General features: G+C 39.9%; 5 protein-coding genes across 16 annotated transcripts; 4 read left to right on the top strand and 1 right to left on the bottom strand.

Annotated features, from left to right (window-relative positions):
- Nucleotides 1-61150: 61150 nt before the first annotated feature.
- idh3g (isocitrate dehydrogenase (NAD(+)) 3 non-catalytic subunit gamma) lies at nt 61151-71681 on the bottom strand. The gene is made up of 13 exons (XM_061986688.2): nt 71397-71681; nt 71174-71221; nt 70894-70905; nt 67835-67932; nt 67629-67744; nt 65949-66009; nt 65739-65871; nt 64233-64366; nt 64056-64158; nt 62084-62230; nt 61905-61999; nt 61772-61832; nt 61151-61687 (listed from the first exon to the last, which is right to left on the bottom strand). The coding sequence occupies exons 1-13, from the start codon at nt 71475-71477 to the stop codon at nt 61586-61588; spliced, it is 1191 nt and encodes a 396-aa protein (XP_061842672.1). The 5' UTR covers nt 71478-71681; the 3' UTR covers nt 61151-61585.
- Nucleotides 71682-71736: 55 nt separating this feature from the next.
- fam3a (FAM3 metabolism regulating signaling molecule A) lies at nt 71737-87906 on the top strand. The gene is made up of 10 exons (XM_061986680.2): nt 71737-71936; nt 73637-73668; nt 73764-73859; nt 77924-77947; nt 78032-78158; nt 80269-80327; nt 80408-80458; nt 81257-81341; nt 81673-81799; nt 86436-87906. The coding sequence occupies exons 2-10, from the start codon at nt 73656-73658 to the stop codon at nt 86532-86534; spliced, it is 681 nt and encodes a 226-aa protein (XP_061842664.1). The 5' UTR covers nt 71737-71936; nt 73637-73655; the 3' UTR covers nt 86535-87906.
- Nucleotides 87907-89417: 1511 nt separating this feature from the next.
- Nucleotides 89418-189005, top strand: wnk3 (WNK lysine deficient protein kinase 3). The gene is made up of 25 exons (XM_061986672.2): nt 89418-89833; nt 132154-133302; nt 152952-153124; nt 153714-153934; nt 154306-154463; nt 154555-154643; nt 154731-154950; nt 156524-156830; nt 156904-157013; nt 157101-157301; nt 160510-163416; nt 163704-163747; nt 165736-165871; nt 165964-166080; nt 166151-166246; nt 166343-166391; nt 166658-166810; nt 170068-171737; nt 176082-176331; nt 178821-178903; nt 178978-179321; nt 180031-180266; nt 180341-180436; nt 180576-180739; nt 182785-189005. Exons 2-25 carry the CDS (start codon nt 132595-132597, stop codon nt 183280-183282), a joined length of 9030 nt encoding a protein of 3009 aa, XP_061842656.2. The 5' UTR covers nt 89418-89833; nt 132154-132594; the 3' UTR covers nt 183283-189005.
- A 4634-nt stretch (nt 189006-193639) lies between these two features.
- On the top strand, nt 193640-214122 carry phf8 (PHD finger protein 8). Its single transcript, XM_061986671.2, has 22 exons — nt 193640-193900; nt 194357-194593; nt 195431-195516; nt 195601-195730; nt 199553-199713; nt 199791-199932; nt 200041-200227; nt 200316-200478; nt 204501-204588; nt 204731-204837; nt 204909-205000; nt 206088-206177; nt 207729-208010; nt 208087-208169; nt 208251-208417; nt 210466-210551; nt 210817-210938; nt 211057-211391; nt 211459-211554; nt 211634-211743; nt 211852-212212; nt 212294-214122. Exons 2-22 carry the CDS (start codon nt 194496-194498, stop codon nt 212380-212382), a joined length of 3075 nt encoding a protein of 1024 aa, XP_061842655.1. The 5' UTR covers nt 193640-193900; nt 194357-194495; the 3' UTR covers nt 212383-214122.
- A 329-nt stretch (nt 214123-214451) lies between these two features.
- Nucleotides 214452-282193, top strand: huwe1 (HECT, UBA and WWE domain containing E3 ubiquitin protein ligase 1). 12 transcript variants are annotated; one of them, XM_061986665.2, is made up of 82 exons: nt 214452-214500; nt 218907-218975; nt 229738-229787; nt 229893-229962; nt 230445-230543; nt 230743-230949; nt 231074-231226; nt 231315-231377; nt 232914-232991; nt 233082-233129; nt 233216-233384; nt 233464-233564; nt 235201-235351; nt 235426-235553; nt 235625-235765; nt 235861-235966; nt 236084-236188; nt 236280-236381; nt 236508-236588; nt 236727-236833; nt 242722-242899; nt 242985-243076; nt 243152-243354; nt 243499-243556; nt 243645-243821; nt 243907-244152; nt 244283-244416; nt 244494-244606; nt 244694-244876; nt 244963-245179; nt 245278-245400; nt 245493-245730; nt 245882-246229; nt 247411-247533; nt 247628-247723; nt 247851-248120; nt 253497-253649; nt 253729-253856; nt 255144-255225; nt 255338-255514; nt 255604-256155; nt 256292-256487; nt 256564-256731; nt 256823-256971; nt 257054-257120; nt 257261-257484; nt 257583-257794; nt 257875-258057; nt 258243-258415; nt 258623-258762; nt 258902-258977; nt 259047-259145; nt 259712-259839; nt 259913-260072; nt 260261-260489; nt 260913-261091; nt 261190-261279; nt 263080-263240; nt 263355-263397; nt 264185-264541; nt 264693-264903; nt 265010-265134; nt 265254-265474; nt 265624-266015; nt 266109-266751; nt 269981-270692; nt 270775-270863; nt 271432-271588; nt 271661-271794; nt 271957-272167; nt 272253-272476; nt 273103-273205; nt 273487-273636; nt 275110-275355; nt 275966-276083; nt 276159-276299; nt 276376-276663; nt 278296-278401; nt 280957-281074; nt 281212-281393; nt 281478-281668; nt 281750-282193. In XM_061986665.2, exons 4-82 carry the CDS (start codon nt 229918-229920, stop codon nt 281850-281852), a joined length of 13674 nt encoding a protein of 4557 aa, XP_061842649.2. In that variant the 5' UTR covers nt 214452-214500; nt 218907-218975; nt 229738-229787; nt 229893-229917; the 3' UTR covers nt 281853-282193. The 12 variants fall into 12 exon arrangements, with proteins under 12 accessions (XP_061842649.2, XP_061842628.2, XP_061842651.1 ...); XM_061986644.2 differs by having other exon boundaries at nt 243152-243372; nt 244697-244876; XM_061986667.2 differs by having other exon boundaries at nt 243152-243372; nt 247628-247690.
- Nucleotides 282194-288358: the final 6165 nt, after the last annotated feature.

Here is a 288358-nt window from a genome sequence, read left to right as displayed (position 1 = left end):
GAGGGGGGTACTGTCACGGCCCAGGCGCATCCCAATGCGCATTCATCTGTGCGCTGCGTTGAGCGCACCTCCAAGCGCGCCACTCCGGCTGCAGCAGGCGGCTGCAAACAATCTACAATCATTCAGCAGTCAACACACCTGTCGCTGATGAGCTCCCTGGGCTTCTTAAGCCAGAACAAACCTGCGTTCAGGGCCAGAACATACCTACATGTTCCATACAGTAAGCTTTTTTACATCTCTAGCTTTCTGTGCCTATGTGCCTCCTCGCTCTCTGTGTTCTTCCCCCGTCGTGCTCATTGTGTCCTGTGTTGTGTCGTCATCCAGCTACCCGTCTTCCTTCCCCGTGTCGAGCTGTGTTTCTCGTCTTCCCGGATCCCCTCGGGACTCTCTGCTGCCTCTCTGGATCTCGACCTCACACCTGCCCTCTGACCGTGACGCCTCGCTCCAGCCCTTGACCTTCCGCCTGTCTCTGGACATCCGAGCCTGCTTTGCCCTATCTGGACTTTAACCACTCACTCAAAACGCACCTTCAAAAACTCCCAGTAATACTCAGACACTACACATAGTCGCACACCATATGCTTTGGGATTAATTACACACTTCACGTACATCTGTTTATTTTAATAAACACGCTGCACGCTAACAACGTCACTGTCTCCATGCTGTTTCCTTCTTCCCCTTGTACTGTAACACTCCTTATGAAAACATTTCTTGCAATATGCATTTTCTTGCATCTGGAATTCACAGCAGCGCCTCCCAGAGCGCACCTTCAACGACGGCATGCTAAAAGTAGGTTCTGTTGACTAGATCACGCGTCAATATAGCCTAGAAAAGGGGGTACATATATTTGTGTACTGCATATTAACTACATGACGAAACAACACAGGTTGGACCATATGATGCCATAAATGTAGAGGAAAATTAGTGTTTCCATGGTGACAGCCGGTTTAAATGCAAAAACCTCATTTAAATAGAGCGGTCTGCACCACTTTTCCACTTGTTATCAATTGTCTTAGTGTATCACATGCAACATGCCCACCAATAGTACATGCAATTCTATAGTTAGCACATGCTATTTAAGACCTGTTGTTTGGATCTTTGTAGATCAGGCCCTGCGTGCGTAAAATCAGTGTTGTTCAAACTTTTTTGAGCCTAGGCACATTTTTTGCGTTGTAAAGCAAAGCAGAAATCATTAAAAAACGAAACTCAGTTGACAGTTAAAAGTCGTCGTTGCAATTGTTGGATGTGACTTTAAACCATAACCAAGCATGCATCAATATAGCTCTTGTCTCAAAGTAGGTGTACTGTCACGACCTGTCACATCACGCCATGATTTATTTTGAGTTTTTTGGTAATTTCCTGTAGCAGTTTCATGTCTTCCTTTGAGCGATATTTCCCGCATCTACTTTGTTTTAGCAATCAAGGATTTTTCAGTTGTTTTTATCCTTCTTTGTGGGGACATTGTTGATTGTCATGTCATGTTCGGATGTACATTGTGGACGCCGTCTTTGCTCCACAGTAAGTCTTTGCTCCACAGTAAGTCTTTGCTGTCGTCCAGCATTCTGTTTTTCTTTACTTTGTAGCCAGTTCAGTTTTAGTTTCGTTCTGCATGGCTTTCCCTAAGCTTCAATGCCTTTTCTTAGGGGCACTCACCTTTTGTTTATGTTTGGTTTAAGCATTAGACACCTTTTTACCTGCACGCTGCCTCTCGCTGTTTCCGACATCTACAACGCAATTAGCTACCGGCTTCCCCCTACTGATATGGAAGAGTATTACACGGTTACTCTGCCGAGCTCTAGACAGCACCGACACTCAACAACAACACATAATTTGCAGACTATAATTACTAGTTTGAATTTTTTTTTTTTTAACCCAAATAGGTGAAATTAGATAATCTCCCACGGCACACCGGACTGTATCTGCGGCACAGCGATTGAAAAACACTGTGTTAAATGATGCTCACTTATGCGTAATACCTAAACAAACCTGACCCGGCTTGCTAATCTAATCAATTCCTGCCTTAGTATAAACATGTGTTGTAAGCACCTCATTTATACGATCGTTAAAGTTGTGTGATTTGTAGCAGTGTAGTGCCGTTTTTAAAGACCCTGTAATGTACTGTAGTTCCCAGGGTGAGGAGGTAGCCGTATGACCATTCAGTCCAGAAAAAGATCTTGGTACTGGTTTCCTGCCCTTACCCTCCAGGGACAATGATGGTGTCACTCTAATTTAAGACTTTGGGACATTGGGGCAATATGTTGTGTGTTCATAGAAGTGGCTCAGCAGCATAAAATAAATGCATGACATTTTGCATTTTTTAAAGTGTACCTTGCTCTCTTCTCGGTGTGCAACAGTGAGTTGGATACAACGTTAGTGATGGATTAGCTGCTTTTTACCACAGTGACGATCTTTTACAGTATATGCTATAACTCGAAGATTTCCAGATTAGAGGTGGAACTAAGCGGCTAACAACAAAATAAACTATCCCTTGGTGGCCCCATTTGTGTTACACTTCATTAGTTACCATTGTAGTGTTTAGAGTTACATAAACGCGCCCAGGAGGGGCACACATGTGGTCATATGTTAGCCATCCTACAGGCAATTAGCCTTTCATGGATGCAGTGCACATATATCTTATGTCATTCTAATTGCAGTTAAAACATCTGAAGAACATTAAAACCACAGTTTTACAGTATTACATCATCTGAATAGATTCCAAAGATTTCTCTGTTCGGGGTTTTTTTTTTCCAGGTTTTTTTTTTTTTCGTTTTGAATGTATTTGCTTTAGTTTTTATGATTTACTGTGTCATGGACAAGAAGGACGTTCCTATTACATTGTAAAATGTATACAAATAATCAAAATCTTCAAAACTAAGATCTGTCAGTGTTTTATCCAAAAGGAATCAAGCAGTCGAATCAAATATCACAAGTACAATAGTATGTACATAATCATTTAAATAGGATAGAATAAAAAAGAATACTGTATTTTTCGGACTGTAAGGCGCACTTAAAATCATTTCATTTTCTCAAAAGTCGACAGTGCGCCTTGTAACCCGGTGGGGCTAATGTTCAGAATAATTCTGGTTGTGCTTACTGACCTGAAAGCTATTTTATTTGGTACATGGTTTAATGATAAGTCCGACCAGTAGATGGCAGTCACACATAAGAGATATGTGTAGACTGCAAGATGATGCCAGTTCCATTGAGAATATAGAACATTACACACGGCGCTCAAAATTCTGTCAAAATATTTTAGTACGACTTTGGTAAGCTGAGAAGCCGCATCGCTTGATGGATTGTCGGAGCATTACGACTACCGTAGTCAGACGTACTGTGCTTCAACATACGAGTATTGTTATGGTGTGTGTAAAAGGACCACAAAATGGCACCTATTAGCAGACTTTATCTAGCGTTTTGCTTTGCAATATTATGCAAAACCAACTTTTCTTGCTTTCTGGTACCTGCTGATGTGTATTTGGTATCTGCATAAGTCCTGAAAATTTGCTCGCGTCCGCCATTGTAGTCCGTGCCAACAACGTAATCGATAAGCTTCTTCTTTTTCTCTATCTTTTTGTTATGGGGCATTCATATTGGTAATTATGACATCACATCGATAATTCCGATAATGAAAAATCATCTTTGGTGTGGATTCTGCTGCTGCCTGGCTCCTCAACTCTTCTCCTCCACTCCGATATGGTCACACATATTTGTAATGTCATGATACTACGTGCTCAGCCTTTGTACAGGAAAAAGCATCATGGCACAGCAGACACCGGTGTGGGCTTTCTTTAGCACGTCACAAGAAGACATTTCACCTGAAATTTGCACTATATGTTCTACAGAAATGAAATGGGTAGGGTTAAAGACAAATTTCAACACAATAAAATCTGATAAGTCACCTTTAAATGAACTAACGTAAATATTTATGGAAGCAGTACAAAGCTGCCTGTGCAGCTCAGCCGAGACCTAGCGTTAATAGCAGCAAACGTAAAGCCACAGGACCGACGAGAAAGCGTATGATAAGAGGCAGTTTGAAAGAAAATACCTTTGAGCGAAATAACTTGATGACAAAGGGAGTAATTGTTCATGTTTAACTTAATGGTTAATCTGGAGAAACAGGTTTTAGTTAATTAACTTTTATAATGTATTATTGGAAAAAAATGCACTTCATCATTTGAACCCGGATTTTTTTAAGTTCTACAGTTGAGTGTTGCCTTTCGAATGGGCAGGCACCTATTGCACTATGTTATTACTTTATTACTGTCATGGAAAAATATAATTGTATTAATTTTATTTTTCTCAATCACAAGAGATGTGACTCCACTTGTTTCAGTGTTGTTGCTAACGGCAATGCAGAATCTTTTTGGCTTGGACCTCATTTATATATGCTGTGTTGGACAATTTTTTTTTTTGGTTTTCTTTCATTTGACAAAATCATATTTACAGTATAATGTTTGAGTTGTTCTTGTCTATCAATGAAATAACTGAAAAGTTGAAATATCAATAAATTCCCAAAAAAGTTAGCTCTACACAGTGATTCTAACTATTTGTATTGGTCAAAATTCTAGTAGGAAGAGTATTTTAACTCAAATTATTTGTATGTTTGTATGTATTTTTTTTGGGGGGGGGGGGGGGGGGGGGGGGTATTGTTGCACACATTTTGGGCAAAAGTGTGAACTGTAAATTAATTTATTCTCGTAAAATCTTGTGTAATTATATATACATCAATATTTGTATGGAAATTATCAGTATCGTTTCAAATTTCCATTATTGTGCATCCCTAAAAAAAGACAGAAGAGAAGGCTATGGTGCAAAACAAGAGAAAGTAGCACCTTGAGGTGAAAAAATAGACAAATAAGAAATAAACTAGCAGGAAATGCAGCGTGATGCATAAACTCACAAACACTACGGAGAACGACAAACAATGAACTGAAGCAACCACCAGTGAGACATTAGCTCTAGGAAGCCTGTCTTTAAAGGAACATGTTTAACAAATGAATGTCTATATTTGTCACAATTAGAAGTTAAATTATTTTTGATTGTAGTTTGATCTGAATAAAATGTTTAGTGTACACTAAAGAGATCTTTTGGAAATAAGGGATTCAAATACTGATATTATGATGGTTACAACCATATTTTTTGGGTTATAGAGCACACCGGTATTTAAGCCGCACCCACCAAATTTTGGATTTAAAAAAATATATTTTTACATATATTAGCCGCACCGGACTATAATCTGCAGGTTTATACCGGTAAGAAAGGTTTTGCAAATGTTTATTTAGATACCATAATTGTTTCTAAACCAGCCTGTAACATGGCAGTAAAAGGGCTGATCAAACAAAACAGAAGTCATCGTCATGGACCCACAAGCTGTGGAAGATAGCTCTCCAATCAGCTAAACAAACTCTATAACTAATTAAGTTTACAAAACTGGAACAATACAAAAATAATCCCATTGTAAATTAATAATACCAACATAGATGCATATTTGCTAATGCTCACGACTCTAGCTTGATTACATTACGATAGCACATACAGATATGCATGAAAACTTTCCTAAAGACATCACACATGGGACGGTTTAGTAAGTATGAATAGTTTGTTGTATTGTAAAACTTACAAGTTACAAACGTTGCTTGGAGTGAGGATTTGAAGAATCCTTTCAAGCGGAAACACTATGAACGGTTGTACTTCCGTTTCAAGGCACAAAAGAGAAAGTACATGTTCAACTCGCAGCACCAGTGAGCTAACACGTCCAAAAGATGGCACCATAGTACAAACAATAACACAACTTTTCAGTGTGTCTTTCGGGGCTGAGAAAAAAAAATCAGTCTAAGCCTGAGCCCCTGGAGAGGGGGTCCAGACTGAGGCTGAGGTGAAAAAATACTCATATCCATAGCACACATAAGCATGTGTGTAAGAGGGAGATATATCAAACATCAAAGAACACAAAGGTCATTAAAAACATTAAAATGGCAGATCTGATGCAACCAGCCATTTTTACATACAGCTACAAATAAATAAATACATTTAAAAAAAAATAAAAAATAAAAAATACATATACACTGTGGTGGCCTCTGCGGTGTTCCACGCCATCGTCTGCTGGGGTAGGGGGAGCATGGCCTGAGACAGGAGCAGACCCAACAAAGCAACCAAGGGAGCCGACTCCACCCTCGGCCGTCCACTAACTCTCGGCCAGTGTCCAGTCCGCATGGATGAGCGAGGATGCATCTAAGGAAACCGAAGTGTCCGATACCTGCTCATTCAGCCAAGACACCGTGAAGCTTGTCCGTCCCGGCGCTCAGCACCAGCTCCACAGCCCTGTCTCTTCATCCGCATCTCCTCCAGTCCCTCCAAACGGACTCGGGTGTGGCGGAGACCACCAGCAGCTGGTCTTCATGGCCAAAAGGCCAAAAGTGGCACCCCTTGTCGCACAGTCCCAAAGAGTCCCGAACCAAAAGGCAAAAAAAAACACAAAAGGATGATACAAAAACACAGAGCTCCTGCCAACAGCAGCGCCATCTTGGAAAAAAATTAAAATAAGAAATTAATTAGCCGGACCGTTTTAGAAACTGCAGGGTTACAAGCGTCGGAAAAAATGTTGCGGCTTATTGTCCGGAAAATACGGTCTTTTCCTCTTTAATCAGTAACTGAATTCTAAACACTGTTTTTGTAAAATACTTTTATCTTTTTGCCTTGTGTGTATTAGAGGGGCATAGCAGAGGTAGATAAAGTAGCCCCAAAAAATTACTCAAGTACCCTTACTTTAAAGTAATATAACTCAAGTGAAAGTAAAATGCAGTCTTCCAAATGATTAATCGAGTTAGAGTAATTATTCAGTGAAAATACTACTGAGTAACTGGTGTGTGTGAGAGACATAGAGACACTACTACAGCATGTACCAAAGAAGATACACACTATACAGTCACTTAGAATGTTATAACAGGGCTAATCTTAGCATAAGTGCAGCTAAAACATAAAAATAACATCTAAAACGTACATGTTTTCTCTAATTGGAGTTGTAATTCATGTAGGCTGCAAATGTGAACATTTCTACTGACACAGATGACATTACATGAATAAAATGTTATTTTTCCCAGTTTGTAAGTAAAGCCTCATCTGACGTCATGTCACTTTTTTCTTTTCAATAATGATTATTTCTTTCTTTGATAGGGAAATCATAATACAAGTCCTGGGAAAATAGACACTTTTTTTTGTCCACCCCCTCCCAAAAAAAAAAAATAATACAAAAATAAATAAATAAATAAAAAACAATTACAGAAAAATAAGTAAGAAATAAGTAAAATAATAACAGTCCCTCCCACCCCCCGTCCTACATTTCAGTCACAGTGGGTAGCAATGTACTGCCTTCCTCTTCACCACAAGTAGATAGAGAATCACAATAACTGATTAAAAGGAAGAAAAAAAAAGGTAACAACAAAAATAAAAATCACAAACCTACAGAGAAGTGTCACTGAATAAAAACAACAACATCAAAGAAAAAAGAGTTGAGGTAAGTGAAAGGGAAGAGCCAAATGAATCAGTCTTTGTAATGAATAGATTATTAATAAATATAATGATGATATGAAAAATGTTACTCAATTAACAGAGCAAAAATAAAATTTCTTCTTTACAAAAATACTCAAATGTAAAAAGTATGTTGTAGAAATACTCTAACATGTACGATTTATCCAAAACGTTACTAAAGTAAATGTAGCGGTGTTACTACCCACCTCGGGCGTAGCATACATGGTTGGACCAGGAAGAGGGCGGGGCTTCAGCTCCTTCGAACCTTTCCATAACAAACTGCAGCTTTGAAGGGCTAACACATGGGTTGGCAACCCAAAATGTTGAAAGAGCCATATTGGACCAAAAATAAAAAATCTGTCTGGAGCCGCAAAAAATTAAAAGCCTTATATAAGTCTTATAATGAAGGCAACACATGATGTAAGTGTCTATATTAGCCTACTATCAAAATTACTATGTGTCGCAGGCTGACGCAAATCTTTGTTGAAAGAAATTTTGAAATGTAATATTTATTCTACACATTTTTACAACATTCGAAGTCATTAGTAAAATGGAGGCTTCTCAGAGGGTGAGATAAGTCCTGGACATGACTGTCTTAGAATGACCAAAGGTATAGATGTGTGTGTCCAAGTTTAAGGAAACAACAGGCTGTCTTCTTCTAATGGATGTATTTCAATCTTTGCAAGCTAGGTAACATTTGCTGTGGTCTGGAACAACATGGTACACAAACAATTATCTGAAATACAGCCAATATAACATACAGATAATGTGCCATGAGACATGCAAATATAAATTGAATTAAGAGGACTTAAAATAAATTAAATGAGCTCAAACATACCTACACACGAGGCATAATGATGCAATATGTACATACGGCTAGCCTAAATAGCATGTTAGCATTGATTAGCTTGCAGTCATGCACTGACCAAATATGCCTGATTAGCACTCCACACAAGTCAATAACATCAACAAAGCTCACCTTTGTGCAGCATAAAAAGTTTGGTGGACAAAATGAGACAAAAAAGGGGTGGCATAAAACACGTCTTAGAAGGTCGGAGAAAGTTGCACATGTAAACAAACTACGGTGAGTTCAATGACAAATTAGTAAGACAAAACGACGCTGGCCAATTAGTCGCTAACCATTGACGCGTGTTTGATATAAACAGTGTGATTTCTAACAATTAGGGAGGTTTGTGTCATGTTTGTCCTCCTACAGAAACCATATAAAACAAAAAATATATTTTTTCCCTCATCTTTTTCCATTTTTCATACATTTTTGAAAAAGCTCCAGAGAGCCACTAGGCCGGCGCTAAAGAGCCGAATGCAGCTCTAGAGCCGCGGGTTGCCAACCCCCGGGCTAACATGTCGCTCTGTAAAAAAATCATACGACCAGGTTTGAATTTGTCATGGCCGTTATGAGAATAATAATAATAATTGATAATGGAAATAATAAAAATATTACATATTTATATTATAATTATAATTGATTTTAAAACACTTTTCAAAACAGAGATACAAAGTTCTGTACAGGACATCAGCACAATTCAAATGATCAAATTCATTGAACAGCAATAATACAATGTACTTCAAATGAAAGCAAGCATTGATAAAAAGGTTTATGTAAATGTGGAATTTAAATCAACCCAATAAAAACACAAGATGCATAGAGTAAAGTGATTCAAAGGAAGACACCAAATCTGCTTGCCTAGTGTTGTTCCAGAGAGTCAGGGCTCTGATACCAAAAGCCCTTTGGTCCTCAGCCTGGACTGAAGAACATCCAGCAGGGTCTCGGCTGAGGATCTCAGGTTACGGCCGAGCACATGTGGTGTAAAGAGGACTAGACAGGGGGGTGCTAGTCCCGAGAGGGCCTTAAAGTGAAACAAAGTTAAAATTAATTCTAATATTCACTGGCAGACAATGCTGCATGTTAAAGTGAGGGTATGTTCTGATCAGGAGTGGTGCATTTTGGAGCAGCTGGAGTTTATTAATACATGTTGGCAAAGGCAAGTACACAAAGCATTGCATCAGTCAAGTCTTGAATACATACAAGCACGTATTGGAGCTCTATACTCTTGCTGAATAAATATTGTTCTGATCTTTATAAGTTGTCTGAGATAAAAGAAAGAATAATGTGAAATAATGTTTACATGTAAATCAAAACAATGCTTGTGTCACGCTTGGGTCGCATTTTACTGCGTTGATCGTTCTCCAAAAATGCAGACGGAAAACTCCGGAGGCAAGGTACAGGTAAGAAAATGATTTAATGTCCATAAATCAGTCAGGAACAAACAATCAAAGCAAGCGTGCCTATAGCACGGGGAGCCAACGGAATAGCTAAAAAGAAAAGCATAAGGAAACACTTGGCTCAGGGATCAAAAGTATAAACGACGTAACTTGTTGCATGTTACGTTTGTGTATACCTCGCTTCTGGTGCCTATTCCTGTTTATCTTTTGATTCATGTGCTAAGTTTCGCCTTAGCTCCCTGTGCTAACGGCACGCTTGTTTGTATTTAAAACATTTTTTATGATTTATGAGAATAAATCATTGTCTTACCTTTACTTTGGCTCCCGAGTTCCTGCTGCATCTTGGGAGATCGATCTGCGCATAAACATGCGACCCAAGCGTAACAGCTTGTTACCAATATTTACTTCATAGTGGGGATGAAACAGGCTCAAGTGTTTCCATTGATTGTGTCAATAATTATTTTAAAGGTGAAAGATATTTATGTTTATTATTATTTGTGCCATTCAAACATGGTTTAAGTTTGCTGGTAAGGTGAAATGCGGCACCAGCACAACTCTAAATCCAACCCAGACGCGCCAATTCTAACGCCAAAATATCTGTCCTGCAAATATTTCTATATTCATCACTATTGATGTACAATAATTTAGTTTGCGTATCCATAGCATAGCTTTAGTATATCGATACATTACTCGCTATCCATTACATTTAGCTTGTATTTCTATAAATTATCTGATTATTCTGTACATATATATATACTAATTGTATACAAATATTACACTTCTGGTTTGGATGTTCGATCACAATTTGTTTTGTTTCTATTTTCATGCATTGTCACGGCGGGGTTTACGCAGCTTACTGCGAGGTTTGTTCTCCCAGGATGTAAACGGACTATTCCGGACAGGACTTGAAGGTAGGAACATATTTATTAATTAATTAATCCTACACATCACAAAAGACAGGAACTAAAACAAACGGAAAGTGTGCCGTTCGCACGAGAGGCTAAAGAACAAAAAAAAATTAACGCAGGAAACATAGACGCTAACACTTAGCATGAACTATGGACATAGAACAAACAAGACTTACTGTGGCATGAAACAACTAACATAACTATGACATAGCACAACATGAAACTGTGGCATGAAACCAACAATGACGCCAGGACGACTGACTGGCAAATGTGGGCTTAAATCATGTCTCTTGATTTGAAACAGGTGTGTCCCGAACACCAGAGGCAGGTGAAACAAGCGAGTCGCCATGGTAACTAAAACAAACAAGGGTGCACAAAAACAGGAACTATGGAGTCTAAAACTAACAGAACATAACAAAAACATGATCCGGACCACGGGTCATGACATGCATGTGTAATGACAATAAATAAAATCGTAAATCCTAAATACAGTAGTACCGGTAATACATTTACTTTAAAACTGACCCAGGTTGCCAGATTCAGTGGATTAAATGAAGATGTCTTGTATTTATTTTGTATTTTTTTCATACTATTCAATTATTTTATTTCTTTTAAAATCTGAAAAAAACATAATTAATCTTATAACATGTAAACAGTCAAGTATACAATCATAATTACTTGTATACTTCTTTCTAGCTACAAAGGTTTTATTGAGTCACATTTCTGTTACAAATGAGTTCGGATATTTTAAAATAGTTTAGTTATTTAGTTTAATTTTAAAGAAGGAAGTTTATGTCATATTTAAAATTACTTTTGGTAATTTATTCTGTATCCATTTGTCTAAAATGTGGTATATTTGTGTCACTTCCAGAATGACTTATATTGTCTTTTTTTGTTTTTAATATCTAAAAAGAGGTAGTGTTTATATTTTATTATGTAAACGCTAAAGTATACATCCATAATTACTTTTGTTCTGTTTAGTTTTTCCTTTCTACAAAGGTTATGCTATGTATCTGGAAAGTATTTGCAGCGCTTGACTTTTTCTACATTTTGTTATGTTACAGCCTTATTCCAAAATAGAATAAGTTTATTTTGTTCTCAACATTTTACAGACAATACCCCATGATTTTTTTTTCTTGAATTAGCAAATGTATTAAAACTGAACAACTAAAAACTATTTACAGCAGAGGTGTCCAAACATTTTCCAGCAAGGGCCACATAGAGAAAAATTGAAGGACGCCAGGGCCACTTTTATACATTTTGTATATGAAAAATACTCAAACCAAAACAATGTAGGTGAACATATGCTAACATATGAAAAAAACTTCTACATCTTAGCTTTGTGTTACGGATAACAAAGCAATAAAATAATTCATGATTATTTTAATAATGATTTTATTTGTATTTATGTTAACTGTGCTCGAAAGTAAGCTTGTATTTACTAATATTGCTATTATACCGTCAACTGAAATGCTTTTTCATGTCTCACAAAAACTTTGTACACTTTTTCATCATGACGGGACATACGGAAATCCTCAAACACCTTATACAGTAAGACGCTGAGGTTACAGTAAGACCCATTTTGGTTTTCAAGTCCCATTTTGGGGGTATTTTGTCCCGTTTAATTTTTCATAGTTTTTTGTTCTAATTTGGGACCTGTTTAGTTTGTCTATAGAATTTGTCGCGGGCCAATAAAAACCAAGCTCCGGGCCGCAAATGGCCCCCGGGCTGTACTTTAGACACCCCTGGTTTACAGCCTTTGCTCAATACTTTGTTGATGCACCTTTGGCATAAATTACAGCCTCAAGTCTTTTTAAATAAGATGCCAAGTTGGCACAGCTATCTTTGGGCAGTTTCACCCATTCCTCTTTGCAGCACCTCTCAAGCTCCATCACGTTGGATGGGAAATGTTGATTTTCATCCAGGATGTCTCTGGACATTGCTGCATTCATCTTAGTCTAGTCATAGGGCTGTAATACAACAAAATGTTGAAATGGTGAAGAGCTGTGAATGCACTGTATATTATCACATTTCTATCATGAATTAGTTTGATTATTTCATTTAGTTCAGATATTTAGTTGAATTTTATAAGTTAACATTTTTTTTTATTATAGTCTGTCTTAATTTGTATAAAATTAGGTGCATTTTTGTCACTTCCTGAATTACTTAATTTGTTTATTTTATTTGTAATATTGGGTGGCACGGGGTGACAGGGGTTAATGCGTGTGCCTCACAATAAGAAGGTCCTGGGTTCAATCTCCAGGCTTGGTGTCTTTCTGTGTGGAGTTTGCATGTTCTCCCCATGAATGCGTGGGTTCCCTCCGGGTACTCCGGCTTCCTCCCACCTCCAAAAACATGCACCTGGGGATAGGTTGATTGGCAACATTGAATTGACCCGAGTGTGTGAATGTTGTCTGTCTATCTGTGCTGGCCCTGTGATGAGGTGGCGACTTGTCCAGGGTGTACTCCGCCTTCCGCCAGAATGCAGCTGACATAGGCTCCAGCACCCCCCGCGACCCCGTAAGGGACAAGCAGTAGAAAATGGATGGATGGATGGAATTTGTATTGTCTTGTAATGTATAAGTGGTAAGGTGAGGTTTCATCAAATCTAGAATCACTTATTTATTTGTCTTATTCATATCAAAAAGGTTTTCCCTTAAATATATAAAGACAATATAACATACATCCATAAACGTGGATGCATAAGCAAAAGTGCAATATATTTATCTGTACAGTAATCTATGTATTTATATCTGCACCTTATTTCTCTTTTATCCTGCACTACAACAAGCAAATGCAACGAAATTTCGTTCTTATCTGTACTGGATGAAGTGCTGGCTGTCCAGAGTCGGGACCCGGGGTGGACCGCTCGCCTGTGCATCGGTTGGGAACATCTCTGCGCTGCTGACCCGTCTCCGCTCGGGATGGTTTCCTGCTGGCCCCACTATGGACTGGACTCTTACTATTATGTTGGATCCACTATGGACTGGACTCTCACAATATTATGTCAGACCCACTCGACATCCATTGCATTCGGTCTCCTAGGGGGGGGTTACCCACATATGCGGTCCTCTCCAAGGTTTCTCATAGTCATTCACATTGACGTCCCACTGGGGTGAGTTTTTCCTTGCCCTTATGTGGGCTCTGTACCGAGGATGTCGTTGTGGCTTGTGCAGCCCTTTGAGACACTTGTGATTTAGGGCTATATAAATTAACATTGGTTGATACTGTAAAGTTCAAATTTGAACAACAATAAAAGACGGTTTAAATCTAATATATATATATATATATATATATATATATATATATATATACATATATATATATATATATATATATATATATATATATATATATATATATATATATATATATATATATATTAATATATATGTGTATATATATATATATATTCCAAGTAGTCAAATGACAACTATTACTTGTTTCTTGTATTTTGTTTTATTTCCTCTGCAGTGCTCTTATTTTTGTTTCCATCTCCTTTTTACGTACTTTTTGAAACTGCTTCTTCTATCTGAGCGCTGGCTCCCTCACCTGATCCTGATTGGCAATCAGGGCACACCTGTCCGCCGGTTGCCAATCAGGATATGCCAGGATCATTGTTGTGCTTATGGTGCTCTGCATCATTTCTTTGTGCTTTGTACCTAAACGTGCATGATTACCCCCTTATTCTTGTTAACGAATACATTTTACCTGTACTTCACCTACTGTCTCTGCATCCTGGAGTCCAACCGTGACTCGAACCGTAAAACCAAGTGTTTGTCACATTGAAATAGCTCATTTGTAAAAGTAAAGCAAATTCAGTACTCCAGTCAAAGGTTTTGACTAATGTCTGTTCTCTCTGGATGCTGAACAGAAGTGAAAAGAAGTAGATGTACAGTAGATATTTTTTGTTGCATGGAGCAGACTTGGGATTGACATTTATTGTTGTATTCATGGAAAGGCAACATTAGATCAAGAGTATTCCTGAAGCACTGCCATTCTGCATCATCATTACACTGCAGTCTGGTGGTTTTAAGTCATTCACCTGCCTCATGGATGAGCCTTAAAGCTTTGATTCTCTTCTTCTTTGTCAAGACACGTTTGACACTTGCATTTTTAAGCAAGAGAACATAATTGCTTTGTTGGAAAAAGTGAAGTAAGCCACCATCGTAAGAGGAGAAGAATGAAGCCATATGTTGACCACACGGCCTCTCCTTAGCTGCGCTTCTTGTTATGGTTTATTTGTTTCAGACATGCTTAACAACTTGCATTAAGGAACGTCATGTGGTTACATTTGCACAATTTAACAAGTCCGATAAGGAGTAGGAAGACGCAGAGCTTATTAAACCCTTATACAAACCCCAAAACCAGTGAAGTTGGCACGTTGTGTAAATCGTAAATAAAAACAGAATACGATGATTTGCAAATCCTTTTGAACTTCTATTCAATTGAAAAGACTGCAAAGACAAGATACTTAACATTCAAACTGGAAATATTAGCTCATTTGGAATTTGATGCCTGCAACATGTTTCAAAAAAGCGTGGCAAAAAAGACTGAGAAAGTTAATGCTCATCAAAGACTTATTTGGAACAGGCTAATTGGGAACAGGTGGGTGCCACGATTGGGTATAAAAGCAGCTTCCATGAAATGCTCAGTCATTCACAAACAAGGATGGGGCGAGGGTCACCACTTTGTCAACAAATGCGTGAGCAAGTTGTCCAACAGTTTACAACATTTCTCAATGAGCTATTGCAAGGAATTTAGGGATTTCACCATCTACGGTCTGTAATATCATCAAAAGGTTCAGAGAATCTGGAGAAATCACTGCACGTAAGCAGCCGAGCCCAAGACCTCGGATCTCTCAGGCGGTAATGCATCAAAAACTGACATCAGTGTGTAAAGGATATCACTACATGGGCTCAGGAACACTTCAGAACACCACTGTCAGTAACTACAGTCCGTCCCTACATCTGTAAAAAAAAGTGCAAGTTAAAACTCGACTATGCAAAGCGAAAGCCATTTATCAACAACACCCAGAAACGCTGCCGGCTTCGCTGGGCCCAAGCTCATCTAAAATGGACTGATGCAAAGTGGAAAAGTGTTCTGTGGGCTGACGAGTCCACATTTCAAATTGTTTTTGTAAACTGTGGACGTCGTGTCCTCCGGGACAAAGAGGAAAAGAAGCATCCGGAATCTTCTAGGCGCAAAGTTCAAAAGCCAGCCTCTGTGATGGTATGGGGGTGTATTAGTGCCCAAGGCATGGATAACTTACACATCTGTGAAGGCACCATTAATGCTGAAAGGTACATACAGGTTTTGGGGCAACATATGTTGCCATCCAAGCAACGTCTTTTTCATGGACGCCCCTGCTTATTTCAGCAAGACAATGCCAAACCACGTGTTACAACAGCGTGGCTTCATAGTAAAAGAGTGCAGGTACTAGACTGGCCTGCTTGGAGTCCAGACCTGTCTCCCATTGAAAATGTGTGGCGCATTATGAAGCCTAAAATACCACAACGGAGACTGTTGAACAACTTAAGCTGTACATCAAGCAAGAATGGGAAAGAATTCCACCTGAAAAGCTTCAAAAATTGGTCTCCTCAGTTCCCAAACGTTTACTGAGTGTTGTTAAAAGGAAAGGCCATGTAACACAGTGGTAAAAATGCCCCTGTGACAACTATGTTGCAATGTGTTGCTACCATTAAATTCTAAGTTAATGATTATTTTCAAAAATATATATATATATGTTTCTCATTTTGAACATTAAATATCTTTTCTTTGCAGTCTATTCAATTGAATCAGAATCAGTATCAGAATCAGAATTACACAACGTGCCAACTTCACTGGTTTTGGGTTTTGTACATGTATGTTAGCGATAATTCATTCTCACCATATCTATGTGACTCATCTTATAAAGGAATTGTATCTTTACTTTTGTTTGGTATATCTAAAGTTTATCATTAACACATTTTGAGAAGTGTTAATTTTTGTACAATTAATTTTCACATTGTTTCTAACTGTTTTGTATAATTGTATGAAAGTATGTCTGTATGTATGTAGAATCAACGTTTGCTGTTGCTAATGGGGATCCAAATAAATAGACAAACAAATAAACCATGTACAAAAGTATTTTACATGGTGACAACATTCAATATTCCATTTACTGACATTTTGTCATCGAATGTCACCATTTTCTAATCAAATTCAAAGGTTAAAGAATGTGTAGCAATGGATAGATGCTCATGCACGGTTGAAGGAAAGAAAAGAAGGAAACGGGAAAAAGCTATTATGAGTAAAAAAAAAACAAAAAAAACAAACAACAATTGACAACTTGGTACATTTTAAAATAATCAAATGTTGGTATAGAAATAAACAAAGGAAATAAAATAAGAATACAAAAACAATTAATTGTGTTAGAATAAGCAACGCTATTTGGAATAAACAAATAAATAAATAGATACTCCAGGCTAAATTGGGGCCCTATGCAGAATTTTATTTGGAAGCCCCCCATTACAGACACACATTTTTATTTTATTTTTTATGCAAAACGTTTTTCATACATTTTAAATAAAACGTGAATTCAATTTACTGCATGTTTTGTAAAAAAAACTATTTCATGGAAAATAAATACAAAATTATTTTGCAGAAAATACATTTTAACATCATTGAAACAGAAATGGGGCAGCACGGTGGAAGAGGGGATAGTGCATCTGCCTCACAATACGAAGGTCCTGAGTAGTCTTGGGTTCAATCCCGGGCTCGGGATCTTTCTGTGTGGAGTTTGCATGTTCTCCCCATGTCTGCGTGGGTTCCCTCCGGGTACTCCGGCTTCCTCCCACCTCCAAAGACATGCACCTGGGGATAGATTGATTGGCAACACTAAATTGGCCCTAGTGTGTGAATGTGAGTGTGAATGTTGTCTGTCTATCTGTGTTGGCCCTGCGATGAGGTGGCGACTTGTCCAGGGTGTACCCGCCTTCCGCCCGATTGTAGCTGAGATAGGCTCCAGCGCCCCCCGCAACCCCAAAAAAGGGAATAAGCGGTAGAAAATGGATGGATGGATGAAACAGAAATGTATAAATGTATCCTAACTCATTTCCGACCAGTGAATCCGACCAGATTCAAACCCAGTGCTACTGCCTTCAAGCCAAGCACAAATACTGAAGTACACCACAGGAGCCAACTGAAATATGAGGAGACATTTGTCATTATATTTTTATCAGTGGTGGAGCAAGAAGTGGCTAGGAATACATGTGTGAAATTTCATATGAAGTGGCTTGTCATTCATTAATTGACATTTTACATGCGCTTCTTCACGCAAAAGGGGGGCCCACACAGATTGCGGGGCCCTACATGTAGCGGTTGATCAGCAAACAGGGAGGTGCGGTCCTAGATACTGGGATACATTTTTTTTACAAAAACAGACTATTCACAAGTAAATACTGGATATAGGACAAGCAGTCATGACAGAAAGGATAACAAAAAATCGATACGAGTTTAACGATATAATCTTATGCGGTGGTATTTAAAATCTTTAAGCCCAAAACCAGTGAAGTTGGCATGTTGTGTAATTCGTAAATAAAAACAGAATACAGTGATTTACAAATTATTTTTTAACTTATATTCAATTGAATAGACTGCAAAGACAAGATTTGATATTCATACTAAGAAACAAAAATGTTTTTTGCAAATAATCATTAACTCAGAATTTAATGGTGAAACCCTCGCCCCATCCTTGTTTGTGAATGACTGAACGTTTTATACCCAGTCATGGCACCCACCTGTTCCAAATTAACCTGTTCATCTGTGGAATTTTCCAAAAAAGTGTTTGATGAGCATTCCTCAACTTTCTCAGTCTTTTTTGCCACTTGTGCCAGCTTTTTTGAAACATGTTGCAGGCATCAAATTCCAAATGAGCTAATATTTGCAAAAAACAACAAAGTTTTCCAGTTCGCACGTTAAGTGTCTTGTCTTTGCAGTCTATTCAATTGAATATAAGTTGAAAAGGATTTGCAAATCATTGCATTCTGTTTTTATTTACGATTTACACAACGTGCCAACTTCACTGGTTTTGGGTTTTGTAAATAAGGAGAGTGGTAATAGAGTCCTTGATAATAACAAATCCATTGAAATATGTACAAATGTTAAAATAAAGACAAGTACTGTAAGTCAAAACATCAGGAATTAAGACATATTAATACTGCAGTAATAATATTGTAGTAGCTTCTGGATCAAGGTCAGTCCATTACATGAACATTAAATGTGGTAGTTTAGGGCCACAACCTCGAGAGGGGCCGCATGATCATTCTTCATTTGAATCCGTATGTTATAAAATATGATGTCGTAAAAGTTAAGATAAAATCAGGAATGTAGAACACTATCTACACTCCTTGCGAAAATGCAAAATGGTTCATTCCTCCTGGTAGCGACAAACACAGCGTGGAACACTTCACGGTTCTCTAGACACAGACGTCATAACGTTATCAAAACTCACATTTATACACACACACACACACACGCACACACACTCATGCACACACACACACACACACAGACATTCTTGTATTTCTTACCTTCTTGAAAAAAATGGCTACCTCTTTAGGACCACACTTTCTAGATATACAAGAGATTTGTATTTACAACATTAATAATATATACATACTGTGCAAATATAAAAAAGCTTGTTGTGAAAAATCAGTGATGGAATTTCACCAGAAAAAGGTCACAATTTCACAAGAAAAACTCAGAATTTTGGCAGTATTATAATAAAAGTCAAAATTTTACTCAACGCAAGTCAAAATTTTACAAGAAAATCTAAACATTTGTGCAATATTAAAATAAAAGTTGGAATTTAACTCAATAACAGTCGCAATTTTACAAGAAATAGCCTATAATTTTGGCAATTTTATGAAAAGAGTCTTAATTTTACTCAACAAAAGTCACAATTTTATAAGAAAACTTTAAAATGTTGGCAATATTATAATAATAATAATCGGAATTTTACTTGGTAAAATTATGACAAAAGTCATAATTTTACTCCAAAAATGTCACTATTTTACAAGAACAACTAAAACATTGGCAATATTGTGATGAAAGTCCGAATTTTATATGACAAATGTTGCCATTTTGCATTAAAAAGTAATGATTTTACATTAAAAAAAAAGCAATAATTTTACGAGAAAATATTGCAATAATACAGAAACAGGAAGAATGTGAGAAATTGTTCCCAATTTTATTCGAAAAAATTTGACACATTGTGAGAAAAAGACTGCTTTTAGTTCATTTATTTATTTATTAATTGTTTTGTTTGTAATGGGTTTTTAATCTTCATGATTTACTTTAAGTTATTACTAGAGATGTCTGATAATATCGGGCTGCCGATATTATCGGCCGATAAATGCTTTAAAATATAATATTGGAAATTATTGATATCGGTTTCAAAGTTTTCGGTATCAGTTTCAAAAAGTAAAATGTACGACTTTTTAAAACGCCGCTGTGTACACGGACGTAGAGAGAAGTACAGAGCGCCAATAAACCTTAAAAGCGCTGCTTTTGCATGCCAGCCCAATCACATATTATCTACGGCTTTTCACACACACAAGCGAATACAAGGCATACTTGATCAAGAGCCATACAGGTCACACTGAGGGTGACCGTATAAACAACTTTAACACTGTTACAAATATGCGCCACTCTGTGAACCCACACCAAACAAGAATGACAAACACATTTTGGGAGAACATCCGCACCCTAACACAAAGAAAACACAGCAGAACAAATACCCAGAACCCCTTGCAGCACTAACTCTTCCGGGACGCTACAATATTCACCCCCGCTACCACATACCCCCCACCCCCCCACCTCAACACCGCCCCCCCCTAATTTAGATATATTTCACCACCAGGGGTGCAAATGAGACATTCTCTATTAGATGCGATGGTTTTCCGTATTGGGACCATGATTTATGTCCTATCTTGTTCACCGGTCCTCATATGGAAGGTACTTTTCCTTGTTGATGTCTCAAGAAGGGTAGAAATAAAAGAACACACACACACACACACACACACACACACACACACACACACACACACACACACGAACGCACGCACGCACGCACGCACACACACGCACACACACACACACACACACACACACACACACACACACACACACACACACACACACACACACACACACACACACACACACACACACACACACACAGTGCTCATATTTGAGAACCAGGATAAAGAAATAGAAGAAAGGAAAATAAATCTATTTGTGGCAGCATCGAACAAAGTTATGTTTAAGTTTAATTTTTGCTTCTCATAGTACATAACCGTGGTGCGTTCAAGGATGCTTGATTAAAGTTTGAGGCATAACTATTTCTAAGGACAAGAGAGGCTTCACCCCCAGGAGATGCACTACAACAGGGGTGTCCAAACTGTTTCCACCAAGCACTGAAAAGCGCAAGCGGGGGGTATTTTTTTTTTTTTTTTTTTTGTAAAAAATAAAACATGCTACAGACATTATTTGTATTTAAAGAGACATTTGGGTCTGTTTTGTGTTATATGTGTGTATGATTTTTAATTAGTAGTGTCAAATGTTCGGCTTTTTCTCATTAGATTTTTTATGTTTGCTCTTTTTTTTTCTTTTTGCATTTTTACTGTTTTTTAATTTTTATTTAGATTTGACAGCAAACAAAACTTGAGTTGCGAGCCACACTTTGGACACCCCTGCTCTACAACATCATATGTGTTATTGTGTTCATTAATGTACATTGACCCTTTTAATAAAAATAAATAAACGGTTATAACTATAATAATGGCATATTATTATTATAGTTGTTATCCACTAATGATAATTCACATTCATCAAATAATCAGAATCACGGAAAACATATTCAAGTTTTTTCCATGCAAAAACCTGACAGACATTACAAGCTGAATACAGCTTGCAAAATCCTCATTATGTCATTTTTATTTATTTAAAAAAAAAATTGTTTACATGTGCTTTAAAAAGCTAGTTTGAACCAAATGAAGTCAATGATTAGTTTTTGGTGCATGTAAACATAATGATTGTGTGTATGTGGGGCGGGGACATTAGGTTTTGGATGGACTGAGGACCCTTCAGGAGTCTAATAGTAATAGTAATAAATACCGTAAGTAATATTAAATGGCGCCACAGACACAATCTTGTTTAGGGCCACACAAACCGTCGGGCCACTTGTTATAAATATAATGTAGATCAGGGATTCACAAACTGTGGTACATGTACCATTAGTAGTACTCGGGCTTCATCTAGCGCGGGCGTCGGCAACCCGTGGCTCTTTAGCATCGCCCTAGTGGCTCCTTGGAGCTTTTTAGAAAATATGTGAAAATGGAAAAAGGTGGAGGAAAATATATTTTTTTGTTTTAATATGGTTTCTGTAGGAGAACAAACATGACACAAACCTTCCTAATTGCTAGAAATCCCACCATTTATATTAAACATGCTTCACTGATGAGCGTATTTGGCGAGCGCTGTTTTTAATTTTGGCGTTATTTGAACTCACCGTAGTTTGTTAACATGTAGAACTTTCGCCGACGCTGCCACAGAAATACGTGTTTTATGCCACTCCTTTGTTTCATTTTGTCCATCAAACTTTTTATACTGTGCGTGAATGGACAAAGGTGCGCTTTGTTGATGTTATTGACATGTTGGAGTGTTAATCAGGCATATTTGGTCAGTGCATGACTGCAAGCTAATCAATGCTAACATGCTATTTAAGCTAGCTGTATGTACATATTGCATCATTGTCAATCAATCAATCAATGTTTATTTATGTAGCCCTAAATCACAAGTGTCTCAAAGGGCTGCACAAGCCACAACGACATCCTCGGTACAGAGCCCACATAAGGGCAAGGAAAAACTCACCCCAGTGGGACGTCGATGTGAATGACTATGAGAAACCTTGGAGAGGACCGCATATGTGGGTAACCCCCCCCTCTAGGGGAGACTGAATGCAATGGATGTCAAGTGGGTCTAACATAATATTGTGAGAGTACAGTCCATAGTGGATCCAACATAACAGTAAGAGTCCAGTCCACAGTGGGGTCAGCAGGAAACCATCCCGAGCGGAGACGGGTCAGCAGCGCAGAGATGTTCCCAGCCGATGCACAGGCGAGCGGTCCACCCCGGGTCCCGACCCCGGACAGCCAGCACCCCATCCATGGCCACCGGACCTGTGTGTCTCCCCCTCCACAAGGGATAGGGGGAGCAGAGGAGAAAAGAAAAGAAACGGCAGATCAACTGGTCTAAAAAAGGGGGGCTATTCAAAGGCTAGAGTATACAAATGAGTTTTAAGATGGGACTTAAATGCTTCTACTGAGGTAGCATCTCCAACTGTTACCGGGAGGGCATTCCATAGTACTGGAGCCCGAATAGAAAACGCTCTATAGCCCGCAGACTTTTTTTGGGCTCTGGGAATCACTAATAAGCCAGAGTTAAAGGGAACGCAGATTTCTTGCCGGGACATATGGCACAATACAATCGGCAAGATAGGATGGAGCTAGACCGTGTAGTATTTTATACGTAAGTAGTAAAACCTTAAAGTCACATCTTAAGTGCACAGGAAGCCAGTGCAGGTGAGCCAGTATAGGCGTAATATGATCAAACTTTCTTGTTCTTGTCAAAAGTCTAGCAGCCGCATTTTGTACCAATTGTAATCTTTTAATGATAGACATAGGGAGACCCGAAAATAATACGTTACAGTAATCGAGACGAGACGTAACGAACGCATGAATAATGATCTCAGCGTCGCTAGTGGAAAAAATGGAACGAATTAAGCTAATTTAATTTCCTTTACTTTATTTCCTTTAATTTATATTTGCATGCCTCATGACACATTATCTGTATGTAATATTGGCTGCATTTCTTATAGTTGTTTGTGTGCCATGTTGTTCCAGACCACAGCAAACGTTACCCAGCTTGCAAAGATTGTAATAAATCCATTAGAAGAAGACAGTCTGCAGTTTCCTTTAACTTGGACACAAACATCTACACTTTCGGCCGACTAGGCCAATAACTTCCAGGAGTTATCTCACACTTTGAGAAGCTTCTGTTTTTCTAATGTTTTTCCAATGTTGTAAATATGCGTAAAATAAATATAAAATGTAAACGCTTTCGTCAATGAAGATTTTTTTTTATGTTTATTTATATAGCCCTAAATCACAAGTGTCTCAAAGGGCTGCACAAGCCACAACGACATCCTCGGTACAGAGCCCACATAAGGGCAAGGAAAACTCACCCCAGTGGAACGCCGATGTGAATGACTATGAGAAACCTTGGAGAGGACCGCAAATGTGGTTAACCCCCCCCCCCCCCCCCCCCCTCCCCCCGCCCCAGGGGAGACCGAAAGCAATGGATGTCGAGTGGGTCTGACATAATATTGTGAAAGTCCAGTCCATAGTGGATCTAAGATATTAGTGAGAGTCCAGTCCATAGTGGATCTAACACAATAGTGAGAGTCCAGTCCATAGTGGGGCCAGCAGGAAACCATCCTGAGCGGAGACGGGTCAGCAGCGCAGAGATGTCCCCAACCGATGCTCAGGCGAGCGGTCCACCCCGGGTCCCGACTCTGGACAGCCAGCACTTCATCCATGGCCACGTCATGTAAAATGCACAGCAAACTAATTACAATATAGCTATTTTAAATAACTTCACAGTGAGGTGAAGTCATCTACTTGAGAGCTTGGAGCAGATGGACGCTCAGGAGGATCTATTTTTTTCCGCGCATGCGTACTAGGTCGTGTTGCGCCGACGGACGGAGGGGGGAGGGGGTCTTAAAGGCCTACTGAAATGCGATTTTCTTATTTAAACGGGGATAGCACGTCCATTCTATGTGTCATACTTGATAATTTTGCGATATTGCCATATTTTTGCTGAAGGGATTTAGTAGAGAACATCGACGATAAAGTTCGCAACTTTTGGTCGCTGATAAAAAAGCCTTGCCTGTACCGGAAGTAGCAGACGATATGCGCGTGACGTCACAGGTTGTGGAGCTCCTCACATCCGCACATTGTTTACAATCATGACCACCAGCAGCGAGAGCGATTCGGACCGAGAAAGCGACGATTTCCCCATTAATTTGAGCGAGGATGAAAGATTCGTGGATGAGGAAAGTGAGAGTGAAGGACTGGAGGGCAGTGGGAGCGATTCAGATAGGGAAGATGCTGTGAGAGGCGGGTGGGACCTGATATTCAGCTGGGAATGACTAAAACAGTAAATAAACACAAGACATATATATACTCTATTAGCCACAACACAACCAGGCTTAAATTTAATATGCCACAAATTAATCCCACATAACAAACACCTCCCCCCTCCCGTCCATATAACCCGCCAATACAACTTAAACACCTGCACAACACACTCAATCCCACAGCCCTAAGTACCGTTCACCTCCCCAAAGTTCATACAGCACATATATTTCCCCATAGCCCCCAAAGTTACGTACGTGACATGCACATAGCGGCACGCACGTACGGGCAAGCGATTAAATGTTTGGAAGCCGCAGCTGCATGCGTACTCACGGTACCGTGTCTGCGTATCCAACTCAAAGTCCTCCTGGTAAGTGTCTCTGTTGTCCTAGTTCTCCACAGGCCAATGGTAAAGCTTGACTGTCATCTTCCGGGAATGTAAACAATGAAACACCGGCTGTGTTTGTGTTGCTGCAGTCGGCCCCAATACACCGCTTCCCACCTACAGCTTTCTTCTTTGCTGTCTCCATTGTTCATTGAACAAATTGCAAAAGATTCCCCAACACAGATGTCCAGAATACTGTGGAATTTTGCGATGAAAACAGACGACTTAATAGCTGGCCACCATGCTGTCCCAAAATGTCCTCTACAATCCGTGGCGTCACGCGCTGACGTCATCATACCGAGACGTTTTCAGCAGGATATTTCGCGCGAAATTTAAAATTGCACTTTAGTTAGCTAACCCGGCCGTATTGGCATGTGTTGCAATGTTAAGATTTCATCATTGATATATAAACTATCAGACTGCGTGGTCGGTAGTAGTGGGTTTCAGTAGGCCTTTAAACGGTGGCATTGTTGTGTGTGGACACGGATAAGGTTAGGTGGGATTTACCCTGGATAACCTTATCCGGCTTAGTGTAAACGGGGCCTCAGCAACAACTTATTGGTAATGGTAAATGAATGAAATATATGGTTCAAGATTCATTTGCATAATTTACCTCGTAGTTGTTTAGTGAATTGTTGATGACTTCCAGCTGCTTTGTGTTGTTTTGCCAGCATTAGGCAACAGGATGATAGGAAGTCATGCATAAGGCCTTGTAGTGGGAAAGGCAAAGGGGCCCACTCAGGTATGTGCGCTTGAGGACCTGCTGAAAGATGCATCAGAGCAGCAGACGAGAAAGAATGTGAAAAAAGTGACAAGACACTCATCGTCTGTGTTGTTCTTCCAGGATAAATATTACAAGCATTACAGGACACTGGAAGGCCGTATTTGAAGAGACAAAGCCTACTGGCAGAAGAGCTCTGCAGAAAAGAGTCAAGTCATCTTAGTGCGGGATTTACTGCTTCACCCCCTCCCGGTTGCAGCTTTGCATAGATGAAAGCCACTCGGTCATTGGTAGTGCATGTCGACCCCCTTCGGTTATGTCACCCTACGGTTATGGCACCAGTCATACCTTCCCGGGGCCACTGCACAAAACTCCTGCAGCCATCATCCCATCTGCTCATCTGACGCTCACATTGTCCCCTGCAGCCATCGGCCGTGATTAAAGAGATGCGCATGAAATCATGAGCTCGGGAACCTCAGGAAAGTACGTCACACTCTGTTAGAGGGCCCAGTGTTCATTCAGACCACATCCATGAGGAGCGGCATGAGAATAAAGGGATGGACGAGAGAAATGTAATCATTATCCCTGGATTTGCCGAGATGTTTTCTCATCAAATCTCTTTCGAGGAGAGTACGTCAGACAGCCGTGACAAGGGAGGGGTCGTGTTGGACACACATCAGGAAAAGGCAACACAAACAAAGCACAATGCACTGGTTTGACTGTCATGTAAAATGTTTGGTGAATGAAATAAAGGCTTTTAAGATTAAGATAAATGGAAATTATTCTTTTTGTGAGTTGTAAAAGGTTTGCACATCTTTCGGAGGCCCCAGATAGCCTGTGGCTTTTGTAAAGTTTGATAAAAAAAAAAAAAAAAGACGTCATAATCGTTAATATATAGTTCATATAGATGTAAATGTTTCATAATAAGGTTGCTTAGATAAAATTAAGAATGTCTAAGACTACACCCCTTATCGAAAATGCAAAATGGCTTATTCCACCTGGATAGCGGCAAACCTAACTTAGCACATGTCAGGCTTCTCACTGACAGTTTGGTTATGTTTTTTTTTTTTCTCTGTGTTTGTTTTATTTCCTGTCAGCGCTCTTATTTTGGTTCCTTTTCCTGCATGTCTCCCTGAGCGCTTGTTTCCCTCACCTGTACCTGATTGGCAGTCTGGCACACCTGGTGGCAATTGCCAATCAGGCTCCTATTTATACCTGCCTCTCCCTCCAGTCAGGGCTGGAGTATTACTGGCTGTATGCTGTGGACTGTGAGCTGTTCCTGTATGCTGAACACTTTAGACCAGGGGTCTCAGACACGCGGCCCGCGGGCCAATTGCGGCCCACGAGACGTTATTTTGCGGCCCGCACCTTAATATGAAAATGTAATGTTGGTGTGGCCCGCAAGTTTTATATGAATGGCGCTTGACAGCATCATACTTGCCAACCCTCCCGATTTTTCCGGGAGACTCCCGAATTTCAGGGCAACCATTCTCTTGAATTTCAGGGCAACCATTCTCTCGAATGTCTGCCGATTTTCACCCAAACAACAATATTAAAGGCGTGCAATGATGTCACTGCCTTTAGCGCCCTCTACAACCTGTACAAACAGTGTGCCAGCCCAGTCACATGTTGTATTTGGCTTCTGTACACACACGTGAGTGACTGCCAGACATACTTGATGAACAGCTGCACAGGTCATACTGAGGGTGGCCGTATAAACAAGTTTAACACTGTTACAAATATGCGCCACACTGTGAAACCACACCAAACAAGAATGACAAACACATTTCGGGAGAACATTCGCACTGTACCACAACATAAACACAACAGAACAAATACCCAGAATCCCATGCAACCCTAACTCTTCCGAGCTACAATATACACCCCAGTTACCACCAAACACCCCCCCCCCATATCAATACCCCCCCTACCCCCCACCCCCCACTCCCCTTCCCGTGCGTCGGTTGAGGTGGGCGGGGTTGGGGGGGGGCAAGGTTTGGTGGTAGCGGGGGTGTATATTGTAGCCCTCATATTGTTGTCCGGGTGAAAATCGGGACAAATTCAGGAGAATGGTTGCCCCGGGATATTGTCGGGAGGGGCACTGAAATTCATGAGTCTACCGGAAAAATCGGGAGGGTTGGCATGTATGTTGCTAGCCATTCAAAGAAGGTGAATTCATTAAAAAGTGCATGTTAGATTATTTTAAGAAATCTTTTACAGTTAGAAGCAGAGGCGTATCTTAGGTTTTAAATAAAGGCGGAGACTTAACTCACTGGAGATGTACTGAAAATAATATAATAATAATGTATTATTATTTCTTTAGTCCACTGATGATAATTCCCAAATTTTAATTTTACACTCTGAAGAAAAGGGGAATTTTACATATTTATAATCATATTTAAATGCATAACGACAGGTTATATGATTATTTATATGTATACTCTGGCCACTTTATATTGCATTTATTGGCAATTGTTTGTTTAAAAAAACGCTGTTTTTTTTTTACATATACAAAAATGATTTAGGGAGTCTATCTAGATATGTTTTGTAAGTTTATCCCATCTATAAAAAGTCAAAAACCTCATTTAAAGTTGTCATGTTTTAAAAAGCTTGTTTGAACCAAATCTATGCAATACCTTTTTTAGTCCATATAAACATACCAAGTGTACCGGTATGCATGGTGCGGTGACGTTGGGTTTAGTCTTGCGTATGGGGCCCCGGAATTTGGTGCCAGGACCCTGTTCATAATACAACCCTCTTACTTGACTGACTTCCTGATTCAACATCTTTCTTAGTATTTCTATTCTCCTGAGAACAAGTGTCCTCTGGCATGTGTGTTTTGCAAAACAAGGCTATTTTTTACCCAATATTTATAACTCTGACAAAATAAATAGACCCAAAACAAATGTCCTCTTGTGTAGTTCTCAGGAGGTTACGTATGCGAGTTGATGGCTATCATTAATTAGTTACTCTTGTAGTTGAAAATACTGAATACATACTTTTAGTTTAAATCTTTTTTAGACTTGTGCTTTTACTTGTATTTAAGTTAAAAAAAAGATCAGCAATTTGGTTATGGTATAAGTTTATTTGAAGCATGCATGCCATTACAACATGGTACATCACATATTTCCAGTTTCTCATTACATGTCCGAAAAGGAGTAGAAAGAAGCAGAGCCTTTTTTAATCCTACCCTTTTTCGTCTCATTGAGTTTCTAACACATGTTTTCACTTCTTGTGCTTAATTTGCTACACGAACACTTTTATTAATAATCATTAACCGTAACACAAAATGTTTTAATAATTCAAGTTCTCATGAATAAATGATTGTTTATAAGTTGTGATTCACATAGTGATATGAATAAGATGATCTCATTTTTAATAAGGTTCAAGATGTTTATCATGATTCTTCTTTGTTGTACTTTGTAAGCACTTTGAGTTTGAACAGCTCCTAAACTGAATCATATTAGTACTTTGTTTGACTTATTTGCTTAATCCATTCCATTGAGTTCCACATACTGATATGCTAAATGGTTCAAGTGTGCATACAAATGTTTTAAGTAAAAGTTTTGTCTAACTGTGAATTTAGGTTTTAATACTCTTTTTACCTCTAGTACTTACAAACTGAACATACACATTATATACATGTACTCCAATTTGTTCAGTTTTCAGTGTTTACAAAGAAATATAATAAAAAGTAGAATGACACCTCGGTGTTTGCATGCCCTACTTTGCACATGATCCAGTACTCGACAAACATTTTTGATTTTCCATTGTTTTTGTATACTGTCTTAGTTAGGGCAAAACATTGCACGTAACAAATTATTACGTTTGCTCGCGTATCATTCCGCGGAATCGAGCACCTAAACAAAGCAACCGTGTTGGCGATTCAGTCGCTGCACCTTTTTTTTTTTCATTGAGTACGACTGCAAAATAAGCCACCACATGTAAAAGAAGGAGAAACATGGGCATGTCTGGATGACTCGCCTCCATTTTTCCAGTGGTTAGCTCCAAGTTACGAAACCGCTTTATTAAGAAGCTGGCTGCGGTGCATTCTTTCTGACGTCACTTCCTGTGTGGGCGCAGTCTTTCTGGCGTCACTTCCTCTCTCAACTCAGTTTGTAAACGATCGATGAGTCCATACAAAGCTAAGAGCCGGAGATTCAAGAAATACACGGCTGACTTACCCGTGTAAAAATTGATCCGAAGAGAGGGACCTTAATCGCTGGTTTAGTGTGGCTGAAACGGGGCTTAAGCTAAATAATTATTCGTTTAAAGGGGAACATTATCACCAGACCTATGTAAGCGTCAATATATACCTTGATGTTGCAGAAAAAAGACCATATATTTTTTTAACCGATTTCCGAACTCTAAATGGGTGAATTTTGGCGAATTAAACGCCTTTCTATTATTCGCTCTCGGAGCGACATTGGGAAGCAATCCGCCATTTTCTCATTACAAACACCGAGTCAAATCAGCTCTGTTATTTTCCGTTTTTTCGACTGTTTTCCGTACCTTGGAGACATCATGCCTTGTCGGTGTGTTGTCGGAGGGTGTAACAACACGAACAGGGACGGATTCAAGTTGCACAAGTGACCCAAAGATGCGAAAGTGGCAAGAAATTGGACGTTTGTTCCGCGCACTTTAACGACGAAAGCTATGCTACGACAGAGATGGCAAGAATGTGTGGATATCCTGCGACACAAGCTTTCAGGAAAATAGAGTGGATGAGGGTATGTCTACAGAATATATTAATTGATGAAAACTGGGCTGTCTGCACTCTCAAATTGCATGTTGTTGCCAAATGTATTTCATATGCTGTAAACCTAGTTCATAGTTGTTAGTTTCCTTTAATGCCAAACAAACACATACCAATCATTGGTTAGAAGGCGATCGCCAAATTTGTCCTCGCTTTCTCCCGTGTCGCTGGCTGTCGTGTCGTTTTCGTCGGTTTCGCTTGCATACGGTTCAAACCGATATGGCTCAATAGCTTCAGTTTCTTCTTCAATTTCGTTTTCGCTACCTGCCTCCACACTACAACCATCCGTTTCAATAAATGCGTAATCTGTTGAATCGCTTAAGCCGCTGAAATCCGAGTCTGAATCAAGCTAATGTCGCTATATCTTGCTGTTCTATCCGCCATGTTTGTTTGTGTTGGCATCACTGTGTGACGTCACAGGAAAATGGACGGGTGTATATAACGATGGTTAAAATCAGGCACTTTAAAGCTTTTTTTAGGGATATTGCGTGATGGGTAAAATTTTGAAAAAAACTTCGAAAAATAAAATAAGCCACTGGGAACTGATTTTTAATGGTTTTAACCCTTCTGAAATTGTGATAATGTTCCCCTTTAAGGCAGTGGTCCCCAAACTTTTTGTAAGTGTGGACCGGTCAACGCTTGAAAATTTGGGGGGGGTTTTTGTCATACAAAAATACAATCATGCGTGCTTACGGACTGTATCCCTGCAGACTGTATTGATCTATATTGATATATAATTTAGGAACCAGAAATATTAATAACAGAAAGAAACAACCCTTTTGTGCGAATGAGTGTGAATGAGTGAGGGGGAGGGAAGTTTTTTGGGTTGGTGCACTAATTGTAAGTGTATCTTGTGTTTTTATGTTGATGTAATTTAAAAAAAAAAAAAAAAAAAAACTTTTATTTTTTAATTTTTTAATTTTATTTCTTGTGCGGCCCGGTACCAATCGATCCACGGACCGGTACCGGTCCGTGACCCGGTACCGGGAACATTATCACAATTTCAGAAGGGTTAAAACCATTAAAAATCAGTTCCCAGTGGCTTATTTTATTTTTCGAAGTTTTTTTGTACCCATCACGCAATATCCCTAAAAAAAGCTTCAAAGTGCCTGATTTTAACCATCGTTATAAACACCCGTCCATTTTCCTGTGACGTCACATAGTGAAGCCAACACAAACAAACATGGCGCATAGAACAGCAAGATATAGCGACATTAGCTCGGATTCAGACTCGGATTTCAGCGGCTTAAGCGATTCAACAGATTACGAATGTATTGAAACGGATGGTTGTAGTGTGGAGGCAGGTAGCGAAAACGAAATTGAAGAAGAAACTGAAGCTATTGAGCCATATCGGTTTGAACCGTATGCAAGCGAAACCGACGAAAACGACACGACAGCCAGCGACACGGGAGAAAGCGAGGACGAATTCGGCGATCGCCTTCTAACCAACGATTGGTATGTGTTTGTTTGGCATTAAAGGAAACTAACAACTATGAACTAGGTTTACAGCATATGAAATACATTTGGCAACAACATGCACTTTGAGAGTGCAGACAGCCCAATTTTCATCAATTAATATATTCTGTAGACATACCCTCATCCGCGCTCTTTTCCTGAAAGCTGATCTGTCCAGTTTTGGAGTTGATGTCAGCAGGCCAGGGAAGCTAGGGTCGATATTCTTCTCTTGATCATCTTCGGTGGCATAAGGGACGGTGTGAGCCAAGACATCCAGGGGGTTTAGCATGGTCGTCTGCGGGAACAAACTGCCGCCATTGCTTGCTGTGCTACCGAGGTCTTTTGTCCCTGAATTGCTCACACACTCCGGCAGATTCAATGGGGGTCTGGCGGCAGATTTCTTTGACTTTATCGTTGGAAATGCATCTGCTTTGAGTGTCGCAGGATATCCACACATTCTTGCCATCTCTGTCATAGCATAGCTTTTGTCGGTAAAGTGTGCGGAACAAACGTCCAATTTCTTGCCACTTTTGCATCTTTGGGCCACTGGTGCAACTTGAATCCGTCCCTGTTCGTGTTGTTACACCCTCCGACAACACACCGACGAGGCATGATGTCTCCAAGGTACGGAAAACAGTCGAAAAAACGGAAAATAACAGAGCTACTTTGACTCGGTGTTTGAGAAAATGGCGGATTGTGACGTCATCGCTCCGAGAGCGAATATTAGAAAGGCGTTTAATTCGCCAAAATTCACCCATTTAGAGTTCGGAAATCGGTTAAAAAAAATATATACCGGTAGTCTTTTTTCTGCAACATCAAGGTATACATTGACGCTTACATAGGTCTGGTGATGATGTTCCCCTTTAAGCAAAAAATGAATAAATAAAAAAAAGTAGAAAATGCTTTAGAAAAAAAGTGGCGAAGGATGACTGTACAAAAAATCGAAGCACAGCTGTAAATACAAATAATTTTGTTCTGGCTTTCGAAGGAATTGTACGTCTTGATATCCTCTCCCAGTAGCTGCAGGTGAGGAGACAACCCCAAACACAGTTAATCCACAGGACACAGTCGGGACATATTTATTAGAATAAACATCAAATGTGCAAGTCACGCTTTGCTTTGGCAACGACGGGGAGCAAACAGAGGAAGCGGTGAAGTGCAGGGCTGCAAAGTTGGGGGATGCTGAGCAGTCAAAGTGCCAAACCGCTCCAGTTTCAGGGGAGCAGAGTTGTAATGACCTCAGCTTGGTGTATTGTTGTGCAGCATGCTTGCCTCGCTGCAATGTCACTTTGCCACCGCCCTTTCAACTCGCAAACAGTAAAACGCTTTAATATCCAAAAACCAAGCAGACGGAATTGAGAAGAGAAGAAAAAAATGGAGAAAAAAAAAAATCAAGAGAACATTGGCAAGCGTGGAAGAAGAATTGTTTCAAAGGGAACAAATCGACCATCAATAACCAAACAAGCACTAGTTCTACCTCTGGTTGAACAGATACATCATCTCCATGGCTTACAAACACTGCTAATTTATCATAAATATAAAACCATAGCAGAAATATCTCCAGGCTCTCCTCGCTCTCAGTTTGGCAAGCCGCCTTGGAGAGTGTGTGCGTGATAGGGGGGGCAGCTTGGGGAAAGTGAGCAAGACAGACAGGTTCCAATTTAGGCACAATGCAATAAAGCCTCTGACATGCCTGCTGACCCCATGCAACATTTAGGCAGCACACCAGTCCCCCGAGCAGGCAGATTAGCCTGTGCAAAGCTGCTGCTTGTGTAGCACAGGTGCAATCTGTCTGGGATTAGGAACATGGCTACAGGAGCAACGCTATAAATCAATGCTGTGCGTCACCTCTTTCGTATACAGGATAGTACTGATGGAAAGTTCTCCATTCAAACTCAAGAGGCCATAAAATAAAACATTAATTTACAATCTAACAAAAACGAGTTAGCATTATAACGTGATGTCAATAAGCATCAAAAACCCATGATTTTTAGGTTTGAATGTACACAATTAGCTAAAATGCATACTAACAAGATGGCGCCAAGTATCAAAGTCCATGATTTTTAGGTTTGAACGTACACAATTAGCTATGATGCTGGCATAAAACATTAGCATGCTAACATGGGAACTGTTGGCATACTTACAAGATGGCATGAAGTATCAAAGTCCATGATTTTTATGTTTAAACGTACACAATTAGCTATGAAGCAAGCATAAAATGTTAGCATGCTAACATGGGAACAGTTAGCATACTTGCAAGATGGCGACAGGCATCAAATCCATGATTTTTAAGTTTAAACGTACAAAATTTTTGCATAAATTATTAGCATGTTAATGTTAAAATGCTAACATGGAAACAGCTTGCATACTTGCAAGATGGTGCCAGGTATCAAAATCCATGATTTTTAAGGTAAGTTAAGATAAGGACAATTAGCACTCTTGCAAGATGGCGCCAAGTATCAAGACCCATAATTTTTAGGTTTTAAACAGACACAATTGGCTAAAATGCAAGCTTACAACATTAACATGCTAACATGTAACATGTTAACATACAAGATGGCGGCAAATATCAAAGTCCATGATTTTTAGGTTTAAACACACACAATTAGCTCTAATGCTAGCATAAAATGTTAGCATGCTAACATTGGGAGCAGTTAGCATACTTGCAAGATGGCGCCAGATATCAAAATCCATGATTGTTAAGTTTAAATGTACAAAATTGGCTAAAAAGTTAGCATGCTAATGACAGCACGCTAACATTGGGATGATTAGCATCCCTGCAAGATGGGGCCAAGTATCAAAATCCATGATTTGTAGGTTTAAACATGCAAAATTAGCTAAAATGCTGGCATAAAATATAAGCATGCTAACATGGGAACCGTTAACAGTCCAGTATCAATAACCATGATTTTGAAGTTTAAATGATTAAAATGTGTAAAAATGCTAGCATTAAACATTAGCATGCTATTGTTTTCATGCTTGCATGTGACCAAATTGGAGGAAATACCAAAAGTGCCAAAGCAGTTCTATGATATATATACGCCATATATACCCCCATTATTTACTTTTTACCTTTTAAATTCGATCTCAACTCTGTACACTGCTACTGGAATTTTAATTTTAATTTTCCTGAGGGAACTCTCCTGAAGGAATCAATAAAGTACTATCCATATATATATATATATATATATATATATATATATATATATATATATATATATATATATATATATATATATATATATATATATATATATAGTCGTGCTCATAAGCTCATATATATATATATATATATATATATATATATATATATATATATATATATATATATATATATATATATATATATATATATATATATATATATATATATCAGAATCAGAATCAGAATCAGAATCAGCTTTATTGTCATTACGCAAGGTAACGAGATTGAGGCCATTCCATACAGTGCGATGTGTGCATGCTAGAAAAAACAAAAAACAATGTGCAAATATATAAAAATATAAAAAATGTAGAAGTGTAATGAATATGGTGTGAAATGAATATATACATGAAAAAACAAAACAAAAACAGGGTGGTTGGTGGAATGGGTTATTGCACCGAAGAGAAGGCAGTTATGAGGGACAATGGGGCAGTCCGTTCAGGATGGTTATGGCCCTGGGGAAGAAGCTGTATATATATATATATATATATATATATATATATACATATATATATATGTATATATATATATATATATATATATATATATATATATATATATATATATATATATATATATATATATATATATATATATATACATATATATATATATATATATATATTTATATATATATATATATATATATATACATATAGTATTTATTATATTTATTATTCATATATGAGTAGAATAGCAAATACGCTAATAGTTATTCCCTGTTATTCCATTCACTGCAGTGAATAGGTGTTTTGCTTCGCAGCAGGCCAATAATAACTGTATAAAAATTTGCCTCATGATATTGTTGCACAGTTGCCTATTTGATTAATAGATAATTTTTATTTACACTGTAAAAAATAAGAATCTGAAGATTTACAGTAAAAAACTGCCAGCTAAGTTGCCAGAATTTTACAGCATTTTTTTTTACAGCATATTACCGGTACTGTAAATGGGAAAAAAAAAGTTATTTAAATATAAAATCTTGGCTGCCAGTTTTTTGTTTGTTTTTTACTGTAAAATCTACAGTTTTTACGGTGTATAATTTGATAGATAACTTGCTTTGAAATCATAAATCAAACAGATATTTAAGTATTTATTTTTATGTTAACAACTAATATGGAATGTATGATAATATATTTTGCTGCCTTATGAGATATTGGAGTTTAACATACTGTAAAAGCAACTGCATGCAATACATGCAGGCCCGGCCCTAACCAATCTGGCGCCCTAGGCAAGAAACCGATTAGCTTTATCTTTGACCTTTTTTTTTTTTTACTTACAACTATACCTAATATATAAAGGGGTGGACAAGTGATTATTACCTGCAGGGCAAACATTAGCTAACCAGAAGGCAATAACATTGTAAACAAAAAACACCTGCTTAAAAGATCTAATACCTGAGGAATGTAAGGTGGGAGTACAGTAATTACCTAACGTTACATTATTATTTTCCATAGCAATTTAGCCCCCTCCACAATATTAACCCGACGTTAAAACAGAACTAGCTATTTATTGATTAGCAATTGCCGAATCATGTAACATTAGCTTAATGCTAACAAGCCAGGTTACTATCACATTCTGTAACAGACAAATAATTTCATGTAGGCTAACGTTACCTACCTGCTACCTCTGTCTTTTCTCGTTTCTACTCCTCTTCTTTTCTCTTTTTTCTTCCTTGGGCACCTGACAGTTTTGGCCGTTTTGACATCTTGTGTTGATTTTTTGATGTGGTGACGTCCAAAAAGAGTCATGTTACGGTAAGGGAGAGGGGGGGGGGGTGGGGGGGCGTAATGTTGTAACAAATAATATTTCTATTAAATAGGCTTTACTTTGCATTTTAATTAACGTGGGATTATTTTTTGTATTTAGAAATAATAGTACCAACTTTCTTTCTTTTTTTTTTTTTTCTCCAACATTTGTGGCACTGGCGTGGCGCCCCCTGATGGACGGCGCCCTTAGCATTTGCCTATACGGCCTATGCCACGGGCCGGCCCTGAATACATGTATTGTATTCTTAAAAAATTGATAGAATGAATACATTTAGTAAGAAAAGTATTTTTTTGTTCTAAAAAAAGGTAAACTGTACGTGCATTACATTGCTTCCCCTACCTGGGAATGCATGAGACAGCAACATGAGGTTTTATTTTACAAGTCCACAAGATAAATGTTGCATGCTGCGTGAGAGGAACATGAAGCATGCATGTATGTTTCTTTAGCTACCCTATCTATGGAGGACTTACAGTATAGAGCACAAACATGGAATTCTTGGGGGGGTGGCTATTATCACCTACAGACCCTCCAAAACACTGTTATTTGTAAGCCAGGCCAGTAACACATTCTACCACTACTTGTCCACCCAGATGTTACCTTGAATACCTTTCATCAGCGGGTACTGGCTTTTCTCTAACAGCGGCCAAAAGTCAATGAGACTACCACACATTTATTTGAAAGGAGGCCTTTTATTGGTCTAAATCAGGGGTGTCAAACGTACAGGCCCATAAGCCGTATCAGGCCTGCAAACAGGTTTAATCCGGCCCACGGCCCGCAAAATAAATTTAAGTATAACATAAGATGCACTTTTTTATTGAAAGAAACTGCTGTTCAAAAGGTGTCCACTGGATGTCGCAATAGCAATTCAAGTGTAACCCACGTCACACATGACACTGTTTAAAGATGACGAGTCAGCTGACTTTAAGCGCCTTCTGGATTGGCTGCCGCTACTCCAATCAGCGTCGATTGTGGCTGGCAACAGACTAATACTGTAGCAACACACAATACCTTTTTTTTATTGTGAATTATCCACTCAACAGATAAAAATGACGAAACAGTAAAATGCAAATTCAACATGACCATCATCTTTGTAATTAGATTTCCGTGCAGCGCTCGCAGTTTGTTGACGGCACGATGTGCACCCTGAACTCCATTGTAAAAATTTGTTTTTCTACATTTGTTGTTTGTTCTATTTTATTTTATGCTTAAATCTACCATGTTCACATTGGTTACGTTTGTAGTTATGTTACCTTTAATTCAGCTATCATGGTGTCATCTTGATCATTGTTTTGATTATATTATAATTGTAATATTTAAATGGTGGTAAATGAATGGCAGTTGTGGATGTCACCAATGTGGTGGTTTGGGTAAACACTCGGTTGCTTTTCCAAACACGTCTTTAATGAACTGCCAACATGAGAATGCTGGACAAGAAGTGCTTGTAAACACACTGAGACATAGTCTAAGTCTAATCCTCGCTATAGTTTTTGTAACTTTTCCAGCGGTTTACTCACGCGCGTGTCACTGACGAGTCAGGACGCAGCAAAAACCCTTTGTTGTTTTCACTCAAGTAGCTAGAAGCAGCTTTTTTTGCACAGGCAGTCACTGAAGCCAGAAGACCCACACAGCATGAGTACAATTAGGGCCCCATCGTTATTAACTTTGGAAGACTCAGATAATGTGCCTTATTGGACAAGCAAGAGCAGTGGTACACCATTGTTGTTAATGTTGTGTGTGTAAATGTTTTCTTCCAGTAGTTTTACCTGCACCTTGTGAGTTCATTAATTGTAACTACAACCTTAAATCCGGCCTTGACGCTGTTGCTCCACTAAAATCCAGAAAGATGACTTCAAAAAACCTAAAAATATATTGCAGATGTGCAGAGAAAAAATGGAGGACGAATGCATTATTGATTAACTACCAAATATTACAACAGGCAAGAAACACTTTTTTTCCAACGTCATTGCAAACAATAAGCGTAACCCCAAAGTGCTTTTTGACACAATTAATCATTTGATTAATTCTGATTTTAGTAATATGTGTCGCACTCCTTCAGACTCCCTCTGTGAGTAGTATGCAGACCACTTCAGAGGAAAAATAAACACGAACAGATGTGACATTTTATCTTCTCACTCTGTTTTTATTCCGTCCGAAAGTCTGTTTTTACCTGAGGAAACGCCGGAGAGTTTTGTCCTGGTTAATGCTGAGACGCTTGACAGGGTTTTCTCTCCACTACACTATACTGATTGTTTAGGATATTTTGTGGTTCTTTGAGAGAGGAGATTTGAAACATCTTGAATTGCTCGCATTAGACGAGGGTCTTTCCTGCTGCTTTAAAAACAGCTGTGATGGCCCCTGTGAAAGAAGAGCAATTTTGATGCTGACCATTTTAATAATTATAGTTGACTTATAAACCAGTTTCAAACTTACCATTTCTATGTAACACTTTGGAAAAACATGTTTTTTAACAACTACCGTATTTTTCGGAGTATAAGTCGCTCCGGAGTATAAGTCGCACCGGCCGAAAATGCATAATAAAGAAGGAAAAAAACATATATAAGTCGCATTTTTTGGGGAAATCTATTTGATAAAATCCAACACCAAGAATAGACATTTGGAAGCCAATTTAAAATAAATAAAGAATAGTGAACAACAGGCTGAATAAGTGTACGTTATATGAGGCATAAATAACCAACTGAGAACGTGCCTGGTATGTTAACGTAACATATTATGGTAAGAGTCATTCAAATAACTATAACATATAGAACATGCTATACGTTTACCAAACAATCTGTCACTCCTAATCGCTAAATCCCATGAAATCTTATACGTCTAGTCTCTTATGTGAATGAGCTAAATAATATTATTTGATATTTTACGGTAATGTGTTAATAATTTCACACATAAGTCGCTCCCGAGTATAAGTCGCACCCCCGGCCAAACTATGAAAAAAACTGCGACTTATAGTCCGAAAAATACGGTATATGATTTTTTTAAATAAATGTAAAATTTTAGGGACGTTTCAGCCTGGATTTAGGGTTAAAGATTCTGAATGATCTCAGGTTGAGTGCTGACTCTCAAAAACAGTCTTGGGTCTACTGGATCTTCGTGCTGCATTCAATACAGTGGATCACCTCATTCTTTTAAATAGACTGAAACACCCGGTGGGCCTCTACGGTACTGTTCACAAGTGGTTCACTTCCTATCTCTCAGACAGAAAATTGCTGGTAAGTATGGATAGAAACTCCTCACATATCAATGAAATCACATGTGGTGTGCCTCAAGGATCAATTGTAGGTCCTATTTGTTTTAATATTTACATGATTCCACTTGGCTAAGTCATCAGGAGACGTGGAATTCATTTTCACAGTTATGCTGATGACACACAGTTGTATATTTCCATGTCTCCTGATGACACAAGACCAAATTGATATGCTTATTAATTGCATTTTAGATAATAAATTCTGGATGGCAGATAACTCTTTACAGCTTCACCAGGACAAGACAGAAGTTTTAGTCCTTGGTCCTGAGGCCCTGAGAGAGAAACACATATCAAAACTACAAGCATCGTCCTTGACCCCATCACTCCAAGTAAAAAAAATCTGCTTGTGCTGTTCATCACTGAACTTAGTTTTATACCACAAATCGAAAGTATAGCAAAAATAGTTTTTTATCATCTTCAAAATATAGCCAGAGTTTGCTGCTCTATTCTCTCTCAGGGCAACATGGAGACGCTAGTGCATTGCTTTTATTATGAGTCGTATAGATTATTATAGATTATTGTATCCCCCTGCCCTTCTAGAAAGGCTATTGCACCTTTACAACTACTCCAAAATTCAGCAGCACATGTCCTGACAAAGACCAGAAGGCAGGCCCACATCACACCAGTTTTAAAATCAATGCATTGGACCCTGATATCCTCCTGCACTCGTCTCCTAATTATTCCAAAAGTCAGGACACAAAGTCACGGGATGGCAGCTTTCCACCATTATGGCCCTCGTCCATGGAACATCTTGCTGGAGGACCTCAGGGCTGCAGAGAACATTCATGGTTTTAAAAGCAAGCTAAAGACCCAACTTTTGGATTTGGCTTTTACCTAAAATGTATTAATTCCATTGACGTCATTCGTACTTTCCTTTTTATTTCTTTTTAGTTATGCTCGATTTTATTTAGTTATATGTATTTATTGTATATTTACTGTATATATGTATTTGTTATCTTCATAAAATGTTTTACTCATATTTTATATTTTATTCTTACTCATAGTTCTTACTATTTTAAAGGTTTTATTATATTTACTTTCTAGCGTTCCTCAGAGGGAGCCCTCTACATCAGGGATTATATCGGCCGTGGCTGCGGGCAGGCTTTTTGTCAGCGTCCTGCAGGCCGTGGCCTGGCGATCTCCTGGTGCAGACGACTCCTGGGATAGTGTTTCTTCACCTGGTTCCTCTGTACTCAGCCATGCATTCATCTGTATGTAGGTGTGTGTGCGCGTGTGTGTGTGTGTGTTTTTCTATTCTATTTTTTATTTTTTTGTATTGTATTGCACAGCACTTTGTGTTTGTCTCTTTGTATGTTTTTCTTTTATACACACTACTGAAACACTCTTATAAACACTACTGAAATGCTCTTACATACACTACTGAAATGCTCTTATAAATACTACTGAAACACTCTTATAAACACTACTGAAACACTCTTACATACACTACTGAAACACTCTTATAAACACTACTGAAATGCTCTTACATACACTACTGAAACACTCTTATAAACACTACTGAAATGCTCTTACATACACTACTGAAACACTCTTATAAACACTACTGAAATGCTCTTACATATACTACTGAAACACTCTTATAAACACTACTGAAATGCTCTTACATATACTACTGAAACACTTTTATAAACACTACTGAAACACTCTTATAAACACTACTGAAACATTCTTACATACACTACTGAAACACTCTTATAAACACTACTGAAACATTCTTACATACACTACTGAAACACTCTTATAAACACTACTGAAACATTCTTACATACACTACTGAAACACTCTTATAAACACTACTGAAACATTCTTACATACACTACTGAAACACTCTTATAAACACTACTGAAACATTCTTACATACACTACTGAAACACTCTTATAAACACTACTGAAATGTTTTTGTCTCACGCACACACACACACACGCACACACACCTGGAATTATTTTTCACTAGTATGTATAAACGGATTTCACCTGTGTGTGTGTGTGCTTTTTACACGTCCGTGTGAGAGACAACAATTTCAGTAGTATGTGTGCAAAGATTTCAGTTATGTGTATGAGCGCATCTTACCAGTGTGTATGCAAGCATTTTACCAGTGTGTGTAAGAGCATTTTACCAGTGTGTGTAAGAGCATCTTACTAGTGTGTGTGAGCGATGTTGCATTCCGGTTCCGGTCACCAATAATCCCCGCCCCTTTTCAGACAAGTTTTTTTTTTTTTTTTTTTTTTTTTTTAAAGCCAAGTTGTTGACAAAATGTCTGCCGACAAGTAGCTTAACCGAGGCGGGAGCTCCACTTCATAATTTGAGGGCTTCAGCGGAGAATATAAGAACACTTTCAATGCAACAAGGGTCGGGCTGCCGCCGTAGGTCGCCCCTGCTATACGCGGCACCTGAGCGGCCACACAGGTGCCTTTCTCCTCCCGACAGCCAAGCAGCCTGGAGCAAATGTTACCTTGCGAGTTTGCACCGCAGCATCATCAAGTGCAACGTTTCAGTTCATGGACATCGAAGCAAGAGGAGGAAAAGGTAATTAGACATTATTTATTTCTAAATGATTGTTGAATCCCTCGAAATGTAAGGCGACATGGCATTGTAGTGAGCTACAATGGTAACATGTCGAAATGTGAGTCACGTCGTGGTACGTTAGTAGCTAATCAAATACTAATGATAATGAATTACAATTATTTAGCGTTTTTCTATCGACTTGATAAGGGGTCCCCAAACTACGGCCCGCGGGCCGGTTACGGTCCACCAAAGTCCAACATCTGGTCCGGTAGAAAAAAAAAAGTTGTATTATTATTTTCAATCTGTCTTTTCTAATCCATTTTTTGGTGTTCCCTAGCCGCTCAGGCAAATCATATTGTCTAAAAATGCATTTCCCTGTATGACTTATATTGTCTTGGCTGTTTTCATGTGATCTGATTGTTACATTCTTATTCCAGAGTCACCACACAGCTGCGTGACCATTTCAACAAGGACAGAATAAACAACCTCTGGATTCATGGAACTTCTCTGCACACAAATATATTAATTGGAATATTCAATCAATTTCACATAAACATATTAAATATCCTTTTTTTTTTGCTCAAAAAAGGTTCCTTATGCCTCATTGGCGTTGTTAGGCCTGTTTTAGGGGGGGCTCAAGCCCCCCTAAAATATTCTTAAGCCCCCCTAAATAATTTGGGGACAATTTTTTTTTTTTTTTTTTACAAATACATGCCGACATATTCATTATAAAGTGGCCCGAATATGAGTTTAAATAAATAATTATATAACCTGTCATTATTCACTCAGTTTCCCCTCACTTCATAGCGTAAGGTAGAGAGCCCCTTTAGTGCGTCGGTATCCAATCCATTCCACTTGTTCATATAGAAAATGCCAACATCACTCAAAATCCAGTCCGCATTTTCTTTGCGACCTTGCATATATATAAGAAAAACCCAGACACCATCTTTGTAGTCATTTTTCTCCTGCGTGGACTTCCGTCTTCCTTTACAATGAGTGAAGCTGCACGAAACCTTGTGTCTGCAATTGTAAATAATTTAGTTTTTAAGTTTTGTGTTTCTGGTAGAGTCTATATAAAGTAATATACATTATCCTATAGTTAAAATAATGAAAAAAACATAATTAAATATATTTGTTTTATTGTATTGTATTTTCAGAGGGAGGAAATACCAAGACATTTAATATCAAATGTAAAATTAATAAATACATAAAAAGAAAAAGAAAAACAATGGTTAAAAGCCATTGTCCCGGGGAGCATTTCATTTCGTCACGTGCATTTTTTTTACCGTCCCCGGGACTACGTTAATCTCAAATCCTGGAAGTTACATTTTATTGTTTGCATTATTTGTTTCAGCATTGCACTTTGAAGATGATCCCTCAACTCTTTGACAGCTTTGGCTCTTTTTCAGATCAGCAGACGGACTCTATCCATCCATCCCATCCATTTTCTACCGCTTATTCCCTTTGGGGTCGCGGGGGCGCTGGAGCCTATCTCAGCTACAATTCTTTCTTATTTACAGTATATATAAACCTTTCTCATTTCTATTCAGACTTCCATATATATTTAATTTCCTTAACGGCTTGCCATAATATATATATATATATATGTATATATATATATATATATATATATATATATATATATATATATATATATATATATATATATATATATATATAATATTTAAGCCAAATTATCCCGATCCAGATATTATTTTAATTCAAGTAACTAAGTAATATTTCCAGGGCTTTAATTTACAACCATTTTAGTCACATATGTGCCCAAAATGTAATCTGTGCAACTTCAAAATATTTGGGAACAAACAATTATTGTATTGTGAGCTAAAGTGGTGGCATTAGCCTCTATGTTGTGAATTAATAACATAAAGGCTAATGCCACCACTTTCATTGTGTTTCAGTGTATCTTGAAGGATCATGCAAGTAATTGTTTCTTGTTGATGCTGTAAACAAAATATCACTGTGCAAAGCCATGTTTGTTGTTGTACTGAACACAGATTGAAAATAAACCGACTGAAATAATAATTATAACAATGAATTATTTATAAGTCTTTGTTAGCCGTTTGTGAAGTGTTTTGCTCGTGCGCTACGTTCGCTCGCATCCTGTGCATCTCCTGGGGGCTAAGCCCCCCCTGTCCTTAAAAGCTAGTGACGCCCCTGTTATGCCTTATTATTTATATACTTTTCAATGCTTCTTGTAGTCAGACAATATATATTGTTTGTCCAAAATTATAGTTTAAGTTAATGTGTTAATATTTACACCTAGCCTAAATACAATAATCATAAGACAAAAAAATTGTGTAGCACAAACATTTGGGACAAGTTTGGGGAGATTTTGACAAAGTGTGTGTGATGGTGGGGGCTGGATGACATTACTCGTCAGAACATAAAATAAATTAAAAACCTCAACGGTAGAAACATAAATGTTTACAGCACAAACATATTGCAGTGTTATTTTGATATTTGCAATAATAAAGTGGGCAACTTCATATATGTCTGTATAACAGGTTCCTTTATTTATTTTTTACAAAATGTTAATTTGCAGAATACACTGCACAAGAGAAGAAAACATTTTAACAAACCTTATATATCACATATTGTTCACTGAATAAAGTGCAGAATTGAAGTGAAAATGTCTATTCCATAGTTGCCATCATTTTGAAGTGGGTTTACTTGTTGAAAAATGTTCATTGTTGTCTCATTAATGTTTACATCTATGTCTGGAATTACACACCGACAAGTATTGAAAGCATATGAATAATAAGACATAAAGAACCTTTCTGAGCCAAAAAAGGTTGTTTTCAACACACTGTTGAAAATAATAATCACAATGTTTCTATGTGAAATTGATTGAATATTCCAATTAATATATTTGTGTGCAGAGAAGTTCCATGAATCCAGAGGTTGTTTATTCTGTCCTTGTTGAAATGGTCACGCAGCTGTGTGGTGACTCTGGAATAAGAATGTAACAATCAGATCACATGAAAACAGCCAAGACAATATAAGTCATACAGGGAAATGCATTTTTAGACAATATGATTTGCCTGAGCGGCTAGGGAACACCAAAAAATGGATTAGAAAAGACAGATTGAAAATAATAATACAACTTTTTTTTTTCCAGCGGACCAGATGTTGGACTTTGGTGGACCGTAACCGGCCCGCGGGCCGTAGTTTGGGGACCCCTTATCAAGTCGATAGAAAAACGCTAAATAATTGTAATCCATTATCATTAGTATTTGATTAGCTACTAACGTACCACGACGTGACTCACATTTCGACATGTTACCATTGTAGCTCACTACAATGCCATGTCACCTTACATTTCGAGGGATTCAACAGTCATTTAGAAATAAATAATGTCTAATTACCTTTTCCTCCTCTTGCTTCGATGTCCATGAACTGAAACGTTGCACTTGATGATGCTGTGGTGCAAACTCGCAAGGTAACATTTGCTCCAGGCTGCTTGGCTGTCGGGAGGAGAAAGGCACCTGTGTGGCCGCTCAGGTGCCGCGTCCTGCAGGGGCGACCCTTGTTGCATTGAAAGTGTTCTTATATTCTCCGCTGAAGCCCTCAAATTATGAAGTGGAGCTCCCGCCTCGGTTAAGCTACTTGTCGGCAGACATTTTGTCAACAACTTGGCTTTAAAAAAAATAAAATAAAAAAAAACTTGTCTGAAAAGGGGCGGGGATTATTGGTGACCGGAACCGGAATGCAACATCGCTCACACACACTGGTAAAATGCTTGCATACACACTGGTAAGATGCGCTCATACACATAACTGAAATCTTTGCACACATACTCCTGAAATTGTTGTCTCTCACACGGACGTGTAAAAAGCACACACACACACACACAGGTGAAATCCGTTTATACTAGAGATGCGCGGTTTGCGGGCACAACCGCGGAGTCCGCGGATTATCCGCGGATCGGGCGGATGAAATTAAAAAAAATTTGATTTTATCCGCGGGTCGGGTCGGGTCGGGTCGGGCGGTTGAAATAAAACAAAATTAGATTTTAAATAGATTCAGGCGGGTGGCAGTTAAACCAATTCGGAAATATATATACATAGTTAAATGTTGTTACCCACATACGAAAAACGAGCAGGCACCTGCTGCATATGCCACAACAGAAGAAAAAAAAAGAAAACAGATGGACACTTTTACGGAGCGGAGAAGGGACGCCTCGCCGGGGTCCGGGACCGAGGCCCCTTCCCCCGAGAGGGCCCCACCGGGAGCCGTAGCTGAGGCGATCCGCGAGAAGGGCCCGACGCACGTCCAGGGTCACCACCGCGCCCACCGCACCGACACCCCGCCTCGTCCGCCTTCGCCGCGGCCGGCGTCACGCGCAGCAGGTAAGCAGCTTACCTGCCCGCCACCCCCGTGGCCGGGGGCTCGTAACAGGGGTCACGCCGCGCGCTCCGCCCGCGCAGCTTACCTGCCCGCCACCCCTGTTGCCAGGGGCGCGTAACAGGGGTCACTCCGCGCGCAGTGCGCTCACGAAAGGGGAAGTCGGAACCCGCTAAGGAGTGTGTAACAACCCACCTGCCGAATCAACTAGCCCTGAAAATGGATGGCGCTGGAGCGTCGGGCCCATACCCGGCCGTCGCCGGCAGCGAGACGCGCTTGGAGGTGCGCTCAGCGCGGCTCCCATATGATTGCGCACTGGTGTGCGTCTGGGTCGTGACAGCGTGGCACGCGAATGTCTGTGCTGCATTGGATCAGTCTCCTTTCTTTAACAGGCAAAAGCTTTATAACCTCACCATACCTGCCAACTTTTGAAATCAGAAAAACCTAGTAGCCAGGGTCCAAGGGCCGCAGGCCCCGGTAGGTCCAGGACAAAGTCCTGGTGGAGGGTTCAGGGCTTCGCCCCCCGACGCAAAATGATTATTAGCATTCAGACAGGTTAAAATGTTGCTAAAACCATCACTTTTCTATCAGTCACAGTGACTTTTCAAAACAAAAATATTACAGCAAAAATCATATGGGTTGATTGACATGTTTATTCTGTAAGCTAACTTCAATAGTTTGAAATTATTTTGACAGTTAATGCCAGTTATCCTGTCAACCTTTCACAAGACTTCAATTTGTTAATTGAAAGTATAAACAGTATAAACACTTTTTACAGTAAACAAATGGTAAAACAGTACTAAACAATTCCATTAAAAAAAAAATTGGTGTCATTATTAACTTTAACTGCCTTGTTCAATTGTAAAAAATATTCTGTGCCTAAAATTCACATTTCTATCACAATTATCATACTGTAAACATGGTAAGCTAACTTCATTAAAATTAATAGTCCTGTCAATAGCATGGAATTACAATTCAAATGTAGTTTTTTTGTAAGCCTTTCAAAAGAATTCAAAATATGAAAAATTAATGAAAATTAATTTAAGCCATCAGACACTTGACAAGTGGCACATCACATCTCTAATGTAATCATTTTAACTTTTCAACAGAAATAGCACTGCAAAAATATTAAGGACATACTTCTGTATTTTGGTAGTTATGCTGTCAACATTTAACAAGATTTCTTCAACTTGGACTTGAAAGCATAAATAGTATAAACACTTTTAACAGTATAACAGTACTAAACAATTCCAATAGATAACATTGGTGTCATTACCTTTTTGTGGCTAAAATCCAAATTTATTCTATCAGATTGATCATACTGCAAAAATGATATGGTAACTTTATGATAAGTTTACTTGAAGTGGCATAAAACACTGAAAGTGATTGTTCCTATAACCCCTTTGTTTCAAATGTTTGTTCCACTTGTGGCAGTCGGGCACCAGCATACCGTCTTTGACAACTTGAAGTGGCATAAAACACTGAAAGTGATTGTTCCTATAACCCCTTTGTTTTAAATGTTTTATGCCACTTCAAGTTGTCAAAGACGTGCTGTGAAATACAGCCGACAGGATTGCGCACCAAACACGAAGCAAGGCCAAAGCGCATGCATGGTGCAGGAGAACAAAGGACTTCTTTCATTTAAGGTTTGTGATAAACCATCAAACTCATTCGTTAAAAGGACTCTACAGTAATATAAAGCGAGTTTTTCTGGACATTATCATGCAAGAAAAGTTTATTTTTGGGACCGCGATCACCGCGTAATGATTTTTAAAGGTTGCATTACAAACATTTAACTGTCCCATGTGATCAGCCAGTGCGATTGGAAGTCCATGCTCAATTATTGCCTCCGTAAATAAAACTTTGGCATTTATCACATCCAAAGAATCTGTTTGGGCGACGAAAAACGTTGAAAGTTTTCCACTTGTATCGCTAGCAACGGCATTAGACTTGTGTTTTTTTGTCCCAACATGGTCTTTTACATCGCTAATTCCTCCGTGTCCGATCGAAAAATCTTGTCTGCACAAGGTGCAATTCGCGTAGTTTTCACCCTTTTTTTTTTTAATTAATGAAAAACCGTATTTTTTATCACTGCAACCGTAACCCGGAATAGGTTGATGAAAACCGTACGAATTACGGGAAAACCGGAGTAGTTGGCAGGTATGCCTCACTAATGCCTTGCATCGTCTATATTAGATATATAACAACGGGTGGGTGCGGGCGGATGGCGGGCGGGTGCGGTTCTGATCAAATGTTACATCGGGTGGATGGCGGATGGCGGATGGTTGACGACTTTCTGATGCGGTTGCGGATGAAATAATTGCCTATCCGTGCATCTCTAGTTTATACATACTAGTGAAAAATAATTCCAGGTGTGTGTGCGTGTGTGTGTGTGCGTGAGACAAAAACATTTCAGTAGTGTTTATAAGAGTGTTTCAGTAGTGTATGTAAGAATGTTTCAGTAGTGTTTATAAGAGTGTTTCAGTAGAGTATGTAAGAATGTTTCAGTAGTGTTTATAAGAGTGTTTCAGTAGTGTATGTAAGAATGTTTCAGTAGTGTTTATAAGAGTGTTTCAGTAGTGTATGTAAGAATGTTTCAGTAGTGTTTATAAGAGTGTTTCAGTAGTGTTTATAAGAGTGTTTCAGTAGTATATGTAAGAGCATTTCAGTAGTGTTTATAAGAGTGTTTCAGTAGTGTATGTAAGAGCATTTCAGTAGTGTTTATAAGAGTGTTTCAGTAGTGTATGTAAGAGCATTTCAATAGTGTTTATAAGAGTGTTTCAGTAGTGTTTATAAGAGTGTTTCAGTAGTATTTATAAGAGCATTTCAGTAGTGTATGTAAGAGCATTTCAGTAGTGTTTATAAGAGTGTTTAAGTAGTGTGTATAAAAGAAAAACATTTCAGTTGTTTATGTGAGAGCATTTCAGTAGTGTATGTAAGAGCATTTCAGTAGTGTTTATAAGAGTGTTTCAGTAGTGTGTATAAAAGAAAAAGATTTCAGTTGTTTGTGTGAGAGCATTTCAGTAGTGTATGTAAGAGGTAATTCTGAATAATGGCCCTAACGGCCCCTCATATTTTTGTATCTGTCCCTATTTCAAATAGACCTCTATATATATATATATATATATATATATATATATATATATATATATATATTCTTAGTGTTTGCAATTTAATGGTGGCACCTTTTTTGAAATGTTTGTTCAAGAAAACAGTTGTTGTGTAATGAACCGACAAAGCAAGTTTCTTTGTATCTGTTTTCATGTGAAGAGTGGAAAGAGCCCCTGGGCGCAACAACAGGGTGACTGCAGCCTCACTTCATGTTGGTGTACACATGTTTTTTTAATGGTTTAAAAGGGAATTTTGCCTATTGTTCGCAATCATTATGAAAGACGTGACGACGAATGTATTTTAAATGCATTCTAAATAGTAAATAAATGCGATCAAAGTCTTCTTACATTGGAGCCTATGGGAGTCGCTCTATTCTCCTATAAAGCCCTTAAAAAACATCCAAACACCTTCATTAAGGTTTTATATACATGATGGAAGTATATATGAAATGTGGTAATGGGCACATTTATAATAGCATTTAATATTTATGTATTTTGCTCATTTTAAGCATAGGCATTCATTTAAAAAAACGCATCACAACATTCACTTTATTTTCAACATCACTGGTTATTACTTACTGCAGACTTCCTGAGAGCCAACAAACATAATAAAACATCACATACTGTACAATGTCTGCTGTCATTAGGATGCCGACTGCTAGGATATTCATATATTCCTGTTTAGATGAAGAATGGCTCATAATCATCGCGAAGAAAGGGGTGGATGGAACCAAGCCTCTTTTCGTGTTGCTCTTGCCATTTCCGGGTATAAATTGGCTGTCAAAGTGTACCAACTTGTTAGAATATGTCCTCATCCTTCTACTATCCAGGTGAGAGGCATGATTTATGGTCGTAATAAAGTTTGACGAGCAAGGAAGCAGCTCATCAGTCGATCATGTCAACATTGGAACACAAGCTAGTGATCACTGCGCCGCTATAAATTGTTTGTCTGCGTTAGCGCTTATAATAACGATATCACAAATATTTGGTTGATACTTAGTGGCCTAGTGGTTAGAGTGTCCGCCCTGAGATCGGTAGGTTGTGAGTTCAAACCCCGGCCGAGTCATACCAAAGACTATAAAAATGGGACCCATTACCTCCCTGCTTGGCACTCAGCATCAAGGGTTGGAATTGGGGGTTAAATCACCAAAATGATTCCCAGGCGCGGCACCGTTGCTGCCCACTGCTCCCCTCACCTCCCAGGGGGTGATCAAGGGGATGGGTCAAATGCAGAGGACAAATTTCACCACACCTAGTGTGTGTGTGATAATCATTGGTATTTTAACTTTATATATAAGTGACAAAAGTGAGTATTGTTGGCGCTTTTGGATGTTTTTTTATTGGGTTTCATGGGCAGAATAGATGACCTCCCACTGGTTCCACTGTAAGCGGACTTTTATTTAAGAGTTAGAATGCATTAAAAGAAATGCATCCGTTGTCATGTCTTTCATAATGATTTTGAACGATTGGCAACATTTTTCAAAAAGTGCAGTTCCCCTTCAACACAAACTATCAAACTGGTATGATTGATTGATTGATATATTGATTGAGAAGAATATTTACATCTTAAAGAATTCAATCCATGTAATGCTTTAAAAAGGCAAATGGATAGCACAAAAAGCCAAAAGGCTTGTTTCCATTGTGGGCCATTAAATATTCATCACATTTGATACATTCAATAATAAAAGATATATAACCTGTAACATGTAAATAAAAAATTACGTTAACAGTTTACATGTCAGGTGATTTGAAAAACAATATATACAAAAAATGGGGGGTGCCGGGGGGGTATATACACTATGTACATGACACTATGTACATGGCTATGCACATGTTGACTCCAAGAGTGTGCGAAACAGAATGAAAAATTATACCACATATAAACCTCTTTGATGCTTCGGAAAGTTGCTGGGTATCAATTTTGGTTCAGATCAGGTAGAGGTTGAGCTGACCCATGATTTTATTGCAGTTTTAAAATTTAGTAGTAAGACATGTGGTGCATGCAAATAGGTCGTCTAATCGGTCCCTAACTTACAATAGGTTTTAGTTAGCAAAAGTCAAATGCTTTATAATAGGGCCTTTCAATTTGATCAATAAGCTGATGATGAAGCCACTCAACAGTGACAGCAAATGTTCAGTGAACTCTCAAATGTTAAATGTTGTCTCTTTCTTCATGTCCCAAAGCCACGCTCATTCACACTTACTCTGTTTCAATCGTTACACTTTATCCCTTTTCCACATCAGTTTTTCCAGAGCAAACATCGCCACCCGCATCTCCTCACTTAGTGGCCAGAAGACTAAAGATGGCGCCATTAGTCATCTTAGATTAGGCCTGTCACAGCACAGGAAGTCCCAATGCGGAGAAGCCAGGAAGAGCCCCTAAACAACAGCCAGCGGAGCCAACCTGTTGGCGAATAGCTGAACGCTGACGTAGGTGAGACGCAGATATGTGTGTGTGTGTGTGTGTGTGTGTGTGTGTGTGTGTGTGTGTGGGCGGGGGGGGGGACCCCATTAGGGTGAATGGACATAGCTGACTGCTTGCAGCTGCTCAGCAGAGGCAGCTTGATTGACTACAATCATCTGGTTAGCTTATCATTACATTGTTCATGTGAACTTCTTGGACAATACTGGGCTTCACATGGAAATAGATGCAGTCACTGGCCACAACATTAGGCACACCTGTGTCAACTGAGATTCATTCAAAGAATTTCAAATTAACAGTAAAAAAAAAAAAAAAAAAAAAAAGTTGCTGTGGTTTACATTACACGGCCATTTAAACATTCATTTAACAATGCCGTGTGTTCATTATGTAATTTGTAGAACTGCACTGCGTCATGCAGTTCATGTATTCACACGTCAGTGCCATTGCTATTTATTGGACTGACAGTAGCATCGGTCAAAAATGTACCAAAAATTACTTAACCAAGTTCCACAAATCTTTGTTGCATTTTATTGCAGATCAGGATAAAGGTGCAGATCCACTCTATTTGTTCTCACTTGTTCATTTCCTCAATCTCTAATTGAATTACAGCGGTACTTCAACTGTATCTGAAATGAACGTCTCCCATTGAAATTAATCAAAATCTAATTATTGGTTCTTGCCCCCCCCCCCCCCAAAAAAAAACAACAACATACTTTTAACATGTAATACACCTTTTAAAAGAAAAGCAAACTTCAGGGTAAACATTGTATGTTGTATTGTTACATATACTGTAATATTCCATCCATCCATTCATTTTCTACCGCTTATTCCCTTTGGGGTCGCGGGGGGCGCTGGAGCCTATCTCAGCTACAATCGGGCGGAAGGCGGTATACACCCTGGACAAGTCGCCACCTCATCGCAGGGCCAACACAGATAGACAGACAACATTCACACTCACATTCACACACTAGGGCCAATTTAGTGTTGCCAATCAACCTATCCCCAGGTGCATGTCTTTGGAGGTGGGAGGAAGCCGGAGTACCCGGATGGAACCCACACAGTCACGGGTAGAACATGCAAACTCCACACAGAAAGATCCCGAGCCCGGGATTGAACCCAAGACTACTCAGGACCTTCGTATTGTGAGGCAGATGCACTAACCCCTCTTCCACCGTGCTGCCCTATATCCTGTATATAAAATATGTAAATATTACATATATGTTATAATTTATATTGCTACTATGGTACATTTTTAGTCTACTTTATACCTGCATTATCCTTTCCATCCTTACACGTTCCATCCTTTGTAACTGAGCTACTGTGTGGAACAATTTCCCTTGTGGATCAATAAAGTTTGTCAAAGTCTACGTCTAAAAACAATACAATAGAATGTGCTACTAACAACTACAGTAGTTTTATGAAATAATGTAATAATAATGTACAGCCTTTACGTTGGAGAGCAAAACCTCTGCAGTATCTCCTTCCAGTTGTTTCACTGTCAAACACACCATCAGCAGCTTCTCCATACATAATTGCTAAATGTATGCCATTTAGATATTATTTTTAACATCCTGGCATTCAACGCTCTAATTGCTTTGCTAAGTTGGTTACACGCTCAGTCATGTTTTTGATGATTTCTTTACTTAATTCAGTATATATCATCCACTTCTTCTCAGCACTATCCTTTACACTCACTTTCTTCCTTCCCACAGTTGCTAAATAATGTTATGTTGCTATAAGCTAATGCTAGCGAGTAACACTGAGAATGTCAACGGAAAAATGCCATTATATTCTTATCAATGACAGAGCAGGAAGGGGCTAGGAACACATTTGAAGTAATATCTCATATAGCGCCCTGTCATTCATTAGTTGACAATTTACTTAGTCATGCAGGACAGCCCCCCCTCCGATCCCAGAGCCTTACGCACAGCGCGTGATCTGCATATAGGGAGGGGCGCCATGTTTAAAGATAACTATGCCAAGAATGTGACTTTGATTCCGCTGCAAGTTGACATTTCAGCATACTGCGGTACCGCAACTTGAGAGTGTTTTGAAATAAGAGCTGTCCCACTGCTAATTGTTATGCTTTAAGTTACAAGCAAAATTTGAGTTACAAGCATCCTCGCCATAGTAGACGTCACAGTAAACCCTGTAAGATCCGACCAAAACATCTGGTCTATTGCTGGGTTTATAAACAGTTGGCGTGTGATCAAATCCTGGCCAAATATTTTCAGTTCAGTTCAGATCAGTTTCAGTTTATTTCGAACATGCATACAATACCATGTAATGCATCACATATTTCCAGTTGTTTCATTACAGCACGTCCGAAAAGGAGTAGGAAGAGCTGATCTTATTTAATCCTACACCTTTTCCTACCATGGCAATTTTATCCTATTTCCTTGTTCTCTGTAACATAACAGTGAACAAATAAATATTAAACAAATATACCATAGTAAGCAAACACATATTAAATACAAAAATAATCTTTGTCTCAATAAAAAAAATACATAAATAAATAAAATTTAAAAAGTGTTCAAGACGTTTATCATAATTCTTGTTCTGTGTACTTTGTGAACACTTGTAGTTTGAACAGTCTCTTAAACTGAATCACATTGGTGCTTTGTTTGATATGTGTCAAGAAGTTATGCAAATGTATGTTATTTTGTTGTAAAAAATTGTTTGTTTTTTTAAATTATTTTAGTAAAAATAAACATGCATCAAATTGAAATTACATTTGATTTCTGTTGGGAACTCGCATGGCTGCCGTTTGTGTGACCCCAAGATGCAAGAACCAGGAGGAGGATGAGCAGGTAAGATGACTTTAATTAACATCAACAGAGAAATGAAAGCAGTCTTGCATGAACGTTCCAACATAAAGAGTTTATCATCCAGCACTGAGGAGTGCTCGAGACAAAGTATAAATAAGATACATGTTGATTGGCAGCAGGTGTGGACCGGCTGCCAATCAACGGCAGGTGAGGAAAAAACAGTGCTCAGCGGAACAAACAGGGAATACAACAAAATAAGAGCACTGACAGGAAGTAAATAGGACACACAAACAGAAATGAAGTGACAGATCGTCACAGATTTCACTTACATGAAAAAAAAAGTCCCAAATTTAGCCTGACTTTAATACTGCTCTTTTCATTTGATTGTGCAGGTGTACCTAATGAAGTGTCAGGTACATCTACAGCAGTGGTTCTCAAAATGTGTTCACCAAGAACCACCTCAGACAACTCTTGGCTCTCCCAGTACCACCATAATGACCAACATTAAAATACAGCAGTCTAGTAGGCCTAAATATTCATTAAAAACAAGGAAGAGGTTTCATTTAACAAGTATATATTTTTTGCCAATGGAACATTATACACAGAGTTTGAATATAGGAAAAAAAAATCACTGTACTTTAATCAAGTGATTTTTAATGCACCACTAGATGGGGCCCACATACCACTAATGGTACACGTATCACAGTTTGAGAAACACTGATCTACAGTATCTAATTTTGAAATTCTGAATTTACATCTCAGTGCACAGAACCAAGGCGATGCAAGCAAAGGGAGAGAAAAAACGTGTGAACTCGCCAACAGTTATGGTCAATCAAATGTGATCGATGTATTTTGAAGTCAGGAATCCAGACAGTGTAAGCATTGCTCCCTCCAAGTTAAACACTCTTACGGCACCACTTTCTAGGAGCCACCTGCTCAAGCTTCCATTGTGTCATCACACTTTGGTCAGTCTGTCAAGTCAACGATCAGGTTACGCAGACAAAACAGCCCTTTTGCATGTTTAACACTCAGAATGCTGGCCAATTGAGGTTATTGGCTGGTGGTCTGTTGCAACATCTCTCCTCTGGCCTGTGAAATCTACAGGCCATCTGCCTCCGGCTTTGGCTCCAGAGGGGTGAAGAGCGATGGAGGCGATGAGAGGAAGAGGGAGGGGTTGTGCACGTTATGATGGGATGTGGTAAATATAGGAAGAAGATGATGAGAATACACTGACCCTATGTGCACAAATAAAACGAATGAATAATAAGAGTGAGACTTGTGAGCCAAAGAGGTGTCTCTGTGGAGTGAATTAGTGAGATCAGTGAAAAGGGGAGTCAAGCAGCTAACAGCCAGCTGATAGAGGCCAAGTACCACACCAGTTCTATTTCTTTACAAAGCTCTTCTTGGATTCCCTTGAATGGACAAATGTGGTCTTAAATGTGCGTCAACAACTGAAATAAGAGAACACACACTTTGTCATTGCATGCTTTGTACGATAGCAATTATTTGTTAAAAATGAGTGGGGGGTCAAACTGTGGGCTACGGGAATATGCATTATCATTGTTTACTATACGACCATAGTAAATTGCTGGCTTTCATTGGAAATGAAGATACATGAGGGACATGGCTCAGAGCCAAAATATGTTCATTTAGGAACATTTGCTCTTCATCCAGGGCCATTATTCTTAGGAAGCCCATTGAGAACCAGAAATATCACATTTTTGTTGAAACAAAAGGTCTGCCAGAAGTTCCAGAACACTCCCACGCCCCACACTGCAAATTATTTGCCTCTTGTCAAGATTGAAAATGTTATTTCTATAGAACCGTCCCTAGTTCTAGGAGCTATTTGTATATATTTAGTCATTGACTTTACACCATGATCTTATAATCGTAATTTTTTTTTGTCTATTGTAGTTCAAAAATGTTAAAATTGAGAAAATAACTATTTAAATAAGATATTTTGGTTTTCCCCACGGCAGAAGAGGGGTTAGTGCGTCTGCCTCACAATACAAAGGTCCTGAGGAGTCGTGAGCTCGGGATCTTTCTGTGTGGAGTTTGCATGTTCTCCCCGTGACTGTGTGGGTTCCCTCCGGGTACTCCGGCTTCCTCCCACCTCCAAAGACATGCACCTGGGGATAAGTTGATTGGCAACACTAAATTGGCCCTAGTGTGTGAATGTGAGTGTGAATGTTGTCTGTCCATCTGTGTTGGCCCTGTGATGAGGTGGCGACTTGTCCAGGGTGTACCCCGCGTTCCGCCCGATTGTAGCTGTGATAGGCTCCACCACCCCCCGTGACCCCGAAGGGAATAAGTGGTAGAAAATGGATGGATGGATGGGTTTTCCCCACAGGATGCTTAATTTAAGGGGCAACTGCACTTTTTTGGATTTTTGCCTATCGTTCAAAATCATTATGAAAGACATGACTACGGTTCTATTTTTTTTAATGCATTCTAACACATAAATAAACATAAATAAAAGTTTGCCTACAATGGAGCCAATGGGATGTCCTCTATTTCGCCCATAAAACCCAATAAATAACCATCCAAAAAGTGCCAACATTACTCCACTTACATTTCCCAACTCAAATATTAACCAAGTATTAGTGATATTGTTATTATAAGCGCTAACACAGACAAACTATTTTTTAGCGCCGTCGTGATCACGAGCTTGTGTGCCAATGTTGACATGATCGACTAGTGAGCTGTTTTCTCGCTTTAGAGCTCATGGAAGTATATTCTAGATAATAAATAACATCTCTCACCTTGATTGTAGAAGGATGAGGATGTAATTTGACAAATTGTTACACTTTGACAGCCAATTTAGACTCAGAAATGGCGAGAAAGACACCAAAAGACGCTTGATACCACACCGCTTTTCTTTGCGAGGATTATGAGAATCAGAATCAGAAATACTTTAATAATCCCAGAGGGGAAATTAAAATTTTCAGCACAATCCCATTCAAGATCAGACAAATTGATTATGAGTCAATCTTCAGATAAACGGGAATATAACAAGATTATATCAGTCGGCATCCTAATGACTTAAGGACTAAGATCTTGTACAGTAAGTGATGTTTTATTATGTTTGTTGGCTCTCATGAAGTCTGCAGTGAGTAATAATCAGTGATGTTGTCGAAGAAAAAAGCGAAAGTTGTGATGCATTTTTTAAATGAATGCTCTGCATATGCTTAAAATGACCAAAATACGTAAATACTACATCTTATTATAAATGTGCCCGTTACTACATTACATATATACTTATAAAAAGTATAAAAAAGAAAACAAAACATGTGTTCTTGTCTTACATAAGGATTGTGAATGATAGGCTAAATTCCAGTTCCCCTTTGAAGATTGCAAGTTTCAGAATAAAAGACTATATTAATAATAATATTAAAATAATAGTAATTATAATATTAAAAGTCCTGCTAATGTCTAGATACACAAATGTCTTATCAAGTAGAAATAAGTAGCTGTATGGACAGATGATTTCACTACTTTGTAGTATTTTTTCCTAAAATCTAGTCTTTTATCTTATATTTTGACAGCTCTTATTCGCATTGCATACACACAGATCCAGTCATTGTTACAGCTGCTACTATGTGTGTGCACGATGACACTGTTCTCTTCACATTTTGCAAAGAGTTGCTGCCATCTAGCGACAAACACAAATACTATCATGACTAAAGCAAGAAAGACTCATAGATGTCTCTTAGGCCCAGAAATATTTGGACAGTCACACAATCTTCATGATATGGGCTCTGCATGCCACCACTTTGGATTTTATATGGAACAACTACAACAGAATTAAAGTGTAGACTTTAAAGTTTCATTTAAGGGGTTGAACAAAAATATATGATTAAACATGTAGGAATTGTAGCTATTTTTTATACAAATGCTTCTTATTTCAGGGTCTCAAAGGTAATAGGACAAATAAACATAAGCCTAAATGTTACCTTTCAATATTTTGTAGAGAATCCTTTGCAGGCAATGTCTGCCTGAAATATGGAAACCACGGACATCACCAACGCTGGGTTTCCTCCTTTGTGACGCGTTGCCAAGCTTTTACTGCAGCTGCCTTCATTTGTCAATTGTTTCGCATTGGGCAGCAGCCTAAGCAGAGAGGCCCAGACTTTCCTCTCTCCAGCCACGTGTCCAGCTCTTCCAAGGCCAGCTGGAAGACATAGTCTCTCCACCGTGTCTTGGGTCTTCCCCGTGCCCTAAACACCTTCCCAGGGTGGCTTTCGGGGGGCATTCTGACCAGATGCCCAAACCACCTCATATGGCTCCTCTTGATGTGGAGGAGCATCGGCTTTACTCCGAGCTCCTCCCGGATGACAGAGCTTCTCACCCTATATCTAAGAGAGAGCCCCGCCACCCGATGGAGGAAACTCTTTTCGGCCGCTTGTACCTGTGATCTTTTCCTTTTGGTCATAACCCAAAGCTCATGACCATAGGTGAGGATGGGAACGTAGATCTTCAGGTAAATTTTAGAGCTTTGCCTTCCGGCTTAGCTTCTCTTGACCACAACAGAGCGATACAGGGTCCGCATCACTGCACCGATCCGCTTGTTGATCTCACAATCCACTCTTTTCTCACTTTCAGAATGTACCAAACTGTTGATTTGGCCACTCCAAACATTTCTGCTACCTCTCTGATGGAATTCTTCTTTTTTCAGCCTCATAATGGTGTATTGAGAGCTCATTTGACCGCATGTGTGTTCACAGCAATCGCTTCCAAATCCAAACGCCACCCCTGGAATCAACTCCAGACCTTTTAACTACTTAATTGATGACAGGTTAACAAGTTATTTTTTGCAGCCTTCTGAGTGGATTTTCTAAATACTTTTGGTCCATTGAAAAAGAGGCGGCTACGTATTAAACAGCTGTAATTATTGAACTCCATCCATCCATCCATCCATCCATTTACTACGGCTTATTCCCTTCGGGGTTGCGGGGGGCGCTGGAGCCTATCTCAGCTACAATCAGGCGGAAGGCGGGGTACACCCTGGACAAGTCGCCACCTCATCGCAGGGCCAACACAGATAGACAGACAACATTCACACTCACATTCACACACTAGGGCCAATCTAGTGTTGCCAATCAACTTATCCCCAGGTGCATGTCTTTGGAGGTGGGAGGAAGCCGGAGTACCCGGAGGGAACCCACGCAGTCACGGGGAGAACATGCAAACTCCACACAGAAAGATCCCGAGGCCGGGATTGAACTCACGACTACTCAGGACCTTCGTATTGTGAGGCAGACGCACTAACCCCTCTTCCACCGTGCTGCCCGTAATTATTGAACTCTTGCTCTAATTTGGATGTGAACATTCTTAAATTACTGATAGTCAGCACTTTAAGACCATTTTGATTATATAATTGTAGCCTGAATATGTTGTAAACAGCTAAAATAACAAATCTTGTGCCACTGTCCAAATATTTCTGGAACTAACTGTACATTATATCATACCAATCACTTAAAAAACACAATTCCAGGTATAATAATTTAATAAGATGCATGTTACAAAGTATTATGGTACCATACGCTAAATACTAAGTCTTTATTCAGTAGACGGGAAATGCTTTAAGTGCGGTCATGTGAGCCAAAGAAAAGCCTCGTGTTTGCACAGTATAAATGACATAGGAATAATCCATCAACGTACACGATAGTACAGTCTGTTACATACATACAGTTAACACCTTTGTTTCAACGTTACAGCAAATGAGATGAGGAAGGCATTAATTGCACGGTGTGGTAGTCTGAAAAGGCTGTAGCAGTAAGTTGTGTGATAAATAACAGAACTGACATGATAAGATATCAAATGGGTGCATTATCATTGGATAATAGAGAGCAGTGTGGATAAGGGAAAACAAATAACCATTTTGATGTCAATAATACAGTAACATTGTGTGTGTTTAAAATCTTTACATGTCGGCTGTGTGTTGCCCTTTACTGTGGATGATCCTCATGATAGACTGGACCACCTCTGATGTGGTGCCCTGTCCCCCAATATCCGCAGTATGCAACTGAAGGGGTGAAACAAAGAGAATACATTTGACTTACAAAGGTGATGTAACTTAGCTCAAACCTGTACGTGACGGACGACTCACCCTGGTTTCATTCATAGTGGTGAGGACTGCATTCCGGATCAAAGTCGCATCATCATACAGCCTGGAGGCATGCAAATAAGGAAGAGTCAACAGTTGCGCAGCAGATGGACCGATAAAATGTAATGTTACTCACTTAAGATGGTCAAGCATCATGCAGCTGGCCAGCAGCAGGGCAGTGGGGTTAGCAATGTTCCTGTTTGCAATACTCTTTCCTGTGTTCCTTGTGGCCTGGAAAATAGATGGTTTTAATCAGCTTATCTTGCAAACATAAATGATGCATGTTCCATCCCCGTAAAAGGAAAGTGTCCTCACCGTTTCGAAGACGGCGTAGTCACGGCCATAATTGGCTCCAGGCACCAGGCCGGGACCGCCCACCAGACCAGCACACACGTTGCTCACCACGTTACCATAAAGGTTAGGCATCACCATCACGTCAAACTGCTGAGGCTTCGACACCAACTAGACAAGCAAATACAAATGTCCACACTGCAGTAGGGTTTTCAAAAGTATCAATATCTGCTTTTTTCCGATTACGTCACTACTGAATACTGTACAACATTTTCCCATGGCGATACACATCAATTTTCAGTGAACACATGCTGTCTTAAAAAAATAAGCCAGTGTTTCCTAGTTACTTACTTGTTAGTGGAAGCCTATCACAAATGGGGCTTTGGCCTTACGATTCGCCCTCGTATAATGTATAATGGAAGTGTGGCGATGTAGCATAACTGTACTGTAGGCGGGCGTAACTCCACTTACCAACACACCTCATATGCTTCTGGTTCGCCAAAGAATCGGACTTAGTACAAATGATCTGTGATGCACTTACCGCTATGCGACTTCGATGCTATATTTAGTGAGTAGAGGTACAGGTGTATTTATGGAAAGACAGGTGTATCTTTGATGATGTATTTATTTGGAAATCAAATACAAGCAGACAAGAAAGTATTCGCCGTGCGAATGAGAGAGGAGATCCGCCACCACAAGCCCAGTGAGTGCATCGTTGACTATTGTTATTTTTTTATGAGCATATTTTGAAGCACAGTACTGTTTTTTAATCAAAACTGTTAATACAATTGGAGGCTACAGGCCACTGCTGTTCTTTTTTTGTGTAAAGTTGTTAGCGCCTTGCATGGCAGCTTCCATCATTAGAGTGTGAATGTGTGTGTGAATCATATGTACTATATTGTAAAGCACTTGGGTAACATTCCAGGTGTGGTAAAGTGCTATATAAATACAGACCATTTAACTATTAGCAGCTGCTACTGCCTTTTAAATCAGTGGACCCCAACCACCGGGCCGCAGCCCGGTACCGGTCCGTGGATCGATTGGTACCGGGACGCACAAGAAAAAAATAATAATAATTTTAAAAAATTTGTTTTTTTGTTGTTGTTTTTTTTAAATTAAATCAACATAAAAAAACACAAGATACACTTACAATTAGTGCACCAACCCAAAAAACCTCCCTCCTACATTTACACTCATTCACATTCATTCGCACAAAAGGGTTGTTTCTTTCTGTTATTAATATTTCTGGTTCCTACATTATATATCAATATATATCAATACAGTCTGCAGGGATACAGCCCGTAAGCACACATGATTGTATTTTTGTATCAAGCGTTAACTGGTCCGTAGTTACAAAAAGGTTGGGGACCACTGTTTTAAATGACGTATGTTGAAGCACAGTGATCTTAAATACTTGACGCTTTCAAACCGTTTTCAATAAAGTATTGAATTCGAAAGTACATAGGTTCAGGTTTTTTATTTTATCATGGTATTGAATAAATATCGAGAATCGTGGAAATTCTTAGGTATCGACTACTGAAATTCTGGTATTGTGACAACCCTTCACTGTGGTACATTTTAAAGGGGGACCTTTTTTTTTACTCATTAATGTCACAAAGTTGGCTACTCGTGTTAAACATTTTTATGCTGCTATGTATCGATTTGACATTGGGCAGGTATACCGAATGTTGTGAACGGTAAATCTATATATTGTCTATGAAGTTTATTTTCAACCGTGTCTTAAATGAGATAAGCAATAGTGGTGAAGTACGTCTTTAAAGTATACACTTATCAGTGTACATTTTTAAAAGATAAAAACATTTATTTTTTTAAATTGTTATCAAACTGGAACATCTCCACTCATGAACCATTTGCAGACATACGGAGAAAGTACGTTATAAATGTGCCAGTGGAACAAAATTTACCAAAGCATGTAAAATACATAATCTAGACCACAAGGAAATGTGTTAAATGTAGATTAGAAACATCTTGTTACCTGCATGGTGGTGTTGTCTACAATCATGCTGTCAAATGTGATGTCAGGGTACCCCGAAGCCACCTCTTTGCAACACTGCAGGAACAAGCCATCGCCTAGCTTCCTGTTAGCGACACAATATGACATTACATCAGGGAGGATCATCCAACTCACACTCAACCTCACAGAGTCACTCACATGATGTTGGCCTTGTGGACAGCAGTGACCCTGCGCCGCCCTTTCTCTCTGGCTAGTCGAAAAGCGTACTCTGCGATTCGGAGGGAATTGTTCCTGGTGATTATTTTGAGGGACTCCACAACTCCGGATACACTCTAGAAGAAGACATTATGCACAACAAATGATAGTTGGAACAGGCGTTAAGAATTATTCCTAATGGGTGTTGATGACTGAAGCAATTGATGCTAAATTGAGTAACTTGTTTGTGGACTAAAGAAGAAGCTATTGGAACAATAAGCTACTGCCATGCTATACACTGTATAGGGCTTGAAAGTGTGACGTAAACGCAATGCATTGTGCGTCGTGCTGGCCTCCAAATAGCTTATTTACACGGCTGAATGCAAGACTCTGTGCTAAAGTTTTGTTTTTTACTTTTAACAAGTTCAAAACATGACGCAAACGTGCGGCATCATTAACTGCTACATTGCAAAAAATGATTTGGTGAGATTTTTCTCTTTTCCAGTGTGAATGCAAAGCAAAGGAATTCGGGTTAGTGAGCTAATAAAGCGGCGGCGAATAACCTGCACAGCAGGCGTGAAACGATCAAACATCACTTTTAACGCCATCGCTTGGTACATGTTAGTATGTTCTCGGCATTTTCAGACTTAAGTTTGATCAAAGCATGTTTTATTTAGTTTCACATGTAGCATTTCGTAGGCTGTTAGCGTTAGCAAAGCTCGCTGTGGGCTACAAACAAAGTACAGTATTTTGGAAAAAAGTTTGGTGTCGGTTTACTTTTAGTCATGGGTAAGTGCAAAAATTATGAAGTGTGCATTGTCTTGAACACTAGTACACACTCACAAGGAGCCCAGGATACTTCATGGAAAAACCTGGCTTTATCCCCTTGCTAAAACTATATACTCGTCTCAATGTTTGCATGCTGTATTTTACTGCAATACTTATTTTACCTATTTTAATGTAATACTACATTTTTATTGAAATCATTATTTTATTCAAGACAGAAGGTTTAGGTTTGCACTTTATTACCGTAATCTCAAAGAGGTAGATTATTTATTTGCATGCAATGTAGAATGCTACATTTTTGTTTACAATTTTGTTAGCAGAAGTATCGCCTCCCAGAGGAAGCTCTTAATGTACTTCTTTGAAAATGATTGCATAAAAAGTAAAATGTATATGTGGTCTAAAAAGAACAAAATTATACAAATTTTATTTTGGCTAAGAGTAGGATGCAGTGTAAGCAGTGTAATTTCAAACTAGTAGTTTTTGATCAAATAAAAGCAAAACTTGTTTTGAAATATACATCATTTGTATTCAGTTTTCTTTAAAAAGTAGGCAAAAAAATCGGGGAAAAATCAGAATACAAATGTTTAGGCCATATAGCCCAGGCCCATATACTGTATGTACAACTACTATACAATGGTGTGACAGTTTACCCCCTTTAATAGTGAACAACATTTGGCTCATCACCCATCGAGGCTTCACTAGGCTCGTAAATCATTGTCTCACCTCATGCTCCAAACTGCTGTACTCTCCCTCTGTGTTCTCTCGTATGATCATGATGTCAATGTTCTTATGGCGAGTCTGCACACCAGGGAGGGACTGGCAGTGCATCACATTGGCATAAAGGTCCAAACGTGTGCTGTTGATGCATTCAACAACTGATTAAACAGCCACAGTGAAGTACATAACTAACGCCAGGGACAAGTTCAAATTTACCGGAGGAGATTATTTCCGGACTTGACAGATGGGGGCATGGTGTGTTTGGTTTCTATGTTACCTGGAAGCACAATTAGACATAGTGATCGTTAATCCCATATATGATTTATCATAAATGATGCTAGTTCCCGCTACTAAGAAGGCAATGCTGTTTTTAATCGCAGAATTTCTTTTTATATCTAAACGTCTAATAAACGTTGAACCCAAATGTTAAATTTAGCATGTTTTAGAGCAGGGGTGTCAAACTCAAATACAGAGTGGGCCAAAATTTAAAACCGAACAAAGCTGCGGGCCAAGGTTGAACAAATTAACCTTTTTAATAGGGACCCAAACAAGTTTTGCATTGAATATTGAACAAGCAACTTCATAGTGACATGCAAAATCGAGTTTCAAATAATAATAATAATAATAAAAAAATATCAATGGCATATCAAATACAATTTAAAAAAAAATGGAATGCCTCTTTTCTCTTTGCTTTTCCTCAGGCTAATTAATTTGAAAATAAACTAATGAATAAACCAACAATTCAAACTGCTCAGTTTGCAACACACTGATCTAATCTGATGTGCCCAAGCCAGATACCTGCCATCTTTTCTTGGATGCTAGTTCATTAATGTCGGTGCTCAGGCTTTGAACTGAGGCATCCTTCATTATCGAACGAAGGTGTTCATCAGTCATTATATCTCGTATTCCACAGTCTTGGGGGCGTGCCTTACAGGCACTGCATTTAACGTCCTCTACGAGCTGACGTCACGTCCGCTTTTCATCCCTTCTAACAACGCGCCCGCCCAGTCACAAGATATGAGCGGCTCCTGTACGCACACACACGTAAATGCAAAGCATACTTCATCAACAGCGATACAGTTTACACTGAGAGTGGCCGTATAAGCAACTTTAACATTGTTAGAAATATACGCCACACTGTGAATCCACACCAAACAAGAATGACAAATACATTTTGGTAGAACATCCGCACAGTAACACAACATAAACACAACAGAACAAATACCCAGAACCCTTTGCAGCACTAACTCTTCCGGGACGCTACAATATGCACCCCCGCTACCTCCCAACCACCCCCCCCCCCCACACACACACACACACACACACACACACACACACCCTTGTAGCGTCCCGGAAGAGTTAGTGCTGCAAAGGGTTCTGGGTATTTGTTCTGTTGTGTTTATGTTGTATTACTGTGCGGGTGTTCTCCCGAAATGTGTTTGACATTCTTGTTTGGTGTGGATTCACAGTGTGGCATATATTTCTAACAATGTTAAAGATTTTTATACTGCCACCCTCAGTGTAACTTGTATCACTGAAGATCAAGTATGCGTTGCATTCACTTCTGTATGCGTGCCAAAGCCGCACATATTATGTAACTGAGCCAGCACTCGTTGGACTGGACGAAAAGGGGATGTTACAATTCTCGGGAGGGGCACTGAAATTTGGGAGTCTCCCGGGAGGTTTGGCAAGTATGAGAATTAGCGGTGTATCGCGGCACCGCCGCTGTAGATAATCAGCGGGCCAGCTCTAGTGTTAATTTGATATCACCTCATGGGCCAAGTGAAATTACACGGCCAAATTTGGCCCGCGGGCCAGAGTTTGACACCCATGTTTTAGAGGCTTATATCTTTGTGAATGTCAGCTAAAATGTTCTTGTTAGTCAATAAACCTCACCTTTAAGGGCAACGCCATTACGCCGAATGGCAGTAATTGCATTGTTGATATCATCCTCAGTCTCCAGGGCGGAATTGACGTGTACCACTTCAAAATCCACGGGCACACAACTGAACCTATGATGATGACAAAACACAAAAGCGATGTAACGGGAATTTCCTAAAATCATCACATTTAAACATTTGATAGTTTACAGTCTGACCAACCTGAAAACTTCTCTGACGTGATTAAAGAGCTCTGGACCGATTCCATCTCCAGGTATGAGGGTCACAGTGTGTCTGCCTCCATACTTAGCTGGGGGAGGCTGCAACATTCATATGTATATACAATATATGAAACTGCTAAAAAAAAAAAACATTACAAAAAATAGCTTAACACTGTTTGACGCTATGTTATGTTACCATTTAATGATAAGTCTGACTTTCAAGTATACTGAACAAAAATATAAACTGAACCCTATTGTTTTTGCTCCCGTTTTTCATAAGTTGAACTCAAAGATCTAAAACTTTTACTATATACTGTACACAAAAGAGCTGTTCCTCTCAAATACAGGTAAAAGCCAGTAAATTAGAATATTTTGAAAAACTTGATTTATTTCAGTAATTGCATTCAAAAGGTGTAACTTGTACATTATATTTATTCATTGCACACAGACTGATGCATTCAAATGTTTATTTCATTTAATTTTGATGATTTGAAGTGGCAACAAATGAAAATCCAAAATTCCGTGTGTCACAAAATTAGAATATTACTTAAGGCTAATACAAAAAAGGGATTTTTAGAAATGTTGGCCAACTGAAAAGTATGAAAATTAAAAATATGAGCATGTAACAATACTCAATACTTGGTTGGAGCTCCTTTTGCCTCAATTACTGCGTTAATGCGGCGTGGCATGGAGTCGATGAGTTTCTGGCACTGCTCAGGTGTTATGAGAGCCCAGGTTGCTCTGATAGTGGCCTTCAACTCTTCTGCGTTTTTGGGTCTGGCATTCTGCATCTTCCTTTTCACAATACCCCACAGATTTTCTATGGGGCTAAGGTCAGGGGAGTTGGCGGGCCAATTTAGAACAGAAATACCATGGTCCGTAAACCAGGCACGGGTAGATTTTGCGCTGTGTGCAGGCGCCAAGTCCTGTTGGAACTTGAAATCTCCATCTCCATAGAGCAGGTCAGCAGCAGGAAGCATGAAGTGCTCTAAAACTTGCTGGTAGACGGCTGCGTTGACCCTGGATCTCAGGAAACAGAGTGGACCGACACCAGCAGATGACATGGCACCCCAAACCATCACCCAACCATGCAAATTTTGCATTTCCTTTGGAAATCGAGGTCCCAGAGTCTGGAGGAAGACAGGAGAGGCACAGGATCCACGTTGCCTGAAGTCTAGTGTAAAGTTTCCACCATCAGTGATGGTTTGGGGTGCCATGTCATCTGCTGGTGTCGGTCCACTCTGTTTCCTGAGATCCAGGGTCAACGCAGCCGTCTACCAGCAAGTTTTAGAGCACTTCATGCTTCCTGCTGCTGACCTGCTCTATGGAGATGGAGATTTCAAGTTCCAACAGGACTTGGCGCCTGCACACAGCGCAAAATCTACCCGTGCCTGGTTTACGGACCATGGTATTTCTGTTCTAAATTGGCCCGCCAACTCCCCTGACCCTAGCCCCATAGAAAATCTGTGGGGTATTGTGAAAAGGAAGATGCAGAATGCCAGACCCAAAAACGCAGAAGAGTTGAAGGCCACTATCAGAGCAACCTGGGCTCTCATAACACCTGAGCAGTGCCAGAAACTCATCGACTCCATGCCACGCCGCATTAACGCAGTAATTGAGGCAAAAGGAGCTCCAACCAAGTATTGAGTATTGTACATGCTCATATTTTTCATTTTCATACTTTTCAGTTGGCCAACATTTCTAAAAATCCCTTTTTTGTATTAGCCTTAAGTAATATTCTAATTTTGTGACACACGGAATTTTGGATTTTCATTTGTTGCCACTTCAAATCATCAAAATTAAATGAAATAAACATTTGAATGCATCAGTCTGTGTGCAATGAATAAATATAATGTACAAGTTACACCTTTTGAATGCAATTACTGAAATAAATCAAGTTTTTAAAAATATTCTAATTTACTGGCTTTTACCTGTATTGTTCACAAGTCTGTCTAAATCTGTGTTAGTGAGCATTTCTTCTTTGCTGGGATAATCCATCCCACCTCACAGGTGTGGCATATCAAGAGGTTGATTAAACAGCATGGAAACTGTTCACACACAGTGTTTACTAAATGCCAAGAAGAACCATGATAAACATTCTGAACGTATTGAACATCACACTAAAAGAAATAAAATTTACCGGTACTTCACTATTTTTTTAAATGTTAATATTTATGGAGTATATTGTGAATAAATGGAGAACAGGAAGTGGACAAAGGTGTTAGCAATTGTTATGTAATGGAAAATGGGTAGGATTAAATAAGCTGTGCTTCCTCCTACTACTTTTCAATCACTGGAAATTGTGATGTATCATGTTGTAATTGTATGCATGTTTGAAATAAACTTGAACCATAAACCATAAGTTATTTTAAAATACATTTTCTGACCATTGACGTCATTCAGCCCCCCACTCCATGTCAAAATCACCCCAAACCTCCATTCATTTGTGCTGCACAATGTTTTTTATTTAACTATTATAGTTACATGATTAACGTTTTATTATTCGTAACCAGCCCCACATCTTGTCAAAATCTCCCCAAACTTAGCCCAAACGTTTGTGCTGAAAAATGTGTTTGTCTATCTATTATAATTTTCATGTTAATATTTTATAATTTGTATGTTATTAGTGTGTTATTATTCATAACCTCCCCCCCCCCCCCAACCGTGCCAAAATCCCCAAACGTGTCCCATTCTTTTGTGCTACATTTGTTTGGCATCACTAGTCATAAATTAGATTTTAGAATTAAAAAATTAAAATGTTTACAACACAAAAGTAGCACAAATCAATTGCAGTGTTATTTTTATATTTTCAATGATAACTGGCGCCAACTTCACACGGGTCATTCTTGTTGTACTGAAATGATGCCTGCAGTATTTTTTTTTTTTTGTCAATTAAAAGTTTTTGCAAAAATGTAGAAGCAGTGTTTAAAAACTTTTTTTAAATGACTCTCCAGCAATTCAATTGACATTGTCATCATTTAATTTGTGTTTTTCCTTGCCTTTCTGATATGATGCAGTTATTTATTGGTAATGTGATGCAATGAAGGTAATGATACTCACAATGTGTTCACCCTTTAGAAGACGACCGCGAGGCATACAGAGGGACAGAAGAAAATGAATCCAAATTATGAACATTGATGACATATTCTATATTTTACTTTGTACTGCCCAGTAAAACTATATTTGAAACAATTCCAATTTTACATACAGTCGTACAATTAGCAGTTTATCTTCACAAATACAAAATACAATTCACTCCTTGGGTCAAGAAGAAAAATAAATCAGATGTTTTCACTTTGACTTATCTGATACGCAAATGTAAGAATTTAGATCCACTCACAGTCAGCACTGTCTTGTTCCTTTGACTTGTCACAATTGGTCCAAATACCTGAAATACAACATTTAAAAACAACAGTGAGTTTGGAAGAAAAAACTTGTCATGTACATTTCTGGTTACTGTCTACCATTTGACCTTGTGCTACGATAAAGACAATGAAACAAGTACAAACTTAATCTACACATATAGTTTGGAGCCTTAATCGACGCATCGTTTATGGTCTTACTTTGACTGTATTTCCTTTTAATCCACCCCAAAAGGGTTTGATGATTTTGGCCATGGAGAATGCAGCAGAGTGGGCAGCCATCTTGGGTTAGAGTCTTGTTGTAGGCGGCAGACGATGACACTGTCAGTAGGTGGGGTCATATTGCATTTCGGCTCATTGTTTCCCCCACCAAAAGCAATACACGCTGCCACATTAACTTACATATACTTTTGTTGATTGATTTTACCATGTTGCTTTTTCATTACTGACCGTGTGATTTAAGGGATAATAATTTACGGGTCTTAGGAAACAAAACGCGGAAATCAACGTGGTCACGTGATGTTGTTTGCGCAGACTCAGTGCATGTGTTTCGAGAATGGGTATTTCCGTCAGGTCGGAAATACTTCGGATACTTCAATTGAAATTTACTAGGGAAGAGACGGCGAAAAAAGTAGTTTAACTTCACTAAAGCGTGTTATACGGCGCTTTCGTCGCTAATTGCAGCTAAAGCCAGTCGCCGAGAGAAAGCAACACTTTACGCCTGGACACGACAAATATCTGGTAAGTACACTACAATCAACACTATATAATGAGTATATATACACACACCAATCAACAGTGTTCAGTTTCCTTGTCATTTTACAGTTTGGAGTCATTGGTAATTCATTCCAAAACGTTTTTTCTTAACCACATTGCAATGGGATTTACAATACCGAGGAAGATAGCTAAATTCCTGAAAATAACTCATTATGTGTGTGAAGTGTAATTCTGGTCTTGTCGTCCCCTCCCGGGCCTGAGGGACGACGCGCATGCGTAGTTGGATCAAAAGAGACGTCGGAGACGCTCTGCTTTTTGATTGATTGATTTAAACTTTTATTAGTAGATTGCAAAGGAAAAGAATACATTATATGAAACCGTACAGTTTACATATCCCGTACAATTGACCACTAAAAGTTAAAGTTAAAGTACCAATGATTGTCACACACACTAGGTGCGGTGAAATTATCCTTTGCATTTGACCCATCCCCACAGGGGAGCAGTGAGCAGCAGCGGTGGCCGCGCCCGGAAATCATTTGCTGATTTAACCCCCAATGCCAACCCTTGATGCTGAGTGGGAGGTAACGGGTCCCATTTTTATAGTCTTTGGTATGACTCGGCCAGGGTTTGAACTCACAACCTACCGATCTCAGGGCGGACACTCTAACCACAAGGCCAGATACGTTTTTCAACTTGTTTAAGTCGGGGTCCACGTTAATCAATTCATGGTAAAACTGAATTTTACTGAACCAAAAAGTTGCTTTTTTTTTACTGCATTTAAAATGGTCTGCAGTATCCGGAGGAATCTTAGTCAAAAATGGAGGATTCCTAACCTGGAGAAGCCAAACCATCAGTTTATATATTCCTTCTTTGTCTGTCTGGGTGTGCGCTAAGTCTAAACAGCACTTCCTGACCATAAAAGGAGATGTTTGTGTGTAAGTGTCTGGAAAACAACTGCTTTAAGTCATAACTTAAAGGTTGGTGTTTGAACTAGACAGGTAGTCTTCTCTAAAGGATAGGGCTATCACTTTGGCATTCCGAAGTCCCAATTAGGGCCTCCTTCCTGTGAGAAGTGATCCAATTCACCTGCGAATATCAAAATAAGGGGCCTTATTTTATCATGTGATCATGCTGAAATACCACTGTGTACTCAAACTTGAAGGTTTGCTTTCTCCAAGATGAATATGAACATTCACCAATTGTGGAACATAATATGAGTTAATAAATACACATCATGTGCGCCACAATCACAATCTCTACTCACAACATTGTTCATAATGCTCTCTGTGAGCCACGAGCAACATTTGAAATCATGTTACATTCCTGTTCTTCATTTGATCAAACAGATGGCAGCATCTTATCATGAGGCGGGGGAAATGCAGTCCCTCCCTCACAGATATCTTACCCCCAGTGCTCCCTTCCTCAGTATCTGGTGGAATAATTGTATGATTTTACAAATTGGAGCAATTGTATATAATATAACATGTTTACTAAAATGGCATTGGTTTCAGAAATAAGAGCCAAACAAAATGGGAATGAAATATTGTCACAGATTTGAATCATCGGGTTGTACGAATACAGAAATGCTTCACAAGTGGCACCTCACTCGTGTGTGTCATGAAGAATGGAAACGTGTTTTTGAACAAGCCCTCTTGTAAAAATGCACTGTGTACACACAAACCAACCACCCTCATATGGAGTTTGTCTTCCATCTTCACCTGTAGGTCGACAAGAGCCTGAATCATGAGATTTACAGGTATGTTTACTCAGGTAACAACCTAACATGATATAAACTTTTGGTCGTGTGGTACGATTAATATTTTGTTTGTTTCAATCCTGTTTGTCTCACAGGTTTGGCAGTGCTGCTGTTGGTGGGATTCACCTTGCTGCTTGTAAACACCTTGTTTGGAGGTGGAAACGGTTCAGTTGTGCACCATTTTTTCAATGGTAAGTCATAAAACTAAAGACAAATGAAATATGGATTTTATTATTGCACACTTAATCTTATGTACAAACCCCTTTTCCATATGAGTTGGGAAATTGTGTTAGATGTAAATATAAACGGAATACAATGATTTGCAAATCCTTTTCAAACCATATTCAATTGAATGCACTACAAAGACAAGATATTTGATGTTCAAACTCATAAACTTTATTTATTTTTTGCAAATAATAATTAACTTAGAATTTCATGGCTGCAACTCATGCCAAAGTAGTTGGGAATGGGCATGTTTACCACTGTGTTACATGGCCTTTCCTTTTAACAACACTCAGTAAACATTTGGGTTTACTTTGGACGTCCACAGTTTCCAAAAATAATTTGAAATGTGTACTCGTCAGACCACAGAACACTTTTCCACTTTGTATCAATCCATCTTAGATGAGCTCAGGCCCAGCGAAGCCGACTGCGTTTCTGGGTGTTGTTGATAAACGGTTTTCGCCTTGCATACTGTAGTTACTGAGAGTGGGTTTCTGAAGTGTTCCTGAGCCCTTGTGGTGATATCCTTTACACACTGATGTCGCTTGTTGATGCAGTACAGCCTGAGGGATCGAAGGCTTAGCTGCTTACGTGCAGTGATTTCTCCAGATTCTCTGAACCCTTTGACGATATCACAGACCGTAGATGGTGAAATCCCTAAATTCCTTGCAATAGCTGGTTGAGAAAGGTTTTTCTTAAACTGTTCAACAATTTGCTCACGCATTTCTTGACAAAGTGGTGACCCTCGCCCCATCCTTGTTTGTGAATGACTGAGCATTTCATGGAATCTACTTTTATACCCAATCATGGCACCCACCTGTTCCCAATTTGCCTGTTCACCTGTGGGATGTTCCAAATAAGTGTTTGATGAGCATTCCTCAACTTTATCAGTATTTATTGCCACCGTTCCTAACTTCTTTGTCACGTGTTGCTGGCATCAAATTCTAAAGTTAATGATTATTTGCAAAAAAAAAAAATGTTTATCAATTTGAACATCAAATATGTTGTCTTTGTAGCATATTCAACTGAATAAGGGGTTGAAAATGATTTGCAAATCATTGTATTCCGTTTATATTTACATCTAACACAATTTCCCAACTCTTATGGAAACGTTTTTTTTTTATACAGCTGTATGTGTGTGTGTGCCTGTGTGTGTGTGTGCGCGTGTGTGTGTGTGTGTGTGTGCGCGTGTGTGTGTGTGTGTCTGTGTGTGTGTGTGTGTGTTTGTGTGTGTGTGCGTGTGTGTGTGTGTGTGTGTGTGTGTGTGTTATACATACAGTGATGTGCAAAATATTATAACACTTATCAAATCTTATGAAACTGGTGTTTCATTTGTTCCCAAAGACTGAATTTCAGGTTTTGGCATTGTAAAAGATACTGAGAATATTTTACCTACCATCTTATCAGTCCAGTCCTTTTTTTTACATTTCACTCTAATATTTATTGTGGCCCACCTTAGCACCAATCACTGCAGTGCATCTTTCTGGCATTATGTCTGTTTTTTCTGAGAGTTTCAACCTTGTTGTCATTCCACGCTCTCAGACTCATTCCAGAGTGTTTTCTTAGAGTTTACATTACAGTTCACTGGTCAGATTTCTTCCAAATCATTCACAATTCTCTTATCATGTCTCTCATGTCTCATTATGCAATATCAGTATGGTTGAAGGTTCCATTGTGAAAGAAACAAGGGTTTTATAAGACTTTGTATTCCAGTTCATGGCAGGTGTTCTAATGTTTTTGCACACCACTGTGTGTGTGAGTGTGTGTGTGTGTGTGTTTTATATATATATATATATATATATATATATATATATATATATATATATATGTATAAAAGAAGATTTTTTTAATCAATAGATGTTTCAATATATTCTCTGTACCGTACTGAATGCAATATAGGCTTAGTGCCAGCAGGGAATGCCATTATTTGGGCCTAATCACAACAAAATCAGAACATTGAGCCGTTTTGGGGTGATATTTCTTAGATTTGTAAATGTCAAGGTTGTTGGAACTTGCAAATATTTCAGTACTGTTTATACTTAAAAGACAGAGTGGTGGAAGATTAGTAGATTGAAGTTAGTGAGTAATTGCGCATAGCAACTTGTATTCTTTTTTTTTTTTCCAATAATTTGTAGGAATGTGTTTTTAAAGTTGCTCGTTTTGTTATAATCAATGTTTTAATATATATTTATTTTCACAGTGTAAAGCGTTAACGGGGTGCTATTATACAAAACCACATTTTCTTACTTGTTGGTACCTGTGCTTGTGTATTTGGGATCCCCATTCATCCTGAAAATTTGAAATCAAACCGTGGAGGCATGGCAGAGACTTTAAAAAACAAGCTTGCCTTCTTACAAGACTTAACTGATGTATATTGCCTCAGTTACGTCTGCATATATCTCCATGTTTGGTAAAGGTTTACCCCAAAAGCTTTGCACCATTTTTATTCAGTTGTTGTCCAAAGTTGTAATCAATAAGTTCCTTATTCTTCTCTATCCTGTTGTTGTGGGGCAGACTGGCTTATGCGTACACATGCAAGCTAAAATCCTCCGCTGTTGCCATTTCTAAAAAGAAGTAACGTATAGTTCTAACTTATGTCAGTAGACTCAACATACAAACACTGATAACTACGACATGGCTGACGGGGTGGAGACACAGTCAAAGTGGGGTTTGGTTTGAAAGAGGGCTTTGGCATGTAAACAAGACCACTACTAACAAAAAAGTGCATCCTCGAGAGACAATCAGAAAACGGCTTGAAGATGGTCAGTAAAACAAAATCTATGCAAAATGTTGACCAAAGAACCACCTTTACATGTTATGTCGACCACAAGAGTGTTTTCAATGTCGGAAAAAATGTGACCTTAACAGGCAACCCTCATAACATTGCTAGCACCGTAGCGCTCGCCTTGCCAGTAGGCTTAACAACAACACAGCACTTCCTCATTATGCACCAATAACAGGTAAGATGAGTGATATTGCATTCAGTAACACCCAGAATTTTGAGTATCAAACATTACTACTCAAGTAAGTAATTTTTGCACAGTCTGTTTTTTTGTAGATTTTAAGTCTTCTTTTTTTAATGTAAATTATTACTTAGTTATCATGTAATCCATTACCATAAAAGGACAAAAAAGGCATTTTGTTTTTGCTTTAGTTTTTACAAAAATGTGCGTGTTTTCAATTTGTTAAGTACCCGTTTGGGAACCGTTTGAGCCGACGCCATCTACACATGTATAAGCGCACTGTGCAATGTAGTTGACTGCATTGCAATCACTCCTCCAAAGTTACTTTTTACAAATGTACACTATATAAAGTAATATAAAGATGCCATAGTAACTCATATAGTCAGAATAAAGACATGCCATTTATTAAACAAGGTCGCTCCACCGCACAGCATACCTAGAACATATAAGACATTTTAAACCTGCAATCATGCAAGATAAATGATAAGATATTGTGTAAAAAAATGTATATGATAAGGTTATCTATTTTGTTTTATTAAAGAACAAGGCATAGACCTGTTTTATATGAACTATATTCTTAGAAGTTGTGATGTAGTGCTGTATAGAAAATAAAATAAGTTATTCTTCTCAGGCTCGCCACTGATTTAACAATTTGTGCAGACAGTTGTATTAGATCTTGGGAGATACCTGGTGTAATACAATGTTGTCATCCATAACCATACAAGGTTGATTAGGTTTCATTACATGCTTTATAGATAGACATTCCCTTAACAGTGCCAAGATAAGTTAAGTAAAGACATCGGGTCATATTCATAGGTGTGTAACATATGTTTTACATTATACAAAATATTAGCAACACCTATAATATGATGCAGTGCAGTTTTATACCTCTCACAATAGTAAACATATTGTTAGTTAAAACCACTCAGGCAGGTCACCAAACATTACTGGCTCTTATTGGATTGTGCAGCTGCATCTAATAAAGTGTCTGGTGGGTGTTGATTACAAAGTCTCTGTAAAATAATTCCTTTTTGGTTGACTAATTCTCTTTCCTTTTTAATTGTTTTCAGGTGAAAGTCAGGGACCAACAACTGGTATTTATAAGACAATACTTTAAATATCCGATCCTTCTCCAGCAGCATTGTAATACAGCTACAATATATGTTTTGTTTTTAAAGCTGAAGTGCGACCACGGCGGTATAAATGTGGCCTTTCAGCACCATGTCCCTCCAAACACCTGGCTTTCCGTCTGGTATCTGGAGCTGCCAATGTCATTGGGCCCAAAATCTGTCTGGAGGATAAAATGTGAGATAATGTACATACTGTTTCCACTGTCTTTTCTAATGTTTGCTCCTTTTTGATTTAGTTCATTTCACTCTCTTTCTTTCTTCCTGCCCTTTTTCCTCTTTATTTGTGTCATTCCCCTTTTCTTCAATTCTTTTTTTTTTATCACTTCTATAGTATATACAATAACACAAGTGAGTACAACCTTCATATTTCAGGAGACATTTTTACTACAGTATATCTTCTCAAGAGATAACATTATAGAAATGAAACTTGGTTATACGTTATTTTAGTGGTCAACTGGTTTGGCTGTGAGACACACACCGTCAGCTAAAAGAGCTGTTCAAAAGACATGTTTACGAATGTCATCTCTGTACCAGGCAAAGACAGCAATCCACTGAAAACGGGTCCCGGCCGATGGGGTACACGGTCAGCTAAGTCTCTTAGAAAAAGTCTTTGGAGGATTTGATACTTTTTGAAAACCTGTTCAATGTATAAACAAATCCAAATTACTGTTCTTTATGATTTAATAATTTCAAATCAAAGCTCTCTGTGTGAGAGATGTTAAAGTCCAGGAGAGTGTCTTTGGGACTTAGGGTCCTATTGTCCCATGCTCTTAAGTGGATAGAAGATGCATAGTTGCGCTTATTCTGTCCGTGCGGCATTCTCCTCCTTGATGTAAGTTTGTCACGGTGTCACTGCACGCCTTCATCCAACCCTGGAGCAACCCTAAAATGTGGGCAATAGCTGTCAAATCTGGCCTTGTGCATATTTTTCCAACAACACTACAGCGCAAACGGGAGAATAAGGCCCTAAGTGCAGAGCGCTTTAAAAAAATCTTAACAATGGAGCAGGTGAACATTTTCCAACAGTATGCATCCGAGGTCTGGCTAAAGAAAGTAAAATTTGCCCAAGTGTCCCAGGTGCGGACAGTGAGCATGAGTTATACAGTGGCGACAACTGAACTTTAGAGCTGTTACATTGCATTATATAATCTTCAAAAAGGCAGATACCATTTCACATTCGGGTGGCACAGTCTTTATTAGCCTAATCGAATTGGTCTAAAAATATCTAAAATCATATGTGATGTGAAGACTTGAATACTTATTTTCTGATTGGCTCATAAAACCTGACTCACCAAAAGGTTCTCAAACTTTTTTCCCCCAAGTACCACCTCAGAAAACACTTGGCTTTTCAAGTACCACCATAACGACCAACATTAAAATACAGTAGTGTAGTAGGCCTAGATATTCATTAAAATCAAGGCAGATATTTAATTTAACAAGTATATTTAATATTTTTGGCCAATATAACTTCACACACTGTTTGAACACTAACACTGTGTTTGGATATAGGGAAATAAAACACTGTACTTTAATCAAGTGATTTCTGGTGTGCCACTAGATGGAGCTTGCATACCACTAGTGGTACACATACCACAGTTTGAGAATTACTGCCTTAGCTGTTGGTGTGTAGAATTGTAATGGCGCCCTCTGCTGCACAATAAGGGATACTGCCCAGATCAATTCTAAATTAGGATTTTAAATGCTGTGCAGAAATGTCTGATTCGTTTAGCTCGTTATTGTATGCCATTGTAATCCAATTGCTGAATCTACTGGAGTAAAAAAAATATACTGAAGTAAACAAAAAATATTGTACAGCTGAAGGTTACGTCACAGATGTGTGCAAAGATATGTATAAAGTTTGTCCTTTGCTTTAAAATAGGACATCACACCTCCAGTTGAGAATCACTGCTTTAGAGAAGTAAAGCAGTACAAACACATCTCTGAGATGTCAGATGACTTGTTGTGTGAAAGGATTTCAGTAACAACCTTTGTAGCTCTGGTGTATTCCATACCCAAAATATATAAGGTCCTGTGGTTGGTGGAGGATTCTGGTGCTTACACTTAATATCTACACCAAGGACAAAATTTATGAGGCGTATTCACTTGTGTTGCCAACTATTTAGACAATTATAGGTGTAGTATATCTGCACTACTGTTCTAGCTTACATTGACGAGTCTAAGTTAGTAAGTAGCTGAAATGTAAGAGTGTAGGTTGATAACGAGCAAGGCAAAGAAGCGTTTTGCTTTGGATTGTGTTTTAACTTCGCTCTATTCCTCTCACACAGGTTATTAAGCAGTGTAAAGAACAATGTTGGCCGAGGACTAAACATCGCTTTGGTGAATGGTACCATGACCCAAGTGTTTTATGACTATATTTGGGTTTAATGATGAAGCGTCACACACTGTTTTTTGTTTTTTCTACAGGGGTCTCTGGGGAACTCCTGGAAACAAAAAGCTTCGACATGTGGGCAGGAGGTAATCAAAGTTGATGTTAATTAGGGATGTAACGATTAACAATTTATAGTGATAACTGCAATAAAACCCCTGACAGTTAGTATTACCGTTTTAATTAAAAATTGTTAAAAGACTGTGACTTATAACTGCACTTTAGTTAACTCACGGACTGACTGGCACCAGCTCACTAGTTTAAATGCTAACATGAAAATACAATTCATTATCATCTTTCACCATTCAGAAACAACATATCTCAACACACACAACACATTGCTGGATGTGCAACTAAGATATTCAATGGTGCACATTAAATCTACAAGCTTTGCTCTCTTAGAACAGAGTTACTCGTAGGAATACGAGACAAGGTGTTTTTACGGTGCGTTTAAGGACTGCTGAACAGAGTAGGATGCCACCACGCCTGCCATAAATAATAGATTTTATTTGTTACACACTTTTCATTTCAAGAAAGTGCTACAGTACAAAGCAATATTTGAAACAATAAAAGCTTAACCATTTAAATAGATAAAATACTAAGACTAAAACACTATCAGTGAAGCATACAAAATACAAAACATACAAAATAGTATTTTTTTCCAACAGTGTGTGTATTTATTTTAGTTATTAGAAAATAAAAAAATAACTTGGTGAAAAGATTTCAGTGTGTGTATAAGTACTTTTTGAGCACATTCAACAATATCGTCATAATAATGATAACCGTGATAATTTTGGTCACAATAACTGTGAAATTACATTTTCATATCGTTATGTCCCTAGTGTTATTGTAATGTATGAAATCAAGACTGTGATGTTTGTCCTCAGATGTTTCGGACTTATTGAAGTTTCTGAGGCCTCTCCATGAGGGAACACTGGTGTTTGTGGCCTCCTTTGACGATCCAGCTTCCAAGTAATAATCTCCTATTACTACCTCACCCACTTTGTAGTACCCTATCGGGTTCCCCAGGGATCAATTTGGGTCCACATCAATTTTCTTCTTAATATATTATTCATAGTTATCATCTGTCTATCAGGTAAACTGCTCTTATCTCTACATGATGCATGTGGTGTAACATAACAAGCATGTTAAGTGATTCTTTTATACTCCCAGAGTGCATACATTGTAAACAGCTTGTAAAGTGTTTGAATCATGTAGTTAACTTTTATTTCATTATTAACATTCCTTCTAAAAAGGTTGAGGCTCATCTGTAAGTAAACATTGTTCTCCTGTTCGGCCGCAGGCTGAATGACGAATCTCGCCGACTGTTTGAGGAGCTCGGGAGCACAGCCGTGAAGGACCTGGCCTTTCGGGACAGCTGGGTGTTTGTCGGTGCCAAGGGAATCGAGAATAAGAGTCCATTTGAGCAGGTAATCATAATGTATTTACAGTGTCTATTTATATTCCTGAATTGTTATGTGCTCACTGCTTAGTGTTGGCATAAATGTTTTCCACAGTGATTACCATAATTTCCGGTTGGTGAAACTCAAAAAATTTGAATATTGGGTTAAAGGCTTTTCATTTGAACAATTCAACTTCCAATGTGAAACCAATATGTGATATACATTTATTACATACAAAGTGAAATATGTCAAGCTTTTATTTGTTATAACTTTAATTCATGATTTACAATTTTTGAAAGCCCATCATTTTCTGAAATTTTCAATTCAAGGTTTTCATAAGCTGTAAGTTATGAACACAAAATTATATCAGAATAAATCTTGAAATATTTTGTCTATGGATGTTCTCATTCATCCAGGTCATTGTATTCTCAGGGCATTCAATCGATCGCAACTATACTGTTTGGTATCTTGAGTTGTTAAATCCTGCGCTTTTTGCAAGGCTGTGGCATATTTATGAGTTTTTCCATGTTTACAGGCTTCACACGCCGCCAACAAATTAAGTTTTGTTACATCAAACCAATTAATTTGCTAGACAGGTCACGGTGGACCAATGAAATTGTTCACATTAAATCGAACACACTCACACTATCACACAGTTTCAGCTTTCATTCAGCTTTATGGACTCACCTTCATCATAAAGAAGACATGCAATGCACACGACACACACGACACAGCCCCAAAGCCAAAAGCGATCAACAAAGCCATCGAAAAGGGAAACAGCTTTCGCTCAGAATGGAAATTCAGCCACAACTGGCCCTGAAAGACCGGACCGGCATGCAGGAGGACAATGACTTTAAATCATGTTACAGGCACTGTCTTTTGTTACATTTCTGCATGAACACAAGCGCCTGTGTAAATATTTCATGTTTCAACATGTACACCTGCAGCTTCTAGACCTGTGTGGCCAATATATGTACAAAATCAAACTAGTCCAAAAATTAGATGGGTGCGGCTTTATGTGTAATTTATTGTCTGAAAAAAGGCACTTTTCATAAAGCAGAGCTTACAACCTCCAAATTCTAAGAGATGCAACAGAAAAAGATGCAGAAGGTTTCAAATGATGAAAACATCTTGAATCGACACAAAGTTCTGTTGAGAAAAAAGTGTTTTCAATAGCTGAGCAAGTAAGCAAGCAGACAAGCCTGATCATGTTAATAAGACTGTTGAGCAACTACGAAATTATTGCAGTTGTCCTGTTATTTCATTGATATTGAAAATACATTAAAAAGGTAAATTTTATTGTAAAAACATTTTGAAAAATAAATCTCGTCTTATATTGTCATCTTATGTTTGAGTTAGTACGGATAAACCGTAATTTGCGGACTATAAAACGCACAAAATTATAAGCCTCACCTACTAAATTTTTGTTGTACAAACTGTATATTGGCCACACATGTCTATTAGCCGCAGGTGTACACATTGAAATCTGAAATAGTTACACAGGCGCTTGTGTTTATTCACAAATGTAACAGAATACCACGCCTGTAACACGTACAACAATAGCTGGGCCTATTTGAGTAGTCCCCTTCGGTGTCAGTGTTAAAAGGACTCGGGGGTTGCTTCGTCACGCTTTTTTCCGTCTGGTTTCTCATTTACACTTTCATTTTTGCCTCTGAGCTTGTGCTTTCTTCGGTGCGCGGCGGTCCGGCATTTAGGGGGCCTCCTTGGTGGTGGTGGATTTACGTTACGCTGTTTCCTTTTTCGATGGCCAGGTCGATCATCTTCTGCTTTAGGGCTGTGTTGTTTACATTTCGTCGTGTCTTGAAAGTAAATCTATAAAATAAATTGCAGACTGAATAATTAAGTGAGTATGTTTGATTTGCAGAGGTCTTTAACACGTGAATTTTTTAGGTGATCTTTTTAAAATATATTTTTTATTATTTTTCCCCCCCGCAATTTTTCCACAAATTGTCTTTAAATCCACATGCACATTGAGCCAACACACTATATGACATGAATGAATAATTATATTATTTTATTCAGGTTCCCATTTGGGATAGCTAGACATTAGCGCTCTAGTTGTCAGCTAGCGATTAACGCCCTAGTTGCCAGCTAGCAATTGCCGCGCTAGTTGTCAGCTAGCGATTGGCGCACTAGTTGTCAGCTAGCGATTGGCGTGCTAGTTGCCAGCTTGCGATAAGCGCACGAGTTGTGACCTGGGGGTTAGTGCTCTTGTTGCCAGCTAGCAATTAGCGCGTTAATGGCCAGCTAACTATTAGCGATTTATTTGTCAGCTTGCGATTAACGCTCTAGTTGTCAGCTAGCAATTGTCGCGTTAGTTGTAACTTAGCGGTTGGTGCACTAGTTGTCAAGCTGGGGATTAGCGCACTATCTGCCAGCTAGCAATTAGCGGCACAGTGCTGTTATTTGAATATCGTTAGTATTGCACAATGACAAAGTACCTTTAGGACCATCCATCCATCCATTTTCTACCGCTTGTCCCTCTCGGGGTCGCGAGTTCAATGTAAAATAAAATAATAATTTCATACAAGATATATACACTGCTACTGCCCATCAGTTCGGGGGTCCAGGGCCTTGAAAAAGTTGAATATTCCTGATTTATTGTAAACAATTTAATTGGTCCACCAATTAAATATTGGCCCACCTGTACGGCAATTTCATTGGTCTGATATGACAAGGCCAAATTTGTTGGCAGCATGTGAAGCTTGGAAACCTAGCAATCCATAAATTTGCTGCAGCAATGTAAAAAAAAAAACCGCAGGGTGCAAAGTGTGGGTTAAAAAGGCTTATAGTCCAGGAAATTATGGTAATTGCCTATACAGGTAAAAGCCAGTAAATTAGAATATTTTGAAAAACTTGATTTATTTCAGTAATTGCATTCAAAAGGTGTAACTTGTACATTATATTTATTCATTGCACACAGACTGATGCATTCAAATGTTTATTTCATTTAATTTTGATGATTTGAAGTGGCAACAAATGAAAATCCAAAATTCCGTGTGCCACAAAATTAGAATATTACTTAAGGCTAATACAAAAAAGGGATTTTTAGAAATGTTGGCCAACTGAAAAGTATGAAAATGAAAAATATGAGCATGTACAATACTCAATACTTGGTTGGAGCTCCTTTTGCCTCAATTACTGCGTTAATGCGGCGTGGCATGGAGTCGATGAGTTTCTGGCACTGCTCAGGTGTTATGAGAGCCCAGGTTGCTCTGATAGTGGCCTTCAACTCTTCTGCGTTTTTGGGTCTGGCATTCTGCATCTTCCTTTTCACAATACCCCACAGATTTTCTATGGGGCTAAGGTCAGGGGAGTTGGCGGGCCACTTTAGAACAGAAATACCATGGTCCGTAAACCAGGCACGGGTAGATTTTGCGCTGTGTGCAGGCGCCAAGTCCTGTTGGAACTTGAAATCTCCATCTCCATAGAGCAGGTCAGCAGCAGGAAGCATGAAGTGCTCTAAAACTTGCTGGTAGACGGCTGCGTTGACCCTGGATCTCAGGAAACAGAGTGGACCGACACCAGCAGATGACATGGCACCCCAAACCATCACCCAACCATGCAAATTTTGCATTTCCTTTGGAAATCGAGGTCCCAGAGTCTGGAGGAAGACAGGAGAGGCACAGGATCCACGTTGCCTGAAGTCTAGTGTAAAGTTTCCACCATCAGTGATGGTTTGGGGTGCCATGTCATCTGCTGGTGTCGGTCCACTCTGTTTCCTGAGATCCAGGGTCAACGCAGCCGTCTACCAGCAAGTTTTAGAGCACTTCATGCTTCCTGCTGCTGACCTGCTCTATGGAGATGGAGATTTCAAGTTCCAACAGGACTTGGCGCCTGCACACAGCGCAAAATCTACCCGTGCCTGGTTTACGGACCATGGTATTTCTGTTCTAAATTGGCCCGCCAACTCCCCTGACCTTAGCCCCATAGAAAATCTGTGGGGTATTGTGAAAAGGAAGATGCAGAATGCCAGACCCAAAAACGCAGAAGAGTTGAAGGCCACTATCAGAGCAACCTGGGCTCTCATAACACCTGAGCAGTGCCAGAAACTCATCGACTCCATGCCACGCCGCATTAACGCAGTAATTGAGGCAAAAGGAGCTCCAACCAAGTATTGAGTATTGTTACATGCTCATATTTTTCATTTTCATACTTTTCAGTTGGCCAACATTTCTAAAAATCCCTTTTTTGTATTAGCCTTAAGTAATATTCTAATTTTGTGACACACGGAATTTTGGATTTTCATTTGTTGCCACTTCAAATCATCAAAATTAAATGAAATAAACATTTGAATGCATCAGTCTGTGTGCAATGAATAAATATAATATACAAGTTACACCTTTTGAATGCAATTACTGAAATAAATCAAGTTTTTCAAAATATTCTAATTTACTGGCTTTTACCTGTAGGCGCTGGCAGCCCATGCAACACCACAGCTACTGCTAGTATAAAGGAGACTACTGCTACTATTTATAGTACTAGTCAGAGTATTATTTATTAGTACTGATAATAGTGTTGTTGGCTGTAGCTCTCGAAGCAGTAGCACCTAGTATAGGAGAGAGGGAAAAAGGCATCACAATACATCTCTCAGTTTTGATGACGTCTGATGTAATCTGTTCGGTTTGATTGCTCCCATTAGCGTATGAAGAACAGTAAAACCGGCAACAAGTACGAAGGTTGGCCAGAGTCTCTGGAGATGGATGGCTGCATTCCCTTAAGACCACCCCTGGAAAATTAATTCAGCCCTGTCAACATATGAGGTACCCAGTTTAGATACACCCGACTGACTGTTGGAAAGCTAAGACTGAAAGCATTCTAGTTTTCTCTTACGGGGTCTTGGGACCTGATATATGTAAATGCAGACGTAGTTGTGAAAGAGTTTCCTGGTGTGGAATAGAAGCCATCTGAGTGTGAGGTTCTTCAAGAGAGGTGAAGAAGTGCATGATGAAAAATGTAACATGAAGATGAGTAGGTCTTCCACAGCTCTTTGGAGAAAGTAATAGATTTTGTCTCTGCTACAAAAGCCGCAAAGAGTTCTAAGAACTTGCACCACATCTTAAGTTTTCTCAAAACACTTGGTTTCATGAAGGTGACGAGTAAACATAATCAGCAGGAGAAATATGTGCGGTACTGCAGAAGCTTAAATGGAAACATCATATTTTTTATTCAAGTTAAATATTTTTAATGCTGTGATAATTATTTCTGTGAAATTATGCATAGTAGTAGCAGCCATTGTTCCGTTAGAACCTGATGCACGAGCTTACTGTTTACAGATATTGCTTGACAATTGGGTTGTTGGCTTTGATAAAAAAAATATTTATTATAACGCACAACACAGGAGGTTTATCATATGGGTTCACTTGGACACGGCTACACATTTTAATAATTTTTGATGCTGGATGTTGTTTGTCCACTGCTTTGAGCTTGGTTTGACAATGTTGCATATACACGTGTGAATGTTTTTAAAATGCTGACTGTATCCACAAGGTCTAATGTATTACAATTATTTAAATGCATAGAAAAAATATTATTGCTGTTTTATATGTATGTTTTTTTTGTTGTTGTCTTTATGTGCTGACAATTTTATACAAAGCTTTGTTTGTTTCTCAATAAAATAATTGCATGCTTTTTCTGTCTAGTCCAATTGTGGTTCATAAAGTCCACCAGAGGGCGACAGAAATCAATGTTTCACCGGGGTTGTTGGGTTCATCACGCTCGAAGCGATTTCTTGAATGTACACATTTTGATCTCACATACAAACACGCATGAACAGAGGCAATGTGCACTTTAGAAATTATATTCAGCACACAATGTGGTTGCTTGTGGAACCGCACAACAAAGGAATGTCAAACAATATAAAAAAATAGAATTGGGGCCATGATAATATGGTGCCTTCAATGACATACAGTACAATCAGCTAAAACGTGTATTTTGAATGTTCGCTTAAGTTACATTTGCCAAGAAGGTTATGTTTTCATTTTAGTGAGATTGTTTGTGTGGCAATTATGAGGGCACAATTATTTGATTCCATTAAGTGAAATATCAATACATTTGAACAGAGAAAGACATGATATCAACAAAAACAGTTTGAAATAAAGGTTACAAATGTACCTGTAGTTTGAGTGAAATTTCGATCCCCTACAAACTCGCAAGCATTGTGAATAAAGCCACATTTTCAATTGGGATTGAATACTTATTTTCCTCAATCAAATATAATCCACATCGAGAGGAGCCAGATGAGATGGTTTGGGCATCTGCTCAGGATGCCACCCGAACGCCTCCCTCGGGAGGTGTTTAGGGCACGTCCGACCGGCAGGACGCCACGGGGAAGACCCAGGACACGTTGGGAAGATTATGTCTCCCGGCTGGCCTGGGAACGCCTCGGGATCCCCCGGGAGGAGCTGGACAAAGTGGCTGGGGAGAGGGAAGTCTGGGCTTCTCTGCTTAGGCTGCTGCCCCCGCGACCCGACCTCGGATAAGCGGAAGAAAATGGATGGGATGGAAATATAATCTAATTTATGTTTTTATTTAATGTTTTTCTTTGATTTGTTTTATTATTATTTTTACATTAGCTGTCTCTTTTACAATAAACATACCATAAAACTATGAACTGTTTACATATTTTTTAAGTGCCTAAACTTAAAAAGTCAACATGGAATCACTGGCTTTTAACTAATCAGACATTTTCATTTTTAATTATATTCTTTTATTAGCGTAGACATTTTTTAAATCCATATTTGATCAAGACTACCGTTCCAAACAAGTATGAACGCACCTTTAGCAAACAAAGGTGGAGTTATTGTATGATGCTTCATATGACATAATACAATTTGAAGCAGAGTCGTCAAACTACTGTCAGGCAGCTAAGAAATATGAGTAATAAAATTCGATTAAACTGATATTCTAAACATGATTTTAAAAACATGGACTTGAAAATGTGGGTTGTCTTATATTTGGGTCAAGGCGGTATTTTTTTCCAAGCCCGGAATTTTTACTTGAATTCTCAGTAAATATTTCAAATACATCCATCCATCCATTTTCTACCACTTGTCTCCTTTGGGGTTGCGGGGGGTTGCTGGAGCCTATCTCAGCTACAATCGGGCGGAAGGCGGGGTACACCCTGGACAAGTCGCCACCTTATCGCAGGGCCAACACAGATAGACAGACAACATTCACACTCACATTCACACACTAGGGCCAATTTAGTGCTGCCAATCAACCTATCCCCAGGTGCATGTCTTTTGAGGTGGGAGGAAGCCCACGCAGTCACGGGGAGAACATGCAAACTCAACACAGAAAGATCCCGAGCCCGGGATTGAACTCAGGACTACTCAGGACCTTCGTATTGTGAGGCAGATGCACTAACCCCTCTTCTACCGTGCTGCCTATTTCAAATACATTTGACGTAACTTGTTAGTTATCCACTTTCTTCATTAAATTACCAGTGACTATTATAGGGTTAAAATGCAGCAAAAACCGATCGCAAGGGTGAGCACCTGAACGCAGCGTTGTAGCAGCGCTGTCTTTGATTGGTTACAATACGTTCGTCTCTGCCGCCCCCTATCGACGGAAGAGACGAACTGTTAGGGTTTTGGTTTTTTTTGTCAGGCTGTAACTGGTGATGAAGATGACGATGACGACGATCCCTGTGGCAAGTGTGCGCTGAGAAGCTGCTCCTCTCCTTTCGCAAGAAGAAGTCCCACTTTGTAAATAAGCTGAGTGAAATTATCTGGCTGCCCGTGAATGGGCGGCCGGTGGACAAGGGCAACAAACGACGGCATCGCGTGAAGACGCGGACTACCAGAGGAGCTCCGCGAACGTCGGTCACCGAGCCTCGGCGACTCCTCTCGGGATTCTTAAACCCTCAGCAACCGCAGTGAGGATATAGGACCTAACGACATTTTTATAACGCTTTTTCTAAAAAGAAAAAAAAAATGCAGTACATTTTGTAGGCGACGAGGAATAGTACTGTATTTGTGCTCCATTTAAAAAAAAAAAAGAAAGCCGCCATAGGAGCTGACGAGATGTTACATTCGGGTGAGTGAAGTTTCTGCTTTTAATTCACTCTTTAATTAGGTTGGAATGTCTTCCCCTCCTCTCCAACAGAAGCACCTGCTCTGTGTTTTTGCAGCACTGCGAGCCTATTAGCTTTATATCCCTTCTTATGGCTACTTACTATTGTGAAAGAAACACAGCAAGTGCAGGCAAGCACGCAATGTGGAGTCATTTGCCCTGGGCATGAAAGGCCAGGAGGTGCCTGTTCATTTTGGCACATCCATGCAGGCCAATACAGCTCATTTCTGCACTACACCATGCCTGCATGGACAAGCATTATAATATTACTGTATTATTATTCCTGCTGCAGACTGGAAAATAGCATGGGCTCCAGTTGTACTGTAGGCGCTCCCTTGACTAAAAAAGGCTGACAGCTGCTGAGCCACTCAAGTCAACTCTAATCTCAGCCAGCTCAATCATCCATAAAGTTCCAGAGCGGGTAACAAGTAAGCCACTTCAATTGACATATACCATTTTCAGGATGTTCCGATCAGGGATTTATGCTGCCGATTCCGATACCGATCATCCATGAATGAGATTGGCCAATCATCACATGCAATAACTCTTTTTTTTTTTTCATTTATTTATAGTGAGTGCTATCGATTAAGATTAGTTTATTTCAAAGGGGACAATGCAGTTTCATAAAAACACATGACTACACATGGTTAAAAAAGCCAGAATTAGCCAGAGGGCTAGTTTCCATCTGTAGTCCCCTGGCCATGATGTAAAAAAGGCAGTGAAATTACAAATTCAAAGAAAAAGAAAAGAAGCACACAATACATATATGATATAATAAAATATTAAAATACAACATCATAACATAACATGTGTCATAGCATCAAAACAGGCTCATCTTTTAGTGGTGGCAGCTGTAGGCGTAGATAAGCCACATTTATTAAACAAATTGTGAAAGCCTTGTATGTTGTGACCTGCTCAGGTACTGAGTTCCACACATTTGCACTCCTTACTGACCAGGCCGACTTACTGAAAGTGCTCTTGTGCAGAGGAATATAACAGTCACCTCTGACAGAGCCTCGAGTGACACGCTCACGGCTGTTTCTTTGGCTGATGAACTCTGCCAGAGGATCTGGAGCCATTTCATGCAGTACTTTATAGGTCACTTTTAAGTCTGCAAATGTGTGAAGACTGTCCCAATTTAAAATACTGATTTTTTTTTTTAGAATGGCACAGTGATGATAGTGCCTAAGTTGTTTATCCATAACTTTAATTGCTTGTTTGTACAAGATTTCCAATGGGTTTTTATTTTTAACTCTGACCAGCCTGAGACCAGCTGGTAAGGCAATAGTTGAAGTGACTGAAAATCATCGAATGCAAATACAATTTTGCAGCTTCAGTTGACATTGCATTTAGAATTGCACGAAAATTTGCGAAGTTAAACTTGATTATTTTACACAATTTGCCAATATGGGCATTAAAGGAAAGCTCTGAATCTATTATTAACCCAAGATATTTATTTTGGCTGACAATTTGCATTCTTTCTCCATTAATATGTATGTCGGGGTCAGATGATACTTTTTTTTTTTAGTTACATAGTTTAACAACTTCTACACTAGGGGTGGGAATATTCAATCTGATTCCGATTCCTGGGGTGACGATTCGATTCAAACCGATTCTCGCAATACATTGTTTGGTATAGCAATTATAATGAAACTTTTTCAGAACTGGTTACCGGTGAGAAAAGCTCCTTCTGGATGGCCTGAAAATGTATTTTTTTAAATTGGTTCTTACAGAAAATAAAAATATATCTTTAAAGGGGAATTGCACATTTTTTGGAATTTTGCCTATTGTTCACAATCATTATGAGCGACAAGAAGACAAACATTTTTTTTTTCTTTGCATTGTTACTAGGGTTGTACGGTATACCGGTATTAGTATAGTACCGCGATACTAATGAATCATATTCGGTACTATACCGCCTCTGAAAAGTACCGTTCCCTACCGCCCCCGTTGTCGTCATGTTGTGTCATTGCTGGTTTATGAGCAATAGAGCATGTTCCGCAGTGCACAACCACGGAGTACTTACAAGCAGACACAGTGTGTAGACAGAAAAGGGAAAACGGACGCATTTTGGCTTAACAACTAACGATAAAGGTGAAGTTATAACACTGAGATGCCCACCAGAAGAGGTGCTTTAAGACTTGGCTAGCTAGTTAGCGGCTAAAGTCCAGCCCCAGTCAGCAGTGTTTTAGCTACTTCTAAATCACTAATCCTCGCCTCCATGGCGACAAATAAAGTATGTTTCTTATAGGTATCATCCCTGCAGGACGAGGAATAGCTAAACATGTTTCACTGCACCGTAGCTCACCGGCGTGACAATGTAAACAAACGCCATTGGTGGATCTACACCTAACATCCACTGTAATGATACCAAGTACAGTAGCGTATCTAGTCGATATTACTATGACTACGTCAATATGTTTTGGCATCACAACATCTTCTTTCGTTTTTTTTTTTTTTATATTATGTTTATAAGCTCAGGAAATATGTCCCTGGACACATGAGGACTTTGAATATGTCCAATGTATGACCCTGTAACTACTTGGTATCGGATTGATACCCAAATTTGTGGTATCATCCAAAACTAATGTAAAGTATCAAACAACAGAAGAATAAGTGATTATTACATTTTAACAGAAGTGTAGATAGAACATGTTAAAAGAGAAAGTAAGCAGATATGAACAAGTAGATTAATAATTAATGTTCTACCACTTGTCCTTAATAATTTTGACAAAATAATAGAATAGAAAATGACACAATATGTTACTGCATACGTCAGCAGCTAAATTAGGAGCCTTTGTTTGCTTACTTACTAATAAAAGAAAAGTTGTCTTCTATGTTCACTATTTTATTTAAGGACAAACTTGCAATTAGAAACATATGTTTAATGTACCCTAAGATTTTTTGTTAAAATAAAGCAAATAATGCAATTTTTTGTGGTCCCCTTTATTAAGAAACGTACCGAAAAGTATCGAAATAATTTTGGTACCAGTACCGGTACCAAAATATTGGTATCGGGACAACACTAATTGTAACATAGAAATCGTCTCGTTCTTGGTGGCTAGCAATGCAGCTAATGGGAGCGATCCATTCGACCTTTAAATCAAACTAAAAATGCATTCAAAAACCGTCACCAATACTTCATTTACGCCCCGTAACCTGTATGATAACTTAGCTGTAGCGACATTGTTATTGTAAGGGAGAGAACACAGAGAAATTATTTTTCTAGCGTACTAACAGTTCCCCTTTAAATACATTTTTGAAAAGTATTAACTGATTTAGAATCGGGATGAATAAGAATCGCGATTCGGATGTGAATCGATTTTTTTGTGCATTCCTAAACTACACTTTATTTGAACTAGTTTCTTATTCTGTTTTATTAAGATAGGATAGGATATACTTTATTCATCTCACGATAGGGACATTTTGTGGTAGAAGTCCACAAGGAATAAGGTAAAAACACATGAAAACATAAGGGAATTATTAAAGAACACAGAAGACATGCAACCAGCTGCCACTTCAGTAGAGCCATTTCTACATACAGCAACAAAAGTAAAACACCAGGAAAACAACAATGAGCAATAAATAATACATAATACACAGAGACAGGATCACACCCAAAAAAGCGTCGTAGGCTCCCCACCAACCCCAAGCCAATGTCTGGTCCGTGTGGATGAGCGAGAGTCTGTCCAGTGAGTCCAAACTGTCCGATACATGCTCATCCAGCCAGGACTTATTTATGCTCGTCCATCCCGATGGCAAACACGGCCGAATCATACATACATACAATTGTTTGAGTAAAACAAAGTCCATCCATCCCATCCATTTTCTACCGCTTGTCCCTTTCGAGGTCGCGGGGGGTGCGGGAGCCTATCTCAGTTGCATTCGGGCGGAAGGCAGGGTACACCCTGGACAAGTCGCCACCTCATCGCAGGGCCAACACAGATAGACAGACAACATTCACACTCACATTCACACACTCGGGCCAATTTAGTGTTGCCAATCAACCTATCCCCAGGTGCATGTCTTTGGAGGTGGGAGGAAGCCGGAGTAGCCGGAGGGAACACATGCAGTCAAGGGGAGAACATGCAAACTCCACACAGAAAGATCCCGAGCGCAGAATCGAACCCAGGACCTTCGTATTGTGAGGCACATGCACTAACCCCTGGTTCACCATGCTGCCCAAAACAAAGTCAATAGTACATAATAACTAAACAAATGCAAAAACTACAATCTACTACTTTTTAAAAACTTTTTTTTGCCAAAAAAGTCCTCCCGTGTTCAGGGAATATTTCCCAGATTTTGTAAAAAATTACCAAATTCCAAGGTTTTAAAATAAAAAAACTTCTTAAAGCACTTATTTATTGTGTTGTTGCAAGCTAACATAGCGATTAGCATGCCTGCACTTGGCTTGCTCTTAATCTGTGTGTAACATGTTTAGCCTCATCCTTCAGTGAGAATGCTACTTAATAGGAGAAGATATTAAGAAATGAAATTGTTTATTTTCTGCAATGGAAGTGATTATTAACTTATAGGAGCGGCTCCACACTGTGTACGGAGATACACCATTACAGTTGCAGCTCTGTCAGTTAAGTGACCAAAAATAAAGTTTAGAATAGAATGCTTTATTGTAATCAAATATGAGAGCAGCACAAAATTACAGGTGGCTTCTGTGTTGGTCAAGTCAAGCTTTATTTATATAGCACATTTAAAAAGCTTACGAAGTGCTGCACAGGGCATATAAGACAATAAAAGCTATAAAAACAATAAAAAAAGTGAATAGTAGAATAAACAGTAATAAAATAACAGCAGAAAACTGGAGTTAAAACAATATAAAACCAAGGTGTTGTTTGCAAAATGCTTGAGTAGATAAATACATTTTTTGCAGGGTTGTAAATCGCTCAGATGTTTGAGCAACTCTAATGTGCAGAGGTAGATTGTTCCATGATTTAGGGGCAGCTACAGAAAAGGCTCTGTCCCCTCTGGTGCTGAGTCTGGAGCGTGGGACAGACAAGAGCAATTTGTTTGCAGACCTCAATGCTCTGCCCGGGCAGTGAGGCTGCAGGAGCTCAGACAGGTAAGATAGGGGTAAGTCCATGTTAGCATTTAAAAACTAAACGCAGCATTTTAAAATGGATCCTTAAATGAGTTGGAAGCCAATGGAGAGCCGTGAGCAGAGGGGTTATGTGCTCCCATCGTTTGGTCTGTTAGCAAGCGGGCTGCTGCATTCTGTACTGCCTGTTTCTCACAAAAGGGCGAGAGAATAAGGCAAGTGGGCCAATTTCACTGTTGAAACCATTTAAAATGTTCGGATCACTAAATACAACAATCTCTGTCTTGCTTTTGTTAAATTTTAAAAAGCTTCCTGCCGTCCATGCTTGGACTTCTTTTATACATTTCAGTAGGGGCTGGATACAGTTGATGTTTGCTTTGAGTGGGTTGTATATTTCCATCCATTTTCTACCGCTTTTGTCCCTTTTTTGGGGTCGCGGGGCGGACAAGTTTCCACTTCATCACAGGGCCAACACAGATAGACAGACAACATTCACACTCACATTCACACACTAGGGCCAATTTAGTGTTGCCAATCAACCTATCCCCAGGTGCATGTTTTGGAGGTGGGAGAAAGCCGGAGCACCCGGAGGGAACCCACGCAGTCACGAGGAGAACATGCCAACTCCACACAGAAAGATCCCGAGCCCGGGATTGAACTAAGGACTACTCAGGACCTTCGTATTGTGAGGCACATGCACTAACCCCTGTTCCACCGTGCTGCCCTATATTTGTAAATTGTCGGCAAAGCAGTGGAAGTGTATTGTTTTTTCTAAAAATAGGTTAGGTGCAGTTAAACTACCGTAAATTCCGGACTATAAGCCGTTACTTTTTTCCGACGCTTTGCACTCTGTGTGGCGTATAAAACGGTGCGGCTAATTTATGGATTTTTCTTCGCTGACGGCGATAGAAGAATAAGAAGCAGTATCTTCATTGTCATCATGCAAATGTAAAATACAATTTTGCTGACTCATCCATCCATCCATTTTTCTACCGCTTGTCCCGTTCGGGGTAGCGGGGGGTGCTGGAGCCTATCTCAGCTGCATTCGGGTGGAAGGCGGGGTATACCCTGGACAAGTCGCCACCTCACCACAGGGCCTACACAGATTAGACAGACAACATTCACACTCACATTCACACACTAGGGCCAATTTAGTGTTGCCAATCAACCTATCCTCAGGTGCATGTTTTTGGAGGTGGGAGGAAACCGGAGTACCCGGAGGGAACACACGCAGTCACGGGGAGAACATGCAAACTCCACACAGAAAGATTCCGAGCGCAGGATCAAACCCAGGAACTACGTATTGTGAGGCACATGCACTAACTCCTGGGCCACCGTGCCACTGACTTTTTTTTTTTTTGCTGACTCCTCTTGTGCAAATAATTTTCCGAAAGAACGAACAAAGACATTCAAAAGGTGTGTTATTGTTTGTGTTATGGTGCCATCTTTTGGACGAGTTCTGTTTGGACTGAGCTTTCAACCGGAAGTACAAGTGCTGTCACTATTCGTCCACAGCGTTTCTACTCGTATGGATTCTTCATTCATCACTCCAAGCAATATTTGTAAGTTTTACAATATAGCTAAAACAATTCTTACTTACTAAACCGTGTGATGTCTGTAAGAGTGTTTTATGCATATTTGTACGTGGTATCAAAATGTTAGGAAGCTAGCGTCGTTAGTATTAGATGATATGCTAAAACGTTTACAAATGCCTGTGCTAGTATTATTAACTTACAATGGCATTTTTTTTGTATTGTTTCAGTTTCACAAACACCTCAGTAAATTCACCAAAATGTCAATCAATGAGTAGGAATGATGTTAGTTAAGAAATTATCTATGTCGATGCCATTATCGAATCCTCTTATCAAACCGATTCCTTATCGAATCTCTTATCAAATCCAGATAGGTTGTTGTGGGTGCACCTTGTGTGTGTTGAGTTCCAAAAGCCGTAGATGTTATGTGACTGGGCCGGCACGCTGTTTATATGGAGGAAAGGTGGACGTGACTGAGGTCAGCATGCGGACGTTAAAGGGTGTAGGTTTCAGGTGAGAGAGGATGCTAAAGGCACGCCACCAGTGAGCATATAGTGCTGCTATGTGCGTTGTAAATAAAAAAAATTGCCGACAAACACATCACCAACATCGCTTTTGACATCCTGGTGAAGCACACTGTGGAGAAGAAGGGGACCAGCACGGTAGTGAATCCATACGCACAACGGGGCAAAAAAAGTCGGCTTTTACTGTTGTGCTAGCTTGCTATGCTAATTGACAGAAACTGCCATCTATGGTGATTTTCAAGGGGAAGACGCTGCCGAAAGAAAAGTTTCCACCTGGAGTCATCATTAAAGGGGAACATTATCACCAGACCTATGTAAGCGTCAATATATACCTTGATGTTGCAGAAAAAAGACCATATATTTTTTTAACCGATTTCCGAACTCTAAATGGGTGAATTTTGGCGAATTAAACGCCTTTCTAATATTCGCTCTCGGAGCGATGACATCGGGAAGCAATCCGCCATTTTCTCAAACACAGAGTCAAAACAGCTCTGTTATTTTCCGTTTTTTCGACTGTTTTCCGTACCTTGGAGACATCATGCCTCGTCGGTGTGTTGTCGGAGGGTGTAACAACACGAACAGGGACGGATTCAAGTTGCACCAGTGGCCCAAAGATGCGAAAGTGGCAAGAAATTGGACGTTTGTTCCGCACACTTTACCGACGAAAGCTATGCTACGACAGAGATGGCAAGAATGTGTGGATGTCCTGCGACACTCAAAGCAGATGCATTTCCAACGATAAAGTCAAATAAATCTGCCGCCGGACCCCCATTGAATCTGCCGGAGTGTGTGAGCAATTCAGGGACAAAGGACCTCGGTAGCACGGCAAGCAATGGCGGCAGTTTGTTCCTGCAGACGAGCGAGCTAAACCCCCTGGATGTCTTGGCTGACACCGTCCCTTAAACTGGACAGATCAGCTTTCGTCCTCGCTTTCTCCCGTGTCGCTGGCTGTCGTGTCGTTTTCGTCGGTTTCGCTTGCATACGGTTCAAACCGATATGGCTCAATAGCTTCAGTTTCTTCTTCAATTTCATTTTCACTACCTGCCTCCACACTACAACCATCCGTTTCAATACATTCGTAATCTGTTGAATCGCTTAAGCCGCTGAAATCCGAGTCTGAATCCGAGCTAATGTCGCTATAGCTTGCTGTTCTTTCCGCCATGTTTTTGTGTTGGCTTCACTATGTGACGTCACAGGAAAATGGACGGGTGGTTAAAATCAGGCACTTTGAAGCTTTTTTAGGGATATTGCGTGATGGGTAAAATTTTGAAAAAAACTTCGAAAAATATAATAAGCCACTGGGAACTGATTTTTAATGGTTTTAACCAATCTGAAATTGTGATAATGTTCCCCTTTAAAGCATGACGAAGGAACTCCCAACCGCTGCACATGGGTGTAAACAGGACGTTCAAAGTGAAGTTGTGAGCGTCATGGGAGCGATGGATGACAGACGAACACAGCTTCACGAAAACTGGGAGGCAGCGTCGGGCGAGTTACGCCACTATTTGTGGCTTGAGCTAACGTGTCTGCTTGCACTGTTGTTCGAGCTTTCGCAAAAGCCGGCATCTTTTCCGAGGAGCCCCACGGCTACGAGACTGACCTTGAAAATGAGGAGAGGGAATCTGGCGTGTTTGATGGAGAACTTGCCCAGCTGTTCATTTCGGACACAGAAGATGAGGACTTTGATGGATTTGTGGATGAGGATTGATAGAAAAATAATGTGAGTACATTGATAAATACTTCAATAAAGTACAACCGAACTCAGCTTTGCTCCTACTGCCTTTTTAGAACAGCGTCCATGCATGCTCGCGTATGTTTTAAGCTAGCGTATGTTTAAAAATGCGCTGCGCCTTATTTATGCGTTAAATACAGAAATAGCACCCGTAACTGACACGGTGCCTTTTAATACGGTTCGCCCTATGGTCGCGAAAATACGGTATAATGGCTTCGATAACGGGAACCGGTTCTCAAAAAGGGATTCGAATCCATGGTTCTTTTCTTATCGAAGCATTGGGAGAACCGGTTTTCGAACATAATCCTTACCAATGAGTTAATTAGTCTGTTTAGCTGATTGGAGAGTTAGCTTCCGCATGACTTCTGTTTTGTTTGATCATCCGTTTTACAGCAGTGCATCAGTGAAAAACAGTGTAAGCTATTGGGGCAGATTCAATATCCCAATGGCCCACAGGTAATACAGTTTTTAACTCTGTTTGTCCTGATTTTGTGAGGCTGAAATCTCTTCCCTGAACAAGTGCTGACCAGGGTGAGAGCTGTCTGCCAGGGTTTTTTTTTGCTCTGCCGATGCAGCGAGCGCAAGCAATGTCCTCTAGGGAGGACAGAGGGCGACAGATAATCTTCTCCGCTAGAGGTGATCGGCATTGAAAGGCATTAATCAGCAATGGCGGATTACATACTTTTTATGAAAATTGGCCTATACTGATCAGCGGGAGATCGATCGGTACGTCCCTACTCAATTTACAAATAATTTGAAATACGAGCTGTCTCTCGGCTTTTTGTTATGCTTTAAACTGCAAGCATTTATTGAGTCACAAGCATTTCCGCCGATGTTTGAAGTAGTATTTTGCTGTGTTCCATTTGTACTGGGAAGTAGGAATTTCCGAAATTATTGTTGGACGTTAATGTATGTTCATGTTAGGGCTGGGCGATATGGACGAAAAAGTATATCTCGATATATTTTTACTTAAACTCGATATTTGATATATATCTCGATATATTTTTCGGTGAAAGTATACATATAATGATATTCATTTTTGAGCAATATTCAGTGAAATTGAAGTCAATGACAACTGTACTGTAAACAGTCAGTGACACGTTTATTAACCCAGTTAGTCAAGATGGGTATTAACAGCACAGAAAATAAACTGTTTAAGTAGTATAGAATTACCGGTACATAACATAAGTAAAATAGAAAAATATTATTTCTACATAAAATAAATAACATAGCTGTGCAAATAATACAAAATGTATCAAACTCAGATAAAAAAATACATTTGCAGGCAGGCACTTTGTGATTTCCCTTCCTGGTTCGATGACCCGCCCTATTTTGCCTCTGATTGGCCTGTCCCTAACCAATCATGACTCATCATAGTGAACAACAACCAATCATGGATGTTCTTATACGTGCAAGCACGTCTTGGAAGGAGGAAGGGAAGGGGTTTACTAGCCCATGGAGGGGAAGTGGGGGAGAACAAGGAACACAACAAATAAGCGGTGTTTGGTAATTTTAACGTAAAATAAACTATATGGATATTACGACATTTTCTTAATTCATATCTTGTTTAAAAATATTTTAATATATCTTACATCTCCCCGTGACTGCGTGGGTTCCCTCCGGGTACTCCGGCTTCCTCCCACTTCCAAAGACATGCACCTGGGGATAAGTTGATTGGCAACACTAAATTGGCCCTAGTGTGTGAATGTGAGTGTGAATGTTGTCTGTCTATCTGTGTTGGCCCTGCGATGAGGTGGCGACTTGTCCAGGGTGTACACCGCCTTCCGCCCGATTGTAGCTGAGATAGGCTCCAGCGCCCCCCGCGACCCCAAAGGGAATAAGCGGTAGAAAATGGATGGATGGATCTTACAAACTCGATATATCACCCAGCCCTAGGTTATGTTAAAGTAAATTACATTTTTTATGTGTTTTATACCTGCGATGAGGTGGCCACTTGTCCAGGGTGTACCTCGCCTTCCGCCCGAATGCAGCTGGGATAGGCTCCAGCACCCCCAATGACTCCGAAAGGGACAAGCGGTAGAAAATGGATGGATGGATGTGTTTTATACGATCTACATCGTTAGCAATAGCATCCACTGTGTTTGAAGGTTGCAGAAAGAGTGCTTATTTTGTCATAAGTTGTTTATATTCAGATAAGGAAAGCGCAAGAATAGCTTTTTTGGATTTGCACATCTGGATTTCCGACCTCGTAACTGAAACGCTCATAAGTTGGCTTTGACGTCATTCCCAGTTCCGATTTATGAGGTCAATGGAATGCACCATTAGTATTTTAGATTGTATCTGTAATTATATGGCGTTGAATCGTTAAATTTATTTTTAACATGCTCCAGGAAACCGATGAAATTAAGCTTGTATTGTAGCCATATCTGATCTGGCCAATATATGTATTGTGCAATGTCACTGTGAAATAAACAAACAAACAGCACACAGCCAGAAATCGACATAATCCTGCCCTCCAACCGCCGGAACTGAGAATGTTAGTGTGAAGAATGACACCCACTGAATCAGAAAAACAAACTATTAAAGACATGTCTTACTGTGCAGCAAACCGTCAATCTGCACCACTTCCGTAGCAGAATAAAGCTTCTGCGCAAAAAATAACATCCAAACAGCGGACATTTATCCATAAAAATATAGAGAACCTGCCAAATGGTTTGCCCAACATGATTTAATTTGTTATTTTCAGGACGAGCGAGCATCAGCCTTGCTGACTGGGTCAGACATACATTATTTCAAAACAAATTGCAATCATACATTTTACTCTTGCCACATCGTGCTTCAAATATTTCCGCTTCACATTGCAGATTTTTTTGGGATAAATGTTTTGTCCTAAATTAAACCATTTCAAACATAAAAATGGCTCAATAAGCTAAGAATATCAATACTACAGTAGTATTGGCCCCTAAAACTTTCAGAGCGCACAGTTCAGTATCGTGGCTACTGATTTGTTCAACCTCAGGCAGCATTACTATATTGTCTATGACTACGTTTACACTGCAGGCCTAATTTGCACATTTTTTTCAGATCCGATTTTTTTCCAGATGACCGTTTACACTGTAAGTAAAATGTGATTTTTATTAGACTCCAGTATCAACGCGCACAGGCTCCAATGTGGCCTTGACGTAACTTACCTGTACATGCACACTTCGATAAGGTGAAAACAAAGGAAATTGACCGGGAGAAAGTTGCTACTACTACAAAATAAAATAAGAGCCGCAACAACTTAAAAATTAGGGTTTTTTTCGTGAAAGTAAATGAAAGTAATATAATGTATGAATGAATGTACAGTATATGGATGTACAGACACGGACAACAGCATGAGCGCTATATTTTTCACCTCACATGTAAGCAAATGCGCCACTGCGTCAATTCCGGTTTTTCAACAATCAGTATTTCTTCATAATCAAAATATATATTCATATATTATATATAGCCTATCATTTGTGCACTATTGACGAGTGATGCACTGAAAATGTGGTCGTCTTAAATAGACTTTGCTCACCGAAACCGGATGTTTTGATGAAATATCCACTTCCGCTGGCAACTGCGTCTTTCCAGCGCACACGAATGACGCAGCTCGCCCAAAACTGACGAAAAAGTCACATTCAGGTCGCATTGCGTTTAGACTGAAGTCACATTTGAAAAGATCAGATTCCAATCAGATTAGGACTACCTCCTGATGTGGCCTGAATCTGATGCCAAAAGTTTAGATTTAAAGCACTTTGGAGCGTTTAGACTGGCAAAAAAAAAATCAGATATGGTGTGCAGTGTAAACAGGGCCTACAAGGCTAGAGGGCTCTCACTATGTCGAAAGATGTATCTACAAGGTCATAAACATTTTAAAAATACAATTTTAGCTATGAAAATATTTGATTTACAATTAATGGTTGTACTTTGCGGAAACTCATAAATCGTGGTCATGTCTGGAACCAATTAGCAGCAATGTACGAGGGTCGACTGTATTCACTGATACTGTACAAGCAGACCTCTGAGGGCAGCCAACTTGAACATCCCTGCTAAAGTGTTTTTACATACTAATCGATAGATTACTTGATTATAAAAAATAATTGATAACTCCAGACGCAAATCTTTGTCTATATGTGACCAGTCCAGGGTGTACCCTGCCTCTGACCCAAAGCCAGTTGGGATAGGCTCCAGCTCACCCATGACCCTAGGGGCGGCCGACCTTGTAAAGAATACAATTTGGTGTTACTTGAACCCCTGCCTGGCATTTCAGAACTACTTTACACACAGGCGCTGTCCCACCTCTGCTATAGCTCTGGCACTGCCCAAAATCTCCAAATTGGTGAAAATATACTATAATGATTGACACGTGAGAGGTTAACTGCTTGTAATTGATCAGTGCCTCATTAAGAAGACTCTCACCTGAATCCTTTATAGTACGCCATGATTGTTATTGCTGAGGGGACTGAAATGGAACACAAAGCGGGGTTAGATAACACATGGTTGTCTCTCTCTCTCTCTCAGTGAACAGTACGCTGTGTGTGCTACCTACACTCCACTCTCGCCCATGCCTGACCTGGATTGGACAAAAGTCCTTGTTGTGTTTTTGGCCTAATGCAAAGAGAAACAATCAGTGTGTGTTTGAATTTAATGTCCAGTCCTGGATATTTGTGGAGATGTTGCTGCTCTTAAAGTGACTCATGCAACCTCTGCGCTGCAGGAGAGTGTACGTTATGTGACTAATGGCTTTTCATTTACTTGGTTGTTTCCGTTGTAGTGTGGTTGAAGCATCTAGTCAGCTCATTTGTGTAATGCTAGGGGTTGTTCTCAGCGTGCGTAACACTGTGCGCTGTAAAAGTGTCACTCAATCAGACGCCAGCGCTGTCGACTGGTTGAATGACAACAAATTCTGTCTGCTACTCTTTTACTTTCTATTAGAGATGTAAGCCTGTAACTTCAGAAATACTCTTTTTATTCACACTGGGCCCACGTTACCTTTGAGCTTTTGGTGCTTCTTACGCCATCTCCCCACGTTACTAAGCCTCTCTGGTGGAATAATGCTGAATGTGGGCAAAATGCCCAATACATTCAAGTGCTGGATTAATCATGCCTAGAAATGATGTTGCAAGTTTGCAGTAGCTTGCCTGAGTAAAAGAAGAAATGTCAAAGTTTTCCATCACTCAGCAGACTTTTTCTCAAATATTTTACGCCTGCCTCACAATACGAAGGTCCTGGGTTCAATCCCGGGCTCGGGATCTTATGTGTGGAGTTTGCATGTTCTCCCCGTGACTGCGTGGGTTCCCTCCGGGTACTCTGGCTTCCTTTCACCGCCAAAAACATGCACCTGGGGATAGGTTGATTGGCAACACTAGATGGTCCCTAGTGTGTGAATGTGAGTGTGAATGTTGTCTGTCTATCTGTGTTGGCCCTGCGATGAGGTGGCGACTTGTCCAGGGTGTACCCCGCCTTCCGCCCGATTGTAGCTGAGATAGGCTCCAGCACCCCCCGCGACCCTGAAGGGAATAAGTGGTAGAAAATGGATGGATGGATTTTACGCAGGTTTTTTACAACAACTGCAAGACTACTAAGCAGCTCCAGTCATTCATGGCTAAATGTTCCTTTAAAGCAGTGCTTCTCAGTTATTTTCTATTGCGCCCCCATAGGAAGAAGAAAATATGTTTTGTTCCCCCACTCTCCAACTCTCGATTATAAATAGTTTAATTTTTTAATAAAATTGTTATAAGTACACCTCTGCATAATATTGTATCCTTATTAACAATAAAGAAAACAACACACCTGTTTTTTTCTCGTCTTCCACCGTAGTCCCAGTGAAGCCATGCGCTATACATCATATTCTAGTACGGAAAAAAAATAATGTTCCCATGGGGGCTTGCCCCACTATTTTAGAAGGACTGCTTAAACGTGACTCTTTGCAGCTTACTTAAAGTTACATGTTACAAACAAACTAATATAAAGAGCACCACCACACTAGCTTATGTTACTAATAGTGGTTTAAAAGAACATATGCATTTTTTAAAAGTCTTTATTTTTCACAATTATTATTTTTATTACATAAAAATTGCTTGTCGGCCCAAGTAAAAAAGGTCTGACGTCACTCAACACTGTCTTGCACAAATGTACACGTCCGGAGCGCGTGCACACACACAAACATAGTCCCAGAGACGCAACTAACAATTTGCAGTCATGTTTTTGTTACTATGGAATATACATTAAATTACAGCTAATGTTAATAAATGGTAAATGGATTATACTTGTATAGTGCTTTTCTACCTTCAAGGTACTCAAAGCGCTTTGGCACTATTTCCACATTCACCCATTCACACACACCGATGGAAGGAGCTGCCATGCAAGGCCCTAACCATGGCCCATCAGGAGCAAGGGTGACGTGTCTTGCTCAAGGACACAACGGACGTGACTAGGATGGCGGAAGCTGGGGATCGAACCTTGAAGCCTCAAGTTGCTAGCACGGCTGCTCTACCACCCGAGCCACATCGTCCCCTAGCTGAACATGTGTGTGTCACGTGTGATGTAGTTTATGTGCTCAAAATCGACAGAGGGCTTGATATAATGTACGGCTGCATGATATTGAGAAAAAACAAAATTGTGATTTGTCAGCCATTCGATTTGAGATTTTTAGTTGTTATTCATTTAAAACTGCTAAAATTAGTGAAGGAGGCATAGTTACTTATGAACTTGTCAATCAACACATTCTTGTCACACATTAGAACAATACGCAATGCACAATAATCCACTTTCAAAAATGTACCGCGACATTTGTTTACAGAGCCTCATTTTCGTGTGTTCACAGACCATCGGCAAAATGACCACCATAACACACTAACATACACATTAACACCAAACATACGCACAGGGTGGTCTGGAGCTGAGGCTTCTTGTTCACATTGTGGACATACTTAAATATTATCGAGATGTACCCGCGGAAAGCGATCTTCACAATTAAAGATGACACTGGATGACACAGAAAGACTCCCAGCAAAGCGAAGCAAGTGTTACGTCAGGCTCTCTGCAACTCACACTTTGTCACAGACATGGCACGACAGAATCTAAACACAGTCTCCTAAGTTGCCAATAACACCAAAAATAGATGCTAGATTTGTTGCCCGTCATTTTTTTTACAGAAAAAGTGACAAAAAGGTTTGGTGAAATCTCTAGAAAGAAAAAAAACGTGTTGCTGGCATCAAATTCTAAAGTTAATGATTATTTGCAAAAAAAAAAAAATGTTTATCAGTTTGAACATCAAATATGTTGTCTTTGTAGCATATCCAACTGAATATGGGTTGAAAATGATTTGCAAATCATTGTATTCCGTTTATATTTACATCTAACACAATTTCCCAACTCATATGGAAACGGGGTTTGTTTAACACATAAAGGCTTGACATAGCTTGCATGTAATGAGTTAATATCACAGATTAGTTTCACATTTGAAGTTAATTGTTGACTTGAATGGACTTTTACACCATATTCAAATTTTATACATTTCACCTGTATAATATGATAGAGATTAAATCTGGTTGCAAAAAAACATGAAACTTTTCTCTGACATTCACCAACCGAAAATGCACATTTCTGACCACTAATTTAGTTGCTGCTCAGTGACATTCGTTCAGCGGCAGACATTCTGGGGCTGCTATGGCGTCACATTAGTGCCAAAAATCCGAGCGCATAAAAACTGTTATCGCGCGCTAATTCTCCACTTTGTGCGCGCGCGCGACACCCTTTTGCGCAAGCGTGGTGCCTTTTTGCGCGCGCGCGCGGTGCCTTTCTGCGCGCGCGCGGTGCCTTTCTGCGCGCGCACCGTCTCGGTCTGTGCGCTGTCATGTTTCGTTTTGGCACTTTGGGGGCGGGTATGCTTAGACGGCCCCTTCTTTCTGATTGGTCAGGCGAAAAATGCTCCGAGCCAATCAGAAGTATAGCAGGGCGGGTCATCGTCAATATGTATCAAGATTTACGTAGGAAGAAGTGGATAAAAAAATGTTGCGCGCTGATGAAGGTTATTTCATACCACATAAACACAATACAGGGTAATACAAAATGTGACCCAAATAAATAATAAGACAACAAACACCATAATCACATCTTTCAGCCAGAACTGGTCCACCAGCAATAACATCCAACCATAACATTATTTTATATTTTCACTTCTTCTTGAACATTTGTTTTCTAATTTATGGAATTTCTTTTGATTCAGCCATAAAATTAATGAAATAATCTTTGAATTTTGTTTTTAAAATGTTAAAAATAGCCTTTTAATAATGTATTCTGAAACAGTTTAAAATAATCAGAGAACTGACTAACACTGACCCTACACAACTATGTTGCACAATTAAGTCTTTTTTTTTATAGCGAAAGAGGTAATTTCAACAGGTACAGCATCCTATGTCATATCTACATGTAATAAGATTTGTAACAAGGCAAACCGTTTGTAAATTGGTCGAAAATCGAGCAAGTTATGGTAATTTAATTAGTACATGTACCATTGACATCAATGTAATGATTGAGGCTAGCCGTCCGAGGTAAGATGGCTACAACGTTGCTACGCTGGAGAATCATTGGTCATTTGAAAAATGCTCAGAGCCAATCAGAAAGGAGGGGCCGTCTAAGCATACCCGCCCCCAAAGTGCCAAAAAGAAACATGACAGTGCGAGGAGAGATGCCAGGAGTACACAGAGAGCGCACAGAAAGACACCGCGCGCGCGCAAAAAGGCACCAAGCGCGCGCAAAAGGGTGTCGCGCGCGCACAAAGTGGAGAATCAGCGCGCGGTAACAGTTTTTATGCGCTCTGATTTTTGGCACTAATGTGACGCCATAGGCTGCCCACCTCGAAGCCATTCCGAATCAGAGACATTCATATAAGTTTAACAAAAAATAGCGCTAACATGATAGGCAGTGTTAGTACCTGTTGTAGTCAGTTGCTGCTGGGATTAGATCGGAGTGGTTCAAAAACGTGACTTTAAATGTTTCAGCATTATGCTCGTATGTCCTCCTCTTCATGAAATAGCAGCCTTATTACAAGTAGCTTTACTGCAATCTTTTCTAGTAAAATGATAGTGTTTGTTCTGCATGGGCACTGCCATCTGACGTCACTACGCACGTTGCGTAATGACGTCATCCCCACCAGGAAGAATCGTGAAAGGAACCGTTTGAAAAGATGGCAAGCGATTCCAAGGAATTGATACACTGGCAACCTAGTTTTGAAAAAGAACCGGTTTTCGATTCCCATACCGACAAATTTCTAACTAATCGCAGTTACTTACCGTTTCATTGTCTCTTCCATTGCCATGGATAGTAGTCACCGAGCCCGTCATTAAAAGTAATCTTTTTGTGAAAGTTTGTGGGTGAAGCAGGACTCTTGGCACACACTGAAAGCAACTTCTTTACAGTTGAAGGTACATTGCTGCAAAGAAAAAACTTAGCCCGGCACTTCTTACTTCTTTAGATGAGACTGGAGGTTTGAATATTGTCCTATGTTGGCTAATATAACCAATAACAGCGTTCTCGTTCTTTGAGTTGAATCTTGGCATCTTGTTGTCTAAACCAGTGGTCCCCATAATCAACATAAAAAACACAAGATACACTTACAATTAGTGCACCAACCCAAAAAACCTGCCTCCCCCACTCATTCGCACAAAAGGGTTTTTTCTTTCTGTTATTCATATTTCTGGTTCCTACATTATATATCAATACAGTCTGCAGGGATACAGTCCGTAAGTACACATGATTGTATTTCTTTATGACAAAAAAAAAATACAAACATCCCCGCCCCCCGGTCCGTGGGACAAATTTTCAAGCGTTGACCGGTCCGCAGCTACAAAAAGGTTGGGGACCACTGGTCTAAGCCAGTATTATTCAATCATTTTTGAGCCAAGGCACATTTTTTGCGTTAAAAAAATCTGGAGGCACACCACCAGTAGAAATCACTAAAAAACGAAACTCAGTTGACAGTAAAAAGTCGTTGTCGCAATTGTTGGACATGACTTTAAACCATAACCAAGCATGCATCAATATAGCTCTTGTCTCAAAGTAGGTGCACTGTCACGACCTGTCACATCACGCCGTGACTTATTTTGAGTTGTTTGCTGTTTTCCTGTGTGTAGTGTTTTAGTTTTTGTCTTGCGCTCCTATTTTGGTGGCTTTTCCTCTTTGTCTTCCTTTGAGCGATATTTCCGGCATCTACTTTGTTTTAGCAAACAAGAATATTTCAGTTGTTTTTATCCTTCTTTGTGGAGACATTGTTGATTGTCATGTCATGTTCGGATGTACATTGTGGACGCCGTCTTTGCTCCACAGTAAGTCTTTGCTGTCGTCCAGCATTCTGTTTTTGTTTTCTTTGTAGCCAGTTCAGTTTTAGTTTTGTTCTGCATCGCCTTCCCTAGGCTTCAATGCCTTTTCTTAGGGGCACTCACCTTTTGTTTATTTTTGGTTTAAGCATTAGACACCTTTTTACCTGCATGCTGCCTACCGCTGTTTCCGACATCTACAAAGCAATCAGCTACCGGCTGCAACCTACTGATATGGAAGAGTATTACACGGTTACTCTGCCGAGCTTTAGACCGCATCGACACTCAACAACAACACATAATTTGCAGACTATAATTACTGGTTTGCAAAAAATATTTTTAACCCAAAAAGGTGAATTTAGATAATCTCCCACGGCACACCAGACTGTATCTCACGGCACACTAGTGTGCCGCGGCACAGTGGTTGAAAAACATTGGTCTAAACTACAGATGCGGGCGAATAGACTAAACATGACGGATGCGTGCAAGGCAGTTTGGGTACATTCATACCATATATAGATAATACGCTGACGATGTTCCCAATTAGTGACATCACCACATTGTGCATATTCCAAACGGACCGTGTGGAGGAAGTAGATAGGAAGGCAAGATTGTTTTATAAATACCTTCTACAATGCTTCCACGCTTTGATTTCAAATTTTCGGGACTTATGCAGATCGCAAATGCACAACTGCAGGTACCGATAGGTAAGAAAAGTAGTTTTTTCATGATAGGGCCCCTTTAAAAAAAACAACAACAACCTACAGCATTCCTTCTTGCTGAGTTGCTGGCTGTTTGAGTTGTATATGCTTTTTAAAAGTACATTATTTTCTAACCCCACCCATCTGTCCCCTGAGTCAATCAACCTCCTTGAAGTGTATTAAAGGGGGTGTGTCTGAAGGAAGTAAACTTAAAACATTTTAACAATGCAGAACACGTTGGTGTTGTGCAACAATTTGTAGTATGAAGAAAAAAAGTCTGCAACTGTTAAAAGTCTCACAGTTTAAAAACTTTTAAAAGTTTAAATCATTTACCTGGTACAACAACATACAGAAGTGCAATGTGCAATTTGTTATTCTTATAGACAGACCTGTATGTTAACTTCCGTACCAAACATCACGTGACAACCTCTGAGGAAGGCAACAGTTGTAACCGATACTGTCAGGTACGGAAGTAAACACACAGGTCTGGCTATAAGAATAACAAATTGCATAATTTTTTTGAAGACTTATGAACCTCTTTGGATTACAGAAGTGCAATATGCATGTACACTGTAGTCCTACTTTTACACAAATGACTATGTTTCAGAAAATGCTGAGTGCTTATTTTGAAAATGTCTTTCAAAGTAAAATGTGTTGTTGTTTGCTAGTTACTCCCCACACATCAATCTCAGGTAAGCCAGCGTTGTTGGCAGTGAAGGTTACCAATCTGTCCATGTAGATCACCTAAAATAGTTTGGGGTCCACATTACCAGAAAGCTAAAGATGGAGGGGCTGGACTTGAATTGGGGGTTAAATCACCAACAATTATTCCCGGGCGCGGCACCTCTGCTGCCCACTGCTCCCCTCACTTCCCAGGGGGTGAACAAGGGGATGGGTCAAATGCAGAGGACAAATTTCACCACACCTAGTGTGTGTGTGACAATCATCATTGGTACTTTCACTATTGTCTTATTTTGTATATTCTAGAGCAGTGGTTCTCAAATGGGAGTACGTGTACCCCTGGGGGTACTTGAAGGTATGCCAAGGGGTACATGAGATTTTAAAAAAATATTCTAAAAATAGCAACAATTCAAAAATCCTTTATAAATATATTTATTGAATAATACTTCAACAAAATATGAATGTAAGTTCATAAACTGAACATCAAATCAAGTAGGCTATTCCATTTATTACAATGCAACAATGCAATATTCAGTGTTGGCAGCTAGATTTTTGTGTGGACATAAATATTGATGTTAAAGATTTATTTTCTTGTGAAGAAATGTTTAGAATTAAGTTCATGAATCCAGATGGATCTCTATTACAATCCCCAAAGAGGGCACTTTAAGTTGATGATTACTTCTATGTGTAGAAATCTTTATTTATAATTGAATCACTTGTTTATTTTTCAACAAGTTTTTAGTTATTTGTATATCTTTTTTTCCAAATAGTTCAACAAAAACCACTACAAATGACCAATATTTTGCACTGTTTTACAATTTAATAAATCAGAAACTGATGACATCGTGTTGTATTTGACTTCTTTATCTCTTTTTTTCAACCAAAAATGCTTAGTTCTGATTAGGGGGTACTTGAATTAAAAAAACTTTCACAGGGGGTACATCACTGAAAAAAGGTTGAGAACCACTGTTCTAGAGAACCAGCGTCCTCTACAGTAGACATTTGTTTGTGGTGTGTTTGTTGTGTCACAGTTACAGGGGGAGCACTCTGCTTTTTTAAGGACCTTCTGCAAAAATGTGAGTCTCACAATTTTTTTCAACCAAACTTGTGGGCTTGGTTGACTAGCACAAATAATGAAAAATTGAGGACCTAAGATGGAACCTTCAGGAACACTACTAGTATAACTAAGGGAGTTGAACAAATTACCAGTGTTTCCTATATATTAATTTACCGCCAAAATTAAATTCAAGGCCGCCACAAGTAAAAATAACAAACTTTTTTTTTTTTCTAAGATTTTGCGATACATTAAGTAAAGCTTCACCTTCAAGGTACTTACTGTATGTGCTTTCATTTCCTGCAATTGTGTTCTGCTATACATTGACTATATGTAATTTGTTTTCAAACTAAGAGCTTGAGGTTTGAGTGACAGGCTTCCTTTCATAGTTAGTCGGCAGTCACAAAGCAAAAGACTCGTTGAAGAGTACAACGTTAGCAGTCAGTAATTGTTTCTACAGAGTTTGGTGAATATACTGTATGCCTGTAAGTAGAAATACACTTGCAGTTTAATGTAAAATTTCTTCTGATAAAATTTCATTTGGTAAATGTTTGTATAATTTTGGTAATTTTCGTGAGCTTGTCAATGAGCTGGTCCATCATTAGAGCCAACCTTCATCCTGTATAATTGTATTGCCACCTTTTAGGCGTCAACACTGGAGAATAACTAAAATATTAACAGCATCTTAAAAATAGTATGAAACGTGTGTATGTATACATACATATACCGTAAATAATAATCACGATTATTTTGATTGATATTGCAATCACGATTATTCATTAATTAAAAAACATCAGTATTTATTGTACGACCAAAACTCAAATTTAAATATAGTTTTAAAAACACGGATATCAATTTGTAACAAATAAACAAGTAAAAAAAAAAAAATTGAAATAACAATACATTTAAAAAACAACAGACAACAATATAAAAACAATACAATTCAGTTATTCCGTTTTAATTGTTTTTAATTCAGTTCTTTACTTATTAGACTTATTTTTACCACCATAGAGTGTGTGCTTTTTGCTTCAAATACAATTTTATAAAATGTTAGGTAAATGCAAAAATCCTCAAATTTATTGGTGCAAATACATCTTTGGACAATTTTGACCAGTGATTTAGGTCAAAGCATAAACATTGTGTAAATGTATCAATAAGGGCGTAAAAAGGGAAACTGCACCATTTTTGGAATTTTGCCTATCGTTCATAATCATTATTAAAGACATGACGATGCATGTTATTATTTTTTTTCCATTCTAAATATTAAATAAATGCGATCAAAAGTCTGCTTACAATGGAACCTATGGGAGCCGCGCAATTCCACCTACTCTTAAAAAAATATCCCAAACACCTCCAGTGAGGTTTTATATACATGATGTAAGTATATATGCTATGTAGTAACGGGCACATTTATAACATTTAATATTTACGTATTTAATTTCAAAAATGCTTTTTTTTTTTTCCTTCATCACTGATTATTACTCTCTGCAGACTGTACGAGATCCAACAAACATAATAAAACATCACTTACTGTGCAAGGTCTGCTGTCATTAGGATGCCGAATGCTGGGATGTTCATATATTACCATTTAGGTGAATAATGTCTCATCCTCTTCACGAAGAAACAGGGTGGGGCATCAGGGGGGACCAAGCTTCTTTTCGTGTAATCCTAGCCAATTTCGGGTCAGGGAGCAGGGAAGCGAGACAGCAGCAGACCACTCGATAATGTAAACATAGGCACACAGGAAGTGATCACAACGCCGCTATAAATAGTTTGTCTGCGTTAGCGCTTATAATAACAATATCACTAATACTTGGTTAATATTGAAGTCACGAAAGGTAAATGGAGTATTGTTGGCGGATTTTAAATGGTTATTTATTGGATTTCATGGGCGAAATAGTGGATCTCCCATTGGCTACGCTGTAAAGCAGACTTTTATTTACGTTTACCTAATATTTAGAATGTATAAAAAAAAAATCCATCCGTTGTAATGTATTTTATGATTGCGAACGATTCCAAATTCCAAAAAAAAGTGCAGTTCCCCTTTAAGTATATTATGCTTGTGTAAGGTACTTTGTTAAAACCTTTATTTTGTTAGCGCAGTCAGACCGGACGTAGCGCACCGCGCTATAGTTGTGAAGGGGGGAAGTGATTTGTGCTGTTCTCATCTTGACGAGGATTAAAGAGACAATTTGAAGCTATTAAAAAAAGATGTGATGAAGTTGTGACTGCTGTTTGTACATTGATGTTACATCCATGATGTCGTTCACAACACCAGCAGATGAGATGTGTTGTGGGTGTATAGATTGTTCTTTCTAGCTTTATCTTCCTAGTTTATTCGCTGTTTCAAGGGGCCGTCTAGACATTGTTTAGTTCAGGATGGGACGCCTGAGTGTGTCGGAGATAAATGAGCGCTACCGGACACATTATTTTCCCAAACAAATGTTTTTTCTCCTCACAATGACAACATTTCACTTACATTTACCGTATTTTCCGCACTATAAGGCGCACCGGATTATTAGCCGCACCTTCTATGAATTACATATTTCATAATTTTGTCCACCAATAAGCCGCCCCGGACTAAAAGCCGCGCCTACGCTGCGCTAAAGTGAATGTCAAAAAAACGCTGCGCTAAAGTGAATGTCAAAAAAACAGTCAGATAGTTCAGTCAAACTTTAATAATATATTGAAAACCAGCGTTCTAACAACTCTGTCCCAAAATGTACGCAAATGTGCAATCACAAACATAGTAAAATTCAAAATGGTGTAGAGCAATAAATAGCAACATAATGTTGCTCGAACGTTAATGTCACAACACACAAAATAAACATAGCGCTCACCTTCTGAAGTTATTCTTCATTCGTAAATCCTTCGAATTCTTCGTCTTCGGTGTCCGAATTGAAAAGTTGCGCAAGCGTGGGATCCAAAAATGGCCGGCTCCGCCTCGTCGAAGTCATCGGATTCAGTGTCGCTGTTGTTGTGCAGCAGTTCTGTGAATCCTGCCTTCCGGAAAGCTCGGACCACAGTTGTGACCGAAACTATCTGCCCAGGCATTTACGATCCACTGGCAGATGTTGGCGTATGTCGACCGGCGCTATCTGCCCGTCTTAGTGAAGGTGTGTTCGCCTTCGGAGCTGTGTGAAAAAAGCCACCCGGCCTCTTCGCGTAAACTTCCCTTAACCACTCGCTCATCTTTTCTTCATCCATCCATCCCTTCGAGTTAGCTTTTATGATGACGCCGGCTGGAAAGGTCTCTTTTGGCAAGGTCTTCCTTTTGAATATCACCCTGGGTGGAAGTTAGCATGGCAAGCTAGAACCACAGTGAAGGATGACTTCTCATTCTCTGTGGTGCGAATATTCACCGTACGTGCTCCCGTTCCACAGTGCAGTTCACAGGAATATCAGTTGCTGTGAAATACGGTAGTAATCCGTGTGCGGATGGAGAGATTGCGTCTTTTTATGAACCGGATCCTTGTCCTTTGTAGGAGCCATTTTGTGGTCTTTACAGATGTAAACAGGAAATGAAACGTACGGTGATATCCGCGCGTTTTTTCTTCTTCTTCCGGGGGCGGGTGAAGCGCTTCCTGTTCTATGGGGGCGGGTGCTTTCCTTGGCGGTTGCTTGCGTAGAAGAAGAAGCGCTTCCTGTTCTACCGGGAAAAAAGATGGCGGCTGTTTACCGAAGTTGCGAGACCGAAACTTTATGAAAATGAATCGTAATAAAGCGCACCGGGTTATTAGGCGCACTGTCAGCTTTTGAGAAAAATTGTGGTTTTTATGTGCGCCTTATAGTGCGGAAAATACGGTATGTAAATTTTGCTGATATTCTGCGTTTAACAACGAATTCAGTTTTATTGGCCATTTATGTGACTCTGTCCGTGTTTACGAAAACGCGGAAATCATATGCCTATACCTTTTTTGTTGAGTTTAGTGATTATTGATTAGGTATGTTAGCACTGTGTCAAAAGTAGCAACCATGGTGAGATCCCAAACTTCTAGTATACATGCTCTTTTTTTCACTCATTCGCTCCTCATATCTTTCACCGTTACAAGCTCCGGAATTTGCATGCACGTTGCGCGGCCCATTAATCCTTTTTTTATTATTATTATATTTGTATTATTATGAGAAGCTATAATCGAAATCTAAATTTGACTCATTGTCCAGCCCTACTGAGAGAATCAATGGGCGGTCTTTGGCTATTTTCTTATAATGATAAAAAACAATTTTAAATATTTGTATGTGTCAGCTCGCAGTCAAAGTCACGCCCAGATTTTTTTTTTATAGATTGTGTTGGTTTAAAACCTTGTAATTTTGGTAAAGGTTTCTCCCTTTGGCCTTTAGGACCTATATCTAAAACCTATGTTTTGTTGTGGTTGAGCTGTAGGAAATTCACTGCCATCCATGACTGTATGTCTAAAATGCAGTTAAAATGGCTATCTATTGGTCCTGTATCATCAGAAGGCACAGCAATGTACAGCTGTGACTCATCAGGGTAACTGTGGAAACTGATGCTGTGTCTCCTAATGATGTCCCCAAAAGGCAGCATATAAAGATGAAAAAGAATGGGACCTAAAATTGAGCCTTGGGGAACCCCAAACTGTTAAACAAAAATTATTGTTGATTTAACATGATTCCTACACAAATGTACTTGCCTTATATTTACAGTATCTTCATTGTGGAGCTTATCAAAGAACAACTTCAAGTAGCTGTTTAATCGCTAATGTAAAATACTTTATATTCAAATTTGGCAAACTAAATTCCAACATTCAGGAAGGGCAGAATAATATATGTCAGTATACCACGGGTGTACAAAGTACAGCCTATGTTACATTGTAGTAATAAAATAGGCAGCAACAAGAAAAAAATGTCTGCCAATACTAATTACACAGATTTTTATACATATATAACATTGTTTTTGCCTTTTTAAAGAAAATACATGCATCATCGCTGATTATGCAAATTATATGATGATGTCGTAATGACACTGGCTTGTCCACGCCCCACCACACCCCTAGCCATGGCCCAACTGCCACAATTATATTGGCAATCTTTGGGAAACACTGAATGACTACTGACTGCATCTGAAGTAAACAAGCTACAACAACACTTTTGTTCCATTACGAAAAAAATGTATGACTGCCAAAAAAGAGAAGACTTAAAGGGGGTGCCTTGAGGAACGCCTCAGCAATGTAAATCACACGTTTGGAATGAAGTGGAAACAATGGAAACACAGCTACATACAGTATACAACATTCCTATTCAAATGTGATCAGCACAAATGTCCTCCATTGGCTTGTTAACAGCAAGATTACACATTGTGTTATTATTACAAGGGGCCGAATCTTCATACATTACCAAGGAAACAGAGTTGTCTATTTAGAAGGCTTACGCCAAAACATGTACTAATTTTTTAGAAAGTGGATATCTATGAAAGTATTTAAAATTTAGGGTTATTTGTGTGAGTTTATTTTTTATTTTTTTTATTGTGCTTAAACTGTAGGTATTTTATATTCTCCTTATCATAACATTTTTAAATTGTTTGATTTGTATCACCATTCTTTTACTATCAGAGTTGCAGCTAAAGGTTAAGGGTCACCCCCCCCCCCCCCCCTGTCCTCTCTTCTCACAACTGTAGCTGCTATTGTTGTTGCAGACATTCGGCCATACTGGCTGCTTTCACTTGCACATTCAACACTGGCACATATTTTATCAGACTAAATCCCTCCAGCCCTCTTTTGTCTGTGTCCCCCCCCTCTCTTGATCGCTCTCTTGTTCTTATTCACACACACACACATTTTCCCAGCCCTCTCCGCTGGTTGCCCTCCTCCCTCCCGCCTTCAAACTCTGCTATCCAATGACTGTACCTTCCTGTGCCCCTCGCCACTTTTTATCCACTCTTTTCATCCCTCTACGTGTCCCCCATGCGACCAAACACAAACAGCACCCTGGCTTTTCTTTTGTCTGCATGCTTAATTTTCTAGCAGCAGTTTGTGTTCATGGATTTAATGTGCGATGAAATAGAGGATTAACAATTGCAGGCTTTCCAATGCGCTTTTTTATCTTTACATTGTCAAGATGATTAGTGGCGTCTATGGTGGCATCGTTGCTTCGTCTACAAACCTATGAACACAAATGTTGTCTTCGAACGCTTTTGAGAATAGTAATCACATTTGTCAGGCAAAGGTGTCACAATCACTACGTTAACATGCACTAAATTAGTCTGATTTGTCAAATAGTTCCGTTTTCTGTATTTTCACACCAATGCACTCTCTAATGCGATGTGATTTTGGCTGAATGTATCAACAAATTATGCATCTGCAGGTGGTCGGAGGAATAGTGCAACAGCCCCTTTACTCGCCAAGGATTACAACCGGCATTTGCAGTTTTTTACATAATAATTTGCAACAATATCCCTTTCAGCTGCTTCCCCGCCACTCTCATAGGAAATTATTAAAACAAATTACTCTAATTACTGTGAAACCTATGTTTAAAGGGGACATATATGATTTTAATCTATATTGAAAACATTTGCTTGTCATGGACATAACACGTATTGGATATGCTTTGGTATATATTTTCTTTAAATCTTGCTCGGCAGTCCTTTTTATAATCAGTTTTTAAGTCTGTCTGCAAGATGTTCCATTGTGAGTAGGGATGTCCCGATCCAGGTTTTTGCACTTCCGATCCGATACCGATATTGTTTTTGCATTTCCGATCCGATACCGATACTGACCGATACCGATACTGACCGATACTGGCCTATCCGAGCATGTATTAAAGTTTAAAGTTATTTAGCCTACTTAGTTGTCAGAATCATGTTGAAAAGGGTTTTAGTACTCTTGATAACAACTAGCCAGCTGAATTAGGGGAGTTTGAATAATACACAATGGTTGGTAACAAGAAACTGACCTGTTTATTCAAGGATAAACACAAAATAGACAAAATTATACATGACAAACAGAAATGGCATCATTGAACTAGGGCTGGGCGATATGGCCTTTTTTTAATATTGCGATATTTTAAGGCCATATTGCGATACACAATATATATCTCGATATTTTGCCTTAGCCTTGAATGAACACTTGATGCATATAATCACAGCAGTATGATGATTCTATGTGTTTTGATTGATTGATTGAGACTTTTATTAGTAGGTTGCACAGTGAAGTACATATTCCGTACAATTGACCACTAAATGGTAACACCCGAATAAGTTTTTCAACTTGTTTAAGACGGGGTCCACTTAAATTGATTCATGATACAGATATATACTATTTTGATGGTGTGGAGTCTGGACGTGTGGCACCGAATGGAGATAAGCGTCTCGACAGACGTCACAATATTTGAACAATGATGACGAAAACTGTTGTCTCTGTCGTGTCCGTGTGTCGAAAATTGTTATGCGCTTATTTTTTTATTTGATTTTGTGCGTGGCATAGATTTGCCGTGCGCAGAGGACGCTTGAGCAGGCGCGCACCTTAGCAGCTGCGCTAGCATCACAGCTAACGTTAGCCATGCCGCTACCTCGCTCTCTGCTGGGAGAGGACGTATACGTATGTGACGTATGACGTGACAGTATGTGACGTGTGTAAGAAGGTGCGCTCGCTGTCTGTGAGAGGGAGACACAGGAAAGAGTGAGAAGAGCCTGTCGTGTAATGCCTGAAGGTGTGCTGGAAAATGCGGAACAGAAATTACGGAGCAGCAGAAAAGTGGAATGTATTATTTAAATAGGTGCGTTGGAAAACACGGACCGGGGTTTTTTTTTTAAACTGGATCTGGATCGGCATTTTCCCATGCCTTGCCGATACGCAATTTTTGGCAAATATCGGCAGCCGATCCGATCCAAATATCGGATCGGGACATCCCTAATTGTGAGTGCAAATGAGACCACACTCTCCAAACGTATTATAATTCTATTTTGAAAATGTAGATTTTTTAAATATATGTCTTAAAGTCTCAGCCACTTTTTTATTTCCAGACCCGGTTGACCCGGTCAAAATATACACCAGCATATTCTTTGATCGATTCAGACGCTGCATAAAAAAAGCAGAACTTATGTCACTGCATGTGGCATGCCAATGGTATTACGCACATGCCAAGATCAGATGAAAACAATACTTTACCTTACCTTTTTTGTGTTTTCTCATAGCCTGACTTAAAAGGGCCCTATTATGCAAAACAAAATGTTCTTACCTATTAGTACCTGCTGTTGTGTATTGGGGACCAGCATAAGTCCAGAAAATTTGAAATCACATAGCGGTGTAATTAATTAAACAATCTTGCCTTCCTTTGTACTTTTTCTAAACAAGCCGTTTGGAATTTGCTCTGTCTTGTGACATTTTTTCCACTCCATACATAGGCGCCGATCTACATTTCTGCAAGTGGGTGCTCGAACGGGTGGTAAATCTGACGCACATTTTCTGAGGCTATGTCTACACTAAGCCGGATAACCCCTTAAATTAATAATTATTTAGCCTAAGCCCCGTTTCAGCCACACTAAACTATCGTTTAAGGTCCCCCTCCTCGGACAATTTCTTACACGGGTAAGTGCTCTGTGTGTTTCTTGAATCTCCGGCTCTTAGCTTTGTATGGACTCATTGATCGTTTACAAACTTAGTTCAGAGAGGAAGTGACATCAGAAAGAACGTGCCACAGCCAGCTTCATAATAAAGCGGTTTCGTAACTCGAAGCTAACCGCTGGAAATATGGAGGCGAGTCATCCAGACATGCCCGTGTTTCTTCTTCCATCTGTACAGACGCTTGTAGAAATCACACATGAATACATTAAGAGAAAGCGATTGCAGCTATTTTCGCATACAACACTTCTCAGACGGAAAGAGAACTTTCCAATGTCCAGGTCAGCTGTGATTCTACTTAGCGAAAAACGTTGTCCATTTGTCGAAGGAGAGACAACGAGAATGCGGGCTCCCGTGAATGTGATAAAATAAGGTAGCGTGTGCTTTGTATTACCTGGCCGTCGAGAGAAGACTACGGAAAACGGCAAACGCTTTTGGACTGGCAAAGCAGACTGTATCAGTTATTGTCCGCCATGTATGTCGTGGACTCAACATCTAGGTCCAGAGTATATAAAGTCACCAAAAACCAATGGACAATGAAGGTGAAGGCAAAAGAGTGAGGAGTGTCCTGACCAGATATCTAGATTCCAAAATTGATTGTTGGAAAACGTTCTTTATCACATAGTGTACTTTCACGTGTCCAATAAAGATTTGATTAATTTATAATGTCTCAGGTTTGATTCACTGCAATAGGGCCCCACAGCACACTGGATTACAGTTATTTGAAATAACACAACAATGGATATTGTTCACATAAGTTACATTTAAGAACTTGCGCACAAAGCAACACCGGAGGTGACTATGACGTGCGCATTTTCCGCGCATGCGTATTAAGTCGCTTTGCGCCGGCTGACGGAGGTGTCGTGGGGAGTGGTCTTAAACGACCATTGTGTGTGTGTGTGTGGACAAGGATAATGTTAGGTGGGATTTATGATCGAAAGGATGGGCAATAAAATCGGATTTTTACACATACACTGAGTTTTACTTTTAGCAAAATTATTATTTGAATAATGTTGTTCTTTACATTAAGAGCTTACTCTGGAAAGCAATACTTCTGTCTTGAGTAAAATACTTATGTTAACAAAAATGTAGCATTGCACATTGCATGCAAATAAATAATAATCTCCAACATTGAGATTAATAAAGTGCAAACTTAAATCTTCTGTCTTAAATCCAATCCTTCTGGAAATGAAAATGTAGTTTTATACATTGTATGCAAAAAAATAATCAAGTAAAACATTGAGAGGGTTAAAGTTTCAGTAAGTGGATAAGCTTTTTCATTCAAACATCTTGGCGGCGTGCAGAGTGACTTCTTTAGTGATCATTCTCCACTGTGCTTCTTTCTCATCATAGATTCCACCATTGTAAGCTGTTTTCTAGTTGGAGTTTGTTTGTTATTATGGTCTTCTTCGCCTTGTAAAGAGTTGCATTTCCCACACTAGACTGGAGGCTTTGGTTTCAGATGCAGGAGTAAGTTTGTTGTGCCGCTTCCTTTTTTAGATAAACTTTGCAGAGTGCAGTCATTTGTTCCACACCAGCTGCCGCAAGACCAAAGTACTGACAACATTTTTTTTTCTTTGAAACTTCTCGCAGAGGGCAGCATGGTGGTACAGTGGTTAGTGCAAGTGCCTCACAATACGAAGTTCTTGAGTTCAATCCCGGGCTCGGGATCTTTCTGTGTGGAGTTTGCATGTTCTCCCCGTGACTGTGTGGGTTCCCTCCGCGTACTCTGGCTTCCTCCCACCTCCAAAGACATGCACCTGGGGATAGGTTGATTGGCAACACTAAATTGGCCCTAGTGTGTGAATGTGAGTGTGAATGTTGTCTGTCTATCTGTGTTGGCCCTGTGATGATGTGGCCACTTGTCCAGGGTGTACGCCGCCTTCCGCCCGAATGCAGATGAGATAGGCTCCAGCAACCCCGAAAGGGACAAGCGGTAGAAATGGATGGATATATGGAAACGTCTCGCACACATTAGCATTAGCATTAGTCATGTTTTGCTGGATGTGTAAATGAATGTTGAGAAAATAAGGGTGAGGGCTGAAGCTGCGGAAGTTCCTGGGGGCAATAAGGTATGCCAGTGCAGGAAGAGAAAAACATAAATTTTTTATGTTTTAAATTGTTTGTAGCAAAAAACTCAAATTTATCGATAAAATTGATATTTCACCCAGGCCTATGTTGTTGTTACGATAAAATATAAATTTAATGATAGCTAATGTTAATAGATATACTTTGCTAAATCATTATCATTAGCTGACCACACAACAAGTTAATGTTCGGCCAGGGGTCAGCAACTCGCGGCTCTAGCGCCGCCCTATTAGCTCCCTGGACCTCTTCCAGAGATGTGTGAAAATGAAAAAAGATGAAGAAAACATTTTTTTTTTTTGTTTTAATATATTTTCTGTAGGAGAATAAACATGACAAAAACCTTCCTAATTGTTACAAATCCCACTGTTTATGTTATATTCACTGATGAGAGTATATGGCAAGCAATGTTTTGTCCTACTAATTTTAGCGATCCTTGAACTCATCGTAGTTCGTTTACATGTACAACTATCTTCGATGCTGCCACAGAAAGACGTGTTTTATCCCACTCCTTCTTTGTCTCATTTTGTCCACCAAACGTTTTATGCTGTGCGTGAATGCACAAAGGTGAGCTTTGTTGATTTGATTGATTTGCTGCAGTGCTTTACAGGCATATTTGGTCAATCCATGACTGCAAGCTAATCAGTGCTAACATGCTAAATAGGCTAGCTGTATGTACATATTGCATCATTATGCCTCATTTGTAGGTATATTTCAGCTCGTTTAATTTCCTTTACTTATGTCCTCTGTGTATTCAATTTATATTTGCATGTCTCATGACACATTATCTGTATGTAATATTGGCTGCATTTCTGTGTTGTTTGTGTGCCATGTTGTTCCAGACCACAGCAAACGTTACCCAGCTCGCAAACATTTTAATAAATCCATTAGAAGAAGACAGCCTGCCGTTTCCTTTAGCTTGGACACCCACATCTATACAGTTGGCCATTCTGAGCCAGTAATTTCCAGAACTTATCTCAACCAGTGAGAAGCCTCCATTTTACTAATGATTTCCAATGTTGCAAAAATGTGAAGATTAAAAATTAAAATACAACATTTCTGTCAACAAAGATATGCGTCAGCCTTTGATAGTAGGTTGATATAGCTAATATAGACACTTACATCATGTGTTGCCTTCATTATAACACTTACCGTATATAAGGCTTTTCATTTTTTGCGGTTCCAGACATCCATCTATCCATTTTCTACAGCTTGTCCCTTTTTTGGGGTCGCGGGGGGTGCTGGAGACAGATTTTGTTACTTTATTTTTGGTCCAATATGGCTCTTTCAAGTTTTTAGGTTGCTGACCCCTGGGTTAGGCATAGTTACATCATAATGTGCATAAGAAAGAGGAAGAGTCCAGGGTGATACTTTTATCAGTCCCAGAAAAGGTCTTAAGTACAGATTTACTAATTAACAAATATAACTCCATGGCAATGCTAATAGGGACGATACAGTTGAAAACATGTATGTTCTCGCCTACTAGTGTATGTTCAGCGTGCGTGTGCATGTACTGAAATGAGTCTGGGCGGGTGTGTAAGACTGATTAGGTTGCATGTGTTTGATGTATTGTACTGTGATAACGCTGTCCGGTATGTGGCTTTCATGGGAACTCCTCACCCGGGGGACTTGTATAAAGGGAAGCTCCCTTCGTTATCACTTGTTGTTTTCAACCTTGTTGTCGTCCCCCATCCTGTTTGCACCCACACAACAAGCTGTCAGTCGGACATGCCCTAAACACCTCCCGAGGGAGGCGATCGGGTGGCATCCTGACCAGATGCCCGAACCACCTCATCTGGCTCCTCTCGATGTGGAGGAGCAGCGGCTTTACTTTGAGCTCCCCCTGGATGACAGAGCTTCTCACCCTATCTCTAAGGGAGAGCCCTGCCACTCGGCGGAGGAAACTCATTTCGGCCGCTTGTACCCGTGATCTTGTCCTTTCGGTCATAACCCAAAGCTCATGACCATAGGTGAGGATGGGAACGTAGATCGACCGGTAAATTGAGAGCTTTGCCTTCCGGCTCAGCGTCCGCATTACTGAAGACGCCGCACCGATCCGCCTGTCGATCTCACGATCCACTCTTCCCTCACTCGTGAACAAGACTCCGAGGTACTTGAACTCCTCCACTTGGGGCAGGGTCTCCTCCCTAACCCGGAGATGGCACTCCACCCTTTTCCGGGCGAGAACCATGGACTCGGACTTGGAGGTGCTGATTCTCATCCCAGTCGCTTCACACTCGGCTGCGAACCGATCCAGCAAGAGCTGAAGATCCTAGCCAGATGAAGCCATCAGGACCACATCATCTGCAAAATGTTTTTAATTTAAGAAAATAAATATAATAAATAAATATTCTGCTGTAGAATTTAACAAAATAAATCATGTTGAATTTACACAAGAATGTAACATTTAATAACATGTCATATTAACTTTACATGCAAAGTGAAAAGTCAAGCCTTTGATATAATTTTGATGATTGTGGCTTGCAGTTTATGAAAACCTTGAATTGAAAATTTCATAAAATATAAGTTTAAGCCAAGATCATTAAAATTATAATAAAGGCTACACAAACCTCACTTTGCATGTAATGAGTTAATATCACATATTAGTTTTACATTTGAAGTTAATTGCTGACATGAATTGACTTGTACACCAAATGTATATCATATTATATAATTAAGACTGTATAATTTAATGACTCAGAGGAAATCTAGTAGGAGGAAAACATGCAACTTTTTTTCTGACTACAATAGAACATTCACCTACTGAAAATATGGAGTGTCTACTGTAGCAAATATGTGCAAGCTTTTGACCACAAACTTAGTCGGTGCTCGGTGACATTTGTCTAGTGCGGACCAGCCTCGGAGCCAGTCAGAATCTGTTTCTCGTCATGTTCATCTAAATGAAAAGGTATTCATTTCAATTTAACAAATAATAGCGCTAACATGATAGGCGGTGAGTTAGTGCGTTTTGTATTCAGATGATGTGCTAGCATTACTGCTGCTTAGGATGAGATTGGTGCGGTTACAAACGCGACTTTCATTATAATTGTTGCATTCTGTGTGTTCAAATGTTTCAACATATTGCTCGTATGTCAGCCTCTTGATGAAATAGCAGCCTTATAATTATTACAAGTAGTGCTGTTGCAATCTTTTCTTGTAAAATGTTAGTGTTTGTTCCGACCGGGCACCACCATTTTGCAATCTGACGTCACTACGCACAGTTAAGAGAATCGCTTGACAAAATGGCAAGCTATTCCAAGGAATTGATACACTGGGAATCAGTTCTGAACACGAACCGGTTTTTGATTCCCATCCCTATCCATGACGCCTCCGTGTAGCAGACTGGATGTGACAGTGTCTTGTGGCTACTTTTTCTTCTGCTGGTATTCTGGCAGCCTTTATGCTTTGCATATCTGGCCGCTTGTGTAACTCCACAACCAGCAGTGTACTTTAAGTGCACTACAGGTTGGGAAAAAACAGAATACCGTATTTTTCGGAGTATAAGTCGCACCGGAGTATAAGTCGCACCTGCCGAAAATGCATAATAAAGAAGGGAAAAAACATATATAAGTCGCACTGGAGTATAAGTCGCATTTTTGGGGGACATTTATTTGATAAAAGCCAACACCAAGAATAGACATTTGAAAGGCAATTTTAAATAAATAAAGAATAGTGAACAACAGGCTGAATAAGTGTACGTTATATGAGGCATAAATAACCAACTGAGAACGTGCCTGGTATGTTAACGTAACATATTATGGTAAGAGTCATTCAAATAACTATTACATATAGAACATGCTATACGTTTACCAAACAATCTGTCACTCCTAATCGCTAAATCCCATGACATCTTATACGTCTAGTCTCTTACGTGAATGAGCTAAATAATATTATTTGATATTTTACGGTAATGTGTTAATAATTTCACACATAAGTCGCTCCTGAGTCGCACCCCCGGCCAAACTATGAAGAAAACTGCCACTTATAGTCCGAAAAATGCGGTAATTGACACAGCAGTTTTAAGTCGGTTAGCTCTAAATGTCAGTTTCGATGTTTTTTTGATAAATCGCCCAACCCTATCGATGCTGTCTCAATCAGGGGCTTTCAAAGTATGAAGCATTCCCTGGAAGGCACCAGAATAATTCAGGGGAAGTGCTGCACCGTCCTTGAGTAAACTAAACAAGTAAACATATTTTCCAAACCCATTAAGTGAGTAACTTTAAATATGTCAAAGGATGAATGATTGTCACTTCCTTGGTTGAGCGGAAAACACCACACTTTGAAAACCATTGGGTCAAAATCGTGTTTTGCCATGTTGGCAGTGCTTCACCAGCTCATGCATGTGTTCTTATTTTTGAGCTGTTAAAGGTCAACTGGAAAAATGGTAGGCAAAGTGTCACCTATAGAAATATTGCAATGTTCTAATTGAGCTGTCACGGTAGCTTGACTTTACATGCAAACGTTCTGAGTTTGTTTAACTGACATGATTTATTTTTTATGATGTCAGAAGTACTTGAACATTAACACTTAACTATATCTTTAGGTGTTCACCACTATTGTGGTCCCTCAGGTCGCAGGTCATATTGGTTTGTGTACAGTCTTGTTTGAATCTTCTTTGTTTGTGTGTTGATAAAAAAATACAAAATCAAAAGTAACTGTATGTGTTTACCATGAAATATGGAAGAAATATGGGATATGCATACCTGTAGAATGTTATTGCGATACTAGTACTGTTTTTTTGGGTTGTTTTTTTTCCAAAACTGGTACTGTAAGAAAGAAAGAAAGAAAGACAACTTCTGCACAAAATCAAATTGTATAATCTAAAAATAATACAAAAGGTGTGTTCCTAATGAATGCATTATTAAAAATGACATTTTAATTATTTAAACACACTTTAGTTTGAACACTTGCTCTGCCGACTCTGCCGGGGAATGTTCACCTGTGCACAGTGCACACCTCATGCAACACATACTCTCAATACTGAATAGAATTGGCTGGGTATTGGCAGGGACTTCACGTTATCAAGATGCAATATAGTATTGCAATATTGTGATATGGCAATATAATGCAAAATTCTACATAGTTTTCTGATAAATATAAAGTGCAGCATGAAATATAAGCAGATGTATTATATTTGATAGCAATAATTGATTGGACAAACGGAGTCAAAAACAATGTATTTCAAATTATGTATTCCCATTTATTGCAATTGAACAGAAAATGTATACTGTTGACTTCTTGTACTGCCTTACTCACTATTAATTTGCACATTGAGGATGCAGTATAGTGACACTTTATGGAACGTAGGTGTGGAAGCTGTCCATGAGTTACAGTTGGCCTGACTTAAAAAAAAAAAAAAGATTTGCTATTAAGACATCAACATTTGATGTTACAGTAATTTCTAGTTTATTATGTCTAATTGGTTCTGGAACTTTGCACAAAGTAGCATTCTTATTTATAAATCAAATATTTTCATAGTTGGGCAGCACAGTGGAACAGGGGTTATTGCATGTGCCTCACAATCCTGGGTTCGATCCCGGGCTCGGGGTCTTTCTGTGTGGAGTTTGCATGTTCTCCCCGTGACTGCGTGGGTTCCGTCCGGGTACTCTGGCTTCCTCCCACCTCCAAAGACATGCACCTGGGGATAGGTTGATTGGCAAAACTAAATTGGCCCTAGTGTGTGAATGTTGTCTGTCTATCTGTGTTGGCCCTGCAATGAGGTGGCGACTTGTCCAGGGTGTACCCCGCCTACTGCCCGAATCCAGCTGATATAGGCTCTAGCGCCCCTCGTGACCCCAAAAGGGACAAGCGGTAGAAAATGGATGGATGGATGGATGGATAGTTTCATAGTTGTAGTTAGACACGAATGCGCTGGTGGTGCGATCCACAGCCTCGCGCACGGAATTAGGTGTCAGTGTTGTCTAGATTGCGATTCAGATTATAGACGTGTGCTGCTGGTTCAACACATCGCACACAGGTCGTAGAATGATAACCTAAATATGCAGAAAATTATCGTCTCCTTGGTAAAAGACCAGTGTGCACGCAAACTCATCATTTAAATAAAGCGATATGCACCACTTTTCAATTGTACACGCATTGTTAGTAGCTCACACGCAACACGCCCACTCATAATACACGCTGTTATGCACATGCTGTCTAGCGCGTGGTGTTTTGATCTTAGTAAATCAAGGCCTCTGTGTTTATTAAGACTGAACATGCTTAAAATATTTCTAGAAGTCATAAAATAAATAGCGTCCCTACTTTGCGGAAATTCACCTACGACGGGGGTCGGATGGTTGGTGTCTGGAATGTAACTCCCGTGATAATTGAGGGAACACTGTATAGTTACCCAAGTGTGTTATACAAGTTGTCAGAGGATTCTCCAAGCATCATTGCTCTGGCCGCCGTCGAGGCATGCAGTACAGTCACTATGTGGAAATACTTTTTCACATCCTGTGTAATACCTCTCAGTTGGGACTAACCTCAATGTGCTAAAAAAAACAGGCGAAATTTGTTCTGCATAAAGTTACTCAACTCGAACGTCGTGGAGAAGTTTGTGCTGAAATGAATGGTGCAAGTCCTGCTGCTGTTGTCGTCCGATATCATTCAAGTCAAAGGCTCACTAATGTGGAGATTATGTTATTGATGAGGGAGAAGTTGAATAAGAAAGACATCAACAGTTTTAATCTCCACTTAACATGAACAACAGGTACAAAAAAATTACACCATTGGCAATGAAAAATAGTACCCCTTGATGATTATCTTTTGTGATCACAACAACATAATAATCGAAAAAGGTCAACTACTGAACTGTAATACATATAATAAACAAATGAGAATAATTTATGACGACATTTTGCATACCTCATCAGAGTTCTCTCACTGTGCACCTCCTCCATGTGCTGCCAATAAAGTTATGTTTGAGAGAAGACAAAACCTTGTATGCAAAATGTATTCTCTACCCATCATGCACATTGGAGCAGTTTTGACAAAACCTAAATCATGTAATGTGTTACTGTTGTCGGCTAAAGTGTGTGTGATCTCAAACACATCGATATGTTTTGTTGCGTTGTGCAAACATTTTTCAGCAAGTTTTGACAGGCCACCTGTTTCAAGCTAAATTTAGGAGCATGCGTCTATGTCTTGGAATGTCACAGAACTGGAAGTCCTCCTTGCTCTTCAGAATCCTTAAGGCATCTGGTCCTCATTGTGTTTGTCATTTGATTGACAGCTAATAGCTTGCAATGTACCTCTGTTTGCTTTGAAGAGAGATGCAAAGTGCTGAAGGCTTTGGTCTTTCATTGGCGAAAAAGTTTGGATTTACTGTTCCCTTCTGGAGGCCAACCGTGTATTTAAATGGCAGACATGAATGTGACCCTTGTAGATGCTTCATGGCCTCAAACTTCTGGAACCTGATACAGGGGTGCCTTATAGCGCATGACCCACATGTTTGGTCGTAAAGTAATATGTGTTGAGAAGTACACGTGAGTTAATAAACTGGCCCCGACTATGCTCTCTAGTCTCTTTACTTTCCAATTAATGCGTCAATACACTCGCTGACAGCCACATTGCATTTGTACAGCGTGCATTAACATGTTGTTCTCCAAGAGGTCATGCTTCTATTATCGAGTGTGAATATTGACTCAGGCCACACATGGGTAGTACAAAAAATAGCAAGAGCAAATTAAATTGAAATAAATGGTTTTGACGATGAATTTCATTTGAGGCTTTGTCCCATCAAGGGCATTTTGTAATCTGGTGTCCTGAAAGGACCTACGTATGTGATCGAAGCGGAAGACATTACCACACTCACATTGAACTACGAAGCCAGCAAGTGCCAACCAAGATGATCCATTGCTTGCAAAGCAGACTGAGGCCATACTGTATGTATAGTTTATAAAACATAAACAAGCACAACATTAAATTAAAAGCACAAAATGGAAAAAAATATATAATTTGTTTGTTTTCAATAAGGGAATGTTGTTTTTGGACAGGTAGTGTGTTTTTAACGTTGGTTGGTTGTTTTGAAACAATTGTTTGGTCGTCACCGAACATCTAGTCTCAGACTTGAATAGCATTGTCAACTGCTGGTAGTGACGAGAGCCGAATTTTAACCACAATGTGACTTCAGAGTAAAACATATGTCTACAGTCTTTGTATATCATTTTTTTCCATTGAGTTTTCATAATTGATATGCATTTACAAAAAATCCAATGTAGTTGTAGGTCCAACCTAAAAACTATCAGGAGCAATTATTGGTTGTTGGGGAGCTCTGAGCATTGCTCATTGCTGGTGGTTTGCGATGTCACAGAATGCATCCGTGTTTAGTTTCTCCTGCAGCTCTAAGAGGCTAGTCTAAAGCGCCATATAATCACACTACCATTACACTTTCAGTACACTTTGTCTGTCTCATTGCATATGAATTATTCATACTGAACTAGTCCATAGTTCGTCATCCATATTTAATAGTCAGAATAGGTTTTACTAGCGGCAGTTTCTTGCTGCTAATTAACACTAAGTTGTCATATGATCGTGTCCAATCCTAATGATTGTCATTATTCAATACATTTAATTTCAATCATAGGAAAAGTTAAGGCAAGTTATTGATGTACAGTTAAACATTTTGTTCCAGCATTACATATGTAACCTCCCTTTGTCCTAATCAGTACACATATGTAATAATGAGAGATGCGTTCACAGTTTGCAGCTATTGACATCTGTCATGACAATGTACACTCATGTAAAATAATGTAAACACTAGCATGCAAGCAGGTTTTAAATGTCAGTCAGCAATAAGATTACACAGCATACTACTCAAAGGGGAACTGCACATTTTTGGAATCATTCACAATGCGTATGTAAGACAAGAACACATGTTTTTCTTTTTTTATGAATTCTAAATAGTAAATAAATGCCTTACAATGGAGCCTATGGGAGTCGCTTTTTTCTGCCTAAGAAACCCTCAAAAAATATCCAAATACCTCCATTTAGGTTTTATAAACACGCTGCATGTATATATGTAATGTAGTAACAGGCACATATAATAACATTTAATATTTACCTATTTCGCTCATTTTAAGCATACGCAGCGCATTAATTTAAAAAACGTTTGCTTTTTCTCCCCCAACATCATCAGTGATTATTACTCACTGCAGACGTCATGAGAGCCAACAAAAATAATAAAACATCACTTACTGCACAATGTCTGCTGCCATTAGGATGCCGACTGATAGAATCTTGCAATATCCCCATTTAGACGCAGAATGACTCATAATCCTTGCGAGGAAAAGGAGCAGGGCCTAGCGTCTTTTTGTGTCTTTCTTTCTACAGAGTCTTAATTGCCTGTCAAAGTGTACCAACTTGTCGGAATACGTCCTTGTTCTTCTACTATGAGAGGCATGATTTGTGATCTAGATTAGAATAAACTTTCACGAGCACTGAGGCGAGGAAGCACCTCACCAGTCGATAGTGTCAGCATAGCCACACAAGTTAGTGATCACGGTGCCGCTATATATAGTTTGTCTACGTTAGCGCTTATAATACTAATATCACTAAAACTTGGTTAATATTCAAGTCACAATATGTACAGTAAATGTAGTATCCTTGGCAATTTTTGGATGGTTATTAATTGGGTTTTATGGGCGGAATAGAGGACTTTCCATTGTCTCCATTGTAAGCGGACTTCTATTTACGTTTATTTACAAGTTAGAATGTACTAAAAAAAACATCCATTTGTCTTCATATCTTTCATAATGATTGTGAACGATAGGCAAACATTCAAAAAAAGTGATGTTCCCTTTTAAGGCATGAAACTTGACTACTTGTGTTATGTTGTTTGCAAGTAACATTGATGAACCAGATGAATATACTGTATATTATGTATGTATGTGAAATGCAATTGACAGACAAGGGTTTGTATTTATGTGTGTGTGTCATTCTCCCTCTTGCTTATTGAAAGAGTTGGTATAAGGCTACAGCATGATTACAGACTGTCATTCTTGCCTCTAAATGTCTGAATTGTGTTGTTTTTGTCTTGCAGGCTTCTCTTGAAGATATTCACTCGGCAGTTGGGACCAGAAGAAGTGAGGCTCTCCCGGCAGGCGTGTGAAAAGACTGCTGCTTTACTGTGTTAATAAGGTCTTGAATGCGTGCTGTTTATTTGGCTTCGTGATGGAATCAAATGGATTGTGATGAAGATGTAGAGGATGCTGCAAAAGAAAGGGCGAACATAAGCTCTTCTCCTGTGGTTTAGTTATTTTTATGTGGAATCATAATGTGTTGAGAATAAAGAAAGGAAAGTAGGAGAAGGTCACTAATTGGACCTGCAGCTGACCTTCATAAAACACCTGGAGGACAGAAAGAAAGACGTCTGGCCGACCAGGATCACTGGAACGAGTGTGAACAAAGAGAGAGAGACGGAGTCTGACAGAGAAGAAAAGGTGTGGAGGAGGTCTAGGAGGAGTGAAAAAAGACATTCTCCATGGCTACAGACCCAGGAGAGCCCACGGGCACAGAGGAATCGTCTGAGAAACCAGATGGACAGAGGGAGGAGGACCTGGACCAGGAGGGTCGTTCCAACAGGCAGAGGGACAGGACACACAGCACTCCCTCGGATTCCCTCCCATCCCGGCCTCAGGAGAAGAGAATGACAGGAGGAAAAGATGGAGCAGGAGGAGGAGGAGAAGATACTCGTAAGGAGAGTATGGTGGCCCCAGTCAAAGCTGTCTTCTTCTCAACGCCCACTCTGCCAGTTGACACAGGTCAGAAATGTCTTAGGAGGGAGAAGCGCTTCTTTAGGAAGAGTGTGGAGATCTGTGAGGAGGAGGATGAGGTGGTTCTGCCAGAAGCCCCCCACAGTGCACCCCACCTGGAACTGCGCTCCTTTGACCCTATCTTCAAAACCAATGTCCCGCAGCAAGGGGCTGTGTCTTGCGCTGCCCTGGGCCACGATCCATCCTGCCCCAGCGGCCAGGAGCTTGGCAGGGGGGGCCCTCCCTCCTCACCCAACTTAAAGGGGAAGGAGAGGGACCGTGAGCTGGAGGAGGAGGCCGAGATGAAGGCTGTGGCCACTTCTCCTGGAGGCAGGTTCCTCAAGTTTGACATTGAACTGGGCAGAGGAGCCTTCAAGACTGTGTACAAAGGCCTGGACACCGAGACCTGGGTAGAGGTGGCTTGGTGTGAGCTTCAGGTACAGTAAATTCTTGTTTTCACACTACTACAATGTCAAATACAGTGGTAGGAAAGGATACGATAGGACTTGCCTTTATTTATCCCACAACAGGGAAATTATGGATTATACTTGTATAGCGCTTTTCTGCCTTCAAGGTACTCAAAGCGCTTTGACTCTATTTCCACATTCACCCATTTATACTCATATTCACACACTGATGGAGGGAGCTGCTATGCAAGGCGCTGACAATGACCCATCAAGAGCAAGGGTGAAGTGTCTTGCCCAAAGACACATCGGACGGGACTAGGATGACAAAAGATGGGATCGAACCAGGAACCCTCAAGTTGCTTGCGCGGCCGATCTATCACCCGAGCCACGCTGCGGATTATGTAGTTGAAGTGCAGATGTTTACATATATCACTGAAAAATCCATCAGTTAACCTTACTTTTAAAAAAGCACGCAAACTGAAAACATCCCTTGAAAAATCTAAGTAAAGTAACATTGTGACCGTACATGACCATAACATATGTTTTTGCGTCGTATTACCAAATTAGTTTTAGGTTAAGTACTACCGTATTTTTCGAACTATAAGTCGCATTTTTTTTTCATAGTTTGGCCGGAGGTGCGACTTATACTCAGGAGCGACTTACGTGTGAAATTATTAACACATTACCATAAAATATCAAATAATATTATTTAGCTCATTCACGTAAGAGACTAGACTTATAAGATTTCATCGGATTTAGCGATTAGGAGTGACAGATTGTTTGGTAAACGTATAGCATGTTCTACAAACCCCGTTTCCATATGAGTTGGGAAATTGTGTTAGATGTAAATATAAACGGAATACAATGATTTGCAAATCCTGTTCAACCCATATTCAATTGAATGCACTACAAAGACAAGATATTTGATTTTTAAACTCATAAACTTTTTTTTTTTTTTTTGCAAATAATAATTAACTTAGAATTTCATGGCTGCAACACGTGCCAAAGTAGTTGGGAAAGGGCATGTTCACCACTGTGTTACATGGCCTTTCCTTTTAACAACACTCAGTAAATGTTTGGGAAATGAGGAGACACATTTTTTAAGCTTCTCAGGTGGAATTCTTTCCCATTCTTGCTTGATGTACATCTTAAGTTGTTCAACAGTCCGGGGGTCTATGTTGTGGTATTTTAGGCTTCATATTGCGCCACACATTTTCAATGGGAGACAGGTCTGGACTACAGGCAGGCCAGTCTAGTACCCGCACTCTTTTACTATGAAGCCACGTTGATGTAACACGTTGCTTGGCATTGTCTTTCTGAAATAAGCAGGGGCGTCCATGGTAACGTTGCTTGGATGGCAACATATGTTGCTCCAAAACCTGTATGTACCTTTCAGCATTAATGGCACCTTCACAGATGTGTAAGTTACCCATGTCTTGGGCACTAATACACCCCCATACCATCACAGATGCTGGCTTTTCAACTTTGCGCCTATAACAATCCGGATGGTTCTTTTCCTCTTTGGTCCGGAGGACACGACGTCCACAGTTTCCAAAAACAATTTGAAATGTGGACTCGTCAGACCACAGAACACTTTTCCACTTTGTATCAGTCCATCTTAGATGAGCTCAGGCCCAGCGAAGCCGACGGCGTTTCTGGGTGTTGTTGATAAACGGTTTTCGCCTTGCATAGGAGAGTTTTAACTTGCACTTACAGATGTAGCGACCAACTGTAGTTACTGACAGTGGGTTTCTGAAGTGTTCCTGAGCCCATGTGGTGATATCCTTTACACACTGATGTTGCTTGTTGATGCAGTACAGCCTGAGGGATCGAAGGTCACGGGCTTAGCTGCTTACGTGCAGTGGTTTCTCCAGATTCTCTGAACCCTTTGATGATATTACGGACCGTAGATGATGAAATCCCTAAATTCCTTGCAATAGCTGGTTGAGAAAGGTTTTTCTTAAACTGTTCAACAATTTGCTCATGCATTTGTTGACAAAGTGGTGACCCTCGCCCCATCCTTATTTGTGAATGACTGAGCATTTCATGGAATCTACTTTTATACCCAGTCATGGCACCCACCTGTTCCCAATTTGCCTGTTCACCTGTGGGATGTTCCAAATAAGTGTTTGATGAGCATTTCTCAACTTTATCAGTATTTATTGCCACCTTTCCCAACTTCTTTGTCACGTGTTGCTGGTATCAAATTCTAAAGTTAATGATTATTTGCACAATAAATAATATTTATCAGTTTGAACATCAAATATGTTGTCTTTGTAGCATCCATCCATCCATTTTCTACCGCTTATTCCCTTTGGGGTCACGGGGGACGCTGGAGCCTATCTCAGCTACAATCGGGCGGAAGGCGGGGTACACCCTGGACAAGTCGCCACCTCATCGCAGGGCCAACACAGATAGACAGACGACATTCACACTCACATCCACACACTAGGGCCAATTTAGTGTTGCCAATCAACCTATCCCCAGGTGCATGTCTTTGGAGGTGGGAGGAAGCCGGAGTACCCGGAGGGAACCCACGCAGTCACGGGGAGGACATGCAAACTCCACACAGAAAGATCCCGAGCCCGGGATTGAACCCAAGACTACTCAGGACCTTCGTATTGTGAGGGAGATGCACTAACCCCTCTGCCACCGTGAAGCCCTCTTTGTAGCATATTCAACTGAATATGGGTTGAAAATGATTTGCAAATCATTGTATTCCGTTTATATTTACATCTAACACAATTTCCCAACTCATATGGAAACGGGGTTTGTATCTTTGTGATGGACGAGCCGATTTGCATTTCGATACATGGGTTACGATGTGATTCAAAAACGATTGAATTATCAAATGGAACGATTCGATGTGATTCGATTTAGTGTATGAATGATTCAATAACATTTAATACGGTGTTTGAACGGTTCGATTCTATGGTTAACATTTGTTGATGGACACTTTCTTTTTCACACCACAAAAGAACACAATAAGCCTTCCTTCCTGTGCGTACACTCTTCTTCATGTTAAAGGATTAAAAGTTAGGACCTTGGCACCAGGCGCTTAGACTTGACTTAGACTCGGCTGAGAGGTCAAACGTCTTCTAAGACAACTGATCAGTTAAATGCCTTCAGATTAGCAGTAACCTAATAAATGAGAACAGCCATAGGCACATTCATCTTCAAATATTAAAAAAAGCACTGTCTATAAGAGTGACATGCTTCCAGTATTTTCTCATTTTTAAAACACAACATATATCCTCAAAGATGTTAAATAAAATAAAAAGCCAAACACATGTCACATGTCAAATATTTTTTTTTTCCTCGAGTCAAGTCAAGTCAGTGTCGTCACAGGTTCTATAGCCAATGACTTGACTGGGGGGTGGAACTTCCGGGACAAAGATGGGAAGTAACGTCTGTTGTGGAGTTGAAAGGTTGTTTAAATGTTGCCAAAAAAGACAACAAGGCACGGAGATTGAGCCAGTTATACGGAACGTTGCATTTTGTGAAATAAAGAAAGACAAACTGGGAATCTGATATTTAAGTGACAGACCAGTGAGGTCAAAGTTGACAACAAGCGATATCTATGTCTGTGTACCAAAGGTAATGCTCGACCCGCCAGTTTGTTGATTAAGTAGTAAACAGAAGGAAATAAAACACATCATTTCCAGCTTATCAATATTGTTTTCGATAAATATCAGCCGTTTGGAAGTTTGTGCTGGTTACAGCTTGTATGATGTGGATTGACCATACAACGGTGGAGATGCTATGGTTGTCCTCCTTTGCACTACTGTAACTTTTTCAGTTCCGATGGTTGGCGGGCAGGATTTTGTCGTTCTCTGAGCGGCGCTCAAATGCGCTCATCAACTTATTTTATAATGGAAGGGACAGCAAGGTGTAACAATATACCATTAACTCTTTGTTGCTCAAACAGCACAGCCGGGAGCGGACTAGGGTTGTAACTCAAGTAGTAAAGCATAATAAAATGCCGAGAGACAACACGTATCTCAAATTACTTGTAAGTTTAGGTGCCACTGTAGTCTCCTTTTGATGACTTTGCTTTGTGCTGGTACAAAGCACATCACATCTGATACCATCTTAACGTGCTTTGGAGTGCTAATCCCATCATTCCTTTTTAATTGTGTAGAATTACATTCTTCCCCACAGTTTTGTCTGCTTGTTATTCATCCTCTGAGACTGCACTTCAGGGTGAAAAGAATGAGCGGCACTGTCTTTTCTTGGACTGTTATAAATTATAGAACCGTGGGGTCTCATTGCTTTGTTAGGACAGGTCATCGTAAAACAATCAGCAGGATTTCAGTCCAACATCTTGAGGGTCTTTGCTGGTGCATCAGTGGCACTGTAACTTCAGAAATGTAACGAATGGATTCACTCTGTTTTTTTTAATTGGATCTGTCAAATATTATATTAACATAATATTATATTTAAGGCACGGCATTGCCGCTTGTCCATCCATCCATCCATCCATCTTCTTCCGCTTATCCGAGGTCGGGTCGCGGGGGCAGCAGCCTAAGCAGGGAAGCCCAGACTTCCCTCTCCCCAGCCACTTCGTCCAGCTCCTCCCGGGGGATCCCGAGGCGTTCCCAGGCCAGCCGGGAGACATAGTCTTCCCAACGTGTCCTGGGTCTTCCTCGTGGCCTCCTACCGGTCGGACATGCCCTAAACACCTCCTTAGGGAGGCGCTCGGGTGGCATCCTGACCAGATGCCCGAACCACCTCATCTGGCTCCTCTCGATGCGGAGGAGCAGCGGCTTTACTTTGAGCTCCCCCCGGATGACAGAGCTTCTCACCCTATCTCTAAGGGAGAGCCCCGCCACCCGGCGGAGGAAACTCATTTCGGCCGCTTGTACCCGTGATCTTGTCCTTTCGGTCATAACCCAAAGCTCATGACCATAGGTGAGGATGGGAACGTAGATCGACCGATAAATTGAGAGCTTTGCCTTCCGGCTCAGCTCCTTCTTCACCACAACGGATCGATACAGCGTCCGCATTACTGAAGACGCCGCACCGATCCGCCTGTCGATCTCACGATCCACTCTTCCCTCACTGGTGAACAAGACTCCGAGGTACTTGAACTCCTCCACTTGGGGCAAGATCTCCTCCCCAACCCGGAGATGGCACTCCACCCTTTTCCGGGCGAGAACCATGGACTCGGACTTGGAGGTGCTGATTCTCATCCCAGTCGCTTCACACTCAGCTGCGAACCGATCCAGTGAGAGCTGAAGATCCTGGCCAGATGAAGCCACCAGGACCAAATCATCTGCAAAAAGCAGAGACCTAATCCTGCAGCCACCAAACCAGATCCCCTCAACGCCTTGACTGCGCCTAGAAATTCTGTCCATAAAAGTTATGAACAGAATCGGTGACAAAGGGCAGCCTTGGCGGAGTCCAACCCTCACCGGAAACGTGTCCGACTTACTGCCGGCAATGCGAACCAAGCTCTGACACTGATCATACAGGGAGCGGACCGCCACAATCAGACAGTCCGAAACCCCATACTCTCTGAGCACTCCCCACAGGACTTCCCGAGGGACACGGTCGAATGCCTTCTCCAAGTCCACAAAGCACATGTAGACTGGTTGGGCAAACTCCCATGCACCCTCAAGGACCCTGCCGAGAGTATAGAGCTGGTCCACAGTTCCACGACCAGGACGAAAACCACACTGTTCCTCCTGAATCCGAGGTTCGACTATCCGGCGTAGCCTCCTCTCCAGTACACCTGAATAGACCTTACCGGGAAGGCTGAGGAGTGTGATCCCACGATAGTTAGAACACACCCTCCGGTTCCCCTTTTTAAAGAGAGGAACCACCACCCCGGTCTGCCAATCCAGAGGTACTGCCCCCGATGTCCACGCGATGCTGCAGAGTCTTGTCAACCAAGACAGCCCTACAGCATCCAGAGCCTTAAGGAACTCCGGGCGGATCTCATCCACCCCCGGGGCCTTGCCACCGAGGAGCTTTTTAACTACCTCAGCAACCTCAGCCCCAGAAATAGGAGAGCCCACCACAGATTCCTCAGGCACTGCTTCCTCATAGGAAGACGTGTTGGTGGGATTGAGGAGGTCTTCGAAGTATTCCCTCCACCGATCCACAACTTCCGCAGTCGAGGTCAGCAGAACACCATCCGCACCATACACGGTGTTGGTAGTGCACTGCTTCCCCTTCCCGAGGCGGTGGATGGTGGTCCAGAATCGCTTCGAAGCCGTCCGGAAGTCGTTTTCCATGGCTTCCCCGAACTCCTCCCATGTCCGAGTTTTTGCCTCCGCGACCGCTGAAGCCGCACACCGCTTGGCCTGTCGGTACCTGTCCGCTGCCTCAGGAGTCCCATGAGCCAAAAGAACCCGATAGGACTCCTTCTTCAGCTTGACGGCATCCCTCACCGCCGGTGTCCACCAACGGGTTCTAGGATTACCGCCACGACAGGCACCAACTACCTTGCGGCCACAGCTCCAATCAGCCGCCTCGACAATAGAGGTGCGGAACATGGTCCACTCGGACTCAATGTCCAGCACCTCCCTCGTGACACGTTCAAAGTTCTTCCGGAGGTGGGAATTGAAACTCTCTCTGACAGGAGACTCTGCCAGACGTTCCCAGCAAACCCTCACAATGCGTTTGGGCCTGCCAGGTCTGTCCGGCATCCTCCCCCACCATCGCAGCCAACTCACCACCAGGTGGTGATCGGTAGAAAGCTCCGCCCCTCTCTTCACCCGAGTGTCCAAAACATGAGGCCGCAAATCCGATGACACAACTACAAAGTCGATCATAGAACTGCGGCCTAGGGTGTCCTGGTGCCAAGTGCACATATGGACACCCTTATGCTTGAACATGGTGTTCGTTATGGACAATCCGTGACGGGCACAAAAGTCCAATAACAAAACACCACTTGGGTTCAGATCCGGGCGGCCATTCTTCCCAATCACGCCTCTCCAGGTTTCACTGTCGTTGCCAATATGAGCGTTGAAGTCCCCCAGTAGAACGAGGGAATCACCCGGGGGAGCACTCTCAAGTACTCCCTCGAGTGAATCCAAAAAGGGTGGGTACTCTGAGCTGCTGTTTGGCGCGTAAGCGCAAACAACAGTCAGGACCCGTCCCCCCACCCGAAGGCGGAGGGAAGCTACCCTCTCGTCCACCGGGTTGAACTCCAACATGCAGGCTCTGAGCCGGGGGGCAACAAGAATTGCCACCCCAGCCCGTCGCCTCTCACTGCTGGCAACGCCAGAGTGGAAGAGAGTCCAGCCCCTCTCGAGAGAACTGGTTCCAGAGCCCTTGCTGTGCGTCGAGGTGAGTCCGACTATATCCAACCGGAACTTCTCTACCTCGCGCACTAGCTCAGGCTCCTTCCCCCCCAGCGAGGTGACGTTCCACGTCCCAAGAGCTAGCTTCTGTAGCCGAGGATCGGACCGCCAAGTGCCCTGCCTTCGGCTACCGCCCAGCTCACATTGCACCCGACCTCTATGGCCCCTGCTATGGGTGGTGAGCCCATTGGAGGGGGGACCCACGTTGCCTCTTCGGGCTGTGCCCGGCCGGGCCCCATGGGGACAGGCCCGGCCACCAGGCGCTCGCCATCGTGCCCCAACTCCGGGCCTGGCTCCGGAGGGGGGCCCCGGTGACCCGCGTCCGGGCGAGGGAAATCTGAGTCTCGGTTCTTGCATTTCCATAGAAGTCTTCGAGCTGCTCTTTGTCTGATCCCTCACCTAGGACCTGTTTGTCTTGGGAGACCCTACCAGGGGGCATGGAAGCCCCCGGACAACATAGCTCCTAGGATCATTGGGACACGCAAACTCCTCTACCACGTTAAGGTGGCAGCTCAGAGAGGGATTGCCGCTTGTGTATCGTAATAATTCATGAAATGGAAAAGGAATGGAAATAAAAGTAGACTGTTAGTTTAATTCATGCTGAGCGTAATAGAAAACATGGAGTTTAATACAACATGTCATGGGAGACGTTCTTGTGAAGGAGAATGGAAACTACAAAAGAAAGCAGTATTGTAATACACCCTCTGATTTGACTGTTGGCTTTGTGTGAGACAAGTCGGTCATGTGTTTGGGTTGGACATAATCCTCCTGTTGCTATCACTTGATATATTTTTGTACAGTTTGCCCCCTCAGAAACACATGCTTTTCTGATATATTGACTCAGCTACCTGTCACAAATAATATATTCCTGCTAGGTTTATGTAAACATATTTTCATCTTTAAATCTGAACAAAAGCTACTTGTGTGAATCCCTAAGGCAAAGTTACAAGGCATACCCCATGATACTACACTATCTATTGTACGCCAGCCACAAATACATAAATTCTTGGGAAACACTGAAATTCATAGTAAAATAATAATTGCTTCTTAATTGTATATTCAGTGTAGGATTGCAAGGTATACGATAGAAATTATAAAAATTTGGTCTACGATAGATATTCTATTTCCATCACCCTATTGCCATAATGGTTTATTGATGACACAACCTAGCTTTGTCTCTCAAAATTGAGAGTGACAAGCTGCAGTAAACTACAAAGCATCATCAGTGTAATGTAACATTGTCACAGAGATAGCTACTTTTTTTAGATAGCATGGTTAAAGTACAGTACAAAGCTGCTCCAAGTTACTAATCCTCACCTCTAAAGCGGCAAATAAACTGCATTTCTTACAATTACAATTTTTACTGGAGGACGAGGAATAGCTAAGCATGGACACATGGCAAACGCAGGTCAGGAATGAATGAATGTACTTAATATGAATTCACAGCAAACGTATTCCTTGCTCCCTCCTGCCCCATCATTAAGAAGAATATCATAGCAATAATGTTGATCAGTGCTCCTATCAATTACAGTAGAAGCGTAATATGCAGTTAACATGTTAGTTAAAAAAAAAAAATTACCATATTGTTTAAAACATATCTACGTTTGCCTATATGCTTCTGGAGGAGACTAACCAGCCATGAACGTGGAAATTGCAAGCTGAGAAATGCAGCTGAGATAGGCTCCAGCACCCCCCACATGCTTCCAGTATTTTACCAGCCATGAACATGGAAATTGCAAGCTGAGAAATGCAGCTGAGATAGGCTCCAGCACCCGCCGCAAACCCAAACGGGACAAGCAGTAGTAAATGGATGCATGGATAAATACATATTCTAGAAAGAGAATAATAAAAATGGCTACACACGGCAGAGAAAACCGGAATGATTGACTACCTTACTGCATATCTTAGCAGTCAATGGAAGATACTTTGTAACCTACATCTTTAGAAATGGTTCTATCATCATTCATAACGGCAAATAATGTTTTCTAACGTATATTGTAGGGCTGCAACCAAAGATTATTTTGATTGTCGCCAAATCAGCGATTATTTGTTCTATTATTCGACTAGTCAAATGATTATTGCTTCTGATATGCTGTGCACGTTTGAGGTTGACGTTGAGCCCGCAAATGGATTTTAACTTATTTTTAAAACCTTTTAATGGTAAATTCTATTTTAACAAAAGGAACATAATTTACTGAGAAACCAATCGTTTTACTTTATTCCACAAAGTAAATAACCACAGTGAAAAATAAAACAACCAACAATATGTCCTGTAAACATGACATTTACTATTTTTTTTCAGTACTGGTATTTAGTTGCAATTGTTTACCTCAATGAATTAAAGTGTACACTAGAACATGGCTGGTAGTCTATCAATTAAAATTGTATTAAGCGTCTAGTCGACAATAACAAATCTTTGTTGATCTATTTTTATAATCCTGTGACCCCGAGAGGGACAAGTGGTAGAAAATGGATGGATGAACGGGTGGACGTCGATTTTGTCGACTAATCCCTGCAGCCCTGATATATTGTTATCGCAAGAGGCTGCGAAATATATATTGCAATATGGATTGTGGGCATATCACCAACGCCTAAATCAGTGATTCTCACAAGACTGCAATCTAGCTGTGGCACTGGGTCCACATATGCAAAACTGTACGCGGAAGTGACACTTTCAAAGTCAAATATTTCAAAATAAGAATCATTATCATAATAAGAATAGGTATGCATAAAATTGGCGATTTCTTAACAGGTCTGTTCTAAATGTACCCGTTGCGGGTTGCCTCAAATTAACAATTGAATGGGAAACACTACTTTATATTTGTAGTCTTGTTGATAATAATACTGAAATAAATGCAGAAAATGAAATGTTAGACCGTTAATGCAGTGGTTAGTTGTTTAATAGTTCAATGTTTACTGTCTAACTTGAGGTCATCAATTCCTCTACCATGAAAGTCATTAGAAACTAAATTCTACAGTATATATTCTGATCTATCACTGTCTAGCTGCATGTATTTTTCTCCACTAGTGGGAGTATGTTGTCTGCGATAAAACACATGGAGAGTGTGAGACAAAACAGTGATGAAAGAGGCGAAGACTCTGCGTGTGAGAAAGCTGAGAGACAGAGTGGGAGACTGATGAGCCAAATAGAGGATTACTATGGCATCCCTCCCAGAGAGCAGTTGTCTAGCTCATACTAAGCAACCATATGCATAGAGGACACTAATGCACACACACATACATGTACACTAAGGCTTGGTATAGTTGGATCGAGTGCCACATTCATTCTGGTCACATGAGCCATCCCATGTAGTCCTGATTATCTAAGTCATTTGCAGTTTCAGCGCAGTGACATTTGAAAGGATGTGAGTGACACTGTTACATCTGATAATGACTAACGACACATCTCGATGCTTCAAGAAGTCCATTTATAAAAACAGGATACATTTTCTCATCCGCTGTGTCCTATGGGAGCACTTTGCTCATATTCTATGTCTACAAAGACAGGGAAGCCGGGGGATTAGCTGTCCAAACGCAGCATGAAAGAGTGGGAAATTAAAGCTCCCAATGCAGACACCATTGCTTTTGTTTATTTTCTCACTCACTGGGAATTCCACACCCAAAAGCACAACCATAGAGCTCCCTTGCATTTCAGTCATATGTATTTTCTTGTCTGGCTTCCTCTGTGGATGTATTTTGTATGACAGTTGTGTGTGCACACTATGCCCACATGCCCCTGTATGTGTATAGCAGCCAATCTCTTTCACTTTCTCATCCCCAATGTTATTTGTCTGTGTGAGTGAACATGTGAGGTGATCCATGGTGTTAATTACAGTGGAGGCCTGTCAGGCTGGAACAAAAACCCTGCACAGACAGCAGAACAGGGGCAGCAGAGACCAGACTGGTTCAACCCAGTTGTCCCAGACTGGACAAGCTCAACTCAGCTGTGTACTAATAAGAGTAGCACTGTTACAGGACTAAGGCACTAAAGGCCCCTTTAAGGCTATTAGGTTGTGGATTAGTTTTGCAATGGTGCAATCTGTACCCCGTGCTGTCAAAACAATGCTTTGACACAAATGCTATCTGAAGGCTTCATATTGCATGCATTCAAGAATGAGCGACACCCTGCTCTTTATCACTTTAGAGGGAAAATATCAGTAATAGAAAGCTACTGAGAGGAGTTGAATCGGTTGATTCAGGTCACCAAAGACCATGTGGGGAGGTCATACAATGGCACACAATAGTATTGATGAGTCTAAATTTAGAATGAAAAAAGTGCACCATTTTTTACAGATAGATGAGATTAATCGACGCAGGCTGACCAGACACATTTGATGGCTTCTGGCAAGCAAATCATCAATGAGGATTCTGTTGCTGTTGCTACTGGTGACAGTTAAACCAACACTGCAGACATGTGGTTCCAGAGAGTAAAAGGAAACTTGGAAGGCTACAAAACTTGAACGATTTTTAAACAAACGTCTTGTCAATTAAAGGCCAATCAGCTCAGCAAGTTGAAGCATATGCATTGTTGCCAGTTACTGAAGAAAGATGATTTTAATTAAAAAAAACAAAACTTTTGTAATTGTGTGAATGCCCAAGCGTTCACACATGTTGTTCTACACCATAAATTCATCAATTTATTATCATTATTCTTTTAATGCCGTAATTTTTTCTGGGTTTTTTCAGTCTTTCAGCACCCCTAGTTTTCATCCAATCGGAACTGCTCAAGTATTAAAACGGGAATCATTAACTACCAAAAGTTCCTCCTTTACCTGGAATTCCAGGTTTTCCAGGACAATTTTTTTTCAATTGAAAATGAATGGGCCAATTTTCGAATTTGCACAACTCCAACATTTCTTATCCGTTTTGAACCGTTCTACCATCCCCACACCCCAAACATCCTAGACATTCAAGCCAAAGTCTTTCCGGATTCTAAAATGTCCTTGATTACCAAGAATTACCAGGAACTTTTATATAGTGTAAATGTGACTCTATGTGCCCCTTTTCTGATGTCTGTACAGCACTTTGGCCAACTGGGGTTGTTTTTAAATGTGTTATATAAATAAATGAACTGAAACTGAACCCAGTGAAAAATAAATGGGAAATATACAGACCTCTTCATATCTCACATTTCTCGTCCGATTCAAACCATTCCAACATCCACACACTCCACTCCTCACCATTCAAGCATTTCAGTTCTACTCGAGCATATTGGTGGCTTGTGCGTACAGCACATACGGCATTCACCCGCAATTCCTACCAGAATTACATATTCTAGTCAGACCCGGCTGCAAATTTTTTTAAGGGGTTCATAAAAAAATTTCAGGGAGGGCCCTGTCAAAAAAGGATGCACGCTTGTTACAGCTGCAATGTTGGGGCTTCGTCTGTCCTCAACTGATTACTTCACGGTATATTTGTAGTTTCGTAAAGATATGTGTTTGAAATTATTTAAGCCTTTATTGTGTCAAAAAAACGAGAGAGGTGGCCATTTCTATGGTTTTAATTGCAAAGGACTGTTGTAGCGCTGACACTAAATCCTATTTCTTGTTTAAAAGCTACATAAAATGTTAACTATTCTGTGTTCCTGCACATAATACATATTAATGAAGTGTTTGGATGTATTCATTAAATCAATGTATTCTTGGTTGCCAAAAAGTGATTTAAAGTAATATTTTTGATATTGACACATCTCATAAGTGCATACATTACTAGAATAACCTTAGAAGATGCACAGATGAGATGTGTCAATATCATAATATTATTTTGAATCACTAAGATGTTGTTTGGGGTAGATTTTAGCTTTTTAAAGTAAAGTGAAGTGAAGTGAATTACATTTGTATAGCGCTTTTCTCAAGTGACTCAAAGCGCTTTACATTGTGAAACCCAATATCTAAGTTACATTTAAACCAGTGTGGGTGGCACTGGGAGCAGGTGGATAAAGTGTCTTGCCCAAGGACACAACGGCAGTGACTAGGATGGCGGAAACGGGGATCGAACCTGCAACCCTGAAGTTGCTGGCACGGCCGCTCTACCAACCGAGCTATACCACCCCAAGGGTACTTTAACATGTACACGGTACAGTATGTACTTCATTATCATATGTATAACTCTCTTGAATAGATATATCCAAACACTTGATTAATATTTGTTATGTGCATGAACAAAGAGGAGTTATTGTTGTATGTAGCTTCTAAACAAGAAAGAGGTAATAGCACATCAACATCGGATCAATAACAGTCCTTTACAAACTCCATAATACTATAGAAATGGCCAACTCTGTCATTTATTAGATATGATAAAGGCTTAAACATTTTCAAACATATATCCTTACAATAACCAGTGTTTGTTTTACATATGGTAATCAGTTGTGGACAGACACAGCCCGAAAGCGTTATACGCACTCCCGCCGCGTGGCGGTGGGAATAACTTTTTGGCACAGAATCAGTTTTTGCTACAACACCAATAGCAAATAATAGATTTTTTTTTTTTTCTTTTTCTTTTTTTTTTTTTTGTGTCCTGTCCAGCTTCTCAGGCAAATCATATAGTTGATGTAGATGCCCATGTCGGCTGTTCAGATTTACTTTACAAAAGAGAAGTGTAGGATACTTCTCTTGTTGCCTTATTTGTATTTGACTTTATTAAATGTATTTATATTATCATTTAGTGCAGCCGGGCCGGAGCAGGAGGGGATAGAAAGAGAAAAAAAAAGAAGACAGAGGGGGAAATTGTGGGGACAAGAGGGGGATTAGACAGAGACACAAAAACAACAACAGCAAACAACAACAGCAACATCAGCAAATACGACATGTACAAATATGATGGTAAAAGTAATAGCAAATAAGCAGTTAGCGAAAAATAAAAAATAATACAGAAATGACAATGAGCATTATTACACTACAAATGGATCAATACAAATACCAATAGAAATAGCGCTATTGATAATGAACAATACCAATAATTTACCTTTATTATCAACAATACAGTTGTTTAAATGCAACAATACATATACGTAATGATAACTTGAGATACGAAAGAATGCAGAAAAATGGAGGGGCAAATAATAGATTTGACTTACAGTTGTGTCGATGACTCGCCTGCTGATGGCTTCATAGCAGTAAAAATGAAATGTGTCCTCTTCACTGTCTTCCAGGTTTACACACATTACGATGTGGATTGTGGAACATGTTAAAGCCACACATTTTGGTTTTGGCGATGACTTCCTTAACTAGCAAAGGAAAAGCATCTGATTGGCTCTCATCATAACTAACACTCAACCCTCTTTTACTGTACGCCATTAAAGAGCCGTGATAGGATATTTTCCGAATTTGTGCCAACCTTTGACAAGATAAAATTAAATATACCGGTAATTGGATTTTGTTTCCGTCACCTTTTTTGTCTCGTTTATATACTTTAACTAACATGTCAACTCTGCTATCATCCTAGTCAACTAACTGCCTTTGTTTTGAGTACTTATCTTATTTTTACCTGCTCCGATGTAAAAAAAAACAAAAAACAACCAAATAAGATAAACCGCTTCCAGCCCAGGGCGGGCATGACTTATTCTGTGGGTGGGCATGATGCCGGGACTGATTGTAGTTATCTGTGATTTTCTTTCAATGCAGAAATGTTGTCCAGTTCTAAAAAAGTGCTGCACGCACACAGCGCAGCAAACTATTGCAATTGCTCCTAAAACGTTTGATAACCACAACCTTTTGAATAATGGAAACCCATTTTTATTTCACTTAGAGCTGTTGAAAAATATACAGTATGTTAAATAAATACACATACGTCATGTTCTGTTACTATAATATTGTGAAAACGGACATATTTCACACATGGTTGCAGACATGGTGCCCTAACTACCCTAATATTCACTAATAAATTAATTGCACACCTTGTTTGTGATTATATAAATGTTGCAAAGTACAGTGATTGTAAGAATGCCATTCACTAAAGCAGATTGTAGGGGTATGATACCATGGGTCAGGGAAGAAGCCACTTAATATGTTGGCCCTTTATGCTGAGTTCAAATGCTGTAGTTGGTAACCTTGGCCCACTGGCCGGGTGTTCTAATCTGGCATGTGGGTCGGCCCTTTTCCAGGTATCTATCTTGTTACTGTGAGCTGTTGTAGTTTACTGTAATCTAATCCCAACCACCCGCCACCTCTGATTACAAAACACTGGATGCTTACTTGCACAATGCAGGCAGACAAATACATGAATCGTAAAATAAGCTCCTTTTCTTTGTAATTGCCATAATCATCTTACTATTGCTAATGCACAGCTTTTCTTCAAAGCCATATCAATGTAAACACTTTGGTCTGCTGACATCTGATCCTTAAACAATGTCTTCCAAAATAGATGTTTCAGTGCCCAAGCACTGACCTATTCTGACCAGCATCCATAGGACTTGTTAGACAAATGTTTAATATACGTCTGATATTTTATTAGTCTACTTAATAGAGATGTCCAAATTCGATATTGATATTCGGCTGATATCAACATAAAAACAAGTATTTGTTTGTATCTGCGTTATAAGCGGTCCGATACAAGCAGTCTTGCAGAGCGTTTATGCAAAGCTTCAATGAGCTAACACCTACACAACAGCTAAGCACCCAATAGCACACAAGCTAGACATAGGTAACAGGTGTCCTTAATTTAACAATGTTGCCATCGAAAACACAAAATGTGTTGATATAAACAAGTAAGGCTGTCAAACTATTGAATAATTGTGATTACCGGTACTTAAGTACAATCAGACATTTCTTTAATCTAGTTAATCTAATTTTGATTCGTTAATTTAAGACTGTGCCTTGACTAGTCCAGGGGTGTCCAAACGTTTCACACCGATGGCCAAATACTGAAAGAATGTGAATTAGTTTTGTACATTAAAGAAGCTAAAACCAATTCAATGTGTACATCAGTGTATGCTAAGATATCTGGAAAAAAAGCATTGTTATTTTAGCTTTTGTGTTACAGGTGACAAAGCAAACAGTTGCTAGTGTTATAGCTAATACAGTATACCCAGATCCCGCAGGACCTATCTACATATCAAAGACATCCATCCACAAGTATTAAGAAAACTCCATGTTTTATGATTTTCACTCAGCCAAAAAAGGCATCACGGCAAAGTCCGCCTCATTTTTAATGAGCCCGCCTTTATTCACAACTTACGCACTTGTGCCTCACTTACACATGGTGGGCCTGTTGCATGGTCGCGCATGGGAGAATATGAATAAGAAAACCATGCGTAACTTCAAGCGTGTACAAAAACGGTAGAATAGGGCTCTTGTACTGAAAGCAGTCATTGATACCTTCATAAATTCAAGTAGGCATCATCAGTTCATTCTCATAGACTTAGTAAATTGGTTAGATCTAGTCTGAGTCTAAGACTAGATCTGACCAATTTAAGTATATGAGCATGAACTGATAAAGCCTACTTGGATGAGAGGTGATTCTTCTCTTAAGACAAACCCAATTGTTCAATTGCGATCGATTGAATACCCTGAGAATACAATGACCTGGATGAATGTGAATATCCATAGACTATTTTCTGTTGTTGTGGGGTAGACTGGCTCGTACATGCATATGTGTGCTAAAAATCCTCGGCTGTTGCCATTTCTAATAAAAAGTTGTGTATAGTACGAACTTATATCTGCCAGTAGACTTGATATGGAAGCGCTAAAAACTACAACATGGCTGACCGGGTGGAGACGCAGTCGAAATGAGCTTGGCCTGGAGGATGGCTTCGGTTCATACTGTAAATAAGACGGCCCACAAAATGGTGCATTAAGAAGAGAAAAAGCGGCTTGAAGGTGATCTGTAAAACATATTTTATGCATAATTTTGACCAAAGCACCATGTTATAGACCACAAGTGTTTTAAATGCAGAAAAAAATGTCCATTGATGTATTGCTTCACCAAATATCAGGAGTTTTGCAGTTGATGAAAGGACATTTTATAAAGTTAAAAAAGCACACACTCTGGTGGTAGAATAAGTGTAAAAGGTATAAAATGGAATTTAAAAAGTTAAAACAGAATATAGGGAAAAATTTAACCGAACTTGGAAAAAGAATTCATAGGGACCTTAGGGACGGCGTGGCGCAGTGGAAGAATGGCCGTGCGCGGCCCGAGGGTCCCTGGTTCAATCCCCACCTAGTACCAACCTCGTCATGTCCGTTGTGTCCTGAGCAAGACACTTCACCTTTGCTCCTGATGGGTGCTGGTTAGCGCCTTGTATGGCAGCTCCCTCCATCTGTGTGTGAATGGGTAAATGTGGGAGTAGTGTCAAAGCGCTTTGAGTACCTTGAAGGTAGAAAAGCGCTATACAAGTACAACCCATTTATCATTTATCTACCTTGAAAGAGAATGATCATTTTCATATGAGGATTTTGATGTATGAAGTGTTGTAACACAGGTAATATCTTAGTGTTAACATGTATCAAGGCAGTGTCGCTGTGTATAACAGTTCCTCTGCTGTGTTTTGGTCAGAGTTTGTATTTGACAAGGTTCCCTGGTTTAATGATACACTTGACGAGTATGTTCCCTTAATTGTCCCTATGGAGAAGATTTTTATGTAAGTCAGTCTAGACAGAAGGGATTCTATTGTGAACTCTGTGTGAACTGTGCAGACTCAAATACAGAGTGATGCCAAGCAAGAGAGACACAATACTGTAGATGCTGATGTAGCAATCAGGCTGTGTTAGACAGTAGGAATCATGGATAAGCTGTTAACTGTTACAGCACAAAAATGGACACCCAAACAGGAGTGTCTACTGCTGAGGAAATGATACATACATGTGATTAAATAGGGGTAAAAACCAGGCAGCAGTAAATGTATTCAGCTGCGTTTACACAAACATTACGGTAGTGCCAGAGGCGTCACAGGAATGAACTTGTGACAGTGGGCCACCTGCATGCCACTTATTCTTAGCCATAATAGTACAACGAAGAGCAGCCATTCTGTTGACGCTTCTTAGCTGTTACGAGGGGAGGGGTGGAGAACTTGTCTCTCCCAGTACTTCCAGAAAAGGACAGCGAACAAGCCTTGAGAGCAAAGGAAAAAATTAAACATGCAATGGAAGAGATGCAGAGATGTCCTGAGTGTTAGAGAGAGACCTATAGGACAATCAGTTCAGACATCTTTTCTACATTTATTGTTCTATTGGCGCTTTGTGAAACAGAATGAATCAATGGAATTGATCAGTGGAAAGCCTGTGTTGTGACGAGGACTGTTTGTGACACAATTTTCTGCCTCGTACATATTTTGATTTAAAAGCAGAGCCATGAAATTATGTCCATGTTTCCCAAGTCACAAGGTCAGCAAAGGTCAAAAGACCAGGGACCTGAAAGGCGTATTTTGTACTCGTGGTGGAGTAAGCAGTCAATAACAATTGTTTGTGACATGTCTAAAAATAGTGCCGCCAGTCTGTCAGTATTTGCTCCAATGTAAAATGTTTTGTTTGTCAGCAGTCTTGGAGCATCAGTATTATATTTCTATCACTGCATGCTCACATTAATTATCCCTTGTTCTTACTTGACATGCAGAAAAGTGACTTGGCCTTTAATGGCATTCAGGTGCATAATTGATTACAATATTTTAAAAAATAAAAAGACAGTGTGGAATCTTTGAAGCGATGAACAGAGCGTCAGTACATCTTCACTGGGCACATATGAATCATTAAAATAATTTTACAAAACAATCTATAGGAGTGTTTCACAGCGAATGGTCAGTTGTTGCTTCTGTTCCTGTCGGAATGCTGCTCATGTGAACAAATTAGATTTCTGTCACATACTCTGTTGGCCATAATGGTGATGTGTGGCAGATGCAGTACAAATGTGTTGGAATAAAAAAAACTCAGGGAGTTGTCTCAGTACTGGTGCTGCACTGTATTGCTACTGCCACCTAGAGGCACTTTCATCAAGGTGTCTTCAATAGTAGAATGGAAACCAGGGATCCTTAATTATATTCTTCTAAGGGACATATTTTTTCTCACCAGATATTGTAAAGGCGATTATCAATTAAATCATTAATACAAACTTAACGTAAGTAAAATTACAATAATACAAATTAAATATTTTAATGAATTCAATAGTAAAGGTACCCAGACTTATTGATCTATCCAACCACGTACCATGTTATTCCTCCATTCATGAGCAATTTTTTAATGAAACTGTATTGTTTGATTATTCGGGTGATGTTTCACGGTCCAAATGAAAGGCTTAGGCTCGACAAATTTGGCCCTGAGTACCTGTGGTCTTATATATACTGCATTCATGATATTACAAATCAATGCAAATATTTATGGGACTTTATTTCATTGATGCCACAGCCTCATGATCTCAAAATTCCTGTCTCTCCTATCTCAGGACCGCAAGCTGACCAAGGCCGAGCAGCAGCGCTTCAAGGAAGAAGCAGAGATGCTGAAGGGGCTCCAACACCCAAACATTGTGCGCTTTTATGACTCCTGGGAGTCTGTATTCCGCGGCAAGAAGTGTATTGTACTGGTTACGGAACTCATGACCTCAGGAACCCTCAAAACGTATGTAGTATTAATTAATGTTTTTTATTAATGTGTTCTCATTTGTAATACAGAAAGATATTTTCATCACTTTTAAACTTGACCATCACTAATAAACAATAATATTCCAGTACCAGCCACAACATACTGTAAGAGTATTCTGGTATTATTGGCAGTATTGTTAGTTTGCTGTGGTGTGATTTAGGGATTAGTATTTCACAAAATGTATTTAATTGACATTAGCTGGTGGAAACAATTTAGTCAAGTAATTGATCTTAATCTCTGTCTGAATGTTTTATGTTCTATTGCACGGAATAATGTTCAACGCAGATCGCTTCAGCCCTGCCACAGTCTTAATGGTAGCAGTTTCAGCAAAAAAAAACTCTCAATTGGTAAAATGCACATTCAAATATCCGTATTGTTAACGTGATATGGTATTGGGACTTTAAAAAATGAAAACTGAATATTTTCATTTATATCAAATTAATTAAACCTAAACATGTCATTAGAAACTAAATCCTCATTTGACTGAGAATATTCTCCATCAAAATATATTATGGCTCATTTGTTGTTCATATAACAATATTCATGCAACTATCCCCTTCTACAGTTACCTAAAGCGCTTCAAGGTAATGAAGCCTAAGGTCCTGAGAAGCTGGTGTCGGCAAATTTTGAAGGGCCTTCATTTCCTTCACACCAGAACCCCTCCCATAGTGCATAGAGACCTCAAGTGTGACAACATCTTCATCACAGGCCCCACTGGGTCTGTAAAAATAGGTGATCTGGGACTTGCCACCCTCATGAGGACCTCATTCGCCAAGAGCGTCATAGGTAGGCTTTTTTAATCGACGGGTGTTGAAAACAATGTGTTTTGTTGCTACTTCAGTACAATAAATATGAATTGCATTCAGCACTCATTTTTATAGCAGGTCTCAGTAGTGAATTAGTATTGATAGTCACTGTAAAATGTATGTGGGCAGCACTTAGCATAATCTACTTGATGGACAATTTAAGCAAAGGAGAATGATGCTGCTCACTGTAAAGATTGTAAAACCTGCTGACGGCCCCTGCTGGGCCTATATACAGTACCGGTATATATATATATATATATATATATATATATATATATATATATATATTAATAATGAATACAAATGTAAACGTAATGGGGGTGAACCGGTATTTACCTTTCTGCTTTAAAGGAACCCCAGAGTTCATGGCTCCAGAGATGTACGAGGAACACTATGACGAGTCTGTGGACGTCTACGCCTTTGGGATGTGCATGCTGGAGATGGCTACCTCCGAATATCCGTACTCTGAGTGCCAAAACGCTGCTCAGATTTATCGCAAAGTCACAAGTGTGAGTCCCTTTAAATATAGGACCAAAAGGAACTATTGCTACTGAATGTAATTTAGGCATCCCAACTATTTGAAACTGTGTGTTTCTGCAGGGTATAAAACCAGCCAGCTTTGATAAAGTGAATGACCCTGAGATTAAAGAGATCATTGAAGGTTGTATTCGACAGACTAAGAGCCAGAGGTAAGCAGGTGTTAATTGTATGATGGCATCTCCCAAAATTCCTTCAATACTTTACTAACTACCTGTACATTCTGCTTCCTGACACAGACTTTCCATCCGGGACCTCCTAAACCACGCGTTCTTTGGGGAGGACACGGGTGTCCGAGTGGAGCTAGCAGAGGAAGACACAGGCACCCAGGAGTGTTTGGCTCTTAGGATTTGGGTCGAGGAGCCCAAAAAGCTGAAAGGGAAACACAAAGACAATGAGGCCATCGAGTTTAGCTATGACCTCGAGAACGACAGCGCTGAGGAAGTGGCTCTGGAGATGGTGAGACAATATTTAAATGGTAGAAAAATAAATCCTACAGCTCGTTTATCATTTGTTTCAAAGTACTTTCCTGTTACCCAGATTCTACTTTTAGAACAGGGCTATTCAATTAATCAAATTCGAATTCCGGCCCGGGAATGACACCATACCGGCCCCCCGAGTTCAATAAAAACGTTGGAGACAAATATTTTTGCACCAAATTCCTAAAGCCACTAAAGTGCTCCTGTTGTATAGAGGAACCTGGACCCCTGTAGAAACATTGGCAGATCCTTGCATTGACATTTTCAACTTGCTAGCAAACATAGTTGATGTCCATTTCGGATTTGTTTTCAAATCCAATCTTTTTATGTGGCATTTCACATTATTAAAAAAAAAATGCCATTTTCAATGTGAATGCAACCCGACCTGTATGCGGACATGATGTCATGACGCCGCACGCACTGCAGAGTTTACGCAAGTAAACATGGCTTCAATTCTAGTCGGTCTCAATACTGGGGCATTTGTGGCTATTTCAAGGCATTTGTGCAATCAAAGTAAAAATTTTCTGAACCAAATTATTGCACATAAAAGATTGAGCAGGAAGAGGACAAGTATTTTGGCTCTGCCAGTTTTACGGGATATTTTGCTTTGATGTCTTCCCGAAGAGCTTGTCTGTGGGCGAGCAGTCGGAGACAGGAGTGGTGGAACTTTCACATTAGCTTCTAAAACATATTATTTTCACCTGTTTTCTTCTTCGTTGTCAACTATTTATCTTGTAACCATCTATTTTGGCAAATAATTATGATGCTTATCACTTTTTATGAATGCAACCTGAGTGCCTAGTGTTCACATTGAGGAAGCATCGCATATTTATACGATTTATTTCAACATACACAGAGGCCTGGGTCGGATATGAATATTTCGGAATAGCAGTGTCCACACTGACATGACAAAATCCAATACAGGTCGCATATGGGCAAAAAAATCTCAATTGACCTGCAGTGTGAATGAGGCCATAGAACACTGGGGTCCAAAAACTTTTGATTTGCATAACCGAGGTGCTCCTCAAGGCACCCTTTAAGTCCTTTCCTGTTTTGGCTGTTTGGAATGTGATTTATGTAACTAAGGTGTTGCTGTAGCTTGTTTACTTCAGATGAAGTGAATAGTCTTTATATATTATAGTATTGTGATACCTGTAGTGTTCCTCAAGGTTCCATTTGAAGTCCTCTCTTTTTCACCATTTGGACAATTTAACCTGGGGCCCGCGAAGTCAGTTTAAAAAACCTTGTGAAAAGCTCAGATTTTTGCAGGGGATTCTTAAAAAACACAAAAAGACAAAACAAAGCTGTCATTATCTTTGACTAGGTTTTTTGCAAAATGCCCTAAAAATAGCAGAGCACTCCTCTAACTGACAAAATAAAGAGACCAAAATTACATTTCTACTGTAGAGGATGCCGGTTCAACGAAATATTCAAAATAGGTCTAATAGTGAAGGGAGAAGTCTGGTCCTTAGCTTTCTGAAAATGTGGCCCCAAAACAATTAATTTATTATCCCTGTTTTATAGTATTTTTATCCCACTAACTCTTATCACAGGTAAAGTCTGGCTTTTTCCATGAGAGTGATGCCAAGGTGGTGGGGAAATCCATTCGAGACAGAGTGAATCTAATAAAAAAGTCACGGGAGCGACGACAGCAGCAGCTGTTCCAACAGCACCAAGGCTTTGAAGAAAGACGGGACTCCACTCTAACATCCTGTACAAATCCATCCTGCCCGTCTTCCATGGGGCCAACACCTGTACTGACTGGTGGAGGTGGTGCAGAGGAATCTGAGGACCTATCTGATTTGGACCATCATGTCAGGCTGCAGAATGTTGTCAGGGGTGGGACACTATGCCTGCCAGGTAAAATATCAACTTTGTTTTGTGTGCTAGATTTTTTATTTTTCTTACTTTCTAACGATACTTTACTCTGAAGGGGAGAGCATTCGGTCTGCCAACTGTGAATCTTATGCTAGCGGACATTCAAACTCACAGCCAGGGGAATCATTCGCCCTTGCTCAGACTTCTCAGCCCATGACTACATCTGTACGTATAACATTTGTTTTCAGTTCAATTATAAATGGTAGAAAAGTTTGAATTACAGTAATTATCTACTATGTTATTGCTCCTCAGTGCACAGGAACACTGACAAATCCTCTGAGGGTCCCATCTGGTGAAGTTGGAGGTGTTCCAAGTGTCCCCGTTGGCCACAGTGTCAGTCTGGCCAGCATGTCCATCGGTCAAAGCGGAAGGCCATCTGTTGGTCAGACGTTTCTTCAGCCCACCACCATAGTTCCACAGGTATCACCAAGTATACCTCAGCAATATTTTCAGGTGAAAGAAGAAATATTATTAACTTGCAGTCAGTTGCGGTAGCTGCTTTGACATGGGGCCCATAACATGATACATTACAGTTAATTGTGTTTTGTACAAATACAACAATGCCATCATCATACCATTTTTTTATCCTTAATGGCCCGGTCATATATTATTTATATTCTAAGAACGTCCCTTAACCGAGGTGGCATCAATATTAGCATGTGAATGCAGCGAGTACAGTGGTTATTTGTATTTATGTTCCTTATTTGGTTTGGAAACAGTAGAGATTTTTAACAAACAATTGCTGCAATTCAACCAATATTCCCCCTATTTTTTTTGTTAGTTATAAACAGTAAAAAAAAATAGTAGCACAAGGCCATACTTGCCAACCTTGAGACCTCCAATTTCGGGAGGTGGGGGGTGGGTGCGGGGGGCGTGGTTGGGGAGGGGGCGTGGTTGGGGGCGTGGTTAAGAGGGGAGGAGTATATTTACAGCTAGAATTCACCAAGTCAAGTATTTCATATATATATATATATTAGAGATGCGCGGTTTGCGGGCACAACCGCGGAGTCCGCGGATTATCCGCGAATCGGGCGGATGACATTTTAAAAAATTAGATTTTATCAGCGGGTCGGGTCGGGTCGGGTCGGGCGATTGAAATTTAAAAAAATTAGATTTTAAATAGATTCAGGCGGGTGGCAGTTAAACCAATTCGGAAATATATATACATAGTTAAATGTTGTTACCCACATACGAAAAACGAGCAGGCACCTGCAGCATATGCCACAACAGAAGAAAAAAAAAAAAGAGATGGACACTTTTACGGAGCGGAGAAGGCCCCCGACGCCTCGCCGGGGTCCGGGACCAAGGCCCCTTCCCCCGAGAGGGCCCCACCGGGAGCCGTAGCTGAGGCGATCCGCGAGAAGGGCCCGACGCACGTCCAGGGTCACCACCGCGCCCACCGCACCGACACCCTGCCTCGTCCGCCTTCGCCGCGGCCGGCGTCACGCGCAGCAGGTAAGCAGCTTACCTGCCCGCCACCCCCGTGGCCGGGGGCTCGTAACAGGGGTCACTCCGCGCGCTCCGCCCGCGCAGCTTACCTGCCCGCCACCCCAGTTGCCGGGGGCGCGTAACAGGGGTCACTCCGCGCGCAGTGCGCTCACGAAAGGGGTGGGGCTCACCCTGGTTGATATAGACAGCAGCTAGGACGGTGGCCATGGAAGTTGGAACCCGCTAAGGAGTGTGTAACAACCCACCTGCCGAATCAACTAGCCCTGAAAATGGATGGCGCTGGAGCGTCGGGCCCATATACCCGGCCGTCGCCGGCAGCGAGACGCGCTTGGAGGTGCGCTCAGCGCGGCTCCCATATGATTGCGCACTGGTGTGCGTCTGGGTCGTGACAGCGTGGCACGCGAATGCTGCATTGGATCAGTCTCTTTTCTTTAACAGGCAAAAGCTTTATAACCTCACTAATGCCTTGCATCGTCTATATTAGATATATAACAACGGGCGGGTGCGGGCGGATGCGGTTCTGATCAAATGTTAGATCGGGTGGATTGCGGATGGTTGACGACTTTCTGATGCGGTTGCGGATGAAATAATTGCCTATCCGCGCATCTCTAATATATATATATATCCCCGCGACCCCGAAGGGAATACGCGGTAGAAATGGATGGATGGATATATATAAGAAATAATTGACTTTCAGTGAATTCTAGCTATATATATATATATATATATATATATATATATATAAAATAAATACTTGAATTTCAGTGTTCATTTATTTACACATATACACACACATAACACTTACCTACTCATTGTTGAGTTAAGGATTGAATTGTCCATCCTTGTTCTATTCTCTGTCACTATCTTTCTAACCATGCTGAACACCCTCTCTGATTATGCATTGCTGTGTGGCACGCACAAAAGTGCTTTCATCAAATGCACTAGATGGCAGTATTGTCCTGTTTAAGAGTGTCACAACATTGCTGTTTACGGCAGACGGACTGCTTTACTGTAGACGTTCTTTATATTGTGGGAAAGCGGTCTCAGGTCCGCATGGAGCTGGAGGGGGCGTGGCCTCCAGCTCCGCCTGAATTTCGGGAGATTTTCGGGAGAAAATTTGTCCCGGGAGGTTTTCGGGAGAGGCGCTGAATTTCGGGAGTCTCCCGGAAAATCCGGGAGGGTTGGCAAGTATGCACAAGGCGGATAACTATCCACATAATGGGGATTTCCCTTGGCGTGTAAAGCCCTGTGAAAAAAACCTCCAGGCGCCATTGAGTAGCAGGCAAAGTCATGGTAACATGTAATACTTAACAGTATTTTGGTCATTTTAAGCATCACCGCAAATTATTTCCTGGGTGCATTGATTTCACAGAGCGCATAGCAATGAATGCTACTTCCGTCAACAACAACTACTACTAATCATGGCAGACGTCGTTAGAGCGAACGACTACTTTGGGACAACTGATGATCCAGAACCTTATCTTTCTGAGCCTGAAAATACAGAGGATGAACTACAAGTTTTAGAACAGGTGCTAAGCAGATACATCTCTAGTGAAACATTAAGTATCATGTAGCATTAGTGTTAAGTGAGTGCTAAACAAGAAATACAAACTACAAACATAATTAAACAGTTACTTACAATATCTACTTTCACTGGGATTCTGACAGATGGGATGGTTGTATCTTCCAGCACTGGACTTTTGCTATCCAGTTACCATTTCAATATTAATATCATTGATTAGATAAATTAGTTACCGCCGTTAATGTGTTTTTCCCTGACAGCCCTAGTTTAAAGTTGTAATAAAAAACTGTTACTACAAAAAAAAAAATTTGTCCTACTTCAAATTACCATTTACCCTACCACAAATCATTTTCGTAATCCTCTGACGCTGCCTATCTGACTGCATGCCGTGTAGGGTTTCTCCCGGGACATTTCGTGGAGCTGTTACATTATAGCCAAATAGCCCATGATGTTTTTAAAGAATGGTTGAAACACATTTAAAACATGAAAAAGGTCAAACGCTCCCAACATTTTATTGTTCATATTAAAGCTGAATGAATGACCTCCACTTAAAAGAACAGTGGGAAACCCTGTACTGTATTAACAAACGTGTTAATTGTTGTGGCAAAGCTTAATATTACCTAATTTTTACTACTTTCTTTTCCCCCTTTCTTTCAACACCAATCATCCTTCTGTCACATCACTGAGCAGTCACAAACATTCCCATCAGAAGCATTTCAATCTGTCACACCTCTCGGGTTGTTGGCCCCTACACCGTCATACATTACCCCCGTTTGCCCACAAGTTCTCACCTCATCCATGTCCCTCAGTGATCCTGCTGGGCTCGCGGTGACCATTGTCCCCCCCATTCAGCAGCCCCAGGCCACTCCCACGCAGCATACTGACATCTTTCGCCAGCCAGCACCCCAGCAAACACAACCTGTCATGATCCCTCCGCAGACTATCGTTCAACAACAGATAGGGGTCCAGACATCCTGCCTTCAGCAGCAGCAAATGGACATCCAGGTTGCTTTGGCAGAGCAACATGTTAGTGCCACTCAACCTCCAATAGGACAGCGTCAACAGAGCCTGACAGCTATAGCTGTCCACAAACATCAAAATGAGCCTCTGCAGCAGGTCTTTGTACAGCAGACCCTTCCACCAACTTCACAGGAGCAAGCGGCATTAGCAGGAATGGAGCAGCAGGTTTTGGCATTACCACAGCCAGGAGAACATTCTCAACAAACTAGGGAGCAGGCCATCATACAAACCCAACAGCAAGAACAGCAGAGTTTGCTACACTTGCAGCAGCAGCAAGCTTACATGCCATTTGATCAGCAACAAGCCCAACTACAACAGCAGCAACTAGAGCGGAAGCAAGCCCTTGTACACAACCAATTATTGGATCAGCAACAAGTTCTTATTCAACAACATCAGCAGCATCAAGCTCTGCCACAACATGCACCCTTACAACAGCATTTAGAGCAGCAGAAAGCAGTTTATCAACAAAACCAGGCAGGAATACGAGAAGATCCATTGATGCAACAGCAAACTAGACAACAAGAAACTGTGGTGCATCAACAGCCCCAGCAGGCTCAACAACAAGCTCTCTTACAACAGCATTTGCAGAAACAGCTTGTCTTACAACAGCAGCAAATACAGCAGATGCAGCAACAAATCAACCAACAAGCTCGACTGCAACAGCAACAAGATGTTCTACCAGAGCAACATGTTCTATTACAAAAACAGATCCAAGAGCATCAACAACACCATGCGGCCATTGTTCAACTTAAGCAAATTGAAAAACAAGAGGCTGCTCTGATTCCTCAAAATAGCAGTGAACAGCAAATACCAGTGAAACAATCAGATTTATATCAGACATGCACAACCCAACTAAATAACACTCAGTTCATACCCCATACCCCTCCTACAAGGAAACAGGTACAACAGCAAGCTGCACTGACCCTGCAGGAGCAGGTGCAAGCTGCTCAGCTTGAGCATGATACTACAGCTGCAGTGAATCCTCATATCCCAACTGGAGCTGAAACCATTCAGCATCAAACTCCTATTTCTTCCCAAGCCCCGGTTCCCATGGTTGTACAACCCGCTCATTTTACTGTCCTGATTCCAGCTCAAGCCTTCTCCCAGCAAGGACAAAGTGAAGCTCTTACCCATAACAGAATCCAGGTACCAGTCCAGATTGTAAGCCAATCTGCAACTCAAGCAGTGCAAACCATGATTGATGTCAGTCCTATAGATGGAACTATCCAAGGACAGGCCCAAGTAGTCATCCAAGCCCAAAAGCCTCAGACTGGTTATTCTGAAATTACTTCTAATGTGAATCAAGGGTCTGCTCAGACATTCATTCAGGCTCAGGCGTCACAGCCAGTAGTTAGCCAGTCACAACAAGCCAACGATAACAAAAACTCATCTGCTGACACTCATATCATATCTGCTCTCCAACTTCCAGCTGCAACAAATTCTAGTCATGTACAGCATGAGAATGTTGTTCACCAGAATGTTCAAATACCAGGAGTATTGAAGCCTCAGCTTCAGCAACAAACTCAAAATCATCCCCATATCCAGATGCAAAGTCACACTGCCGCAGCCCTCTTGACCTCTCAGTATGGCCCTCAGTCCACCAACCAATCCCCACCATTTTTACAGCAGGCAATGGTTACGCAACAGCCAGTGCTGCAGTATCAGCAGGTGGTTATGGCCCCTGGCTCAACTAGAAATGTTGGAAGCAACACAGACAGTCTCAATTCCATGGTAGATCCTGCAGGCATTGTTACCAGAGCAGTCAATATTCCAGTGTCACATCCAGTGGTTGTGGCCCAGCAGCAACGTTTAGGAAGTAACACGGTAAACTCCGTAATTCAACCAATCTCCCAGGCACAGTTACTAATGCTTTCTCAAACTCAACAACTACCAGCCATATCACCTCAAAAGCAACAATTGCCTTCACTAATCCAGTTAGCAGTGGAACCCATTTTGGCCCCAGATCATCAAACTTGTCCTCTCAGTCAGGCTTTGATTCCCAGGGAAGAGACTGATCTGCAAGCACAACAATGTCAGCCTGCTTCACATCCACAAACCCATCCTGACGCACAGATAGCCCCGAGGAATGTGGCCGATCATCACTCACAGAGCAGAATCCCACCCAACAGTGGAGTGACAGGCAGAGTACCTTCCCCTCAGCACCAGGCCAAGCACACATTGCCAGCGCACACTCACACACAAACCAGCATTCAGGCCCAATCACACTCACATACACAGACACGCATTCAAACGCAGGCTGATTCACACACGCAGACCGCAGCTGCAGAACAGCCTGTTCTTCCTCAAGCTGTCTTTCCTGCACATCAAATTCCCCTGAGCCCCTCTCACACCTCGTCTCTCCCATCATCACTACCATCCCACCATCCTGCTGCTACCCCTGCGCCAGAGCTGCCAACATCTGCACCAGCAGCCCAGGTCACCTTACCAGGGCAGGCCAACTTTCTACATACCTCCCCTTTGCCTGCCGCCACTCTAGAACTGCTTATTTGTCATGCCCCCAAACTGTCCCAAGCCTCGCTGCAAGACCGTGACCTTTCCCTGCTGGGCATTTCTCAGGTACAGGAAGAATGAATGTACATGAGTTAACTGTATGGTTTAAAGGCAGTTTTATTTTTGCTCACTTAATAGCAACCAGTCTAATTATATGAAAACATTTGTGATTCAAACTAACATTTTTTCATTCTTGAAAAGATTTGTTTTTAACATCCATATATTTTTCATTTAATTTGTATCACCAGAATGATTATACAGCTTTACTTGTGCCCTTTGATGATTGTTGTTTGTGTTGGTAGTTTTCCTGTGTTTTTTTGTGTTTGTATTTATTACATAAATGTTTTCCTCAGGAATGTCTACACCTGTCAAATACAGAACATCCTTCCTCAATTGGGTATGTCTGATTTCAGAGGTGTCTCACAATGTGTCCATCATGCATAAAAACAACAACATTAAGGAATATTTTTCACAGGAAATTATCTTTGAAATGAATGGGATTTTTTTCAGCGTTCAACATTTTCCACATTTCTCAAATGATTCAAACAGTTTCAAAGTTAAAATGCTTTTTGCTCATATTAGTCCACTGCGAGCATGCTAACTTTTTTAGATTTTTTTTTTTTAATCTAATTTCGCAGGCGTACACTTAGAGCAGGGGTCGGGAACCTTTTTGGCTGAGAGAGCCATGAAAGTCAAATATTTTAAAATGTATTTCCGTGAGAGCCATATAATATTTTTTAACACTGAATACAACTAGATGCGTGCATTTTTAATAAGTATAATAAGTCTCTTATTCTTTTTAATAACATTGTTATTCTGAAGCTAACCAATAATAAATAAAATACTTCTTACCATTAATGCGACTTCTTGAACAGGTGCAGTAGAAAACGGATGGATGGATTAAAATGCATGAGAATGTTTTATATTTTGAACGTTATTTTTAACACTGTGATTACCAGCGGAATTATTCATTACTTATCGTGTTAAGCAATGTCAGCTAAGATTTATCTGAGAGCCAGATGCAGTCATCAAAAGAGCCACATCTGGCTCTAGAGCCATAGGTTCCCTACCCCTGCCTTAGAGTCATATAACTTTGTGACTCATGCTAACTATAATTTGTGTAGAATAGCATGCTAACTCTTTTAGCTAATTTTAAAGTTAAAAGTTAAAGTTAAAGTACCAATGATTGTCACACACACACTAGGTGTGGCGAAATTATTCTCTGCATTTGACCCATCACCCTTGATCACCCCCTGGGAGGTGAGGGGAGCAGTGGGCAGCAGCGGTGGCTGTGTCCGGGAATCATTTTGGTGATTTAACCCCCAATTCCAACCCTTGATGCTGAGTGCCAAGCAGGGAGGTAATGGGTCCCATTTTTATAGTCTTTGGTATGACTCGGCCGGGATTTGAACTCCCAGCCTACCGATCTCAGGACGGACACTCTAACCACTAGGCCACTGAGTAGGTGGCCGTACACAGCCAGTACACCTCAGAGTCATATAACTTGGTACATGACACATGCTAACTATAATTTGTTTAAAATAGCATGCTAACTCTTTTAACTAATTTCACAATAACTTGGTCATATAACTTGTCAACATGCTATTAATATTAGCATGCTCAGTGGTCTTGTGGTTAGAGTGCCCGTCCTGAGACTGGAAGGACGTGAGTACAAACCCCGGCCGAGTCATATACCAAAGACTATAACAATGGGACCCATTACCTCCCTGCTTGGCACTCAGCATCAAGGGTTGGAATTGGGGCTTAAATCACCAAATGATTCCCGAGTGCGGCCACCGCTGCTGCTCACTGCTCTTCTCACCTCCCAGGGGGTGAACATGGGGATGGGTCAAATGCAGAGGATAATTTCACCACACCTAGTGTGTGTGACTATCTTTGGGACTGTAACAGTTATCATATCAAGTACCAGGCTATATGACTCTGAGGTGTACGGCTGCTTTTTTTAAAGTTAGCATGGTAGCAGGTGACTAACATTAGAAAATAACATTTTGACTTTGGAACCGTTCGATCTGATTGAGAAATGCGGGAATTTTTATCTCAGGGCATTCAATCGTTCGCAATGGAATTGGGAATTGTTTAATTTGGGAAAAAATTCCATTAATTTCAATGGGGATTTCCTGGAAATTTGCAAATGTCGGGAAAACTGGGAATTTTTTAAAATATGAGAAATAGCACACTTGCCCTGATAAGTTCAACATGAATCAACCTAAAGTGATGTTTGCATATACAGTACACCTATGTCTAATTATAATTGTTTCTTTGTTCAAACCCAAGGATTTATCAGCTATGTCTCTAAATCTTAGTGAGAATGTCTCTTACTTTGTGACTTCTAAAGTGTGTAATAACCATTTTTGCCACCCACAGGTCTTTGCCAACAAATGGAGACGAAGCTGTTATGCACTTGACCAATGGGAAATTAGAAAAAGTAAAGACCCAAAGGAGGGCTTCTTCTCTGAGACATGAAAACGTTTTACATCAGTTCCAACTTACTATGCTCCAGGTGAGAACGAACAGCAACAAAATAAAAAAAACAATACTTACAAGCAAAAATAAACTTTGAACAATACATTTGTTTACGCAAAACTCAAATAGGTGTCAGGCAGTGGGGACAATATGGTGGAATGCCAGTTGGAGACTCATAGCAACAAAATGGTGACATTTAAATTTGATATTGAGGGGGATGCACCGGAGGACATAGCAGATTATATGGTAAACATATCATATAATATCATATAAAAAACAATATTTGGTCTTAACTTGTGTGATATTTTGACCTTAGGTGGAGGAAGTCTTTGTCCTCGATGTGGAAAAAGAGACGTTTGTCAATGAGCTAAAAGCCATAGTTGAAAAAGCCCAGGACATTCTTCAAACACATGTATGAATATTTGCATATTTCCTTGTATCATCAGATGTTTGTTCACACTTTTAGACACTATTTTTGATTCCTAACAATCTTTTATTTCTCTATTAGACTGGATCTTCTGACCAATTGCAAGTCAACACTCCCACTAGTTCTACATGTGAGTTCATAATAATTGTTTTTTTTTCCCAATTATATGACACTATGGATAATGGTGGTCATAAAAAACAGTTAGGAAATATGTTTATTGTGTGTCAATGATTGCTAAATAATTTAGTCTTGAAGAACTTGAGGCAAAATGTTATATTATATGCTTATTGCAACCTTCAGAAGTGCTGTTGGTTGAGTTGAGCTAGTTTGCGGTCTAAAAAAGAACTACACGACTACATAACAAACAACTATATTTTTCTGTTTATGATTCCTCAGCTGACTCACAGCCACATTCATCTCCGGTGGGGCGTTGGCGCTTCTTTATCAACCAGACCATTCGCCACAGAGACTCGCTCTCTAGCCAAGGAGCAGCCACCACGCCACCCAATGCAGAATCAAGGACACTCCCACCCTCTCGAACAGATAAAGGTGAGCTCACCTATCACTATCATGTTACTTTATATCTAGAATTGGAAGAATAATGTAAAAATTGTCATTTTAAATGTAGGCCATACAGCAACAACCTTTGTTGATTGGATTTTTTGGGACTTTTTGGATTTGCCAAGAGAAGATGAGCCTTTTGAGACATTGTGATTAAGGGCTATATAAGTAAACTACGATTGATGACAGAGGGGCTACCCCAAATAGTGCGCTTCGAGGATTCGGTTTGATCTTTTCACCAATTACCAAAGACAAAGTATTACAGATTTCAGTCCAGTAACTGCACAGGAACAGGCAAAGCTAAAAACGTGTGTATTAAGTTAGCTGGAGACTGCTGACACCGATCCCATAATACCGATATTCCGTCATATATCTTAGCCAGCCAGACTTTGGTATAATAAGTACGATGTATTAGCTTACATTGAATGAGGCTGTGTCCAGCACAAACAGAAGACTTATGAACTCTACTTAATCTCTGTCCAGCTCTTCTCAGAGCTCAGGTCACTCCTAAGTCACCCTACCAAAGTGACTTAATTGACTTCAGAGATTCAGGGCGTAAATGAAAAATGTAATTGTAAATACATGTAATTGATCCTTTTAAAATCGGAAGTATTGTCAAAAAAGCATATAAAACTGTCAGTTGGTAAGTTAGGAAACCCAAGAAAAGTATTAAAAACAAAACTGTGCATCTGAAGATATCGAAAAAAGTGTTGACGAGAGAGTGAAAATTCATCCCAAAATTGCTGGAAAGAGGCAAAAGTGTTGTCAATGTATACATCTTTAATGTTGTTGATCCCCATACTTGACCATCTTAAAAAGGCACTATCAACAAGAGAGGGAGGGAAAACATGGTTAGCAGTGGTGGGTGCAAGACTAAAAATACTACATAAGCCAAAATAGCGCTTAAACTGAACCCAAATTCTGAATGAGGATTTTTCGTAAAAGCAGAAGTAGAAGAATGGAGGGGAGAGTGAACCAGAGCCCTAAGAGATACTGGTTTAGTTGAGTTAGCCCCCTTAATCAGCCAAAAAGGAGGGGAATCAAATGCTTCATATTGCAGCCAATTTTTTAAGAATTCTAATGTTGGTGGCCCATTAGTGAAACCTAAAGTTTGGTAGTGCCAATTCTCACGACAATTTGGGTCTCTGTAAATATTGCTTATGTAACCTGTGAATCTTTTTATTCCAAATGAAATCTAAAATCTGACTATCTAATTTACAAAATAAGGATTGAGGGAGAAAAAGTGGTATATACTGGAACAAATAGGTAAATGGCTGATGTACATTCATTTTAGCAGAGTTGACACGAGCCACTGTAGATAAATTAAGTAAGGACCAGCGATCAAAATCTCCCCGGATTCTGGACAACAGTGGAACAAAGTTGGCTTTATAAAGGTCTGCAAGCGTATGTGTGACCTGGACGCCCAAGTATGTGAAACTTTGCGAGGCAATTTTAAAGGGAAATTGTACAGAGGGTATTTCTTGCCAGCAGAAATTATAGGGAATATTTTACTTTTACCCAGGTTCAGTTTGTAGCCAGACACGTGTCCAAAAGCTTGGAGAGTATAAGGCAGCTGGAGCAAGACAGAGATGTCCGAGACCTATAGAAGGAGGTGAATTTGCATAGTCAAAACATTCACATGCTCATTGTGTCTACATATGCCCGTAATACGCGGATTGGTACAAAGCGCTATTGACGGAGGCTCAATGGCAGGAGCAAAAGGCAATGGGTTCACAGGGCAGCCCTGCTGTATGGAACAGTATAGGCGAAAATATTCGGATTTAATATTATTTGTCCTGACGAGGCCTCAGAGATACCTTTCTGGAAATGTATCTGTATGTGAGGGGATGGCGTGGCGCTGTTGGGAGAGTGGCTGTGCCAGCAACCTGAGGGTTCCTGGTTCAATCCCCCTTCTACCATCCTAGTCACGTCCGTTGTGTCCTTGAGCAAGACACTTCACCCTTGCTCCTGATGGGTCGTGGTTAGGGCTTGCATGGCAGCTCCCACCATCAGTGTGTGAATGTGTGTGTGAATGGGTGAATGTGGAAATAGTGTCAAAGCGCTTTGAGTTCCTTAAAGAATGGTAGAAAAGCGCTATACAAGTATAACCAAATGTTGAAGTTTCATACATAGATAGATGCACATAAAAAATGTAAAAAGCCTTGAAAATAATATAAGAATAGTAAAGTGTAATCTTCAATAAAACAACTCTTTAGCTATGCTGAATGCCTCAGCTAATAACAAAATCACAAAATCACAAAATATCCAATAAAGTCCTTGGCTTAAGAGGACATTTTAAACGACAGCAGCAACTTGAAAATAATTTACCTTTAACAATAGTGTCTTTTTAGCTCAACATTTTTATTAACCCAGGTACACCAAGCTGCCAACTGCAGGATGCTGTGTGGCTGGTGACAATATTGCCATTCAAGCTAAACACCCTTTCAGATTGTGTGTACATTTGTTGTGCCAGTGCTTCTTGAGTAAAGTAGTTGTGACGAGAAAGCTCATATAACAAATTAATTATTTCTGACAGCTTTTTAAATCCGTTTTTTTCATACCGTTGCAACTAGGAACATATATCTATTTACACAAAGTTTATATTTTGGCAGAAATGTATTCTCCATCGTTTTCAAGTGCATCCATCTCTCTTTTTGTTGATTTGATAGAATCACGTAAATTGCAACTCGCCATGCTGCTGTCATAAACGCGTGTTGCCCCGGGTATTACCGTGGCTTGAGTCAAACAGACTGGATCGCTGGCAACAATACTGCTGAGGTTTATTTTTTCCTTGAGAGCAAAATCCAAGGGAAACTGGATTGGAAAGACGCCTGCAAAAGGGGTCAAAATTTGTGATTTCCCGGCATCAAGAGGAAGGTTGACAGGTATGCTTCACACACTCTTCGTACTGGAGTTTGTCTCAAGTGAGCACGGCGCTTACCCCGCCTCACTCTGTGCATAGAGGAGGCGAAACAGCATTTTCGCGTCAAAACATTGAAGGATTACATATATCTGTATTGCGGTATTATCTCAAATACATACCTCTTTCTATAATATACCGTTATAATTCGTAATACCGGTATACCGCCCAGCCCTACTGGCAAACATAAAACACGGGTCAAAATTTGTGATTAACATAACTGAGGCGTTCTTCAAGGCACTCATTTGAGTCCTTTCCTTTTTGACTTTTATATTTAAAAAATGCTATATTTTTACTAACTTGTGTGTTTCTTTCTGCTTTGTAGAAAATGAAGATTCCCATAGTCAAGAATCCTGTGGGATGTCCCCCCCTCCTTACCCCACTTTACCCGTCGTCTCCACTGCTTTAACCACTGTCTCCATTGCCCCAACTACTATGCAGACTCCTTATGCAACTGTATCTCAAAGCATTTCTGCACCAGCCTCCTCTCTTGAACCCCCCAGCCCTCAAAACATTTCAAGTGGTCTTGAGGTGCCCATCCTCACCTCAACTTTTGCTGACCAAAGGCTCAGTACTCCATTATCCACAGCGACATCTAGTGCTACCAACATTACCATATTTCCCACAATGCCCCCTGCTGCTATGGCTGGGCCTCTACCAGCCTCTAGTATTCAGACAGATGTAACAGTAAGCCACATTGATTTTGAGCATCTGCAGCAGACACAAACACAGGGAGCCAAATCAGCTGCACAAAACCCCCAGCTTGAACCGGTACAACAGCAGGCTGTGGTAGGACAACAACAATCACAAGCATTGCATCTGGGGCAACAGGCCATGCATAATCTACAGGCAAAACCACCACAGCAGCAGATACAAGATCAATTGTACCAAGAGCAAATTCAGAAAGTGCATCAACAAACATCACAGAGTACTCCACAAGCGCTGCAGCAGTGTCAGTTACAAAAGCAAGCTGCTACTGTGCCTGTACAACAGCAACAATTAAACATGCAGCAAACAGTAGACATGCAGCAGCAGCAAATGATGCTACAGCAGCAACAACAGCTGATCATGGGCAGCCCTGCCTTTATGTCGGATCCAAGCCAAATGTTGCCCCCGCCAGCCAGTCAACAGTTTCTTCAGGCACAACAAAATGATAACAACATGGCGCAGCAGCATGTTCTACAACAAACCCCGATGCCTGCCCATGTGTCACAACAGAACTGTCAGACACAAAACCCAGAGCAACAGGAAGTGGTAAGAGATATGCCTCATAAACAACATCCACTTCCCAAACAATCGTCTTTACAGCACTCAGAGTCAGAGGTGTCCACAGAAGAGACAAACGTCATAGAGGACACAGGCAGCTGCCCTGTGTCAGGTCACCCTTCCTCAGACTCTTCTTTGCCACCTCTTCATTTGGGATCAACCGAAGCCTCTTTCCCTCCACTCTCCCTCACGCTCAGCCCGTCCCCTGCTCAGCCGTCTTCTGTGGCCGAGTCAGACAGCGAAGGTCCCCCTAAAATAGAATTTGGTGACAATCGGATAAAGACGCTGGATGAAAAGCTGAGGAACTTGTTGTATCAAGAGCACAGCAGCGGGACGGCTCAAGCCGGGGTAGCTGCATCCGCCCCAGCATCAACATCAGCTGCCTCCACATCCGCAGGTGGAGATGAGTCATCTGAGCCGCTGCCATTATCTTTCCTCCAACCTGCTTCTATCTCAGATACGTCTCCCCAGTCCTCATCCTCCACTACTTCTTCCACCACCTCCCGTTCTTCCTCCACCACCCCTGAGCCAGAGAGTTGTGGAGGAGCAGAGGAAGCCTCCTCAGAAGTGCTCAACTCAGCAGAGCAGGACTTACTGGAGCAGCAACCTGGCCCATCTCACTTGTACACCTCCACCAACACACTGCCCCCCACCTCTTTTCCCCCTGTCTGTCAGAATGTCTCTGCAGCGGCCCAGCGCCCTCCCGTGCCAGGAGAACCAACCATCCTGGTGAGTGACCAACACCAATCAGGGTTTGAGTAAATCTGAAGTATTTCCTCAAATAGCGGCCTGCCTTTACTTGACTTTGCTTTACTTACCGTATTTTTCGGATTATAAGTCGCAGTTTTTTTCATAGTTTGGCCGTGGGTGAGACATATACTCCAGAGCGATTTATGTGTGAAATTATTAACACATTACCGTAAAATATCAAATAATATTATTTATCTCATTCGCGTAAGAGACGAAGCAAATGGCAGCAATCGTCACACACACGTTAGCAATCGTCACTCACACGTCAACCAATAAGAATTCGGTGGGGGAGGGTCATGGCAGAAGTGCATTGTGGGTCATGGGATGCTAACTGCTATATGCTATATGCTACTGCCGTAGCTATTAAAATGGATCACATCAACATTGGCGGTAACTAGAGATGTCCGATAAATGCTTTAAAATGTAATATCGGAAATTATCGGTATCGGGTTTTTTTATTATCGGTATCGTTTTTTTTGTTTTTTTGTTTTTATTAAATCAACATAAAAAACACAAGATACACTTACAATTAGTGCACCAACCCAAAAAACCTCCCTCCCCCATTTACACTTATTCACACTCATTCACACAAAAGGGTTGTTTCTTTCTTTTATTAATATTCTGCTTCCTACATTATATATCAATATATATCAATACAGTCTGCAAGGGATACAGTATGGCGTCACATTAGTGCCAAAAATCCGAGCACATAAAAACTGTTATGGCGCGCTGATTCTCCACTTCGTGCGCACGCGCGCGCGCGCCGTCTCGGTCTGTGCGCTGTCATGTTTCGTTTTGGCACTTTGGGGGCGGGTATGCTTAGACGGCCCCTTCTTTCTGATTGGTCAGGCGAAAAATGCTCAGAGCCAATCAGAAGTATAGCAGGGCGGGTCATCGTCAATATGTATCAAGATTTACGGAGGAAGAAGTGGATAAAAACATGTCGTGCGCTGATGAAGGCTATTTCATACCACATAAACACAATACAGGGTAATACAAAATGTGACCCAAATAAATAATAAGACAACAAACACCATAATCACATCTTTCAGCCAGAACTGGTCCACCAGCAATAACATCCAACCATAACATTATTTTATATTTTCACTTCTTCTTGAACATTTGTTTTCTAATTTATGGAATTTATTTTGATTCAGCCATAAAATTAATGAAATAATCTTTGAATTTGGTTTTTAAAATGTTAAAAATAGCCTTTTAATAATGTATTCTGAAACAGTTTAAAATAATCAGAGAACTGACTAACACTGACCCTACACAACTATGTTTCACAATTAAGTCTTTTTTTTTAAAGCGAAAGAGGTAATTTCAACAGGTACAGCATCCTATGTCATATCTACATGTAATAAGATTTGTAACAAGGCAAACGGTTTGTAAATTGGTCGAAAATCGAGCAAGTTATGGTAATTTAATTAGTACATGTACCATTGACATCAATGTAATGATTGAGGCTAGCTGTCCGAGGTAAGATGGCTACAACGTTGCTACGCTGGAGAATCATTGGTCATTTGAAAAATGCTCAGAGCCAATCAGAAAGGAGGGGCCGTCTAAGCATACCCGCCCCCAAAGTGCCAAAAAGAAACATGACAGCGCGAGGAGAGATGCCAGGAGTACACAGAGAGCGCACAGACCGAGACGGCGCGCGCGCAGAAAGGCACCGCGCGAGCGCAGAAAGGAACCGCGCGCGCGCAAAAAGGCACCACGCGCGCGCAAAAGGGTGTCGCGCACGCACAAAGTGGAGAATCAGCGCGCGATAACAGTTTTTATGCGCTCGGATTTTTGGCACTAATGTGACGCCATAATACACATGATTGTGCGTGCTGCTGCTCCACTAATAGTACTAACCTTTAACAGTTAATTTTACTCATTTTCATTAATTACTAGTTTCTATGTAACTGTTTTTATATTGTTTTACTTTCTTTTTTATTTAAGAAAATGTTTTTAATTTATTTATCTTATTTTATTTTATTAATTTTTTAAAAAAAGGACCTTATCTTCACCATATCTAGTTGTCCAAATTAGGCATAACAATGTGTTAATTCCACGACTGTATATATCGGTATCGGTTGATATCGGTATCGGTTGATACCGGTATCGGTAATTAAAGAGTTGGACAATATCGGAATATCGGATATCTGCAAAAAAACATTATCGGACATCCCTAGCGGTAACTTATAAAAACTGAGAAGGGCTGAACTAAAATGGCACCGAAAAGGAAATCATATACTGCAGATTACAAGCTGGACGTAGTGAAATATGCAGCAGAGAACGACAATCGAGCAGCAGAAAGAAAGGATATACCAGAGGCGACACCGGGGAGGAAGATTTCATCGGATTTTGGGATCGGGAGTCACAGATTGTTTGGTAAACATATAGCATGTTCTATATGTTAAAGTTATTTGAATGACTCTTGCCATGATGTGTTGCGTTAACATACCAGGCACGTTCTCAGTTGGTTATTTGTGCGTCATATGGCGTACACTTATTCAGCCTGTTGTTCACTATTCTTTATGTATTTTAATTTTCCTTTTAAATGTCTATTCTCGGTGTTGGATTTTATGAAATAAATTTCCCCCAAAAATGCGACTTATACTGCAGTGCGACGTATATATGTTTTTTTCCTTCTTTATTGTGCATTTTCGGCCGATGCGACTTATACTCCGGAGCGACTTATAGTCCGAAAGATACGGTACATCAATGCCGATGCTGACCTTTGTCCAGTCTTCCTCAGGTTCTTACTATTTATCCAGTTTGAAACTACGTTGTAATTATTATTATAATTAGACTTTTATTCATTCCACAATGGGGAAATTATGTTGTTGCAGTGCAGGTGTTTACATACAGTAACAGAAACCAAAAGCTTGCTAAAATTGTTGTATGCTGTCTCGATTATCATGCATCCAAATATAAAAAAAATAATCCATCTGTCCACGTATCATGTAACAAAATCAATTGCTCAAACAAATCATCCACGTGGTAGTGACTCAGTCTTTGTGATTTTTATAATGGCGAACAGCTGCAAAAAAAGCATCCTTGGGGCTAAATAAAGTTGTGAGTTGTAGCATACTGCTTTGTGCTGCAGAGTCACAAGAGTGTGATGTGTTGTGACGTACAGTTAAGTTGTGTGGCCACACGTGTTGTCCGAGCGTCATTGGGTTAAACACAAGGGCCAGCACTTTGATGAAGAAGGTGAGGATCAGTATTAAAGTCAATTAAGAACACATAGCAAAGTATGAAAGTGGCGTCTGTTCTCTCGTTCCCTCCTCCTTCGCCGTCTTTGCCAACAATAGTCTTCAATGAAAGTAAAAGTGATAATTTGTCATTAATAAAAATAATGCATTGTTTTCTGCATGTAAAACTTTAATTTTTAAGGATGTGAATCTTACGGCAACTCCCGATTCCATTCTGATTCTTGGGGTGACAATTAGATTCTGAAATGTCGATTTAACACTCTTCTCGATTCAAGCCGATTCTCGCAATATATTATTTGGTATGAAAATTATGATAAAACCTTTCAAACAGGTTACAGGTTACAAAAGTTCCTCTTGACTGCTGACGTATAGCCGCAGTGAGTAAGCCTGCATATAGCCTAATAAACATGTTTCTAAAAGTGTATTCTTAAAAGGAATCTATGATTAATTTTGTCTTTTCTTGCTTATGAATGTTAGATATAAGCGTCAAATAATAAGGTTAATGCATTTTGGTGTGAGCTTGCACGTAGTTTTGGATGCCTCTTTTCGCAAGGAAGTGTTTTAAATGTAGACTAGAATCATCATAGGTCCACTTTAAAACAATTACACAATAATATACTTTTTTTAAATACATTTTTGAAAATTATCAATCGATTTAGGGTCGGAATAAATAAGAATCACGATTTGAATGTGAATCAAAACTATTTTCTGCACCCCTAATAAATATCTTGTATAAAATGTGTTTTGTGTTCAAATGCGGGAGTGTCTGGAACGGATTCATTGGATTTGTTCAACTTCTGATGACAAACATTGCCTTGGTTTTTGTACAATTGGTCTTTGTTGAACAAAGAAAAACTGGGGTACTCCAAAAGAAAACCGATGTCCTCTGCAGCTAAGTAAATAACCAGTTCTGGCCACTATATGAGGAAATACCCTATGTGATCAAGTTAAATTATGTCTTTTACTTCCACCCGTTTCCTTTAAATGTGTTCTTTAAAACTGCAACATGTTTAATGTTGGGTGTTTTTCTCTTTAAAATATTTCCACCCATGCAGCCAACTGTTTGTCTAAACTCTATCTTTCTTATACTCCATGATTGTCAAAACTGTTGTAGGCTGTCCCCCCACACTCTGACACCAGCACCACTGGAGAAGCATCGCAGCTCTCCCTCCGTCAGCAACCGATTCCCCTCGGGCATGGACCGCAGCAGCATAATGCAGGAGGTGGATATTTTGGCCTAAACCTGACATGTCCTAGTATCAGAAATCCTGTTAGCAAGAAATCCTGGACTCGCAAATTCAAAAACTGGGCATGCAAACTGCGCCATTCCGCCAGCTTGTTCAAGAAGCCCAGAGTCCAGCAAGGTAGCGTCCTCTTAGGGATTTTTAGCGAGAGAGAGAGAGAGAGAGAGAGAGAGAGAGAGAGAGAGAGAGAGAGAGAGAGAGAGAGAAAGAAAGCGTGAGTGAGTGAATGGGAATGATTGTGATGTTTTCAATTGTATAATATCTAATATCTAGTCCTAATTTTAACATAGTAAATTAACTTTCTTAACTTTCAGGAAGTGTTTATGTGAAATGTCAACAGCTACATAACCTTTTTTGTATATTGTTATTGTTTATAATCCTAATTCAATATCAGCGTCAACATTCTTGTGTACATTTTTTTTTGTGCTCAATTTTAATTTTCTTGGCAGTCTTTCCTTTTGCATGGGTTACTCACCCAAGTGAGAGCGAGGTCAGTGGAGAATATTGTAGAGGAGTGTGTGGGAGCATAGGAAGAGGTTGGCTACCCAAAGCTGATCTGCCTCCATGCTGTCATGTCCCTTCATTTGACATGACGCCTCCCTGGCCCAAGTCCACAGGCACTGCCAGCAGCTACCCTCCCAGCTCACCACCGCCAAGTGGCTCAGTATAGAAAGCAACATGCATCGCAAGCTATGCATAATTACTGAGCTGTATGCACAGCATATACAGCATAGCTCTGCTGTTTCATGCTATACTGTATGCTGCAAATGTATCTTATGGGTATGATCAAAATGTATTCTATATAATGCATGCTACTCTGGGCTAATAGTAGTGTTGCACATGGCATGGCTTTTTTTAAGGCTACATTTTTATGACGCCATTTATTTTTGCAATGCTGCATGTATTTTTGTTGCCTATATACATGTCAACTAGGGATGTAACGATATGAATATTTCAAATCAAGGTTATTATCATCACAGTACTGTTGAATGCGCTCAAAAATATAATTTTCTGCACACTGAAATCTTTTAACCAAGCTGTATTAAAAATAGATACATAAGCAAAATGCACAATATACAATACATAAGATATTGTGTGGGCTTCTTAAAAACTATTTTATTTACTGTTACGAAAAAAGTCAGTAGCTTTTACAGTTAAAACTGGCAGTTGCCAGAATTTAACTTCAAAGATAACAGTGGTACCCTTTTTTAATCCAAAATAATGCGCTGTAAAAACAAGTTTTTCCATATACACTAGTAATTTGGTGAAAAAAATCACTGTTAATTTTACGGTAAAATTCCGGCGCCTGAGCTACCACTTTTTTGTCGTAAAATCTATTGATTTTTTTACAGTGTTTGAGTGTTTAAATATGTTCATCTTCATGTGTTTTCATTTGTTACAGTTTAAGTGTGCTTCTTAATGATAAAGGCAAAATGGGTGCTGTTTGTAAGATGTTAATGTATCTTGTAGTCATGTTTCGTCATGTTTTGGCTTGGTGTTGTGTTGGTCGTAAACCCAGGATGCAGAGACGGCAGGTAAAAATGGTTTTAATGACAAAAACAAAGACGTGCAGTAGGGAAGGGCACAAAGCTCAAAGAGGCGTAGGAAGCAAAAAAAATGCAAAGCAACATGTGAAGTTACAAAGCAAAACGATCTACCCAGTCCAGAGGACAGGGCTGGCAAAAAAAAACATCCTGATTGCCAACCAGGGACAGGTGAGGGAGCCAGCGCTCAGACAATTGACAGAGGAAAATAGGAAGTGAAAAAACAAAAATAAAAGTGCTGGAAAGGAAATGATACAGAACATTTGAAAAATAATAAAGTCCAAGCTGTCATGTGATCATGACAATGTTAGCATTTTAGCTAGTTAGAGATTAGCAGTATCACCAAGTTTTTCAAATCAAGGGTTCACGATAATTTAAATTTGAAAGGATAATACTAACTGTCAGGAAATTTACTGATTGATTGATTGAAACTTGTATTACTAGATTGCACAGTTCAGTACATATTTCATACAATTGACCACTAAATGGTAACACCCAAATAAGTTTTTCAACTTGTTTAAATTGGGGCCCACGTAAATCAATCATGGTAGTACTGCGGTTTATCATAACGGTAATCGTTACATCCCTATATGTCTTATTTTAGGGGCTGCATATTCTGGTGTTGGCTTGCCATTGGTTTCTTATAGTTTTCTGTTTACACTTACACATTCAGTGAGATGGTATGATGGTTGGAGTAAGATTTTAGATAATGTTTAGTGGACAAATCTGTTTTTAGTTTTATAGTATTGCTTTTAATAATGCATTATCGTAATGCACATTTTACTGACAATACAGTCTTTTTGATAATTGTAAAAATACTAAAGCAACAAAACTGCATGCAACCCGTAAGCAAATATCTCGGTGGATGGATTTTAACACAAATTTATATTTCTGTTCCATGTTTGTCCGTGTGCATTTGTATGTCGTCTTTCATGGACTTGTTTTCTCTGTGTGTGGTTTCTGGATGTTTGCCTCATTTTATGTGTGTTCTGCATATTTATGTTTCTGTGCGTGTGTCTCTGACTCCCCGTCGCCCCTTTTTGTTTACACCCGTCTTGTTATTAGAGGGACGATCCATCAGTCAGTCGGTCAAAGAGGAGAAAGAGGTGACCCTACATCCATCACAGTCACGCAGAGGACGATTTCAAGTACGAGGAATGACAGAACTAATGTGTGACAGTCTGGACAAGGAACACACGGCTAATATGTCTGCTTTCAACAGGTGACCCTAGTGCCTCAGTCCTCTCCCCCAAAAGATGCAACATCAGCAGTCCACGGCAGCACCCGCAGAAAAGTTGGACGCTTCTCTGTAACAAAGGCTGAGACCCAGGAGGAAGACAACCAGAGTGACAGCTCCCCAGTGCCTCCTGTCGTGATCAGGGAGAGGAGGCGGTCTCGGCCGAAGGATGCTGACAAAGATGAGAGCAAGAGGACTCCAAGGACGTCCCATCTTTCTCGATGTCACGAGCACAGCTACTCCCCAGTGGGCAGCAGTGACGACGATAATGATGAAAGTGAGTTGGAGGATGACAACTTGAGAAGAGAACTGCACAAGCTTAGAAAGAAGTAAGTAAGGTGGCCGGAAGTGCAAAACACTTTGACATTACATGAATCAAATTTACATTTCAGAAAACAAATTAACCAAAGGTGGTATAAGTTGCAACCCCACAACTTGTAAAGGGAATCTACCAAATGTTGGACTGACAGGAATGGGGTCAATGTGATGTGAATGTGTATAACAGTGCAAATAGTTTGCATGAGTGTGTATAAAATATATGTTTTCTTATTTTGTCATTTAATATACACGTTTTACACTACAAACAATCAAATGTGTGATTTATTAGGGTTTGGGTTTGACTTTTGATATCTTCACAATATTATGTCAGACCCACTCGACATCCATTGCATTCGGTCTCCCCTAGAGGGGGGTGGTTACCCACATATGCGGTGCTCTGCAAGGTTTCTCATAGTCATTCACATCGACGTCCCACTAGGGTGAGTTTTTCCTTGCCCTTATGTGGGCTCTGTACCGAGGATGTCGTTGTGGCTTGTGCAGCCCTTTGAGACACTTGTGATTTAGGGCTATATAAATAAACATTGATTGATTGATTGATTGATTGAAACCATGACCTAATGAATTGCACATTAAATCGTTTAATTGCCTGTTGTGTGAAAGAAGTTTATAAGATGACAAAAAAATAGTGTTATTTAATGAAACGATTGTACTCAGGTGAAAGATTCCTTCAATGTGCATTTCATTTCTGGACATCTCCAGGCACATCAAGGAAGTGGTGTCGCTTCAGGCCCAGCAGAACCAAGAGCTCCAGGAACTGTGCAGACAGCTGCGCTCCCAAAAAGACCAGAGGCAAAGTCTGCCTGCTTGCCTGTCTCGTACACCTGCTCTTCCCACAGCGCCCCCAGTCCTCTCTCCTCGTAGGCCGAGGCCGGCTAAAACTAAATTGCGGCCCCGACCTCACTCTCACATGGACAACAATGGAGTCACTCATGGTGGTAAAGTAATTTTACATTCATCTTTATGTTCTTGTCTTCTGGTTTTGTAATTATTATTTGTACTTCTTGTCCAGGATTCCAACAGTCAAGTATTTTTTCGAGTTCTGAGCAGAGTGGGATTCCCCCTCATTTTAGTTTAGAGCATCGCTCCTCACTGTCTACTAAAAGAGGTACCAGTTTAAGTTTGTTCCAGGTTAAAGTTATTTTTATTTCAATGCTTTTATCATGAACACAGATGGATGATGATGATTCAGTAAGGCTCTGTGTGGCCAAAATGGACACAACTGATTGTATTTGTTGGTTTGCCAGATCAAAGCCCTACAAGGAAAAGCACATTCACTGACGAACTGCACAAACTGGTTGATAATTGGACAAAGGAGACGATTAGCCAAACCCTGTCTAAGCCTTCTCTCAATCAGATCAAGCAGATTCAGCAGGTGCAAGAGTTGGAAGGCTGGACCCAGCCAATTGAGGTACCACAGACGGACACCATCATGCACTTCTAATTGTCATTTACTCTTTTTAAAGATCTGTTTTACAAAACATTGTTGCTCCAAAAAATGGAGTCATGAAAACCTGCCATTTAGTTCTGAAAGACTTAATAACAATGTAAAGTAATAAAGTAAATGAAATTCACACTTGACATTGGTGGTTAATGAAAAGCTCTACAAAGTAGGTGTCAACCATAGACATACTGTATATACAAAGACACCTTGTAACCAACCATAGAAATATACTGTATACGAAGACACTAATAACCAACCATGGACATATATACAAATAAACTAATAACCAATCATAGACATATAAACGAAGACACCTCATAACCAACTATAGTTCAAAATCAGACAGTTTCCTCTTCAAATTGTTTGAACGAACTCATGAATGTTTTGCATCTCCATGACAATGTTATGGTTAGTGGAAGAATGTACTAGAAACTGACCTTGTAATTTAATTTTGAATAAGGAGACGTTTCTGAGAAAAAAAATCACTAAACTTCTCAGATGTATCAATGTCACCTTCATCTGCACCTGTCTCTGTGACTTTCTCATACACTAAGGGCCAAAGTCTTGTGATTCAGGTTGAATAAATGATGATGATTGGGCACATTCTTTGTATAAGTCACCGATCTGCAAAATCCCTGATGTTTCCGAAAGACGTGAGCGGTACATGTGGATTTTAACTTCAAAGTATTTGTACAATCTTTCACTGGGCAACTCCCAACACAGCCTTCCGCAACATGTTCCTTCAAGTGAGCTATTAAAAGCGAGCCTTAAATGCTCCGTATATGTTAAATAGTTGTGCGCAACCAGTTCTAGCTCACTTAAACACAGAGCGTGGTTCATTTTGATGCAGTTTGCAATGAAGCACATTGACATAAGCAATCAGCATCAGCAATTAAAACATATACCGTACTCTGCTTGACTTATACAACTTCCGGTCGATAAAGTTTGATTCAAAGTACACACTTCTCAAAGATATATTAACTGCCCTGACCACATGATGGCGACAAATACACATGTAACAATGTTAATTAAATTAAATGGGGGACGGCGTGGTGAAGTTGGTAGAGTGGCCGTGCCAGCAATCGGAGGGTTGCTGGTTACTGGGGTTCAATCCCCACCTTCTACCATCCTAGTCACGTCCGTTGTGTCCTTGGGCAAGACACTTCACCCCTTGCTCCTGATGGCTGCTGATTAGCGCCTTGCATGGCAGCTCCCGCCATCAGTGTGTGAATGTGTGTGTGAATGGGTGAATGTGGAAATAGTGTCAAAGCGCTTTGAGTACCTTGAAGGTAGAAAAGCGCTATACAAGTATAACCCATTTATCATTTATTATAAATGACAAGCATGACATACTTTAACAACAAGAGTTTACAACTTTTAGTTGTAACAGAACAGCGACTGTCAACAACTTGTGATCTGATTGGCTATCCCAACTGTCTCTCAACTCTGTGTTCGCAAATTCATCCGCTAACGGTCCCGATGAGTAACCAATCACAGGACGCGTAAATGTCATGTTCCTTTGTGAGGCCATCCAGAAGGCCTTACTGACAACAACTCGTGATCTGATTGGCTATTGCAACTGTCTGTCACTGTATGTCCCCGTTCACTTACAGTGCACGGACGCCCGCATTGTTGATTCTGAAGGCCTCTGGCAGATTTGGTACTGCATGGCAACATAAGCTAGCTGAATTCTGATTGGAAACAAACTATAACTAAAACCAACAGCACTGGAACGAGCATAATATGACTTTTAAAGAAAATTTATAATTTTAGATATTAAGAGAAAGTAAATTAAAACATTTTTTTATCTTCAATTATGATCATGATTTCTGGTTACGTTAGGCCAGCAGAGAAGGCCTTGCTGGCCCTGACGGCACACCACTGGCTAACATAACACAATATGGAAAACGTGATGCGCCGTAAATACTTTCATGATGAACTATAATAATAATATAAGAATTACTTTTTTTACAGCAGCTGCAGAGAGTAAAAATATCACTTTTCCTGTACAGGTGGCTCCTCCGGATTGGTTTCCATCGGTACCACTAAGTCCACAGGCCACTCCGGCTGCTGCCAGCTGGCCGGTGGATGCCCCTCCCCACAGCACAGGTGGGGGCAGCCTGTCTATCTTTCCCGAAGCGCTGCAAACGCACACGGCTCAAGTGCCACAGATGCAGGCAGGTTTACACCATCAGCAGACGACCTTGCAGCACGTACAGCAACATCCCGTACAGTCCACACAGCTGCCCAGCTCGTCACCTCAAAGCCAACCGCCACTGCCTTCCCAAAGGACCACTTCTCCGGCACCCACTGCCGCGTCATTGCCGCCAGACGGTGGTCCCGCCGCACCCGCAGATAGCAGCGTTGCCAGCGGGGGAGCATTTTGCTCCTGTTCCTCCTCATCGTCGACCTGTTGCTCCTCATCTTCCTGTTCTAAAGCTGCTCTACCTTCCAGTGCCAAAAATCACCCAACGCCCCCCACCTCCGCTCTTCCTCTGGGAAAGAAATGAAACTAATCTCGAGGTAAATACAAAGCCGCAAGAGAAGTATTAGACGTGCGTGGGCATGAAGAAGGTGATGACGAAATGCAGGGAATGTATGTGAGAAATGATTGATTCCGGCATGTAGGCGACATTGAACGCAGCACCTGAGGTTTGTGAATAATGGTCCGTGTGGGTCTTGAGATGTACAAGTTCTTTAACGTATGTATGTACTGTGTGTTTGTGTCTGTGTGCCTGAGTATTTGTACTACATATCCCCCACAAACTTTTGCTCTTCAGAACATCACCGTCAGACCTGAGCTTTGACGATGTGTTCATATCTTCTCCGTTTGTTTCAATTTGTCAGCGCTCGTGGTGAAAGGACTATCAATTTAAAAAGTGCAATTAATAATGATCATTGGAATTGATCAGCATGTATCCTAATGAATTGTCTGTTAGTCATAAACTATTTTTGTATTGATGAAGCTCATTGAGGATCTTTTTAACACAGCACAAGCTGCTTCGACGGGCCAAGAAGAAGCATTAAAACAACTCCAGTAAACTTATCTGATAACTTAATTACAACTCCCAAGACATAAGATGAAGGATTACTTCTGCTCGAATTAACCCAAATGAACAATCTCAGTACACTTCCAATAACACCATTATTAATGTTACTTTAGGTGCTAATAGCTGCTTTTTGTATTCAATAAGTTATTTTTGATCTCAATTGCCTTACCTTTGTTTTATCACAGTGGAGGGAAAAAATTATTAGCCCACCATTATTATTCAGTCCATCCAGGATTTCGCCATCTTTGTTTGTGATTGTTACGGCCTAAAAGGCATGAATTTGCGGCATCGTTTTCAGAAAGTTGTAATGTTTACAAGCTCCTTTTTTTTCTCAATAACAATTAATCAACTTGTGTTTTTATGAAATTGTTGTCAATACTCCAAAGACATGCACCTGGGGATAGGTTGATTGGCAACACTAAATTGGCCCTAGTGTGTGAATGTTGTCTGTCTATCTGTGTTGGCCCTGCGATGAGGTGGCGATTTGTCCAGGGTGTACACCGCCTTCCGCCCGATTGCAGCTGAGATAGGCTCCAGCGCCCCCGCGACCCCGAAGGGAATAAGCGGTAGAAAATGGATGGATGGATGTAAAGGTTCCTGTAACTTTAACCTCAAAAAGCACATATTGGAAAACAAATACTGTATTGATGTTTTACTCACTTTATTCCACACATACTTAAAAGTAGACAGTAGAGCTCGTTGTCAAATTACTGTACTGTTTTAAATATTTATAACCGATTATATTAGTCATAGTTATAGAACGAAACACCAGAAAGGGCTATGGTATTGTGTCTGTTCTGTCGTTCACAAGTAGACATTCTCTATGTATGTTTTACGCTTGAAACCCCCCCAAAATGCTTTACGCTTAAACATGCATTTTTGTTCCTCACATGTTATAACCATTTGTGAACTGCTGAGAGCAATCTATCGCGGTAATTTTTGTTGACAAATGAGAGACGATGACAGATTATCATCACACTTAAGCATCTCCGTCATGTAAAAGCTGTCTGTTTGCTAGGTTAGCATTGCAAATGAGAATCTGTTCTTGTCTTACCCTGGATAAATAAATGTTAAATATATATATGTATATAAATACATATAAACTAGTAAGTAACACCGGTGTGTTGCTTATCATTTATATCCTACATTACCAAGAAGGCTAAATGCCGTCGCAAGGAACCAGAAATGAATCTGATATGCAGTGTTGCCAATTTGGCTCCTTTGTGGCTAAATCTGGCGACTTTCCAAATCCTCTGGGTGACTTTTTTTGTAAACAGCTTCAAGCGACAAATTGAGGGTACTTTTTTGGATGTTTTGGAGACATGAAAGCATACAATTAATGCCCTCTAGGAGGAGCGGGTGCTGCCGTGAATCCCTCTCCTACAGGCGGTCAGGTTTTAGAGTCGCCTCGCGGAGCAGTCCCAGCTGCATGAGACCAGTGCTTCTCAAATATTTTCTGATACGCCCCCATAGGAAGAAGAAAATATTTTGCGGCCCCTCCACTCTCTTCCGTGACTATAAATACTATCATGGGTTTATGAAAACTGTTACAACTATACCTCTACATTACATTGTAAGCTTATTAACATTAAAGGAAACAACACACCAGTCATCCCTCGTCTTCCACCCTGGTTACAATGAAGCCAAGTGCGTCATCCATCCATTCATTTTCTACTGCTTGTCCCTTTCGGGGTTGCGGGGGGGGGTAGAGCTTATCTCAGCTGCATTCGGGCGGAAGGCGGGGTACACCCTGGACAAGTCGCCACCTCATTGCAGCAAGTGCTACATACGCTTCACCATATTTTGGTACAGCTAAAAAAGCATGTTCCCCGAGGTCACACGCGATGCCTTTTCGCGTCCAGGCTGCAAATGAAATACTCAAATGCAAAGCTGCCGCTTTTTCCGCCAAGTCTACCGAGGAGATGTAAATGTTTATTCACTGATACGCTGATTTTAAATCACTACAAAGTACTATTTCATGCCAAGAAGCAAGCCAGCCAATAGATTCAGTTTGTTCGTAAATGTCACAACACTACAGTTTTTTGGTCAAATGTAATACTTAACTATTGAACAATACAGAACAAATAGATCTTAATTTAAAGTTCCTTAGCGGTTCTAATCATATTTAGAGTTTTTTTAAGTATTTATTTTTTTGTCTTTCCTAAGATGTTATTTCTCTCTCCTACAGCATCCATTGCATGTATTACGCGAATGAGGTGATGATGTCATCTAGCGATTACTAGCGCCTTTTAGGGGAAACAGCCATTAGCTGTTTCCCTTACTGAAGAGTTGGCAACACTGCTGAAACGCGGGAGGAAACCAGAGTTGATATTCCGTTATACGTTGTTTGTTGTTCCTGTTTCGTCTCCACCAGGGGTAGGGAACCTATGGCTCTAGAGCCAGATGTGGCTCTTTTGATGACTGCATCTGGCTCTCAGATAAAATCTTAGCTGACACTGCTTAACATGATAAGTAATGAATAATTCCGCTGGTAATCACAGTGTTAGAAATAACGTTCAAAATATAAAACATTCTCATGCATTTTAATCCATCCATCCGTTTTCTACCGCACCTGTTAAAGAAGTCGCATTAATGGTAAGAAGTATTTTATTTATTATTGGTTAGCTTCAGAATAACAATGTTATTTAAAAAAAAAAAATAGAACAGTTATCATAAACTCATTTAGTTGTATTCATTGTTAAAAAATGAATACAACTCAATGAAATATATATCACGGAAATACATTTTAAAATATTTGGCTCTCATGGCTCTCTCAGCCAAAAAGGTTCCCAACCCCTGGTCTACACCAAAAACAAACACAAGTTTTGATCTGATAGTTGATGTGTGCATTTTAGTGCTGGTCAGAGGCAAATTTGATTGGCGAATAAATGCGCTGATTTGCCAAAATGTGCGGGGAAGTTGTTAAATGTGCGTGAATTGGCACGATTGCGACATCCTGGAGGGACTGAATGTATGGACCAGTGGCTCTCAAACATTTTTCACCAAGTACCACCGCAGAAAACACTTGGCTCTTCAAGTACCACCATAATGACCAATATTAAAATATGGTAGCATAGTAGGCCTAAATACTCTTGAAAACAAGGCAGACGTTTTATCCAAGAAGAATATTTAATATTGGCCACTGTAACATTAGTTTAGTTTATTATTACATTATTATTATTTCTTCGGTCAGTAGTCTAAAAATAAACAAAAATTATTTTTTAATATTTAATTGATTATTTGGTTTACCACTAGATAGAGACAGCGTACCACTAATGGTCACTGATAGCATCAATGATATAGACCAGTGGTCCACAACCACCGGTCTGAGGACCGGTACCGGTTTGTGGCGCATTTGCTACGGGGCCGCTCAGAGACAATAATTCATTTATAAACTTCTGCATTTTCTCCAACTTTACTTTCGCCTGTCCCACTAAACACACCAATAAGCTTATTAATAGATGTATATTACAACTTCTTTGTTATAGTACATGGGACAATGAACATTAATGGACATATAAAATGTTAATATGTCAGATGGTAGCCAAAGGCTAATTTTTAGTCCTCTTTTTTTTGCTGTTTTTATCTGCCGGTCCGTGACAATAATGCATAAATTAAACCGGTCCCTGATGGGAAAAAGGTTGGGGATCCCTGATATGGACATCCAAACATTACTTTGTTATGTTATCAGAATCAGAATCGTTTTATTGCCATTGTTTGAGAACGGGTTCACAAACTAGGAATTTTTCTTGGTGTAATCGTGCAACATTAAACACATATAACACAGATTTGGTAATAACAAGAGCTGTAACTGAGCTATCAGATCTTGTTATAGACTTAGAAGGAATTCTAGGGAGCTACTATAATAGTGTTGTGCGCATGACATGTGATTATTTAGTTTTTTTATGTTTGGAGTTGTGTGATTACAGCAATTGCACTAATAAGTATGCCTGCACAAAGGCATTTGAACTCTTCACTGTTTCTAAATAAGGCAGCCCAAATATTGAAACAGTTGATGTGGTGCAGGTCGACACCACTGATGAACCACAACCATAGATAAACGTCACTAGTATATAACACAGCCCACGTATGTGATTAAGTCATCCCTTACAACCAAACTATTTGTCTTCTCTGTGTAACTTGTGGTGTTGTGCTTAGGAATAGGGTGAAAAACAACTGCCAAGTTATTATGAACCGGGTGTGCCCATATTGCCTTTTGAAATCTCTGCATTTTTTCCGTGTGTACAAGAGGTTTTTCAATACATATATGTGTGACGGATTCACGTTAGAGAACATTTTTGGATCGTAACTCTTTCAAAAACGCCTCTCGGGCATCACTCAACCAACTGAAACAATGAAAAAACACTTTTTTTTTGTTTCTTCTTCCAGTTAAGTAAACATACATTGGGATGATTTGATGATTACTTGACCGCAAACTGACAAAAAATGAACTGTGCTGAATGAAACCTGCAAAAAATTAAAAACATCCATCTATTGGACTTCTGCATTACAGTAAGCAGCGATATATCGTGATCTAGCCAACATGTTTGCAGTAAAAACTGCTTCCATGGAACACGAATGGTCAAGTAGAAATATTTACTTTTGACATCATGTATTATACAACAATGGTTTACTGTATGTGTTTCATTCTAGAAGGTCAGATCCTTTGCTGTCATCTCTGATACTAACATGTTTACCACAAGCTATACAAAACGGCTTCATTGTCATGTTTCATGACCTGGAGAAGCCGTCGTGTTACCAAAATGTTCTCTACAAAAAAAAATGAAGATTATTTTTGTATTCTCAAAAGGGGATGGTAAATTGTAAAATATTACACTGGCCATAATGAATAAGGTTTTATGAACCTAAAAGTGACTGGTTCTCATGCTTGTCTCCACGGGACTTATATTCTAATACCTCTTTGAGTCTTCCCTGACTCGTTTTAGGACTATTGATCTTTATTTCTGTTAATACCTTAAAAAAAAACCACTCCTGGGCTTTATTAAACTTACAAATGGATGCAAACAGTTAAGTGAGTTCCTTTAAGGCATGACTGAGAACCAACCAAATCCTAAAATTACAAAATATGTTGCAGGTGATTGACCTTCTGTACATTGTACAAAATCAACTATTTGATCTATTTATGTTTTGTAACTAATCAAAATAAATGATGTCAAACATCACACACTTGTGACGTTTTTTTGCCATAATTTCACAAAGTGAATTTACAGGACACTATTATATTTTCCATCCGTCCATTTTCTACCGATGTATTTTCCCCACATAAACAAAATAGTTAACTGTGTAAATCACAAGTGTCAAACTCATGGCCAAAGATCTGGCCCGCCTCATCGATTTATGCCTGGAAATAATGCATCAATAAAGTACTTTATCCTTCTTACTAAACATTTGCTCTTTCAATGTTCACAGACAAAAATGCATGTTTTTTAAACTTAAGAATTATCTAACCATACAAAAAACATTACATTAACAGAGGGGGGTCCAAAGTGCGGCCAGCAGCTCAAGTTTTCTTGGTCCGCAGCATATTTTTGGATTAAAAAAACAACAGTAAGAATGTAAAAAAAAAAAAAAAGAGCAGAACGTGTGATGTCATGAGAAAAAAGCTGACAATTTGATACTAACTTTTCATTCATTCATTTTTCATTTATTTATTTATTTTCTCCACCAAGGGTCGCAGACTGAAAAGTCAAAGTGTATGGGGGCCATTTTGAAATTGTTATATTTTGTTAATAACATTTTTTTTTTTTAAAGAGAAAGAGAGACAATTAATATATTTCACGGCAAAGGTCAGGGTCAGCATTGTTTTACATGTGAAGAAGTGTATTATTAGTTATTAGCGTCAACATTTCTGCTTTTTCTAAATACATTATGTAAGTTTGCTTTTTTTTTTTTTTTACATTTTACTGTTGTTTTTTCCCCCCTGTAATAATTAATAATATGCACATAGTCACCAATAACACAAAGCTTACACTAAGTTATTTTACAAAATTAAAAAAATTAAAATTAAATTAAAAAAAAATTAAAAAAAAAAAATATATATATATATATGGCCCCTTTTACTTTTTAGTATGTACTCCTTTATTAACATATATTCCAAACATTTTTTGTTCAAATAAAACGCTTGTTCCTCTGACTTGTGATTTCAAAAGCGAGTACGTTATCCACCAATCTGTACGTAAAAAATAATCAAATGTATATAGGGAATTGTGTAATATAAGGAGATTATACATATATTCTCTGTAACACGCGGCCCCGGAGAGCAGCGATAACTGCAGTGTGGCCCTCAAGGAAAATGAGTTTAACCCTCCCTGGTGTGAGCGGTGTGAAGAATTCAGTTATTCAGAAATATCAAGATCATTGCAAGCTGATTTTATTAGAATATAATGAATAGAATAGAATGCCTTTTATTGTCACTATACACAGGTACAATGAGATTAAAAGCAACTCCAGTATCAGTGCGACAGTCTACAAATACGCAAAACATAGGAAGAAAAGAAAGAAAAATAGTGCAAAAGGAGGTAAGGTGCACAGTCCAGTCCTGAGAACGAATGTTCAGAATGTGTTGTTTACAGGAATAAATATTATACTCTGTACATATATACAGAAGCATTCAGATTGTGGGTAGAAAGTAAAAATTGCACACAGAGAGGTGCTAAACTATAAAATCAGTGCCTATGAGAGTTCATCGTGGTTATGGCTTTAGGGAAAACACTGTTCTTGAGTCTGTTTGTCTTAGACCTGATGACCCTGTAGCATCTTCCTGAAGGCAGCAGGTCAACGCCAGGGTTGGAGCTGTCCTTGATAATGTTGGTAGCTCTGCTGAGGCAGCGGGAGGTGTAAATGTGGAGAGGGCAGCCGATGATCCGGTGTGTTGCCCCCACCACTCTCTGGAGCCTCTCCCTGTCTGCTGCGGTGCAGCTGCCGTACCATGCTGTGATGCAGTATGTCAGCAGGCTCTCAATGGACGAGCGGTAGAAGGTCAGCAGCAGGTTGAAGTCCAGGTTGTACTTCTTGAGGACTCTCAGGAAGTGCAGCCGCTACTGAGCCTTCTTAGTGATGACAGTGATGTTATCAGACCAGGAGATGATGTCAGTGTTGTGTATAGACTAAAGGGGAGGTGACGGCAAACAGACACCAGGGGCCAGTATGTACAATTATTTATTATATATATATATTGTATATTCAATATATATAATAATAACAAACAATACTAATATAAACTAAACTAATGAAATGGAGTGTGTGATAAAACCCTAGAGTGAGTTGTGTTAGACTATGTGTGTAGTTAGCTGTTGTGTATTACCGTTCTGTTGGATGAGGGAGCAGACAAGTCCAAAGAGGGCAAGGCAAAAGGGGTCCAAGAGGCAGGCAGATGATCCGGGGCGAGAGTGAGGCGTCAGAATCCAGGGGCGAGAGAAAGGTCTAGGAACGAAGGAGGCAGTCAGAGTCCAGAGGGAGATCCAGGCGAAAGTGAGACGCACAGCTCACTTTACAGGCGACGGAGGGTACTGCGGGGACACGGGAGAAGACAAGGGACAAATCAAGGCACGGAGAGGAAACATGAATCGAGCATAAAGCTTGTTGCTTACGGTACACCATGAGAAAACTAAGTTCCCGCGACGATCCTTGGGTCCACTGGTCCTTTATTGATCTCCCCCTCATCAGTCGCAGGTGTGCAGGCTTGTCGCTGCGTGGGCGTGCTGCGTGGGCGTGCTGCGCTCAACGCGAGCAGGGGCGTGTCCGAACGCGCTGTCAACGGCTCCTCCAAGTGCTCCCGCAGAGGAGGGAGAAGTAGACTGCGCGTGCGCCGTAACAGTCAGAGATGCCAAGAAACCGGAAGGTGTGGACCCTCGCCACACACTCACCCTTGATGTAGAGGGGGGCTAGGTCACTACTGTGTTTCCTGAAAGCAAAAATTAAAGCAAAAGTATACATGTTTTTTTTTTTTAAAGGTGGCAAAAACTGTTAAAATGCAAAATACATGTAGTAAATGGGTTATACTTGTATAGCACTTTTCTACCTTCAAGGTACTCAAAGCGCTTTGACACTATTTCCACATTCACCCATTCACACACACATTCACACACTGATGGTGGGAACTGCCATGCAAGGCCCTAACCACGACCCATTAGGAGCAAGGGTGAATTGTCTTGCTCAAGGACACAACGGACGTGACTAGGTTGGTAGATGGGGATTGAACCAGGAACTCTCAGGTTGCTGAGCACTGCCACTCTCCCAACCACACATCTAGAGGCTAATCTTTCCTATGATAAAATGCCAACCAAGGTAATCAAAAAGGTCAACCAACGAACGACATTTCTCGATAGAATCTCCTCTCTGGTCAACAAAAGCACCATGAAGATTCTAGCGGGAACTCTCGTTCAACCCTTTTTCGGTTATGCATGCACCTCCTGGTACCTTAGCATCTCCAAAACCCTCAAATCTAGACTCTAAACATCCCAGAACAAGCTAGTCAGATTACTTCTAGACCTCCACCCCAGATCCCACCTCACTCCTACCCACTTCTCCAAAGTGGGCTGGCTCAGGGTGGAGGACAGAGTAAAACAACTTGCACTGAGCCTAGTCTATAAAATCCGCTACACCTCCCTAATACCGAAGTACATGTCAAACTACTTCCTTAACGTAAATGACCGCCATAACCACAACACCAGGGGGAGCTCCACTAACCACGTTAAACCCAGATTCCGATCTAACAAAGGTCTTAACTCATTCTCTTTCTATGCCACATCAATGTGGAATGCCCTCCCAACAGGTGTAAAAGAAAGGGCATCTCTATCCTCCTTCAAAACCGCAATAAAAGTTCACCTCCAGGCAACTTCAACCCTAAACTAACACCCTCCCCGGATTGTTAATAATCAAATTTAAACAATCAAATGCAGATATTTTTCTAATGCCTTCTGATCTCTCTCTCTCTCTCTCTCTCTCTCTCTCTCTCTCTCTCTCTCTCTCTCTCTCTCTCTCTCTCTCTCTCTCTCTCTCTGTCTCTCTCTCACTCTCTCTCTCTCTCTCTCTCTCTCTCTCTCTCTCTCTCTCTCTCTCTCTCTCTCTCTCTCTCTCTCTCTCTCTCTCTCTCTCTCTCTCTCTCTCTCTCTCTCTCTCTCTCTCTCTCTCTCTCTCTCTCTCTCTCTCTCTCTCTCTCTCTGTCAGACCTACACTGTTTCAATATTCATTTCTCTGTTCTCAATTGTTGATGACTGATGATAACAGCCAAACCTAACCCCCCTCCACACCCCGGATTGTAAATAATTCAATGTATATACCCTGATGATTATCTTGTGTGATGACTGTATTATGATGATAGTATATATCTGATAGTATATATCTGTATCATGAATCAATTTAAGTGGACCCCGACTTAAACAAGTCGAAAAACGTATTCGGGTGTTACCATTTAGTGGTCAATTGTACGGAATATGTACTTCACTGTGCAACCTATGATAAAAGTCTCAATCAATCAATCAAAACACCACGCCGTCCCCTGAAAGTAAAAGTTGTTCAACAAATTCAACATATTTTATTTACATCTTACAGCTAAATTATTTAAATGTTTTCAAGTGTCTGTGTGTATAGAAATACTGTATATCTATTTTTGCATTAGACTCCATATTAAAAAAATGTTTTTTTTTAAAGCGCATTAACGTTTTTAATATCTTTAAAAAATAAGATATGCCTTCTTTTATTTCAATGTTTTTAACCCCAAGCATTTCCCGAAACACCACTTTTGACTGTTCCGAACTTTATTGTTCCTCCGCAGGTTGACAGTGATGAACAACAGTGACGCTGTTGTCTTTGAAAATGGCGTTCGTGCGTTCGAGTACGCTGTCATTTGTAGCTAAAGTGCTCGATTAGGTCGTTTTGGGGTTCAAATTTCGGCTACACTGTGATCGCCTGAACCCGATTTCCATCCTCGGGCATAACATAGTCCGTTAATAAAATGTGGTGAAGCAAAATGTTAATAATGTCCGTTGCATAATAAGGCCGCAGTTGCCCCCGATCTTGCGTAGGGATTACGGCGGCCATTGAGTGCTCGGCCTTGGTGAGTTGCTCCGTAGCAGTTTAGCCAACTGTCTCGTATAAAGTGATTTTCTTGTATGTAAGCATTTTATTCTTACAATTAGTTAAGAGGGTTTCCCGTCAATATGTCGCGTTCTTGCCGGTTGTAGCATGTTTACAAATTGTTCTAAATGAGCTAAAATGCTAGCTAACATGGTTAGCATAACAACGTGAGCGTGTTTACAACTACGTTTATTTTTACCATAGGGCCACAAATCAACAGTTATACATCTCCATAGTTACCTTTGAATAGTATAGTATATATTTTATACATCTTTAGGCGTAAGACAGTTTATTACAAGTAGCACAGTGGCCAAGCTCAAAGTAGTAGTAGAGGCATAATAACGTGACACGTTCATATGTGTGTTTATGCTTTAAAGGCTTACTTTATGCATTATTATTTCATTATCATTATGCAATGTTCTTTCTTGTATTTCAGATTTGGAAAATCCCAGTGAATGTCGGCCTTCACCAGTTTACACTTTAGGACACCACTGTAATATAGATAGATACCTGTGCTGGAATTGTACTAATATTCATAACAAGTACAGATAGATCCCCAAATACACAAACACAGTATGGCATCTGTACCCGTGTACTGCTTGTGTCGCCTACCATACGATGTGACTCGCTTCATGATCGAGTGTGACATTTGTCAAGACTGGTTCCATGGAAGGTAATTGATTATAGTGTAATTCTCTGTGTTTAATTGTTTGCCTTTGTACAGTGGTTCTCAAACATTTTTCCACCAAGCACCACTTAAAAAAACACTTGGCTATCCAAGTACCAACGTAATGAACAACGTAAAATTACAGTTGCTTTGTAGGCCTAAATATTAATTCAAATCAGACAACCGTCTGTCAGCAGAAACCGTGAGGAACGTGTACGTACGCTACCTATGGCTACCCAGAAGCACTTGCAAATTCTTCAAAAGTATTAACTTCATTTGAATCTCCTTTGGTTTTTTTGTCATTTGTTGATAAGATATTTTGGATAGTTTTCCATGTTTTTACTATTATTTTATTTATATTGGGTTCTATGTTATGTTGTGTTACACATGTAGTTCGTTCGATGTTTAACAGAGCTTGTGTTTTCACACAGCCTTGAAGGGATCTTCATTAATGTTACATGAAGCATTCCCTGGCAATGTTTGTCTTATTAATTGTTATTAATTGTGTGGGAAAGGTCGGATTTAAGCAGGGAACATTTGGTTCCCATGCATGTTGAGTGCTAAAAAATGACGAAGTAAGACAAACTGTTGGTGTCCTGTTTCTTTTGGCATCGACTACAGACGACATTAGTCGGATTGTAACGACTTCCATTGAAGGTGGATAAATCTTTAAAATACCGGCTCAAGTCACGTAATAACAACATTTAATTAATTATTTGGCGTACCACTAGATGTGGCCCGCGTACCACTATTACTGCCGCAGTTTGAGGATCACTGTCTTAGTGCTTCGATTCTTGCAGTCTGCATCTATTGTATGTGCTGTGCATTATTATGTGACTCTAGTTGCGTCGGAGTTGAGGAGGACAAAGCGACTGAGATTGATCTTTATCACTGCCCCAACTGTCAGATCACCCATGGGCCATCTGTCAGTAAGTAAAACTATCAAATAAATGTTTCACCTTTTTTATGGAGACACACTTTTGTGCAACTGTTAACCTCCTTCTTACGTTTAGTGCGAAAACGGCGTGGTGGCAACAAGCAGACTGAAGGAAGCACTGCCGGTGTTAGGAGAGACCCTACTCGGTCGGTGAAGACAGGCAGCCCACAGTTTGTTCGGGAGCTACGGAGTCGCACTTTTCCCAGGTAGTCTTCTTTTTGTCCTCCATTTTTCATAATTTTGACAGCAGAATGGGGATGCAATCATCGTTTTTTTTAAATGTTTTACTGAGCTGCAAGTCATTGATTTGTTCAAACCTTTGTTAACAGTACGCATAGTAAGAATTGAGTGCACATTTTGAACGTCATTGCAATAATATTGTAAACAAGGTACAATTACTAATCGATAATGTAGTAAACTTAACCTAGTGCACCATTTATATCTGCATTTACTCTTCTTTAGTATAAACAGTTGTTGAATGAAACATGCTTGTTTACCTCTTCAGAGGACAATGCTGATCTCTTTTTTTGGTACAATGCGAACCCAGCTCTGTATGGTTACTTACAGATGTCCAATTGTCTCTAGTAAGCAAAATAAATTCACATTCAGCCGGTAGGTGCAACTTGATGCTTTTGTTTGTGTAGTTCAGTTGGGTTATCCTTGCTGTAATTCTTCAAGGTATTGTACGACAGATCAGCTGTGGTAATATGAACGACATCTTCTTACAGGACTTCACAGATGTTAAGTGGTTTACATGCGGTGGCTGTCCATCTTAACTGTAGTACTTTTGTTCAACAACATTGACATAGTAAACTTTGCCAGCATAGTTTGTTGTCAATGCAGCATTCATGCGCGGTTTTACGATAATTTTCATTTAAAACAATAAGACCAACCGCCGGGAGTTTTACAATGGTTTGTCCTTAATATTGTTTATCACTACATTACTAATTTGTATCGCTGTATTATTGATCCCCTGTGATTACTTAAGGTGTGAAGTAATTATGGCAGCATTAAATATTAAAGTTCAAGTTGTCTGTTTTAATTCTATTGCGGAAGGTGACGGCTGTCATTAATTACTCGCAAGAGGAGCCATTACAATAATTAAATGAACTGTCTTTATTGCCCATGCAAATTGTATATTCAAGTGAGCGAGCTTTGGGTTTTGACTTATTGGTTCATTTTCAGTCTATAATTGTTGATCAAGAAAGGTGGTGGTTTTCATAAACTGAAGAGCAATTTCAACTTTGCTTTACAGTCTGCCGAAAACATGTTTACATTGCACATGACCAATTATACTATGCTGTGGCCCAACTCTTCCAATTGTGTCAGAGGACGGGAAGTGTACCGAAGCGAGGGTCAGAGCACTAACAATAGACTGTATGTGTAAAGATGACACATTCTAGCTGCGCCCCGCAAATTTGACAAGAGAAAAAATGCGTCCTTAACGCACAGTAGCGTCCTCGCTAGTAATCAAGCGGTTAACGTCCTTGTACAGTGCAAAGTTGCTTCTGAGTCAGTAATCCTCACCTCCATGGTGGCAAATGAACTTCTTACAATTATTATTATCACTGGAGGATGAGGACTAACTAAACATGCTACACTACACTCTGTAGCAGGATATGCTAACTGCTTAACTCGAGTTTTTAAATGTAAACAAAGATAGGCGGACAAATACAAATATCAACAGTAATGATACAAAGTATAATATCAGTACATGGTCGATACTACAGTGGTTACCGTATTTTTCAGATTATAAGTCGCAGTTTTTTTCATAGTTTGGCCGTGGGTGCGACATATACTCCGGAGCGACTTATGTGTGAAATTATTAACACATCACCGTTAAATATCAAATGATATTATTTATCTCATTCGTATAAGAGATGAAGTAAATGGCAGCAATCGTCACACACACGTCAACCAATAAAAATTCAGCGGGGGAGGGTCATGGCAGAAGTGTTTTGTGGGTCATGGGATGCTAACTGCTATATGCTATATGCTACTGCCGTAGCTATTAAAATGGATCACATCAACATTGGCGGTAACTTATAAAAACTGAGAAGGACTGAACAAAAATGGCACCGAAAAGGAAATCATATACTGCAGATTACAAGATGGACGTAGTGAAATATGCAGCAGAAAACGGCGATCGAGCAGCAGAAAGAAAAGACGCTAGCGGCGCATACCAGGAACGACAACAAGGAAGAAGATATCATCGGATTTAGCGATCAGGAATGACAGATTGTTTGGTAAACGTATAGCATGTTCTATATGTTATAGTTATTTGAATGTCTCTTACCATAATATGTTACGTTTACATACCAGGTACGGTCTCAGTTGGTTATTTATGCGTCATATAACGTACACTTATTCAGCCTGTTGTTCACTATTCTTTATTTATTTTAAATTGCCTTTCAAATGTCTATTCTTGGTGTTGGATTTTATCAAATAAATTTCCCCCAAAAATGCGACTTATAGTCGAGTGCGACGTCTATATGTTTTTTCCCTTCTTTATTATGCATTTTCGGCCTGTGCGACGTATACTCCTGAGCGCCTTAAAATCCGAAAAATACGGTAAATTGATATTTTTTACTATCTTAAAAAATATTTTGTCATTTTTGTTATTGTTTACAAAGTTAGGGAATAAGTCCCTGAACACACAAGGGCTTCTAGGACAAAAAACAAGGGATTTGTATCTGAGTGAATAGACACAAATAATTTAAATATCTAATTGATATTGTTACACCACTATGTACTTTTGTGATCAAAAAATGAGAAATGCAATGATCTTAAAAATGTTAGTTAAGTATCAGTATTGGTATCACCAACACTGCTACTGTATTTACTTGGTATTGGATCGATTAAATGTGTAGTATCGCCCAAAATGAACTAACCAAAACAACAGAAGAATAAGTGCTTATTCCACTTTGGCAAAGTGTAGATATAACCATGTTACAAAAGAAAGTTGACATATATTAACAGTAAACTAGCAAGTAGATTAATAATAGTTCTGATTAAAATACTACGACGGAAAATTATGCAATATGTTACCACATATGTCAGCAGCAAAATCGGGAGCTTTTTTAACCTGTTTTGAAATGGTTCTATTATAATTTACATACTAAATATACTCTATACTGTGATATACATTATATCATGAGGCTACAATATATATTGTGATATGGATTTTAGGCCAAATCGCCTATCCCTTATTCAGATAATAGACACAGTTACTGTGTGATTGCATCAGGTTTTATTCACATGTTCTTTTGTATTATTGGTTTTAGCTTCTTAACAATAATTACTCAAATTTGAAGCAAGACTGATAATGTTTTACTTGTTTGCTCATGGTCAAATATATTAAAGGCACAGCATCAATTAGAGAAGATGCCATTCTCTGAAGGGTTATGCAGTATATGAATTCCTTTTTGTACACAAAATATGTAAATAGTTTTTGTAAACATGTCTTGTTGTTGACTAACTACACATCCTATGATGCCATAGAGAGGGGATATGCCAAACAACACAGTTTTTCCATCCACACCCAAATGTTAAACATGATGAGAGTTTTTAAAAGTAATCCACCCTGTCTGGTGGTTTCCAAACTCCGTTTGCAATTAAATAAAACATAGTTTGCATGTGGGCAAAAGGCATCCTTTTTCAATTTCACTTGTTTTCATTAGGGCCACGAGTGAGCTGGAGCCTATCTCAGCCAACTTTGGTAGTACAACTTTGGGCCAACACGCATTTACGCTCAAATTCACACCTATGGACAATTTAGAGTCTCCAATTACCTAATATGCATATTTTTGGAATTTAGTAGGAAGCTGCAATATCAGAAAAAAGCCACACAAGCACGGGGAAAACATGCAAACTCCCCACAGAGTTGTTCCAATTGATATTTAAACCCAGATATTGAGACTGAAAGGCTGATTTGCTAACCAATATATCACTGTGCTAGCCTGGACATCATAAATATTGCAAATAACAGCGCCCATTTTACAACCTTATTGTTTGTGTGTCATTCACAGTGCAGATGAAGTCTTGCTGAAGCCGTCAGGGGCCCAGCTCACAGTGGAGTTTCTTGAGGAGCATTCATTTAGTGTCCCAGTCATGGTGCTGAGGCGAGACGGTCTTGGCATGACTCTGCCCCCGGCATCGTTCAGTGTCAGTGATGTAGAGCACTACATTGGTAATTCAAGTGTTTACAACACAACATGGACACGTCTATTTATATTCATTATCATGAAACGTTTCTGTCATTTGCAGGTTCAGACAAAGAGATAGACGTGATCGACGTGTCTCGTCAGTGTGACTTAAAAATGCGACTTGGAGACTTTGTGGAATACTACAACAGCCCTAACAGAGAACGAGTGCTGAACGTCATCAGCTTGGAGTTCTCGGAGACCAGGTTCACTCCCATCACTTTTTTTTATAGCGACTTACTACTTGACTTTCACCTATTGTGTTATTCTTAGGTGTCTGTGGTAATAAAAAAGAACTGTTGGGTTGGTTTCAGGCTCTCCAACTTAGTGGAGACTCCAAAGATTGTGAGGAAACTGTCGTGGGTGGAGAACCTTTGGCCCGAAGAGTCTGTGTTTGAGCGGCCAAATGTGCAGAAATACTGCCTCATGGGAGTGAAGGATAGTTACACAGACTTTCATGTTGACTTTGGAGGAACCTCTGTTTGGTATCACGTTTTACGGGTGAGGGAGAACATCAATGTTGATAGTTTTCATTGTATCTTTATATGTGTTGTCCTTTTAAGCACTGCTTACTTTCCTGTGCATTCAGGGTGAGAAAATATTCTACCTGATATCCCCGACACCAGCCAACCTAGCTCTTTTTGAGCGCTGGAGTTCTTCATCCAGTCAGAATGAGATGTTCTTTGGTGACCAGGTTGACATGTGTTACAAGTGCTCTGTTAAACAAGGAAACACCTTGTTCATTCCAACCGGTAAGCTAGCATACGTTTCTCTGTTCATTTAGAGTAGTCAGTGTACAGCTTGTACAACAGTATATAGATTTACTATCCAGTGAAAACAAGTCTGCAGGCATTTATTATTTTGTAAACATCTGGCAACATAAGTGAGTACAATGTGACCATGTCCAAATTGTGTCCAGTGTCAATATTTAATAATTAAATATTTATTTTGCAAGGCGCCTTTTACCCTTGGATGCACAACCTACTAATTCATACAATCTTCCCCAAGTGGGTCATAAATGACCCCAATTAAAATCAGTGCGTTTTTGCAATAACTGCGTTGTTTTTCTTCAAAATCTTTAAAACAAAGAGTTGTAATAATTTCACATTAAAATGTGTGGCGCATTATGAAGCCTAAAATACCACAACTGAGACCCCCAGACTGTTGAACAACTTAAGCTCATTGTATTCCGTTTATATTTACATCTAACACAATTTCCCAACTCATGGAAACGGGGTTTGTACATATCTAATGCAAATTTTGACTGTCAATACTGTCCCACTTACACATCTGATGTCAGCAGTCTAACCACCCAGGAATGGGCAATATCTGATCCACTGAAGCTAATGAGTTCATTTTAAATACTGTACAATCTGGAACTTTTCACATTACCGTATTATATGAGGTGGCGACTTGGCCAACATGGCCATAAAACACAACTAGTCACATGACTCTCCTGCCAAAATGGCCACCAAATACAACTAGTCACGTGACTTCTGACAAGAGGTCTAGTAAAAATTGATTTATTAGTAATTTTTAGGTCTACTTTTTTTTTTTAATGCCTCACAATTGAGTGACACAATCTCACCAATCGACCAGTAGCTCGCAATCGATCTAATGGGCACCCCTGATGTAAAAAAAACTGCTGCGTCACAGCGCACACAACTACGGTGCGTTCATGGACCGCCGAAATTAGTAGGACAAAACGGAGCTCGCCAAGTACTCTCATTAGTGAAGCATGAACACAAACATATTTAACAGTGGACTTTTCAACAATTATGAAGGTTTGTGTCATGTTTGTCCCACAGAAACCATATTAAAACAAAAGTGTATTTTCCCCCCAATCTTTTTCTAGAGTGTAGGCAGTGTTGTTAAGTTTCTTTGTCTAAATGAGTGGAGAATACACAAACTTTGAGGCATGACTAAGCTGACCTGATGATGAACTAGTTTGAGGAGAATGTTTTTGTATTATTCATAAGACCACTGTACTTTTCAATTTTGTAAATATTGACTATTTTTTGTGAAGTCCTACTAAAGATTAAATTCAGTTTAAGAATTATGCTATCACGTTAAGATAAATGTTGTAGTGGTTGATAAAATGTGGATGAAGGATCATTTATTCTATTTATTTTACTTACATTTTTTATTTCCCCCCCTTGAGAGATTGCCACCTTATTATTGTTAAGAGCTACTAGCAAAAGTCTTAGCCTTCAATCCTCTTCAGGTTGGAGTTGGACACATAGGCCCTGATTTACTAAAGGTTTGCAAGTACTAAACACATGATAGCACACGCAAAGCTGATCTACTAAACGTGTGCAAAGTGGATTGCGTCTTTTCAGTGAGCAGAATAAGGCGTGCAATCCATTTTGTGTCTCTGTCTTCATTATTATGCAAAATATATACTGATTATCAAAAAGACCACAATACTGGGAGGAGAAGATGCAAATATAATTATTTGTAACGCGCGTTGTGATTTATCAACACTTCTCACAATTTTGCATTTTATTTAGCAACTGTGCAAACTGCCAGTTCCACACACACAGCTGCAGGGTCAGTGCTCGCGCTGCACAGACACATGCTGGACAAACAACAATCCTCTCTCCTATGTGTTTGTGAACATTTTTGTGTGGTCACAAAAAATATATATTAGACATATCGTCTATTCAGCAACATCATTTTATAGCTGCTAAAGGACTTAAAGGGCTGATTAAAACAAATTCAATTAATGCGTTTTTTTTACGTTTGTTTTTTTCTGCATAGAATATATATAATTAAAATATTTTTTCTATGGAAAAAAAAACTTCTTGAAGTATGCGTATTGAGTGGAGTAAGTGCAGCCTCTCTCCCATGCACATTCAGCGGTAAAAGAAAAATGACAAAAAATGGCGTCAAAAAATGTAGATGCACTGCACGACTGCTTCTACAGTCGTGGTCAAAAGTTTACATACACTTGTAAAGAACATACTGTCATGGCTGTCTTGAGTTTCCAATAATTTCTACAACTCTTATTTTTTTGTGACAGAGTGATTGGAGCACATACCTGTTGGTCACAAAAAACATTCGTGAAGTTTGGTTCTTTTATAAATTTATTATGGGTCTACTGAAAATGTGACAAAATCAAAAGTATACATACATCAATGATAATATTTGGTTATATGTCCCTTGGCAAGTTTCACTGCAATAAGGTGGTTTTGGTAGCCATCCACAAACTTCTGGCAAGCTTCTTGTTGAATTTTTGACCACTCCTCTCGACAAAGTTCGTGCAGTTCAGCTAAATTTGTTGGTTTTCTGACATGGACTTGTTTCTTCAGCATTGTCCACATGTTTAAGTCAGGACTTTGGGAAGGCCATTCTTAAACCTTAATTCTAGCCTGATTAGCCATTCCTTTACCACTTTTGACGTGTGTTTGGGGTCATTGTCCTGTTGGAACGCGCAACTGTGCCCAAGACCCAACCTCGGGGCTGATGATTTTAAGTTGTCCTGAAGAATTTGAAGGTAATCCTCCTTTTTCATTGTCCCATTTACTCTCTGTAAAGCATCAGTTCCATTGGCAGAACAGGCCCAGAGCAAAATACTACCACCACCATGCTTGACGGTAGGAATGGTGGTGTTCCTGGGATTAAAGGTCTCACCTTTTCTCCTCCAAACATATTGCTCGGTATTGTGGCCAAACAGTTACATTTTTGTTTCATCTGACATCACATGGACAAAGACAAGACCTTCTGGAGGAACGTGTGGACAATGCTGAAGAAACAAGTCCATGTCAGAAAACCAACAAATTTAGCTGAACTGCACCAACTTTGTCAAGAGGAGTGGTCAAAATTTCCACCTGAAGCTTGTGGATGGCTACCAAAAGCGCCTTATTGCAGTGAAGCTTGCCAAGGGACATGTAACCAAATAATAACATTGCTGTATGTATACTTTTGACCCAGCAGATTTGGTCACATTTTCAGTAGACTCATAATAAATTCATAAAAGAACCAAACTTTATGAATGTTTTTTGTGACCAACAAGTATGTGCTCCAATCACTCTATTACAAAAAACAAGAGTTGTAGAAATTATTGGAAACTCAAGACAGCCATGACATTTTGTTCTTTACAAGTGTATGTAAACTTTTGACCACGACTGTAAAATGCACATAAAAAGTGGTAAATGTCTCCTGCGTGTTTGAAAACAGCAAAATGCCACAGGTGGGAACATGAAAACATGAATGTGCAGTAAATGATCAAGTGTCTCCGTGGTGATGCCCCGTATAGTACCTTCAAATTCCCTATTTAAATAAAGCAGTCTGCACCACTTTACAATTGTACACACAGTCTTAGTAAAGCACACGCCACACGCCCACTAATAGTACACACAATTTTAACATGCTGATTAGTGTGTGGTGTTTGGATCTTAGTAAACCACGCCCATACTGTAGCCAACAACCAAATTATATGAAGAAGGCAATGTAACTACTGTATTAGCACAGAAAAATATTACTGGAGCATGATGAAGCAGTGTGTACACATGATGCCCCCTTCACATTTATGACTGCCCCCTCATATATGCCTGCCTAGAACCGGCCCTGCAATAATGACTTGTCTGATTAATTTTTAGTGGATACTGCTGTACAAGCTTTACATCTACTCAAATGTATATCCACGTTTAATTTCCATCACTTACGATACTGTAGATAAAAATGCTGACCTGCATTAAGTGTACCCACTTTTGTGAGATATTGTACACTGTATGTGTGATAAGTAAATTTGCTGGATAATTCTGTCTTGCAGGATGGATTCATGCTGTGCTTACTCCAGTGGACTGTCTCGCTTTTGGAGGGAACTTTTTGCACAGTCTTAATATTGACATGCAACTTCGGTTAGTTCTTCCCCTCTCATACCAATAACACTCTGGATTAGACTTCCCCACTTAAAGCTATGTTGCAAAAAGAGCAGTGACTACAATTTAGTAGGAAACAACCATGCATTACTTCTATCTTGTGCTTTGCTTATAATTTTAGGGCTTATGAAATCGAGAAGCGATTGAGCACCGCAGACCTGTTTAAGTTTCCCAACTTTGAGACTGTGTGCTGGTATGTTGGGAAACACCTTCTTGATACCTTCAGAGGTAAGATATACTTGATATATTTAAATGTTTCTTTCTTGTGTCTAGTAAGTATAACATGTTATGTCTCACAGGTTTAAGAGAAAACCGCAGACACCCAGCCACTTATCTGGTTCACGGTGCGAAGGCACTGAATAATGCCTTCCGAACATGGACACGTAAAGAGGTAGACTCTTGTTCAACTCTTTGTGACCTTTTTGTTGTATATGTACAGTGGAACCTCGATTTATGAAATTAATTGGTTCTTGAACAGGGTTTGTAAATCGAAACATTTGAATCCTGAAGCAAATTTCTCCATAAGAAACAATGTAAATATGAATAATAGGTTGCAGCCTCGAAAAAAGTCCCTATTTTAGTTAGGTTTGCACACTTTAAACATAATATAAAATGCTATATTGTACTGTTCATCAAACAATCATAACATGATATTGAATTAACTTTCTCTTTATTAACAAGCCAAAACGACGACGACGACAAGCTCCTCTCCTGTATGCGCTGCTTCGCCAACATGCGAACACATACAGAAGTTCCTTGCTGCTCTCACAAATGATCAGATTTTACAAAAATCTTTTACTTTAACAACTATATTGCTACAATAATAAACATTTTAAAAAGTCAAATCCAACTACAGTACATAAAGCTGATTTTGATTAACATCGGCAAAGTCGTCTAGTGAGCTGCTCATGAGGAGAGAAAGGAGCAGACAGAAGGAGGGAAGCGATCTGAGGGGGCTGGGGAGAGGGGCCGTGTGTGCGCTTGAAAGAGGCGCCACTGAAAGTAGGTTAGTCTTCTCTGTAAAATAAGTTTGCTTTGTTATCTTTTTCCAAAAAAAAGTCCATTCTTATCACAGTTAAAAACTTTCTGTGGTAGGAAACCGCCTTCCCCAATCTCTTCAATACAAGCAATGACAAAATGGCAGCCAGCGAAACACAAAATGAATGAATGAACCTTTGGTACACAGTGACATGGGTCGCACACGGAGGCATATTTGACTCGATCTAAAAGTTTGTTAACCGAAACATTTGCAAATTTAGGGTTTTTCTCTTCACATTAGTAATCACTAGCATCAAACCTAATCCACTACGGGACAGTATAACAGGTTTCACTACATATATAAGGAGTTGCCTTCCACTGCTCTGTGAATCGTGAAACATTAACTGCAAATGTATCTGATGTGATGTGCAAAGCATGTGTTCACCATATCTTGTAAGTGAATTATATAAGAGTTGATTATTATACCTTCTTATACTCAGGCTTTGACCGATCATGAAGTGGAAATTCCGGAAACCATAAATACTCAGATGCTGGTGAAGGATCTTGCTAAGGAAATTCGCCTGGTTGAAGTAAATGAACACTTCCTCATATATACTGTATATATACATACACACACAAACATCACTCAATGAATATGCATGGGGATTTTCATGAAGTGGATTGAGCACGTGTACAATATACGCAAAAAAAAGGAACCTTCATTAAAGATTTCCCCTAACCCACTTAACATGGCAGAAATGAAACTTTGCAGTTATTTGTATTTCTCTACTTGGGTACCACCCATGCTGACACAAAGGTCCCATGGCTGAGTCTATGTCACACTAGTGCGATATGGACAAAAATACATAGGTAATTTTATATCTCGATAACGATAGACGGTGGTACCTCAACATACAAGCACATTATACTTCCATGATTAAGCTCATGACTCAAAAAACTTGTATCTCAAATCAGCTCTGCCCACTGAAATTAATTACAATCTATTTGATCTGTGCTTGGGACTCCCTAAACAGCACAATTTTAACATGTTACATAATAAACATTACAATACAATTAAACACAAACTACATGTACTACAGTAGTAACAACTACAGTAGTTTTAATAATATTGTTCAGCATTTAACTTGGGGAGCAGATTTTTGTATGCTTCTCCTGCAGGCTGCTTCTCCGTCATGTAACAATCGGAACTAGAAAATCATTATTTATGTTGCCCGCGGACGTATTTGAGTGACAAACTTGTGAAATCAGATTTGACAACAAGCGATATATAATGCTTGACTGTCCACTTGGTTGTCAGGACTAGACAGAACAAACTGATACACGGCAAACACTGCATCTACAGCTTCTCGATATTGTAATCTATGCCTTTGGACAACGACTCTCAGGTTTGTTAGGTGTGTGGTTTTTTTCATCATTTTGTGGTTTTGAGGTAACGTTAGTACATTGGCACATTTTAACTTTCTCTGTTCTGTTCTTCATGCTGTGTCTTCAAGTGACAGAATAGAATAGGCATGTTCAAGTCGCTAGCAACGACTTATTAGCAACACATTTTGCTGTTTATCATTGTTTTGTCGGCATCTGACTTTTTAAATCCAAACAAAGGAGTTCCTCTTCCCTCTTTTTGCCATCAATTTATTTTCAGGGTTTGTTGGTTTAGCTTTCTTTGTCCTCTACTTGCATCTTAAATACATTGTTGACATCCATACTCCTGCCAACTCTTGCACGCATGGCTGTGTCAGCACAGTAAAGCAGCAGCCCAGGCATTAAAATTACAATATAAATAACAGATATTGATATATTTGTATATCGCACTAAGACATGTATTGTGATATCGCACAGCACTGCGTCATATACTATGTGTCATCCCATTCCAACTCTCTCATTCAACTCACTAAATGTCCACCGTGATATTCTGCACCTCAGTACATGCTACTGGATCCACTATCACACTACCACTTAAAAAAGACACGCACATGTAAGTTAAGACGTGCAAATGATCATGTGACCTAAAAAGAAATGTGTTGTTTTTGTGCAACTCAGGCCTCCTACAATCAAAAGAAGTCAATCAGGTGAAATCTTTGATGATTAATATTTTGAAATTGCGCCTAATGTCTTAATAGGACATTTTCCAGCAAAACATTGGCCGCACTGGACCCCAGTTTCCGGGTTCGCCCCTTTCAAAAGCTCCCTTGACCGCCTCTCAGAATTCAGGCCGCCCCCCCGGAAAGAAAAAAATCCTCAAACCCAAAGAAATAATAGGAGGTATTGGGCTCCCTGGACCCAAGAAGAAGAATCAGAAGACTCTTCTTAAGACAGAGGCAGGAGAGTTAGACCTGCTTGAGATCCACACCAAACATACGCTAAAAAAAATCCAACCTGGCAAGTCGAGAAGCAAGAACAAGGTACACTTATTAAAGACATAATTTGTATATATACAAAGTTAAGCCATCATTTTATTGTTTTCATTCTTCTGTTCAGTCGGAGCTGCCATTAGAAGACTTTGAAGCAAAGTTAAATAAAAGCAAACTGAAACTTGTGCTGACAAATGGCAAAATTCAAGGGTAATCTTTGATTCTTTTTTTAACATGTTTATGATCTCATGGTCTCAACAAAGGCTGTTTTTTAATCTGTTACACTTTTAGCAAAAAAGAGGGCAGTAATGGTGCAGGAGGTGCTACGAAGTTCCATCATCTGGACATGGAGGGATCCAGTCTCTCTGACATGGAATCAGAGGATGAACTCCAAATTGATGAGACCCCTCCACCACGGCGAAAGCTTGCTGGATCAAGCAAAAAAAAGAAACTCAGTGGTGAGATATATTTAATATTGTTTTTTGATTGTACTACAATACAGTGGTACCTTAACTTACGAGTATTTTGAGATATGAGGTGTCCCTTTGCTTTTCGCTATGCTTTGAGTTATGAGCCTCCGAGCCGCTAGATGGCACAGCTAACGCCACAGTAAACGCCGTAAGAGCCGCCCCAAAAAATCCAAGTCCAACTTACTAGCATTATTTTATAGCGAGAGATTGAAATACATAAAATACAGGCGATTCGTTCACGGGCAGTGGTGTGTCCAGATTTTTTTTTCAGGGTTGGCATAGGGCTGGCACCTAGTTCTGCAGGGGTGGCACACATATAACAGTCAGTCTACTCCTGGAGCAGCTGTAGCTACTATAGTAGTTTACCGCGGTTAACACCACCAAGTATGGAGTGAATCTTCTTGTAAGACAATTGCTGACATTAAAACAATATTGCAAAGCATCGAGCTATTACAGTACGTCAGACAACTTGCAAAATCCAAACTTCCGCTTTGATAAAGTAAAATTGTATAATTCATAAATGTATTTAAATTTAAACAGATTAGGTCCTCATTCATATTCATTCTTTATATTGCTGGCAACAGTATTATTTAAAATATTACACAGTGTGCCTTTAAGAGTGTTTGCACAACAAAATAAATTACCTGCACTGAGTAGAACTAGAATCACGGTGGAATAGCAAAAGATGGTGGGACTGAAATAACGTTCAAAACCGATGAATACGCCTTTTCTTGTGATGGCAGGCAAACACTCTAGACAGGCTTGTGTGAAAAAATATATTGTAACCAAATTGACTTACGTTTTGTGAAGGACGACGGACGTCTGGAACCTGGCTGCTCATCATCATCAACCAAAAAATAATGACCGCCACCCGGATAAGTGCGTGCGAATTAAGATTGCCCACCAATATGTACGCGCACTGCGCACCGGATTAGATTGTCCGCCACCCAAATATGTGAGCGCCGAATCCGCCGATTAAGATTGTCCGCCAATATGTGTGCGCGGGATATGATTGCCCCCCACTACAACATGAAGTATAAACAGTAAAACATTGAATATTAAGAGTATGTGAACCGTTCCTACCTTGTTTACTTCCCTGACAACCTCCTTTAAGTTTTGTAACCAATCAGAAATATCTATCCATCGATCCATATTCTATCGATGTCCCTCAAGCAACTAAAATGAGTCAAAGATGTGGAAATGTGGGAAGTGTTTTCCATATTACCCATCAGGCCTACTAAATGGTTTAAATAAGTGCAATTTTGAATTGCGTATGGTAATATTATTTTTTATAACGTCCACATAGTTCAGTGAGCAAGTTGTGTGTTTTTGTATCACATATTTTAATATTCTGTGTTGGTTTTTGATTATTTGGACCATGAGTTTGAAAGGTTGTCCAAATTAGTACCTATATAATGAGTCTGTGCAACTATGACTTCAGTATGTGGTCATTAATAATCGCTGTGGAACTCTCCACTGGGCTTGTACACTTATATCTTAATTCATGTATTAAAAGTAAATTTGGGACAATTTGCGGGTTATACTTGGAACTACTTGAATTAAGCATATATTTGGCATACCGAGTGGTAGGTTTACCTCAGTTTGAAAAACACTGCTTCAAATCGTTGTGCCTCTGAATGGGCCTATCAGATTTCAGGGGCGCGTGCCACCCCCTAGACACCCCACTGTTCACGGGGTCGGAGATTCATAAAACTAATGTACTGTACTTCTTTGTACATTACTACTATTGTATAGTTTTTCAAACAAAAGGTAGTTTTTCTTTTTAAAAACATGTTACGTTTTATAGTTGTGCTGTTTTTGGAGGGGTTAGCACAGATTAAATGTATATCAATAATTCAATGAGCTTTAAGGTACGAGTATTTCGAGTTACGAGCTCATAGGTTGAGGTACTACTGTAATTCATGTTATATACTGAGTCAACAAAGTTTACAAGAGATCTGAGAAGCTACTTGCTAAGATTTCTAATGTGTAATGTAATGAAGAGTTCAGTAAAGTGTATCACCATGTGCTTGCAGGTCTTCCTAGGAAGCTGCCTAGAGCCAAACCTTGCTCGGATCCAAATCGTATCCGCGAGCCAGGAGAGGTAGACTTTGACATAGAGGTAAGATTAATTACCGATACACAAGAAACAGATTAGCTGAATCATATCTACAGTAAATGCCATTTTTGAAGCATGTACCGTATTAGTTGCAAGTACAATTTGTGTACAGTTCAAGAAAGTATAAACACAAATACTGTTATTGAAGACAATAACCTTATTACTCAACAATGTTGCACCGTGTGGATATTATTTCTCTCCTGACTTATTCCCCTCTTTTTAGCTTTATAAAAAAGTGTGCCGATCATCAATAATTGCTTCTCTTCAGGAGGATTACACCACTGATGAAGAGGCACTGGCTGCTCATGGTGTGAAGGGGGGTGCTGGGGGAATTTTAGACTTACTAAAGGCCAGCAAGCAGGTGGCAGGCTTGGATTCTTCTGCACTCAGGTTTGAATACTTTTTGAGTATTTATCATACATTATTAAGAGGTACGATGTCTCGTTATGTTTTCAGCTTGTGTAAATAAAAGGTAACACCTTATTTTGCTCAACAATGTTGTTCTCAGTGAGGAGGCCCCAGCATCTCCCAGTACTCGTGATGCCATCCAGGGCATGCTCTCCATGGCAAACCCACCTTCCTCTTCTTCATCATCCTCCTCCTCCTCCTCCTCCTCACCCATGTCCATCTCTGGAGGCCTGACTGAGGGGTTGGGGATAGTGAAGGAGAAAGGTGGCAGGGCTGTGTGGGTGACAGGGGTGGTCAAAAAGACCAGTGAGAAAAAGAATGTCATCCAGCGACCTGGAAAACGGGCTATTAAGCGGCCAGCAAGGCACCTGAGCGACGACGATAGTCCAGATGAACAGGAAACTCTGGGAACCTGTTTTAAAGATTCAGACTATGGTGATACAGAATACTTTTACTCTCGCTTAAATTACAGTTTTACTGATTGAGCTGCTACTGTTTTCAGTTTACCCATCATTGGAGTCTGATGAAGAAGACCATGCTAACAAGGCAAAGATGAAGCGGAAGAAAAACTGGGATGACACACCTTGGAGCCCTAAAGGTAAATGCTAATTTTAGAACATACCTTACATTATGAGCCTTTGGTTTCTAAAAGTCTGTCATTCGGCCTTAATTCACAGCTAGGGTGATGCCAACCCTTCCAAAACAGGATCGACCAGCCAGAGAAGGGGCTAGAGTGGCTTCTGTAGAAACAGGCCTGGCAGCAGCTGCAGCCAAGCTAGCCCAGCAGGTGAGAGTGGTAACAATGTAGTGTTGAAATAACTGAGGATGGTGCAGCACTCGCATAATTTACTGAAATTAAAGAATAACAACCCCTTTTATTTTGTTCATAACTCAGGAGCAGCATAAGCCTGCCAAAAGGAAATACACCAAAAAGGTGCGTCCTCCTGTTCCTGTTGCAAGCCCTCCCCATGTTCAGCCAGAGCCAGCCCCACCCTCCCCACCACATGTTCCAGAGTCTGCACCAGACATCAGCCCAGACAGGAGGATGGATTACTATTCCGCCAGCCTACTTGACCATGAATACACAGCAGGACCGGGACCTTTTGGCCCTGGTGGCCCTAGAGGCGGCGGAGCTATGGCCCCTGGGGTATTCCTCACTTCACGGCGACCTTCCTTGTCTCCGCAAAACAGCAGCTCGCACTCTGGCACGTCGCCTTCAGGGCTCGCCAGTCAAGGCATATCAGGAGTCGGTCAAGGTAAGTGCAAACAGTTGAAATGTTGCGCTTTGTATCTTTGTCTCTTTTCTAATGCATTCTATTTGTATCTCTGACATTTAGGGAGACGTCCAAAGAAAGGACTTGCAACAGCAAAACAGCGACTCGGAAAAATTTTGAAAATTCACCGCAATGGCAAACTTCTGTTGTGAGGAAAACTGCACACTTGGCGGAAGACCTAAATAGGAAAAAATGTTTTGTGAAAATAGTATTGAAGGAAGTAGTGATAGTACTCTATATTTTATACTCAAAAAGTTGTTTACTCATGTCTCCACTTGTTAGTTTGACCATCTTTTTCCCTGCAACTCCACTCCTTATTTGTCTTCACATAAAGGTTTCAGCAGAACTTATCTGCTTATCCGCTTACAGTGAACAATGATCACAATGAAAATAATGGACTTAACCCCTTTAAGTAACTGTTTATGTGTAAACAATGGTTATTTTGCTATCAGAGAAAAAAGTTTTCCCAAATTTCCTAATTTTAAAAGGGACATAAAACAATTTTCTTTGTCAGACAGAATTATGATAGTTGAGTTTGATTGTTATTAGGTTTTTTTAACGTAATTTTTAGCTTAAACCATTTTTCTTTTAATATATTTTTTTAATAACAGTCTACACACAGGTTTGCAAAGAGTTCACTTTACATTGTACACACTTAATGTGTGTGAATCACTGATATTTGTTTCGTCGAGATTGTTCGACAAATTAAACATGTAAACAATCAACATTGTACAATTATATTTATTGTAGTTTTATTTATTTTTAAAAGGCAACGTTTTGTCATCTTGTAGCCTATTTTGTTCTAACCACCTGATTGTCTGGGTCCCAACTGAACATTTCACCCACATTGCAACTACCACAGTTATGAAAATTATTTTGTTGAAAATCTTTTCATATTAGTTAAATGTGTTTCATTTGTAAATATGTAATATTTTAAGTTATATAGCTAGACTTGATGAGCAAAAAAGATCGACTTACAGTGGATATATAAAGATTTTGTTAAATTCACAAATTTAACTTTCATGTAAAACTTGAAAAGACCTGTATAATAATTAGTTGAAAACTTGAGTCAAAATTTTGTAAAAACACCTACCGGTATGTGTTTGTATTCAAACTAATATTAAGACCTTATTTGCATTGGAAATTTTCAATTGTACTCTGCTTGGGATGGGCCTTAACAAAATGTGTTGTTCGTTTTTGCCAGAATTTTAATATAGCGTTTAGAATTATGTCCAAAAAATTAGTCGAATCAGACCATATCACATTTTGATGTATGCCCCTTGATGCCTTTACACTATTTGGTGATTGAAGGTAAAAAAATATATTTTGCTTAAAACTAAGTTGTACAGGTCTTTTATCATGTTTTAAATTAAAGTTTGATTTTCTTAATTTATTTTTCATGATTTTTTATGTCTTTGTATGTTTTTCTTGGTATATCTACTGTCATTCTTGCTAAGCTTTAGCATTCATTCCATAGAATGTACAAGGAACAGAATGTTGGCAGACATGTTGATGTCTTAACGTGTGAAAAAAAAAAAAAAAGTCCAAATGTAAATATATGTTGTATTTTTTTATGCTATCCAAAATGTTGAAACCTTTCTTATCATTTTACATGATACATTGCTGTATTTGTAAAAATTTAAATACTGTAGTCCTTTTTTATATTTGTATGTAGTTTAGTCACATCGTCTTGGCTGTATGGCATTTAAAGTATACTAGTTTCAGGCTAATTTTGTTTTTAATTAATCATATTCACTTTTGTTTTTTTGTGTACCATTATCAAGGTGTTTTAAGTTCGGCCTGGAAAGAAAATATAACTTTTTTCCAAAATACTTTGTGATTGATTTTGCATGGTCAGTGTGTTTGAGAACATGGGGACAAGTTGAACTTTGTGTTTGTAAGTCATTATGATTTAAATCCGTACGTTGAATACATTTACAGTTTAATACCAAGTTTAAACATGTAATATTTTTTTCTACATAAATATTCATTTAGGAGTCCATTGTACAAACTACCACTACATAATTATAACAATGAATTTGTTATTAAAAATCTAGTCCCATTTATATTTACCTTATACATTGTATTTATATGCCTTGACTAGAACTTATTTAAACAGTGTTAAGCAAGGTCGCTTTTTCCTAATGTTTTGAACATGCGTAATGGGAGTGCCCCGGGTTGACGCGACACCGGTTAGTCTCGCGAGATCTTGTTTTTGCCCTCCCACTCGGTAGTTCAAGATGGAGAAGTGAACGTAACACGCATTCGAGGTAAGCAGAATTACTTATTTTACACCGTCCTCGTTGGTTATTAAGTAGCTGGCAACATACATTTACTGTATCTAAACACCAGCGTTGAAAAAAAACTCACTCGTAGTCTATTCCTGAGGCTATTCGTTGTTTTTTAAGAGCTACATTGTGAATGTAGCGTCCAAACCGCCATTTTTAATGTAGCCGCGATCCACTGATGCAGCCTTGTGCGGAGCACTCGTTGCTAACCGAGCTAGCTAGATGACCATTGCACTCCTGTCACAGCTGCAAGAATACTTTTTATGGTTAGTATTTGCTCGCTTTCCTTAAATGGACAAATGTCCGGTGCCTGATCATTGTTTATCCGAGTGTTCATCTGACTTTTCCTAATCGACGATCGTGAGCATTTAACCTTAAAACCTTAATTAGAGCCGAGGTGACTGGCGTTATCTTAACTGCGCGTCAACATAAAACATGTTCTTTGGTTCACTTTGCATTAAATATGACGATATATCTAATAATCTAGAAGTATACATTCCGATATTATAGTAGGAAAACGTATTTGACTATATTTCACTCTTGTGAAATAAATTGATAGATTCATAGTACGTCAAGTGCAATCAAAGTGTGCGCTGTCATTCTTTTTTTCATTGTTCCTATGACTAGCGAAATGTCCTTTAATATCTGGCATTTGGAAAATAGGTATACAGGTAAAAGCCAGTAAATTAGAATATTTTGAAAAACTTGATTTATTTCAGTAATTGCATTCAAAAGGTGTAACTTGTACATTATATTTATTCATTGCACACAGACTGATGCATTCAAATGTTTATTTCATTTAATTTTGATGATTTGAAGTGGCAACAAATGAAAATCCAAAATTCCGTGTGTCACAAAATTAGAATATTACTTAAGGCTAATACAAAAAAGGGATTTTTAGAAATGTTGGCCAACTGAAAAGTATGAAAATGAAAAATATGAGCATGTACAATACTCAATACTTGGTTGGAGCTCCTTTTGCCTCAATTACTGCGTTAATGCGGCGTGGCATGGAGTCGATGAGTTTCTGGCACTGCTCAGGTGTTATGAGAGCCCAGGTTGCTCTGATAGTGGCCTTCAACTCTTCTGCGTTTTTGGGTCTGGCATTCTGCATCTTCCTTTTCACAATACCCCACAGATTTTCTATGGGGCTATGGTCAGGGGAGTTGGCGGGCCAATTTAGAACAGAAATACCATGATCCGTAAACCAGGCACGGGTAGATTTTGCGCTGTGTGCAGGCGCCAAGTCCTGTTGGAACTTGAAATCTCCATCTCCATAGAGCAGGTCAGCAGCAGGAAGCATGAAGTGCTCTAAAACTTGCTGGTAGACGGCTGCGTTGACCCTGGATCTCAGGAAACAGAGTGGACCGACACCAGCAGATGACATGGCACCCCAAACCATCACTGATGGTGGAAACTTTACACTAGACTTCAGGCAACGTGGATCCTGTGCCTCTCCTGTCTTCCTCCAGACTCTGGGACCTCGATTTCCAAAAGAAATGCAAAATTTGCATGGTTGGGTGATGGTTTGGGGTGCCATGTCATCTGCTGGTGTCGGTCCACTCTGTTTCCTGAGATCCAGGGTCAACGCAGCCATCTACCAGCAAGTTTTAGAGCACTTCATGCTTCCTGCTGCTGACCTGCTCTATGGAGATGGAGATTTCAAGTTCCAACAGGACTTGGCGCCTGCACACAGCGCAAAATCTACCCGTGCCTGGTTTACGGACCATGGTATTTCTGTTCTAAATTGGCCCGCCAACTCCCCTGACCTTAGCCCCATAGAAAATCTGTGGGGTATTGTGAAAAGGAAGATGCAGAATGCCAGACCCAAAAACGCAGAAGAGTTGAAGGCCACTATCAGAGCAACCTGGGCTCTCATAACACCTGAGCAGTGCCAGAAACTCATCGACTCCATGCCACGCCGCATTAACGCAGTAATTGAGGCAAAAGGAGCTCCAACCAAGTATTGAGTATTGTACATGCTCATATTTTTCATTTTCATACTTTTCAGTTGGCCAACATTTCTAAAAATCCCTTTTTTGTATTAGCCTTAAGTAATATTCTAATTTTGTGACACACGGAATTTTGGATTTTCATTTGTTGCCACTTCAAATCATCAAAATTAAATGAAATAAACATTTGAATGCATCAGTCTGTGTGCAATGAATAAATATAATGTACAAGTTACACCTTTTGAATGCAATTACTGAAATAAATCAAGTTTTTCAAAATATTCTAATTTACTGGCTTTTACCTGTAAGTAGCACTGCCATTTGTACAAGTAATAGTAATAAACACAATGCACGTCTCTGATGCATACCAATATTATGAGTCAGTAGCAAGGAAGGAGACTGACATGCGAATTAGTACCCTATAACAATAACGAAATTGTTTACACATCTCATTGTTAAGTACATAATGTTAACAGTATTCAAACTGTCTTTGTCAAGGGGACTTATTCAGTCAGTTGCTGTTTCCATGCGCTAAGGCCCCGTTTACACTAAGTTTATTCAGGGTAAATCCCACCTAACCTTATCCGTGTCCACACACAACAATGCCACCGTTTAAGACCCCCAACCCCTCCGTCCGCTGGCACCACGCGACCTAATAAAAAAAAGTTAAAGTACCAATGATTGTCACACACACGAGGTGTAGCTAAATTATTCTCTGCATTTGACCCATCACCCTTGATCACCCCCTGGGAGGTGAGGGGAGCAGAGGGCAGCAGCGGTGGCCGCGCCCGGGAATAATTTTTGGTGATTTAACCCCCAATTCCATACGCATGCGCGGAAAATGCGTCATAGTCACCTCCAGTGTTGCTTTGTGTGCAAGTTCTTAAATTTAACTTATCTGAACAATATCCAGTGTTGTGATATTTCAATTAACTGGAATCCAGTGGGCTGTAGGACCCTATTGTAGTGAATCACACCTGAGCCATCGTAAATTAATCAAATCTTTATTAGACACGTAAACAATGTGATGAAGAACATTTTACATCAATCAAACTAGGGATCTAGATATCTGGTCAGGACACTCCTCACTCTTTTCCCTTCACCTTCATTGTCCATTTATTTTTGGTGACTTTATATACTCTGGACCTAGACGTTGAGTCCGCGACATACATGGCGGACAATAACTGATACAGTCTGCTTTGCCAGTCCAAATGCATTCGCTGTTTTCCGTAGTTTTCCTTTGGCTGCCAGGTAATACAAAGCACACGCTACCTTTTTTTTATCACATCCACGGGAGCTTGCATGCTCGTTGACTCTCCTTCGACAAATGGACAAAGTTTTTCGCTAAATAGAATCACAGCTGACCTGGACATTGGAAAGTTCTCTTGCCGTCTGATAAGTGTTGTATCCGAAATAGCTGCAATCGCTTTCTCTTAAGGTATTCACGTGTGATTTCCACGAGCGTCTGTGCAGACGGAAGGAGAAACACGGGCATGTCTGGATGACTCGCCTCCATATTTCCAGTGGTTACCTCCGAGTTACGAAACCGCTTTATTATGAAGCTGACTGTGGCGCGTTCTTTCTGACGTCACTTCCTTTCCGAACTCAGTTTGTAAACGATCGATGAGTCCATACAAAGCTAAGAGCCGGAGATTCAAGAAATACACGGCGCACTTACCCGTGTAAAAAATTGTCCGAGGAGGGGGACTTTAAACGATAGTTTAGTGTGGCTGAAACGGGGCTTAGGCTAAATAATTATTAGTTTAAGGGGTTATCTGGCTTAGTCTAGACATAGCCTAAATTAGTCTGATTTTCTTTTTTTTGTATTTTCCCACCTACATGTGAAGTCCCATTGTCCACGAACACCCTCTTATGTGACTGTTGGTCATACGCCGTATGCCTCCCATACACTGAGGTGTGCTTATTTCCCTTAAGCGTGGATTAATGTATTGCTTTTTCCGGCTCCTTACAAGTCAAAAGTGCAGTTCTTATTGTACCCAATGTCCGCTGTAATATTGGCACAGATTCAAAATATTACGTCTATAATGGCTATGCTGATGTTAAATAGCAGACAGCGTCAAGAAATGTTCTTAGAGTGCGCTACGAACATGACACTCCTACCAAGAAGGTTTCGAGATTGCTGGATTGGATGCGGGTCTCATAATGGGGATAGACTGTCTTTTAGATACACATATGCTGTTACCATGACAAGAAGGGATATCCTACTTTTTGCATTCAAGTGGACAGTGGGAAGACCCGGTCTCCAGTTGGCAAAAACATTATGGGACTTAATATATTTTATTATTATTTATATTTGCGTTACTGTCTTGCTTTGGATGAGTTGTACTGTTACGCCGAAGTAAGCAAACCAAGTAAAAGATAATTGAGTTGTTCTTTCCTGTCATGGCTCTAAAGGCAATGTTTCCATCTTTCTAGACACTGAAGCAAACTACAAAACATGCCAGTAAAAAGAGTGGAGGAGCTATTGAACCAAAGCAGTTTCTGGTATGTACTGCTCCACCTGGTACTACATCTGTAATCTGTTCTGATAATATATATAAATGTGCAGCATGAGCTTCCGATAAGTGTTTGGCCATTAAAATACATATGTCTTCTCAATAGAATTTCATTTACCGCAATTGGAAAATGACCACGCACTGGGATTAATAAACGTTAAGCCACGGTATTGTTGCTGGAAATGTTAGCCCCGGTGATTGCTGAACCCTCCTTCATGGAGTTCTATGTCAGAAGTAAATAATGGTAACTGCACCAATGTTGTAAAAATATGTGAAATTTATGATTCAGTTAGCGGCTCGCGAGGGCTGTAACGAAAGCCGGTGATAATGATAACCGCAGTAAAACTTCAGAGGTGTTCTAAATTAAAATTATCGAAAAACCTTGATTGACAACTGCAATTTGATATACTCATGCACTGCCAGATTGCTATCCTAAATGCTAACATGAAAACAAGACACATGTATGTATTTCTCCATTAGGACAAACGACAGTTGCACAAAAAGATCCGGTAACATGTTTAACCTTTTTCAAATGGAAATGAAAAGTATTATTTTTTATTTATTATACAGTATATATGCTGAGTGCTCAAAAGTACATGTTCAGTCAAAGACAAATAAATACAAGCAAGTCAAGTGAAGTAGAACATTACACTGTGCCATTTCTTCAACCATCAACTATGACAATCAACCATTATTTAGCAGAAAATTAAGCATATCTGCTCTTTTAGGAAACATACGCGATATTTGACTAATCACAATGTCTTCAGCTGTGGAAAACCCTTCTTAGGAAGGTGGTGTGCATACTGCTGGTCAGGTGCCGTGTTGTCATCTGTTGCATGTGAAATATTAATTTCACGTTTACAGTTAATTATTGCATGTTTTAACATGATAAGCAGTGTCAGTTTGTTGGTTACCTGCAGATGAACAGCAGACGACTTGCTGACTTTGCCGCCGCTGCTGGTAGTGATTCACTTCTGTCTCAAAGGGGATCGAAAACGCGTCATTCATTCAATGTTATAACATGCTGTGTCTGCTAAGGTTTCTGCTAGTATTTTCTCAATTTGATGCAATATCCACTCTGCAAGTATTGCAAGTTGCCCTATTGTCTTCCTTTCTTCTGAATAATTCTAACATCTGTACTGCGGATCAGCGCTGTGCGTGGTGACATTCTCCCTAACTGTGTGTATTTTAGTTACTTAAAAAATAAAACTTGGCCAACAGATTTCAGAGTGTGTATAAGTACTTTTTGAGCACATTCAACAATACCACAATAATAATGGTAACCATGATCATTTTGGTCATGATAACCGTGATATGATATTTTCAGATTGTTACATCCTACTGCTCACTCAGTCATAAACAGTCATCTGTCGATAAATAATCAGTTATTAGGCTTGTCTGGCAAATGTCTCACATTTAGTTGAATTTAACAAAAGTTTAAACTTATTAGTTGCAGAGAGTACCAGATGGATGGATAGATTTACTTTATTGATCAAGAGGGAAGACAGTGCAACTGGAAGGGATGACATGCAGGCAAGTGACTATTAGGGGTAGGCCTTCCTTCGGCCTATTTGCACAATTTTTTTAATTACAATATTAAATAACGGCGTGGCGAAGTTGGGAGAGTGGCTGTGCCAGCAATCTGAGGGTCCCTGGTTCAATCCCCACCTTCTACCATCCTAATCACGTCCGTTGTGTCCTTGAGCAAGACACTTCACCCTTGCTCCTGATGGGCCTGGTTAGCGCCGTGCATGGCAGCTCTCGCCATCAGTGTGTGAATGTGTGTGTGTGAATGTGGAAAATAGTGTCAAAGCGCTTTGAGTTCCTTAAAAAGGTAGAAAAGCGCTATACAAGTACGACCCATTTACCATAACACATTTTAAATGTTTTCCCCGCAAATAATTATAATTAAAATAGTATGTGGAAGTATAGAACAGTGCATTTGGGAAGTATTCACAACACATTTTTTGTGCATTTTACATTACATCCTTATTCCAAAGTTGATTAAATTTTCCCCTCAAAATTCTACACTCTACCCCATAATGACAACGGGAGATTTTTTTGGGTGATTGTCATTTGTTGTAGGTAATTAACTTGTACATATGTATTCACAGCCTTTGTCATGAAGCCTTAAATTGAGCTAATCATGTTTTCACTTATCATCTTACAGCCTAATTTGAGTGTGGTAAATTCCATTTTTTGGACCAAACATATGCCAAGCATAAAGTCAAAGAAATTGTCTGTAGACCGTTAGACAGGATTGTCTCCAGGCAAAAATCTGGCGAAGAAATAATGCTGCTTTAAAGGTGAGCACATTGTCCTCCGTCATCTGGGAATAAAAGAAGTTCGGAAGCACCAGGACTCTTTCTAGAACTGGCCGACATTCTAAACTGAGTGATCACGGGAAAAGGGCCTTAGTCAGGGATGTGATTAAAAACCTGATGGTAACTGACTGCACTCCAGCATTAAGTCAAGATATCAAATTAGTGGCTTCAGGGCAACTTGGTGAATGTCTTTGACTGGCGCAGCCAGAGCCCAGTCTTGATTGAACATTTCTAGAGCGATCTCAACATGGCTGTACACTAGGGATGTAACGGTATCAAAATCTCACAGTGCGCTATTATCACGGTATTAAGGCCACGGTACGATATTATTGTGATAAATGTCCGGAAAAAAAGGCCATAGTGTGTAAAATAAGGTTTCAGGAATGTTTAGGATAAACACACTTACCTGTACAGTAACTGAACACAAAAATAATGCTTAAATGTTCTATTCATATTTATTACTACAAACATGTATTTTTAAGTGTAAATAATTGTGCAGGAACATCTACTGTTTGAAATATTAAAAAAATAACTTGCAGTTGAAGTCTTTTAAAGGAATAATGCGAACATTCAGTATAACAATAATGTTCACTTTAGTGTCTTTCAACTTTTACCGTATCCTCTACAGCGGACATGTTTTCATTCCGGTTCGGAAAATACTGTTTTTCAGAAAAGTTAACTAACAATTTAACTTTAATTAACGTGAATACCTCACAAACTGATGTTTAGCTTAGCTGGCTTCAAATCTCTTTTTGGGTGGCGGTTTATGAGGTGGCAACTTGTCCAGAGTGTATGCTGTATTCCGCCAGTGTGCAGCTTGTCCACCAGTCTACCTGCGACATCGAGAGAGACATGTGGTAGAAAATGGATGGATGGATTGAGGATTTATCAGGTAGCTTTTCAGTTTACTTGTATTTCCTGCAGTGTACAGGTTTTTTGGGGGATTTCTCTCCGTGCGTTGTACCGTGGCTCGCTGGCTGTGTCGCCTTGGAAGCATTCGAGACGAAAGTTCTTACCTCCACCAAAGAGGTTATGTTTTCACCAGGGCTTGTTTGTGTGTTTGTTAGCAACATAACTCAAACAGTTATGGGTGGATTTTGATGAAATTTTTAAATGTCCACAAAAAACTATTCCTCTGATCTACTACGACATTTCCCTTCCTGCTTACGGCATTCCACGGCGGTCCCGCGCTGCGCTAAGGATTCTAGAAGATGTTTATTTTCAAACCTGACCAACGCTAAAGCGCCAGAAAAAAATACATTCACCAAGTTTTTGTTGATACTGTCACACGTTAAGGCATTATTTTTGAAGAGTTTGAAACCGCAATACAGCGGAATATACAATATCGTTACATCCCTACTGTACAACAGTGCTTCACATCCAACTTGATGGAGTTTAAGAAATTCTGCAAATAAGAATGGGTGCAACTTTTCAAAGAGGAATACTAAGCTTGTGGAATTAAATTTAAAAAAGACTTGAAGCTGTCATGGTTGTCAAAGGTGCATCAACTAAGTATTGATCAAAGGCTTTAAAGGCATTTATGTGTATATGTATGTATATATCTATGTACAGTATATATGTATGTACATGTACATAAATATATATATGTGTGTGTGTGTGTGTGTGTGTGTGTGTGTGTGTGTGTGTGTGTGTGTGTGTGTGTGTGTGTGTGTGTGTGTGTGTGTGTGTGTGTGTGTGTGTGTGTGTGTTCATTTATGTAAATGTATGTGTATATGTAAATGTGTGTGTGTATATTTATGTATATGTGTGTGTGTATATAAATGTGTACGTGTGTTTAAATGTGTATATATATATATATATATATATATATATATATATATATATATATATATATATACATATATATATGATTATTGCTTTGCTCACTCTCGGCATTCTCTCGATGAGCTTCAAGTGAAGTGAAATGGTTTTCACTTCACAGGTGTGCTTGAAGCTCATCGAAAGAATGCCGAGAGTGATGAGCTTCAAGCACACCCGTGAAGTGAAAACCATTTCAGGTGATTACCTCTTGAAGCTCATCGAGAGAATGCCGAGAGTGTGCAAAGCAGTAATCAGAGCAAAGTGTGGGTATTTTGAAGAAACTACAATATAAAACATGTTTTCAGTTATTTCACTTTTCTTTTTAAGTACATAACTCCACGTGTTCATTCATAGTTTTGATACCTTCAGTGACAATCTACAATGTAAATAGTCATGAAAATAAAGAAAACGCATTGAATGAGAAGGTGTGTCAAAACTTCTTTTTTTTTTTCTCAAAATTGTACAGACAATACCCCATAATGACAATGTGGAAGAAAATAGCAAATTTATTAAAAATATAGAATAAAAAATTCCATGTAGTTATGCAAGTATTCACAGCCTTTGCTCAATAGCCTTTGATGCACCTTTGGCAGCAATTAGAGCCTCAAGCCTTTTTGAATACGATGCCACAAGCGTGGCACTTGTATCTTTAGTCAGTTTCGGCCATTCCTCTTTGCTCATTGCTTTTTGCAAAAGGTTGGATTGGAAGAATTGATTTTCATCCAGGATGTCTCTGTATATTGCTGCATTCAGCTTAGTCTAGTCACGGAAGTGACCACGAACCCGATAGTCACTCTGTCATAGCTACAGCATTCTTCTGTGGAGAGAAGAGAACCTTCCAGAAGGACTTCCATCCCTGCAGCAATCCACCAATCAGACCTGTTTGGTAGAGTGGCCAGACGGAAACTCTTTCTTAGTAAAACGTTTGCCAAAATGCACCTGAAAGACTCATAGACCATAAGAAACAAAATCCCATGGTCTGATGCAACAAAGATTGAACTCTTTGGCATGAATGCCACATTTGGAGGTATCCAGGCACTGCTCATCAACAGATCAATACCATCTCTACAGTGAAACGTGGTAGTGGCATCATGATGTGGGGATGTTTTCCAGCGGCACAAACAGGGAGACTAGTCAAGATAAAGAGAAAGATGAATGCAGCAATGTACATAGACATTCCGGATTAAAACCAACACTTCCCATCCAACCTGATGGAGCTTGAGAGGTGCTGCAAATAGGAATGGGCGAAACTGCCCATAGATTGGTGTGCAAAACTTGTGGCATCATATTCAAAAAGACTTGGAACTGTAGTTTCTGCCAAAGGTGCCTCAACAAAGTATTGAGCAAAGGCTGTGAATACTTATGTACATGTGATTTATTTTTATTTTTATAATTATTATTATTTTGCAAAATTTAAAAAAAAAACTTTTCAAATTGTTGTATTGTGTGTACATTTTTGAGAGTAAACATGTATCTATCCATTTTGGACTAAGGCTTTAACACAACAAAATGTGAAAAATGATGCTATATATATATATATATATATATATATATATATATATATATATATAAATTTGATTTAGATTTTTAGTACATTTGGAATAGAAAAAAAACACTTCTCCATGTTGTCATTGGGTTTTTGTATGAATTAATTTATTCTATTTTGGAGTAAGACTGTTGCTTTTATAAATGTGGAAACAAGTGAAGCACTGTGAATAATTTCCGGAGGCACTGTATGTATAACAATATATTTGATTTCATATTGTATTGTGGCTTATGTCTCTCCCTACTTGGTTGCATTTGTCCCATATGAAATAAAGCTGCTCTAGAAGCTTCATAAGCTTTGTTTCTCCACCCCTCTCTAGTCAGTGTGGACTTGATTTTGTTTTGTTCCCAATCTGTAAGTCTTTTGGGTCAATGTTGAAATGTTTAACAACATTTGCTTTACTATATCTTTAAATTCCATCCTAAACCAGATATATTTATGAATACATTAATGAATAATTGTCCAAATTAAAGTGGAAAAACTGCTATTTGACAAACTTAAATTAAATGGCAAATAAACAAGACAAAAATGATTTCTAACGATTTTATTATTTGGCATGATTCCCCCCTTCTGTCCAGCCCTGTCACACTGAGCATTTGTGCTTCGACCCCTTTGTTTGTGCCATCAGTTAGATTGCTGGGTTGCACCTGCTGTCACATCTGGTTTCTCTTCCTTCGGACTCAAGCACATGGTGGGCAAACGCAGTGTATTTCTTGAAAAAAGTCAATTGAAAGAGGAGTGGAATGCCATACAAATGCACTGTTCTTGCTTGTAGAAATAGTTTCAATACAGATTTTAGTAAGTTATTACAGAGTTCATAAAGGCCCAAGCTACTTAGGCGAAACACAGTCTGCAAAGGTCACAGTTTTCTTTAGGTAACTTCCACATGGAAAGGAGTTGTGTGTTGTTGTTGTTGTTGTTGTTAAAGCGTGCACGGTGCAATGTTTCGTAGCAAGAAAACATGGCTACATAGTATTAATAAAATTTGATTAATAAATACCTTGTAGGCCGCATATTCAATAGCAACTTGTCCACGAGAGTGCTTTGGAGTTGTAGGAGTGTGTATTTGTTGAGTTTTGATTAATTTGCTGGCTCAATTATAACTTTAATTTTAGTGTTGAAGTAAAAACATAACATTATGTCTGTGCTTCTCTTCTTCGTGTCGTGTTAGCCAGTTGGTGTTAGTCATTTTAGAATGCCATATCCTCCTTAACAAGTTAGTATTTGTGTCACTTACACCAGATGCAAAGGGTAGTTGTTGTTGAAGTTTATTTTGAACATGCATACAGTTACTATGTGATACATTGCATATTTCCATTTTCTCATTAAATGTTCGAAAAGGAGTAGGAAGAAGCAGATCTTATTTAATCCTACCCCTTTTTCACTACATAGCAATTACTAACATATTTGTTCACTCCTTGTTCTTAATTTATAACACAATTAAAATTAATGAATAATACATACAATTCTCATGAATAGTTAAGTTATGATTCACATAATTAGATGACTAAGATTATCTCATTTTCAATAAGGTTCAAATGTTAGTTAATACATGACAAGCAAGACAGATCTAACTTTAACTTAAATTTAGCATATAGTGATGTACATGTACTATCATGTTCAGTGTGTCTTTCTTTTGCTACCACTGTCCGCAAACCCGTTTTGCATGTCTTTTATCCACCATACAGCATGCAGAGCTGGATGAGAGGCTGTGATACTTTACGTTATTGCAGTTTAATGCAACCGGAAGGATTTCTATCTTCCACTTTCCGTCATACCTCAGGAACGCTATGAAAGAAAATATTAGTGGTTTTGGAAAGGGTCACTTATTAATAATACCGAAGTATACCCTAAAACCGGTAACCGGTCCATGCCTAATCTGGATGTTGCTGAATCTAACTAAAATTGAGACGCACCATTAAAGCAACTGCAGATGCTGAATTATAGATGATGGCAAAATATTTGGCTTGAAACAGCAACTCCAAAAACTTATATATTATATATATGCATTGACAATGCACAAAACTGTATTTACTTATGGATGCACGAACAAGTCCAACGTTGTCTTTCATAGCTGAATGCTTAATTGGTAGACTTATCCAGATGCGAAGTAACGATGTGCTGTCAACCAGATAGATTGAAAAGGCCATTTTTGGTAATGTGGACCATTTTTAACTTGAGAAAACTCCCAAACTCCTTCACATTCAGCTCTTATATATATATTGTATATTCAGTCAAGGTTTCTGTGGTTTATCCGTTTTACAGTGCTCAATACCGGGGTAGAGCGGAATATATGTTAGGTCAGAAAAAACAGAGGTTATATCATCCCTACAAGCCTGTTTCGCAGGTTTCCCTGCTCGTCTGCGAAACAGGCTTGTAGGGATGATATATCCTCTGTGTTTTTTTCTGACCTTAATTTATTTATATATATATATATATATATATATATATATATATACACATTTGGCTTGTATATTTACAGCAAAACATTTTAAAATATGCCCACATCTGTACTGCTAAAGCTAAATAAACCGTAGCTATACTGAATGTTGCCTTCCATGTATTAACCTGAAGTAAGGGGTTGGGGGCTTCTAGGTCACATGGTTGCCACCAAGCAATACTGCTGTATTATTGCAATGTATTTCCCCAACTTCAAAGCTGTTCTTACTATGTCTTCTGTAGAAGGAGGTAGTTGTCTTCAACTACGTGGAGAGAAGCCATCACAATAACAAAATGACGCATATTCTTTACACAAATGTAGACGATGGTAAGCGAATGTGCCGTGGGTTTTGACGTTTGTGTTACTTTGGGTCCTTTATGTCTATCATGAAATGTGTCGGTTACCATTAAGACGTAGCTAGGCGCGATGTTCCATGTCTTTATGCAGTCTAGCCGTGCCCTGGCACACTTCCAATCGTACCTGAGTAGGGGATGTGCACCAAACTTTAGAGAGGATTAGAGCACTCAAATTAGCCCAGTCCTTCTCAATTTATTCACAATATACTCCATAAGTAATCACAATAAAAATAAATAAATAATACTCGGTGAAGTAAGTTACATTTCATATGGTGAGATGAGTAAGATTATTTTGAAAATGAACGGATGGATGGATGAAATAAATTCAGAATGTTTATCATGGTTCTTCTTCTTTGTACTTTGTAAACACTTTAAGTTTGAAGAGTTTCTTGAAGTGGATCATATTAGTACAATGTTTGATTGCTTTGCTTAATCCATTCCATAATTTAATTCCATATACAGATATACTGAAGGTCTGTATATGCTGTGCAAATGTACCACAATTTAAGAGCTGTTCTGACCCATTCTTACCATGAATTTATCAACTTGACAAGTTGAAAAACGTATTCGGGTGTTACCATTTAGTGGTCAAATGTACGGAATATGTACTGTACTGTGCAATCTACTAATAAAAGTTTCAATCAATCAAAAAAAAAGGGACAAACGGTAGAAAATGGATGGATGGATGTTGTGTATTTGTCTTCCTACTCACAACCCACCACTGGGCACACACATTGTGCAGTTGGTTACAACGTGACAGTTGTTATATTACAGCAAATAATCGGTAATAATATGCATATAAAAACTAACAATACGCAAATAAATATTGTGGTTGCGTTTTACGACATTGCATTTTGTCTGGAAAGGAGTTGCAGGAATCCGGGGCTTGTTAGTAGCACTGGCGACTTTTTGCACACTACCCAGAGTCCCGGCTCAAACGCTGGTGCCTATGTGCTCTGTACACGCGCTGGCAACGTCACTCGTGTAAAAAACCATACAACGTACGAACGATCACTGTTCTTTGCTGAGCCACAAACCGCTGGTTGGTCGTTTATTTTGCCTCCCGAACGCAGAGCGTGAAGCCCAACTCGCAGTGTCATGCCCGTCCCGTCCGACAATGATTCAGCGAGTTAGTATGCGTGTTCGCCTGCTAACCAATTGACCGCAGCTAGCTTGCCAGCTAGCATGTGCTACGACTGTCTGATGAGTGAGGGTAAGAAGCCGAGTCTCGGTAAACACAAGTTACATCGCTGCAATTATTTCACCTCCACGCATGTAATCGTCGCGGCTACCCCGAGTGATTTTGCTGTGTAGTCGTTGCTGTGAGGCGAGACGGGACACGAAGGAACTGCGGGTTTCTTTCGCGGCCTGTGCAGCCCGGACCTAAATTAGCGGAGTCCAGCCAGGACAGTGTGGTAAATCTCCGAGTTGTGGATTGACAGTGCTGACTCCGATGGTTAATACGCTAGTGTTGTTGGAAAGCATTATTCCTACATGTTTGCTTCTTAGTACACACTTGTCTTTCATGCGTTTTAAGCCGACTTGTACTACGACTGGTGGTATTTTTAAAGCTTTGAACTGTGTCTTGACATACTTAAAAGCGGCACATGCTAACACCAACTTTGCATCAAATCTGTCCTTTTGCTTCATTGCTGTAGTGCCGTTTCCTCGAACGTGTACCAAGTCTTATTTCAAGAATGGCTGTAAGGCTATTAGCGACAGTGTGACAGGCGTATACGTTCGCCAACTGTTACCAGTTAGCAAATAACATTACGCTGGTATTAGCAGTGATGTTAGCATGCTAACTAGCTAGCCAGCCTGCTAGCACTAACTTTATAAGTTGTCATTGTTTTGTGGTTGTTGTGGTAAGCAAAGGGGCAGGGATGTCGTTTTTGGTGTAGTTTTTATCATTGGTAACGACAATACATAATACACCCTTGTAGGAATAGTCGAGATCAATCGTTTATTATACTCTGTGTCGTGTGTTTCTGGCTACTCACTGGCTAATGTTCACCCTTAGTCTGCTTTGTGATGAACAGTCATTGCTAGATGACTTCCTAGAGCAATTTTTGGGGGTTTTATATTATTAACTACCATTTAGATTTTACTTGAAGTACAGCTCACCACTGCCCTTCATTGGACATACTAGTTGAGTGGTTTGTAAATATTTAAGATACCGGTAACTGTTGATCTGATCATTCATTAGAACTCTGTAGAATTTCTTCCCTACTCCATTTGATCCTTGTTTTGGTTTCTCTTTGCAGATGAAGTGACTGAAGCATGTCGCTAAGTAGATGTTGCCAAATCATTTTCTGTATGTATAGATCTCAAATTTCCTCCACTGCTATTGATCAATTTCATTTTTAACATTAAATTAAAATCTCTGAAGTAGTTTACCAATACCTGCACTTTTCCACAGGAGCTTCGAATAGATTTCAGGAACCATGAAGGTGGACCGAAGCAAATTAAAGAAAACCCCTACTGAAGCTGTGAGTATTTAAAAAAAATTGCTGAATGATAGTTTTTAGTCACATTTAAAATTTCTGCACTGAGTTACATTTTGGTATAACAACCGTAGATTTATGCAACTACGTGATATATTTTACGGCCCAAATAGCTCTCAATAAAATGTAGGTGCAATGCAAACATACAGTATATATATATATATATATATATATATATATATATATATATATATATATATATATTAAAGAGAAATTAATCGATTTGATAGCTCCACAGAGGTTTTTTTTATCATCTTAACACGCATGAGTCCTCTGAGCCGTGGGGATTTGTGACTTACGGCACATTATCTCAGCCAATTCAAATTTCTATACAGTGTTTAACATTTTTAGATAACAACCTGTAACCTCATGTTGACCCTAAGCATTTCTTAACATTTAGAAAAGAAGCAAAAGTGAAATGTATGTGCTTTTGGGATGTTTTTCACATGCATCTTCTTCACCAACAGCCTGCTGACTGTAGGATACTAATAGAGAAGTTGAAGGCATGCAGTGATGAGCAACTGCTTGTTGAACTACAGCACATAAAGACCTGGAATATTGGCAAGGTACACCTCAAAAACCTCATCTTTGGAAACTGAGAGGCAGTAACAACATAACCATGACTTTGACCGGGTGCATTTTGCACATACCTGCACTTGATAGCAATGGGATCAATCTGTTTCATTTGATCAAATTACTGAAGTGAAAGATTGTTAGAGGATGTCAGAAAATGATTGCAACCTCATTTTGGTTTGTCCTTAATAGTGTGAGTTGTACCACTGGGTGGATCTACTAGACCGCTTTGATGGCATCCTGTGTGATGCAGGCCAGACAGTGGAGACCATGTCATGGCTGTTGGTGTGTGACCGGCCAGACAACGGACAACTCAAAGCCCTGCTTTTGGCAGTGCTCAACTTCACAGCTTTGCTCATTGAGTACAGCTTCTCTAGGCACCTTTACAGCTCCATAGAGGTAGGATTAGTTTGACACACTTGAACAAATGGCATGGTTATCCTGAAACATGCAATTGTCATAATATTTAAAGCAGCTCACGAATAAGGAAAAACAATGTTCTTTTCTGTTCTCTCCTGTGCAGCACTTAACAACCTTGTTGGCATCATGTGACATGCAAGTGGTCCTCTCTGTGCTGAACCTGCTTTATGTGTTCAGTAAGCGTTCCAACTACATCACAAGATTAGGATCTGACAAAAGAACACCTCTGCTTGCCCGTCTGCAACATCTGGCTGAGGTTGAGTAAATGTTTTGTGACAAGATACTTCCACCAGCCCCTCGAAAGAAAAAAGTGCAATGTTTAGTGTCTCTGTTTACCTCATTAGAGCTGGGGTGGAAAAGAAAATGGCTTTGGCCTAGCTGAGTGCTGTAGAGATCTCCTTATGACGGTAAGAATCTGTAAACTACGGTGTATTGCTTAATGCATGCAGAAAATGTAAGAAGTTGGGTCCCTTTTTTATGTTCTTTTTGTTAAAAAAGCACAAACATCAGTCAGTAGTTGTTGGAAACAAAATCCTAAAATGTTCGATAACAAATAAAAAGGCGTACTAGCTTCACTATGGTTTGTTTTGTATTAGTAATTCCTTCTTTTGTCAACATTTCAACGTTCTCACAACATCCAGTAACCTTTTACATTAAAATAAATTCAGTGGCCCCAATTGTAATCATTTATAATAGGGATGTAACGGTATTATAAATTAGGTATTTTGGTTGCAATGTGACGGTATCAAAGGAAAACTTGGTAGTGTAATTTTTATCTGGCGTTTAAGCGTTGGCCGAGTCTGTAAATAAACTACATCAACTACAATTCTATGCACAGCGCGGGAAAGGCAAGGTGGCTGCATGGAACCCCGTAAGCAGGAAGTGAAGTGTGTGCGTTTTTGTCGTAGAGAAAAGCAATTGTATTTTTGGACATTTGATCTGTCAATAACTGGTTGAGTTATGTTGCTAACAGACAAACAAGCCCAGGCCAAAACACAACCTCTTTGGCAGAGGTAAAAAAAAGTCTTGAGTTTTGCAAAGCGAAGCGCGTTTTCAAGGAGACAGTCTTGTCACACTGAACAGCAGAAAATCATCCAAAAAAAATGTTTGCCGCTGTAAATACGAGTAAACTAAAAAGTTATTATATACATCCTCAATCCATCCATCTATTTTTCGACCGCTTGTCTTTCGTGATGCTGCGGAGGGGCAGAAGCCTATTCCAGCTGCACTCTGGCAGAAGGCAGGGCTGGACAAGTTGCAACCTTAAACTGTCACACAAAGATATTTGAAGCCAGCAAAGCCAAACATCAGTTTGAAAGGTACTTACAATATTACATTACATTGTTAGTTTACTTTTCTTAGAAAAAACATTTTCCAGACTGATATAAAAAAATTACCACTGTAGTGACACTGCTTCCCATAATGTGAAAGTTGAAAGACACTAAACTGTACAATATTGTTTTACACTTGTTGCACTGGATGTTTACATTGTTACTTTAAAGACATAAACTAGTTATTTTTTTAGGTATTTGCTTGAAACAGTACCGGTAGATGTTCCTGTACAATTGTTTGCACATAGAAATACTAAGAATGTTTAACACAAACAATGTTTGTGTTCAATTACAGTAAGCGTGTTTATCCTAAACATTCCTGCTATTTAATTTTACACACAATGGCATTTTTACCAAACCTTTTTTGGACGTGTACCGCAATAGAATAATATCATATTGGGGCCTTAATACCGTGAGATTTGATACCGTTACATCTCTACTTTCTAATGTTCTGATTAGTGCCATTTTTAATTGAATTGGAATAAGCCACTGGCCAATGGAAAATAAACTGCGGGGCCGCAAATGGCCTTTGATCACCAAAGGCTTTATGATTTTGCCTTTTATAAAAAAATGTTGGATGAGATTTGTTAAACTGTGTTGTCCACTTTTTAGAAGTACCCTCCCAGTGCCACCACGCTGCACTTTGAGTTTTATGCTGAACCCGGTCCTGAGGTCAAAATAGAGAGGAAGGTAAAGACAAACCATTTTTTTCTTGTGTGTGTGTGTTTCCTTTAGTGGATTATGTAATGTATTTAAATTTTCAAAACTTATCTCCAACAGACGAGCAGTAACACATTACACTATATTCATATTGAACAACTTGACAAGGTATGTGCTGAAATGGCCTCATTATTATGCTAGAGTAAGGAATATAGAGGTGCCTTATTTTAAACGGTGCATTGTTTTTCTTTCAGATTTCAGACCGTCCATCTGAGATCATGGAGTCGCTCACAGTGATGTACAACATCCCGAAAGACAAGCAGACCCTGCTTTTCACACACATTCGATTGGCTCATGGCTTTTCAAATCATAAAAAGAGGCTGCAGGCCGTGCAGGCCAGACTCCATGCCATTTCTATACTGGGTGAGTTAAAGCCACTTACTTCAGATTATTTGTAAAGCGTCATACATTTATAATGTCCAATATTTTTATGTATTTGCAGTGTATTCAAATGCACTTCAAGAGTCCACAAACAGTATTCTCTATAATGGCTTAATAGAAGAATTGGTGGATGTATTACAGATTACAGACAAACAACTAGTGGTAAGTGATAATGAATTTTTCTGGTATGTCACTATTTCCCCACCTCACCCCATACTGCAAGATATGTACCGTATTTTTCGCACTATAAGGCGCACCTAAAAACCTCCAATTTTCTCAAAAGCTGACAGTGCGCCTTACAATCCGGTGCGCCTTATATATGGATCAATAATGAGCCACAACAGGTCTTGCAACTATGGGATGCATAACGTAACCCCAGCCTCTACTGTAGCGTCTATTCTATGCGCCTTATATATGAACAAAGTTTTAAAATAGGCCATTCATTGAAGGTGCGCCTTATAATCCGGTGCGCCTTGTAGTGCAGAAAATACGCTAGGTACTGTGAAGTTAAAACACTAGTTTGAAATAGGGCAGCACATATTGCCCATCCGATTCCCACAACGATATTCAACTTTGTAATCATATTTTTTAATTACTAATTTTTGTTACTTTGCCGTACTTCTTGCTTTCTGTATGTAGTCTCGCTGAGTCGCTCTCATCCCACCTAGACAAAGATTGTAGATGACTAAAAAGAGGGATCACTGCGTTCATTTAATTCTACTGTTACAGGGTTCTCCTGGATTGCCAATATACTTGTGGTGGTGGGGGCGTGGTTATGTGTGCGGTTGCCATGACGTAATCGCATAATTTGCTATATGATTTTCTCCCAAAAAAATGTATGCATGCATTTAAAAAAATATCTGTTATTCGTATCAACATATATTTTAATATTGATTTGCCATATTTAATTGTCTCTACTTATTGTTGGAGAATGTTTCATGTGTCTAGAGACTTATGATGACTTTATTTTATTAAAAACAACTAACAACAAATCTAGCATCTTTTAGCGAAAGAGGTGAGCTTGACGTCACACTTGCTTGACGCTGCTGCTCCAGTTGGATTTTCTCTCCTAAAAGCTGCCACTCTCCTCTTAATATTTGCGCATTTTGTAGATGGCTGTCCGCGGGTATATCTAGGCTGTATTAAAGTTACGTCCAAATCGCAGACATGCTGACAATTATCCAGTCAATGGCGTGGGTCTTGCTTACATCCATTTTCAGCAGCGCTGTTTTCGGCGATTTAAGTCTGTTTTCTATGGCCGAGTTTTGGCGGAGAATGAGGAAGTGTTGTTGTGTCCGTGGAAGCACAGAGACGAAAGTGTTTGCACGGGGTAAAACCGGTTGGAATTGTGCCGTTTGTTATCACAAGATTGGCAATAAAAGTTAAAAAATAGTGTTAGACTTTATGTGACTTCTTATGGGGACTACAATATATTACATTACTTTAAATTGTTTTCATGTATGAAAAAACATATTTTCCAAGTGTGGCTGCAATGAAAATGTCGTGGCAGTGCACCACATTCAGTTACAATAAGGGGAAACCCTTTGTTAAATAAACACGCACAGGTGCTAAAAGCTATGCAGAGTGGGTCCTCTTTCTCCATGTTTGAAACAAGAAACAAAGAAACACAAGGCTCAACAATTCTGATCATGCCTGTCACTCAAATGCCGATGAGGGCGCAGAGAGAAAAAAACCTTAGCCTTTTGCGGTCACGTAATCAAACTAATTAGAACCGTGATGTGGATTAGATGTCGATTAATCATGCAGCCCTAGTTTGAAACTTGTCATTATGCTTCAGGATATCAAGGCTGCATCTCTGCGCACTTTAACTTCCATTGTTCACTTGGAGAGGACACCCAAGCTTTCCAACATCATTGACTGCACTGGCACTGCTTCCTACCATGGCTTCTTGCCTGTGTTGGTTCGCAACTGTATACAAGCAATGATTGGTGAGTGTTCTTTTTGCTAGCGGGTGGTTAAGCATCTTAATAAAAATACTTGAAATGTAACCTATTTTTCTTAGATCCTTTGATGGAACCTTACCCACACCAGTTTGCCACTGCACTCTTTTCCTTTCTGTATCATTTGGCCAGCTATGATGCTGGGGGTGAAGCCCTTGTCTCCTGTGGAATGATGGAAGCCCTCTTAAAGGTAACTGCTCCTGTGTACCTACATCTGTTAATCAAAGCTGTTTTCTTTATCTTATGGCATGATTTTTGCAGGTGATTAAATTTCTAGGTGACGAGCAGGACCAGATCACTTTTGTTACAAGAGCTGTTCGGGTTGTGGATCTCATCACCAATCTAGACATGGCTGCCTTCCAGTCCCACAGCGGCCTTTCCATTTTCATCTGCAGGCTAGAGGTTGGCTTTTCCTTCTTGTTTCTGACAAGTAGAATCATTGCCACCTCTGCTAAATATTCATACTTAGTCATGTATCCTGTATTTGACACATGTAGCATGAGGTGGACCTGTCGAGGAAAGAGTGCCCATTTGTCATCAAGCCAAAGATTCAGAGGCCAAGTGCTGCTGTGGAGTCTGAGGACATGGACACAGACATGGAGAGTAAGTCAACTTTACCATTATTTTTTTCTATTGTCAGATAGGTTGAAGGCATTCATGAACATGTGTCAAAGCCTACAAATGTTAAAAAATATCTGATCATTTTAATATATTTACCAGCATCTGAAGTTGCCATGGAAAGCAGCCCTGGACCATCAACATCTGGTTCCAGATCAGAGGTGGACCAGCGAGCACAGAGCAGCACTCCAAACACGCCTCGTGCAGGTAGACATACACACACACAATGCAATATAGTATACACATGCAATTAGAATATTACAATAACACAAAATGTTCATCAATTTTTTTCCTGCAGGCATGCAGTGTATTCCTCAAAGGGCAGCTCTCTTAAAATCAATGCTCAATTTCTTGAAGAAAGCCATTCAAGACCCTGCCTTTTCTGATGGTATTCGCCATGGTGAGTCATTTCCATCCTCTTCACCGAGAGCTTAAAGTTAAAGGTCTTGTTCACATGTATGAAATTCAAGAAAAACAATTGTTTCATGCTGATATTTGAGTGTTCACTGTTATTTATATTTTCAAGTAATGGATGGATCTTTGCCTACCTCACTCAAGCACATCATCAGTAATGCAGAATATTACGGACCCTCACTGTTTCTTCTGGGTAAGTTCATGTTCAAGCTTCAATTAATAATACAAATCTCCAAGTACATTCTATGTGTTAATTTACTGCTTGCTGTGTTATTATAAAACCACAATAAATAATTTATATTTTTCCCTTCTTGTTCTTTTGGGTTCACAGCAACAGAGGTTGTGACAGTGTTTGTGTTCCAGGAGCCATCTCTGCTTTCCTCCCTGCAGGATAATGGTCTCACTGATGTTATGCTCCATGCCCTTCTCATCAAAGATGTGAGTTTAAAGCAGCTCCAAACAACTATTTTTAAAGGCCATTTTAAAAAGAAATAATATCCACACAAGGATGGGCACAGCCAAAACATGTATCCTGTTAGCAAGATACAGATATTTGTTCATACATCTTAGCCAGTCAAACCAAAGGATGTGCTAGCTAGTTTAAAGGGGAACTGCGCTTTTATAAAATTTTGCCTATTGTTCACTATCGTTTTTTTGCATACTAAATATTAAAGGTGCCATATTTAGTAATGTGGCCAGGAATGGTACTGCAATCACGGTCAAAATTCTGTAGTCCCCTCCCACTCTTCATGACTGAGGTTGCCAGATACCAGCTGAATCCAAATCCTACTCCAAGGAACTTCAAATGGCAATCGACGAGTCCTATGCTGTAGGTTTCTCTTGTTTATGCTTTTTGCAAGGTGGTTTACTTAGTAATTATGCCACATTTTACTGATGTCGATTAGCCAAATGTATTTGTAAAGTTAGGAAGCAATATTTTCGTCGGGAGTCGGGACAGATTGTTGGCATTACACCTGCTAAAATGTCTAGTTTGACCGCACGGACCACCATCGAAATAACTATGTAATATATATCGTATAGGCCTACTTTGATGGCAAGCCAAGGCCAACAGTAAAATTACCGCCGCATTTCGTTCAGCATAACTCCATATTGCATTTAACCTGACGCACTGCATTCTCTTCCATTTACGCACATCACCATCTTTCAGTGCAGAGTGTAATTCTATGAGCCAACCCACGTTACGCATAACGGCAATAGACTACAGACTCTTGATTACATTGAACACATTGTTTATTAAAAAATAACCAAATAACAATATCTTATAATAAATACAAATATTAGAGAAATAAAGAAGCCTACAATTTTTGGTTGTGTTTTCCGCTCCATTTGCAGAATGGCGCTATACGATATATATCTCGGCATTTTTTCCGTAACGTATAAACAAAACACAAAACAGTCCTAGTTGCCTGAGATACTAAGTATGTCATTATTAGTAAGTCAATATTTTGACTTAGTAATTTGATGTTAGTTTGTCTAAATTGTCAGACGATCGCTTCTCTGATGTCTCCATCATGTCCAGAAGTCTCTTCTTTATCTGGACGTCTTCTACTGCATTCTCGATTGGAAATTTTCGTTTTAGTCTGTCCTGCTTGTGGCTGTTGAGTTTTGCCTAGTGAAAAAAAAAAATTTTTTATAAGGATTTTTACAAAATTACATTCAATAATCATGAACATTATTTGGGATAAACCCACTTTAGCACAGGTGTAAGATTAACAGATGAACAGGTGTTAGCACATGTTATTTACAACATGTCAAATGACCCTCAACAACGTCGGGAAACAATGTGTGTTAATAGAGCACTTCGAGGTATTTTAATTTTGACAGAAAAAAAAACATTTAATGCAACTGCAGTTTTACCTAACTCAATATTATTTATCACAAGAAACTACGCAAAGCATTTTTAATACAACCCTATTTAAATACAGTACATCTAAAACAGCTGAACTTTAATATATGCTTTCCATCTTGACTTCTGACTCCAAAGCAAGTATTTTTGTCACACTGTTGTCAAACAATGATAATATTAAAACAAATGGGCAACCTATGATTCCACATTGTTGAAAGTGGTCATCTAAGAGTATTTGTAATTGCAGTGCAGTTCATATAAAAATGTTTTGATGCCCCAGATATACATCTACCTGCCTTTTAACAATATTACTTCCTAGCAATGAAGTTAGCGCCCACATACCTGAAGTAGAGCTCTTCCCTCTTTCACCACAGAAGATTGTGGATTGCTCTTATTGGAATCTTGCTGCTCTTGTACATCATTCGGCATGCATTTGTCTGTGACCAGGCTGTCAAGGGTGAATGGAGAATCTGAACTCCTGTGAGAGCTTGTGTCAATATCTGATGTTTCTATTCCAAATTGAATGGATGTAGTTGATGGAGAACCGCCCGAGATCTGCTCGCATAGTTCGAAGTACAGCAAAACAACTCTACCGTAACTACTTCTTCCACCTGCGTCAGCAAAACAACTCTACCGTAACCACTTCTTCCACCTGCGTCGACTGCTTGTCTGTACTTTCCACAAATCGCTTTCAATTTAGTGTCGATAGTTGTTTTTGTGATGTCCTGTTTCCGATGAGGAAATTCCTTAGATGTCCCTCCAAGTCCGTGTGAGTTTTTTTTTACTTTAAGCTCCAAAACGATGCTTAAAAGTATCTCTACTTCTGTCAGTCCACATATATAATTATTTCTTGCTGTGATTCGCCATTTTTGCTATTTGCCGCTTACGGAACTGACGTTTTGGATGTTTCTGATTGGCTAAATAGGTCTTAAGTCCTAGGCTGCAGCGCCCCCATATTTTGGCATGTGTATGACACTCAGTGTATGCGTTTGCTTGGGGACAGTAATAGTTTTTTAAATGCGCACGTGTGGCTGGAGATCTTGTTAAGACGTTAGTTTAGGCGGTGGCTCTTTGTTGTTAAGGCGGCCGACTTAACAAGAAAGCGCTGCGGGAAACCCTGCTATCGAGGAGGAAATTAGCAAATTTGGCGTCAGATTAAAAAATCTTCTCCGCTTTCAATTGCGTCCATCTTTCATAGGCATCTTTGATACAAATCCTCGTTTTGTTCCTGGCTTTGTCATGAATAAGTTGAGAATCGTAACGACGCCTTTTAGATTTACTAAGGTCTGACATGTTTAGTAACTTTACTAGTGGCAGTAGCTTGACAGAGGGTGGTGCGTAACTGGCAACCTGGATGTGACACACTCACAGACTTTGTAATTGGTCAAACGGTGGAGGGCGGTGCATCAAAATGAAAACAACAATATTTCGGGGCTGTAAATCTAATTTTGTAATGAGCATATCCCGGCTGAACTACCGTTATAAAGGTATTCGAAAAGAACATGATTTATTAATGCCTTTTGACATATCAGGGCCATTTGCATGACATTATTACATACAGCACCTTTAAATAAATGCAATTAAAAGTTTGCTTACAATGAAGCCTATAAAGCCCTTAAAAATATCCAAGTGAAGTTTTTTTTGGGCGGGGAAGTGTTTTTTCGTATCGTTCTCGCCATTTCTGGGCCATAAATGGCTGTCAAAGTGTACCAACTTGTCGGAATACCTCCTCAGTCTTCTTCTGTCCAGGTGAGATGCATGATTTATGATCTACAATAAACTTCCAGGGAGCAAGGAAGCAGGAAAGCAGCAGATGATGTAAACATAGGGACACACTGTAGTGATGATCACAGCGCCACTATAAAATAGTTTGTCTGTGTTAGAACTTATAATAACAATATAACTAATACTTGGTTAGTATTCAAGTCATAAAATGTTAATGGAGTATTGTTGGTGGTTTTTGAATGGTTATTTATTGGATATTTTGGGCGAAATAGAGGATCTCTCTAGGCTCCGATGTAAGCGGACTTTTATTTAGGTTTACAATATTTACAAGTTAAAATGCATATTAAAAAAAATCCATCCGATGTCATGTCTGTCATAATGATTGTGAACGATAGGCAACATTCCCCCCAAAAAGTGCAGTTCCCCTTTAAGGCCCTTTTCCTGTTAGTTCCAGGAAGTAAAAGTTCATATAGACCCGTGTGCATTTCACTGTTCAGGGAAGTTTATACAAATCAGGATGATGACATATGAGTTCATATAGACCCGTGTGCATTTCACTGTTCAGGGAAGTTTATACAAATCAGGATGATGACATATGAATAAGTAGCACAGTATACCATGTAAATAAACAGACAATATCAGGGCATATTTTTGCCTAAAGTCTAAGTAAAATAAGATACAAAACAATAATATACAGAATCATATGATTTAAAAATTGTACACAAGTCAGGTTTTTGACCACAGTGTCTTAAGTACAACAAAGTAAATGCAGTGCAACTTTGATATACTAAATTCATTGGTTCTTGAACAGAGTTCGTAAATGGAAAAGTTTGTTTGTAATGAAGCAGAGTTCCCCATAAGAAATGATGTATATTTGAATATCGGGTTCCAGTCCTTAACAAAAGTCCATATTTTAGTGACGCTTTGTACACTTTGAACGCAATATAAATTGCTATACGGCACTGTTTCAAATAAACATAACAAGGAGGTGATGGATCAGCTTTCTATTTAATAACAGAATCTTGCTGTGTGTGCTGCTCTGCCAACACGCCCACACACACATAAGCCTATCAGAAATCACTAAAACTTTAACAACCATATTGCTACAATAATAAACATGCATTCGGTCTCCCTAGAGGGGGAGGGTTACCCACATATGCGGTCCTCTCCAAGGTTTCTCATAGTCATTCACATCGACGTCCCACTGGGGTGAGTTTTTCCTTGCCCTTATGTGGGCTCTGTACCGAGGATGTCGTTGTGGCTTGTGCAGCCCTTTGAGACACTTGTGATTTAGGGCTATATAAATAAACATTGATTGATTGATTGATTGAAAAAAGTGATATCAACTTGCATTAATATGAAGGAGCTAAGGGGGGGTGGAAAGGCGCTTTCCTCTTCCCCTGTCTTCTTTCGTATGTGTCGCAGGAGATGAAAGGAAAGTAATGTTCCCCACCCTAGCAGAAAGTCTGCTCTGCCATCGTTTTCCAGAAATATATTTTCACAATTAAAGCCTGTCTCGTCATTCTTGCCATACTTGTGAGAGCCAATGTACTCCTCACAAATAGTCTTATTTTTTTAATCCACAGGGATTTGTCTCCTTTTTTCCGCACTGGTCTGTTGGCTTTTTGGGACTCATATTGAGTTAGCAAAATGAACAAAACTTGCCAAAAGGGGGAGAAAAACACATAAGGCACACACACAGAACACTGCACACTGAAGCACTGAGACGTGATTAGGACGACTCGGAAGGCAGAATGTGAGTGGAAGGCTCCACCTCTGCTACAATGATGGCCCTGGATTTTGCCTGGCAGGCACCTAAAATGAATGACTGAATGGAGCGTTCGCACACCGAGACATGGTACGCACACCTGACCCGACCTAAAAGTTCGTAAATCGAAAAGTTTGCAAATAAAGAGGTTTGTAATTCGAGCTTCCACTGTAAAATACAAAGCAATACGATACATATAGTGTCCAACAGGCAGAAAGTTGTCCCCTAAGGAAATGAAGAATTCATGAGGATCACTCAAGTTCTCAGATAGAACCACTTACAAATTTGTGACTGAATTTGAGAGCACAGACCATCAAACGTAATTATTATTGACCCTTTTAAGTTGGAAGTGGTGTCTAAAAAAACATCTACTACAACTGTCAATCTGTAGATCAGGAAACAAAAAAGTGTTATGAGAAAAGCTGCGGACATGTAAATGTATTTAAAAAAAAAAAAAAGTGAACAACTGTTACAAAGTTGCTGAAAGTCTCTATACAGTACTTGATAATCTTCAGACTTCATTAGCGTCAACGGGTGCATGAATGGAAATATTTTCTGCCAAAATATTGCTTAAACTGAACCTCACATTACCCTTTCTGTAAAATAGAAAGTAGATGAGTGAATAGAGGAGTGAACCAATTCCTTAAGAGATGGATCATTAGTTTGCTTCCTTAACCAGCCACGGCGAAGGAGAGAAAAAGGCTTCTTATTGCAGCCAAATGTAATATTTGTAGCCCAATACAAAAACCTAAAATTTGGTAGTGCTGATCCTCCTAGTGGCTTTGCAATTTTTGTTTATGTAGCCCAGCCATTTTAAATTCTTGAAGCTGCTGAGTGCTGATGTCATATTGATTTTAAAAAATGTTGGCATTTGCAGCAGGAGTAGGTTCTTATTTATTGCAGTCAATACTGGCATCATAACTGATACTTCTGTCTGACTTGTTTTTGATGGATTCTCTTATCTAGGTTCCCGCCACACGTGAGGTCTTGGGGTCTCTTCCTAATGTGTTCAGTGCCCTCTGCTTGAATGCCAGAGGCCTCCACTCTTTTGTTCAGTGTCAGCCCTTCGAGCGCCTTTTCAAAGTGCTCTTGTCTCCTGACTATTTACCTGCCATGCGACGTCGACGCAGCTCTGACCCACTGGGTGAGTTGGCCTGTTTGCTGTCTCTTATGGATAGATGCCTTTAATGGCTGCTTAAGTTTGTGATGCATCCGATGTCTCCCTGTAGGTGACACTGCATCCAATTTGGGAAGTGCGGTGGATGAGCTAATGAGACACCAACCAACCTTGAAGACCGATGCTACCACTGCTATCATTAAGGTAATGTTAAGATTTCAAGCATACTTGTAGCACCATGTGAATTGACAGGTTTTTAAACATTTATTGTTGTGGTAGTTACTAGAGGAGATCTGCAATTTGGGTCGAGCCCCTGAGTACGTCTGCCAGAAACCATCTATTCAGAAAGCTGATGGTACAGTGGCTGTACCACCAGCACGCTCCAGCCATGCTGCTGAAGAAGCTTCAAGTGAGGATGAAGAGGAAGAGGAGGCCCTCCACACGTTTACCCAGCAGCAGGGGGAACCAGAGAGCAACAGACAGTCAGTGCCACTTGAACTGTATGACACTGGGTTTATATCACAATCGGGCAACAGCTCTATTATAGACATTGTTTGTCATGATTTGCTAAATTTTAGTTTGCATTCCTGTTATATTTGTCCTTTCAACTGTGTCCCTTATTTCAGGGTGGTGGGCACTGAAGAGCGAATACCAATTCCTCTTATGGATTATATTTTGAATGTGGTGAGTGTTGAGTTTTAAGCATAGTTCAGAATTTCTTCTTGTTCAGCTGTAAAACAATGTTTACTTATTTCTGACACACGTGTTCCAGATGAAGTTTGTGGAATCCATACTCAGTAACAATACCACAGATGATCACTGCCAGGAGTTTGTGAACCAGAAGGGCTTGCTACCTCTGGTCTCTATCCTGGGCCTGCCCAACCTGCCCATAGACTTCCCAACTTCAGCTGCTTGCCAGGCTGTTGCTGGTGTATGCAAGTCCATTTTGGTGAGCATCAGGAACAGAATCTTAACAATTTAACTACATTTCACCAATCCCTAAGTACACTTGCTGCTGTTTCCCACCTTTTTAGACTCTCTCACATGAGCCTAAAGTACTTCAGGAGGGACTGTGCCAACTAGACACTATTCTAACATCTCTTGAGGCTCTACATCGGCCAATTGAGGTGCCTGGTGGATCTGTTCTTCTGAGAGAACTGGCTAATGCTGGACATGTTACGGATGCCACGTTGTCGGCTCGTGCCACGCCACTGCTACATGCACTCACTGCAGCACATGCCTACATCCTAATGTTTGTCCACACCTGCCGAGTAGGACAGGTAATCACAAATTTTACAGTATATTTGAAAAAAATTATTGTCTCAATGACTGGACAATTGCCAAGGATGGTGGTGTCATTAGTGTTCTCAAATTCATATCTCAAAATGTGTCTTTTCTATCTCCGAGCAGAGTGAAATCAGAGCAATCTCAGTTAACCAGTGGGGCTCCCAGTTGGGCTTGAGTGTTCTCAACAAGCTGAGTCAACTATACTGTTCTCTTGTATGGGAGAGTACTGTTTTGCTCTCCCTTTGCACGCCTAACAGGTATAATTCCAATGATCTCCTTTATTTTATCACTACAGCACAACGTTCCTCTTAACACTAGATTTCCCCCACAACAGTCTACCTCCAGGCTGTGAGTTTGGGCAAGCCGACATGCAGAAACTGTTACCCAAAGAGGAGAAACCATCTAGTAGTGCTGCAACTGCGACGGCCTCTGGCTCAAGGAGAACTGGTACTATATTAATTTAATTCCTATAAAAAAGATCAAGACTGTATCTCAGAAAGACCTTTCAATTGTGCCATCCTAATGTTTTTCAAGTAGATCCAGAAGCGGTGCCTGTCGAGTCTTCTGCCGGTGGACTATTAGAAGGCATGGGTTTAGACGGGGATAGCTTGGCTCCCATGGAGACAGATGAACCTACTTCAACAGACCCCAAGGCCAAATCCAAGCTCACCCCAGCAATGGCCACACGCATTAAACAGATTAAACCCCTCCTTTCTGGTGAACTGATTTTCATGACCCATATCAAGTGGTAAAGCAACTCAATTTTTGTCTATAATCTCTTTTTAAACTATGCCATCCTTCAGCGTCATCTCGACTAGGAAGGGCTCTTGCTGAGCTATTTGGCCTGCTGGTCAAGTTGTGTGTCGGTTCCCCAGTGCGTCAACGCCGCTCCCACCACGCCACAAGCACAGGCACTACGCCCACACCTGCTGCTCGAGCCACTGCTTCTGCCCTCACCAAGCTCCTCACCAAGGGTCTGAGTTGGCTGCCCCCTCCTTACACACCTACCCCACGTTTCAGGTAAGAGGAACCTTTTGGATCTGATCATTTGAAGCCTTCACATACTGGTCTTTGAGAGTGTTTGATATATTACTATTGGTGTGGCCTCCATCTGACAGGCTCACCTTCTTCATCTGCTCTGTGGGTTTCACATCGCCTATGTTGTTTGATGAGAGGAAGTACCCTTACCACCTCATGCTGCAAAAATTCTTCTGCTCTGGTGGGCATGATGCCTTATTTGAGTAAGTAATTTAAAAAAATGGTCTTAATACATACTAAGGAATGGTCATGTGTTGTGTAAATAATGTGGATTCCATTGGTTGTTTCTGCATAGGACTTTCAACTGGGCCCTGTCAATGGGTGGAAAGGTTCCTGTATCTGAGGGTCTGGAGCATACTGAGCTGCCAGATGGGACAGGGGAGTTTCTGGATGCTTGGTTGATGCTGGTAGAGAAGATGGTGAATCCAAGCACCGTGCTGGACTCGCCTCACTCTCTGCCAGCTAAAATGCCTGGTGTGACTCCAACCGTGCCCCAGTTCAGTGCTCTTCGGTTCCTCATAGTTACTCAGAAAGTGAGTTGCAATATCGGATATGGTTAACAAATAGTCAAAATAGAGGCACTTAATCAAAAATGGGCTCTTCACCTATAGTGTAAATGAAACCTAGCTGTTAATGCTTATGTAACAATGTCAAAATGTCTCCTTCTTGCGCTCTCATATACAGGCTGCATTCAGTTGTATCCGCAGCCTATGGAACAGGAAGCCACTGAAGGTTTATGGAGGCAGGATGGCTGAATCCATGCTGGCCATCCTTTGCCACATCCTGCGGGGGGAGCCCGTCATCCAGGAGCGTCTGGCCAAGGAGAAAGAGGGCACAGTGCGTCCAGACGATGAAGGGGCTCCTTCTGGTTCTCTTGCACCAAGTGCAGTCACTGGAGTGTCTACAACCAGCGGAGAGACACCAGCAGCTACTGGAACAACTTCTGGAGGGCCGACTGCGGGATCAGCAGAAGAATCGACTAATTCCACTCCACGACGTGAACCGCAGGTTAACCAGACTCAGCTTACTCAGGTATGTCAATATTTTTTTGTAAAGTACTTTGAGCTAGTGCTATTTTGGTCACTATATACTGTAGGGATGTAATGATATAACTGTCAGAGTCCAGGAGGAGTGCAGAGGTAGTGGGAGCAGAACATACAGCTGCAATAGGTTTTATCTTTTTCTTGGTTGGTATTTTTGCGTTCTCCTTTTTCTGCTGAAAAAATGAGATCTCGTTATGCGCATTGGGGCATAACAAAATGGCAACTGCAATTCAATTTAGTTTTTATCCCTTCTACCGGATCATGTTTTATTTCATTACAGCACGTCCCCTAAAAGTTAACATAAGCACTGGAAACGTGGGTTTATATACTATGAAGTTTGTATTTGTAATTCTAGAAATAAAATCAGCGGTGACGGGCTAGTTGTTTTGGTAGCGGCGAATTTAGCATGTTGCAATACTTTGTACAGGGGATCACGTCCTTGCCAAGTAGATCCGCAGAGGGTTGGAACAGCGCTTGTCCGATCTGCTAACAGATTTCTTTTGCCAGTTAAACTAGCAACATCACTGAACACAATGTTTTCCTTGGCAGAAGAAACATTTCTTCTTCCTGAATCAAGTCTGCACATGCGCAATAACATGGAATATTGCATTGCGTGAGAAGGAAGGTAGAGCTTAATTTAAAACGGTAATGTTAACCGGCAGTAGTTTTACCACGGTGTATCATTAATACCAATACTCATCTGTTGAAAAAATGTGCAGCTTGATATAATCCAGAACAATAATTAATTAAATTAATTGTACCTTGTCATGTAATCTTGTATTCATAGTTCCATCCTGCCTGTCCTCACGAGGGTCGTGCAAGAGGTGGGGTACACTCTAGGGTTGCCAGCCAATCGCAGAGCCATCGAGGCGAATGCCCATTTACCCTTGCATTCACGCATATTGACAATTTAGGGTCTCCATCTCCAATAACCTAACAAGCATATATTTGGAATGGTGGAGAAAGCCACAGTACCACCCGTAGATAACCCACACATGCATGGGGAGAACATAAACACTCCACACAGAGATGTTCAAACAAAGATTTGAACCCAGATCTTCTGACTGTGAGGCCTACACACTAACCACTAGGCCAACGGGCGGTCGTAGTTAGAGTTTTGCTTTGTGTATTTAGTTTATTTTTATTTTACACAAATGTTTTGTATTTTAGCTGATGGATATGGGTTTCTCAAGAGAGCATGCCATGGAGGCCCTATTGAACACCAGTACCATGGAGCAGGCCACAGAATATCTTCTTACACACCCTCCTCCTCTCCTTGGGGGAGCAGTAAGGGTAAAGTCTTCCAATATAACTTGCACTTAGTCCTGTTATGAAATTATCATTACTCCAGCTAAGGCAACTCGCAATATTATTCAATTCTGTATAGGATCTTTCTATGTCAGAAGAGGACCAGATGATGAGGGCTATTGCTATGTCACTTGGGCAGGAGGTCAGTATGGAGCAACGTTCCGACTCCCCTGAGGTGCGTTATTCTTGCAGTTCAGATTGCATTCAAAAGCAAATTTCTGCCTTGAACCTCTGTTGCTCGAGAAAATGTCAGGAATGAATAATTTGTAGCTGAGCTGTTGTTTAAATTATCACTGGTTCAGGAAGCAGCTCGTCGGCGTGAGGAAGAGGACAGGAGAGCGAGGGAACGAGCAGAGGAGGAGGAGGCCCGCTGCTTGGAGCGCTTCATGGAGGCTGAACCCCTGGACCCCCAAGAACTGCATACCTTCACAGACTCCATGCTTCCTGGCTGCTTTCACCTTCTGGATGAGCTGCCTGACACAGTGTACCGGCTCTGTGACCTGCTAATGACTGCAATCAAAAGGAGTGGTCCTGAGTACAGAGATCTAATTCTTGGACAGGTTGTCCACCAGGTCAGTAATTTCAGTCTTGATGTTTTCTTAACCAGGCGCAGACGAGGTTGTGTTTTGAAGTCTACACACAGTCGCCCCTTGTTAATCGAGGTTAATAAGTAAGGTTATTATTTGTTTATTGAATATTTTCATAGTTGGAGCTAGGGCTGGGCGATATGGCCTTTTTTTAATATCTCGATATTTTTAGGCCATATCGCGATACACGATGTATATCTCGATATTTTGCCTTAGCCTTGAACTAACACTTGATACATATAATCACACCAGTATGATGATTCTATGTGTCTACATTAAAGCATTCTTGTTCATACTGCATTAATATATGCTCATTTTAAACTTTCAGGCAGAGAAGGAAATCACAACTAAGTCAATTTACCTAAACTGTTATTAAGCAGTGGCACAAACATTCTTGTCATTTCCAAAACAGAAAGTGCAAGATTGTCAGACATTTTAAAACAAGCTATTAGTGCACTTTTGTGCATGATGTCACTAAGATGACTTATCAAAACAACACTAAGTTAAAGTTCACTTTTTGTACAGAACGCCACTACAATAGTTTAAAAACATGATGTCACACAAGATATTTCAATAAGTGTCAAATAAAAATGAGCTATATAAAAGGAAATCAAATAGTGTTCGTCCTTCGCTATGTGGTAGGTTCCTGCGGACATTATCTCCTTTTGTTGTCAAGTCTTTTTTTCATACGGTGTTGATCTGGAAATGTTTGCCTCTGCATTTTGATGGTGTGGCACCGGCCGGAGATGTTGACATGCTGAGTAAGCACTCTTCATTCTCTAGCAGGTGACTTTTCAAATGATGCTACATATTAGCAGTAATGCTACTTTTTGTACAAACACTTTTGCCCCACACTTGACAAATTACGGTTGTCTGTTCGACATATTCCCACTTGAAGCCAAACCACCGCCAGACGGTGGACCCCCTGCTGTTTTTCTTGGGAATTAATTCTTCCTTCATTTGTTACCAGATTCGCACCTTCTTTCTCTCGTATTACCACTCGCACCACAGCTAACGTTACCCACGCTGCTACCTCTCTGCTCCGCGAGGGCGTATAAGTATGTGACGTATGTAGAAGGTGCGCTTGCTGTCTGTGAGAAGGAGACACAAGAAGGAGTGGGAAGAGCCTGTAGTGTAATGCCAGCAGCTAAAAGCAACTGCGTGAGAACGTATACTCGAATATCACGATAGTCATTTTCTATATCCCACAGAGACAAACCCGCGATATATCGATACATCGCCAGCCCTAGTTGGAGCATTAAAGGGGAACATTATCACAATTTCAGAATTGTTAAAACCATTAAAAATCAGTTCCCAGTGGCTTATTTTATTTTTTGAAGTTTTTTTAAAAATTTTACCCATCACGCAATAGCCCTAAAAAAAGCTTCAAAGTGCCTGATTTTAACCACCCGTCCATTTTCTTGTGACGTCACATAGTGAAGCCAACACAAACAAACATGGCGGAAAGAACAGCAAGCTATAGCGACATTAGCTCGGATTCAGACTCGGATTTCAGCGGCTTAAGCGATTCAACAGATTACGAATGTATTGAAACGGATGGTTGTAGTGTGGAGGCAGGTAGGGAAAACGAAATTGAAGAAGAAACTGAAGCTATTGAGCCATATCGGTTTGAACCGTATGCAAGCGAAACCGACAAACGACACGACAGCCAGCGACACGGGAGAAAGCGAGGACGAATTCGGCAATCGCCTTCTAACCAACGATTGGTATGTGTTTATTTGGCATTAAAGGAAACTAACAACTATAAACTAGGTTTACAGCATATGAAATACATTTGGCAACAACATGCACTTTGAGAGTGCAGACAGCCCAATTTTCATCAATTAATATATTCTGTAGACATACCCTCATCCGCGCTCTTTTCCTGAAAGCTGATCTGTCCAGTTTTGGAGTTGATGTCAGCAGGCCAGGGAAGCTAGGGTCGATAGGGGGTTTAGCTTGCTCGTCTGCGGGAACAACCTGCCGCCATTGCTTGCCGTGCTACCGAGGTCCTTTGTCCCTGAATTGCTCACACACTCCGGCAGATTCAATGGGGGTCTGGCGGCAGATTTCTTTGACTTTATCGTTGGAAAAGCATCTGCTTTGAGTGTCGCAGGATATCCACACATTCTTGCCATCTCTGTCTTGGCATAGCTTTCGTCGGTAAAGTGTGCGGAACAAACGTCCAATTTCTTGCCACTTTCGCATCTTTGGGCCACTGGTGCAACTTGAATCCGTCCCGGTTCGTGTTGTTACACCCTCCGACAACACACCGACGAGGCATGATGTCTCCAAGGTACGGAAAACAGTCGAAAAAACGGAAAATAACAGAGCTGATTTGACTCGGTGTTTGAGAAAATGGCGGATTGCTTCCCGATGTGCCGCCACGTTGTGACGTCATCGCTCCGAGAGCGAATATTAGAAAGGCGTTTAGTTCGCCAAAATTCACCCATTTAGAGTTCGGAAATCGGTTAAAAAAATATATGGTCTTTTTTCTGCAACATCAAGGTATATATTGACGCTTACATAGGTCTGGTGATAATGTTCCCCTTTAAAAACGGTTCATGACCTTCTAAATACATTTGAAACATTATTTAAGCCCTCTAAACATTAAAATAACACCCATGTCACCTTTGCACACTTCAACCAATATACTAGCCTTCAGGGTATTGAGTTTAGCTTTGAGTTTGTACTTATCGTAGTAGCCTGGTGGATCCTCCAAGCATCATTGCTATGGCAGCATAACCACTGCGTGAAATACTTTACATCCTGAGTAATTCCTCTTAAGTTGTGATTGGGCTTCCATCTGTTGAAACCAGGGGCGTATGTATTGTCAAAAGTTGGTCAAGCTGACAGTTGTACTTATGACCATAAGTGCTGATGTTAGCATTCTATGTTAACTTTGTGTGTCTGCGTTGTCCTTCCACATCGATTACATCCAAACTGTCTTTTAGATGTCAAAGATAGTGTATCAAAATAGTTCATCTATACTCTGACTGGACATGTTTATAGCTGTCTCACGTTCCAAGCTGTTGTCGTTGGACATTGCTCGCATTAAAGGAGTAGTGTGGCTCAGTTGGTAGAGCGGCTGTGCCAGCAACTTGGGGGTCCAGGTTTGATTCCAGCTTCTGCCATCCTAGATGTTGTGTCCTTGCTCCCAGTGCCACACACACTGGCCTAAATGTAGATTTAGATGTATACAATGGGTTTTCACTAAAGTTGGGAATCCTTGCCACTTCACGATTCGAAAAAACGATTATTGATGCATGTTTAATTTATGTATATTGATGCAGTTTTACATTTATTTTCGCTTCACTAAATAAGCGTTCATCACAATTTATCAATTTATCAACATTTAAAAACAGTGCATTTTTAATAAGAAATTTCCATCACATTTATGAAATTCATGGAATTATGTGCAAAACTAGAACATAAGTGCCGTGCCATATTATAAAGGAGCTGGTCAGATCTCTGTGAGGAGGCTTGCTGCAGTCAGCCAAATTTTAGAACTGGCTGCATTACTTTATTTACAATAAATAAAGAGATTATCAATTATTGACGTTAATTAATCGATTTTATAATCGCCCATGTCGGAATTGTTGCACATCTAAAAATCGATTATTTCCCCCACCTCTAGTTTTCACTTTGTAAAGCACAAGGGCAGCTTATGGCCATCACGAAGCCAGAGATGAAATTACATTGAAAACTAACTTGCAAATTCTAAGTTTGTTGGCGTTATTTGCGATGAAAGTGTAGATGTGGCGGTTTTTAAAATACTGATTTTCTACATATAGGTGAAAATAATCAATTACATTTTCCATATGCATGTATGCCCTGGCACACGATTATCATAATTTCATGACCGAAGCAAAACATATTTTACACTTTTATACTAGAATAAATACACTTACAACTTATTAAATAAAAATATAGAAAAAAGCTATTGGCAGCAGTAAAGGTTAGATCCATGAAAGAAAGAAGAAAGTGACTGAATGTTTATAACTGAATACATTTACATATGCATAAACATTTGTTTTCTTTTGTATTATTTTTTTAATGAATTAACGTTTATGACAACCTTTTTTCAAAACACAATATAGAATGTGGATAATGCATACATTTATCATTTGTTTTCAAAACGGTTACAAAAAGTGGGACCCCAAAAATGTACTGTGGGACCCCATTTTTATGACTTGATTGTTTATGTGTGTGTGTATGGTACACGTACATATACACACGTGTGCGTGCGTGCGTGCGTGTGTAGTCGTACGCACGCGCGCATATGTGTGTGCGTGCATGCACACATGTCCTGGGAGCCTTCCTCACCTCAAAAACTACCACTGTCCTCTTAAATTATGAAGATCCCTGTCGGTGGGTATATCTCAGATACATTAAGGTACGTCCACATCGAGGTCATCCTACCTCCGATCTAGACAACCCCGTGTGTATGGCTGGCGTCATCACAACAACCGATTTGGGCAGCGCACTTCGGGTGATCAAAGTATGTTTTTTTTCGGCTGCCAAATTTGCGGGCATCACTAGTCCGTAGGGGGGAAAAAATTAACTATATATATATATATATATATATCCATTTGTACCGGACCTACCTGCCGGTGTTAATGTGTATGTTTGTGTGTCATGATGTTCATTTTCCCCATGGTTTGTGAACGCACCGTGTCGGCAGAGACTGAGGAAGTGTTTGTTGTGTGTCAAGGAGTGAAGCAAAGACGAACATGTATGCACGGAGGAAATACTTGTTGGAATTGGGCCTGTTATTAGCATAAAATTGGCAATAAAATCTAAATAAGAGCATCGGACTGTGTCTCTTCTTCTGGACTCTGCAAAATATTCTATTAATTAAATGTTTTACGTAAAAACCTTTTTTAAGGTGTGTCGCCTAATATGTTACCACAGCGCACCACCACACAATTAAATATATTAAGGGAAGACCCTGGCTAACGATTTTACATAAAATTTCTAAAAGCAGCAGAACACTCCGTAGGTCCTTAAAACAGAACCCACCGGCCACACAGAAGATTTATGACTGTTTTTGAAAGTTGGTTCTTAAAAATAGCAGAGCGCTCCTATCCTACAAGGGCTTTATAACTAACATAAAATATGACTTTTTGACTATACAGTATTATCCATTTGATGAGAGAAAACATAGAAGTTGTATTTTACACATACAAAATAAAGAAAAACTGTGGAGGGATGTCTACAGGGTTGCAAACACCAACAGTTGTTAGCTACGTACTTCTGTGAAACAGTTCTAAGTAGAGCGCTAAGTAGAGCGAACCAGCCAAAAGCACACAACCTGATAGCACACATGTTCCATCCAAACTGTCAACATACTGTCTGTAGGTGTGGGAAGCAGCAGACGTGTTGATTAAGGCAGCTGTGCCGCTGACCACCAGCGATACAAAGACGGTGTCTGAATGGACAAAACAGATGGCCACACTGCCCCAAGCCTCCAAGCTGGCAACTCGAATTCTGCTGCTCACGTTGCTGTTTGAGGTAACTACATTGTTTTTATAGCAGGGCAGTGCTATGTGTGTCCAAGCCAGAGCTGATGTGTGTTTTGTTTGCTCTGAAGGAACTGAAGCTGGTATCTGCCAGAGTAGTGGAGAACAGTGGCATTCTGGATTTGCTGATTAAGCTGCTTGAGGTAGTGCAGCCCTGTCTGCAAGCAGCTAAAGAACAGAAAGACATTCAGACACCAAAGTGAGTTTGACTCCAAGTACTCTTCTGTTTGGTAATGTAAAAAATAACTTCGCAATAGGCTCTTTTCCACCTGGAATCTCTAGTTCCTCAAACTAGGTTCCTTCAGAAGTGTGTGGTTTGTGGTCCCACCGCATTTTACAGTTCAGGGTAATTTATACAAATCAAGCTGATGACGTATGGAGGAGTGGTTTAGAATTTGATACAATGTAAATAAACGGACACTGTTAGGTTACAGTTATATTACTAAAAAGTAAATTAAATACAAAGCAATAATTTACAAAAGGATATGATTTAAAAAATAAAGTGTACCGAATTAATTCATAAAAAGTCAGGCTTTTGTTCGTAATGTCCAACAGTCAGAAAGTTGTTCTCTCTGTAAATGATGAATTCATGAGGGTTAGGCGGTTCCTTGTGGTCCATTTCAACTGTAAATAACAAAATATAAATAATAAATTTCCAACAACACGAACACATCGGCTTTAGCGTTAGCTTGTTAGCATTAGCATTCTGTTAACTCGGGTTGTGGCTAATAACGACACAAACGGAGTGTCACTGACTACTTTTCCTAAATAAAATTAAGTAAATATTTAATAATTAATGCCATGTACCGGTACCTTAATTCTACTATTGTATTGCATCCTTTATTTCACATTTATCCAACAAAGTCAGAGTAGTAAGAAGCTGTTTGTTTGGATACTCCACCATAAATACATTTAAAATAGTCTGTACACTTCTCGTAGCTTTGCGTTTCGAAATGAAGTTGTAAAAATAATAAACAACATTAAACTGCTTATATAGAGTTTAAAGACAATGACTGAGTAAAAACACTGCAAGATAGTTTCACTGATCAGCGTTCTTCAGCACACAGATGCCCCACAAACGTTTCTGCAAGTCGAAAGTTCCTTTTATGCTTTTTTTTCTTTGTTGTCAATTTTGTTGTAAGAGAAATACACAAGAATTGAAAAATAAACAAGTCGTTCTCGCATAACTTTACTACGCAATGGCGGTCGTGTATTTGAAAAATAAACTTTAGGAACACCCCCAACTGTGTTAAACCAATCTGCGTTCGACAGCACAGCCCACCTCAAAAAGGTTCAGGGTCGCTTAGAAAAGTCCCACCGAGCTCGGTGGAACTGAAAGGTTCCTGAAGAACTAAATTTACCCGAGTAGTTTTTGGTGGAAAGGGGGAATTTTATTTATTAAGTGTGAAAGTTCCTGCCGTGGAAAAGGGCCTAATCACAAATGCTGGCCTTATTTAGAGTTTTACAATATATTTATTGTCTGCAGGTGGATTACACCAGTGTTGTTGATTATTGACTTTTATGAGAAAATGGCTGTGTCTTCAAAGCGTCGAGCACAGATGAACAAGGTAAGTCAACGTGACGGATGGATGACTGTTGTGTTGGCTTTCTGCAGTTGTTTCTGAATTGCATTGTTCAATCGGGTAGCATAAAAACATTTGTGGATTATTTTCTCTTAAGTATCTTCAACCTAATGGGAATAACTGGAGATGGTTTGATGACCGCTCAGGCCGTTGGTGCAGTTACAGCGCGTCCAACAACAGTACTATCGATTCTGCGTGGAGGGCTGGAGAGAGCAGTGTGCGTTTCACAGCTGGACGCAGAAGATACACAGTTCAGTTTAACACTATGGTGCAGGTAAACACAAAAATGTTATGCAAGAAAATCATGGATGCACTTTTTATATCGCTACGCATTGATTCTAATTACAACTGTTCTCGGTGTAGGTAAATGAAGAGACTGGCAACAGGAGACCAGTGATGTTGACCGTTCAAAGAGTACCACGCTTGCCCAAACCAGCCAAGACCGGCAGTGTTACGGACCCAGAGAGAGAGGAGGGAGACAAATGTAAAGCAGAAGAAACGCCGACGAATATAGACTCTGGGGCAGCAGTGGAAATGAGTACTCCCAAGGATGCTCCCAGCCAGCAAAAGGAGATGACCTCTGGCCCCACATCTTCCCAGGAGTCTGACACATCGCAAAGCTCAGATATTGTTGTAAATGGTCTGACTGAGGACATGACCACTGTTCTCATCCGCACTTGTGTCAGCATGATCAGTGTCCCTGTCGACCCAGACACTCTACATGCTACATTACGTCTCTGTTTGAGACTGACACGAAATCACCAATATGCCATGATGTTCGCTGATCTGAAGAGCACTCGAATGATTCTTGGGCTTACACAGACGTCTGGATTCAATGGCTTCACACCTCTTGTGACTCTGCTCTTCAGACACATCATAGAAGATCCAGCTACTCTTCGGCACACTATGGAAAAGGTTTACTTTTTTATTTGAATACGCTCAAAAGAAACAAGATTTTGTTGTTTTAGTTGAAGTATTTTCTGAATTATTTTTATTAATGGAACTGAGTTCTGTGATTACCATAAAAAAATATTTGTATTTGTTGCTACAGGTTGTTAGATCTGCTGTGACCAGTGGAGCAGGTAGCACCACATCAGGTGTGGTGTCAGGCAGCCTTGGCTCAAGGGAAATCAACTATATCCTGCGGGTCCTGGGCCCTGCTGCCTGCCGTAACCCTGAATGCTTTGCTGAAACTGCCAGCAATTGTGTCCGCATTGCTCTGCCGGCACCCCGTGGAGCTGGCACAGGTGTGTGATTGTCATTGAGTCTTCTATTTTGCGAGCCTGCATTCATTTACCGGTAGTTTTCTGTTTATTTCTATAGCCTCTGATGACGAATTTGAGAATCTTCGAATTAAGGGGCCCAATGCTGTGCAGCTGGTGAAAACAACTCCTCTCAAATTGTCTCCTTTACCGTCTATTCCTGAAACTATCAAGGAGGTCATATACGACATGCTCAATGCCTTGGCTGCCTACCATGCGCCAGAAGAATGTATACTATTTCAATTATTGTCATTTAAAAAAATCATTGTCATTTGTTGCTGTTTTACCTTGATAGTTGAACATTTCATTTGTCTTTGAAGCTGAGCGCCCAGAAGAACGTGTGACAGCGGTGCCTGGCGGCCAAGACATGTGCCAGATGTTACAGGATGTTGGCGATGATGTTTACCAACAATACCGTCTCACTCGTCAGGGCAGTGACTTTGACTCCCAATCTGCGTTCCATATTAATGTGAGCTTGATGAAGTCTTTAGTGAAAACATACATTACCGTATATAAAACCGTTAAACTCTAACATTGCTGTCTTTTTTTAGGCTCAAGTTTTTGCTGCTGATGGAGCTGTGGCAGAGTCGTCCCAGTCGGGCACACCACAAGGAGAAGGTGTGAGATCATTTTTATTTCATTTGCTAAACAAAATATTCTTTAAAAATCATATAAACCTTTTGACTATTTCATTTGTCGTTTCCTAATGCACTAAAAACTTAATACAACGTGAATCTATAATACATTAACTTTCCCAGCTTCTACACCTGAAGAGATGCGAGAGGAAAAGAAAGAGCAGGAGGGTGATAAGAGTAGCAGCTCAGAGGAGGCTAAAGCCGCAAAGGTAAAGGCACGCAAACCTTTAATGCCAACCTCCACCATCCTGAGACTGCTGGCTGAACTGGTGCGCTCGTATGTTGGCATTGCCACTTTAATTGCCTCTTACTGCTACACTGCAGGACAGTCTGAGCTTATTAAGGAGGTGGGTGACAAGCTATTTTTATTTTAATACATGCTTAAATTGGATTGCCTTCAGTGTAAAATGTACTTTGTTTACCTGTTACATCTGTATCCTTACAGGATTGCAGTGTTCTAGCCTTTGTGCTCGACCATTTGCTGCCTCACACCCAGAATGCAGAGGACAAAGACACCCCAGCCTTGGCCCGCCTTTTCCTTGCCAGCCTAGCAGCTGCAGGCACGGGCACCGATGCCCAGGTTGCTCTGGTTAATGAGGTGAAGGCTGCCCTCAGTCGGGCTTTAGGAATGACGGAAGGGGCTGAAAAACATGCCCGGTAAGTAGGATTAGGACACTGATGGCATTACAATCCTTGATCAGTGTTGCAAACCTCCAATGCTTACTTGTCGGTCACAGGCTTCAAGCAGTGATGTGCATCATCAGCACTATAATGGAGTCATGTCCCTCCACGTCCAGTTTCTATAGCACAGCAGCAGCCAAGACACAACACAATGGCATGAATAATATCATAAGGCTTTTTCTCAAGAAAGGACTGGTCAATGACTTGGCCCGTGTGCCTCACAGCTTGGATTTGTCTAGGTATGTAAATGTATGGCTAATAAGCTGTCTTCTGCAACAGTTTGTTTGATTCTCAAAGTCAAAATAGTCTTTGCAGAATTTAATTGGATATAATCCATTTGTTTTTTGTCAAAATAAATTGAATTGCAATTTGTAATGCAGATTATATTGAAGTAAAACCTGTTCCTCTTCTTTCATTGGTAAAGCCCCAACATGGCCAACACAGTGAATGCTGCCCTCAAGCCTCTAGAAACTCTGTCGCGTATTGTTAACCAGCCCAGCAGTTTGTTTGGGGGTAAAGGAGGATCCAGCAAGAGCAAGACTGAACATGACTCAGTGGGCACAGCAAGGGATAGCAACAGCAACGCTCAGGATCAAGGTATGTGACAGATGTCAACGGTCATGTTCACTAAATACTTTGTTTGATAAATCCAACTGAAAGAAAGATGATAAACTGAAACTTCTAAACTTATTCTCCTGTATCAGCTGCTGCACAACCTTAATGTGTTGGATGAATAATGTTAGCACTAGATCTAGTTTTTACAATGGTAATTATTATAATAATTTGTGATATCTGAAATTCCAGGAGAATCTGGTGAGGCTGAGCCAGTGGAGGGGAGCCACAGGGTGCAGGGAGCTGACAGTGATTTGATGGATGGAGAAACAGAGGGTGATACAGTTGTCATTGCTGGCCAACCAGAGGTTCTCAGCACACAGGCAATGCAGGTGATTAGCATTGTTTCGCCAGGGTATTTGTGTGTGTGTGTGTGCGTGCGCGTGCGTGCGTGTGCGCGTTAAAAGTTGCTGAACAGAACTTGACAATCTGAAACCATATCTGTGCACTTTGGCTTTAATGTGCATGAAGGTGGAAAACGAGTTGGTGGATCTGATTGATGAGCTACTTGAGAGAGACGTTGGTACGGTCAACAGTACAATTATAGGTGTGTAATTGTGAGGGAAGAAAATAATTTTGTAAGAAAGCAATCCCTCTGACAACTGTTGTCTTTCAGTGGGACGAAGTGGTGAGGATGAGTCACAAGAGGATGTATTGATGGATGAGGCCCCCTCCAATATCAGTCAGGCATCCACTCTTCAGGCTAATAGAGAAGGTTGGTATAAGAAAAAACATTGTATACAAAATTGTTCACTATTGTGTATTTAAACTGCAAAATTCAGTTTGTTTTTGGTAGGGCTGACAAATTTACCTTGGTTGATCACAAAAAAGTATTGCATTAATCATTTATCAACACAGCGTAATCACCCAATATTTTTGGAGCGCACATGCTCCTTTACCTTAACTGCGGATGGTTACCTGAAAGGTGGCATGGGTTGTTATACGAACAATGATCATGTCAATGCATACACCCGTCTGTGACAAGTTTTGTTTCAAAATACATTCGGATAGAAATTAGGTTAAAACTTATGGCAAATTTTTAGCAAATAAATGGTGTACATTCAATGACATCATTTTTTTAAATGTTCGTGTGACATTCTGACAATACAATTGCTTTTGTATCAAAACATTGGGGTGTTTTTAAAGTTAATTTAAATTATGCAAGCAAGTAGTTTACTGCACTTTTTTTTCGTGATTATCACAATTCAAAAGTGTTATTAATCTGATTTGACAAAAATAATAAATTGAAAATTCTTACCTTTCCTTTTCCTCTATGGCTAGACTCTATGAATATCCTAGAACCAGAAGATGAGGAGCACACACAAGAAGAAGATTCTAGTGGCAGCAATGATGATGAAGACAGCCAGGATGAAGAGGAGGAAGAGGAAGAAGAGGAGGAGGAGGACCAGGTATGGGTCAATAGCTAGATGTTTACTCAACTCGTATGGATTGTCTTAAAACTCATGGCTGCCATTTGTTAAGGATGATGAGGAAGGCGATGAGGATGACGATGATGAAGGTTCTGAGATGGAGTTGGATGAGGATTTCCCTGACATCAATGCTTCCCCTCACATCCGCTTCGAAAGGTTTGACCGGGATGATGACCTCATCATCGAGTTTGACAACATGTTTTCCAACAATGGTAAGCACCCAAATGTGGTTTCACTTACACGATACAATTGTAATGTAGCATCTGAACTGCCATTTGCACTAAACATCTAAATTAGAGTAATTGTTAATAAAGACACTTGAAACTAATTTTTTTTGTTATATTAAAGTTTTCGCAGAGCTTTTCCGTGTGTCTAACTGCGTTTTCCGTTCTTCCATCAGCTGACATCCCTCCTTCCCCTGGCAACATCCCTAGCTCCCACCCACTGATGGTGCGTCATGCTGACCACGGTTCCCTCACTCTGGGTGTAGCAGGCACAAGCAGCCGGCTGGCACAAGGCATGGGTCGCAGCCAGCGGACGCTTCGCCAGCTCACTGCCAACAGTGGGCACACTATCCATGTCCACTACCCTGGAAACCGCCAGCCTAACCCTCCACTCATCCTTCAAAGGCAAGTGCATATCAGTTGATGTTAATCAATGGTTCTCAAACTTTTTTCACCAACTACTACCTGAGAAAAACGTGCCTCTCCAATTACCACCATAATTTAAACAAGCATTAAAATGCAGTGGTGTAGTATGCTTAAGTATTAAAAACAAGGCAGAGGTTATATTGAACAACTATTTAATATTTTGGCCACAGTTTGAACAGTACCACTGTGTTTAAATATAGTAAAATAAAATACTGTACTTTAATCAAGTGATTATTTGATGCACCACTAGATGGAGCTTTCATACCACTAGTAGTACTTGTACCACAGTTTGAGAATCACTGATGTATGTTTTTTTTCCATCAATAATTTGTAACCACAATAAACATTTTAGTTCGGTACCTATCTTGACTTTGAAATTGTCCACTGCTTAACTGCATTTAGGTTGTTGGGCCCCAGTGCTGCAGCTGACATTTTGCAACTTTCCAGCTCGCTGCCTCTGCAATCTCGTGGTCGAGCTCGCCTTTTGGTTGGAAATGAGGACGTTCATATTATTGCTCGTTCCGATGACGAATTACTCGATGACTTTTTCCATGAACAGAGCAGCACAGGAGGTCAAGCAGGTGACAAAACCCGAACCTTTATTATCATAATAAGGTATTTTAGTCTAGGGCTGTTTCACATGTTCTTACATTGTTTCACATGTTTGTACATTCTCTAGGCACTCTATCTAGCATTCCCACCGCTTTAACTAGATGGACAGATGAGTGTAAAGTGCTGGATGCTGAAAGTATGCACGACTGTGTAGCAGGTAAGTGTTAAAACTTAAGGGGAACTGCACTTTTTTTTAAATTTTGCCTGATGTTCACTATCATTATGAGAGGCAAGAACACATCTTTTTTTAGGGTTTTAAAGATGATAAAAAATGCTTGGAAGATGTGGCTAATGGGAGTCACCGTTAGTCTTCAAAACCCCTCTAAAACAACTTCATAACCCTCCATCAATGTTTTATATACACGCTGCAAGTCTATATATAATGTAGAAACAGACACGTTCATAACAATATGTAATATTGATCAATATTTACTATTTGGTCATTTTAGTCATTGGAACTGACTTCTCCCGCGCATTTTTTCCATTTCCATAGCAGCACGCATCCGACTTCTGGCAACAACTTGTCACAACTTGGCACCATACTTATTTCGCTTATTGTTTCTCAGCTGTTTGTACATGTTGCAGTTTATAAATAAAGGTTTATAAAAAAAATTTTTTTAAATTGCTTCTGCGCATAGCATAGATCCAACGAATCGATGACTAAATTAATCGCCAGCTATTTTTATAATCGATTTAATCGATTAGTTGTTGCAACTCTAGTCGAATTGACACGAAGCTGCAAATGTGGACTTTGGAGACAAGCTATTTCGACACAAATAGGATGCTTACCCCCAAATAATCCGAATAAAAATGTCCCCGGCCAGCAGACCGAATGCACAACTGTCCATCGAGTGAGTCACACTTTACTATCAATCATGATACATGCAGCACGTCATGCGTGTTGTACAACTACACTACATACGCTGTCTGGCTAGCTGTGTACAAACAAAACATGAAATGTTGGCTAATACTTTACAGATATTTTAATTGTTCATGTTTTTCAGTCAGTACATATTGGTGTCTTACCGCATTGAGTTGTGCATTACAAACTGAAACACATTTCGTGCTGATTTAGAGGCTATCTTATCTCTTTCCGTAGTTATCTTCTATGGCCAACACATTAATTTATCATCATTCAAATATTACAATTATAATCAAAACAATTGTCAAATGACAGCATTATAACTGAATTAAGGGTTACATAACCACAAATGTAACCAATTTGAACATAGTAGATTAAAGCATAAAAGAAAATAGAACTAACAACAAATGTATAATTCAAATATTACAATTATAATCAAAACAATTGTCAAATGACACCATTATAACTTAATTAAGGGTTACATAACTACAAATGTAACCAATTTGAACATAGTAGATTAAAGCATAAAAGAAAATAGAACTAACAACATATTAAGAAACATTGTGCCGTCAACAAATTGCGTGCACTGCACGGAATGTTAACTACAAAGATAATGGTCAAGTTGACTTAAGTCTTTGCATCTTACAGTTTCATTATTTTATCTGTTGAGTGGATAATTTACAGTCAAAAAAGGTATTGTGCGTTTCCACAGCATTTGTCTGCTGCCGGCCACAATTTGAACAGCTGATTGCTAGGAACCTCCGCTGATTGGAGTAGTGACAGCCAATCCAGAGGGCGTTTAAAGTCAGCTGACACGTCATCTTAAACAATGTGATGTGTGATGTGGGTTACACTCAAATTGCTATTGCATCATCCAGTGGACACATTTAGAACATCAGTTTTTCATTTAAAAAAATTGCAGCTAATTTTTATACTTAGCAAACTCATTTCGCGGGCCAGATTAAACTTGTACGTGTGAGAGACTTTTAAAGACAATGACAAAAAAAAGCACACATCGCTCTTCACAAGCCGGGTTTTTTTTTCTTTTTAACTGATGAACTAAGCTAAAATGGCTACATGTCATGTTCCTTTCAGTTGTGAAGGTGCCAATACTTCAGCATCTAGAGGGTCTGCGAGATGAGGAGTTAGAGGAACGTAGAGAAAAGCGAAGACGGCAGCTGGCTGAAGAGGAAGAATCCAAACAAAATGAACGGAAAGCCTCTGGAGCAGAGCAGGCAAGGGAACAGAGCCTGCAGGTTTGCACATTACATGCTAGTAGAAGTATTTTCTAATGTTGTGGATTTTATTTACATATTAGTAGTACAAACATATACATTTTATTAATTAGCTTTCTATTTCCTTGTCTCTAGGGTTCTGGATTAGGGACAATTAATGGCGCAGAAAACACTGCAGGTATTACTATTTTGACAGGGTTTTGGTATTGTTCAGTCATCTCAAATGGTTGTACTTCAATTAAATCACAGGGAATCAAGAGTCAACAGAGCGTGCTATGGGATGAGGTAGTAGTTTGTATAGTTTTAGGATCACACCAGATCTGGGAGATAACTATACAGCCTACTGTCTTTCTTATGGCAACGCCACAACTACTTGGAAACATCTGCGGGAAAATGAAAACCGAAATGACATCAATGTTCTGAAGCTAGGTGTGCTGTGGTGATGTAGTAAATTGTGTTATTGTTGAACATGATTGTATACTCCATCTTATATTACTGGTTCTGCTGTGGAATCTTTTGACAACAAATTGTTGGTGCTGTTAACTTTTCATGTGATAGATTTGTCCTTCATTTTAAATGGACCTAAAGCTTCCATGCAAAACCATTTTCAGCACTGTGCAGTCAACAATTATGGCTGCTTTCTTGGTGTTTTTGCCGTTTCCATAACTTTCGATTGATCCTAAAACTTTTTTGATGAGTTTAAACATGTAACACAATTAACTTATTTACTTACCCACGACCCCGAAAGGGACAAGCAGTAGAAAATGGATGGATGGATGGACTTAGACTTAGTTCCCTCTGCAATGTTGAGTGCATTAGACACGATTCAACTTTGGCCAATTTGTGTATTTTTTCATTGTCAAGAAAATGGTGTATCTGTCAGGCCATAAAGCCTGTTTCAATCTATGAAAATGTATCTTCATCTAAAAGTCATCACTCGATTGACTATTTTTTATCTGTCGCAGAAGGTGTACAGGCTCAAGGAGGTGCAGTATCCTGTCTGGAACTCACTGCTTCCCCTTCTGGAGAGGTCACTCCAACTACCCCAGCTCCACACGAACAAGCCCTAGTTTCGTTGGAAACGGCAATAAACCAGCAGGTCCACCAACCAATGGCAGACCTGCTTTTGGCAGAGTCACATGTCAGCTCGTTGGCGGCTCTGGCAGGAACGCACCTTCCGCCCTTGTCTACAGCTGACAGGCCTAACAGTGAAGCAGAAGCATCTCAGATGGAAATGTCCCCAGCACCCACAATCGGTGAGAGAGGCAGTGGAGAAAGTTGTGGTGGTGGAGGAGGAGAAGCGTTGGATGAAGGCAGGGAAGGTAGACTCACACTCTATATACAGACTGTCCATGAGCAAGGACAATACATAATTTACATCTGACCTGTGCTTAGTTCAGAAATCAGTTCCACAAAGAATTTATTGCTGATCATACAGTACATTGTAATTAGTTTTTTAAACTTTTCCCCCAGCCTCCTTAAGCCCAGATATTGCAGAGACCTCAGAGCCTGCAGTGGTGGGTGTGTCACAACTAGAGGGGTCACCTATGGACACCAGCAGCCCTGCCTCTACCACACAAGAAGAAGCTTCTTCCAACTCTGTCCAGCCTACCCATGTGTCTCAAGATCTGTCTGTCAGTGGGGAAAGTGGGCTGACTGAAAGGCAGACAGGCACAGAGACTGGGTGAGCTCTTGAAAATATTGCCTTTGTTTATGAATATGTAATAAGGGGAAATGGTTTTTTTAAATCAATTTAATGGATTCTGAAGATGTTATTTTCGTTGTATTAGCTCCTTTTCAGTGTCGTCTGCTGGTGAAGTAATTACCAGGAGTGACAGTGCTGACAGCCAATCACAGGCTATCCAAGAAGAGCCTCTTCCATCCACAAGCAATGAGGACGAGGACCCACTTGCAGGTACAGTTGGGTGTATATTTTTGAACAAATAGATTTTATTGATTTAACCTATATAACCTCGCTCACACATGACAACACAGTTTTGATGTCTTAAAATATTGCTGTTTTTGTCATCACAGGAATAAGTCTTCCAGAAGGTGTGGATCCATCTTTCTTGGCAGCTCTTCCTGAGGACATTCGAAGAGAAGTGCTTCAAAATCAGTTGGGTATAAGACCACCTTCCCGCATAGCAGCTGCCCCAAGCCTGCCATCTTCTACAGCACCGGTACTTGGAGGGCCAGGAGTTACAGAGGTCAGCCCTGAGTTTCTGGCTGCTTTGCCACCTGCCATCCAAGAGGAGGTAAGAAATATAGAAGCTATACATGGACTGATTACTCATATATATTTAAAGTTGATAGAGTAATACTAATATATATTAAAAGTTGATAAAGGAATTGAGACAAGTTATGATTTTACAGAACATGATGGTAAACTGTTTGCTACTTTTAGGTCCTTGCCCAGCAACGAGCAGAGCAACAGCGCAGGGAGGTTTCCCAACAACCTCCACAGGGAGATACTCCTCTAGACCCTGTTACCTTCATCCAAACCCTGCCCTCAGAGCTCCGACGTAGTGTATTGGAAGACATGGAGGACAGCGTGTTGGCTGTCATGCCTCCGGACATCGCAGCTGAAGCAGCAGCATTGCGTAGAGAGCAGGAGGCCCGGCAAAGACAACTTATGCATGAGAGGCTGTTCGGTCATAGCTCAACATCAGCTCTATCAGCCATTCTGCGTTCACCAGCCTTCACCAGTCGGCTAGGGAGCAATCGTGGCGTCCAGTACACCAGATTAGCAGTACAGAGTAGAGGCCCATTTCAGATGGGGGGTGGATCTAACCATAGGTGAGTCTAACATCTGTTTTATTTTGACTTTTTATGGAACCATAAAATATAGATATTGATAAATTAAATGAAATCCACTTGTTTGTCCTTCAGACCATCCAATTCCAGTGTGGATTCTCTGTTGCGTCTGCGTGGCCGATTGCTACTGGACCACGAGGCCTTGTCCTGCCTGCTGGTGTTGCTTTTTGTGGATGAACCGAAGCTTAACACCAGCCGTCTACACCGTGTGCTCAGGAATCTTTGCTACCACTCTCAGACACGTGGGTGGGTTATTCGCAGCCTGTTATCCATTCTCCAACGCAGCAGTGAGAGTGAGGTGTGTGTGGAGACCTCCCGTCTCGAAGACTCTCGTGGGAAAAGGAGCTCCCAGGGAGGCTGTGGGGGAAAAGGATCAGCTACCTCTTCATCCTCCTCTTCCTCCTCCTCTTCTTCCCTGGAGCTTCTAAACAGGGTAGAGTCTCGCAGTTCTAGCCAACTTTCTTGGCTCTCTGTGTCTATGGATGCTGCTTTGGGCTGCCGGACTAACATCTTCCAGATCCAACGTGTATCTGGTAGAAAACATGCTGACCGTCACTCAGCTGGGGGTTCAGCAGCATCTGCACCCCTGGGAGGAGTGACAGGAGCTACTGCAGCGGTCACGTGTGCTGGAGGTGGGGGCTCCACTGTACACATCCACCCACAAGCTGCCCCAGTGGTCTGTCGGCATGTGTTAGACACACTCATCCAACTTGCTAAGGTAAGTTGTCACATATCCTTATCTAATTTGTTATTCATTTTTATTTTATGCTGATCCATGGTAGGTAGGGATGGGAATTGATAAGGTTTTGCTGGTTCCGATTCTGCTTAACGATTTGTTTCCTTAATGGTTCTCTTATCGATTACAAAAAAGGGTGGATTAGCATCTATTGTGTTTAGTTTAGATGTAACATGACCTTACAAAGCCTACAGTGAGGTCTTAAGAGCCATATGTAGTAGAGAAGAAAGAAGTATTTTTTTTGTAAGTAAATATAATAAATGAATATTCTGTAGAATTTAATCATGTGCAAATTTACACAAGAATGTAACATTTAGTAACATGTGATATTAACTTATTACATGCAAAGTGAGATATGCCAAACCTTTTATTGGTTACAAATAGGGCTGCAACTAACAACTAATTTGATAATCGATTAATCTGTCGATTATTACTTTGATTAATCGATTAATAATCGGATAAAAGAGAAACCACATTTCTATCCTTTCTATCCTTTCAGTCAATGCAGTCGCTTGCTGTGTTGTGCATACCTTCCTTTGTACCAAGTCACTAATGCTGGCTTGTTTCTTTCTGAAATGAGAGAAACCATATAATGAACGTACATAGTAGCATCATTTACATGTAACTCAATACATACCTAGTTGATTTAATTCATAATTTCTGACGTAAAAGGCAAATACGCCGCCACATTAAAAAAAAAAGCTAAATGAAATAAATGGACATTGGGAATGCAGCATACACCAATAATAACACAGAAATGTAACTCATCAGATCAGAACTGAATCAGATATTGTACACATTTCTGTTGTGAATAATAGAGGATTCATTTTAGGCTGCCTCTGAATAATAGCATTAAATATTCCAGCACCTTCATAACGTTTACCGGTAGTTATACTAAAGCGTCACTCAAATCTAAATATATTTATATAGCTTTATCGGCTACATTGATCCATTATGAAACGAACCTGAGATATTTCTGTCCGTTACGTTTATTTCGAAATTGGTAACCGTGCGTTTTCTCTCTCAAAATTGAGTCAAATGTGCCGGAGACACATTATCAGCCCCACGTTGCAACAAAGGGATAATGTTGACGTTACTCACAAAAAAGCTGAACTCATGAATGCCTGTTGCCACTCAAAACAACACAGAAAATGCACTCCAAGAAGTTCCTAACACTCTGAAAGTTAATACACAACAGTTGCTGCTTCGCTTCCTTAAAAAAATCTCGTCATCATGTGAGCTGCACAGACACATCATTGGCTGGCTTACTGCCACCTCATGAGACGTAGCCTCAGCGCCCCACTGGCGCTGTTTTGTACTGTTTTTGTATTTATTTTGATGGTTTCTCGGCTGTTTGTAAACGTTGCTGTTTATAAATAAAGGTTTATTTTTAAAAAACAACAAGCATAGCATAGATCCAACGAATCGATGACTAAATTAATCGACAACTATTTTTTATAATCAATTTTAATCGATTTAATCGATTAGTTGTTGCAGCCCTAGTTACAATTGTGAGGATTATTGCTTAGTTTATGAAAACTTTAAATTGAAAATCTCACATAACTCAATCAATCAATCAATGTTTATTTATATAGCCCTAAATCACAAATGTCTCAAACAAGCCACAACGACATCCTCGGTACAGAGCCCACATAAGGGCAAGGAAAACTCACCCCAGTGGGACGTCGGTGTGAATGACTATGAGAAACCTTGGAGAGGACCGCATATGTGGGTAACCCCCGCCCTCTAGGGGAGACCGAAAGCAATGGATGTCGAGTGGGTCTGACATAATATTGTGAAAGTCCAGTCCATAGTGGATTTAACATATCAGTGAAAGTCCAGTCCATAGTGGATCTAACACAATAGTGAGAGTCCAGTCCATTGTGGGGCCAGCAGGAAACCATCCTGAGCGGAAACGGGTCAGCACCGCAGAGATTTCCCCATCCGATGCATAGGCGAGCGGTCCACCCCGGGTCCCAACTCTGGACAGCCAGCACTTCATCCATGGCCACCGGACCTGTGTCGTTAATTGCTGACATGAATGGACTTTTACACCATATTCTAATTTTATGAGTTTCACCTGTATAATGACTGAGGGAAAATCTGGTTGCAGGAAAACATGCAACTTTTCTCTGACTAAAATTAAACATTCACCAACCAAAAATGCTAACTTTTGACCTTTGTCGCTGCTCTGTTACATTCGTCTAGCAAAGTCTTTCTCAAATAGTGTGGCGATACGATGCCAAGTGTGATCTCGGAGAAACTTTTTTTTTTATTACTAGAATATGACAACGTCTATGTAGCCCTTTACTGTGATTACGGTAGGACACGAGGAAAGACTGGTGTATTGAATTTATTTAATGTTGTTGATAAGGATACAATGTAATGCAGAGGTGTACTTATAACAATTTAATGGACAAATTATGTTATTGTCGCGGTGGAAGGGGCAGGGGCACAATAGTTTCTTCTTCCTAGGGAGAATAACAGAAAATAATTGAGAAGCACTGGTCTAGCAGCATCTGCGATGAGGTTGCGACTTCTCCAGGGTGTACCCCGCCTCCGCCCGAATGCAGCTGAGATAGGCTCCCGCGACTCCAAACGGGACAAGCGGTAGAAAATGGATGGATGTATGGTCTAGCAGCAGACGTGAACTGGAGCTGCTTGCCTCAGAGCCAGTCAGAATCTGTTTCTCGTCATGCTCATCTAAATGAGAAGGCATTCATTTGAATTTAACAAATAACGCTAACATGATAGGAGGTGTTAGTACCTGTTATATTCAGATGAAGTGCTAGCGTTACTGGTGCGGGGATTAGATAGGAGCGGTTCAAAACGCGACTTTCATTTATAATTATTGCATACTGTGTTCAGATGTTTCAGCATATTACTCGTATGTCCTTCTTTTGATTAGCTAGCAACCTTATAATTATTACAAGTAGCATTGTTGCAATCTTTTCTTGTAAAATTTAGTCAACTTTAGGGCCTTTGTTGCGCCCGGGCTCCGCCATTTTGCTATCTGATGTCACTACGCACGTTGGGTAATGACGTCATCCCCACCCGGAAGAATTGATAAGAGAACCGTTTGGGGAAAAAATGGCAAGCATTCTAAGGAATTGATACACTGGCAACCAGTTCTGAAAAGAACCAATTTTCGATTCCCATCCCTAATGGTAGGTATATTTACTGAATCACTTTTTTCTGCTTGTCCCTACAGGTGTTCCCCAGCCATTTCACTCAGCAGCGTTGTAAGGATCTGTCTCTGTCATCCTCTGACCTGGAGTCTCGTCTTTGTCCGAGCTCCTCGGGTGTGGGAGGTATAGGTGGAGGATCAAGGTCAAGTTCCCAGTCTCTAAACAACCCAAACTCCAATGCTTCCAGCACACAGAACTCTTTCGGGTCCTCTGCTGCTACTCCCCAGTCACTGGGAATCTCCACTGATTTTTGGGACCTGCTTGTAAAGCTGGACAACATGAATGTCAGTCGCAAGGGAAAAGCATCAATGAAAACTGTGCTTCTTGGGGGCAGTGCAGAGGCTGATGGATTACAGTTAAGCCTTGAGAGTTCCCCCCTTGGTCAGTTGATGAACATGCTGTCCCACCCTGTAATTAGGCGAAGCTCCCTGCTCACTGAAAAGCTGCTGCGTCTGCTCTCCCTCATATCCATTGCCCTGCCTGACAACAAGGCCACAGAGGTGCCTGCTGGTCACCCGACTCCACAGACAGCCAACCCAAGCCCAGCAACCAGCTCAGGATCTACAGCCCCTGTTACCACGCAGGGAACAGCATCAAGCGTCCAATCTACTGCGGTGGGAACAGTGGCCTCTGGGGGAATTCCAACCCAGAGCACCACCTCAGGGTCAAGTCTGTTAGTTTTCTCATCTTCCACAGCCATCTCTATACCAACATCCACTGGAACAGTCTCCACAGGTAGAATGTTGTAATCTTACAAAATGCTATTTGCAGGTTATAAATGAGGGTTTTGTATAATTATTCTTTTCTACACAAACAGCAAAAATGAAGAGCACTCCAAGTTGCACAGAGAGTGACAAGATGATTTCCACTGGACTTACAGAGAAACAGCTTCAACTTTCAGTGGAGGTATAAAAAATGCATTGTACAGATCTTGTTAGTTTCAGTCCAAAATTGAATCAGATGTATCATTTCTTTTCATACTCAAATAAAATTAACCAATACAGGTAAAACTAAAAAATGTTTAATGTGTAAAAATTCGTCCTTGTCAGCAACTCAATTCCAAATGTGAAAATACAGTAATATGTGATATAAACACATTAAATGCAAAGTGAGACATGTCAAGCCTTTGTTATGATTTTGATGATCATGACTCAGTTTTTGAAAACCCCAAATTTTTTGAGATTTTCAATTCAAAGATTTTATACTGTATGCCGTAATCCTCAAAATTATATCAAAAGAAGGCTCGAAATAGCTTGAATTGCATGTTATTAGCCTATATCATATTACTTTCACCTTGTAGGTGTAATTGCTGGAATAAACAAACATTTGCACAATTTAAAACATTTTGAGTCTACGCTATATGTGCAGATGGGTTGTCTACCTTTCCTCTTTCCAACTTGAAATGATGCCTCTAATGATTGCAAACTTAAATGTAAACCCTTTTGGTCTCTCTTTGCTCTCTTGTCTTCATAAGGTGTTGACTTCCCACTCATGTTCAGAGGAAGGACTGGAGGATGCAGCTAATATTTTGCTTCAGTTATCTAGAGGGGACTGTTCAACCAGAGACACTGTGCTGAGACTGTTGCTCAGTGGAGCAAGACACCTTGGTTATACTCTTTGCAAACAGATCGGTCAGTGCTATGTAGATACTCTTAATTTTGCATAGTCGCTTTTCTTACACATTAAAATGATTTCTGTCTCAGGTACGTTACTGGCTGAACTTCGAGAGTACAACTTGGAGCAACAGAGACGAGCACATGCAGATTCTCATTCCCCTGATGCACCTCCTGAGGACTCTTCCATCTCTGCCAGACTGAAGGGCAAAATGACCAGCAGGTTGGCAATGGCAACTTTTGCTCACTCTCAGAGGGATAAGTCATCAAATGTTGCTCTGACATTTTTAAGTGCCATCCCTTTGTTTTTTGCAGTTACCATTTAATTATCAATGCTTGTTGTTTGTAACTACAGTTTACTTTACCTTAAATGATTTCTTTGTTGGCGGCACAGGTTCGATGGAGCAGAGAGTGTAGTGATTGTGGCTGCACAAAAGCGAACACTTGGCGGACGAGAACTACAGCTCCCTTGTATGAGTTCACTTACTTCTAAGACGTCGACCCAGAAATTTTTCCTCCGAGTGTTGCAGGTTATTATTCAGCTACGTGAGGACACACGCCGTGCCAACAAGAAAGCCAAACAGACAGGACGATTAGGTGAGAATATACATTCACCCTACTGTACAAGTAGGGTGAATGATGATGAAGTGAGCGATAACGCAACCTCTTGCTCAACGTACAGGCTCGTCCAGTCTGGGCTCAGCCAGCAGCATTCAGGCTGCTGTCCGTCAACTTGAGGCAGAGGCTGATGCCATTATCCAGATGGTGAGAGAGGGTCAGCGGGCACGCCGCCTTATACAAGCACCACTACCCACTGCTGCCGCCGTCACCGCCGGATCTTCAGTGGAGGCCTCTCATGCCCCCACTGGTGCTGCTCCCCCTGCTGGCACAGCTGCTGCTGCCACGGTTAGCATGGGCCGCTTTGAAATTAGCCATACTCCCTCCTGTACACACCTCACACACACTTTCTTATATATAATTTTTGTTGGGCCTATAAATTGTATTTTATAATATTGCTCTAGGCTTTTGACTGTTTTTTTTTTTTTTAGACTTACCATGTTGCTGTTTGCATTTTGAAAAATTACAGCCTTGCGAACTTTTTCAGATGAACTTGCAAGAGATAGAACTAGATTAATAACGTTATATATTTGTGGCACAACCAAATGTCAAAATGTAACCTTGTCTGCACCTTGCTGTGTAAAAAGTTATGCCCCATGTTTTAACAAATGCCATGATGACTCGAATGTCAGTGATCAACTTCATATACTATAAATGTCTTTGCATTGGCATGTTTGGCTGTAAACAAAAACAATGCAAATGTGCTGGTTCAAAAAATGTCAAGCCCCCTTATGTGGTTGCTGGCTGATATTGCTACATGCTTTTCCCATACCTGCTCAACCCCAGCTCATTTATCAATGGACTGTGTGAATGTCCTAATACATGGTAATATCAGTCCCCAATACTAATTCCTTTCTCCCTTCTTTTTCCCCATTTGGTCATCCTATGTCCCTTCTGGATGCTGGTCTCTGCAGGCTGAAATGCAGTCTGTGTCAGAGGCCCAGGCAGCCCAGAGAGATGACTCACCAATGGATGTGGACCAGCCATCCCCTGTAGAGCAAGAATCTGCACCTTTGGGTGAGACATGCACACCCATAACGTGTTCAAAGTCCTCAGTGGATGCTTACTTACTGATTTGTTTATAGGATGCTTATGGGTAGAAACTTTATTTCCATTGTTTAGAAACTGTGACAAAGGTCTCAAAGTAACGAACATTTAACATTAGTTTTACCTCACCATGGTTTATCTTATGCATGCAATGACATTTCGTCCACCACTAGATTGAAAGAGGTCACCGAAAAATAACAGAAGTTACTGATTCAATCCTGTTTTGATAAATATGGAAATGTTTTCATCAGATGAAGAAGGAAATGGCCAGTCAGAGAGTGAGGAGAAACTCCCAGACCTTCCTCTCCTCAGCGAGCAGCTGTTGTTGGATGAGCTATGGGACATGCTTGGGGAATGCCTGAAAGAGCTGGAAGAGTCCCATGACCAGCATGCCGTGCTGGGTACGAGTATTCTTTATCATAGTATATGTGCAATATGACTTGGTGTTTTTTTAATGTTTGTTTTTGTTTTTATCAGTGTACATGTCCTAAAAAACTTGAAAAAAAATTGACCCATTTTGTAGTTATGTAAAAAAGTTGTAATGTTTTTAAAATGGTTAAATTATTTTGGAAAAGGTATACTCTCCCTGTCTTCTAAGTGTATGCTACAGGTTAAAAGTTATGTGCTGTTTTGTTATCTCAGTATCCTGTAGGCAACATTAAGGCACAACGTTTCTTCGCTTCTAGTTGGCGCAGCACCCCACGTGACTACCAATGACTTTCGCATTTCCGCTTAAAGCAATTCTGCAACCCAATGCTTCCAATTGACTTCATCTCAAGATATAGCAACTTGTCAAACTGTTAAAGACTTAGCTCAAAACTAACGATTGTAAGTTGAAAAGTGCGGTTATGTAAGTTGAAAAGTATTATGTTGGTCGACGAATGTGAGGTTGTTTTCTCCTGTGGCCACGGGATCGTTTCCTATGTAGTCACAGGCAGAAAGTTATAGTGGGCGTGGCATTTAACTGAGTTGTCTGTGCACAATGAGATGTCACATATTTCATAGGCTATTTTTCATGCGGTGAATATTTGTTTGATGTGTTTAATCCTATCACTTAGTACTGATAAATTATTCACACCATAACTTATTGTATGTTTAAATTGAGTTAACTTCCTGTGTGAAAGGAAAAAAAATCTCAACTAATAATTTCAATAACTATTATTAGTACATTGTGTCATCTTTTGCATATTATTTTGTTCTTATACAAATGTTTGTGCCTATAGAAATGTAGTTTTACAAATTGTATAGTTATCCACATATTATTTATAATCCTATTTGGGAATTATTTCAAAGACTAACCTGTCTTGATTGTTGAGAGTAGAACACGTTATTTTAATTGACTATTTGTCGTAATTTTTTTTATTGACTTACGTTGAGACAAAATGTTAAGAATATATTTAGCACTTTCTCTATTGCTCATTTTGCACCAATAGTGTTAACTTGTGAAATATATTCAGTGACATACTATAAAATTAGGTGTTACTGTAAGGACCAATGTGTTCATTTTACACCACGTCACCTACCATTTGTTTGAGGGAAGAACTGCTGCATATAGCCGTATTGCTTGATATAATTTAAAATCGGTATTGAAAATGAAGTGTTGGGCAGTATTGTATGTCTGTAAGAACGCGAATATCAGACATCTCTAATATGTTCATTTGAACTGCTGTCATTTTTCTTTTCCACTGTTGGTATAAATAAATATAAATTTAACATTGCTAAATTATCATTAGAGCTAAGGATCATTTTCAAGGAAAGGGTGACATGAGGAAGTAATAGTGTGCTTAAAATGTCCTGGGAAAGTCACGGAAAATATTTTCAGGGAACGCGTGTTGTAACCCTTTTGATTCATATTTTGAAACTCTATCCCTCAGTTCTCCAGCCAGCTGTGGAGGCTTTCTTCCTTGTGCACGCCACTGAACGGGAGAGCAAACCCCCTGTTCGGGACACACGGGAAAGCCAGCTGTCTCACATCAAAGATGAGCCTCCACCCCTGTCTCCAGCACCTCTTACACCAGCAACACCTTCATCTCTAGACCCATTCTTCTCTCGTGAACCGTCCTCCATGCACATCTCTTCAAACTTACCACCAGACACCCAGAAGTTCCTCCGATTTGCTGGTGAGCCTGATCTAAGATAATTACCGCATTTTTCGGAGTATAAGTCGCTCCGGAGTATAAGTCGCACCGGCCGAAAATGCATAAAAGAAGGAAAAAAACATATAAGTCGCACTGGAGTATAAGTCGCATTTTTTGGGGAAATTTATTTAATAAAACCCAACACCAAGAATAGATATTTAAAAGGAAATTTAAAATACATAAAGAATAGTGAACAACAAGCTGAATAAGTGTATGATAAATGACGCATAAATAACCAACTGAGAACGTGCCTGGTATGTTAACGTAACATATTATGGTAAGAGTCATTCAAATAACTATAACATATAGAACATGCTATACGTTTACCAAACAATCTGTCACTCCTAATCGCTAAATCCCATGAAATCTTATACGTCTAGTCTCTTACGTGAATGAGCTAAATAATATTATTTGATATTTTACGGTAATGTGTTAATAATTTCACACATAAGTCGCTCCTGAGTATAAGTCGCACCCCCGGCCGGCCAAGCTATGAAAAGAACTGCGACTTATAGTCCGAAAAATACCATAGTTAAAAAGCTGCTTAGGTTGTGTTAACGGTATAATGTATTTTTTATCCCTCCTCTTGTAGAAACTCACCGCACAGTACTCAACCAAATCCTACGTCAGTCCACAACTCATTTGGCTGATGGGCCTTTTGCAGTGTTGGTTGACTACATACGCATCCTGGACTTTGATGTGAAGAGGAAGTAAGAGCAATGACTTTTACCAATTTCAAACTGCGGTTTTTGGCTTAGTCAGTTACTGACCTGGTCTTTTTACAGGTATTTCCGTCAGGAGCTGGAGCGCCTGGATGAAGGTCTGAGGAAGGAGGACATGGCTGTGCATGTGAGAAGGGATCATGTGTTTGAGGACTCTTACAGGGAACTGCACCGCAAGAGCCCAGAGGACATGAAGAACAGGCTGTAAGCTTCTACCGGACAACATCTGCCTATGTGAATCACTCGAATACGGTGTGACCCTGCTCCCTTTCTTTTGCAGGTACATTGTTTTTGAAGGAGAAGAGGGCCAAGATGCTGGTGGCCTGCTGAGGGAGTGGTACATGATCATCTCCCGTGAGATGTTCAATCCCATGTACGCCCTGTTCCGCACATCACCTGGAGATCGCGTTACCTACACCATCAATCCCTCGTCCCACTGCAACCCAAACCACCTCAGTTACTTCAAATTTGTGGGTCGTGTGGTGGCCAAAGCGGTTTACGATAACCGGTTATTGGAGTGCTACTTCACTCGCAGCTTTTACAAGCACATCCTGGGCAAGAGTGTCAGGTACTGGTTGAATGACAACAGATGTACAAAACCCAAAACCAGTGAAGTTGGCACATTGTGTAAATCGTAAATAAAAACAGAATACAATGATTTACAATTTATATTCAACCTATATTCAATTGAATACACTCCAAAGACAGATACTTAAAGTTCAAACTGGTAAACTGATTTTTTGCAAATATTAGCTCATTTGGAATTTGATGCCTGCAACATGTTTCAAAAAAGATGGCACAAGTGGCAAAAAGACTGAGAAAGTTGAGAAATGGTCATCAAACACTTATTTGGAACATCCCACAGATGAACAGGCTAATTGGGAAGAGTTCGGTGCCATGATTGGGTATAAAAGCAACTTTCATTAAATGCTCAGTCATTCACAAACAAGGATGGAGCAAGGGTCACCACTTTGTGAAGAAATGTGTGAGCAAATTGTCGAACAGTTTAAGAACAACATTTCTCAAAAAAGCTATTGCAAGGAATTTATGGATGTCACTATCTACGGTCCATAATATCATCAAAAGGTTCAGAGAATCTGGAGAAATCCCTGCACGTAAACTGCAAGGCCCGTGACCTTCGATCCCTCAGCCGGTACTCCATCAAAAACCGACATTAGTGTGTAAAGGATATCACCACATGGGGTCAGGAACACTTCAGAAAACCACTGTCAGTAACTACAGTTTGTTGCTACATCTGTAAGTACAAGTTAAAAATCTACTATGCAAAGCGAAAGCCATTCATCAACAGCACCCAGAAACGCAGCCGACTTCGCCGACAAGCTCATCTAAGATGGACTGATGCAAAGTGGAAAAGTGTTCTCTGGTCTGACGAGTCCACATTTCAAATTGTTTTTGGAAACTGTGGACGTCGTGTCCTCCGGAACAAAGAGGAAAAGAACCATGCGGACTGTTATGGGTGCAAAGTTCAAAAGCCAGCATCTGAGATGGTATGGGGGTGTATTAGTGCCCAAGGCATGGGTAACTTACACATCTGTGAAGGCACCATTAATGCTGAAAGGTACATACAGGTTTTGGAGCAACATGTTGCCATCCAAGCAACTGCTTATTTCAGCAAGACAATGCCAAGCCACATTCTGCACGTCTTACAACAGCGTGGCTACGTAGTAAAAGAGTGTGGTTACTACACTGGCCCGCCTGTAGTCCAGACCTGTCTCCCAGAGAAAATGTGTGGCACATTATGAAGCGTAAAATACGACAACGGAGACCCCGGACTGTTGAACAACTTAAGCTGCACATAAAACAACAATGGGAAAGAATTCCACCTTAAAAGCTTCAAAGATTGGTCTCCTCAGTTGCCAAGCGTTTACTGAATGTTGTTAAAAGTAAATGCCATGTAACACAGTGGTAAATATGCCCAACTTTTTTGCAATGTGTTGCTGCCATTGAATTCTAAGTTAGAGATTATTTGCAAAAAAAAATATGTTTCTCAGTTCGAACATTAAATATCTTGTCTTTGCAGTGTATTCAATTGAATATAAATTGAAAAGGATTTGCAAATCATTGAATTATTTTTTAATTTACGATTTAAACAATGTGCCAACTTCACTGGTTTTGGGTTTTGTACATAGCTGTGGTTACACAATACATTTCTAACTACTATGTATGTTCTTATTGCTAGATACACTGACATGGAGAGTGAGGACTACCCCTTCTTCCAGGGTTTGGTGTACTTGTTGGAGAACGACGTGTCCACCTTGGGCTATGAGCTTACATTCAGCACAGAGGTTGGTGTCGGGTCTCTAATTGGTGCAATTAGCTTCAAGTGGAAAATTGATTCTCATGCTGAAGATTGTGCCTCATAGTGTACTCATAACATGAGTGCTGCAGCAGTCAGTTTATATCTGATGGCTTTAACATTCTCTTCATTCTTTATATACTTACTAGGAATGTAATATATTAAATTATGTATAAAAAGCTCCTCCTTTGGATGCAGACATATGGAGTATTGAGTAATTTCTGGTTTTCGGATGTGAGTGCGCACAGCATAGATATACGTATATGGAAGACTGGATAAATGAGCACTCTATTTTCCTGCTAAATGATGTGCCTATGTGGCGAGCAGGTATCCTTGGTTTTTCAAATTTTGGTGCCTTCTAAAATTGACCAGACAATCTGCCTTCGGTTGCCGTAAACGTGCAGCTCAAAGAGTTGTCGCCTATCACTATCTACTCATTCATATCTATGGCTGACAGTGTTATTGCACTATGGATATTCTTCTCCTGACTTATTTATCTACATGCTAATTTCCTCTTCTTAGCTGGTACTCTCTGCTGGAACGTGGTTCCAGTTAGACTTCTTTTGAAATGTACAAAACATATCTTCTTGTTTCACTACTTCACATTCCAACTAGCTTAGTGCCTCGGTTAGCATAGCTAATTTTTCTGTGTGTGTCTGCACTAGATCTCCATTTTAGAACTGTCTATTACTTTAACATGAAACTATACGTGAAGCTAGGCGAACACACATCTACAACGCTAAATATATCCTGTGGTGTACCTCAGGGATCAATACTAGGACCAATTATTCAATCTCTATATAAATGACATTTGTAAAGTTACAAAAGATTTAAAGTTAGTACCGTATTATTTGCGGATGATACAATAGCGTTTTGTTCAGGAGAGAACACACAAAAGATAATACAAATAATAACAAGAAATTAACAAATTAAAAAGATGGTGTGACAAAAACAGACTATCATTGAATCTCAGTAAAACTAAAATAATGCAATTTGGTAACAGTAGAAGAGAAAGTCAAACACAAATACAAATAGTGCTATTTGGTAACAGTAGAAGAGAAAGTCAAACACAAATACAAATAGTGCTATTTGGTAACAGTAGAAGAGAAAGTCAAACACAAATACAAATAGACGGAATAGAAATTGAAAGAGTAAAGGAAACCAAATTTCTAGGTATAACGATTGATGATAAATTGAACTGGAAATCTCATGTAAAAAATATACAACATAAAGTAGCGAGAAACACATCAATAATGAATAAAGCAAAACATGTTCTGGACCAAAAATCACTTCATATTCTCTACTGCTCGCTAGTGTTACAATATCTGAGTTACTGTGTAGAAATATGGGGAAATAACTACAAAAGTACACTTAATTCATTAACGGTGTTACAAAAAAGATCAGTTAGAATAATACATAATGTTGGCTATAGAGAACATACAAATCCTTAATTGAATCAAAAATACTGAAATTCCATGACATAGTGAATTTGCAAACAGCTAAAATTATACACAAAGCAAACTATAATCTGCTACCCAAGAATATACAACAATTCTTATAAAAAAAAGAGGAGAAATATAATCTTAGGGAAAAATTTAATTTAAAACATTTGTATGCACGTACAACACTTAAGACCTTCAGTATATCAGTATGTGGAATTAAATTATGGACTGGATTAAGCAAAGCAATCAAACAATATACTAATATGATCCACTTCAAGAAACTTTTCAAACTTAAAGTGTTTACAAAGTACAAAGAAGAAGAACCATGATAAACATTCTGAATTTATTTAACTCATCCATTCTTTCATTCTCAAAAATAATCTTACTCATCTCATCATATGTAATATGACTTACTTCACCAATTATTATTTATTTATTTATTTTTATTGTGATTACTTATGGAGTATATTGTAAATAAATTGAGAACAGGAAGTGAACAAAAGTTTTAGCAGCTGTTATGTAAAAGAAAAGGGGTAGGATTAAATAAGCTCAGCTTCTTCCTATTCCTTTTTGAACATGTTGAAAAGAGAAACTGAAAATTGTGATGTATCATGTTGTATGCTTGCATGTTCGAAATAAACTAGCTCAAACATACACAATCAAAATTTGGACATCCATTGATTCAGAATCATCCACTTCCCAATTGTAATGCATCAAACAGTCATTTTCCCCACATCTTCCACATACTCAATACTGTAAGGCAGTGGTTCTTAAACTTTTGTCTACCAAGTACCACCTCAGAAAACACTTGGCTCCAAAAACCACCATAATGACAAATATTAAAATGCAGTAGCATAATAGGTCTCAATATTCATTAAAAACAAGGCAGAGGTTTTACTTAACTCATACATATAATATTTTGGGCCACTGTAATATGACACATAGTTTGAACAGTAACACTTGTTTGAATATATGAAAATAAAACAGTGGACTTTAATCGAGTCTTTGGCATACCACTAGATGGAGCCCAAGTACCACAGATTGAGATTAAATGCTGTATGGCAAATGGTTCTTCAAGTCTTGCTGTTGTTTGTATTTTTAGGTTCAGGAATTTGGTGTATGTGAAGTGAGAGACCTCAAGCCAAATGGTGCAAACATTCTGGTCACAGAAGAAAACAAAAAAGAATATGTGCACCTGGTCTGCCAGATGAAGATGACCGGTAAGATTAGTGTTGTAGCTTCTAAAAGTACTTGTAAGAATGTACGGTTTTAGACTTTGACGGTCAGGTTTAAGGAGTGTAACACAAGCTTGAAAATAGATGGATTTTAGTAAGAGGAAAAACTTGATGTTTTGCAGGTGCAATCCGCAAACAGCTTGCTGCTTTCCTTGAGGGCTTCTACGAGATCATCCCCAAGAGACTGATCTCCATCTTCACTGAGCAGGAGCTGGAGCTGCTCATTTCTGGCCTGCCCACAATTGATATTGATGACCTCAAGGCTAACACAGAGTACCACAAGTACCAGTCTAGCTCCATCCAGGTACTTGTAATTAATTCAGACTTCTATTAGGACCAGAGTGTCAATATTATAATTTAATGTAACCTTTAAACTTTTCAACCCAAGATTCAGTGGTTCTGGAGGGCCTTGCGTTCCTTCGACCAGGCGGATCGAGCTAAGTTCTTACAGTTTGTCACCGGCACGTCGAAAGTGCCCCTCCAGGGTTTTGCTGCTCTAGAGGGCATGAACGGCATTCAGAAGTTCCAAATCCACCGTGACGATCGCTCCACTGATCGCCTGCCCTCTGCTCACACCTGGTAAACAAACACGTTATAGGACTATTACGACACACATTACAATTTGTAAGAGTGACATTGAAATGCCGTGTTTGTTCTTAGTTTTAACCAGCTGGACCTCCCTGCCTACGAGAGCTACGAGAAGTTGAGACACATGCTGCTGTTGGCCATCCAGGAGTGCTCGGAAGGATTCGGTCTGGCTTAATGACTCTTTAAGAAACACAAACACATGAAAACGTGCATTAGATCTGACTATTCTTCAAACAGTTACATACACACCTTCCATAGACATGACTGGATTACTTTGGCCTAGACTTACTGGTTTCTAGTCCACACAGAACCGATCAAACCATAAAAGGTGACACAGACACTTTCCAATTGAACCAATTGGACTAATATAAGAGACATTTGCTTCATCTAGTTTGATTTTTCTCTGTACAAAAGGTTTGGGAGTTTATTGTTTAATCTTTTTTGTTCTCTGCCTGTGTAAAAAGAAAAAAAGAATGTTGTTTGAACAGGATGGTTATAAAACCTTTTGGGGAAAAATGTTGGTGGTTTCTTGTTGCAAGTTTTTGATCTCAAGCCTTGATAATTTTTATGGGGGTGGGGGGGCTGTATGAACTACTTGAGACATTCACAAAAATGCACTTTTCAAAAACATTTTGTGGCATTTTTATGGAAGGATGGTACACATGAAGCAAAAACCTGAAGGAGATAAAAAAGGACATTAACCATAAATTCTAGAGTATTTTTGGCTATTAAATTGCTGACTCAGCCTTGAGCCTTTGAATCAGAGTGGAATAACTACATAAATAAATGCAGAAAATTGCGTCCATTGTCTCCTTTAACAGTGTTTCAACCCCTCAAAATCAATGAGGAGGTTGGCCAATTCCAAAGGTCCTGGAAGATGTCTAAAGTATTTTAAATATAGTTTGACCTTTCATTAGGTGGCAGTGGCAGCCTGTGATGTCGCAGTCAAAAGTCCCACCCTCACAAGGGTAATCCAAGTGAACTGCAGTCTCCTTGCCAGTAAAAACCAAACATTTAATCTAAATGGACTGAGAAGGTGTTGCTAATGAGTTGCATAACTAACACTGACTTTATATGTAAAACCCACTTTTCTCACTTATTGGTACCTGTTTTTGTGTATTTGAGATCTGCATAAGTCCCTCAAATTTGAAGTCAAACCTTGGAGGCATTGCCGAGATATTTATAAAACAATATTGCCTTCCCTCATACTTTTAACGAGACAGTCGGAATTTTCCATAATTTGTGACGTTTTTCCCCAATTGGGACGTCGGTGGATCTCCATATATGGTAGAGATTTACCCGAAGTGCTCGTAGATGCACATGACACATCCTGACGAGACGGTCAAAAAGCGGTTAAACAATTACGGAAAACATAATCAATGCAAGATCTTGACCAAATAATCTATATTACGTGTTCAGGAAATGTTCATGTTGAAACAAAATCCTCTGACCTTTAAGTGGTGAATAAATGGAAAGTCCTTGAGCGACTTCAAGAGTAATTCACCTCCTAAACCTCTTAGTGTCCTCCTGTGCCTGGTAGATGCTCCATAGGGTCTCACTTTCCACCTGTCACCTGCTCAAACCTCCCCTGTGAGTATCCATCTTTTGAATTTGTTCCACTTGAGGGCCCGCTACAACCTCCTTTCACCCCTTTCTCTCCCCCCACAACCAACCTGCTTTGGTATAGTAAACCACGGAGGAAGGAGCGTCCATGTCTGATTTGGTGTGTGCTCAGGCATGGTGAATGAAATTACCGTGCAGCCAGGCAGAATATTTCATATAGCCCAGTGAAAAAGAAGACATTTTTTGACTCCATAACATACACTTGCCACCTTCCATTCATCCATTTTCTACCGCTTGTCCCTCTCGGGGTCGTGGGAGCCTATCACAGCTGCACACGGGTGGAAGGCGGGGTACACCCTGGACAGGTCGCCAACACAGAGACAACATTCACACACTAGGGTCAATTTAGTGTTGCCAATCAACCTATCCACTGGTGCATGTCTTTGGAGGTGGGAGGGAACCCACAGGGAGAACATGCAAACTCCACACAAAGACCCTGAGCTCGGCGATTAAAACGATCATCTTTATGTGAGGCACACACACACCTTGCATTCACATAATGATGTGGAGTGGAACACTTGTTTACATGATCTGATCTGCTGCTGTGTGGACATTGATGTGCATTTGAATACACAGAAACTCAATTAACTATTTTCTAACTTCTGGCTAAGTGTATTTTCTTCCACAACATGTTTATCCCATCAACACTTTGTCCTCTGCAACTTTGTTTTTGGGGCTTTCTGCAAAGTCTATCCATCCATTTTCTATCGCATGTCGCCCCAGAAAAAGGCTCATTCCGGAAGGAGAAATAGCCGATATACAGTGGGGCAAAAAAGTTATTTAGTCACCAATTGTGCAAGTTTCTCCCACTTAAAAAGATGAGAGGCCTGTAATTTTTGTTATAGGTACACTACACTTCAACTATGAGAGACAGAATGGGGGAAAATAATCCAGGAAATGGTAAATTCCTCTATAAAATAAGTTTGGTCAACAAGCAAAATGTCTGTCTTTCGCAGACCTGTAACTTCTTTAAGAGGCTCCTCTGTCCTCCACTTGTTACCTGTATTAATGGCACCTGTTTGGCCTCGTTATCTGTATAAAAGACACCTGTCCACGACCTCAAACAGTCACACTCCAAACTCCACTATGGTCAAGACTAGTGATGGGTTGATGAGGCGTCATGAAGCGTTTCGACACATTGCAAAACTGTATTGATACTGTGTCACTAAATACTGACATCTGCTGGACATTAAAAATCCCTACAGGCAACCTATGGACCGAATCAACTGACACTGATTTTATGACCTAGTATATACAATAATATAAACCAAGTCATTGTATTTCATTTAGGATTATTTCATATCTTCATTTAAATAAAAATATATTTTCATGTTTTAGATACAGTCAATAAATAATGTGAACATGTATCACAACGTGGAAATCTAAGAGAACGTGTTGTGAATGAGGATGCTTGTGGACTGGGAATTTTTTTTTTTTTTTTTTTTTACACACATTTTTAATAAAAAAAACAGTTTTTCCAACGTATTACATTTTAGACATTTTCTCTTCTTAGTTATTATTTCTCCGGCTGTAGAAAAGACCCGCTCTCGGGGCACAGAGGAGGCGTCAGTGCGACACAGTTCGCATATCGGTCACATGACCGAAACAGCTCATGATCGATCACGTGACTTTCTAAAAGCGGTACGCGCACCGACACAGGGTTTTGCATGCGCCGATGCATCGGTGTTGCCGGACCCATCACAAGTCAAGACCAAAGAGCTGTCGAAGGACACCAGAAACAAAATTGTAGACCTGCACCAGGCCGGAAGACTGAATCTGCAATAGGTAAGCAGCTTGGTCGGAAGAAATCAACTGTGGGAGCAATTATTAGAAAATGGAAGACATACAAGACCACTGATAATCTCCTTCTATGTGGGGCTCCACGCAAGATCTCACCCCATGGGGTCGAAATGATCTCAAGAACGGGGGAAACTAGGGAATGACCTGCAGAGAGCTGGGACCAAAGTAACAAAGCCTACCATCAGTTACACACTACGCCGCCAGGGACTCAAATCCTGCAGTGCCAGACGTGTCCCCCTGCTTAAGCCAGTACATGTCCAGGCCCGTCTGAAGTTTGCTAGAGAGCATTTGGATGATCCAGAAGAGTATTGGGAGATTGTCAGATGGAACCAAAATATAACTTTTTGGTAAAAACTCAACTTGTCGTGTTTGGAGGAGAAGGAATGCTGAGTTGCATCCAAAGAAAACTATACCTACTGTGAAGCATGGGGGCTGTTTCTATGCAAAGGGACCAGGACGACTGAACCGTGTAAAGGAAAGAATGAATGGGGCCATGTATCGTGAGATTTTGAGTGAAAACCTCCCTCCATCAGCAATGGCATTGAAGATGAAACGTGGCTGGGTCTTTCAGCATGACAATAATCCCAAATACACTGCCGGGGCAACCAAGGAGTGGCTTCGTAAGAAGCATTTCAAGGTCCTGGAGTGGCCTAGCCAGTCTCCAGATCTCAACCCCATAGAAAATCTTTGAAGGGAGTTGAACGTCCGTGTTGCCCACCGACAGCCCCAAAACATCACTGTTCTAGAGGATATCTGCATGGAGGAATGGGATATAATACCAGCAACAGTGTGTGAAAAGACTTACAGAAAACGTTTGACCTGTGTCATTGCCAACAAAGGGTATATAACAATGTATTGAGATGAACTTTTGTTATAGACCAAATACTTATCTTCCACCATTATCTATTACCCAGTTTTCGAACCTCTGTATTAAGATAGTATGGTCAGCTGTGTCAAAGGCAGCGCTGAGGTTCTGTAGAGACTTTTCCTGGCTCTGTGTTTAGACGGATATCCCCCGCGACCCCGACAGAGACAAGCGGTAAGAAAATGGATGGCATTTGTCACCTCGATCAGAGCTGTTTCAGTGCTGTGGTGGGGCTTAAAGCCTGATTGGAAAGTATCAAACACATTGTTAAACAGGGGAAAGTCACTAAGCTGGTATACAACTTTTTCTAGGACTTTGCCCAAAAATGGCAGATTTGATATGGGCCGATAGTTCTTCAGTACTGTGGCATCAAGACTACTCTTCTTCAAGAGGGGCTTAATGACAGCAGTTTTTAAGGCCTTTGGAAATGTTCCAGTCTGATGTGACTAAATGAGCGAATTGTGGTAACAAACTGCTCAGCACAGACTTTAGAAATCTAGAGGCAAACTCATCAAGACAGCATGTTGATGGAGTCAGACTGTGGATGATTTTTTCAACTGTTTTGTCAGTGACAGGAGTCGAATGTGTCACCTCGTTGACTAGCTGGCTGCAGAGTAGATATTTGTTTTCCAGGAATTATTGCATTATTAATGCCCGGAACTTTAGCTTGAAATAAAGTTGCAAACTCATTGCACTTTGATGTGGAAAGGTATTCCACTGGAAGTAAAATTGGAGGATTTGTTAATCTCTTGACTGATGAGAGTTGTTACTACAGGTTGTGATGATTTCAGAGAAAATGTGGTTGAACACATTTAACTTTTCTTTGCATAATAAACTTGGAGCTTTGACTTTCTCTGCCATTTCTCTTTGGCTCTGCGGAACTCCCTTTTATTCAGACCTTGCTTTCTTCTGGATCTATAGAGTGCAGTGTTTGTTGTACATCTCCTTATTTTCTCAAATACTTTGTGCAGGTGTTCTTTAGGTTTTCTTATAAATGGTGAACTCCCAAGTCATCTTTGGTATTATCTGATGATTGTATCCACATTTTCATGATGCCATCCTGGTTGCTTGAGTCGGTTGTTCTCAGTAGGCTGGCCAGTTTCCCGTTTACCATCGGTCTGATGCTGTCATCGTTCAAATCTGTATTGAACATATTTCCAAGGAATCTAATTGGTTGACTATGGATATATGCAATCTCTTGTCCATTAATCTCCAGTTTAGGGTCAAACGCTATACTGTGTCTTGTGACCTTGATGCCTTTGCTGTGCATTGGGAGTAACTTTTTTCATTGCCTGGGATTTGAATTTTGTTGGTGTTGCCTTCATAGTTCTTGACCACTTAAGCAACTTGTCAGTAGTGTTGATCGGTTGCTGATAACCCTCTGGGCTTTTTGCTATGACTGTGAGATCATTAGCATATGCTCTGGTTGATGTTGGGAAGTCTGTGCTAGTAATGCAATATCCAAGGTCTTTGGCTTGATCTAATGGATCTTAAACCCATATTCAAGACTGCTAAAACCATGATTCAAGACAGGGGACATCTGTGGTATAAACCGATACAGCACTGAATATGTCTGCTGTCCACTATTTTCTTTTCACACGATGGAAGACTTCATCTTAATGATTAAACATGGTCGTTCTGATGTTTTTTGTAATATACCGGTAGTACCATCCCAAGGCAAACTGTATAAGGTTGTGAGGCCCACTTCCATATGCATTCTGCAAGTCTAGCCATGTGGTCACAATTGGTTTGCAGTTCTTCTCGACATCTTGTAGAGATGCTTGTAAGAGCTTCAGTGTGTTCAACACATCCTGATATCTTTTCCATGAAGCCTTTTTGCACGGATTTGTCAATATAGTCATTCTTTGTCAGATACTCAATTGTTCTTTGAGAAAGAATGTCCATACAAAGGTTTCCACTGGAATTCTTCAGGGTGATGGGTCTTAGGCAAGATGGATCTTTAGTATTCTCTTCTTTAGAGATGACGAGGATCTCTCTGATGTTTCAGTCTGTAGGAATCGAGACCCTTCTCCAGTTGTTACAGATAACTTCATGTAGTAGTTTGTTTATTTTTGAATACTTTTTCCACGCCACACAACGAAAATGGTTGGTTCCAGGGCTACTTGCGTTTCTTTGCTTGTGTAGGTAATCTTTTAGCTCTGACAGGCTTGATGATTTGATATTAAACTTTAAGATTGGTCTGGGTGGTATTTTCATGCCCTTCAGCAGATGGTATTTGTAGTCTCTTTCCTCTCTATTGACTACTTTAATGTACTTCTTAGCAGATACTTCATTAAAAGATGTTACTCTTTCTGCCCGTGTGGGGGTGTGGTCTCTCGCTGGCTTGGGGTCTGGCTGTCCCCTGCTTTTCTCGTGCCCTGTCCTCTGCCGGG

The sequence above is a fragment of the Nerophis lumbriciformis genome, linkage group LG01 (genome assembly GCF_033978685.3).
Source record: "Nerophis lumbriciformis linkage group LG01, RoL_Nlum_v2.1, whole genome shotgun sequence".
Lineage (NCBI taxonomy): Eukaryota > Metazoa > Chordata > Actinopteri > Syngnathiformes > Syngnathidae > Nerophis > Nerophis lumbriciformis.
Note: the sequence above shows the minus strand (reverse complement) of the source record. Positions and strands in the feature narration are given on the sequence as shown.

Coding starts and splice junctions, on each gene's coding strand:
- idh3g (XM_061986688.2), bottom strand. CDS start 71,477: ATGGCTGCCCACTCTGCTGCATTCTCCATGGCCAAAATCATCAAACCC. Junction 64,159..64,232: donor GTCCACAAGGCCAACATCAT/GTGAGTGACTCT, acceptor TGTCGCTAACAG/GAAGCTAGGCGATGGCTTGT. Junction 62,000..62,083: donor ACTACGCCGTCTTCGAAACG/GTGAGGACACTT, acceptor TCTATTTTCCAG/GCCACAAGGAACACAGGAAA.
- fam3a (XM_061986680.2), top strand. Junction 80,328..80,407: donor AAACATCGCTTTGGTGAATG/GTACCATGACCC, acceptor TTTTTTCTACAG/GGGTCTCTGGGGAACTCCTG. Junction 80,459..81,256: donor CTTCGACATGTGGGCAGGAG/GTAATCAAAGTT, acceptor GTTTGTCCTCAG/ATGTTTCGGACTTATTGAAG.
- wnk3 (XM_061986672.2), top strand. CDS start 132,595: ATGGCTACAGACCCAGGAGAGCCCACGGGCACAGAGGAATCGTCTGAG. Junction 156,831..156,903: donor TGGGACACTATGCCTGCCAG/GTAAAATATCAA, acceptor TTTACTCTGAAG/GGGAGAGCATTCGGTCTGCC. Junction 180,437..180,575: donor CTCACTGTCTACTAAAAGAG/GTACCAGTTTAA, acceptor TTGGTTTGCCAG/ATCAAAGCCCTACAAGGAAA.
- phf8 (XM_061986671.2), top strand. CDS start 194,496: ATGGCATCTGTACCCGTGTACTGCTTGTGTCGCCTACCATACGATGTG. Junction 200,228..200,315: donor TTTGGTATCACGTTTTACGG/GTGAGGGAGAAC, acceptor CTGTGCATTCAG/GGTGAGAAAATATTCTACCT. Junction 208,170..208,250: donor ACAAATGGCAAAATTCAAGG/GTAATCTTTGAT, acceptor TTACACTTTTAG/CAAAAAAGAGGGCAGTAATG.
- huwe1 (XM_061986619.2), top strand. CDS start 229,918: ATGAAGGTGGACCGAAGCAAATTAAAGAAAACCCCTACTGAAGCT. Junction 245,180..245,277: donor ACACCTACCCCACGTTTCAG/GTAAGAGGAACC, acceptor TCCATCTGACAG/GCTCACCTTCTTCATCTGCT. Junction 257,485..257,582: donor AGTCTGAGCTTATTAAGGAG/GTGGGTGACAAG, acceptor GTATCCTTACAG/GATTGCAGTGTTCTAGCCTT.